Source organism: Amblyraja radiata, chromosome 22, assembly GCF_010909765.2.
Source record: "Amblyraja radiata isolate CabotCenter1 chromosome 22, sAmbRad1.1.pri, whole genome shotgun sequence".
NCBI lineage: Eukaryota > Metazoa > Chordata > Chondrichthyes > Rajiformes > Rajidae > Amblyraja > Amblyraja radiata.
This window is the reverse complement of record NC_045977.1, coordinates 4,091,643-4,298,326: the sequence shown is the minus strand read 5'-3', so window position 1 is coordinate 4,298,326 and position 206,684 is coordinate 4,091,643. Positions and strand designations below refer to the sequence as shown.

Below are 206,684 nucleotides of genomic sequence, written 5' to 3'. Positions count from 1 at the left end.
CCGACTCGGGGAGCTAAGATATTAACATAGAAACATAGAATATAGGTGCAGGAGGAGGCTATTCGGCCCTTCGAGCCAGCACCGCCATTCATTGTGATCATGGCTGATCGTTCCCTATCAATAACCCATGCGTACCTTCTCCCCATATCCCTTGACTACACTAGCCCCTAGAGCTCTATCTAACTCTCTCTTAAATCCATCCGGTGATTTGGCCTCCACTGCCCTCTGTGGCAGGGAATTCCATAAATTCACAACTCTCTGGGTTAAAAAGTTTTTTCTCACCTCAGTCTTAAAAACTTTTTCACCCAGAGAGTTCTGAATTTAGCCAGGGAATTCTTTAAAAAACAGTCATTTTTTTCAACTGGTTTCTCGATTCACACCAAAAAGGACCACTGGCCTTCAAGATGCACAGAGGTGTATGTAAATGTATTGTGGTAGTTGTTGTGAGGTAAATGAAACTTTCACCACTCGTAATTTACTTAACTTTATTTAAGCTTTAAGCAACATTTCTTTAATACATAAACTCAGAAACGTCTGGCAAACATGGCTGATTCTGCAGGCTTTTCCCGCCCGAAATACTTTGCACATGCGCACACTCCGGAAAAGTCCTGCACATGTGCACTCTCTAGAAGAGCTCCGCAAATGCGCACACGCGCCCACTTCATTCTCCCCTCCTATTTATAAGTTGAGATGGTCAGGAGGTTTAATACGTCTTGATGACCATCGCAGCACTGGAGCTTCAGGAGATAATGGTGTTTCAATAGCTGGGGGTGGATATATTGCTTTGTCATCAACTTCACTCATATTGTTATTTAGATATTCAATTTTAGAATTTCTTGTAGAAGTTTCCGCTGGAAGTGTTGGAGGAAGTTCTCGATTAGTGTTATCAAGTAGTGACGGAGTTGATGGAGAAGACGGACATGGTGCAAGGTCATGAAGTGAGACAGTTGACTGACGTCCATCCCGATACTTGATAGTTGCATAAGAAGGGTTGACATCAGTCAGTTCAACTTCATCAACAAAAGGCTCGTTCTTATTTAATCGGACATAACAACGAAGCAACACAGGCCCTGGGCTAGTCAACCATGATGGCAGAGAAGTACCACTAGAAGAACGCCGTTTGAAGTTAAAGAACCACTCTTGTGGAGTAGTATTGGTAGCAGTTGCCAGTAGAGATCTGATGGAGTGTAATGCATCTGGTGGAACACATTCCCAATGCTGATCTGGTATATCATTTGACTTTAAAGCCAGTTTCACTGCTTTCCAAATGATTCCGTTATACCTCTCAACCTGACCATTTCCAATAGGATGATATGGTGTTGTTTTAATTGTTGCAATTCCTCTCTTAGAAAGGTAGTCCTTTAAATCTTTTGACATGAATGAGGTGCCCCCATCAGAATGTATGTAACTTGGAAATCCACAGAATGAAAACAGTTGATCTAAACATTTGATAACCATAGCAGCTGAAATATTTGGACAAGGAAAGTCAAATGGAAACATCGAATATTCGTCAACAAAGATAAGTATATAAACATTTCGAGAGGAGGATGGTAAAGGCCCTTTGAAGTCAATACTCAAAAGTTCCATGGGTTGAGTAGCTTTGATCAATCTTCCTTCTTCAGGACGGAAGAACCTTGGTTTTAATTCAGCACAGATTCTACATGAAGCACACGTCATCTTCACATCTTCTGTAGAGAAAGGTAAGTTTTTGGAACAAACACAGTGTAACAAACGAGTGACTCCAGGATGACACAGCCCATTGTGAAGATCAGTGAGTGCAGAAGAATGATAAGGCACAAAATACACATAATGTATCCGGAGCAACATTATCCTTACCAGGGCGGTACTCAATTGAATAACTATATGCAGATAATTCAATTCTCCATTCATGAATTTTTAATCTTCATTCGATTCCGATTATCCAGCATAAAAGCTACTGAACGCTGATCTGTTATCAAAGTGAAGTGCTAGCGAGCAAGGAAACAACTCCATTTCCTTACTGCTTCAAAAATTGCTGTAGCTTCCTTTTCGACGGGTGGGTAGTGCAATTCACTACCTTGGAGGGTACGAGACATGAAAGCCACTGGTCGGCCTCCTTGATTTAATGTTGCTGATACTGCTAAATCAGATGCATCACATTCAACAACAAAGGGGAGATCCTCATCGATGGCGTGTAATGTCGCAGATTCCAGTTGCTTCTTTAAAGAAGTAAAGGCACCAATTGCTGTAGAGTCAAGGGGGAAAGATTTTGTTCGAATCAAAGGTTGAATTTTGTCGGGAAAATTTGGTATCCATTTAGCATAATATGCAAACATCCCAAGAACCCTTCGTAGAGAGTTTAATGTAGCTGGAACAGGTATCTCTTGGAGTGGGCGGAGTCTTTCTGGATCAGGCTTGATTATATCATTTCCAACCCAATAGCCAAGAATATTAATTGATGCCTAATTTAATGTTAGATTTTTATAATGTACAACATCTAAAAACCGTTGTACATTTTCATCATGTTCAGTTTGGTCTTTTCCTGCAATAGTCATATTATCAAGATAAGGGAAACTATCTTTAAGGTTTTCCTGTTCAACAAGTTTGTCCATCTCTCTCTGAAAAACAGCCACGCCATTAGTTACCCCAAAAGGAACTCTGCAGTAGTGATATAATTTACCATTTGCTTCAAACGCAGTGTATTTCTTCTCTGATTCCTTCAAAGGAATTTGATAGTAAGCACTTTTTAAGTCAAAAGTAGATAATATCTTATACTTAGCTAATGTATTGATAATCTCTTCTATTCGAGGTAATGGATATGCATCAAGCTCCGTGAACTGGTTTATAGTTTGAGAGTAATCAATGCAGAGTCTCTTTCTATGTCTCTCCAAGGGGTCCTTAACCACGACAACTTGTGCCCTCCAAGGGCAAGAACTGGGTTCTATAATCCCTTCTTGTAAAAGATTAGTTACTTCTGTGTTGATAAAGTTCCTATCATCTTTACTAAAATGTCTTGATTTTGTAGCAATTGGCTTGCACTTGGAGGATAAATTAGTGAATAATGAAGGACATTCAACAGATGCAGCAGAAAAAACACACAATACTGGTGGCTTTGACAATACAAGATCAGGCATAGTTCCTTCAAACATTATTTGAAGTGATCTGTGCAGTTTCTGGAAATCCTGACCTAGAATTATATCGCTACACAAATTTTTCAAAATACCAAGACATACAGATTTATAGCTAGTTTTGTTCAAAATAAAGTCTACAATACAAGATCCTATAATTTGAGTATTGAGAGTTGTCAGAGCCATCGAGATTTCTCTATTTGAAGGACTCATAGCTAGATTTGGTCGGGACACAATTTGTTCACTAATAAAACTTTCTGAACTGCCAGAATCAAGTAGTATATTAAGTGTATGGCCATTAATGGATACCGTTGTAGCTGCATGAGACAAGCTCTACGGAAATGCAGCTGTAATTGCACATAAAGAAGGCGTATACATGGCAGCAGTCACACTTTAAGTAGTTGCTTTGGACTTGCATACTCTAGAATAATGTCCCTTCTTGCCACAACTATTACAAGTTGCCTCTCGAGCTGGACATGTCTCTCTCTTATGAATATTACCCCCCGCAAAAGTAACAGTTCCTTTTTGAATAATTATATGCTGCAGCAAGGGCACCTTTATCAGTAGAAATTGTTTCCGTTTGCTCCATATTAGTACGTGGGTGAAATTCTTTTGTAGTAGTTGCAGCAGAATACACATTAGATGAGCCATAAAGCATCTGAATTTTTCTGAGCCAAGTCTAAAGAGTAAGCTTGATTGTAAGCTGACTGTAAATCCAAGGTTTTGTGTTCTAATAGTCTCTGTCGTATTAAAGGCGATGCCAAACCATTGATAAAAGAGTCTCGAATAACTACCTGTCGATATTGATCAGCCGTAACTGCTTTGATGGCACACTTTACTAAGTCTTTGAAGTTCTTGTAAAAATTCATCAAGTGACTCACCAGGTTTTTGTTTCCGAGTAGCAAAGAGGTGTCGAGCGAATATCACGTTGGGTGTCTTAACGAAGAGTTTGCTTAGTACATCAATAGCAGAATCATAAGTTGTACATTCCTCTATGTAATCACTTACATCAGAAGAGACAAAGCTTATTAATGTCTTGAGTCTGTCTGGTGCATCATTGCCACACTCATCAAATAAGTTATTTAGTATACAAAGCCAGTGCTTCCAATTCTTTGCAGCAGCAGGTGAGTTGGCACCCAGATTCATGCGTTGTGGTTTCAATAGTTTCTCCATCCCAAGTCGGACTGTTTGACTTCTAAGATAAGTTGCTTAAATTGTTGTGAGGTAAATGAAACTTTACACTACTTGTAATTTACTTAACTTTATTTAAGCTTATTTAATATTTATTTAACTTATTTCTTTAATACATAAACTCAGAAACGTCTGGCAAACATGGCTGATTCTGCAGGCTTTTCCCGCCCGAAATACTTCGCACATGCGCACACTCCGGAAAAGTCCTGCACATGCGCACTCCCTAGAAGAGCTCCGCACATGCGCACATGCGCCCACTTCAGTAGTCAAAATATAATTGTTGCAGTTGGTGTAAATTTAAATGTAACCAATTTGGATTATTACTTTATTAAAGCAACTGGAAGTTCCAATCACATAGGGTTTTATTTTATATTCAGGAAACTCCAAAGGCGGGGAAGGAAAATTAAAAAAGACCCCCACCCGCCCGTCTCCCCCGCCAGTGATGTGATGGACGTGGCGGTCTGGACCAATCGCTGACAAGTCCCGCCCCCCGGCGACGTCATGTCCGTTATTTGGCTTATCCGCTCCCTTTAGGTTAGTTGGCTTTTCAATGTCGTTTCCGTTCGGATATTTAGCTTCCACTTCTTCGCTTTGGCATCTCGTCCTTCGACGACATGCCTGCACATGGACTTGCACAGGTTGGGTGAGCGGGCAGATGCAGTTTAATGTGGATAAATGTGAGGTTATCCACGTTGTTAGCAAAAATAGGAAGGCAGATTACTATCTAAATGATGTCAAGTTGGGAAAAGGGGAAGTACAACGGGATCTGGGGGTCCTTGTTCATCAGTCAATTAAAGTAAGCATGCAGGTACAGCAGGCAGTGAAGAAAGCGAATGGCATGTCGGTCTTTATAACAAGAGGAGTTGAGTATTGGACCAAAGAGGTCCTACTGCAGTTGTATAGGGCCCTAGTGAGACCACACCTGAAGTATTGTGTGCAATTTTGGTCCCCTAATTTGAGGAAGGACATTCTTGCTATTGAGGAAGTGCAGCGTAGGTTTACAAGGTTAATTCCTGGGATGGCGGGAATGTCATATGCCGAGAGAATAAAGTGGCAAGGGATGTATACTCTGGTGTTTTGAATGTTGGGAGGGGATCTTATTGAAACATATAAGATTATTAAGGGTTTAGTCACGTTAGAGCAGGAAACATGTTCCCGTTGTTTGGGGGGTCCAGAACCAGGGGCCACAGCTTAAGAATAAGGGGTAAGCCATTTAGAACGGAGACAAGGAAATACTTTTTCCCAGAGAGAGTTGTGAGTCTGTGGAATTCTCTGCCTCAAAGGGCGGTGGAGGTCAATTCTCAGGCTACTTTCAAGAGAGAGCTAGATAGGGCTCATAAAGATAGCTGAGTCAGGGGATATCGGGAGAAGGCAGGAACGGGGTACTGATTGGGGATGATCAGCCATGATCACATTGAATGGAAGTGCTGGCTCGAAGGTCCGAATGGCCTACTCCTGCACCTATTGTCTATTGTCACTAAACCCCAACGCCAGCCGCTAAACTTGTCGAGTAGGGGCGTGGCTGCCCAGCCTTCAGCTGTCAGTCCTTTCAACCTTTTAAAATTTTTTAGTATGTTAAAACGTTTCGTTTTGGAGGTCTAATCTTTTTTATGTGGGGGGTGAGGGAGGGTGGAAGGGGGAAACTGTATTTCTCAGTCCCTGCCTGGTCGGAGATGCGGCTTTTCTCGGAGCCGTATCTTCACCCCTTCCTTGCGGCCTACCAGCGGGACTGGAGCGGCGTTTCCTGCCGGGACCGGCCAGAACTTCAGCTTCAGCGGTGGCGCCGCGCTGTAGTACCAGCGCGTAGCAGGCGATGCCTTACCCGGGTCGCCGTGTGGTAAGCTCCGGAGTGTTGAGACCGCCGACTCCAACATCGCGGAGCTGTGGTCGCGGAGCGTCCAGCTGTGGCGGCGCTGACTTTGAACACCGCGGGATCTCTCGCCGAGATCGCCAGTGTCGGAGCTTCGACCAGCGTGGCCGGTGGACTTCAGGAGCCGCGGTCTCTGGCAGCAAGCAGCCGTTCCAGACACTACAAGCCACTGGGGAGTGTTCTCCCGACGCCGGAGCTCCATCATCCGGCGAGATGGCCTGAAACATCGGGCCGCCGTTGCGGCGACTGTGGAGGCCTCAAATAGGCCCCGACTACGGGGTGAACGAGAGGAGTGGACTGGACTTTGTTGCCTTCCCTCACAGTGGGAACCATTGCGGGGGGATGTTTTTATGTTTTATGTTAAATTCTTCTTTAATGTGGTGTCTTACTTTTATTGGTGTGCTGCAAATGGCAACTCAAATTTCACTACACCAGAAATGGTGTATGTGACAATAAATGTCCTTTGTCAGCCCCAGCTATTTACAATATATATTAATGATTTGGACGAGGGAATCGAATGCAACATCTCCAAGTTTGCGGATGACACGAAGCTGGGGGGCCGTGTTAGCTGCGAGGAGGATGCTAGGAGGCTGCAAGGTCACTTGGATAGGCTGGGTGAGTGGGCAAATGCATGGCAGATGCAGTATAATGTGGATAAATGTGAGGTTATCCACTTTGGTGGCAAAAACAGGAAAGTAGACTATTATCTGAATGGTGGCCGATTAGGAAAAGGGGAGATGCAACGAGGCCTGGGTGTCATGGTACACCAGTCATTAAAAGTAGGCATGCAGGTGCAGCAGGCAATGAAGAAAGCAAATGGTATGTTAGCATTCACAGCAAAAGGATTTGAGTATAGGAGCAGGGAGGTTCTACTGCAGTTGTACAGGGTCTTGGTGAGACCACACCTGTAGTATTGCATACAGTTTTTGTCTCCTAATCTGAGGAAAGACATTCTTGCCATAGAGGGAGTACAGAAAAGGTTCACCAGACTGATTCCTGGGATGTCAGGACTTTCATATGAAGAAAGACTGGATAGACTCGGGTTGTACTCGCTAGAATTTAGAAGATTGAGGGGGGATCTTATAGAAACTTACAAAATTCTTAAGGGGTTGGACAGGCTAGATGCAGGAAGATTGTTCCCGATGTTGGGGAAGTCCAGAACAAGGGGTCACAGTTTAAGGATAAGGGGGAAGTATTTTAGGACCGAGATGAGGAAAACATTTTTCACACAGAGAGTGGTGAATCTGTGGAATTCTCTGCCACAGAAGGTAGTTGAGGCCAGTTCATTGGCTTTATTTAAGAGGGAGTTAGATGTGGCCCTTGTGGCTAATGGGATCAGGGGGTATGGAGAGAAGGCAGGTACAGGATACTGAGTTGGATGATCAGCCATGATCATATTGAATGGCGGCGCGGGCTCGAAGGGCCGAATGGCCTACTCCTGCACCTATTTTCTGTTTCTATGTGCTTATCCTTTAAACCCCAACGCCAGCCGCTAAACCCCAACGCCTGCCGCTAAACCCCAACACCAGCCGCTAAACCCCAACGCCTGCCGCTAAACCCAAACGCCAGCCGCGAAACCCCAACGCCGGTTATAAGTAGGCCAGGTCCATCAATGTTATTTCACTTATTTTCATTGCATTCCCAGTACCTTTAGACAGGAAATTATTTAGAGATTATAAAATGAACCAAAATTCCAGGTGCAACAGAGGTTCACCTGCATCTCCTCCAACCTCATCTATTGCATCCGCTGCTCTGCTGATCTACAACAGCGAGACCAAACGTAGGCTTGGCAATCGTTTTGCCGAACACCTCCGCTCGGTCCGCATTAACCAACCTGATCTCCCGGTGGCTTAGCACTTCAACTCCCCCTCCCATTCCGAATCCGACCTTTCTGTCCTGGGCCTCCTCCATGGCCAGAGTGAGCACCACCGGAAATTGGAGGAGCAGCACCTCATATTCCACTTGGGTAGTTTGCTCCCTAGTGGCATAAACATTAACTTCTCCAATTTCCGGTAGCCCTTGCTGTCTCCTCCCCTTCTCAGCTCTCCCTCACCCCTCGGGCTCCTCCTCTTCCTCTTCCTTTCTCCTTTCTTCTCCCCGCCCCCCCCACCCTACATCAGTCTGAAGAAGGGTTTCGGCCCGATACGTTGCCTATTTCCTTCGCTCCATAGATGCTGCTGCACCCGCTGAGTTTCCCCAGCACTTTTATCCACCTTCGATTTTCCAGCATCTGCAGTTCCTTCTTAAACACTGTACTCGCTGGAGTTTAGAAGGATGAGAGGTGACCTCATTGAAACTTACTGAATACTGAAAGACTTGGATAGAGTGGATGTGGTGTAGATGCTTCCACCAGTGGGACAGTCTACAACTAGAGGTCAGAGCTACAGAATTTCTTTCATCACAGGGTGGTGAATTTATGGAATTTGTTGCCATAGAAGGCTGTGGAGGCCATATCAATGGATATTTTTAAGGCAGAGATAGATACATTCTTGATTAGTACGGGTGTCAGGGGCTATGGGGAGAAGGCAGAATAGGGTTAGAAGAGATAGATCAGCCATGATTGAATGGCGTAGACTTGATGGGCCAAATGGCCTAATTCTGTTCCTATCACATGACCTTATATAGATGGAAATGGATTTTGGAGAATACCAAACAAAGGACTTTGCAGAAAAGTGACAATTGAAAAATGAACAGAGGTAAAGGATTTGAGTTTTTTTTGATGGGTAGTTTTGTGAAAATGAAGGGCTAATTATGATGAAAGGAACCTTTTACGACCAGAGTTTGTTGGCATGGTTTAGAGAGGATGTGGCACAAAATTTGATGGGAATGTAATTATGAGACTGAGCTGGGTCGTGTTGATAAGGTCAGAAAAATGAAGACTGTGGAAAAGTGCAGAGCATTTTCATTAGATAGAAATATAGAAACAAGGACACCCAAAGTGGATAACCTCACATTTATCTATATTATACTGCATCTGCCATTTCCTTGTTCCCCATAATAATTTCACCCGTGTCTGTCTTCAAGGGACCCACATTTGACTTTGCTATTATTTTTCCCTTAACATATCTAAAGAAGCTTTTACTGTCCTTCATTACGTTCCTAGCCAGCTTCCCCTCGTACTTCATCTTTTCAGCCCGTAATGCCCGTTTTGTTTCCTTCTGTTGTCCTATGAAAGTTTCCCAATCATCTGGCTTCCGGCTACTCTTTGCTGTGTTATACATCTTTTCTTTTAGTTTTATTCTATCCCTAACTTCTCTTGCCAGCCACGGTTGCCTCCTACTCACCTTAGAATCTTTCTTCCTTTTTGGAATGAAATGATCCTGCGTCTTCTGGATTATGCCCAGAAATTCCTGCCATTGCTGTTCCACCGTCATTCCTGCTAGTATCCCTTTCCAGTCTACCTTGGCCAGCTCCTCTTTCATGCCTTCATAGTTCCCTTTGTTCAACTGCATCACTGACACTTCCGATTTAACCTTCTCCTTCTCAAATTGCAGATTAAAACTAATCATATTATGATCACAACCTCCAAGTGGATCCTTTACCTTGAGTTCTCTTATCAAATCTGGTTCATTGGACAACACTAAATTCAACTACCATTATCTAAATAGTTTGAACTAACTTGGTGTAAAACATTCTTGACAACATCCATGTTGCGAAAAAGTTTATTGTATGTATTTCATGATCCTGAATTTACTGGAAACATTTATTTGATTGCGCATTTTCCTGAGATGTTACTACAAATATAATGAAAAATGATGCTACTTGCTGCAAAGACAACTTTGGCTTTGCCTGACTACTTCAGCTTTGCCAATGCAGAGTAACTACGTTTCATTCAACGGCCTTTAACCAAATAGTACTTTGGACCAAGTTGTTGTAAACCACTTTATTGTATGCAGTTCATGATCTAGGGTTAGTGATAGGTGTTGGGGAGGATGTAGAGAGGAGGCTATACAAAGTTACTGATAAGATAAGGTCAGAGAAGTGCAAGACTAACAAAAGGTGCCGATCAGTTAGGGAGGGGTAGAGAGGCAATTGTTCAGAAGAGTGACAAATAAGCATTTCAAAATTTTGTGAGGAGAATAGAGGCAATTGTTGGAATCAAAGAGATGTGGTGCATTTAAGATAAAAATGTATACATTTTCTTTGTTTTATAAAATTATCAGCTGATTTGAACATCAAAGGTTCTTTCATTTAACCAATAATATTTCATGCAGTCACGGTGGTGCAGCCGTATAGTTGCTGCCTTACAGCGAATGCAGCGCTGGAGACCCGGGTTCAATCCTGATTACGGGTGCTGTCTGCACTGAATTTGTACATTCTGCCCGTGACTGCGTAGGTTTTCGCCAAGATCTTCCGTTTCCTCCCATTCATTCAAAAAAGGAAGAAAGATTCTAAGGTGAGTAGGAGGTAACTGTGGCTGGCAAGAGAAGTTAGGGATAGAATAAAACTAAAAGAAAAATTGTATAACACAGCAAAGAGTAGCCGGAAGCCAGAGGATTGGGAAACTTTCATAGGACAACAGAAGGAAACAAAACGGGCAATACGGGCTGAAAAGAAGTACGAGGGTAAGCTGGCCAGGAATATAAAGAAGGACAGTAAAAGCTTCTTTAGATATGTTGAGGGAAAAGAATAGCAAAGTCAAATGAGGGTCCCTTGAAGGCAGACACGGGTGAGATTATTATGGGGAACAAGGAAATGGCAGAAGAGTTGAACAGGTACTTCGGATCTGTCTTCACTAAGGAAGACACAAACAATCTCCCAGAAGTACTGGAGAACAGAGGGTCTAAGCGAGTAGAGGAACTGAAAGAAATTTTCATTAGATGAGAAATAGTATTGGGTAGGCTAATGGGACTGAAGGATGATAAATCCCCTGGGCCTGATTGTCTGCATCCCACGGTCCTCAGGGAGGTGGCACTAGAAATAGTGGATGCATTGGTGATCATTTTCCAATGTTCAATAGATTCAGGATCAGTTCCTGTGGATTGGAGGATAACTAATGTTATCCCACTTTTCAAGAAAAGAGCGAAAGAGAAAATGGGGAATTACAGACCAGTTAGCCTGACTTCGGTGGTGGGAAAGATGCCAGAGTCAATTATTAAAGAGGTAATAAATGGGGCGTTTGGATAGCAGTAAAAGGATTAGTCCAAGTCAGCATGGATTTATGAAAGGAAAATCATGCTTGACTAATCTTCTGGAATTTTTTGAGGATGTGACAAGTAAAATGGATGAAGGGGAGCCAGTCGAAGTAGTGTATCTAGACTTTCAGAAGCCTTTGATAAGGTCCCGCATGGGAGACTGGTGACTAAAATTAGAGCACACGGTATTGAGGGTAGGGTGTTGGTATGGATAGAAAATTGGTTGGCAGACAGGAAGCAAAGAGTAGGAGTGAACGGGTCCTTTGCAGAATGACAGGCAGTGGCGAGTGGAGTGCCGTAATTTGTAATTTGTAATTTATTTATTTAGGGACAGTGCATATTAATAAACTTTTACATGTAAAACGCAAGATTGTAGCCAGTAGCTAATTTCCATCTTTAGTCCCTCTGGTAAACAAATCACAACACAATCAATCAATAAGAAAAGAGACAAAACAAAAGACAAAAACAAAACAAACAATAAAGTAAAAAAGTAACAATAACCCGCCGGGTGATGGTTTAGCCTGCAGTCATAACATAGAATAAATAACAAACACTCAACACAGTTTAAGTCCCAAAGCCAATGTCTCTTCCCTTCTTGCTCTCCCTCTGCGCTGAGGCAATCCAAGCCTCCGATGTTGTGACCCCGCCGGGTGATGGTAGGTAAGTCACGCGGCTGAATCCGTGATGCGCAAACGGGCCGGTTCAAACTCTGCGGCCCGGGGCGGTTGAAGCTGCCGAAGCTGCCGTCCTCCAGTCCAGCAGACGCAGCTGTAGTTGCGGGAGCTCCGGAAAACAGAACTCGAGCTCCCGATGATGTCGTCCACTGGCCCGCGGCCGAGCCCCCGAGGCTCCAGTCGGGTCGCCCCGCAACCACAGCCCCGAAGTCGGCCAGCCTCGTGTGCATCGAGGTGCATCACTCTACACCTCCATCCCCCACCAGGATGGCCTCGGAGCCCTCCGGTTCTTCCTCGACCAGAGGAGCAACCTATACCCAGCCACTGACACTCTCCTCCGTTTAGCGGAGTTGGCCTTCACCCTCAACAACTTTACATTTGACTCCTCCCATTTCCTCCAAACACAAGCCGTAGCTATGGGCACACGCATGGGCCCCAGCTACGCCTGCCTCTTTGTCGGGTACGTTGAACAATCCTTGTTCGAGACGTACCAGGGCCCCATCCCCGCCCTCTACCTCCGTTACATTGACGACTGCTTTGGGGCCACCTCCTGCACCTACACACAACTGACTGACTTCACCCACTTCACCACCAACTTACATCCGGCACTCCAATACACCTGGACGATTTCCGACACTTCCCTACCATTCCTTGACCTCACCATCTCCATCGCAGGGGACAGACTCCTGACCGACATACATTACAAACCCACTGACTCACATGGCTATCTGGACTACACGTCTTCCCACCCTGCCCCCTGTAAAGACTCCATCCCCTACTCCCAATTCCTCCGCCTACGCCGCATCTGTTCCCAGGATGAGACATTCCATACCAGGGCATCGGAAATGTCCTCGTTCTTCAGGGAATGGGGATTCCCCTCCGCCACCGTAGATGAGGCTCACACCAGGGTCTCATCCATACCCCGTAACACTGCTCTCTCTCCCCATCCCCGCACTCGCAACAAGGGCAGTCCCTCTGGTCCTCACCTTTCACCCCACCAGCCGGCAAATACAACACATAATCCTCCACCATTTCCGCCACCTCCAACGTGACCCCACCACTCGCCACATCTTCCCATCTCCCCCCATGTCTGCCTTCCGCAAAGACCGCTCCCTCCGCAACTCCCTCGTTAATTCTTCCCTTCCCTCCTGCACCACCCCCTCCCCGGGCACTTTCCGTTGCAACCGCAAGAAATGCAACACCTGTCCCTTCACCTCCCCCCTCGACTCCATTCAAGGACCCAAGCAGTCGTTCCAGGTGCGACAAAGGTTCACCTGTATCTCCTCCAACCTCATCTACTGCATCCGCTGCTCCAGATGTCAGCTGATTTATATCGGGGAGACTAAGCGTAGGTTGGGCGATCGTTTCGCCGAACACCTCCGCTCAGTCCGCAATAACCTACCTGAACTCCCGGTGGCTCAGCACTTCAACTCCCCCTCCCATTCCCAATCCGACCTCTCTGTCCTGGGTCTCCTCCATTGCCAGAGTGAGCAACAGCGGAAATTGGAGGAACAGCACCTCATATTCCGTCTGGGGACCTTGCGCCCGGATGGCATTAACATTGAATTCTCCCAATTTTGCTAGCCCTTGCTGTCTCCTCCCCTTCCTTAACCCTCTAGCTGTCTCCTCCCACCCTCCCATCCGCCCGCCCTCGGGCTCCTCCTCCTCCTCCTCCCCTTTTCCTTCCTTCTCCCCCCCCCCACCCCCCATCAGTCTGAAGAAGGGTTTCGGCCCGAAACGTCGCCTATTTCCTTCGCTCCATAGATGCTGCTGCACCCGCTGAGTTTCCCCAGCAATTTTGTGTACCCTCGCATTGGTAAGTCCTGGCTCTGCCTCCAGAGCCTCGAGGTCGGTTGCAGTTGGAGGCCACCAGCTCCGCGATAGGCGTCAGCGCAGACGGACACGGAGACTGGGGATACGGCAGGAAAGGTCGCATCCCCCCCCAGAAGGAAGTCAAAAAACATGTTACACCCACCACCCCCCACACATACACAACTAAATAAACCGAAATAAACTGTAAAAATGGAACAAAAGAAAACATAAAACAGAAAAGATAAACGGACTGCAGGCGAGCCGCAGCTGCAAGGCAGCGCCACCACTTCCATTCCAGCCTGAACTGGGTGTTGGGGCCACAACTGTTTACCATATATATTAATGATTTGGAAGAGGGAATTAGGAGCAACACTAGCAAGTTTGCGGATGACACAAAGCTGGGTGGCAGTGTGAACTGTGAATAGGATGTTAGGAGGTTGCAGGGTGACCTGGACCGGTTGATTGAGTGGGCAGATGCGTGGTAGATGCAGTATAATATAGATAAATATGAGGTTATCCACTTTGGCGGCAAAAACAAGGGGGCAGTTTATTATCTCAATGGGGTTAGGTTATCTCAGTGGGGTTACATATTGATTGGGAGAATCAAATTGGCAGGGGTGCTGAGGAAGAGGATTTCTTGGAATGTATGCGGGATAGTTTTCTAAACCAACATGTAGGGGAATCAACGAGAGAGCAGGCTATTCTAGACGGGGTATTGGGTAACGAGGAAGGGTTAGTTAGCAGTCTTGTTGTGCGTGACCCCTTGGGCAAGAGTGACCATAATATGGTTGAGTTCTTCATTAGGATGGAGAGTGACATTGTTAATTCAGAAACAAGGGTTATGAACTTAAAGAAAGGTAACTTTGAGGGTATGAGACGTGAATTGGCCAAGATAGACTGGCAATTGATTCTTAAAGGGTTGACGATGGATATGCAATGGAAGGCATTTAAAGACTGCATGGATGAACTACAACAATTGTTCATCCCAGTTTGGCAAAAGAATAAATCGGGGAAGGTAGTGCATCCGTGGATAACAAGGGAAATCAGGGATAGTATTAAAACAAAAGATGAAGCATACAAATTAGCCAGAAAAAGCAGCCTACCAGAGGACTGGGAGAAATTCAGTCCAGCAGAGGAGAACAAAGGGCTTAATTAGGAAAGGGAAAATTGATTATGAAAGAAAACTGGCAGGGAACATAAAAACTGACTGCAAAGGTTTTTATAGATATGTGAAGAGAAAAAGATTAGTTAAAACAAATGTAGGTCCCTTGCAGTCAGAAACAGGTGAATTGATCATGGGGAACAAGGACATGGCAGACCAATTGAATAACTACTTTGGTTATGTCTTCACTAAGGAAGACATGAATAATCTTCCGGAAATAGCAGGGGACCGGGGGTCAAATGAGATGGAGGAACTGAGTGAAATCCAGGTAAGTCGGGAAGTGGTGTTAGGCAAATTGAATGGATTAAAGGCTGATAAATCCCCAGTGCAAGATAGGCTGCATCCCAATATCCCCAGAAATAGTGGATGCATTAGTGATAATTTTTCAAAATACTTTAGATTCTGGAGTAGTTTCTGGGGATTGGAGGGTAGCTAATGTAACCCCACGTTTTAAAAAGGGAGGGAGAGATAAAACGGGGAAGTACAGACCAGTTAGTCTAACATCGGTAGTGGGGAAAATGCTCGAGTCAGTTATTAAAGATGGGATAGCAGCACATTTGGAAAGTGGTGAAATCATTGGACAAAGTCAGCATGGATTTATGAAAGGTAAACCATGTCTGACGAATCATATAGAATTTTTCGAGGATGTAACTAATAAAGTGGATAAGGGAGAACCAGTGGATGTGTTATATCTGGACTTTCAGAAGGCTTTTGACAAGGTCCCACATAAGAGATTAGTATGCAAACTAATAGTAAGAGATTAGTATGCAAACTTAAAGCACACGGTATTGGGGGTTCAGTATTGTTGTGGATAGAGAACTGGCTGGCAGACAGGAAGCAAAGAGTAGGAGTAAACGGGTCCTTTTCAGGATGGCAGGCAGTGACTAGTGGGGTACCGCAATGCTCAGCATTTCGTTCAGACCGAAAGGTCTGAATGACAATAAAGGAAATCTAATCTAATCTAAGTGCTGGGACCCCAGCTATTTACAATATATATTAATGATTTGGACGAGGGAATTGAATGTAACATCTCCAAGTTTGCGGATGACACGAAGCTGGGGGGCAGTGTTAGCTGTGAGGAGGATGCTAGGAGGCTGCAAGGTGACTTGGATAGGTTGGGTGAGTGGGCAAATGCATGGCAGATGCAGTATAATGTGGATAAATGTGAGGTTATCCACTTTGTTGGCAAGAACAGGAAAGTAGACTATTATCTGTATGGTGGCCGATTAGGAAAAGGGGAGATGCAACGAGACCTGGGTGTCATGGTACACCAGTCATTGAAAGTAGGCATGCAGGTGCAGCAGGCAGTGAAGAAAGCGAATGGTATGTTCGCATTCATAGCAAAAGGATTTGAGTATAGGAGCAGGGAGGTTCTACTGCAGTTGTACATGGTCTTGATGAGACCACATCTGGAGTATTGCGTACAGTTTTGGTCTCCTAATCTGAGGAAATACATACTTGTCATAGAGGGAGTACAGAAAAGGTTCACCAGACTGATTACTGGGATGTCAGGACTTTCATATGAAGAAAGACTGGATAGACGGCTTGTAATCGCTAGAATTTAGAAGATTGAGGGGGGATCTTATAGAAACTTACAAAATTCTTAAGGGGTTGGACAGGCTAGAACAAACCAAGATTGTTCCCGATATTGGGGAATTCCAGAACAAGGAGTCACAGTTTATGGATAAGGGGGAAGTATTTTAGGATCGAGATGAGAAAAACATTTTTCACACAGAGTGGTGAATCTGTGGAATTCTCTGCCACAGAAGGTCGTTGAGGCCAGTTCATTGGCTATATTTAAGAGGGTGTTAGATGTGGCCCTTGTGGCTAAAGGGATCAGGGGGTATGGAGAGAAGGCAGGTACAGGATACTGAGTTGGATGATCAGCTATGATCATATTAAGGTGCAGGCTAGAAGGGCCGAATGGCCTACTCCTGCACCTATTTTCTGTGTCTCTATGTCTATGTTAGGTAAGGAGGAGGTACAGCGACACCTGGGTGTCCTTGCACACCAGTCACTGAAAGTTGGCGCGCAGGTGCAGCAGGCAGAGAAAAAAGCCAATGGAATGTTGGCCTTCATAACAAGAGGATTTCAATATTGGAGTAAAGAGGTTCTTCTGCAGTTGTATAGGGCTCTGCTAAGACCACATCTGAAGTATTGTGTACAGTTTTGGTCGCCTAATTTGAGGAAGGATATCCTTGTGATTGAGGCAGTGCAGCGTTGGTTCACGAGATTGATCCCTGGGATGGTGGGACTGTCATATGAGGAAAGATTGAAAAGACTAGGCTTGTATTCACTGGTGTTTAGAAGGATGAGGGGATATCTTACAGAAACATATAAAATTATAAAAGGACTGGACAAGCTAGATGCAGGAAAAATGTTCCCAATGTTGGGCGAGTCCAGAACCAGGGGCCACAGTCTTAGAATAAAGGGGGAGCCACTTAAGACTGAGATGAAAAAAAAGTTTTCTCCCAGAAAGTTATGAATTTGTGGAATTCCCTGCCAGAGGGCAGTGGAGGCCAAATCACTGGATGGATTTAAGAGAGAGTTAGATAGAGCTCTAGGGGCTAGTGGAATCAAGGGGCATGGGGAGAAGGCAGGCACGGGTTATTGATTGGGGACGATCAGCCATGATCACAATGAATGGCGGTGCTGGTTTGAAGGGCCGAATGGCCTCCTCCTGCACCTATTTTCTATGTTTCTATTCCAAAGTCGTACAGGTTTGTAGGTTAATTGGCTTGGTAAATATAAAAATTGTCCCTAGTGGGTGTAGGATAGTGTTAACGTGTGGGCATCGCTGGTTGGCGCGGACCCGGTGGGCCGAAGGGCCTGTTTCCGCGCTGCATCTCTAAACTAAACTAAACAAGTAATTTCCATGTAATCCAAATTAATATACTAATTATTTCAACCAAATATTTGCAGTAAACCAAGTGATATGGGATTCAAATTCACTACAACCGCAACGTTCCAATCGTGCACATCTCTGAAGATCTTTCCTGGTCCGAGAACACTAATGCAATCATCAAAAAAGCACATCAGCGCCTCTACTTCCTGAGAAGATTACGGAGAGTCGGATTGTCAAGGAAGACTCTCTCTAACTTCTACAGGTGCACAATCGAGAGCATGCTGACCGGTTGCATCGTGGCTTGGTTCGGCAATTTGAGCGCCCTGGAAAGGAAAAGACTACAAAAAGTAGTAAACACTGCCCAGTCCATCATCGGCTCTGACCTTCCTTCCATCGAGGGGATTTATCGCAGTCGCTGCCTCAAAAAGGCTGGCAGTATCATCAAAGACCCACACCATCCTGGCCACACACTCATCTCCCTGCTACCTTCAGGTAGAAGGTACAGGAGCCTGAAGACTGCAACAACCAGGTTCAGGAATAGTTACTTCCCCTCAGCCATCAGGCTATTAAACCTGGCTCGGACAAAACTCTGATTATTACCAACCACTTTCTGTTATTTGCACTATCAATTTATTTATTCATGTGTGTATATATTTATATCATGGTATATGGACACATTTATCTGTTTTGTAGTAAATGCCTACTATTTTCTGTGTGCTTAAGCAAAGCAAGAATTTCATTGTCCTATACAGGGACACATGACAATAAACTAACTTGGACTAACTATTTCAAAGATAAACATTCTATGAATATTATTTAATAAATATTTTTCATCTGAATGTAATGCATGTGGTCGCTGTAGGTGCTCTTATCTGCGCACGAGGATGCAAGAGACCAAATCTTAGTTGGAGTAATGTGGATGTATTTCTGTCACATTGAATATCTAAATATTGTCAGTGAGGCCAAATGCAAACTGGGGGAACAGTACCTCATATTTCACTTGGGCAGCTTATAACGAAGTGGTATGAATATTGATTTCTCTAACTTCAAGTAACCCTTCAATTCCCTCTCTCTCTGATTCCCCCCCACCCAAGTCATTGTACTAGTTTCAAAGTCGTCTTGTTGAGTCTCATTGGCTGTAACTAATTTTCACCTGGCCCAAAGTTACAATGGCTTGTTTCCTTTATCATCTTTACTTTTTGCATATCTTTCATTCATTTGTTTTCTATCTCTCTATATCACCATCTATATCTCTCGTTTCCCTTTCCCCTGACTCTGCCTGAAGAAGGGTCTCGACCCGAAATGTCACCTATTCCTTTTCCCCAGAGATGCTATTTGACCCGCTGAGTTACTTCACCTTTTTGTGTCTATGTTCGGTTTGAACCAGCACTGCAGTTCCTTCCTGCACAATGAATATCTTTACGGGGCAAAAGCAACACAATTTTGGATGAAATTGTGCAGATACTAAACCACCTCCAGCAGCATTTAGGATAGAGATGAAACTATTGAGTTGTGCTATGTTTTTTTAAACTATAGCCAAGTCCAAAATATCTGCACTACCAAGGCCATTAAAGTGGATTTTAATCACATACGATTACAGATTCTTATGAAACATTTACTCTCTTTCTCTTTTCACAAATGCCACCTGATTTATTGAATATATCCAGCATTTTTGTCATTACATCTGCAGCATCTGCATTATTTAGCATTTTTAATCATTTGTGTTAAACACTTTGTTTTGAGCAAAGTATTTCAGTATTTACTCAGTGTTACAGAGGCAGACTTAGATTGATTAAGCTTACCAGGTAAATAAGTATAACCCTGATCCTTGATTTGCAAGACCTGCTAACATTATATTTTGTTATATTCAGTTATATTAGCGATGTTACAATACCTACCTTCAGCGGCGCTGCCGTTCTGCCACTGGCTGTGTGTGCGACTTTGGCGCCTTTGAGGAGGGGGGGGGAGGGGGGCGGCGGAATTAAAATACCGTTTTCTCCTGCCTGTCCGAGGTATATTTTCTCTGGCTGCTAGCTGATGCAGAAAAATCGTTCCGACTTACGTTCTCGGAAGTTTAAAAAAAAAATCGTGGGACAATTTAATCCCTGGAGTAAAATAAAAAGCTACTTCTAACGCCGTCAACGCCTACAATGGGAAGGATCTCACGTTGGGGACAAAACAAAATGTAAGTCGTGTATTTTACATATAAACTTGCTTCTTAGGATGACTTTAATCAAACTTTCCTTGGCGATAATGTGATTTTGGCTCCATACGAACCGGCAGTGTTTTTCCTGCCGATATGGGATTCAAATTCACTGCAACCGCAACATTCCAATCGATCATGTACCACAAAAACCCACTCGCAAGATGATTAAAATGCCCATTAATTAATGGGAATTAAACATTGGCCTATAAATTTACGACAATGAGATTTAAAAATCATGTTATATTGTGAATTCTTGTGTGAATGTTATTTGAACACTTAGGCTATTTAAAAATGTTAACCTTTTCTTAAAAAATGGATAGATGTTTAGATCTAGTAATTGAATTTTGTAATTAGCAACAATTGGGTAACTAACTAATTATATGCTTTAATTTCAGGTCATCCAAGTAAGATTGTTTCATATTTGTTTCATAATGCTTCAATCTACAATAACTGAACATTTCATTCAGTTCTCTTAATTTTTAAGAAAGTTATGGGCTTTTGACTGTTCTCGATCACAGCTTTTGAGTTAAGTCAATGGAAAAATAATAGGGAACAAGATGCTAATTTCAGAGTAAGAAAATGGCCATAACCTTTTTTAATGCTGAAGATATGAAAGTGAATTAGGTGTCAAATTAAACTTCTTTTTATGTTTTATCTGATGGGATAAATTGCAGACTTGATTTTTAAAATCTCGAAATTTTGTAACATTGCTAGTTTTCTAATGTAAATTTGATATAACGTAATTAATGAATTAGGAACTAGGGAACACTATTTACATTTCACAGACCAAATTGGATAAAATACAATTTGTTTAGATGCCAGAGAACCATTTAAAAGTAGATTTGTAAATTGACAAGCAGAAAAAAGATGGGAGGAATCAGTGATGCAAGAGAAAATATTCTTTACACGGATCCTCTGCAATAATCACTCCCGGCAATAATTGTCTCTTATGAACATAGTTACTACTTATGCATGGGGTCACTGAAATTGACAAGCAACCACTCCTATTAATATTTATGCAATGATACTCTATTGAACAATGTAACATATGGCCTTCAGTGATTTTAGCTTACAGTATTAAAAATAACTTACATTAAAACAAATCTTTATTTTTGAAAATCCTACAGGAAAATAACTTTGTTAGAGAAAGTCTGAAACTCTCTAGCCTTAATTCCCTCCAAACAACACAATTGTTTTATAACAGGCGTGTACTACAAGCCCCCAAATAGTCAACGGGAATTAGTAGAGGAAAAATGCCAGGAGATTGCGGGCAACTGCAGGACTAATAAGGTTGTTATGCTCGGGGATTTTAACTTTCCCAGTATTTAGATGGAGCAGAATTTGTGACCGTGTTCAGGAAAGTTTCCTCAGACGTTATGTAAAGGGCACCACATGGGAGAGGGCAACATTTGATCTATTAAATTGGGAGGGACAAGTGGATGAAGTGTTCATGGACGAGCCTTTTGAGATCAGCGACCACTGTTCTATAAGGTTTAATATAGTTATGGAGACAGGGCGGGCCCACAAATTAAAATTCGAATTTGGGGCAAGACCAACTTTGAAGGTATTAGACAGGAACTTGCTCAGGTTTATTAGAAACAGTTATTTGAAGAAAAACAAACGTCTGGAATGTTCCTTTTAAGCATGCTTTTAAAAGTGTACTGACAAGAGTCCAGGACATGCATGTTCCTGTTAGAGTGAACGGCAAGACAGGTGAACGCAAGGAAGCTTGGATGACGAGAGAAATTAAGTCTCTGTTCAAAAGTAAGGAGGAAGCATGGGGCAGGTATAGGCACCTGGGATCACATGTATCTCTGGAGGAGTTTCAAGATTGTGGATCACACTAAAAAAGAAATCAGGACAAAAGGGGGACAGGAGATAGCTCTGGCAAATATTATTAAAGATAATCCAGAGATTTTATGTACATTAACGGAAAAAGAGAGAGAATGAGGCCCCTCAAGAATCAAAGCGGTTTCCTCTGTGTGGTGTCACAGGAGATGCGTAAGATCCTTAAAGAGCATTTCTCCTGTTTTTTACCGTGGATAAACACATGAGGACTGGGGAACCTGGAGCTGTCAATTGAAGTGGCTTGAGGGCAGTCAGTATTACTGTTGAGCTGATGCTGAAGGTCCTAAAGTGTATGATGGTAGACACATCTTCTGGGACTGATCAGATATATCCGATGACACTGGAAAACTAGAGAGTAAAATGCAGGTGCCCTGGCTGACTTTTACCAGTCATCATTCAATGGGTGCATGAAAATTGGAGGGTGGCAAATGTTGTGCCTCTTTTTAAGAAGAACTGCAAGGGAAAACCTGGGAACTATAGGCCAGTGAGTTTAACATCTGTGGACAGAGAGTTACTAGAAAGTATTCTGAGATTTTAGATATACATGCATTTAGATGGACAACGGCTGATTAAGGAATGTCAGCACAATTTTATATGTGGGAGATCGTGTCTCACAAATCTGATAAGTTTTTTGAAGAAGTGACCAAAAAGGTTGATGAGGGAAAAGCTGTATATGTTGAATATATGGATTTCAGCAAACACAAGCAGTGAGCAAAAATATAAAGAAAATGATTGTTGATAAGCTAACATTCAGTCTTGACTTTTTTATTGTATTGCACCACCATGTGGAGCTATTCGGTTCATTCATGTGATAGGAGATTATGTCAATACGTGGCAGGGGATTTATTGAAATTTGATTGCATAATGTGAATAATAACCTTTAGCTCAACATAATCTTCAATAAAAGCTTTCAATTGTATGATGCCTTTAATGTAGTTTAACCCAGTCAAAACTCCTCATCCTGAATAGTTTAGTCCACTTAGTTATCAAATTATGCAAACTTGATATTGTTAGACAACAAACCCACACTGAAACAGCAATATTAGCTTTATTAAGTATAAAACATTTTATAAATATTCTTATTAAAATCAAATATACAAATACTTTCAATTATTTCAATGTACAGTTATGGTGTTGATAGTACCCATGCACATCCAACTCTGTCATGTAAAACACAATGCAATTGTGTTTATGACCTCTTCGGTTTCATCAAGTTGAACAAGGCTCCTCCACAGCAATAATGTAAAATAGACAAGTTAATGGAGAATCAAACTACATTGTGAATCTTAAGTGTTGGACAGTGTATCCATGAAGGACATGTTTTTATTTCAATTTATATGACCTAGTTAGTGTCATGAGTTACACCATCCAAATTATTTATTGGAAAATAAACAAGACTAAATTAGAAAGATTGCACTTAAAAAGAATAACAGGCACATCACAACACAAAAAAAGTATTCAGTCAAATGATAATGCATATGGATGAAGTATAAGAACAAGCTGCATGGTACAAATGCTCCAGAATAATTGAAAGTTGGTCCCATTAAGAAATTTAGGACTTCTTAAACATATCTGATATTATTAAAGGAGAAACCAGAATAAAGAGGACACAGAGGACCAAATTGCATATCTATTTTGTAGGACTCCATCTTTATTGTTAACAAAACTAGTGTTGGATAACAAACAACAAAAGGATAAATCAACAGTTATGAATGTCCACCTTTGAGAACAAAGGGGTCTTCAAAGCTTCTTCCAATTAATCTACTAGATTCAGGCAAGTCCCCTGAAAGAAAAAAAAGAGACATATATATATATATATATATATCTCAAAAGAGCCAAGTGTGGTCTCACCAAGAGTCTTGGTGAGACCACACCTGGAGTATTGCGTACAGTTTTGGTCTCCTAATCAGAGGAAAGACATTCTTGCCATAGAGGGAGTACAGAGAAGGTTCACCAGATTGATTCCTGGGATGGCAGGACTTTCATATGAAGATAGACTCAGCTTGTACACACTGGAGTTTAGAAGTTTGAGGGGGGATCTTATAGAAACTTACAAAATTCTTAAGGGGTTGGACAGGCTAGATGCAGGAAGAATATTCCCGATGTTGGGGAAGTCCAGAACTAGGGGTCACAGTTTAAGGATAAGAGGGAAGTCTTTTAGGACTGAGATGAGAAAATCATTTTTTACACAGAGAGTGGTGAATCTGTGGAATTCTCTGCCACAGAAGGTAGTTGAGGCCAGTTCATTGGCTATATTTAAGAGGGAGTTAGATGTGGCCCTTGTGGCTAAAGGGATCAGGGGGTATGGAGATAAGGCAGGGATGGGATACTGAGTTGGATGATCAGCCATGATCATATCGAATGGCGGTGCAGACTTGAAGGGCCGAATGGCCTACTCCTGCACCTATTGTCTATGTTTCTATGAGCCTGTAATTGGAAGTGGAAAATAAAAATCATTTTTTGGTGTTAATCAATGTGCCATTTCTTTTCAATGGCTTGTGCCAATGGCAAACAAAAACTTGCTAAAGGATAGTGGAACACTACTTCAGGTTTTACTGACAAGATAATTCAATATTCAACTACTTATGGTTCTTTCACTAATAAATCAAAACACAAAATACAAACTACTTGCAAACATTTCAGAAGTGTTTTTTATCTGTTAACCCTCCCCCCCCCTGTGTGTTTTAACTCACTGCAACAATGATACATGTTGGTAGACAAAAATGTTGGATAAACTCAGCAGGTGAGGCAGCATCTATGGAGCGAAGGAAATAGGCAACGTTTCGGGACAAAACCCTTCTTCAGACTGATATGGGGGAGGGGGGGGAAGAAGAAAGGAAGAGGAGGAGCCAGTGGGCTGAGGGAGAGCTGAGAAGGAGAGGAGAAAGTAAGGACTACCTGAAATTAGAGAAGTCAATGTTCATACTGCTGGGGTGCAAACTGCCCAAGCGAAATATGAGATGCTGTTCCTCCAATTTACAGTGGTGCTCACTCTGGCCAAGGAGGGGGCCAAGGACAGAAAGGTCGGATTCGGAATGGGAGGGGGAGTTGAAGTGCTGAGCCACTGGGAGATTAGGTTGGTTATCGCGAACAGAGCGGAGGTGTTCGGCGAAGCGACCGCCAAGCCTACGCTTGGTCTCACCGATGTAGAGCAGCTGACATCTAGAGCAACGGATGCAATAGATGAGGTTGGAGGAGATGCAGGTGAACCTCTGCCGCACCTCATTGTCTTTGCTTTCTGAATTAAACTGCAAAGTAATTATAAATCTTAAAGTGAACAAAATATTTGCAGCCTGACAAAGTGCAATTTAAATGGCCTACCTGGACTGCACTTATCATTTGGCTCCCTTAAAATCACTTTCTTTATATTTGGCAACGATGTCGTTTTAGCAAGAGATTTTACTCCATCCTCCTTGTTCTCATTGACAAAATGAGCTAGAATTCCATACAGTAAAGGGCTATAGAGAGAGCAGAAAATTAACACTCTTTAATCACATGTAACATTTTATTTCATAGAAGTTACTGAACTTGTCACATCATATGAAATAATTGAAATTATGACAATATTAATAAAAGGCATGTTATGCAGTAAACATTTGTATTCAGTAAGTAATTATTCATGCAAAATTAGCTTGTAAATGCATATAAATAACAATCACTATGAAACATCTTGAACAACAATATTTGATGTAAACTGTAAACTAAACATGAGCTCTGATTTTCAAAGTCTTGAATAGTATATTACCAGCAGCTAATTTGAGAATATGGTGAAATGGGGACTGTCTGGAAACAAATTGCTTTTCCAACATCCAAATAATGTTTCTCAGTCAAATAGTATATTGAGAACATTGTAGATACAAATTTAAAATTTTTAAATTGCTACATTAGCCTTTTTCTGTTAGTTATTTCTAAGAATATGTTTACTTAGATTTATACTAAATGCTGCTATTTTGTTTTATTGTACTTACAAGTTTTCAAATTACACAAATAAATTCCATGAACTAATGGTCATTCAAATGATTTAAAGGATTATGAAAGGATGATTCCAGGGTAGGAACCAATTATATTTCAAAATACACCACCAGTATTAAAGCATAATTTCTTATATTTGTTTGTTCGGTGAGAGAGAAATTACTAGATCCAGATGAATAGTTGATATTGGAAATGCCCCAAATACCGTAAATCTGAAGCAAAAACTCAGCCAATCATGCAGCAACTATGCAGAGCCTTAGAACTGCACAGCACAGGAATAGGCTCATCAGCCAACCCTGGCCATGCCGACCATCCAGCCCATCTACACTAATCCCACATGCCTTCATTAGGTCGATATCCTTTTATTCCTTGCCTATTCAAGTGACTATCTAAATGTGATAGCAGCAAGTTCCAGATATCAATTATTCTGCAGAGGAAAACTTGTCCCTCATATCCAGTTAAAAACTTTGTCCTATCACTTTAAACCTATACCTTAATTTGTAATAACCCTGCCATGGGGAAAATATTCTATCTATACTATCTATGCCTTAGGATTTTATACACTGAGATTGTCCCTCTTCCTCTTTTGCCTCAAGGAAAACACATCCAGCCATTCCAATCTGAATTTCTTCTGCCTCGTCTCCAATACAACCAATGCAGCAGCAGAACTACACACTATACTCCGATTGCGTTATAACTAGCGTTTTGTTAAGTTGAAAAATAGCATCCCAACATTTGTATTCTGTCCTGATCTATGAAGGCAAACATGACATATGCTTTCTTCATCACTCTATTTAACTTGGAACCAGGAACTCAGAACTCAGGGTCTCTTTTCATCAACATTCTTTGCTTCCTTACCATTTACTGTGTGTAGTCTACCATTATGCCATCCCAAAATACATCATCTCACACTCGGCGGGATTAAATTCCATCTGCCAGTACTCTACCGAACTTTCCATTTGATCTAAATTCTGCTGTTAGACTTAGTTTACCTTCTTTGTTATCTACAACACCACCAATTTTCATGTGTGAACTTAATCATTTCTCCAACATTCACATCAAAGTCATTAATATATACCACACCAAGGATTCCTGCACTGATCCTGTAATACACAACTGGGCACAGACATCTAATCAGAAAAGGATCCTTCTACCACTACCCTCTGTATCCTATTGCCAAACCATTATGGATCCAATTATAGATACAACATGCTGGAGTAACTCAGTGTGCCAGGCAGCATTTCCGGAGAAAAGGAATAGGTGATGTTTCGGGTTGAGACCCTTCGTTAGACTGTCACCTATTCCTTTTCTCCAGAGATGCTGCCTGACCCACTGAGTTACTCCAGCATTTTGTGTCTATCTTTGGTGTAAACCAGCAACTGCTTTTCTTTCTTGTACACTTTGGATCCAATTAGCAAGCTTGCCTTGGAACCCCATGTGCCTTAACCTCTGGACCAGCCTACCTGTGGGACCTTGTCAAAACCTTGCTAAAATCCATGTGGATGATGTCTATCACATTACCCTCATTAATCAAAAAACTATTAAACTAGTGAGGCCCAAATTTCCATTGCATAAAGTCATATTAAGCCCTGCCTTTCCAAATGTACATAATTTCCCTACCACTGGCACAAAGCTCACCAGTCTGTAGTTACTTGGCTTATCCGTGCTGCCCTTTTAAATAAAGGAACAACATTGGCTATCCTTCAGTCATATGTAGAAGAAAACAGATTTGACATTTCATGGCAATGACCCATATCTAGAAAAGTGAGGTAAAACATGTGTTCGAAACTGCAAAAAGGATAAGGTGAAAACAAAGGGAATGCATTTGATAGGGCAGAGACCAGTTGTGAACATAACCACTACTTTAAATTCTGGCAATTAGAGAAAGAAGCGCGAAGAAAGCAAATGTTTTATGATATTGGACATACTGTTTGAAATCAAAAGCACATACATTTTTCTAATTTTAGTAAAATAATTTTAGGATTTGCTTACACAGTTTTTATGCTTGTATCTTCAACAATATTCAGCTCATTCACTAGAAACTGTCTCTCTAAAGGTATCTCAGGTTGGCCAGCCTCTGTGTGGAAAAGTTTACTGTGAAACCGCTATTATTCATTATATTTAGTGCAAATATTGATCTAAACAGAAGCAACAGTGGAGATATTATTTTGTATTTGCAGGATTGAAAAAAGAATATTCTTCGCAATAAAAATACTTTTTCATTAACAGTGAAGTCAGGAAATTGTTACATGGAATTAATGTCGCATTCCGATTATCTAAATATAAAATCCTGTGATAACTGAACTCTTTTCTTGAAGTCTCATTTTTATGGATACTGTGTGTTATGGCTGCTTTCAATGTAAATAGTTAAAAAAAGTTTTGAAGATAACACAACTGGAGATGCAGGTAGCATCATGCAATAAGAGCCAAAATCCTATAACACAGGCTAAAGAAAGTGGAAAATACAAATGGAAGTGTCACAAAAGTCTGAAAATTTCTGGTAAACTTCAGATAATCCCAACCCATGCCTGAGGGAATTAAGATAAACAAACAGGTAAAAATTAAGGGAAACAAAACTATAGACCCATGTCTATAAGCATATTACAGCCCTGCCTAACTCTTACTCTTAAACCTGTGTGTAATGGCTGCTGAAATTGAGAGATAGTTCTTCAGAAAGCTGACACTGGTGTAATGTTGACATATGGGAATGTTTGATTGGCATACCATCTATTAATCTTAAACTCAACAGCAGTTGAGAGTTTCCAAGGTGTCATGCCCTTATGTATATAAAGTTAAAACCTTGAAAATGTAATCTTGGGGATAAACAGATCTGCCCATCTGTGCATATCAACTTTTCAAGAAGAACAAGAGACCAAATCAGTACAAGGCATAGAAATCCAAATATTTGGGTTGCAATGACTTACTCTATAAACATTCAAGGTATATATAGTTTCGGTGAGAATAATTATCCAGTTATGCACCAAATTAATAGGGAAAGGTTATGATATTCGCTTTAAGTGTGAAAAGTCAACTATAATTGAGCTGTTTGCAATTACAGAAAACGAACATGCACAACAGTGTGTAATCATCCAACTTGGTCAGTCTCTCATCTTTTTCCTAATATTGCTCACTTGTGTCATTGCACAGCTCTAATTATTATTAGCAACTGTTCAGAAATGTACACTTCATTCGAGTGAATATATTTAATCAATGAATCAAGATGGAGAACAGTCCCAATTGCACTCAAACTACCCGTATCAGATGAGCTGCTTTTGAGCCTTTGCCAACCAGGAGTCATATTCTTGCGAGACAGATCCCCCTGGTGTTCACTTTAATTGGGCCTTGGGAATGAGGTGATAAGCTGCATATGATAAAGGTGCTTACATTAATCAGTTTGGTCAAGATTTCCAGTATATTGACAATGCAATGATACATAAATAGTGAAATACTTCCAAGTTAGAATTCTGTTTGACATGCAGGAGAACTCGTAGATGAAGGTGTTCTCCACCCCTTTCTGCTCCAGACTTTGTACTTAGAAATCACGGAGATGGTATCAGAAAAGCCTTTCAAACTGGTGGAAACAGTTTCTCACTAGCATTCATGTAGAATTGAGGCTCGGCTCAATGCCATAGAAGTTATCTACATTTAGGCAAAGACTGCTTCATTTATTTGAGCACTGTAATCCATAATAGACAATTACACTTCTGATTTTACAGCGGCAGAGGAAGCATATGGTTGCATCCAGGATATCCTCAAGAAACTTCTGCAACCTCCAATAAATATCTTCCTTTGTATTACTCCACCCTTTGTAGAGTTTCCCCTGCTTCCCATAGAACTTTGTTTCAACACCACAATGCCACAATCAACTTGCTGATGAAAATCATGTATTTTGCCCAAGTTTTGGCAGTGAATTTTAGAAATGAGTGATCCTTGCAGTAATATATTTAAGGGCATTCAACAGGCTATTATTCAATTAAGGAGATAATATCATGATGAATGGCATGTCTACCATGTTAAGGTTCAGAGTAAACTGTTGTATCAGTAGTTGGTCATTTTACATGGCTGTAAAAACACCAGGTAACAAATATGTAATTAGACTTGCTATTTTCCAGTTTTTCTTTCAAAATAACTGTTACAATTGCTTATTTCATATGTACAATATTTTCTAATTGGTTTTTTTTTGCACTTTTTTTTCCCGAGCAGTGCTTTTCTTTCACTGCCATATACAATTTGTATTTAGCGTACGTTAATCTAGTTGCTTGTGATGTTGCTGCAAGCAAGAATTCCATTGTACATGTACCAAGCATGAATTATATTTTCTCAGAATAGTGACTTACAAAGATAAAATCTTAAATTTAATTTAACAATGGCTGTACATACCTGCTGTAAGCACTGATGCTGTATATTTGTATTTATTAAACTCAAGATATTCACGGATGAGCTCATTAATAAGAAGGTTTTCATGTGACAGCGGAGGCCTTGGTTCGCTCTGATCATCCAGGGCACTAAAAACCTCAGCTCGAATTCTGGCTTTTAGTTGACCCATCACACCTCTCTTTTCTAAGGTCTCTTTTAGAACTGTAAATCAAAAGAATGTTTTTTTAAGTTTCATTTTAAATGCTTGCAGAATTAGCAGGAAACAGTTAATTGGCAATACTTGCAATTATAAATGATGGTGTCATCAAAATAAAAGTATTAAACATAATAATTTAAATCACAATCAACAGGTAACTAGAACCTTCCTTAAAATATCTGTTAGTATGATTGACAAGCGGCACTTTCAACAAAAGGGACAATAACAACAGCACATTATGCTTTCAATTACATTATAGAGGATTTCTTTATAGGATTGTTTAACTTTTTTTTTTAAATGACTGCAAAACTGAAAGCCCATTAAAAGAAAACATATATTCATTATTTTAAATGAGAACAGTAAGATACCATTCTCTTCCCTATGCCACACCTGAACTCTCACCAATTTCTCCAACCCTCCCCCCCCCCCCCTAATATGCATGTTTTACGGCAAAAAATTAGGAAAGCTAACAAAATGCTATTGTTTACTGCTGGGGACACAAAAGTAAAGACATTATGTTTCAATTACACAGGGCATTGGTAGCAGTTCAAATAATTTTTATTATTGGACTAACACTCGGAATTGGTAATCTGTCTCATGAGAATTCTATGTTTGTATCTGTGGAGTTTAAGAGTGAACGAGGACTTGATTAGAGCATGTAAAATCCTAAATGGTCTTGAAATGGTGACTGTAGAAAGGATATTTTAGCTTTGAGAAACTATAGAACTACAGATTTAAATTAAATTGCTGCCCGTTTAAGACAGATGAGGGGTATTTTTCTCTCAAAGTGCTGCAAGTTTTCAGACCCTTTCTCAAAGAGTGATGGGTGCAGAATAACTCCATTACTTTAAAGACAAGTGGATAAAGATTTGAGTTTTCCTGAATGCAGAATCGAGATTATAATACAATCAGCCAGTTAAAGGCATCCTTTTCTATGGTATCTTATTCGCAAATCTTGTTAAATTCTGTTTGTATCCAAATTCTATTTATACCATGACCACTAGAATAATGAATAGAATACTTCATGGATTGTCCAATCACCATATTATTTTGAGCAGATGTTCAGTCAGTCCCGTTGCAAAAGAAAGGTCTAAAGCGAAAAAGGTTCCACCAAAGTATCTTGGAATTTGAACTGTTTTCAGGGCAACACAATGTGCATTACGTTGACTGAACGACAATTGTAGATTGCTAATGTGAACGCTGACATACGTGGCTTTCAGGTGAGGTCTGAATTTCATACAATTCAAAAGACATTTTTAGAAATAACAGTGGAAAGCGGGAATATTTTAAGTAAGATAATAAAAGAGAAATGTGTGGGAAGGAACTGCAGATGTTGGTTTAAACTGAAGATAGACACAAATAACTGGAATAACTCAGCAGGTCAGACAGCATCTTTGGAGAAAAGGAATAGGTGACGTTTCGGGTTGCGATCTTTCTTCAGACTCAAAAGGAATAAGTGAAGTTTTGGGTCGCGATCCTTCTTCAGACTCAAAAGGAATAGGTGACATTTCAGGTTGACTCGAAACTTCACCTATTCCTTTTCACCAGACATGCTGTCTGACCCGTTTAATAAAAGAGAAATTGGTTTGGTAGAAATATGCTTATAGTCAATGGATGTTTCTTAATTTGGCATACAAAGATTATTACTGAAGAGCACATCTTAGATTTGGGTAGGAAGGAACTGCAGATGCTGGTTTACACTGAAGATAGACACAAAATGGTGGCGTAATTCAGCGGGACAGGCAGCATCTCTGTTGGAGTCTGCACCGTGCAGGCTGTAGGCCAGGAGCTGAGCCTGGAACTCAGGTGAGGCGACAGCACTGGCCTCGATCGGAAACATCACCCATTCCTTCTCTCCAGAGATGTTGCCTGTCCCTCTGAGTTACTCAAGCATTTTGTGTCTATCTTAGATTTGGGTGCTCAGAAGTGAGACTCAGCTAAGTGAGTATCTTTCTAGTAAGGAACACAGTCACAATATATTCATTTGTAGTCTGGAGGTTCAATTTCAAAAGGCTTGGCTTGTAGAAGTGACAAGCCATGATCTTAACCCGGTCTACGAACAATCCCAATCTCAGTGCAAAATCGGTAAGGTGTTTCACTGCCCAAAGAAATGTCTTAATCGTTGTTGCTGCAATGCTGCATCTGAGTTGAGAGTAACCATACTTTACATCAAGGTCGCTTTTAACCAAATATAGCATTGCAACAACATGGTAAAACTGAAGTCAATTAATATCAAAGGGAAAATGATTTGGTGGTAAAAAACATACATATTGTATCACATTATGATTGCCAGAGGATACCCACCTCAGGGCAGTGACCTAGGCCCAACTATTTTCTCAAAGTCATAGAGCATAGAAGCAGGCCCTTCAGTCCTGCTTGCCACGGCAACCAAGGTGCCCCATCTACACTTGTCACACGTGCCCGCGTTTGACCCATATCCATCTAAACCTTTCCTATTCATGTATCTGTTCATATGTCTTTTAAATGTTGTCATAGTTTCTGCCTCAGTCGCTCATCCCATATACCCACCACCCTGTTCTGTTGCTTCAGAAATTTACGGGATGTTGCCAGGACTCGATGGCCTGAGCTATACGGAGAGGTTGGGCAGGCTAGGACTTTATTCGATCAAGTGCATCTATAAAGTCAAGGGGTGATCTAATAGAGATGTATTAAATCATGAGGGGAATTGAAAAGGTGAATAGGTGAATTGATAAGGTGAGCCTTTTACCCAAGTTAGATGAATCAAGAATCAGAGAATATAAGTTTAAGGTAAGAGAGCAAAGATTAAGAACTAGTGAGGCAACATTTTCACTGAGGGAATGGTGGGTATATGGAATGAACTGCCAGAGGAGGGAGTTGAGGCTGATACAATAACATTTAAAATACACTTGGTCTGGTACATGGATGAGAAAGGTTTAGAGGGATATGGGCCTAATGTGAACAAATAGAACTAGCTTTGATGGGGCATCTTGGTCGGTATGGAAAGTTGGGCTGAAGGGCCTGCATCCATGCTCTGACTCCATCCCACTTATGCATTCACTCTCTACACACATGGGGAATTTACAGAGGCCAATTAACTTACAAACCCGTACATCTTTAGGATGTGGGAGGCATCCAGCGGAAACCCACGGGGTCACAGGGGGAAAATGCAAACTCCACACAGACAGCACCTGAGGTCAGAAATTCATCCTGGGCTCTGGCACTGTGAGGCAGCAGGTCTACCAGCTGCGCCACCCTGAGCAGGAAACTGTAAACTAGCGAGATTCTAACATTACCTCAACAACATTTTCCAAATTCACTAGTGAACCATCAGTGTCCTCATTCAGGCAACATCACCAGTTCCAAGCAGTGGCGTAGCAATTGTTGAGGGAGTTGGTTGCAGCAGAACACATGCAAGCAGTAGTTAGGAAGTGACTTCTTCAAACTGACATTGTTGAAGTCCCCTGCTTTAGAATCATAGAATGATACAGTGTGGAAACAGGCCCTTTGGCCCAACTTACCCACACCGGCAAACATGCCCCGAGCTACACTAGTCCCACCTGTCCGCTCTTGGCCCATATCCCTCCAAACATGTCCTATCCATGTAGATTAGACAGAGGGAACTAATGATGGCGGGGGAGAATATAAAGCCAAGAGGTTATGGGATACCTCAAATTGCTGCAGCTATCCATAACAATATTTCTTCATAAATGTACAGAGTATTTCATAATTGTGCATGTGATCTTATTTTAATAAATATTTTAAAGTCAATGAGTTTAATTTTATTACTGCAGACGTTAATGGAAATGACCACATGATGTTATCATTTTCTATTTTTCATGCCATATTTGAAAACACCAATACAAGTCTGCTCAATCTAATTTAGTATAGATTGATATGGTATATCAGAGAACAGTATATCAGAGAAATTGGAAAGCTTCTAGGGGAAAAAAGAGCATTTATTGAAATATGCTAAACTGAAGGCAATAGGTTGAAGAGACATTGTGAGATAGATTCCAAAGAACAATAGGCATTTTTTAAATGGAGCAGAACTCCAATGGTTCCTGGCAATTAAATAGCCAGCTTTACCGCTATGAATTCAGTACAATAAAAACATACAGAAAGGTATCAACTACTATTGGATCAACTGAAAATTGGGGAGAAATACATTTGAGAGTACAAGTTTGAAGAAAGGTCCCATCCAAACATCACCTATCCATATTTTGCAGAAATGCTGCCTGACACGCTGAGTTACTCCAGCACGTTGCATTTTCTTTTAGTAAACTAGCATCTGCGATTCCTTATTTCTACATTTGAGATAGACAATTCCCTATGTAGGTTACTCAGCAGGAGCAAAAACTGAAACTGCAAAAATAAACTTGTTGCAAGCGTGAATTCGTGAAAGTGACTACTTCCTGAAGATTCAAGCCTTTGATTCTGCCCAAGGGTATAAAATCATGTATTACACTGAAACGCGGGGAGGTGGCTTCAGTTGCCCGGGCCCGAGATAATTCACTCCGTCGCCACCCACTAAACTTTCCTCCCCGACCCTCTAGCTTGATCAGACGGAGAGAACCTTAGTTTGTTGGGTTTCTGTCACATATTGTTTGGCAGTGCTTGTGAGTGCCCCCGTGGAGGGTTTATTATCACTGTCAACAGCACGACTCTTGGTGAACCGTCTCCAGCGGCGCTAGAGTTGGCACCAGGCCCGGTGATAAACGGAATGAAGCCGGCCCACAACACGCCTTCAGCCCGCCGGCCTACAACAGCCCGATCTGCGAGACGATTCGCATCAACTATCATCATTCCCACAGCTGAGTTGAGTCTATCGGCGGCTGCCGACACCTACCGGCTTTCAGCTCGCTAACGGTCGCCATTTGCCCGCCTTCGCCCGCCCACGTGACCGCCGCCGCTGGCTGGGCTGTAGAGGGCGCGGTTGCCATGGCAGCGGGTGCAGGCCGCGCCGCGCCGGGCCGCTCCTGGCGGTAACACGGGCACCGACACTGTGCTGGAGTAACAGCATGACGGGCAACATCTCTGGATGATAGACACACGGTGCTGGAGTATCAGCGGGTCAGGTAGCATCTGGGGAAGATACACACACAGTGCTGGAGTAACCAATCGGGTAAGACAGCATCTCCAGAGCTCGGACACAACTGCTAGAGTAACTCAGCGGGTTAGGCAGCATCTCTGGACCATAGACGACACAGTGTTGGAGTAACCATCGGGTCAGTCAGTATCTCTGGACCATAGACAAACAGTGTTGGAGTAACTCAGCGCGACAGGCGGCTTCTCTGGAGGATAGACACAAAACGCTGGAGTAACTCAGCGGGCCAGGTAGCATCACTTAGCAATGTTACAAAATTTTGAGATTTTAAAAATCAAGTCTGTAATTTATCCCATCAGATAAAGCATAAAAATAAGTTTAATTTGACACCTAATTCACTTTCATATCTCAAGTATTTAAAAAGTTATGGCCATTTTCATACTCGGAAATGAGCATCTTGTTCCCTATTGATTTTCTATGGACATAACAAAAAAGCTGTGATCTTGAACAGTCAAAAGCCCATAACTTTCTTAAAAATTAAGAAAACTGAATGAAATTTTCAGTTATCATAGATTGAAGCATTCTGAAACAAATATAAAATAATCTTACTTGGATGACCTGAAATTAAAGCATATAATTAGTTAGTTACCTAATTGTAGCTAATTTCAGACTTCAATTACTAGATCTAAACATCTATCCATTTCTTAATAAATGATTAACATTTTTAAATAGCCTAAATGTCCAAATAATATTCACAAATAATTCACAATAAAACATGATTTTTAAATCTCATTTACATTAATTTATAGGCCAAATGGAAGGAATTTAGTGTTCAATTGCTGTAAATAAATGCCCATTTAAATCAGCTTTCTAGTGGGTCCCTGTGGAACGCGCTGGTTTAGAACGTTCACATTGCGGTAGATTTGTGCCCCAAATGCCCAGAAAAATACTGCGCGATATAATGGGCCCAAATTGAGCTACTCGCAATATTAAACTTTGTATAAAGGGTTCTTTAGAAGCCCTTTTTAATGTAAATATATACAGCCTAACTTCAGCTGTTTGCTTTATGAGACTCTGCGGTTGCTGGCGGTCACGGGTTTAGAGATTGATTTTTAAACTACTATAACTATTTTACGAGGCCTTTAAAACTAATAATAGCTTTTGCGACGGGGTCTTCCAGCGATTTTTCGTTAATAATTAACTAGGCTGAACATCTTCGATTTGAACAGCCTAGAGAAAATCGCGTTTTAAACCCGCCCCCTCTAAACGGCGCCAAAATCGCGCACACCCGTAGCGGCAGATTTTCAAAGACGCTTCAGGTAGGCTTTGCAACATACCTACATCACTGGAGAGAAGGAATGAGTGACGTTTCGGGTCGAGACCCTTCTTCAGACAGAGTCGGGGAGGGTGACGAGACTCTAGTCTAGAGATATAGAAGGGTAAGGTGTGAAAATGACAAATCAAAGCAAGGAAATGTAGGATGATTCATCACAATCAATAAAAGTATAAAGAAGGGTTTTCTGTCCATTTCCCCCCACAGATACTGCCTGACCAACTGAGTTCCTTCAGTGATTTGTTTTTTGCCTCATGATGCCTGCATCTACAATTCCTTAAATAATCAACTTAATTATTTAATGATGTAGTCTTAAACGAGAGCTGGAATCAATAGGAGCCCTGAACAATTTGACTATCGGACTTATGAACTCCTCTGTGACTGGAAGTTACTCCTTCGATCACCAAACTATATTTATTCAGTGAGCTATTAGGGCAATTAATGTTGCTGTTGCTAATATTAATGACTGAGGATTTGCCTAACACAGCTTACTAAACGCTTTCATTCATGGCTTAACTTGATCGAATAATGTCAAGTTGGAACACATTTCTACATTAACAGCTGTATATGTTCTGTTTGATATTGTTCACAAGAGATAAGCAGGCCACAAAGACTGCTGAACAGCAGTGAATGCCACACAAAAGTTAATCTTGCATGTTTCAATGCAATGAAGCATAGATAACATTGTTAACTTTAATTTTAATAGGAACTGTGTAGCTCTGTATCAAATTCTGCAATGTCAATGGTTCTGTTTATCTGTGTGCAGTTTGAATATGTTTGCCATTTTTTTGTGTGGGAGTAAAATACTCCCACAACAACATTTAAAAATAAACAAATCTCGCAAACAGTCATCATAGAACACAGGAAAGTACAGCTCAGAAACCGGTCATTCAGTCCACCTTGTTAACCATGATGCCAAATTAAAGCATTCCCATCTGCCTATACATTGTCCATATCTCTCAGTTCTCTATCTGTCCATGTGTCTATGTATGCATGAGTTTGTTGCTATTGTGTCTGCTACTACTACCTCCTCTGGCAGCATGTTCCAGGCACCTATCACTCTCTGCGTAAAATAAACTAAGAAACTCACCTTTAAGACTCTGCTTAAATGCAAATGATAGGTAAATACAGGTGAAGGAGATTTTGTTTGATATACAGGTGGACATAGGCCAGAGCAGAAAATAAGGAAACTGAGGAGGGGGGGAAATGGGGCAGGATTGTGGAAAAAATGGGTGCACATCCAGGCATGGCATAGAGAAATGGGGGGGGGGGGGGCATGTTTATTTTATCATTGTTACTTTTTTGCATATCTTTCATTCATTATTCTATAGTTCTCTACATCATCGTCTATATCTCTTGTTTACCAATTAAGGTACAGTGAAACTCGAATTACCATACAGCCATACCAAAAAAAAGCAACAAGGCACACAACTACATAAAAGTTAACATAAACATCCACCACAGCGGATTCCCCACATTCCTCACTGTGATGGAAGTCAATAAAGTCTAATCTTCTTCCTCTTTATTTGCTGCGGTCGGGGCAGTCGAACCATCCGCAGTCGGGGCGATCGAAGCTCCTGCTTCGGGGCAGTCGAAGCTCCCGCGTCGGGGCGGCCGAGCTCCTGCGGCCTGGAGCTCCTGAAGTCGGTCTCTAACCAGGGACCGCGAGCTCCACAGTGTTAAAGTCCGCAGGTTCCTGCGGTTGGAGCTCCAAGGTCGATCCCCAACAGGGATTGCCAGCTCCACGATGTTAAGTCCTGCAGGCTTCCACGGTTAGAGCTCCCGAAGTTGGTCTCCAGCAGAGGAGATGTCAGGCCGCAGTGCTGACGGAGATATGATACGGAAAAAAATTGCATCTCCATCGAGGTAAGAGATTAAAAAAGTTTCCCCCAACCCCCAACCCCCCCCCCCCCCCCCCCCCCCCCCCCCCCCCCCCCCACACATAAAACAAGCTAGGGAACACTAAAACATACATTTAACACAATAAAAAACAACATAAAGAGGGACGAGAGACTGTTGGCAAGGAGCCACATGGTGGTGAGGTTTAGTAAGGTTATTGTACTTTTAACCTATATTCTAAAGATGATTTGACAATATTTATAAATGCAAGACTTAGAATTAGTTAGTTTTGTTTGAAGCAATTCACATAGGAAGATTCAACAAACACTGATGCCCTCGTTTACCTGAATCAGTCCACTCACCTGCCTTCCTCCGGCCCCAACCCCCATCCCTGCCGGGTGTTCACCATCGCCCCCAACCTCCCCCTCTCCGACACCGAACGGTCGGTCCTCAGCAGAGGTCTTACCTTTGTCCCCCTCCGTCCCCACCTCAACGCGTTCCGCGCCCACCACGACTTGGAGCTCTTCTACCGTTGCCTCCGTTTCACAGCGTTCTTCCACGGGAAGGAGTCCTCGCCCCCCATTGATGACCCCTTTTCCCGTCTCCAACGAACCCCCTCCTCGTGGACCCCCCCTCGTGGCCCTCCGGCTTTAGAATTTTTTATCCAAAACTGCCGTTGCGACATCAACCGCCTCAACTTCTCCACTCCCCTGTCTCACTCCAATCTCTCCATCCCCGAACGTACTGCCATCGACTCACTCCGCAACAACCCAGACTGGGTTATCAAACCCGCCGACAAGGGAGGTGCCGTAGTAGTCTGGCGCGTCGAAATCTACAAAGCTGAGGCCACGCGCCAACTGTCGGACACCTCCTCCTACTTACCCCTGAACCATGACCCCACTGACGAGCACCAGGCCACTATCTCTAGCACCATCACCGACTTCATCAACTCCGACGCCCTGCCCCACCCGAGCCTCCAACCTCATCATTCTCCAGCCCCGCAAGGCCCGATTTTACCTTCTCCCCAAAATCCACAAACCTGACTGTCCTGGCAGGCCTGGCAGGCCCATTGTCTCTGCCTGTTCGTGCCCTACCGAACTCATTTCCACATACCTTGAGTCCATCCTATCCCCCTTGGTTAAATCCCTCCCTACCTATGTTCAAGACACCTCAGACACTCTCCATCGTCTCTGCGCATTTCATTCTCTAGGCCCCCATCCTCTCATCTTCACCATGGACGTCCAGTCACTCTACACCTCCATCCCCCACCAGGATGGTCTCAAAGCCCTCCGGTTCTTCCTCGACCGGAGGAACAACCTATACCCGTCCACTGATACTCTCCTCCGCCTAGCGGAGTTGGTCCTTACCCTCAATAACTTCTCGTTTGACTCCTCCCATTTCCTCCAAATACAAGGCGTAGCTATGGGCACACGCATGGGCCCCAGCTACGCCTGCCTCTTTGTCGGGTACGTCGAACAATCCTTGTTCGAGGCGGCAATGGCCCCATCCCCGACCTCTACCTCCGCTACATCGACGATTGCTTTGGTGCCACCTCCTGCACTCACACACAACTGACTGACTTCATCCGCTTCACCACTAACTTCCATCCGGCACTCAAATACACCTGGACCATTTCCGACACTTCCCTACCATTCCTTGACCTCACTATCTCCATCGCAGGTGATAGACTTCTGACCGACATCCACTATAAACCCACTGACTCCCACGGCTATCTTGACTACTTCCTCCAACCCTGCTTCCTGTAAGGACTCCATCCCCTATTCCCAATTCCTCTGTCTATGCCGCATCTGCTCCCAGGATGAGGTGTTCCACACCAGGGCATCGCAAATGTCCTCTTTCTTCAGGGAATGGGGATTCTCCTCCCCCACTATAGATGAGGCTCGCACCAGGGTCTCCTCCATACCCCGTAACACTGCTCTCTCTCCCCATCCTCCCACTCTCAACAAGGGCAGAGTCCCCCTGGTCCTCACCTTTCACCCCACTAGCCGGCACATACAACAAATGGTCCTCCGTCAGTTTCGCCACCTCCAACGTGACCCCACCACTCGCCACATCTTCCCAGCTTCTCCCCTGTCTGCCTTCCGCAAAGAACGCTCCCTCCGCAACCCTTGTCAATTCTTCCCTCCCGCTCCACCCCTTCCCCGGGCACTTTTCCTTGCAACCGCAAGAGATGCTACACCTGTCGCTTTACCCCCCCCCTCGTCTCCATTCAAGGACCCAAGCAGTCGTTCCAGGTGCGACAAAGGTTCACCTGCACCTCCTCCAACCTCATCTATTGCATGCGCTGCTCTAGATGTCAGCTGATCTATATCGGTGAGACCAAGCGTAGGGTTGGTGATCGTTTCGCCGAACACCTCCGCTCGGTCCACACTAACCAACCTGACCTCCCGGTGGCTCAGCACTTCAACTCCCCCCCCCATTCCGTATCCGACCTCGCTGTCCTGGGCCTCCTCCACGGCCAGACTGAGCAACACCGGAAATTGGAGGAGCAGCACCTCATATTCCGTTTTGAGAGTCTGCATCCTGGTGGCATGAACATTGATTTCTCACAATTCTGTTAACCCTTGCTGTCTCCTCCCCTTCCTACCCCAGCCCTCGGGCTCCTCCTCCTTTTTCCTTTCTTCTCCCCGCCAACCCCCACCCCCTATCAGTCTGAAGAAGGGTTTCGGCCCGAAACGTTGCCTATTTCCTTCGCTCCATAGATGCTGTGGACCCGCTGATTATCTCCAGCATTTTTGTGTACCTTCAATTAAAGATAATGCCTATTTACATCCAAAATGGGTGGATTCACTAAGTAGGGAAAATAGTGAATGCCACCAGCTGGAATCCATGCCCAATAAATCATTTGCATCAGAATCTTCCATCAGTATTTTGAAAAAAAATAGCCTGGGCATCTAACTTGAATAATTAGAAACATGGGCTGAAATAAATTCCCTATGAAGTTGAATTAAGTGGTTGATATAAACATGGCAGATTTGCTATGGAGTAGACATAACACCCTGAAAAACTCTGCCCATCCTCTTATCACCTTTACCCCTGAACTTGGAGCCACACAACTACAATTCAGAGACACTCAGTGTACTGAGTGAGGAAATGTATTCACATCATCGTACTGAATGACCAAATTTCTTATTTTGATTCTGTGATTCTGAGATCTAGACACCCTGCCAAACCCTATATCATTTTCATGTGCCTCTCTGAGATCATCTCTCATTGTACTGAAAACTGAAGACTTATTATTAGCCTCCGCTTATTTTCCTGATGGAACATTCAACTAATCTCTTGAAATTAATCTGATTAATCTTCCTTGCACCCATCTCCCTCTTTTACACGTATATCCTTTCTTAAGGAGGGAGGCCAGACCTATGCACAATAATCCAGGTGCAGACTCACCAGGGCTGTATATAATTTCAGAAAATAGACATTAAATGCTGGAGCAACACAGAGGGACAGGCAGCATCTCAGGAGAGAAGGAGTGGGTGACGTTTCGGGTCAAGACCCTTCTTTAGACTATCAGGGGAGAGGGAAACTAGAGATATGGACAAATAAGGTGAAAATGACAGATCAAAGTAGAGTTGGATTCAGACCAAGAGTCAGGGGAGAGGGAAACCAGATGTCATCTGTTATCCAGCTCTGCTTTGATCTGTCGTTTCCACACCTTACCCTACCATATCTCTAGTTTCACCCTCCCCTGACTCTCAGTCTGAAGAAGGGTCTTCACCCGAAACATAAACCATTCCTTCTCTCCAGAGATGTCCCCTGTCCAGCATTTTGTGCATTCCCGGTGTAAACCAGCATGTGCAGTTCCTTCCTATACATTTCCTCTGCTCCACTGTGAAAGCTCCTCAAGGTATGCCTACTTTGTAGAAGTTCTCCTCCACTCTCCAACGAGAGTTCTACAACACACTCACTTGCTCTTCCCTCTCTGTGATTCCTCCTCCTCTCCAGCTCTGCATTGATCTGTTGTTTTCACACCTTATCCTTCCATATCTCTAGTTTCCCTCTCCTCTGACTTTCAGAAGGATGTCTTTTCTCTTGTAATTAATTTGTTATCCTGGAAGCCAACACTCTTTCTAATGTTATTTTTCCTTCGTAATTTATTTTTTCAGAGCTTCTTACACATAAACACCAAGGGTGCTTTTAACACCTTTCAGTCTGTTGGCATTTAAGAAAACTCGTTTTCATTTGTTTTTCTTTCAAAATGGATGATTAACATTTTTCCTTGAAGATAGCAATCTGTTCTATACCTACAAACACACATGGCAAAAGATCATGAATGAACTAAATGAAACTTCCAACAATCTAGAAGTTTCTTGATGTTAGCTTTTTGAAGGCAGCTTTATCCTCGTTTAATTATCCATCATTATTTTTTGTAATTTGAATATCTCAACAACACAGTGAAAATTCCTCAACAATTTGGTAAAAGCCGTTGGGAACATGATTTGTGATATTTCAGATTCTTGAGCATCAGATACAGGGGTTATATAAAAATTTACCACACCCAAACATGCAGGTTGTTTCAAGATATTGAGAAACAATGCAGCAGCTAGTGATATTTGATATGAATATGCCAAATATTTTTTATCAAACATGTTATTGGTTGTTTTATTTGTACAGTCTGATTAAACACAAAGATAACTGAGAAAACAAAGAAACATGAATAGCTGCTTCAAGCCGTCTCCAATCTACATTGGACTCCTGGACTCACCTTGACTTTGACTTTGTGATGGTGCTAAAAAGGACCTTGGAGTTATGTGCGTTTTTGGAGATAAGGGTGGAAAAGTATTTTGTTCTTGCAGATTTTACCGCTTCCTGGTATTAGAAGGATAAGAGGGGACCTCATTCAATCTTACTGAATAGTGAAAGGCCTGGATCGAGTGGATGTGGAGAGGGTGATTCCACTTGTGGGAGAGTCTAGGACAAGAGAGCTCTGCCTAAGAATAAAATAACATATCTTTAATAAGGAGGAGGAGGAATTTATTTAGTCAGAAGGTGGTGAATCTAACTCTTCCCCTCAAGCAGACTGGAGTAGGAGCGTCAGCGACATCAGAGCCCGGACCTGCAGCTGGGCAGTTACCTCTTCACCTCATTTCATCTCCTCCCCTCTTGCCCCACCAGCCGCTGCATCCAACACATCAATCTCTGACATTTCCACTCACTTCATTGGAATCCCAACAGCGGCCACATCCTCCTGTTTCCACCCTATTTTGCTTTCTCAACGTGACTCCTTGGTTCGCTCTCCCCTCTCCACCCATTCCTCCACCTCCCCAGGAACTTTCCCTTGTAACTACAGCAGGTGTCCCTAGACTCCTCCCTCACCTCCATTCAGTAACTCGAACAGCCCTTTCAGGTGAAGCATGCTCTTCCTCCAACCTTGTCTGTTGCATTTGGTGCTCCTGATGCTGTCACCTCTACTTCGTTGAGACGATTGCTTAGCTGATCACTTGCACTCTGTCCTCCAGTGCCAGCTGGAGCTCCTGGTAGTTAGCCTTTTTTATTCCCCTTACCAATACCAAGCTGTTTGTCCTTGGTCTCCTTTATTATAGGAGTGGCGGCACTGTGACATAGGGGGCGGTACAGTGGCGTAATGGTGGAGCGCCAGAGACCTGGAGTTTGCACGTTCTCCTCATGACTTACGTGTATTTTCTCCGGGTGCTCCCACGCTCCAAAAGATGTACAGGTTTGTAGGTTAATTGGCTTTGGTAAAATTATAAATTGTCTGTGGTGTGGAGAATAGTGTTAGTATGTGGGGTGATTGCTAGTTGGCCAAAGTTGTGTTTCCGCGCTGTATCTCTAAAGTCTAAAGTAAAGCCTAAAGTGAGACAATGCAAAATGGAAGAACAGTACTTCATATCCTGCTTGGGTGGCCTACAATCTAAAAGCATAAATATTGAAATTTCCAAATTCAGGTAACTGGCTCCCATTTCTTATGTACCCAGCTTCCCCCTGTGCCCATGCATATCTTTCTTTCCACTCCCTTGCCCCCACTACTCAATTGCTTTTCCACATCCCCACATCATTCATCCATTTATCGACCACCCCTCCCTACAGGGTACCCTAATTTTCTCCCCTCCAGTCCCTTCTATCCACCATCCCTCTCTCTCCCCCACTGACTTCCTCATCAGATTCCACACTGTACATCATTCAGTCTTTTCTACCTCCATCCTCAGTTACTATTTCCACCCTTCCCTCCCTGCCTGACTCATTTGCAAATCAGCCTCTCCCCACCTGGATTCTTCCATCACTTACCAACTCTTGTTCCACCCCATACCTTCACCTCTCTCTACCAGCTATCTTCCCTCTAATTCATCAGTCTGAAGGAGGGTTCCGACACCATCGCTCAGCCCACGTGAACCAACCTGATCTCACGGTTGCTTCCCATTCCTACACAGACATTTCTGTCCTCAGTTTCATTCTTTTTAGTGAGGCTAAACACAAATTGGAGGAACAGCATCTCATATTTTGCTTGGGTAGCTTACAGCCCAGTGGATGAATTTTGATTTCTCTCTTTTCAGGTATCCCCGGCATTCCCTCTCTCTCTATACCTCCCCACCCAAGTCACACTAGCTTCTCATTTTCACCCTACAATCAACCTTGCGGCCTGCTTCCTTTATCAATGTTATTTTTTTGCATATCTTTCATACATCGTTCTTTATCTCTTCACATCACCGTCTATATCTCTTGTTTCCTTTATCCCTAACCAGTCTGAAGAAGGGTCTCGACCCGAAACATCACCCATTCCTTCTCTCCAGAGATGCTGCCTGTCCCACTGAGTTACTCCAGGTTTTTGTGTCTTTCTTCGGTCCCGACATAAAATGTCATCAGTCCAATTCCCTCCTAGATTCTGCCTCCAGCAATTGGTTTCTTGCTCAAATATATAAAAAATAGAAGATAGACCTAAAAAGCTGGAGTGACTCAGTAGGACAGGCAGCGTAACTCAGACTGAAGAAGGGTCTCGACCTGAAATGTCACACATGGAGTCCCGCTGAGTTACTCCAGCTGTTTTGTGTCGATCTTCGGTTTAATCCAGCATCTGCAGTTCCTTCTTACATGTATAAAAAATAGACTGGAAACACCCATCGTCAGATAAATCTGTAACATTTATTGTAACATTTGGACGATTTGCCAACAGATCTAACCTGTTCTATGACTCTAACTGGAAATGCTGGTTATCTGAAATTGTTGAACTCAGAATAGAAGGATGTACCTGTAGAAAGGAGATAATTTATTTAGCCAGAGGATGCTGAATCAGTGGAATTATTTGCCACAGACAGTTGTGTAGGCCATCATTGAGTATTTTTAAAGTGGTGATTGACAGGTTCGTGATTAGTAAGGGTGTCAAAGGGTACGGGGAGAAAGCGGGAAAATGGGGTTGAGATGGAAAGATAGATCAGCCATGATTAAATGGCGGAGTAGACTCTATGGGCCGAATGGCCAAATTCTTCTCCTATGACATGAACTCAGTATTCTGTACAGAGTATTCAGTATTCAGTCAACAGCACCTGCAGCTTTTTTGCTTTTAAAGGAACACACCACCTTTCGAATTACCCATCTACACATCCCAACAAGCACTTCTGCGCTAGCAGTGGCAGGGTCTGTAGGCCCAACACTAGTTTAAACCCTTGTGACTGTCGAGATGGTGACAATGCATGGCGATTATTTGCGTGCTGGTCCCAGAGGAGGTTCTGCTATCATTATATAGAATTGCTCTACTCTTTTAAACTCTTTTCTACATGTAAATCTGGCACAATTTCTAGGAAGGAACTGCAGATGCTGGTTTATACCGAAGGTAGACACAAAATACTGGAATAACGCAGCGGGACAGACAGCATCTCTGGAGAGAAAGAATCTATGACGTTTCGGGTTGAGACCCTTCTTCAGATCCAGTCTGCATCTGAAAAAGGGTCTTGACCCGAAATGTCATCCATTCCTTCTCCCCAGAGATGCTGCCTGTCCCGCTGAGTTAGTCCAGTGTTTTGTTTCTATCTTTAGCACAATTACTAATTGTTTCACTACAATGCTGAGAAATATATTTTGAACTACAGGTATGTTCTGCACTCTGTATCTTTCAATTTGCTCTGCCTATTATACTTGAGTTTGACATGATTGTACCTACATATAGTATTATCTGTTTGCACTGCATCTCAGTACACGTGACAATAATAAACCTAACCTACTATCCATCTGACTTCATCAGTAACTTCAGTATCCTCAAAACTGTAATGGAAATAAATTGTTCTGAACTCTGGAGGACTGCCTAAGAAGACAGATTACTTAAATGACATTTGAAGTTAAGTGTCATTGGTCGCGTCTTGATGGAGAAAGAATGCTTCCTGGTAAATAACCAGGAAATAGACTTGGGCTGAGAGATGCGGTGCAGCTACATTCAACAATTGTTCAAGTTCAAGTGAGTTGATTGTCGTGTGTCCCTGATTTGCTTTGCTTCAGCACAACAGAACATAGTAGGCATTGACTACAAAACACATGAATAAATATAGTGACAGTGATTCAGAGATGTTATGCTCCCTGTGAAGAATGTACGCACGCTTATGCTAATGTAAAATAATTAATGGGTGGTTTTATTTTCTAGTGCAGCCAGCTTGGCAGTGTTGGGCTGAAGTTTTGGTGCGTGGCTTCTCCCCAGGACGAGGATTAACCCCTGCGCTGCCTGCGGCTGATGAATCGAGACTGCATGGAGTGAGCGCAGAGCCGCTGAGGGGAGGTGCAATTCCTTCAGAGGAAGGCGGCGGCGGCGGCGGTGCGGCGGTGGCATGGACGCTTTCTGCAGCAGGGGTCGCGATGATGTCCTTTGGGTGAGCCCCGTTCCCTTTTTCACCATGTTATTTGTGTGGTTAGTGGTCGGGTTAAACGCCTGAGACGGTTGCTTTTACTCGCACGCCGCTTTCTTTCATCTTCAGGCTTTGTCGCCGGCTCGGCCTCGCCTCGCTGCTTTGGGTTTACAGCAGCTTTGGGACTAGTTGCTGGGGTCCACTGGGCCTCAAAACCCTGGGGCACAGGCTTGCATAAAGCGGTGGGCGCAAATTGCCAACTCACCTAATTGCTTTGAGAGGACGAAATCCGATCTGTTCCCTATAAAGCGCTGGTAGTCAGCATGGACCCGGCTAAATAGGATGGGTGTGATTGGATGTATCCCAGTGTGGTCGCCAAGTCGCTGGAGTGAATTTCTTGTGGGGGAAGGAAATTACTAAACGTTTACTGATGGAGAATGGAAAAGGATTTGGGAATATTTGTATTTAGGAAGATATGTCTATCTTTAAGAATATTAAGCTTTGTTGAACCCCCTCGTCGCTCGTATTGAGACAACGAAAGACCTAAACGGATGCTCAGTCTTTGGGCAGAGTAGGCGGCGGCAAAATACTGTGTTCAATTAAAGGTTAAAGGCCAGATAAATGTGGAATTGAAATTATGAGACAAAAAGCTGGAGTAACTCAGCGGGTCAGATAGAATCTCTGGAGAAAAGCTTAGCGCAGAAACAGGCCCTTCAGCCCACCGAGTCCGCACCGACCAGCGATCCCCGCACATTAACACCACCCTACGCACAATAGGGACAATTTTACATTTACACCAAGCTAATTAACGTACAAACCTGTACGTCTTTGTAGTGTGGGAGGAAACGGAAGATTTTGGAGAAAACCCACGCAGGTCACGGGAAGAATGTAAAAACTCCTGAGTTGAATGACCTGTTCCTGTGCTATACTGTTCTAAGATTCTAATTTTAAAGGCAGTGTAAGAGGTACAAGGTGACAGACTTAATGTGGGGATAGATAGATGTGAGCGGAGGAGATGGGTAAAAATTGGGTAATGGTGCAAATGGGTAAAAGTAAAAATTGGCAATAGTGCAAATTCTGCCAGTCTTTCTGCCACATGAATTAGATGAAGAAATGTTAAGGGCCTGTCCCACGAGCAAGGGACACCATGCGGCAAACGCGATCTAACGTGGTCGCTTGAGCTGTACGGCCTCGCGGGGCCGGTCCCACTTAGATCGCCGGAGCCGTATGGGGTAGTGCGGAGCTGGTCCCGACATCGAAAAACTGAAAAACTGACCGTGTTCAAACATTCCGCGCGGCAACGGCCTGCCAGCCCGCCTCGACGCCGTGCGCACCGCCTCGACAGGCATATGCAGCGTCTCGACGCCGTACGCAGCGTCTTGACGCCGTACGTCACACACAAACTTTCCGTGGACTTCGCTCGAACTTCACGTCACTCACTCGACCTCCGCGCGGCCCCCGCTTCCGGTTTGGTCTCGCTCGCCGCAAGCAGGCGCATGCTGGTGGGACCAGCCCTTTACACTCCAGCTTACTGATGGCACCTTTATAGAGGCACGTTAATTTATGGAGATGGATAAATGAGAGGGCACATCTCTGACATATGGGGTTGAATATAATTTATGTCTAGATTTTGGCAAATCACAGTGGAATGTTCTTTTAATGGAGAGGGAAAGAGTGGTCTGTGAGAAATCAAAGGAAATTGAGTAAATGGAGATCCTGAAAAACATACGCATGGATACATAAATGGGTTGAGGGATTATCAGGGTGAGAACTGAAGAATGATATTTGGAGAATTTCAAAGGCGAGAGTGCAGAGATTTAAGGTTGTGAGGAGCAAAGTTTAAAGGAGAGATACAGGGCAAGTTCTTTTTTGGAAAGAGGGTGGTCGGTGCCTGGGTCGTATCGTAGATGGTTATCAAAAATTACAGCAGGATCTTGGATCAGGTGGGCTAAAGAATGGTTAATGCAGTTCAATGCAAATAAGTGTGAGGTGATGCATTTTGGGAAGTCCAACCAGGGCAGGACTTTCACAGTGAATGGCAGGGCCCTGTGGAGTGTTGCCCAGCGGATCTAGGCATTTGGCTACATAGTTCCACAAGTGGCATGGATATGGTGCTCAAGAAGTCTTTTGGCACATTGACCTTCATCAGTCATCGTATTGAGTATAAGAACCAGACCATTTCCCTCTATTAACACTCCTCCGTTTAGCAGTCCTTGCCGTTAACAACCTCTCCTTCGACTCCTTCCACTTCCTCCAAATCCAAGGCGTAATAGCCATGGGCATTCGCATGAGCCCCAGTTATGCCTGCCTCGGTATCTGGATAAACAGGGTCTGATTAGGAACAGTCAGCATGGATTTGTGCCTAGAAGGTCATGTTTGACATCTTCTTGAATTTTTTGAAGAGGTTACTAGGGAAATTGACGAAGGTAAAGCAGTGGATGTTGTCTATATGGACTTTAGTAAGGCCTTTGACAAGGTTCCTCATGGAAGGTTGGTTAAGAAGGTTCAACTGTTGGGTATAAATGCAGGAGTAGCAAGATGGATTCAACAGTGGCTGAATGGGAGAAGCCAGAGGGTAATGGTGGATGGTTGTTTGTCGGGTTGGAGGCAGGTGACTAGTGGGGTGGCTCAGGGATCTGTGTTGGGTCCTTTGTTGTCTGTCATGTACATCAATGATCTGGATGAAGGTGTGGTAAATTGGATTAGTAAGTATGCAGATGATACCAAGATAGGGGGTGTTGTGGATAATGAAGAGGATTTCCAAAGTCTACAGAGTGATTTAGGCCATTTGGAAGAATGGGCTGAAAGATGGCAGATGGAGTTTAATGCTGATAAATGTGAGGTGCTACACCTTGGCAGGACAAATCAAAATAGGACGTACATGGTAAATGGTAGGGAATTGAAGAATACAGTTCAACAGAGGGATCTGGGAATAACCGTGCATAGTTCCTTGAAGGTGGAATCTCATATAGATAGGGTGGTAAAGAAAGCTTTTGGTATGCTAGCCTTTATAAATCAGAGCATTGAGTATAGAAGCTGGGATGTAATGTTAAAATTGTACATGGCATTGGTGAGACCAAATCTGGAGTATGGTGTACAATTTTGGTCGCCCAATTATAGGAAGGATGTCAACAAAATAGAGAGATTACAGAGGAGATTTACTAGAATGTTGCCTGGGTTTCAACAACTAAGTTACAGAGATAGGTTGAATAAGTTAGGTCTTTATTCTCTGGAGCGCAGAAGGTTAAGGGGGGACTTGATAGAGGTCTTTAAAATGATGAGAGGGATAGACAGAGTTGATGTGGACAAGCTTTTCCCTTTGAAAATAGGGAAGATTCAAACAAGAGGACATGACTTCAGAATTAAGGGACAGAAGTTTAGGGGTAACATGAGGGGGAACTTCTTTACTCAGTGAGTGGTAGCGGTGTGGAATGAGCTTCCAGTGGAAGTGGTGGAGGCAGGTTCGTTGGTATCATTTAAAAATAAATTGGATAGGCATATGGATGAGAAGGGAATGGAGGGTTATGGTATGAGTGCAGGCAGGTGGGACTAAGGGAAAAAAGTTGTTCGGCATGGACTTGTAGGGCCGAGATGGCCTGTTTCCGTGCTGTAATTGTTATATGTTATATATGTTATCATAGATGAGGCCCTCACTTGGGTCTCCTCGATATCCCTCAACTCTGCTCTTGCTCCCCCTCCCCCAGTCGCAACAGGTACAGAGCCCCACTAGTCCCGACCTTTCACCCCAGCAGCCGTCGCATACAGTACATAATTCTCCGACATTTTTGCCATCTCCAATGTGATCCCACCACTGGCCACATCTTCCCATCTCCACCCACATCTTCCCTCCACTACTCCCTGGTAAACTCGTCCCTTCCCACCCAAGCCACCCCTTGCCCAAGTACTTTCCCCAGCAACTGCAGGAGATGCAATACCTGTCCCAATATCTCCTCCCTCAACCGTCCAAGGACCCCGGTAGTTTTTTCAGGTGAGGCAGAGGTTCAATTGTACCTCCTTCAACCTCATCTACTTTATCTGCTGTTCCAGCTGTGAACTCCTATATATCGGTGAAACCAAGTGCAGGCTTGGCGGTCGGCTTGCCTAAACCTACCTGATCTCCAGATTGCTAAACGCTTTAACTCCCCCTCCCATTCCCACACTGACCTTTCTGTCCTGGGCCTCTTTCATTGTCAGAGTGAGGCCCAGAGCAAATTGGAGGAACAGCACCTCATATTTCGTTTGGGCAGCTTACAACCCATCAGTATGAACATTGACCTCTAACTTCAAGTAATGTAAAATGTATTCTACATTTACCTTAAGCTTCACCCCCTTTAATGACATGTTCTCACGCCTTGCACATCCTTATCTCTTCCCCTCCCTTGACTCTCTGTCTGAAGAAGGGTCTCGACCCAAAACATCACCCATTCCTTGTCTCCAGAGATACTCCCGCTGAGTTAGTCCAGCATTTTTTGTGTGTGTGTGTGTGTGTGTGTGTGTGTGTGTGTGTGTGTGTGTGTGTGTGTGTGTGTGTGTGTGTGTGTGTGTGTGTGTGTGTGTGTGTGTGTGTGTGTGTGTGTGTTTTAAGTGTCGAATTCCCACTTGTTGCTCTTTCATCTGTACATGCTTCTAATTCTGTATTTAAAGCAGTTGTACGTGATACAAAAATGAGAACATTCTCTTCTTTACTTCAAATGTTTTAGCTACAAAGTGAAATGAAAGGATGTCAGGAAGATAATAAGGATACTTTGATGATCATATGCTTTCATTTTAGCAACTCAGTACTTCTCTTATTAATCTTATATCAATCTGATTTATTTGGATGTCTTATTTTTCTTTGCCATCTTTTACAAATCAGAAGAGATGTTGGAAAATAAAACAAAAGATGACGGGTAGATGGATTCTATACTGCAAATAAAGTACATACAACATGATTTTTAAAGATGATTTTATAGATTTTTGCTTGCCAAGTGTCATAGAACATAGAACAAAACTGTGTGTAAGAAAGAGCTGCAGCTGCTGGTTTAAATCGAAGGTAGACACAAAATGCTGGAGTAACTCAGCGGGTGAGGCAGCATCCCTGGAGAGAAGGAATGGGCGACTTTTCGGGTCGAGACTGCAGAAAGGTCTCGACCCGAAACGTCGCCCATTCCTTCTCTCCAGAGATGCTGCCTCACCCGCTGAGTTACTCCAACATTTTGTGTCTACCATAGAACAAAACAGAACAGGTATAAGCTTTCGACCCACGTACTGAATATGTTCCAGGTTATAATAATCTCCTCTGGTTATTGTAGGTGTATATGATCCACATCTCTCCAATCCCTGCACATCCATGTGCATATCTCAAAGTCTCTTAAATGCCACTATTGTATCTGCCTCAACCACCATTCCCGGCATCGCATTACAGGCACTCACCACCCTCTGATCATAAAAATATACTTGCCCAGCACATCTCCTTTAAATTTTGTCCGTCAGCTTAAAGCTATGCCGTCTCGTCTTTCCATTGGAGCTTCCATCCCCGACAAAGGGATCGCGAGCTCCGCAATGTTAAAGTCCCACAGACTCCCTTGGCTTGGAGCGCCGGGGCGGTCTCCAGGAAAGGCCGCCAACTTCACGATGTTAGGCCGCTGCCCGGACGGAGATACGATACGGAAAAAAATCGCATCTCCGTCGAGGTAAGAGATTGAAAAAAAAAGTTTCCCCCAACCCCCACCCCCCCACATAAAACAAACCAGGAAACATAAACACACTTTTTAACATGTACTAAAAATAACAAAATGGGAAAAGGACAGACAGACTGTTGGCGAGGCAGTCGCTGCAGGTGGCGCCACCCAGTGCACGATAAAGTCCGACTAAAGATAGTTCAAAGGTCTCCAGTTAGGTAGTGGGAGATCAGGAGAGCACTCTAACTGTTGAGAGGATGGTTCATTTGCTTGATCACAGCTGGGAAGGTACAAGATACATTTATTTGTCACATGTACCAGTTGGTACAGTGAAATGTGTGGTCACCATACAGCCATACAAATAAAATAAAGACCACAACACACGATAGAGTCCAACATAAAACATCCCCACATAGCAGAATCAAAGTTTCCCAGTGTGAAGGAAGACACCAAAGTCAGTCATCTTCCTCTGATGTTCTTGATGTTCACCCGTGGTCGGAGCCTCCCGAGCCCACCGCAGTCACCGCCAAGGGTGGCCTGATGTTCAGGCCTGCTCGCCGGGATGATTGAATTCTGACGTCGGAACGGGAGGACAACCTCAGCGCCTTGGACCTCCGATTCGGCCACTTCCTACCAAGCTACACTGCAAGTTGTAGATGAAGATTTTCCGGTGACTGCAACAAAAATTGCAGCAGAAACAGAGAAAGGCACTGTGCTGAAGTGGGTCTATGAACAGACATTAAACGGTTGGACTGAAATCGATAGTGGATTGAACTCAGTTCTGAACTCAGAGCTGAAGCATATCCATAATCGACGCCATGAATTATCATGTGACCACGGATGCATTAAGTGGGGTTACAGAGTGATTGTACCAGAGTCTTTGAGAAACAAAATTATGAACTTCATGCTGAACATCCTGGCATAGTAAGCATGAACTTAATTGACAGAAGTTTTGTGTATTGGCCTGGTATTGACAGTGACATCAAGTCACCGGTGAGGAAATGTAGCATCTGCCAAAATTGCTGCAGCAAACCACCAAAAATTGCCGGAGTAAACCACCAAAAACACCACTGCAACCCTGGTCATGGCCAGAGAGTTTAGATTTTTGTGAAAAGGGTGATGATCACTTTCTGGTACTAGTAGATAGTCATTCCAAATGGATTGAGGTTAAGCATGATGGGGTCAAGCACTATTACTGAGTGTACCATAGATGAGTTGAGATCAATGTTTGCATGCCATGGTTTACTGGAAAAACATGTTTCTGACAACTGGCCTCAGTTTCCTTCAGTACGGTTCAAAGAGTTCATGCAGCGGAAGGGTGTAAAACACACACTTGTTCCCCCATGCCATCCAGCCTCTAACGGGGTGGCGGAAAGATCAGTTAGACTTGTCAAAGATGCTCTCAAGAAACAGGTTTTGCAGGGTAGTTCAAAGCTGAGCATGAAACATCGTTTGGCTAGTTTCTTGCTGAAGTACTGAACCACACAACACAAAACAACAGGTTACTCACCTGCAGAACTGTTGATGAAGAGAAGGCTAAGAATGTGTCTAGTCTAATTCAACCCAATTTGACCTTGAGAGTTGAGCAAAAACAGTAAAGTCAAAAACGCCATTTTGACTCCCACAAAAAGGAGAGGTACTTCAAGCCAGAAGAGCATGTTCGTGTTCTCAGTCCTCCCAACAAGTCGAGACAAATGGAATGTTGAGAAAATAGTGGAAGTGTGTGGAACAAAAAGATACTGAGTTGAAGTTGGAGATAGGATCAAAAGTGTTCATGTTGATCAATTGATTCCAGCCAAAGATGAACCAAAAACTGACCATGAAGTCCTAATCCCTGAGTTTTTATCTGAAAGTGAATTGGAAGAGATCACTGGGATTGAAACACAAAGTTCAGTTAGTACAGACAAAGAAACAGTTTCCTCTGGTCAAAGTCAGGGTACTAAAACAGAGCCAAACAAGCCAACAGTTGAGTCAATACCTAAACCTGTTACTGTTAGACGATCAGGCAGGATCCGTAAACCAGTAGTCAGGTTAGGTTTGTAAGTTAAATAACTCGCTGTATAAGTAAAATGAAAATGTGAGATATGTAAAATAAATATATTATGTTTATCATTTAAGATTTCATGAATACTGGTTTAAATCAAGTATCACAACAACAAAATTGTAACTGAGTACTTAGATTTAATACTTAAAAAAGGAGAGCAGTGTAATATATTCATACATATTCATGTATATGTTAATGAGTTGGTGTTCAATATAAGCAGGGAATGTTGGGTAATAAATCTCTCTCATGATTCAGGCAACCTGCGTGTAAGTTGTTATTCATTGTGCCGTCCGGAATATAACTGGACAAGTGTTATATCTTGTTCTGCGTTGCTGAAAAATTAAAGTGATAAAGGGACTAGCAAGGTATTGGGGGAGGAGTGTGTGATGCTATAATCGCCATATTTGTTGCCAACATCGTTTGCATCTTTCATTATCTCATTCAGTTTTGTACAAAATTAAATCATAGCAGGTTTCTGACTTGCTGAAATACTCAGTTTTGGGAAATATTATCCAATTGATCATGTAATTCAGTTGGGGGAAGGAGGGTGGGTGATGGTGGTGAAGACATTGTTGATACTTTGGGTTGGTCCAGATTTCAACATCTGCAATCTCTTGTGTCTTTTCTGCTTGTTTATCTAATTGCAGACGTGGTTGGCAGGTTTAGCCTTTGTCAGGGAGTTCCCTACAATAGCTATTCTTATCTGCTGGAATATTTGGGAAATCCCTGATGGATTTTCTTCTTATTTCTCATCTACATGCCACCATCTAAACCTATGTTGGTGCAACAAATAAAATCAAGTTGTGATAGCAACCCACACCTTGTCTCCACCTGTGTTAAATTTCAATTGCCCTATGTCCAGAATTCGGTGACAGATGTCAAGAGGCTGCATCAGTTGGTTCTTTCTGTTTAGTGCAGAATCTGAGACCTCCGTTGGTTTTTGGTATGTGTGTATGTATTGTCTGGTTATGGAATAAGAAGCAACTGGCTAAGAGGAAAAGGCTCGAACATATTTTAATATTAATTATGAATGACTTGTGTTTAACTGAAAATTATTTTCTAAGAGTGGCACAGTGGCGCAGCGATAAAACTGCTGCTTCATAGCGTCCAAGTTCAAACCTTTCTGCAGATGATCTGTGTGGAATTTGCATGTTCTCTCTGTGACCATGTGGGTTTTTTCTGCGTGTTCCAGTTTCCTCCCACATTCCAAAAATATGTAGGTTTGTGGCTTCTGGAAATTTCCCCTGGTATGTAGGATGTGAAAATGGGTTAACGTAGAATTTTTATTTAGAATGCATGTGGGATAACATAAAGCTAGTGTATGGGTGATCGATGGTTGGCGTGGACTTGATGGGGTGAACAGCCTGTTTCCACGATTATCACTAAACTAAAGTAATTTAGATTTTAATGGTATTCAAATCTATTTTAATAAAAGCAGTTAAAAATCATTTGTCATCAATACGCCCTATCTTGCTTTGTCAGCTGATGAAGGCAGTCAGCGTTTTGGTATCAGGTTCTCCTCTGTGATGCACAAATCCCAGTGAACGCTTAGACAATGCCATTTGCACTCCAGGATGTAGAGGGTTGAAGAAATGGGCCTTTCATATTAAAACAATTAGCTACTTTTGTGGGGATCAGTGACTGATGTTTCTGGCCTCCCAGATCCATTTCATTGTCTTTGACCTCTCTGCGCTGTTGCAATAATTTGGGGCTGAATGAGAATGTTTGCAACTATAATGGCCTATTTGATCGTGTGGTATACTTGCCTCCCTCATCAAGTTCCAATACGCAGACGACAACTGTGTTGCAGCTCTCTCAGAAAGTCATCTGCAACAGATCCTGACTGCCTTCAACAGTGCATACACAAAACTTGGACTTACCATCAACTCCAAGAAGTCTCAGGTTATCTACCAATCATCACCAACTGAGACAATTCGGAAAGAACCGTCAATTCAACTTGGTGAAACAACTCTGGAAAATGTGGATCACTTTCCATACCTTGGAAGTCACCTCTCCTCCAATGTTGACCTTGGTGACGAGATCCAACATCGTCTGAAGTGTGCTGGAACAGCTTTTGGACGTCTTCAAACGAGTCTTTCAAAATCGTGACATCCGAACAGACACCAAAAAGTTAGTGTACAAGGCAGTGGTGACTCCAACGCTCCTGTATGCATCAGAAATCTGGACAACATACCGACGGCATCTGAAAACACTTGAAAAGTTCCATCAACGATGTCTTCGGCGCAGCTTAAATATCAGTTGGGAAGAGAGAAGAACCAACGTCAGCGTGCTGAATGAAGCGAAAACGTCTAGCATCGAAGCCTTCGTCATCAAGAACCAACTAAGGTGGGTCGGTCATGTTGTTCGGGTGGAAGACGAGCGTCTACCAAAGCAAACTTTCTACTCCCAGCTTAAAGAAGGCAAACGTAAAAGAGGCGGACAAAAGAAGAGATTCAAAGACGCCTTAAAAGCCAGCATGAAGAAATGTGAAATCGACATCGACAATTGGGAAACCAATGCCAAGGACAGGAAACTCTGGCGAACCATCATCCAAGAAGGAATAGTGACCTTCGAAGCCTAGAGATGCGCAGCATTAGAATTAGAACATTTAGATAGTAGACAAAAGTGCTGGAGAAACTCAGCTGGTGCAGCAGCATCTATGGTGCGAAACGTTGCCTATTTCCTTTGCTCCATAGATGCTGCTGCACCCGCTGAGTTTATCCAGCAATTTTGTCCACTATCTAAATGACGTCAAGTTGGGAAAAGGGGAAGTACAACGGGATCTGGGGGTCCTTGTACATCAGTCTATGAAAGTAAGCATGCAGGTACAGCAGGCAGTAAAGAAAGCGACTGGCATGTTGGCCTTTATAACAAGAGGAATCGAATATAGGAGCAAAGAGGTCCTTCTGCAGTTGTACAGAGCCCTAGTGTGCAGTTTTGGTCCCCTAATTTGATGAAGGATATTCTTGCTATTGAGGGAGTGCAGCGTAGGTTTACAAGGTTAATTCCCGGGATGGCGGGACTGTCATATGCTGAGAGAATGGAGCAGCTGGGCTTGTACACTCTGGAGTTTAGAAGGATGAGAGGGTATATCTTGAAACATATAAGGGCTTGGACACGCTAGAGGCAGGAAATATGTTCCCGTTGTTGGGGGAGTCCAGAACCAGGGGCCACAGTTTAAGAATAAGGAATAAACCATTTAGAATGGAGACGAGGAAACACCTTTTCTCACAGAGAGTGGTGAGTCTGTGGAATTCTCTGAGGGCGGTGGAGGCAGGTTCTCTGGATGCTTTCAAGAGAGAGCTAGGCAGGGCTCTTAAAAATAGCGGAGTCAGGGGATATGGGGACAAGGCAGGATTGGGGATGATCAGCCATGATCACATTGAATGGCTGTGCTGGCTCGGGGCCGAAAGGCCTAATCCTACACCTATTGTCTATTGTCGAGAAGAAAAGAGAAGAAAATGGAAAGAGAGGCAGCAACAACCAAAGCCCAATCTGCCATCTGGAATTACCTGTCCTGAATGTCGAAGAACTTTCAAAGCCAGGATTGGACATAAGCCACCTGAGTCCATAAAAAAACACAGAATGTAGACCATCATCCTCGACCTTGAGGGATAGCCATGACGACGACGATACTTGCCTTGATTCATAACTTTCACCTATCATCTCTCTGTGCTCATGGGCTACCATTTGCTTCCATTCTACCAGTACGTTGAATTAAAAATTAATCATGGTCTTGATTAATCCTAAATGGGTAATCTCCATCCCATTTTTTTAACCTTCCAAGAGGCATGCATTATTTTAACTCAAGACTGTTGTGCCTGTATTTTCTATTCACGACCAGCAATTTCTGTGCCCAAAATGTTCCCTTCTTCATCCTCTCGCCCCCTTCTTCATCCTCTCGCCCCCATGCCCCCTTGGCTTATCTGGCGTGAATGATTGATTTGTCATCAGTCTGAAGAAGGGTCCCAACCTGAAACATCAGCTAACCATGTTCTCCAGCAGTATTGCCTGGCCTATTGAGTAACTTCAGCACTTTGTCTTTTTTTGTAAACCAGGATCTGCAGTTCGTTGTAATCCTGATTGTTCTGCTTGTTTGATGCTACTTTCAATAATGCTTTGACTTTGGGAAATTAATTTGTCTTGTCTCCTTTTCTATTTTAACTTTTTTTGAAATTCTGAAGTTGTAAAAGTTATTCATGCACGGTGGCTGAGCGGCGAAGCAACTTCCTTACTGCACCTGAGACCCGGATTCGATCCTGATATCCTGGTATAAATGTAAAATTGTCTCGTGTGTCTGAGGTAGTGTTAATGTGTGGGGATTGCTAGTTGGTGCGGACTCGGTCGGCCGAAAGACCTCTTTCAGCGCTGTATCTCTAAACAAATGTGTTATATCTTGTTCTGCGTTGCTGAAAAATTAAAGTGACTAGCAAGGTATAGGGGAGGGGAGAGGGGTGGGAGGTGTCATGTTATATCACAATTTTTGTCACCGTCAACGTTAGCATCTTTCATTATTTCATACAGTCATGTACAGAAATAGCAGGTTTGTGCCATTTGCTGAAATACTTTAGTTTTGAGAAATTATCCAGTTGATCATGCAATGAACTATGTACCGGTAACTCTTTACTTTTCATTATAGTAGTTAAATATGTTACATTTTGTTATTTGGTCTCAAACTGGCTTGGGTTTTGATTTTAAATTAAACTAAATATAAAACCAGGGGTCACAGTTTAAGAATAAGGGGTAAGCGTTTAGAACGGAGATGAGGAAACACTTTTTCACATAGATAGTTGTGAGTCTGTAGAATTCTCTGCCTCAGAGGGCAGTAGAGGCTGGTTCTCTGGATATTTTCAAGAGAGCTAGATAGGGCTCTTGAAGATAGCGGAGTCAGGGGATATGGGGAGAAGGTAGGAACGGGATACTGACTGGCGATGGTACACAAAATTGCTGGGGAAACTCAGCGGGTGCAGCAGCATCTATGGAGTGAAGGAAATAGGCAACGTTTCGGGCCGAAACCCTTCTTCAGACTGATGGGGGGTGGGAGAAAGAAGGAAAAGGGGAGGAGGGGGAGGAGCCCGAGGGCGGGCGGATGGGAGGGTGGGAGGAGACAGCTAGAGGGTTAAGGAAGGGGAGGAGACAGCAAGGGCTAGCAAAATTGGGAGAATTCAATGTTAATGCCATACGGACGCAAGGTCCCCAGACGGAATATGAGGTGCTGTTCCTCCAATTTCCGCTGTTGCTCACTCTGGCAATGGAGGAGACCCAGGACAGAGAGGTCGGATTGGGAATGGGAGGGGGAGTTGAAGTGCTGAGCCACCGGGAGTTCAGGTAGGTTATTGCGGACTGAGCGGAGGTGTTCGGCGAAACGACCGCCCAACCTACGCTTGGTCTCCCCGATGTAAATCAGCTGACATCTAGAGCAGCGGATGCAGTAGATGAGGTTGGAGGAGATACAGGTGAACCTTTGTCGCACCTGGAACGACTGCTTGGGTCCTTGAAAGGAGTCGAGCGGGGAGGTGAAGGGACAGGTGTTGCATTTCTTGCGGTTGCAACGGAAAGTGCCCGGGGAGGGGGTGGTGCGGGAGGGAAGGGAAGAATTGACGAGGGAGTTGCGGAGGGAGCGGTCTTTGCGGAAGGCAGACATGGGGGGAGATGGGAAGATGTGGCGAGTGGTGGGGTCACGTTGGAGGTGGCGGAAATGGCGGAGGATTATGTGTTGTATTTGGCGGCTAGTGGGGTGAAAGGTGAGGACCAGAGGGACTCTGCCCTTGTTGCGAGTGCGGGGATGGGGAGAGAGAGCAGTGTTACGGGGTATGGATGAGACCCTGGTGTGAGCCTCATCTATGGTGGCGGAGGGGAATCCCCGTTCCCTGAAGAACGAGGACATTTCCGATGCCCTGGTGTGGAATGTCTCATCCTGGGAACAGATGCGGCGTAGGCGGAGGAATTGGGAGTAGGGGATGGAGTCTTTACAGGGGGCAGGGTGGGAAGACGTGTAGTCCAGATAGCCATGTGATTCAGTGGGTTTGTAATGTATGTCGGTCAGGAGTCTGTCCCCTGCGATGGAGATGGTGAGGTCAAGGAATGGTAGGGAAGTGTCGGAAATCGTCCAGGTGTATTGGAGTGCCGGATGGAAGTTGGTGGTGAAGTGGATGAAGTCAGTCAGTTGTGTGTAGGTGCAGGAGGTGGCCCCAAAGCAGTCATCAATGTAACGGAGGTAGAGGTCGGGGATGGGGCCCTGGTACGTCTCGAACAAGGATTGTTCAACGTACCCGACAAAGAGGCAGGCGTAGCTGGGGCCCATGCGTGTGCCCATAGCTACGCCTTGTGTTTGGAGGAAATGGGAGGAGTCAAATGTAAAGTTGTTGAGGGTGAGGACCAACTCCGCTAAGCGGAGGAGAGTGTCAGTGGCTGGGTATAGGTTGCTCCTCTGGTCGAGGAAGAACCGGAGGGCTCCGAGGCCATCCTGGTGGGGGATGGAGGTGTAGAGTGACCGGACATCCATGGTGAAGATGAGGGGGTGAGGGCCCAGAGAGTGGAATGCGTGGAGGCGGATGTATTTGAATGCAAAATAAGTACCAGACCCAAATACTTAAAATTTCTCACCACAACTACCACTGGCAACTGTTAAGCCAAGTGAGATGATTCAGTTTTAACCTTGCCTAGTCTAGGTCACATTGAATGGCGGTGCCGGCTCGAAGGGCCGAATGGCCTACTCCTGCACCTATTGTCTATTGTCTATAAAACATGGGGCTGGACTACTAAGCATTCATTAAACTATGAAGGTTTTTCTCTGATAGGATTGTTGATGATTTGTTCAATGTTATGTGTTACATTTGTCACGGGAAATGAGATGTTAAAAATTGCTCTGGTAATATGTTGCTTGTGATGATAATTTTGGGTAGACAAAGGGGTAATTGCCCAGATAAGCCATGTCAAAATTATTGCAGACTGAAGATAGACACAAAATGTTGGAGTAACTCAGCGGAGAAAAGGAATTGGTGACGTTTTAGGTCGCTTTGTCTGAAGAAAGGGAGGTCATTTAATAATGAAGAAGGGGAGGTCTAGACTAAAGGGGAGGTCATTTAAGACTGAGGTGAGAAAAAAATTTTCACCCAGAGAGTTGTGAATTTATGGAATTCCCTGCCACAGAGGGCAGTGGAGGCCAAGTCACTGGATGGATTTAAGAGAGAGTTAGATAGAGCTCTAGGGGCTAGTGGAGTCGATGGATATGGGGAGAAGGCAGGCACGGGTTATTGATATGGGACGATCAGCCATGATCACAATGAATGGCGGTGCTGGCTCAAAGGGCCGAATGGCCTCCTCCTGCACATATTTTCTATGTTTCTATATTTCTAAAAGGCTCTCGACCCGAAATGTCACCCATTCCTTCTACTCAGATATGCTGCCTGTCCCGCTGAGTTACTCCAGCATCTTAGGTGTAAACCAGCATCTGCTGTTCCGACTCTCATTGCAGACTGAAACTGGCAACTCTGTGACCCTGATTGTTCTGATATGCTGCTTCCATTGGTTATTTGTAGCTGGCCATATTTATTTGATTATAGTTCACGTAAATGAATATTCACTGTGTTGGTCATTTACCTTCAGATTTGTTCTTTAGAACAAGAATGGACTACACAAAGCTTTGTTACTAATTGCGGCTGCTATGATTATAAATTCAATTGCTTCTTGTTAATATTGCAATATTGCCTATTAAATATTTGCTAAATAAAAAATATTCAGTTACTCTGCTTACATCATCCTTAAAAAAAGTGTATTGCAAAGAATTGTGTTCCTCAGACAATGTTTGCCTAACCTCTGTCTTAAATGTCTTATTGTTAAACTCTGACCTACATTTCTGAATTCACCCACAATACACAAATCTACTCTGTCAAAACCCTTCAAGATCGTGTATGTTTCAATTGTCTCAACTTGCTCTTTCAAACTCTGAGAATAATTGCCTAGTTTATATAACCCATGCATTAACAACCTCCCTTAAATAAGGAGACCACGAATACAGGCCGAATGCACCACAGCCTTATATAAATGGGTGTGTGGAAAAGGTCTGAAGGTGAGAAACGACCAGGACCAATCGGGGCCGGCCACAATTTATCTTGGACAGGTGTAACCTCAAGAGGGAAACAAAGTAGAGAACTGTGGAACTGGTAAAACAACCAAGGTGGAGGAAAGGGGCAAGGTGGGAGGGGAGGAGAATGTAAGGAGAAGTTATTTAAAATTTGATACTGCTGGGTTGTAAGCTACCCAAGCAAAATATGAGGTGCCATTCCTCCAATTTACATGTGGCCTCATTCTGGCAATGGAGGAGGCCCAGGACAGAAAGGCCCGTATGGGAAGGAATGTTGGAATGGTTGGTAATCGAGAGATCTCGTAGGTCTTGGCGGACCATGCGCAAGTGTCCAGTGAATTGGTCGCTGAGTATGTTTAGTCTTGCTGATGTACAGGAGCCCAAATCGATAACACTGGGTGCAGTAGATGAGGTTAGAGGAGATGCATGTGAATGTGAACCTCTGTCTAACCTGAAAGGACTGTCCTGCTCCCTGTATGGTTGAAGGATGGTGTTCTCTATGACAAATGTTAAGCTAACTGTCTGATGGTCTCCATATTTTCCAATCTATTGGAACAATTTCTAAATCTTGAAGTTTGTAAAATTAAAACCAATGGACTAATTATCTCACTAGTTAAAAAAAATCTTAATTGGATTAATCGGACCTGTCACTCTTAAGATCTATCAATTTGTCCTGTATCATTTCCATGTGTTTATAAATCCTAAATAAAGAGAGAAATTGCTAGTGATAAATATTCCTTGTACATAAATTACTGTTTCACTGTATATGAATGTTCTGTAATGTTCTTGGGACAAGCTTATTCATTGTTCTGGTCCTGGCTTTGCTTTGATTGGAGCTGCATTCTTGATGAAGTTAAAATTCTTGACCTACCACACATTGTTTTTAACGGACTACAGGCCTTGAGGTTTGACATACTTGCGGATAGCCGAATACAAAGGCAGTCTGTTGCTGTCTATTGAATTGTGTGGTTAAGGTTGACGGAAATTGCTGGAGAATTTGGACACAATTCTTAAAATCAAGATTGCAATATTCACATTTGTATTCATTAATCATCTTAAATGCTTATAGAATTTACAGTAAATAAAATAACATCAAATAATGTAATGTGCAAAAAATGATTAAAGGTTTTATTAATTAAAGTGCAAAATGTATTGTTTCCGTTTTGAAGCTCGATTCTGGTACTAGTGACCAAAATTCCAATTGCAAGTGTCGAATACAAACTGGTTATGAGACCAGACAGTACAACAGTTTTTGAGTGCTGAAGATTGCATCAAAATTAGTTACACCTCTGGTCGAGCTGTTTCTGTACCTATAATAGTTAATAATAAGTTATATTAAATAAGTTAATAATACTATTAACGGAGTATTATGTTAACATAGTCTTTGGGATATGGAAGGAAGCTGGAGCACTTTGAGAAAACCCACATGGTCACGGGAATTGCACAAACTCCACACACACAGCACCTGAGGTTACAATTGAACCTGGGTCTCTGGCACTATGAGATAGCTGCATTACCAGCTGTGCCACTGTGCTACCCGACTCAGGGCTCTCACTTAACTTTTTTTTCCCTGTTGCCAGCCGGGCAACCTAGGCAGCTTTTTAGGTTGCCAAATGACAGTTTAGGTGGCCATTTAAGATGGCTTGCATGACACGTGCAATAAAGTGCTCGGACGAAATGCGTAGTTCCCAGTCGGAATTATGCTCAATGAAGCATTCACATATTATTTCTGCGACAAATAAAGTCACAAACTAAACATATTCACCAATCAAGACATTATATATACCACAATGACATGCAGCAAAATTATAATACCATATCTCAACTCTTTTTACACATTGCAATTAATGCAATTTCTATTATTTCTTTCCACTTCCAAACAAAAATGTGGTTGGATTATGCAGCTTATGATCAACCTGTGTCAATAAATCCTGGACCATGGTAACATATGCCAGGCATGTTTTCTGTGAAGGACGGAAAATTATCATGGCATGGCCATAGCATGGATCGTTATTGCTATTGGTACAGAAACACTCTCGCTTCCCACATAATTTATCCACAACAAAATATACAGGTTGCAAATAAATTTCTAAAGGTATTTTATGATAATAGCTGTTAAAACAGACTATACCCATCTGACAGGTTAAACATGACACTAACTGACAAGAGATGGCCAAGGGACATACATGCAGCAAATGTTATTTTGGAAATAGTTTAAAGGTGTAAAAACGCCACATTACCGGACATTCAGATTAGATGTATGTGTTGAGAACAGCAATGAAGATACCCAGTTTGTAAGCACCGGATTGAAAAAAAATTGTTGATAAACGCTATTTCCATCATTCCCACTTCAGAATTAACGTTAAAATTTCAACTGAAATATCTCCTGACCAAATTTGTGATGTAGAAGTTTGTGACTGTGGAAGTTAAACCTGGATAAATCCAACGTATAGCTGTGAATGTTTATTTATGTTATTTATTTATTTAATAGTTGTCATTGACTAACTACAGTACTGATACTCCATATTAAAAGCATTGATTTGCCATTAAAATGAATTCTGTAATAACGTGTCAACGGTAGCAGTGATAATCGAACACTGCGGTTTTAATGCTTCACGTGTTCACAATTTAATTAATCCATCTTTATGGATTAAAACATGTAATAACATTGGGAATTAAAACATATTTGATTGCATTCTGTTATCAAACATAGTCTATGTTCGCTCTGAAGACAGTTGCAGCACAATAGGGTCGGGGGGGGGTGTGAATCAGTGCGGGATGGATAGATGGCGTGGGCGGGGGTTGAGAAGGCAATCGGTGCAGAACACATGGATTGAGGCAGGGGAATTAATGCGTGTTGTATGGAGTAGGTACAATTGTGAGGGGAGAGCGCGGGGGATGTCAGTGGGGTTGAATGGGGCGGATCAGCAGGTGAGGCAGCATCTATGGAGCGAAGGAAATAGGCAAAGATTCGGGCCGAGACCCTTCTTCAGAATGATCCCCCCATTCTTCTTGAATGGGGGGATCAGTACAGGATGGATGGGGGGGGGGGGATCAGCGCAGGATGAATGGGGGGTTCAGTACAGGATGAATGGGGGGAATCAGTAAAAGATAAATGGGGAGATCAGTACAGAATAGATGGGGGGGATCGATGCAGGATGAATGGAGGGGGGGTCAGTACGGGATGAATGGGGGGATCAGTACAGGATGGATGGGGGGAGCAATGCAGGATGGATAGGGGAAGCAATGCAGGATGAAGGGGGGGGGCAGTGCAGGATGGATAGGAAGGGGGGTCAGTACAGGATGAATTCGGGGACCAGTGTAGGATTGATGGGGAGTGGCAGGAGAATCAATGCGAGGTGGATAGGGAGATCAGTGCAGGATGAATAGATGGGAAGGCGGGGGTAGATGGGGAGGGGAGCACAGGGGATGTCAGTGAGGACTGAATAGAGGAGGGAATGGGGATGAATGCGGGATGGAGAGGAGGGGGTCGCAGGATAAAGGGGGGAAGTGGAGGGGGAGAGAGAGAGAGGGAGAGAGTCCTCAGACAACACCAGCATAATGGCTGCCTTGGCCGTCCATGTCCACCGCCAAGTGCCGCCACTAAAGGGGGAGGCAGTTGGGATCTTCCCTCCTCCGCTAACCAACAGGAAGGTGCGGGACCGAGCGGTGCAGTTGCTTGACACGGCGGAAGGAGGCTTCCCTCTTCCTCCTGGACTCGGCGTGCGGGAGGGTGTGTTTTGAAAGAGCCGTTGACAAGCAGCGGCCACTATCAGGGCGGGCGGGGTGCGGGAGAAGAAAAAACAGGTGAAGCCGTTGTCACTACCGCTCCTGCTGTGCGGGGCCTGTCATTCGCTCCAACCCTCTGTCACGCCGCACCTAGCATCTTTGCCACACACTACAGCCGCCGCCGACACCAAATGTCACATTCCTTTTCTCCAGAGATGCTGCCTGACCTGCTGAGTTACTCCAGTTTTTTGTGTCTATCTTCGGTATAAACCAGTATCTGCAGTGCCAAGCCGGGCAAAATGACTCACCGTTTAGGTTGCCTGCCGGCAGTTTGGGTGGTCATTGGCACCCGGGCAACCGTTAATTTCGAGCCCTGCTGTTACAACACTGGCATCTGTTTGTAAGGTGGAAAATAGTAAGATTAAACGAGAACTTACCAGTTTGAAGTTTGATCTGTATTTTATGAGGAGGAACGTTGAGGGAATACGTGAAGAACCCGCTTCCAACGCATGCGTGCCATTCTTCAAAGCAGCGGTGTGAGGTCACAGAAACTATAATGACCTAACATAGTAAGATTATCAAAGAGATACCAGTTTTGATATGATCATAGGAGGGTGGGAGCGGAGGGCACGTATTCCCTCAACGTTCCTCCTCATAAAATACAGATCAAACTTCAAACTGGTAAGTTCTCGTTTAATCTTACTATTTTACTTCGGAGTCACGTGAGTGACTACGTGAAGATTTCAAAGCTCTGTGACCTCATGCCGTGGAACGAGTCCATGCTTCACAACTGCCTTGGGTATCGGGAGAGAGTATCATTAGCAATTTTAGACACACTTATACAAAGACTTGTGTGATATAACGAGAAAATACATTTATTAATTGAAATCATAGCCCTGTAACCCTTCGGGCAAACTATAATATTGAACGTAAAATGCTTTCTGAAAATGATGATGGCTCCAAAAACTGGTTTATTATAAAACCTTTGGAAAGTCCTTTCGGATGGCCATCCTGCTATTCTGAGGATTTGGTCCGTGGTTACCTCAGAATTTTTGCTGCGGATTTTGCTGCAGCCCTGGTGGAATGAGATTTAAAACCATTAGTGTTTATTCCTGCCATCTTTAGGACACATTTGAGCCACCTTGAGATAGTTTGGGTCGTGACCCTTTTGTGCGGTTTCTTGTAAGAAATTAACAAAGCCATTTCCTGACCTCGAATGCTCTTAGTATATTCCATGTATAATTGGATATGTCTTGCTATACACAGACGTTCGTCATATGGATATGCCATAAATTCAATCACTTGACCCGATGAACCTGGTCTGTTTGTTTTATTAACTCATGTATGACAAACACCAGTTTCTCTCGTGAGATGATCAAGGAGTCCAGGCTCAGTTTGCTTAATGACTGGACTCGTTGTGCAGTAACTAACGCCATGAGCATAACCATCTTCATGGTCAGTTTCTGCAGTGATAATGCTGTTTATGGGCTACCAGCTCCTCAGCATGTTTAAAACGACACCCACATCCCAGATTTTGGAGTACCTGGTTTTAGGGGGATTTGCATTGAATATGCCCCTCATAAGTTTTGTTACCAGGGGGTGCGTTCCCACCGTGTGCCGCTCCGTTCCTTGTGATAGGTAATTGGAGAGTGCACTTCTGGCACTATTGATGGCACTGTAGCCCAATCGTTTATCATAATGGAGGTTTGTTAAGAATTCCAATACGGCCGGAATATTCTTGGCCCTTTGGTCTAGGTTGTTGTCAAAGCAGTATATGCCCCATTTCTTGATGTGTCCGAGGTACTGCTTCCGTGTTGACAGTCTTTGTGCGGATGTGATGAGATTCATCGTCCTGTCTGACAGCCCCATGCCGTGTAGTGGGTCTTTCAGACTCTACAAATCAACAAATCCATAGTCTTATGGCATGGGTGACTGCCCCCCCTCCAGTTACTGGATGAATTAATAAATTCGGGCTATGTCCAATAATGGAACATGGTTCTAACACCATCCCCTGTATGACCGAATACCACGGTTGAGTAGGCCAATCGGGTACTATGAGAATCCCAGATGCCGAATATTGTTGAATTTTCCTTTGTACCCGATTGATGATGCAGAATGGGGGAAAAGCATAAAAAACGCCATTTCCCCCAATGCAGTGAGAAAGCATCTGTAGCTTCTGCCCCAGGGTCTGGTTCCCAGGACACATACCTTGGTAATTGGTGATTCAACCTGGACGCAAAAAATATCAATATCTGGTCTACCATATTTTGCTGTAATTTCAGCAAATACATTTTATTTAACATCCATTCCGTGTTTTCATTAAATTTGCGTGACCTGGTGTCTGCCACTGAATTTAGCTTACCTTTATGTTGCCGATATCCAAATGTTTCTTTGGATACACCATTTTGTAATACCATAGACGAGTTGTCAATAATGATGGGGTTGGAGCAATACCTAATGCTATGTTCCCACCACTGTAGTTCAATTATAGCTTCCGTAGGCAGCTCCATAGGTCTATCAAAATGACCTTTGTTAAATTTGAGTGCTCTAATTTTTGCTCTTTGCAAATTTTGATAATGTAATGGCCCAAAATGTGTGGCCGGGAATGTAGCCACAATCTTCCCAATTATCCGGCCTACCCGTCTAATGGAGGGTCTGTTGGTGTTAAGAAGCTCGCTGCAATCCTCCTGTAGGGCTGCGGCTTTATTTATTGGTAAAGTTACTAACATATTGACCGTGTTAATGGTGAATCCTAGATAATCCATATTCGTTTCTGGTATCAATTTACACTTAACTACCGTCTGTGTTCCCCTTTGATGGGTACTGTATAGTATGCATCTTTTAAGTCAATGCTTGTCATATAGAAACCAGCTGATACTAATTCTTTAGCAGTGATAAAGGTATCCATCTTAAAATGAACATATTGAACGAATGTGTTTAGGGTTGAAAGGTCAATGATAATCCTGCAACCCCCATCTTTTTTATTTTTAATAAATATGTTTGATACAAATTTTAATTGTTCATGAGTAGTATGCTCAATCACACCTTTTGTATACAATCGTTGTAGCTCCATGTGGGCTTTAGATTGTTCGGTTTTTGTAAGGACGAAATGCCTTTCTGGTGTATGTTGTACTGGGGGGTTATTGGGATGAGTAAATTCTATCAGATAACCCTGAATACTGCTTAGAACATACGAGTCTGTAGTGACTTTACACCATTCGTCACTGTAGTATTGCAACCTCCCTCCCACCGTCGTGGGTCCCTTTTTTACAAAAGAACCACACCCACCTACCTCCATGGTTACTGGTGGTTGTATTATTTTCTTTGTTTTTTGAAAAAAGGGGGTTTTGTTTTTATTCGTGTTCGTGGTTGTACTGGAGGTTTAGGCTTCCGCATCTTCCAGGGTGGCCGTCCCTGGCCATACCCTAAAAGAAGGCTGCTGCGGGTTATATTGGGTTCTGGCACTGCCACTGATATAAGCCACACTTTTCGGTCTTCCATGTGGCTGGTACCGTGATCCAAAATAAGCCTTTGCGCTGGTTTTGATGAGCCCCAGTGTCTTGGCTTCCCCAAACAAAAGGGTTGGGGTTTTAACGGCTCTTTGTTTGCAAATTGTTGCATATTTAGGATCCAGTGCTGGCTGAATAGCCGCCCTCCGCATGCTATTCAGCTCATATTGTACATTACAGAACAGGGCTAGTGCGTCTTGGTGGCCTTTAGTTTGCTCTGTTTTGTCCAGGGTGCGGATGTAAGCTGTGATCCCTGCCGTAAGCCCCTTTAAGGCTTTCTGGATTTTGAGATCATGGTTCCTGATTTCCTTCCCCATATGCTTCCAAATGCATTGGTTGACACTGGGGATTTGTAATACATCACAGTTACCAGGTGGCAGATGTCTGGCCAGTGTCTCTGTGAATATTTGTTGTTGGAGTTGATGGCCAGACATATAGTTAATACTGGCTGCCATCCTGGAATCCAAGTCTGCCCCTGTTTGACTTGGTTTGAAGTAATCAGCCACCATGTCCAGCAGTGCATGTTTTTCTGCAGATTCAGGATCATGGGAAGCTGTGTGATCAGGGTCTGGCCCATCAGGGTCCTGCCCACTCTCCTCCGAAGAGGTCGAGATTTCAGGGGGTCCCTCACGGGGTACCCATATGGGGCTTGTCTGCCCACTGTGGCTAGTCTCCACATTCATGGGACTGCCACTGTGAAGGAGCTCCTCCAGTAGCTCCTTTAGACGGTGAGCTGCACTTGCTATTTTTGGCTGCTCCCATTCCTGCAGCCTTTCAGCAGTGTGCTGCTCTTTGTATCCCAGCTGTTCCCGTCCCCGGTACTCACGGGTGCTGGTTTGCGGGCTTTCCTCGTCCCGCCGCTGGCCACACCGGTCCTGACTCGGTCCACGTCTGTTCCCGGTCAGCTGTTTCTCCTGGCTGCTCCGTATGCAGCCACTCATAGCGGGTTTGTTCCGTCTGCCGCACCCGTTCAGCCCTGGTCCGATATTGATACGGGCTGGTCGCCCGCTGCTGCTCCAAGTCGGGCTCTGCTAGATGGTGCGTTTTTGTTTGAACTTTGCCTCCCGGCCGGTGAGTAAGTTTTGTCGGTGCCAGAATGATTTCTGGCACAGCTGATTCCTCTACCGAGGCCTCTAGAGCCGACGGCTGCTGTCTCTGCCGTTCATCCACGTTTACAACGCGTTTCTCGGGCAGCTTTTTTGCAGACCGCCCTTTTCACTCTGTCCATTTTTCTGTGAATAAAAATGCAGAGTCCTTACCTGCCTTTTGCTGGTCCTTTTTTCCTTCTCCCGTTACTGGGGGATGTCCTCCACCCTTCTGTTGACTCGTGCAATGCGTGTAGCGATATGGCACGCATGCGTTGGAAGCGGGTTCTTCACGTAGTCACTCACGTGACTCCGAAGTAAAATTGCCTGATTTTTGACTTCCTCATAAAAAGTATATTTCAAGGTGACTAATTACTGCTTGATCCGTCTACTCTCAAATATCAGCTAAGTGGTAGAGGCTGTTCACTTACCAACTATTTATTTGTATTTCCCCTCAACTATTGGCTGTAATTTCAGATCATGTTATCTCATCTTGAATAACATCGCTAATAATACTCGCTAGAATTTAGAAGATTGAGGGGGGATCTTATAGAAACGTACAAAATTCTTAAGGGGTTGGACAGGCTAGATGCAGGAAGATTGTTCCTGATGTTGGGGAAGTCCAGAACAAGGGGTCACAGTTTAAGGATAAAGGGGAAATCTTTTAGGACCGAGATGAGGAAAACCTTTTTCACACAGAGAGTGGTGAATCTGTGGAATTCTCTCCCGCAGAAGGTAGTTGAGGCCAGTTCATTGGCTATATTTAAGAGGGAGTTAGATGTGGCCCTTGTGGCTAAAGGGATCAGGGGGTATGGAGAGAAGGCAGGTACAGGATACTGAGTTGGATGATCAGCCATGATCATATTGAATGGCGGTGCAGGCTCGAAGGGCCGAATGGCCTACTCCTGCACCTATTTTCTATGTTTCTATAACTTCTACTTCAATACAAAACCATATCTTTGAGAATTTGGATGGATTCCAGCAATGCACTTTCTACAGTTTTGTATTCTATATGTCTTATTTTTATTCATGCTCCATTGCCCTGTTATATTAACCGTTCCTATTAGGGCGGCAATGTGGCGCAGCGGTAGAGTTGCTGCCTTAAACCCCTGTCTCACGGTGCGAGTCGACCCATGAGTGACCCCGAGTTTAAAATCAAATTAAACTCGTGGTAATCACGAATGATTAACATAGTGGGAACGTCGGAACTCGTGGACGCAACCTAGTGACTTGTGGCGCTAACGGCAGGTACTCGTGAAACTTGTTAACTTTTGAAAAATTTCAAACATGTTTAAAGTTTTCCACGAGTCAAATTTACTGTTGAAGTTAATAATTGAAACATTTAAACTCGTTGTAAGAACCTGGTGGCCCGTGAGTTTACCTTGGTGACTCTTGAGTCTACCGTGTCAACTCCTGGGCACTCTGAACTCGGCAGCTGGACAGAGAACAGTGACCTGGGAGATTAATTCCGTTATCCCTCTGATGTTGATTCTTATCTGTATGCTTATGTTGTTTTTTGTCTGTTTGAGCATGTTTTGGTTTCTTTTGGATACTCCCACTTTTTCTAATAGCTTAAAGTGATGAAAAGCTTTTTACTAATCCGTTTGATTCTCACTGTTTGTTTACTTCATTGCACAATAAAAGAGAGTTATTTGTTTTCAAGATCAAATTGATGTCTGGAAGTCTTCATTTTAATATCACTACAAATATCAATATTTTAATATCACTCTCATGACTTGAATGTAATATTCCTTTCATCATACAACACAAAATTGAGGAAGTGGCACAATATATTCGCATCTTGATTCTCACAATCATTTGTGAGAGTTAAGGACTCAGGTGCCTCATATGCTGTGCTTATTAAATGTTAAAAATAAGACAAACAGCACGGTGAATGTGAAACAAAGTCTTTATTCATCGTGTTCAATATAAAAAACGCTTTTTTGCACATATTGAGACAAGGAGCACCACAGCAAACAACAGTGGTCTGAAAAAGGGCTTCTCAACAAATGAAACACAAATAAGTATTTCCAATATATACTCTCATTCAGCTGAGAAATGGAGCACGAGCCTAAATTCAGGCAATAAAAGAGACAATGCAAAGCACTCAATGGCAAGTTTTGAGATCTACCATCAGATAAGCAGATGCATGATAACCACTTTTTTAAAGAAAAGACAGATGCAATGAAATTACACTAAAATGAAAAAAATAAATCCACACTTAACGTTAAATAAAACAGTCATTTTTACCATGTGATGATTTTTCAACATTTGAGACGTTATTGGCTCAAGAGTAACTCGGGAGACGAACTTGGAACATAGCAGAAATGACAAGTAAACGGCAAACTTAGTCATACCCGTGGGAACTCGGTTAAACTCTTGATCCTATACTTGGAATCTCGTACTCAACCACGAGTCTTTCCTTCGGGGTCACTCGTGGGTCAACTCGCACCGTGAGACAGGGCCATTACAGTGCCAGAGACCCGAGTTTGATCCTGACTCCGGGTGCTAGTCTGTACGGAGTTTTACGTTCTCCCCGTGACCGTGTGGGTCTTCCCTGGGTGCGTTGGTTTCCTCCAGCACTTCAAAGACGTGCAGGTTAATAGGTTAATTGGCCCGTGTAAAAATTGTACCCAGTGTGGAGGATAGTGCTAGTGTATGGGGATCACTGGTCGGCACAGACTCGATGGACCAAAGGGCCTGTTTCCACTCTGTATCACTAAACTAAACTAAATTATTGATTCAAAGCCAAATATAATATAATCTAAGAATCAGATGAATGTAAGTTTTCTTATTTCACTGTGTTTTACTAAGAAATTCCATGGTTTTTATCTACTCATTTTGGTTTATTAAGTACTGATATGTGTTTAAGCTTGCACAAAGTTCTTTGGATTATCCAATTTCAGATTTGTGGTATCTGCAGTTTTTGTTTTATTTTTGGTTACAATATGAGCAGGTTGTCCTCTTGCCTTTCTGGAGCTTGGATTGTCCAGCAATTTTACTTCGGAGTCACGTGAGTGACTACGTGAAAACCCCGTCCAGCACGCATGCGCGACATGAGCGTTCACGCAGTGCACAGCGACGGACGGGAGTTCGAGCTCTTCCGCAACAATTTGAAAACGGACCTTCAGGTACGGAAATTTTACTCTGAGGACATGGTGTTTTCGAAACCCGTTCTGTTTTATTTTTCAATAGGAATAGAACCGGGAAAACACCAAGGAAGGTCGTTCCCGTTGGGCTGCTATGGACAAGGAGGGTTCCAGCAGTGGGGAGCGACCGGCGGCACCTGGACCGCACAACGCTGCGGTCCACAGTCACCGAGCCCAGCGCCGCTAGCATAGCTCAAGGGAACGTGGCCGACAAACCGCAGTAGGCTGGATGTAAGGCACAATGGAAGTCGGACCGGCCGGTTCACTCAGAAGAGCCCGGCATGGTAGACTCCCGCCCGAGAGCGAGAAGGTGACCGTTTCAAGCCTTATGGAAAGGCTCATGGAGCAAAAACTCCAGCGAGACTTGAGGCAAGCTCGCCAAGGGAGCACAAACACTCCCGCTCCAGGGCACTAACAGCACTGGCCATCACATCTCCCTCAACAGAGGGGTGCGTTGGCGACCAGGGCTGGGCTGGTCAAGAAGAGGGGTCAACTGGCTGAAGAAAATCGGGAGTATGCTTGAGGTACAGGACCAGGAAGAGCTGCTGGGTGTGGTGAACCGCTACGTGGCAACACCACGAGCGGGACGGCCGTTACAGCCTAAACTGGCGACCAGCTTAGATAGATAGATAGATAGATAGATAGATAAATACTTTATTAATAGCTTACTACCTGTCCTTTAAACCTCTCCAAGACTTTATCACGCCTCCCCAAAATTGCATTTGCTTAATCTGCCTGCCATTACAGGGGGTACATTGAGCAGGGTATTTAAACTCAAAAAACTTAAAAATGCTCATTCCATGGCAGGGTTGACATGCCAAAACACCCTGGCTCTACTGTGCAACACAGTATGTGATTGGCAACCTCCGGAAGGAGGTCATAAGACCTGCCCTCAACCTCAAAAATTCGCAGGACTGTGTAGAACGCTGACCTCAGAACCACAGATCCTGCTATTTGGCAAAGAATTACAAAATCAAACCTAAAATCTGGACGAAGAATCCAAGGCATTTGGCCTCATGAGGGCAGGACCTGGAATGAGCAAACCACGCAAAAACTCAGACGGCAGTACCTCTACGCATCCACCAGTAGGCGTCTACTTCATGGTACTGGTGAAAGCTCGGGGACCGCATACCGTCCCCGCAAGTCTTTTGGGACAGAGCCCAGAGCGGGCCCCATGGAAAACGCGCCATCCCCCAACAACACCACCCTGACAGACAAGGAACCAGAAACCGAAGGAATGAACACACCACCATACAACAGTGGAGGTAGGTGGGTATGGTTCCTACCATCACATAAAAGGTGAGGGGATTGTGCTAGCTGGGGGGGGGCGGAGACTACACGTGGTTTTGGAAGCATGAAGAACTATCACACTTGGTAGTTATATACCAAAAAGTATGCAAGGATAAAAATTAAATTTAAGAAAAACTTGCCACCAGTTCAGCATGCACCCCAAAGGGGTTTTACCCTCTCACTAAAAAGAAAACATGAGGGACAAGCTGAACTGGAGAAGACATACAAAGGGGTCATAAAGAAGTCTAAATATGAACCTTTGGAATTCGTATTAAATTTACTAAAAAATAAATTTAAAAAAATGTTGAATGTCGCACCATCATTGACTTAACCACATTGAATACTTTCGTCAGGTATACACACTTTAATAGAAAACATTTGTAACTGCCAAACAATGGATTTCCTAAGGATACTTCATGGTAGGCATCGACTTAAAAGATGCATACTTTTATGTACCCGTTCATAAGATCATCGGAGATACCTAAACATTTACCTGGATGGGGTAACTATGGCAGTACAAATTATTGACCAATGGGCTAAATATGAGCCAAAACTGTTTTCCAAGATATTTAAGCCAGCCCTGACACTATTAAGGAAACATATTGTCATGGCATATCTCGATGATATTTAACAACAGACAAAACCATGGAATTAGCTAATTCAGCAGCATTAGCTACTAAAAACTTATTTAGCCTGGGCTTTGTCATACAATCCAGATAAATCTACGTTGACACCATCCACAACTATGGACTATCTGGTATTCAATTAACTCAGTCCACATGTCTATAACGTTGCCAAAAGGAAAGTCAGCGGAATTGGCACAAACCTGGAACAAATTAATGGTGAACAATCAACCAACCATTCGACAAAGTGGCAAGAGTAGATGGGAAATTAGTAGCAGCATTACCAGCTACTTAACTTGGACCTTTCCATTAGAGAAAAGGTGCTAGCGTTTTAAACAAATAACCCATATCCAGAACAGGTGGTAGATGGACTAATCTAGAGTCATCACCACTACAGACACTGGACATAAAACCTAGTTGGAAATGTTGGGTGCGTTCTATGGGTTAAAAGCATATTGTTCAATAGTGCACCATTTTGCATGTTCGTTTACAATTTGACAATATCACAGTGGTGGCCTATACTAAACACATGGGCGGAATAAAATCGATATCATGTGACAATTTGATCAACACAATCTGGTAATGGTGTGTCGTCAAACATATTTGTCTATCAGCAACTTATCTACCTGGTAAGCTAAATACTGTGGCAGACATGTTAAACCTCAAAGTATTTGCTGAAATTACAAAGCAATATGGAACACCAGATATCGATTTCTTTGCATCCCGACTGAATCACCACGTACCGATGTATGTCGCTTGGGACCAGACCTTGAGGCAGCGGCGATGGATACATTCTCGCTGAACTGGGGGGGGGGAACTAATCTCTATGTTTTTTTCCCCCCTTTCTGCCTCATCAGTCAGGTACTACGCAAAATACAGATGAACTTTGCTTCGGACTTTTTGGTAGTACCCGACTGGCCTACACAGCCATGGTTCCCAGTGATCCTTGACAGGGTCATTGAAACCCATGACCATTCCCCACAGACCAGATCTACTGATCCACCCTGTATCAGGCGAAAGTCACCCATGCCATGACAGAATAAGCCTACTGGGTTGCAGATTCCAAAAAAGACCTTTTGATGGTCCTGGGATTGTCAAACAGGACCATGGACACGATGACAGCATCTCACCGACTTCCACCAAGAAACAATATCTCTCCAGTATAAGAAAACGGGAAACATACTGCTCGAGAACAGAGACAACCTACTAATCAACCACCATACCTAGCCAGCCTTCACCACAATGAAGGTCTGAACTTTAGCACTATCAAATGTGCTAGAAGTGCACTGTCAGCCTATCTAAGACAGGCATCAAGGGAAACAGGCCATAAGTCTCGTCCACTGGTGGCCAAATTAATGAGAGGTACCTTCTATCCAAAACCCCTAGACGTAGATATACCAAGATCTGGGATGTCAGCGTTGTCCTGACATACCTAAGGGATGGCCACCAGCCAGATCTCTTACTCCTAAAACAGCTACCCTGTATACGGCCATGCTGATGGCTTAGTCTCAGCATAAGGGACCAGTCCATTTACCTACTCAGAATGGACAATATGGTCGCAACATCAGACCAAATCACATTCACCATTCAGGAGCTGGTAAAACAGAGTAGACCAGGAACTTCAGGACTCATTATGGAATTCCGGACGTACCCACCTGACCACCGTTATATGACATGACTCACCTTCTACAATATATCAACACAACCTTATTCCCGAGGGAGACAAAAATGGGTCAGCCACAAAAAAGCCACTGGGTCAGGGTACCGAGCCAAATCATCTCTAGATGGCTCAAATAGGTATTAGGAGCTGCTGGAGTGGATACCGATATTTACACATCTCACTCCACCAGAGCAGCATCCACGTCGGCGGCTAACAGTATGGATGTGCCACTGGACCTTACCTGGTAACAGCCGGGTGGTCCATGGGAAGAACTCTCAAACATTCTACAACTAGCCATTATAAAACCTGTTTCACTTGCAGAGAGAATTTTAGACGCTGCAAAAAATATATAATTTAGCCCGGGGGAGCATTAATTTCTTTGTTATTATTTTCAAATAATACCATTGTTGTTTTACAAACAGATTCATGTTTGATTACGATAACATACTTCCTCCCTTGGATGACTTCGGCAGCGAGTGAAGTATGGACTGTTACACGGTTTGAAATCACAGAGCTTTAAAATCTTCACGTAGTCACTCACGTGACTCCGAAGTAAAATAGTAAGATTAAACGAGAACTTACCAGTTTGAAGTTTGATCTGTATTTTATGAGGTGTTACGATGAGGGATTACGTGCCCTCCGCTCCCACCCTCAATTATAGAGATCAACTGGTATCTTAGTTCTCCTTATCTTTACTATGTTTATTTCAATTATTGTGTTTTCTGTGATTCCACACCGCTGCTTTGAAGTATGACGCGCATGCGTGCTGGACGGGGTTTTCACGTAATCCCTCATCATAACTCCTCATAAAATACAGATCAAACTTCAAACTGGTAAGATCTTGTTTAATCTTACTATTAATTGCCACTTTTAGCTCTGCTTGTGGTGACTGGTGCTGCAATAATTTAGCCTTTTAACCTCTAACATAGTCCACAAGGTACTGGACTGGATATGATTTGCATACAGTAAAAATTGATGATGTTGCAATTAAAAACAAATCTGACACAGAGGATATGGAATATTACAATATTAATCAAAGACAATATTTAGTTTGTGATTAAGAGTTTAAAAAGGAACTGCAGATGCTGGAAAATCGAAGGTAGACAAAAATGTTGGAGAAACTCAGCGGGGTGAGGCAGCATCTATGGAGCGAAGGACATAGGCAACGTTTCGGGTCGAAACCCTTCTTCAGACCATTCAGTTCGTAATGCTCATTTAATAGGTGAAGAGTTAACTAATTAAACCAACCAGGTTACATGGCATAATCATTACCAACGTGGAGCCATTTTTTTGGGTAACTTTATGCACAATGACCTAGCACTTCAATTAACTGTTTTTTTAATTCTATTTCTTACACTCTGGTTCGTTTCTGGCTGCTGCCATAACTTTTCTTCCACCAACAGCATTTCTCTGGATTATGTGTCTATTTACATATTTCTATCCAATGTTTCTTCCATGTCTTCTGATGATTGTGCTTTCCATACGGGAGGTTCAAATTATCTATTATTTTGATCTTTTTAATATTTTTAATATTTTTCTTGCTAAACAGTGCAGTCTCTCTAGATTGGAAAACCAAATAGAGCTAGGGTATTACTTTGCTAAACCATCTTTTTCTATTTGCACGTATAACCTTGGCATTTATTATTAGTCTCTTCAACACACTCAAATCTGTTATGATATTTCAAAATCTGGCCACTTCTACTATTTCAAACAAGTTCATTTTGATAGAGAATCTTGCTTTTCTGCTCAGCACTATCTGAATGTGGACCTCAATATCTAGAACTGCATTGTCATATAACCATATAACAATTACAGCACGGAAACAGGCCATCTCGACCCTTCTAGTCCGTGCCGAACACGTGTTCTCCCCTAGTCCCATACACCTGCGTTCAGACCATAACCCTCCATTCCTTTCCCGTCCATATAACTATCCAATTTATTTTTAAATGATAAAAACGAACCTGCCTCCACCACCTTCACTGGAAGCTCATTCCACACAGCCACCACTCTCTGAGTAAAGAAGTTCCCCCTCATGTTACCCCTAAACTTCTGTCCCTTAATTCTCAAGTCATGTCCCCTTGTTTGAATCTTCCCTACTCTCAGTGGGAAAAGCTTATCCACGTCAACTCTGTCTATCCCTCTCATCATTTTAAAGACCTCTATCAAGTCCCCCTAACCTTCTGCGCTCCAAAGAATAAAGCCCTAATTGTTCAACCTTTCTCTGTAACTTAGTTGCTGAAACTCAGGCAACATTCTAGTAAATCTCCTCTGTACTCTCTCTATTTTGTTGACATCCTTCCTATAATTAGGCGACCAAAATTGTACACCATACTCCAGAATTGGCCTCACCAATGCCTTGTACAATTTTAACATTACATCCCAACTTCTATACTCAATGCTCTGATTTATAAAGGCCAGCACATCAAAAGCTTTCTTTACCACCCTATCTACATGAGATTCCACTTTCAGGGAACTGTGCACAGTTATTCCCAGATCCCTCTGTTCACCTGCATTCTTCAATTCCCTACCATTTACCATGTACGTCCTATTTTGATTTGTCCTGCCAAGATGTAGCACCTCACACTTATCAGCATTAAACTCCATCTGCCATCTTTCAGCCCACTCTTCCAACCGGCATAAATCTCTCTGTAGACTTTGAAAATCTACTTCATTATCCACAACCCCACCTATCTTAATATCATCTGCATACTTATTAATCCAATTTACCACACGATCATCCAGATCATTGATGTACATGACAAACAACAGTGGACCCAACACAGATCCCTGTGGCACCCCACTAGTCACTGGCCTCCAACCTGACAAACAACCATCCACCATTATTCTCTGGCATCTCCCATTCAGCCACTGTTGAATCCATCTTGCTACTCCACCATTAATACCCAACCATTGAACCTTCTTAACCAACTTTCCATGAGGAACCTTGTCAAAGGCCTTACTGAAGTCCATATATACAACATCCACGGCTTTACCCTCATCAATTTCCCGAGTAACCTCTTCAAAAAATTCAAGAAGATTAGTCAAACATGACCTTCCAGGCACAAATCCATGTTGACTGTTCCTAATCAGACCCTGTTTATCCAGATGCTTATATATATTATCTCTAAGTATCCTTTCTATTAATTTGCCCACCACTGACGTCAAACTAACAGGTCTATAATTGCTAGGTTTACTCTTAGACCCCTTTTTAAACAATGGAACAACATGCGCAGTACGCCAATCCTCCGGCACTATTGCCGTTTCTAATGACATTTGAAATATTTCTGTCATAGCCCCTGCTATTTCTACACTAACTTCCCTCAATGTCCTAGGGAATATCCTGTCCGGACCTGGAGACTTATCCACTTTTATATTTCTCAAAAGTGTCAGTACTTCCTCTTCTTTGAATCTCATAGTTTCCATAGCTACTCTACTTGTTTCCCTTACCTCACATAATTCAATATCCTTCTCCTTGGTGAATACCGAAGAAAATAAATTGTTCAATATCTCCCCCATCTCTTTTGGCTCTGCAGATAGCTGTCCACTCTGACTCTCTAATGGACCAACTTTATCCCTCGTTATCCTTTTGCTATTAATATAGCTGTAGAAACCCTTTGGATTTACTTTCATCTTACTTGCCAAAGCAACCTCATATATTCTTATAGTTTTCTAATTTCTTTCTTAAGATTCTTTTTACATTCTTTATACTCCTCAAGCACCTCATTTACTCCATGCTGCCTATAATTATTGTAGATCTCTCTCTTTTTCCGAACCAAGTATCTAATTTCCCTTGAAAACCATGGCTCTTTCCAATTTTTACTATTTCCTTTCAACCAAACAGGGACATAAAGATTCTGTACTCTTAAAATGTCACCTTTAAATGTCCTCCATTTCTCTTCCACATCTTTCCCATAAAACAAACTGTCCCAATTTACCCCTTTTAAATCCTTTCGCATCTCCTCAAAGTTAGCCTTTCTCCAATCAAAAATCTCAACCCTAGGTCCAGTTCTGACCCTCTCCATAATTATATTGAAACTAATGGTATTGTGATCACTGGTCACGAACTGTTCCCCAACGCATACCTCTGCCACCTGACCCGTCTCATTTCCTAACAGGAGGTCCAGCACCGCCCCTTCTCTAGTAGGTACTTCTATGTATTGCTGCAAAAAACTATCCTGCACACATTTTACAAACTCCAACCCATCCAGCCCATTTACAGAATGTGTTTCCCAGTCTATGTGTGGAAAATTGAAATCTCCCACAATCACTACCTTGTGCTTACTACTAATATCTGCAATCTCCTTACATATTTGCTCTTCCAATTCTCGCTCCCCATTTGGCGGTCTATAATACACCCCTATAAGTGTTGCTACCCCTTTCCCATTTCTCAGTTCCACCCAAATAGCCTCCCTAGACGAGCCCTCTAATCTATCCTGCCAAAGCACTGCTGTAATATCTTCCCTGATAAGCAATGCAACACCTCCACCTCTTGCCCCTCCAATTCTATCACACCTGAAGCAACGAAATCCTGGAATATTTAGTTTCCAATCACAGCCCTCCTGCAACCATGTTTCACTGATCGCCACAACATCATACTTCCAGGTGTCAATCCAGGCTCTAAGTTCATCCACCTTTCTTACAATGCTCCTAGCATTAAAATATACACATTTAAGAAACCCACCATCTCTTATTCTCTGTTTAATTTCTTTTTCTTCTCTCTCCCCTACATTTTGGGTCAGAGTGCTACCATTATCTGCCTCCTGCCTTACACACTGACTGCTAGCTTTCCCAATTCGAGTCCCTCCCCCCAACCATACTAGTTTAAAGTCTCCCCAGTAGCCTTTGCAAATCTCCCCGCCAGGATATTGGTCCCCCTCAAGTTCAAATGCAACCCGTCCTTTCTGTACAGGTCGCACCTTCCTCAAAAGAGGTCCCAATGATCCAGAAACTTGAATCCATACCCACTGCACCAGTTCCTCATCCACGCATTTATTCTCCACCTCGCTCCATTCCTACTCTCACTGTCGCGTGGCACAGGCAGTAATCCTGAGATTGTTACCTTTGCAGTCCTTCTCCTTAACTCTACCTAACTCCCTAAATTCTTCTTTCAGGTCCTCTTCTCTTTTTTTACCTATGTCGTTGGTACCTATATGTACCACAACCTCAGGCTCCTCTCCCTCCCATTTCAGGATTTCTTGGACACGTTCAGACACATCCCTGACCCTGGCACCAGGGAGGCAAACTACCATCCGGGTCTCCTGTCTACGTCCACAGAATCGCCTATCCGACCCCCTGACTATAGAGTCCCCTATCACAATTGCCCTCCTCTTCTTTTCCTTATGGCCCTTTCTCACGGTGCGACCTGAAGCAAGATGTCACCCGAGTGAAGTGGTCGTGGTCCAGCACGAGTTCCGCACGATATAACGGGGGGTAGATAAAGAGTTCCCACGGTACTCGGCAATTCTGTCATTTGTGCGAGTGACTTGTCCGTCTCCCGATCTTTCCCGTTAATCTTGAATGAACATCGTGGACTGTAGTGTTGTTAATCACGTGGCACAAATGATGTTACTTTTTTTCACACACTATATTGGTTTTTGTCACCCGAGCTCTTTAATGAGCTGAAGAATAATCTGTTTTTTTTCAGACAAATGTTGTTTGGTGTGATGCACCTTCTCTCAATATGTGCAAGAAGTCGTCTTTTTATTTTGTCAAATAGGAATAAAGACTGTGTCTCACATTGACCGTGATGATTGTCTTATTTTATTATCTACTGAGAGGTGAAACTTTCAGTCTGAAGAAGGCTCTCGACCCGAAACGCCACCCGTTCCTTCTCTCCAGAGATGCTGCCTGTCCCGCTGAGTTGCTCCAAGCAACTGGTGTCTATCTTCAAAGGACTGACCACCGGGCTGGATGTCGGGGCTGGCGTGTTGCGTTTCACAGACCGAACTGTCCAATTAATAGTAACAGATGGGCACTCCCTCTCAACCACATTCTCTTGCCTTCTCCCCATAACCTCCTGACAGCCGCACTAATCAGGAATGTATCTATCTCTGCCCCTATTCTTCACCCTTTTGACAGTAGTTTTGTTTTATTGGAGACGCGGGAGACAGCGGATGCTGGAATACTGAGCAAAACACGAAGTGCTGGAGGAACTCGGTGCATTTGTGTTTAAGAAGGAACTGCAGATGCTGGATAATCGAAGGTACACAATAATGCTGGAGAAACTCAGCGGGTGCAGCAGCATCTATGGAACTAAGGAAATAGGCAATGTTTCGGGCCGAAACGTTGCCTATTTCCTTCGTTCCATAGATGCTGCTGCACCCGCTGAGTTTCTCCAGCATTCGTGTGTGTGGGTGGGAGTTGGGGGGAGGGGGGGGGAGAGAGATAAGGCAGCCTAAAGAAAGGGTCGCCTGTCCATTTCCCTCCGTAGATGCTGCCTGGCCCGCGGAGTTCCTCCAGTCATGCCTGTGTGAGAGGGAGGGATGGAGAGAGAGAGAGAGAGAGAGAGAGAGGCACACACAAGGTGGATGTGAAATCTCACCTGCCTGTTTCAGTGACAGACACCCACCGCCAGTAAATGAAGACACCCCCATCTGTCTCCCCCTCCTCTCCCTCGACTCCCCTACCTTTCCCTCCCAACTCCAGTCCCGTCCCGACCCCCTGGGAAACTGAAGGGAGTTGGCTGCCCGCTGTAATTAAAGAGTTCCCACGGTAGACTGTAAAACTGGGACCCTGGTTCTGGACTCCCCCAACATCGGGAACATTCTTCCTGCATCTAGCCTGTCCAATCCCGTAGATACGGATTAGACCGGTATCTAGTTATTTACTTATTAATGATTTCAATTAAATATTGGTAACATCAGGCCGCAAACGTTATTTCTTGAGTGTTAGTGCTGGACTTTGACTCGACCTTCCTAGTTAGCCGGCGCCTGAGACTGAGCCAAGCAATGTCCAGACCTGACTTCAACACAAAGTGATGGAGGAACTCAAAGGGTCAGGCTCGTCCAACGCTCTGTATTTTGCTCGTGATTCCTCCATCTGCAGTTCCTCGTGTCTACAGACCAGAGTTGCCACTTGACTCCGAGATGACCATCACAGAGCATACGGAAGATAGACACGAAATGCTGGAGTAACACAGCGGGACGGGCAGCATCTCTGGAGAGAAGGAATGTGTGACGTTTCGGTTAGAGACCCTTCTTCAGAGTCTCGTCCCGAAACGTCACCCATTCCTTTTATCCAGATGCTGCCCGTCCATGATGTTATGTCTGTCTCCAGTATTACTGTGTCTATCATCGGCGCAAACCAACATCTACAGTTCTTTCCGACACATTAAGATTAGAGGATACCATCTCGCCATCACTCGGATTACCCGCTTCATTTCCAAAACGTTGCCACCTCTTTTTACTTTGCTTACTGAAGCCTGATCCTTGTCAGACCCAGTGCTCTATCGCCCAGCCTCTCATCTTTCAATCGGGTTCGGCCAAGAAGGAACTGCAGATGCTGGATTAAAACGAAGATAGACACAACATGTAGCTCAGCGGGACAAGCAGCATATCAGAAGGGTCTCGACCCGAAATGTCACCCATTCCTTCTCCCCAGAGATGCTGCCTGCCGTCGAGTTACTCCAGCATTCTCTTTAAACCGGCATCTGCTGTTCCTTCCGACACATGCACAAGAAACAGGCAACTTTTCGGGCCGAAACGTTGCCTATTTCCTTCGTTCCATAGATGCTGCTGCACCCGCTGAGTTTCTCCAGCATTTGTGTGTGGGGGTGGGAGTTGGGGGGAGGGGGGGGGGAGAGAGATAAGGCAGCCTGAAGAAAGGGTCGCATGTCCATTTCCCTCCGTAGATGCTGCCTGGCCCGCGGAGTTCCTACAGTCTTAGAAACTGCTTTAGACAAAAAGAGACACAAACTGCTGGAGTAAAATAGCTCAGCAAGTGAGGTACCTGAACACTCAAAAATGAAAAAGAATGAAAATGTGATTATTTCACCTCACTTCAACTATTTTGTGTTTCAGCATGAGAGGGATTATAACATTAGAAACATTCATCTTGTAGTGATGTGTTAATGAAGAATTGCAGACATCAATCTGATAGTAAAAAATATATTTATTTAACAATGAGGTAAAACAAGCACTGACAATCAAACTGCTCAGTTACTCACCGTTCGCAGGAGTTCCCACGGTACCCGCAAGAGTTATTACGGATATCGCACGGATATCGCACTGGCCACTGCGTTCATACAATGTTGCAACGCTGCTCAAGTCACTCTTGGAGAAATTCAAAAATGTTTGAATTTTCTCCCGACCTTACCAAGTCACACGACTACCTGCCGTTAGCGCCACGGAGCTCCTCGGTGGTCCACGAATGCCGTACTGCTATCGCAGAAGGTTCCCACGATGTTAAGTCTGGCTTCAGGTCGCACAGTGAGAAAGCCCTTTAACCCTTCTGAGCAACAGGACCGGTCTTTGTGCCAGAGGCCCGGCCGCTGTCGCTGCCTCCAGGTAGGATGTCTCCCCCACCCTTACTCAAACATGAGTACTTATTTTCAAGGTGTACAGCCACCGGGGTACTCACCAGTCCCTGCCTCTGCCCATTGCCCTTCCTAACTGTGACCCAGTTTTCTGTCTCCCGTGGTCTTGGAGTGACCACCTCCCTGTAACTCCTTTCTATGACCTCCTCGCTCTCCCTGAGCAGACAGAGGTCATCGAGTTGCTGCTCCAGGTTCCTAACACGGTCCCTTAGGAGCCCCATCTCGACGCACCTGGCGTTTGATTATCATGTCCATCTATATAGATCTGTGGGAAAATGTAACATTTTCTCACTATTTATTTCTTCCAACCATATTTTTTTTTTTTGTGTGTGATTTAATATTTTTTCGTTCCAAATTCTGATAAAGTTGTATACGTGAGTATTTTTGTTTCCACTCTGGCATGTTCCTTTAAGCAGATTATCCTCTGACTATCCTTGATCAGACTTTGCTGGCTTTACCTTGCACTAAACGTATTCCCTTATGTATCTATCTATATCTATTACTAAAACTCTCACCTTGACCACTTCCTGTCTGCGTTGTAATTAAATTTACGCAAAAACGATCCTCCGTAGAGCTACGATTTTTCGCCACCTTACTCACCATTCTCCTCTGCTGCAAGTCAAATATGTTTTGTTCTGATTGGTGAAATAGTACAAAAGTTATGAAGGTTTTGAAGGTTTCCCCCTCCCCCACTGCCCACCCCCTCCCCCTCCACCACATCCCCGTCCGCAACATACACCCCTTCCCCACACCCCTGCTCCCCCACACCCCCTCCCCCACACATCCACCCCTCCTCCATACCCCTTCTCCCCACACCCCTCCCCGTTCTCCCACCCCCTCCCCCCCCCCCACACCCCCTCCTCAGAGTGGTGGAACATTGCTTTGGGGGAACGGGTTGCGTTGGGGGAACAGGTGAGTGGTGGAATGTTGCGTTGGGGAATGGGTTGCGTTGGGAGGGACCAGGCCTCCTATGTTAATGGGACCCAACGGGTCCCACTTAGTCCAGTATACTGTAAATGGCTCAAATGCAATCATGTATTGCCTTTCTGCTGACTAGTTAGCACGCAACAAAAACGTTTCACTGTACCTAGGTACACGTGACAGTAATATCTCTGCTTAGAAACATGCTAAAGATTCTTCTGCTTTATTGGAATACAAAGAACCAGTGACATTCATGCCATAAAGATGCCATGACATTTATTTAATTTTTTTAAGAAAACAGCATTTTCTGTTGTAGAACTTAAAATCTTCACTTAATGTTTTGCAGGATTCGAATAAAACATGGCACACAGAAAATCCAGACTTTACAAACTGCTTCCAGAGAACCATCCTAGTATGGATCCCTTGTGTCTACATCTGGGCATGTTTTCCATTTTACTTCCTTTATCTTCGTTATAACTCGCAAGGTTATATTAGGATGTCATTGCTCAATAAAACTAAAACGGTAAGAGTGATGACTGTTTATTCAATTTTTATTGTACTTGATTGTCACAGATTTAGATGTTTTGCACACTTAATGTCACATGCTTAACTCGTATCTTCCTATTAGGGAAAGATAAGTGTAAACAAATAGCTATCTGAAATGTTGGCCTTTCAGCAGCACAAGCCACGGGAATTGTAATTCTGTGGCCTTTTAACTGATCTATGTATGGATTCCAAGGTGTTCTCTTAGCTGTGAAGGAATGAGTATCTAATATCTCTGAATGGCAGTATTTTCTTTTTGTAGATGGCTTATTTTATGTGTAGGAAGGAACTGCAGATGTTGGTTTAAATCGAAGATCGACACAAAATGCTGGAGTAACTCAGCGGGGCAGGCAGCATCTCTGGAGAGAATGAAAGCCAGAGATGCTGCCTGACCTGCTGAGTTACTCCAGCATTTTGTGTCTATCTTTGGCTCATTTTATGTCTTGCCACATAATATTTTCTCGAACATCCAAATTACCAAGAGACAATCCTTTCATCATGATTTGAATTTTGGTGCTTCTCACCTGATTTATATTTTTAATATTGAAAAATACCAGGATCTTGTAACTGATTGAACTCTGGCCTTGGTCTGTATTCAATTATGCTGTGTCTTGTGGTTTTAACAGTTTGAGCAAAATATTATGCTTTACAATACAGGTTGAATGCCGTGTTTTTCCCCAACACCCTCGGTTCCAGAGCCTTTCTGGATTATCTGTTTCACTGGACCAACAGAGGCCACATGAAAATGAAACCTATAATACACCCCTGGTCCACTAATTACCTCCCTCTGTGTCTCTAAAGCACCATAGAATGCCAGAAACCTAAGTTCAACACATTTAATATGTGAACTGAATGTGAATGGAATGACCTGCTGACCCATCCCTGGATCCCACCGTCTTGACTCACAAAGTTCACCAGTGAATCCACCTTCATCCACTGCATGTTCCAGTGACACGGCTGTTGCGGCTCACTTTATAACCCCTGGGGACATTCTTTTGCGGCGCTTTTTTTGCGTTGCCACCTACACCTCTTCCCCCAGAGGTGCCGAAATACTCCACCTTGGAAGCAACAGCAGATGAGAGAGAGAGAGAGAGAGAGAGAGAGAGAGAGAGAGAGAGAGAGAGAGAGAGAGAGAGGAGGTTGTCACTTGGCAAGCTTATGGATCTGTGATGTGGCAAGTCAGAAAAAGTTCTGTAAAATAAAATGATGAAAATAGATTTATTATACTGTTTGAAATAATGCTTTAATGGGACACGTTAAAACGTTATGGTACATATACAGCTTGATTAAGGAATGTTCAAGCTCCCTATGGTGGCAGAGTTTGTAATGATTATAATCCAGTGTGACAATCTCCATTACCAGGATTTATGTTTCTAAGATCACATGCTGTCTCATACTTGATTATTTTTAAAATCTGTTTGATCTTGATACATAATCTTGAGAATTATTTATTTTTGCATTGGCCATATTTAAGCTCTTGCTCATGGTCTCAAATCCTTTTATTTTGTAGTCAAAACTAGGTGCATGTTTTATTGATCAGACTTTCTTTGTTCCTTTTTTCGCTTATCTCTTTCTCCTGCTCCATTTTCTTTTTTTTGTTGTCAATCCTCTTCGAAGTAGAAATTGGTAGTTACGACGTTGTGGGTATTATGGAGACATAGCTGAGAGAGGATCGGAGCTGGGAGCTGAATATCCAAGGTTACATGTCCTATTGGAAAGAGAGACAGGTGGGCAGAATGGATGGGGTAACTCTTCTGGTAAAGAATGTGTTTGTCCTTAGCAAGGGGTTACACAGGATCAGAAGTTGTAGATGAATCCTTGTGTTAGAGCTACAAAACTGCAAGGGTTACAAGGCCCACGTGGGAGTTAGTTTACATGCCTCCAAATAGTAGCCAGGAAGTAGGGTACAAATTTAATCAGGAGAAACAATGTTGCAATAGTATTGGGGATTTCAATATGTATGTAGACTGGGAAAATCAGATTGGTACTGGACCCCAAGAGAGGGAATTTGTAGAGTGCCTACAATATGGTTTCTTAGAGCAGCTTGTAGTTGAGCCAACCAGGGAAAAAGCAATGCTCGATTTGGTATTGTGTAATGAACTGGATTTGATTAGGGAGTTAAAGGTAATGGAATCCATAGGAGGGAGTGACCATAATATGATAAAATTCAATCTGCAATTTGAAAGAAAGAAGATGAAATTGGATGTGTTGTTGACACATTGACACGATTACTGTTGAGCAAAGGCGACTACAGAGGCATGAGGGGGGGGGCTGGCTAAAGTTGATTGGAATGGGACTCTAGCTGGAATGACGATGGAACAGCAATGGTAGGAATTTCCGGGAACAATTTGGAAGACGCAGGATCTTTTCATTCCAAAGAGGAAGAAAGATTCTAAGAGGGGAATGAGGCAACCGTGGCTGACAAGCGAAGTCAAGGACAGTATAAAACTAAAATAGAATGCATACAACATTGCAAAGATTAGTGGGAAGTTAGAGAATTGGGAAGCTTTTTAAAAACCATCGGAAGGAAACTTAAAAAGTCAATATGGGGAGAAAAGATTAATTTGGAAGGTAAGCTAGCCAGTAATATAAAAAAGGATAGCAAAAGTTTATTTACATATATAAAGAGTAAGAAAGAGGCAAGGGTGGATATTGGAGCATTGGGAAATGATGTTGGGGAAGTTATAATGGGGAATAAAGAAATGGCAGATTAATTTAATATATTTATTTGCATCAGTCTGTACATTGGAAGATACCACCAGCATGCCAAAAATTCAAGAGGGTCAGGGGTGGAAGTTAGTGGAGTGGATATTACCAAGGAGATGGTGCTGAAAGGTCTGCAGGTGGATAAGTCACCTGGGCCGGATGGACTGCACCCCAGGGTTCTGAAAGAGTTGCTTTAGAGATTGTGGCGGCATGATTTGTGATCTTTTAAGAATCACTGCTAAAGTGAGGCTGTAAAAGAAGATGAGTGCACATGGTACCAGAGGGACGATACTAACATGGATATCAGGTTAGCTGAATGGGAGAAGGCAAAAAGTGGCAATAAGTCGTCAAGTCAAGTCACATTTATTTATATAGCACATTTAAAAAACAACTCTCGTTGGCCAAAGTGCTTTACATTTGTTATAAGAATAGCACAACAAAACAACAAAAGGAGGCTATTTCTAGTAGGCTGCCAGTCACTGGCAGTGCAACAGACGGCCAGGTCAGCGCTGGGGCAGCTACTCTTCATGATGTATATTAATGATTTGGATGAGGGAATTGAAGGCTTTATGACCAAGTTTGCTGATGATACGAAGATAAGTGGAGGGGCAGGTTGTGTAGAGAAAGCAGGGACTCTGCAGAAGGACTTGGACAGGTAGAGTTAAAGAGTGGTACAGTGTGGAAACAGGCCCTTTGGCCCAACTTGCCCACACCGGCCAACATGTTTCACGTAGGGACAGTGGGCAGAGAAGGGAATACCGTGTACAAAAGTGTGGAGTCATGCATTTTGGTGGTAGGAATAAAGGTGTGGACTATTTTCTAAATGGGGAGAGAATTCAGAAATCAGAGGTGCAAGGAGACTTAGGAGGATTCTTGAGGATAAAATCATAAGTGGAATAGATCAGGTAGATGCACTGTCTCTTACCCAGAGTAGGTGAATCGAGGACAGAGGATGTTGGTTTAAGGTAAAGGGGAAAAGATTTAATAGGAATCTGAGGGGTAACTTTTTCACACAAAGGGTGGCGGGTGCATGGAACAAGCTGCCAGAGGAGGGAGTTGAGGCAGGGACTATCCCAACGTTTAAGAAACAATTAAACAGATACATGGATAGGACAGGGTGGGAGGCATGCAGGCAAATGCAGGCAGGTGGGACAAGTGTAGCTGGGACATGTTGGCTGGTGTGGGCTAGTTGGGCCAAAGAGTCTGTTTCCATGCTGCATCACCCTGACTATGATTCTATTCCCAAAAAGTTAATTTGCAAGTAAATTTGGTAGTAAGGAAGGCAAATGCAATGGCAGCGTTTATTTCGAGAGGACTAGAATATAAAAACGGAAGCTTTATAAGGCATTGCTCAGACAGCATTTGGAGTACTGTGAGCAGTTTTGGGCCCCATATCTCAGAAAAGGTGTGTTGTCCTTGGAAACGGTGCAGAGGAGGTTTATGAGAATGATCCCAGGAATGATTGGGTTAACATGGTGAGCATTTAATGGCTCTGTGCCTGTACTCGCTGGAGTTTAGGATGAGGGAGACCTCATTGAAACTTACTGAAAGTGAGGCCTGGATAGAGTGAATGTAGAAAAGGATGTTTCCACTAGTGGGAGATTCTGGGACCAGAGGTCATAGCCTCAGAATAAAAGGACATATCTTTTAGAAAGATGAGGAGGAATTTCTTCAGTCAGAGGGTGATGAATCTGTGTAATTCATTGCCACAGTTAGCTGTGGAGGCCAAGTCAGTAGATATTTTTTAGGCGGAGATTGATATATTCTTGATTAGTAAAAGTGTCAGGGATTATGGGGAGAAGGCAGGAGAATGGGGTTGAGAGGGAAGGATAGATCATTCATGATTGAAGGCAAAGTAGAACTTGATGGGCCAAATGGCCTAATCCTGTTCGTATTAGTTATCAATATAATCTGGTTGGTTTCCTGTGTGCATGTCACTGAGTTTTCATTGACTCCTTCCGTCTCCTCCTCCCTTTCAGTATCTTTATTATCCCCAGAACTTCATTTTTAAACAACGTCACAGTTTGCCATCAAGCCAGTCACACTTTGACCTTTCATTTCTTTCTTGTACTATAAAATCAATGTTAATTAGTACCCATCCTATTACATGTGTGGATTGTGATGAATGAATGAATGAATACGTTTATTGTCATTGCACAATACTGTGCAACGAAATTCCATTACATCTCCTCCGGTTAAAAACAATACAAACACGACAACCATTGACACATATGTACACTTATTAGTAAAAATAATTGAGATGTTTTGGGCTTGTTTGTGTTCTCCTCAATTACTTTTCCACTTGGTAGATTGCTTGTATGCACAGGGAGGAACAGGGAGGAAACTAAATATTGAGCGACACCTCCCATTTCCCCTCAACTGATGAATGGCTGCTTCGCAGTTTGGACCAACAATTGGAAGCATCAGTGCTACATGGATATACGGTGCATTGAGAAAGTGTTCAGACCCCTTCACTTTTTCCACATTTTGTTACATTACAGCCTTATCTAAAATTGGTTAGTCATTTTTTTTATCATCAATCTACGCACAATACCTCATAATATAAAAGCGAAAACAGGTGTTTAGTAATTATTGCAAAATAATTAAAAATAAATAACTGAACTATCACATTTACGTAAGTATTCAGACCCTTTGCTGTGACTCTCAAAATTGAGCTTTGGTGCATCGTGTTTCCATTGATTATCCTTGAGATGTTTCTACAACTTGATAGGAGTCTACAAGTGGTAAATTAAATTGATTGTACATGATTTGGAAAGGCACACACCTGTCTATATAAGGTCCCACAGTTGACAGTGCATGTCAGAGCAAAAAACAAGCCATGAAGACGAAGGAGTTGTCTATAGACCTCTGAGACAGGATTGTGTTGAGACACAGATCTGGGGAAGGGCATAAAACAATTTTTGGAGCATTGCAGGTCCCGCAGAGCACAGTGGCCTCCGTCATTCTTAAATAAAACTTTGAAACCACCAGGACTCTTCATAGAGCCTGGCCAAACTGAGCAATCGGGGGAGAAGGGACTTAGGATAGAGACTTACTAACATATTCAGGGAGTTGACCAAGAACCCGATGGTCACTCTGACAGAGCTCCAGAGTTTCTCTGTGGAGATGGGAGAAACTTCCAGAAGGACAACTATATCTGCAGCACTCCACCAATCAGGCCTTTATTGTAGAGTGGCCAGACAGACGCCACTCCTCAGTAAAAGGCACATGACAGCCCGCTTGGAGTTTGCTAAAAGGCACCTAAACAAAATTCCCTGGCCTGATGAAACCAAGATTGAACTCTTTGGCCTGAATGCCAAGTGTCACGTCTGGAGGAAAACAGGCCAATATATCTACGGTGAAGCATGGTGGTGGCAGCATCATGCTGTAGGGATGTTTTTCAGCGGTAGGAACTGGGAGATCAGTCAGGATCGAGGTAAAGATGAACGGAGCAAAATATAGAGAGATCCTTGATGAAAACCTGTTCCAGAGCGTTCAGGACCTCGGACTGGGGCAGACGTTTACCTTCCTACAGGACAACGACCTAAAGCTCACGTCCAAGACAACGCAGGAGTGGCTTTGTGACAAGTCTGTGAATGTCCGTAAGTGGCCCGGCCAGAGCCCGGACTTGAACCCGATCGAACATCTCTGGAGGGACCTGAAAATAGCTGTGCATCGACACTCCCCATCCAACCTGGCAGAGCTTGAGAAGATCTGCAGAGAAGAATGGGATAAATTACCCAAATACAGGTGTGCCAAGCTTGTAGCGTGATACCCAAGAAGACTTGAGGTTGTAATCACTGCCAAAGGTGCCTCAATAAAGTACTGAGTAAAGGGTCTGAATACTTATGTAAATGTGATATTTCAGTTATTTATTTTTAATTATTTTGCAAACATTTCTAAACACCTGTTTTCACTTATTTTATTGTGGGCTATTGTGTGTAGATTGCTGATAAAAAAAAGAATTTAATCCATTTTAGAATAAGGGTGTAACGTAACAAAATGTGGAAAAAGTGAAGGGGTCTGAATACTTTCTGAATGCACTGTAGAATGTGTTCTGGCTAGAGGACTTTGTTTTCTACCAGTGAGAATAATTTTGTTGCAATGCTAATGATTGAGCTTGATGACTCCTGAAGAGCTTGCTGTCTTGATAGTTAATTCACCTCTACTGCAGAACTAACACTAAGGATAAGGTACGCAAAATTGCTGGAGAAACTCAGCGGGTGCAGCAGCATCTATAGAGCGAAGGAAATAGGCAACGTTTCGGGTCGAAACCCAATAACACTAAGGATAAACTTGCTTGACCTCCTCTTAACTGATCTACCTGCTGCAGAGGCTGTTACAATTCTGAAGTACAGGATTGTGTGCATGCTAGTTAATATGCAAAAGGTAGAGCCGAGTGATCTCTCAACCGATGGTTCAATGCATGCTAATTCTGCCGCATCTCAATAGACAATAATGGTGTAAGGTGAAGAAGGAGGACTATGTTCGAGGAAAATCCTTGTCCTCAATGGCTCAGCATGTGAATGCTGGAGATGAGGCTGAAGCCCTTGCTAACATCTGTAAGAAGGGTGGTGTGAATTTTCTTCCAGGGCCCCACTGTCAACAGAAGGTAGTCTTCATTCACTTTAATATACAGAGCTTAATATATCAAAGGTAGACTCAAAATGCCGGAGTAACTCAGCAGGACAGGCAGCATCTCTGGAGAGAAGGAATGGGTGAAGTTTCAGTTCGAGACTCTTCTTCAGACTTGATATGTCAAGTTGGTTATCAAAGTTGTGAGCATTGGTTACAGCAAAGGCTATGGAACCAGGCAAAATCCAACTGAAGACTTGCCCCGTAACTCACTGTGTTTATAACCAAGCTGCTTCATTATAGTTGCAACATAGGCATCCAGCTGCCAATGCACAACATTACCCAGATATGTGTTGCCCACAAAAACATGATACTTCAATCCAGCTAATTATTCTCTGGATTGTCTACTCTATTCAATGTGACGATGGAATGTCTTCAGCAGTGGTTTAAGCAACACTTGGTCACTGAAGCTCAGTTTGGAGTTTGGCAGGACAACTGATCGCAGCATGTCATCACAGCCTTTCTCCTAATGTGGACCAGAATGCTGAATTCCAGAGGTAAGGCAAGAGTGATTGCTGTGGATATCAAGGCACTATTTGATCATTTGGCATTGAAGAGCCCTGGTAAAACTGAAGGCAATGGGCATCAAAGGAATGACAGTCTAATGAGAGAATTCTTAAATTGTAAGAAGTGGAAGATGTTATGTCTTGTCTATTTTCTTTAAAATGTTCTTGGAAGGTGTTGCCCATGGAATTGGTCACTCCTAAATACCATTGTTCTTTACTGTAACATGCTGTAGGGCCTGTCCCACTTGGGCGTTATTTGCACGTCACGCAGGTGGCACGCGAAGATTTTGTGAATCCCAAAATCCTGGGGCACCGCGCGTCAAGGAATCTGGAAAGCTATAGCTTTTTTTTGCATGGATATGTTTCACTTTATGATGGAACTTCTAACAAATGAAATGGGTTGCTAAATATGCTTTCTTGTAGCAGCTTAGTCTGGTATTAAATTTTGATTGAAATTTGTGAAATACATTGAACTCTATTCTTGCATAACATCTTCAGCATGGGTTGAATCATTTTGCATCACTGCAGTCTATTTTGAGGAAAGTATAAGATTACCATTGAGATTTGTATTGTTTATTTATCAGTATGATACATTTTGGTTCACTTTCTTTAATGCTACAGCAAATGGACATTAAGATTATCTTAACATTAATAAATATGAAATATGCTTTTTTTTCAGGGTTTGGGGTTTACATTATGGATAATCTGCTGGGCAGACCTTTTCTATGCTTTCTGGGAAAGAGGTAGTGGATTTGGACGAGCTCCTGTTTTCATTGTGAGCCCTGCAGTGCTTGGGGTTACAATGGTAAATGCCTTTCTTCTAAATTAATATGACTAACTTGCACTTTTTGCAAAGCAGAACTATTTCGTGTTGTAATCATTGATTACCATTTCTTATTTCAAATGGAGAATTGAAACTAAAACAAGTTTTGATAATCTTGTGACTGGGTACTTGTGTGAACAAACTCTCCATGGTTGCTGATCACATGAGACTTTCGGTCTGCATTTTATAAAAGAGCTGCATTTGATGAGAACAGTTTTTTTTCCCTGAGGTAATTTGAGTGATTGGATCAAGTATTATGACTTTTTAGCCATATCATGTAAATGAATCAAATTTTATGCACTTAATTAATTTTTTGTTTAATACTTATTGGGAAAAGACTACAAAAAGTAGTAAACACTGCCCAGTCCATCATCGGCTCTGACCTTCCTTCCATCGAGGGGATCTATCGCAGTTGCTGCCTCAAAAAGGCTGGCAGTATCATGAAAGACCCACACCATCCTGGCCACACACTCATCTCCCTGCTACCTTCAGGTAGAAGGTACAGGAGCCTGAAGACTGCAACAACCAGGTTCAGGAATAGTTACTTCCCCTCAGCCATCAGGCTATTAAACCTGGCTCGGACAAAACTCTGATTATTACCAACCACTTTCTGTTATTTGCACTATCAGTTTATTTATTCATGTGTGTATATATTTATATCATGGTATATGGACACATTTATCTGTTTTGTAGTAAATGCCTACTATTTTCTGTGTGCTTAAGCAAAGCAAGAATTTCATTGTCCTATACAGGGACACATGACAATAAACTAACTTGAACTTGAACTTGAACTTGTAAGCTGCGACATTTAACATAATTTCCTCTATCTGAATGTCTTTAGTATGAGGTATACTAGAGATGTCAATGAATCTGAAAACGAATAACTCGCAAGGACATGATTATTTACATCCCAGCGATTGTAAGAAGCAGCTATAAATATAGTGGATAATGATAATCATCAAATTCTATATATTCTTGAAGGGTTCCTCCAGATTGTGACTCATTATTTAAGGAATTTAAGGATTGTGACTCATTTATATAAGAGAGAAAGCCGAGAACTACCAATCTCTCGCCCATGTATCCTCTGTGTCCCATAGTTCTGCTCTTGTTCCTCCCTCCCCACTCCACCAGATCGAGCAAGTATAGAGTTCCCCTGGTCATCGCCTTTCACCTCCCCAGCCTCTGCGTCCAACACATTATTCTCTGACATTTCTGCCACCTTCAACGCGATCTTCCCATCCCTACCCTTTTCCACTTTCTGAGGAGACTACTCCCTCTGCAACTCCTAGGTTCACTCATCCCATACTGCCCAAAGCCACCCCTTCCCCAGGTACTTTCCCTACACCTCCTCCCTCGCCTGCATCCTGGGACCAAACAGTCCTTCCAGGTGAGACAGGTTCATTGTGTTTATTGTATGTTTTGTTATTTATTATTATTGTGTATGACTGCAGGCAGGGCGAGGGAGAGGGAGAGGGGTGAGGAGAGGGAGATGGAGAGGGGGAGGAGAGAGGGGTGGGGTACGGGAGGAGAGAGGGATGGGGGAGAGAGGTGTGGGGGACGGGGGGAGGGATGGGGAGGGAGGGGAGGAGGGAGATGGGGTACGGGAGAGAGGGGGAAGAGAGTGTGGAGGGGGAGAAGAGGGGTTGGGGAGAGAGGGTGAAGAGTGTGGGGAGAGAAGGGGAGGGGTAGGGGGAGCGGGGGAAGAGGGACAGAGGGGTAGGGGAGGGAGAGAGGGAAGGGGGTGGGGTAGAGAGGTAAGGGGGTGGGGGAGAGAGGGATGGGGGTGGGAAGAAGAGGGGGAGGAGAGGGAGATGGAGAGGGGGAAGAGAGGGGTGGGGGAGGGGAGGGGAGAGAGGTGTGGGGGAGGGGGGAGATGGGGTACCACCATGAGGTACCACCTCCAGTTTAAATTCCATTTGGAATATTTTGGAGGACCAAGAAACTAAGAACCAAGAACGTGAGACAGGACCTCTTCAAACCTCATTTGGTGCTTTCGATATGGCCTCCTTTCACATCAGTGAGATCAAACGTTGACTGTGACTGTTTGGCTGAACTGTTTGAAGATGTTATATATTGTCAATGATGTATACTTTTAAATTGTTGTTTGCTATCAACTGCATCAGTCCTTTGAACAAGGAGTAATGGTGAGGCATAAAATTGTATTCAGAGTTATGCCATGCTAACATTAAACCTTATGTTTTTGTACTTTAGTTGGTTGCAGTTTTCCTTATTCAGTATGAGAGATTGAAAGGGAAACAATCCTCTGCTATTCTTTTGATCTTTTGGCTGCTTACATTGGTATGTGCCATTCCCAAATTAAGGACAAATATAATGACTTGTATACTTGAGGTAGGAACAATTGCATTATTTTTTTGTGCTAAGGTGGTTTTAAATGATTGTATTTAATTTATCCAACGTCTAGTTTCAAATGCTTTATTTGTATCTGTTTCTTCCTCATTTCTGAAATTTGGTGTATGTTTCCTTGAATGCTGTCATCGCAATAGCATCCTCTGTATAAATCAAACAATAGTGGCAAAAGGCCATTTTTAATAATGGAGGGCTTGATAATCTGTCTTCATCCATCAAGATTTTCTGATGTGTTGCTGGGCATCTTTGGAGAGAGCAAACTTAATATTGAATAAGAATTGAACCTAGTTCCTGTGTGTCTAAGCCTCAAGCACACGTTAGATCCATAATTATTGCACGTTTCTGTATTGGAATTGAGCTATTTTTTTATAACATGGAAATTTTGTTAACTACCATTGAGATCGATAAGATGGCAAGGTGAATTAGTCATTTTTAATACTTAATATACTTTATATTCAAAGTACACTTCCAAGTAGTTGTCATCTGACCTTGACAGTTGACATCTGTCGATTGTCCAGGGCGCCGTCCTGTGTGGTATGGCTGCCCAGCCTGCAGCTGTCCGTTTTTTCTCTCTTTTTTAAAATTTTTAGTTAGTTGAGTTTTTTGTTCTGGAGTTCTAGCCTTTTTTATGTGGGGGGGGGGGGAAGGGGGAAACTGCTTTCTAGGGTTCGCTACCTGATCCGAGAGGCAGCTTTTCTCCGGGCTGCACCGTCGACCCGTCCTCGCGGCCTACCAGCGGGCCTGGAGCGGCGTTTCCTGTCGGGGACCGCCTAGAACCTCAGCTGGAGCGCTATCGCGGAGCGGGCGTTGCCTTGCCCGGGTCGCCGCGCTGGAGCTCCGGTGAGCTGAGACCGCCGATGAAACATCGCGGAGCTGTAGGACTGTGGAGCGACCAGCTGCGGGCGGCGGCGCTGAACTTTACACCGGGCGCTTGGGATCTCTCGGCGAGATCACCAGTTGTGGAGCTCCATCCGGCGCGGCCTTGTTGGCTTTGGAAGCCACGGCCTCCAGTAGGGAAGCGGCCGTTCCAGGTATCGCAAGCCGCTGTGAGGATTCTCCCGACGCCGGAGCACCATCACCCGGCGAGAACGGCCTGGAACATCGGGCCTCCGTAGAGGCAACTGTGGAGGCTTCAATAGGCTTGACTATGGGTGAACTGGGGATGGGACTGGACTTTGTGCCTTCCCTCATAATGGGAACCATTGTGGGGGGATGTTTTTATGTTTAAATTTCTTTATTACTGTTATGTCTGTATTCTTTCTTTATGTGCTGCATGGCAAGAAGCATTTCACTACACCTAGGTGTATGTGACCAATAAAATAACCTTTGAACCTTTGAACCTTTAAACATCTTGTCTTTGATTTGATTAATTTGCAACTTTGGATTGTGTTTAACATTCAGAACAAAGTTCCAAAATTACATGCAATGCTTCAACAGAACCAATTACAGGAACTTTGTGGCTTTTGTTCTTTGCTTTGCGTGTGCTTCTGAATTGCGATGTGAATTTGTCTGTAGGTTACTTTTGGGGAACTTAACATGATTTGGCTTTTAGGAAGAAGGACAAAAAATTACTTGCCATCTAATAAATTTGTTATAACGCCTTGTATCACATCAATTGTCAAAACATTTTTCCGTCAATGAAATACTTTCAAAGGTATAGGAGAGAGAGCACATCAAATTGTCTCTGAATATTGCTTAATACAGATCAAGCTGTTGTGGAACTGTTGATTAAAAGTGTAGGAAAGTGCACTGGGGTAACAGCCAGTTCAAAATTGAGACATACATATTTTGGCACCTGAATTAACATTATTATCAAAGATGGCATTGCAGGCAATGCACTTTTCCCTTATTGTTTTACTTGAGTAGGCTGGATACAGATACAGGGTTACTGTTGGTAGCTGCTGGTTTATATTTGTGCTTCTTGCATTGACTGTACAGCTTGTTTTCATGAACTCTCGCAAGTCAATAACTTGTAAAGTGATTATATTGTATATGTTAACTGAAGAACAAAGCTTGTGGGCACTTTTGACTGAGTTCAAGGAGGGTCAGCAATTAATTAATTCCAAGTCAATTGTGTGGTGTACTTTTCACCAGTATTTATTTAATATTAATCTAGACCAAATGCTGGCACATACCTCTGGCACATGTCTTCCCTTGCCCATCACCCCCACCGTTGCTCTCATTCAGTGTATTAATTTTTTAAAAAGCCCTCGTTTTTTAATTTCAAATTCACAAAGAGTTTTGCCTTGTTGGTTATTTGATGCGTTGTACTTCCTGCTGTCCTTGGTTTTTGTTTTACTGCCTTAATGCTGCTATCTAGGCCTTCAACTCCACTTTCTGTAACCCTGTATATGAGCACTGGCTCGTTTTAACCTGAAAATATCATCTTAAAATCTGGTCCTGGTGGTATACCCGGCCGTGTTCTAAAAACCTGTGCGGACCAACTGGCGGGAGTTTTTACGGACATTTTCAATCTCTCACTTCTGAGGTCTGAGGTCCCCACCTGCTTTAAAAGGGCATCAATTATACCGGTGCCCAAGAAGAGTAAGGTGACATGCCTCAATGACTATCGACCAGTGGCACTAACGCCGGTGGTGATGAAGTGCTTTGAGAGGTTGATCATGGAGCAAATCAACTCCTACATCGACAAAAACCTGGACCCACTGCAGTTCGCGTACCGCCACAACAGATCAACGGTGGATGCGATCTCGCTGGCCCTCCACTCCGCACTGCACCACTTGGACAACAAAAACTCATATGTCAGGCTGTTATTCATTGATTACAGCTCGGCATTTAACACAATCATCCCCTCCAAACTGGTTACCAAACTCGCAGAACTGGGTCTCTGCGCATCCCTCTGCAACTGGATCCTCGACTTCCTCGTCCACAGACCACAGTCTGTTCGTATTGGTGGAAATGTGTCAGCCTCAATAACAATCAGCACGGGAGCACCTCAAGGCTGCGTGCTCAGCCCCCTGCTGTACTCACTCTATACCCATGACTGCGTAGCGAACCACAGTGCGAACTCCATCATCAAGTTCGCTGACGACACCACTATTGTGGGGCGTATCACTGATGGGGATGAGTCAGAGTACAGAAGAGAGATCGAGCAACTGTCCATATGGTGCCAGCGCAATAACCTGGCCCTCAACACCAGCAAAACCAAGGAACTGATTGTGGACTTTGGAAGGAGTAGGAGGGGGACCCACAGCCCCATTTATATCAACGGGTCGATGGTTGAAAGGGTCAAGAGCTTCAAATTCCTGGGCGTGCACATCTCTGAAGATCTTTCCTGGTCCGAGAACACTAATGCAATCATCAAAAAAGCACATCAGCGCCTCTACTTCCTGAGAAGATTACGGAGAGTCGGATTGTCAAGGAAGACTCTCTCTAACTTCTACAGGTGCACAGTGGAGAGCATGCTGACCGGTTGCATCGTGGCTTGGTTCGGCAATTTGAGCGCCCTGGAAAGGAAAAGACTACAAAAAGTAGTAAACACTGCCCAGTCCATCATCGGCTCTGACCTTCCTTCCATCGAGGGGATCTATCGCAGTCGCTGCCTCAAAAAGGCTGGCAGTATCATGAAAGACCCACACCATCCTGGCCACACACTCATCTCCCTGCTACCTTCAGGTAGAAGGTACAGGAGCCTGAAGACTGCAACAACCAGGTTCAGGAATAGTTACTTCCCCTCAGCCATCAGGCTATTAAACCTGGCTCGGACAAAACTCTGATTATTACCAACCACTTTCTGTTATTTGCACTATCAGTTTATTTATTCATGTGTGTATATATTTATATCATGGTATATGGACACATTTATCTGTTTTGTAGTAAATGCCTACTATTTTCTGTGTGCTTAAGCAAAGCAAGAATTTCATTGTCCTATACAGGGACACATGACAATAAACTAACTTGAACTTGAACTTGAACTATTTGTTTGGACCATGCTTTCATCCACTTTACCCTTCTTAACCTCTCTTCCCTTGTCCTATCTTACTCCACATCCTCTGTCACTCCATTTTCATTGTGCAAGTGTTTGTCTAATAAAGTGGCTACATTGGTGGAAGCCATTGCATAAAAATATGGGACAAATAAAATATAGAGTAAAAGAGACACGTGTAGTGAAGACCTGTTTGAGATTCAAATACATTGTAGTATATGTTATAGTGTAAAATCATATGCAATGTTCTTGGCCCCAAAGAACACAAAATACATTTTAACATAAACATCCACCACAGTGACTCCTCCAAATTTTGCCACATTCCTCACTGTGATGGAAGGCAAAATAAAAGTTCAATCTCTTTCCTTCTTTGCTCTCCCGCGGTCGGGGGCCTCGAGACTTCTGTTGATGGGACGATCTTGGCTCCCGTAGCCGGCAGTCGGGCCCTCCGCATCAGGGCGGTCAAGCTCCTGCATCGGGGGGATCTCAGCTCCCCCGCGCCGGGCGATCGGACCCTGGGTCAGGGCTAGTCGAACCTCCTGCGACTTTGGAGCTTCCCGACATCGGTCTCTACCCGAGACCGTGAGCCCCTCCATTTTGAAATCAGCAGGCTCCGATGGTAAGTCCACGGACCTGCGGTGGAGCTCAAAGTCAGTCTCGAGCAAGACTACCAGTTCCATGATGTTAGGCCGCAGAGCGACCAGAGATACGATCCGGAAAACAATTGCATCTCCAGCAAGGTAAGAGATTGAAACACGACCCCCCCCACTCCCCACATAAAACAAACTAGAGAACATTAACACAAACTTTTTAAAGCACACTAAAATTAACAAAACAGACAAAAAGACAGACAGACCGTTCGCTGATGGCGCCACCCGGTGGATGCAATTAAGACACAATTAAGATTTGTTCTTTTCCATTTTCCAGTTTTTGTTTGTTTTGTCCAGTGAATATACTATTTTCCAGCAGCTCACAATGATAATAAAACAGTCTCTGCAAAGTAATTTTCTTTCTTTTTTCAGCAACGTATGACTGATATTTTTCGGGAATTTACCTATATTATCTATTTTCTTCTGGTATTTATACAATTCATACTTTGCTGCATAACAGATCATCCTCCTCTCTTCTCTCAATATGTTCAGGATGCTGTGAGTATTACATTGATTTAAACAAAATTGACAGATATGTGGTTGCAGTGAGAGGGTTTATTATAATGAGAGTGCCTTGTTATCCTGTGATGGTCTAACAATCCAGAGACCTGAGATTAAATTTTGCTGTGGAATTTAGTTTTGGTTAATAATCTGTAAATTTTTGATAAATGTTAGCACCTAAAATGTAAAAGCCTGTTTGGTTTGCTGGTGTCCATCTAGGTCATCCTTTCCTGGTCAGGCATATAAATTATTCCTGACCCACCCATGTGCTTGACTCATTTATCATCAGTCGAGTCGAGAGTATTTAATTGTCATGTGTGCCAACAGTGGTATTCTTTATTGCTTACGACTGATATGCAAGTAATTGGGATATCACAGATATAATAAAGGCAATAATAACCACGATTGGGTGAAACTAGAGTGTTAATGCAACAAAAGACAGCGACCATAGGAGATCACAATTGCTGAGGTTAATTACATGTAGTGTTTGAGCCTGATGGTTGTTGGGAACTAGGTGTTCTTGAACCAGGTGGTCACAGTTTTCAAGCTCCTTTACCCCTTCCTGATTGTAGTAGTGAAGTGAGGGCGTGGCCTGGGTGCTGTGGTCCTTTGATATTGGATGCCTTTTTGAGACAGTTCCTCTTAGAGATCCCTTCGATGATGAGGAGTCAGGACTGGGCAATGACTTCCACCCTCTGTAATCTCCTTCATTCCTGGGTGTTCAAGATGTCAAACCAGGCCATGATGCAACCAGTCATTATGCTCTCCACCGCACACATGGATTATTTGTTGACATACTGAATCTCCTCAATCTTATAAGGAAGGACAGGCATTGATGAACATTCTTTGTGAAGGCATTGACGTGCTGGGCTTGGTTCAGATTTGCAGATATGCACACCCAGGAACTGGAAGCTATCGACTCCACTGCTGTCCTGTCGGTGAAGACTGGTTTGTGAAACCCTGTCTTTTCCCTCCTAAAGTGAACAATCCGATCCTTGGTCTTCTGTTGAGTGCATGACTGTTTTTCTGGAACCATTCAATAATCTTATCAATTACTCTCCTGTACTCTATCTGATCATTACCCATTATTCGGCCAACTATGGTGTTATTGTCAGTGAAATTAAAGATGGGTTTGAAGCTATGTTCGGTTGTACAGCCAAGGGTTTAGAGGGAGAAGAGAAGGGGCACTGAACACACATCCTTGATGGTCCTGTGTTGATGGTTATCATTTCAAAGGGATTAGGGATGCTGTCCTTGGCCTTAAAAAGTGTGGTAATGTGGGAAAATGTTTCCCTTAGCTGAGTATTTATTACAGGATATGGGATATTTATTCCAGGATATGGGATGTGACTATTAGGACTAAGATAAATGTTTCTATACTGTGGGTGGTGACGCTGTGGAATTCTCTACAGAGACAAGTATTTTAAATAGACTTCAAGGCATCATTAAATACGGGGGGAGTGCTGCCAATGAGATAAAGGGTCAACCACGATTGTATTGTCAGAACAGAAGGGCCAAATGGCCGTCTGATCTTATTATTACAATCTGACGGAAAACAACATTCACTTATTTTAATATCTAGCTAGATGCATTGTATGTTGTTGCTGCACATCTGGGGAACTTATACCATTGTTAAGTTTCAGGATATTAACTTTTGAACAGTTTCAATGCATTGAATGTTTCAGGTTGATTTTTGTTGCTGAAACTAATTTTTTTCCTGTTTAAATCTAGAAACTTTGTCCTGAGCTAACTGCTTCATTCCTGTCAAAGTTAACCTTCTGGTGGTTTACAGGGTATGTTGTATTTTGGGTCTCTTCTTGAAATGAATGTTTTAAAATGTTTTCCAAATAAAGTAGAAACCAGTAATATGTAACATGCATGTTTTTCTTTAAAGTTAAATAGGGGCTGGAAAATAACAGTGAAAGTTGTTTAATGTTTGACGTGTCAGAGGTCCAACTTAACCAGCAACCTCTTCTTCCTTGTTTGAAATGTCACAAAAATTCTTGTATTGGATCTTTATTCTTTAAACAATTGTTAGATATTACTCAAAGTAAAAATTCCGCTGTCAGTAGTATACTTGTGTATTGCACAGAAAATACCTTTATTAAACTGTTCTTCATAACTGCCATGGGAAATTCACATGAAAATGAATCCTTGTATCTATTGTTCATTTTGCTCATTGGACATTGGTCTTGGGGTTAACCGAAACTAAAGAGGGAGAAAACCAACTGTTTAATACTAGTCTGAAAATGCCCAGTATTTGTTCTAACCTCAATTCCAGCCTTTCCTCTTATCTCTGCAGTTCCTTCATTAGAGGCCAATTAAACTGTAATTAAATATTTGTTATGATTTGTCAAGCTCCCCATTGTTAACCTTAGTAGATGGGAGCATATCGAGCAAGACATGCCTTCTGAACAGCACATCAGCTCGTGTAGTTCATTAAATGTTGCAAGAAATTAAATTGTTAATGCATGTATTTGAGGCCAAAATTTAAAGAAAGTGTATGTTTTTTGCACGTGGACATAATGTGCCCTTTGAAGATCAATCTTTGTTTTGTGTCGAGACCGTTCAGACAAGACCCGAAACGTCACCCATTCCTTCTCTCCAGAGGTGCTGCCTGTCCCGCTGAGTTATGGCAATGAAGTATATTTTCTTCATGCCTTGGTCATGCACCTCCTCAATTCGCACACCATTTATTTTGTTTTATTTTGGAAATTAGATCCATTCTTATAAAAAAAAAAGTTATTTGAAAGACTGGGAAGTTTTTTATGGGTAATTATCTTTTCCACTGTTATTAAAATTGTTGTATGTACAGGGCTGTGTATTTTGAGATGCTTGCACTGTAGAGCTGATGACTATTTCTTATCACCATATACATTGTTTGGGTTCATGTGCTTCTAAAGCCACATTTGCTCCACTGCAAAAGTTGATTGCCTCTTGTTATTTTTATTACAAATATGACAGTGGTGAAGATGAAAATACAGGTTTGTGCACCAGATCCAATACAGGACCGTTGTAGATAAAGCAGATATTATTTATTACTGTGTGTCTTAAGATGAAATAGTCTTGATCTTTTATAATTATATTATATAATATATTATTTATCAATTATATTTACACGTCATCTGGTGCTAAATGAACTTTTTTAGCAGATATTTTTTTTCACAATTTAACTTTATTGGATTTGATTTTTTAAGTCAGTTGAGTTGGATAATTGTCTCCAATCTGAACTTTGCCTTCAAGCAAAAGAAACACATAATTTTGCAAAATATATCACTATCGGTGGAGTATGTGCACTTTTTTATAGGCTGAAATAATCTAGTAAAATTGTGGCTGGGTTTAAATTAACAGCAAATAAGGCATATTGATATTTCTTTGCATGTTTGTCATATTTGTCCCCGCCGCGAACACAGCAGCCCCCGTCCACGAACAATGGTAAACTCGATGTCCAATGATCTGCAAAATCCATTTTTGAAATACAACTTAAGATTTATAAATGTTATTTTGTTGGAAGCTAATGCTAATCCTATAATTGGATTTTTTGGAGGACTTTGTCACTTTTGTAATTTAGCTCTGTCAACAGTTGGAATCTTTGCTATTGTTCAATAACTTTTAAGCAAACTAAAAAAACAGCCATTTAAATGTTTTTTCTTGCATTCTTTCTTCAGAATGACAGTTTTGGGATATAAGCGACCATTGCAGACAGAAGATTTGTGGTCTTTAAATACGAAGGATAAATCTAAAATTATTGTACCACATCTGGTTGAAGAATGGGAAAAGGAAAGTTCCAAGATAACAAAGTAGGGGGAATATTTATAAATATTGTTCATAGCAAATCCTTTCACAGATTTTTAAAATCTATAAATTGTACTATTTATCAGAATGCTCAACTGACCTTTTTTTTAACTTTAAAGGCCAAAGGAGATAATGTATTCTCCAAAAAAATCGAGAAATTCAGTCAAAGAGGAACAGGAGAATGCTGATGAAGCACAAGTATTGATTTTGAAGAAGAAAGGGAATTTGAAGCCTTCATTACTCAAAGCACTTTGTAAAGTTTTTGGGCCATATTTTATGATAAGCTTCCTCTATAAAGTGATCCATGACTTGCTAATGTTTGCAAGTCCTGAAATTTTAAAGTGAGTAACAATTACGTTGAAAAAATAGCCATTAAATAAAAATAATTCTGTTCCTTGCAGCACAATTAGAGGTATATACCCATTTTACCTATTACCTGCCACACTTTGTTTTGCCCCTTCTCTCTTCCAGCTTTCTTTCCACCCTTACAATAGGTATGAAGAAAGGTCCCAACGTCACCTTTCCATGTTCTCCAGGGATACTGCCTGACCTACTGACTTACTCTAGCACTTGGCTTCTTTTTTTGTAAACCAGCATATGCAGTTCCTTGTTTCTACAATTATAGATCTTGTAGTATATAGTCCAATCTAATATATTTAATTCCACATGCATTTTTGTCACAGTTGTGGAAAGCTAATTTTATCTTTCATTAATAAATGATACTGCACTGTTAAAATTTCAATCTAAAATTTACCAGCACAGCTTCAGAAAGAAGCAATATTGTTTACTTCCCCTCAAATGCACAATAGTGATTTTGTTGTCAAGTAGCAAATTATTCTTGTAGCTACAAGATGTTAGTGTCAAAGCCGAAAGTAGTATCTCAGTTCAAAGTGTGGCAGGATATAAAGTGGCTGGAGCTGTGAAAATAAGGAGTTTTAAAGGAAATTTTAAAGGCTGTGAAAGAAGTTGAACGATCATTTGAGGTTGGGAAACTTATGTATTTTTTGTCGAAAAGATGAATAGCTTACATTCTTGAAAATGTTGAAGGTATGAGAGTATTAAAATCAGGAATTTTAATAGGACAAAAGTTTGAATATCAAATTTTATTTCTGCACAGTTGATATGAAAAATGGAGAACAGGAATTGTTATCTGTATGGAAATAAGTGGTTCTGGTGTTGCAGAGGAACTGGAGTCAGGATTGAACATAAAGTCTATGCGGCATCTGATATTTGTTTTGCCTGATGGTCAGATATAGGGATTGAAATTAATTAGTTTGTGCAGTAATAAGAGAACAAAAATTAAAATTTATTTTGATCACTGTAATGTTCATATAAAATCCATGACGTGCAATGTGTTTTTTAAAAACAAAATCCCAAATTTCTTGTGTGTAATCACATTTATTTACTGTGAAGCAAGGCAGCAAATGTTGGTGTATGGTTTCCATGTTTTATCTGAAAAAACATAGCATTATTTATTTTTCTTCTGTTAACAGGTTGCTTTTGCAGTTTATAAATAATGATAAAGCTCCAGCCTGGCAAGGCTACTTTTATGCTTTCCTTCTATTTATATGCGCATTGATACAGACCCTCTTCCTCCATCAATATTTCCAAATATGCTTTGTCACTGGAATGAGATTAAAAACTGCGATTATCGGAGCAGTTTATAGAAAGGTATGATTTCATTTTGGTAACCATTTAGTATAACACACCATGAAAAGTTAGCCATAACATATTGTTTTTGAAGTTTCTTATGTTTAAAGGCAAAGATGTGGAAATATGGACAGACCTCAGACCACAATCAGCCCGTTAATGTGCTCGGACGAAGTGCGTAGTTACTAGTCGGAATTATGCTCAATGAAGCATTCACATATTATTTGTGCTTCAAATAAAATCACAAACTAAACATATTCACCAATCAAGACATGATATATACCTCAATGACATGCAGCAAAATTATAATACAGTATCTCAACCCTTTTTACACATTGCAATTAATGCATTTTTTATTATTTCTTTCCACTTCCAAACAAAAATGTGGTTGGATTATTCAGCGTATGATCAACATGTCAATAAATCCTGGACCATGATAACATATATGCTTAACCATGCACACTACAGGTTGATGTAAGCATGTTTTCTGTGAAGGACCGAAAATTATCATGACATGGACATAGCATGGGTCGTTATTGCCATAGGTACAGAAACACTCTCGCTTCCAACATAATTTATCCACAACAAAATATACAGGTTGCAAGGAATTTTCTAAAGGCATTTTATGATAATAGCTATTAAAACTGACTATACCCATCTGACAGGTTAGACATTACACTAACTAACAAGAGATGGCCAAAGGACATAAATGCAGCAAATGTTCTTTTGGTAATATATTTAAAGGTGTCAAGACGCCACATTACCGGACATTCAGATTAGATGTATGTGTTGTGAACAGCAATGAAGATACCGAGTTTGTAAGCAACAAATTAAAAAAAAATTGTTGATAACCGCTTTTACCATCATTCCCACTTCAGAATTAACGTTAACATTTCAACAGAAATATCTCCTGACCAAATGTGATGTATATGACTGACTAGAAGTAAAAGCTGGATAAATCCAATGTATAGTTGTGAATGTTGCTCATTAAATAACTACAGTACTGATACTCCATATTAAGAGCATTGATTTGCCGTTAAAATGAAGTCTGTAATAACGTGTCAATGGTAGCAGTGACAATCGAACACTGCGGTTTTAATGTTTTACGTGTTCACAATTTAATTAATCCATCTATATGGATTAAAACAAATAATAACATTGGGAATTAAAACACAGTTGATTGCATTCCGTTATCAAACATAGTCAATATTCGCTCTGAAGACATTTCCAGCACAATACAGTCGGGAAGGGGTGTGTGAATCAGTGCAGGATGGATAGATGGCGTGGGGGGGGGGGGGGGGGTGTGAGAAGGCAATCGGTGCGGAATGGATGGATTGAGGCAGGGGAATTAGTGCGTGTTGGTTGGAGTAGGTAAAATTGTGAGGGGAGAGCGCGGGGATGACAGTGGGGTTGAATGGGGGAGATCTGTGCAGGATGCATGGGGGGAAGCAGTGCAGGATGAAGGGGTGGCGCAGTGCAGGATGGATGGGAAAGGGGGTCAGTACAGGATCAATTGGAGGACCAGTGTAGGATTGATGGGGAGTGGCAGGAGAATCAATGCGAGGTGGATAGGGAGATCAGTGCAGGATGAATAGATGGGGGGGGGGGGGGGGAGTAGATGAGGAGGGAAGCACACGAGATGTCAGTGATGACTGAAAAGAGGCAGGAATGGGGATCACTGCGGGATGGAGAGGAGGGGTCTCAGGATAAGGGGGGCGTAAAAGAGAGAGAGGAAAAGGCAGAGGAGGTGGGAAGGAAGGTCGGCGCTCCTCGGACAACACCGGCATCATCGCTATCAAAATATGGAGGGGACCGGGGGACACAATATCTTGGCGGCCGCGCGCGCATGCGCTCACTCACACATGCGCGGGGCTTCGGAGGCCCTGTGAACGGTAATTTCAGCTCAATCCAGCGCTAAATGCAGCTCAACTCTGCCTGTCTCACCTGGTCATGCCTGGACTGATGACATATTTCCCGTAAATCCAGGCAGGGATAACCTGGCGGGACAGGCAGAGTTGAGCTGGGTTTAGCGCTGCTTTTCTGCGCTGGCTGTGGGTACCGCTCCCGTCTGACTCCCGACGTCTCTGGCCACCCTCGGGCGTGGGGGGGGGCTCTCGGGTGGGGACCTCTCAAAACAGGTGGGGATGTGACCCCCACTTTCTCCCCCCCCCCCCACGGGATCTCCGTCCCTGCCTGTCCATCGCCAAGTGCCGCCGCCAAAGGGGGAGGAAGTTGGGATCTCCTCGCCACCGCCTTCCCTTCTCCGCCAACCAACAGGAAGGTGCGGGGCCGAGCAGTGCAGATGCCTTAGACGGCGGAAGGAGGCCACCCTCCTGCCTCCCTCCCTCCCTCCTCCCAGACTCGGCGTGTGGGAGGGTTTGTTTTGAAAGCGCCGTTGGCGGAGTGGCAGGCAGAGCCCGCTAACAGGGCAGGGGGCGGGAGGAAGAGGAGATGGAGTTGCCGTTGCTGCTGCTGTTCGGGGCACGTCATTCGCTCCGACCGTCCGTCACGCCACACTTAGTATCTTTCCCACGCATTACAGCCGTCGCCGACACAAAACATCACGTTCCTTTTCTCCAGAGATGCTGCCTGACCCGCTGAGTTATTCCAGTTTTATGTGTCTATCTTCGGTATCAACCAGAATCTGCGTGCCCAGCTGGGCAAAATGACTCGGTGTTTAGGTTGCCTGGCAGCACTTTGGGTGGTCAGTGGCACCTGGGCAACCGCTAATTTCGAGCCCTGAGCAGTGGGTACAATCACATGGTTAAAAGCAATTTGGATAGGTACATGATTAGAAGAGGTTTAAAATGATATGGACCAAACACAGGCAAATGTTAGTAGCTTAGATTAACAACTTTGTCGGTATGGACAACTTGGGCCAAAAGTTTTGTTTCAATGCTTGATAATTCTTTCACTGTTTTTCACTAAGGCCCTTGTTATTTCGAATGCTGCAAGAAAAACATCCACAGTTGGCGAAATTGTAAATTTGATGTCAGTAGATGCACAAAAGTTCATGGATTTGATAACCTACTTAAATATGGTTTGGTCTGCGCCTCTTCAAGTTATCCTCGCAATGTACTTCTTGTGGCAGGTAATTTAATATATAAAACTCTTTTACCCTCAACTCATCAAGTGGTTCATATTTTTACTGTCAGCTGGTTCATATTTTTGGATTGGTTATTCTTGTCCATTTCTTGTGTCAAGAGGCTACTTACAAATGACCAGCTTATCTTTATTTGCTGTTGTGGGTAAGAACTTCTTACTAAATCATCTTCCAGGCTCTAAATTTGTTTTTCCGTTAAACGTCTGTGGAAGGGCATTCACCCTCTTCAAAAGCCTAAGCAACTTTGATATAATGTAAGTTTGGTTGGAATTGTATTGCTTGCCATCCAACGCTATCGTAAGTGGCTTCTCGTAAATCCCAGTTATTTTTTGTTGTTGTCTCATTTCACTGTTGTCAGTTTCCTTTGTTGCTATTACCCTGATTATAAAGTCTAAGCAAGTCTACTCTTGTGAGTTAGGTGCTGATAGGTATTGATTGATGAATTGGTGAAACCTTTCCAATTATTCCTTTTGTTTAGGTTAGCTAAGATCTATTTATCTGCTTGGTCATCCATGAAAGTTGATGGTAATCTCCAACTATTTAACACAAACATTTTCAATTTGCTTTGCTTTGCATAATTAGAGCATGGTATTGAATTATTTACCATCTCAAAATTAATCTGCTGTGAAGTCAAATGAGGCTGGCCTACAGAAAAAAGGATGGGAGCAGGAGAGGAGCTACTGAGAAGGTGTGTGAAAATGGATCGATGTGCATATGCTGAGCCTGAGAAGGAAGCCGGATACAAGCAGAATAAATGAGAAGCAAGTCTATGGAAAGTGATATTGGGAATGAGTCTTGTTAGAAATTGATGGTGATTCTTCCAAACTAGCATGATGCATTAAATGGAAGGATATTGAGTGGTGTGGATGAATTGTGATCTTGGAATGTATGTTCATAGATCCTTAAAATAACTGGATTTGTCACTGGTTACAAAGGCATATTTGATGCTTTATTGTTAGAGGTATGGAGCAAGGAAGTTATGTTGGAAATGTAGGCTACATTCAAGAAATAACAAACATTGTACACTGTGCTTCTGCTAACCAGAAGATGTGATTGTAGTAGAGAAGGTGCAGAAGAAATATGGGGGAACAGCCAGGTGCGGAACATTTTTAGATGGGCTAGAATATGTGCAGTTATCCACTTTGGTGCAAGCAACAGAAAAGGGGAATACTTGTTAAAAGGTGAGATTGGGTTGTGTTGATGTTCAGATGGATATAAATTGCTGGAGGCCAATAGGCGAGTGAGTAAGAGGGATATTTGAATACATGACTAAGGAAGGTAGATAAAAATGTTATCTACCTTCGATTTTTCCAGCAACTGCAGTTCCTTCTTAAACATGACTAAGGAAAGTGCTTTTGCAATTAAATAGAGCCTTGCTGAGACTATATTAATGTTACTGTGTACAGCTTTTAACCAATTGACAAGAGTGGCTCCAGAAAATGTTGCCATATGAGAGATTAAATAAACTGTAATAAGTACTAGAGTTTAGAAAAATGAAATATTCAAAATGTTTTAATGACTTGACAGGCTAGATGCAAGAAGGATGTTTTCCTGGTTGAGGACTACTGGGGGGGTGAGTATCAGAATTAGGGATAGTCTGTTTGAACTGAGATGACAAGTTTCTCCACTCACTGCGCAGTGAACCTTTATTTACAATAGGATGGCATGGAGGCTCTGTTATGTTTATTAAAAACATATCAATGTTTTCTGGGCACGAAGGCAATTGAGAGATATGAGGATAGTGCTGTGGTAGATGATCTTGATGGTACAATAGACTCAAAGGACTGAATGACCTAGTCCTGATTTCCTTAGTTCTCACAATGATCTGTTGTATGAAGTTTGATCTTGTTGGATTGTACAACATTTGGATGTGTTAATATGGAGTTGATTTCTCCTGGTTGGTCTTGGTTTTCACATATCGCTGAAATGAGGAGAAATATTTTCACCAACATGGTATTGATTTTTGAAATCATTACCCACTAGGATTGGATGCTCAGCCGCTGATTATATTTCGGGCCCAGGTCGATAGATTTGGATATGAAGAGAATTGAGGGATATGGGGGTTAGAGAAGGGAAGTGGCATTTAAGTAAAAGATTATAGATGATCTCATTGAATGGTGAAGGAGGCACAATGGGCCAAATCACTTACTCCTATTTCTTGTGATCTAAGTGCTGCAATATTTTAGTTTAGTTTAGAGATACAGAATGAAAATAGACTCTTCGCCCGACCATCGATCACTCATGCACTAGTCCTATCCTATACACTAGGAACAATTTACAAAAGCCAATTAACATACAAACCTGCGCGTCTTTGGAATGTGGGATGAAACTGGAGCACTCTGAGAAAGCCCATGTAGTCACAAAGAATGTTCGTACTCCATACAGACAGCATCCATAGTCAGGATTGAACCTGTCCTTCTGGCGCTATAAGGCAGCAACTGTCACTGTGCCACCCCAGTTCTAACCTGCAGGGAGGTGGGATTAAGCTGGGCAGTGTTTTTTGGCCAGCATGAACACCAATTCTGATTTCATGAATGATGAAAATGTGAAGAGATGTAGTGTATTGTGCTGTTTGTGAAGATAGCGATGGAGAGGAATTTTGTTCCTGAAAGATGGATCAGGAAGACTCTACATGTTGTAGCGAAGAGATAAGTTGAGGGCAGTACTCAATCTTGCTACTCTGCATGTAATTTAATGTAGTTTTTGTACTTTATCTATACAGTGTGGCATGATATTCTCAAAACTACAGAATTTGTATCTTTCTCTATGCCTGTTCTACTTGTTATTTGACAGGCATCTTGTTACTGCTTGCTTCTCCTTAAGCTCTTGTCTTGTTTCGGCTGGTCTCCAATTTCCTTACGGCACATCTTGCCCCTTGCCTACGACTTAAAAAATTATTCTCAACTGAATCTTTGTTTTGAGTGTCTTGTTTTTAAATGGATCCCTGAGTGACCTGTTGACATTTTTGCTGGAAGAGTTGTGAATAGGTTACTAGCTCAGTAAGAAACCTTTTGATAAGATCAGTTTTGGGAGCTAAAAAAGACCTCTTGGTTGCCCTTTGGTTACAATGGAGGAAGTTTGGGACTAAAAACAAATTTCACCTGAAAACTGATCATTTGTTAAAACATGTAGAAACTCAGCGGGTGAGGCAGCATCTATGGGGAGAAGGAATAGGTAACGTTTTGGGTCGAGAGATTGAAGAAGGGTCTGGACCCGAAACGTCGCCTATTCCTTCTCTCCATAGATGTTGCCTCACCCGCTGAGTTTCTCCAGCATTTTTGTCTACCTTCGATTTTTCCAGCATCTGCAGTTCTTTCTTAAACATTTGTTAAAACCTTGTAATGGGTTTATCAGTAGCTTACAGGGATGAGTTCAAATTAAAAGAATAAGATTTCTGTTAGTGAAGAAAATCATTAGAAATGTGAAACAAAAACTAAAATCATGGAAAAACCCAGGACAGACTGATTGGTGGAAAGTGAAACTGTTAATCTTTCAAATCTTAAGACTTCCTCAGAACTTCTCAAAACGCCGTCCCTCCCCTCAGCCACCCTGCTCCCTTCCCCTCCACCATACGCTCATTTCCCATTTCCCCCCTTCCTTCCCCTTGCTTTATAGTTGACTCCTTATCTGACACAATTTTGTTCCCTTTTCCCTCTCACCTTTGTCACTTGCTCCACTCACCTGCCAATGAAACCCCGTTTCCCTGTATCCACACCACTTGGCAGGCCAACCTTTTCTCTTCCAGCTTTCTCACAGATTTATCAGTCTGAGGAAGGGATCCAACCCAAAACATTGTTCATTCTCTTGATACATGTTGCCTAACTCGCTGAGTTCCTTCAGCACCGTGTGTTTTGCTGAGGATTCTAGCACATATAGTTCCTTTATTTCTAATATATATTTTATCCATTTTGAGGCATAGATGTAGTTGCCACAAACCGACTTGTGTATAATGGTTGTAATATTCTCATTGTATAATTTAGTGAAAGATTGGTAACTTTCAGTAATAGTTTGTAAACTCTAAATGTTTTTGCACTTGTTTAGAATCTGGGTCCCTCGGTGTTAGCTGGCGTGGCTGTCATGATTCTGTTGGTCCCTATCAATAGTATCATCGCAATGAAGACAAAAACCCTCCAGGTATGTTAAACTTTGATTACGTTCAATAGCCAGTAACCTATTTTTAATTTGCATTGTTTGTAATATTCCTGGGTTCTGCAAGATAAGCCAGTAAAATTACGAATTGAAAATTAACTTCCAAGATACTAATCTGTGATTACATACAATATTGTCCTGTGTACTTATGAATGTTATGTCTTCAAAACAAATTTTGTACGAACTTAAAGATTATTTGAAACATTGCCTTTTGAAATATTTTATTTAAATAAGCCAAAAACAATAGTTTGATTCCTCATTTATTTTGTTAATAATGTATTTACTAGACTAAGTGGAACCGTTTGGTCCCACGTTCGGCCAAAGGGACTGGTTTCCAGAGGGCTAGTATAGACATTGTGGGCCGAATGGATTCTTGGGCTGGCAGCTCAGTCACTCAGGCCTGGTGGGCTGGCACCTCAGCCACTCAGGCCTGGTGGGCTGGCAGCTCAGTCACTCAGGCCTGGTGTGCTGGCAGCTCAGTCACTCAGGCGTGGTGGGCTGGCAGCTCAGTCACTCAGGCCTGGTGGGCTGGCAGCTCAGTCACTCAGGCCTGGTATGCTGGCAGCTCAGCCACTCAGGCCTGGTGGGCTGGCAGCTCAGTCACTCAGGCCTGGTGTGCTGGCAGCTCAGTCACTCAGGCGTGGTGGGCTGGCAGCTCAGTCACTCAGGCCTGGTGGGCTGGCAACTCAGTCACTTAGGCCTGGTGGGCTGGCAGCTAAGTCACTCAGGCCTAGATGGCTGGCAGTTCAGTCACTCAGGGCTGGTGGGCTGGCAGTTCAGAAACTGCCAGAAATTCTGCCCAAAACAGGTGAGAGTGTGAGAGAGAAGGGGGAGAGGGTGGAGAATCAATTTTAGACATTTTTCATCTATTTCTGCTGATGACAGCAATGAAGGAGGAAAGTCGATCCTGGCCTGGATCTCACAGGGAGCCAATGAAGGGAGGGAGAAAAATACTGGGGTGAGGTTTAATACTTGCAGGAGGAATACTTACTGATGGGCCGAAGGGACTCCTCCTGGGCTAGTACAGGCCTGATAGGCTGAAGTGACTTTGCATTTAAAAAAAAAATCTGAGTGAAATCTCAGTGAAAAGCACTTTTTCTGGACTTTTTCTGGCCCGGCACGGGCCTTTTGGACCAAAATGCTCTTCCTGGGCTAATACGGGCATTTTGGGTGAAAGGAACTGGTTTCTCGGCTAATAGGGGCTTTGTGGGCCGAAATGAGTGGTTTCAGGCAGGCCAAACAACTAATTCCAGGGTCAAAGATGTCACTTAAGAGTTGCAGAACATTTTCAAGGGTGGTGTGGGAGGGTGAACAGCTGAGTTCATTATGCACATTTGTACCAACGACGTAGGTAGAAAAAATGATGAGCACAGTTCGGAAAGAAGTTTAAAAAGCAGGATCTCTAGGGTAGTAACCTGCTGGATTCTTTCTGTGCCATGTGCTAGTGAGGCCAAAAAATAGGCCAAGCTTAGTTGAAATGCTGGTGCAGGGATTCAGGTTCTTGGAGTATTTCCATTTTATATGGGACACAGATGACCTGTACAAGAGGGAAGGGTTGCATCTGAACTGGAGGGCGACCACTATCCTGGGTGGGAGATTTCCTTGTGTCACTTGGAAGGGTTTAAACCAAAGATACTAGAGGACCTCCTCTAATATCTTTGGTTTAAATTAAAATGACTAAGTGTGTTTAAAAACAGAAAAGGGGCAAGAGCAGAAAAGGATGAGATTTCTTTGGCAAATAAGGTAGACAAATAAAATAAATTAGAATAGATAGGATAACAAGGTGTAAGTCAAAGAGGAGGTGGTTTAAAATGCATTAATTTAAATGCAAGAGGCTTAAGAGGTGGACAAGTTCAGGGTGTGGATTGGGATACAAGAGCCATAACAGAAACATGGCTGAGAGAATAGTAGGGGTGGCAGCTCAGTGTATCAGGGTACAGATGCTGCAGACATGCTGGAGGTACGGGAGAGGGGAGGGGTTGCCCTTTTTACCAAGTTAGATCATTGCTTCCCGAGAATATTCTTTGGTTAATTGTTCAGTGAGGCTATATGGTAGAATTGGAAAGAGGACAGGTTTGATCCCTTGGATGGGACTGTATTGCAAACAAATTGCCCCACCTCCATTAGGCAGCAAGAATTAGAGGTGATGTGCAGGGAGCTGTAAGAACAATAGGGTAGTATTAGTGGGAGATTTCAACTTCCTTAATATTGACTGGGCCACCCACTGTGCAGAGGGCTGGAATGAGGTAGAATGAAATGTCAGCCAATGTGTTTTGAGGCATTTGTTTGAACTTGAGCAGATAGGATGTGTCTACACTTCAGCATTCATTATGCTCCTACCATCATCAGTTGTATCATCAATGAAGATAAGGAAGCCAGTACTTTCAGCAGCCATACATGCCCACGCCATAACACCCCCAACACCGTGTTTCACAGATGAGGAGCTATGCTTTGGATCATGGGCTGTTCCATCTCTCCTCCATACTTTGCTCTTGCCATCACTCTGATATGTTAATCTTCGTCTCATCTATCCATAACCCTTTTCCAGAACTGTGGTTGCTCTTTTAAGTACTTATTGGCAAACTATAACCTGACCATCCTATTATTGCGGCTAACCAGTGGTTTGCATCTTGCAGTGTAGCCTCTGTATTTCTGTTCATGAAGTCTTCTGCGGACAAATCCACACCTGACTCCTGAAGAGTGTTTCTGATCTGTCGGACAGGTGTTTGGGTTTTTTTTCTTTATTATAGAGAGAATTCTTCTGTCATCAGCTGTGGAGGTCTTCCTTAATTTGCCAGTCCCTTTACGATTAGTAAGCTCACCAGTGCTCTCTTTCTTCTTAAAGGTGTTCCAAACAATTGATTTTGGTAAGCCTAATGTTTGGCTGATGTCTCAAACAGTTTTCTTCTTGTTTCTCAGTCTCATAATGATTTATTTGACTTTCATTGGCACAACTTTGGTCCTCATGTTTGGTCAGCAATAAAAGTTTCCAAAGGTGATGGAAAGACTAGATGCTTCTTCTTCTTCTTTCGTGTGGCCTAAAGTTGTTGGACAACTTGTTCTATTTGATTTTCCGTTTGTGCACGTCGAGTTGATTGCATTAGTCGAAACAGGGCGGACCACGTGAAGGTTGCAATCTTCCACCCCAGACTAGATGCTGAGAGTTCTCTTATACCTGCATTAAGGCCACACACTGATCTCTCCACTGCCATCGAGTAGAAGGTACAGGTTTCTCCTTCTTCGTCTTCCTTTTCCTCCAGTTTATGATTGAACAACTGCCATCCAAGGCCAGTGCATTTTAATTTAATTGGAAAGAACTGACCAATCAGTGGCTTCTAATTTGACAATTAATTTCAAAAATTGAAAAGGTTGATGTGAAACATTAGAAAAACAATGATAATCAGAGTGGTAACTGAAATGTGCAGTGCAATTTGTGATTGAAAGGTAAAATAAACCATTCAATTCTTGTAAGATGCCCAACTTTCTTAATAGCTCCATATTCTGAATGGAGAATGCATCTCTTAAAAAAAGTTAGGTAAGAAGCGAATTTTCTATTTTTCTTGTCTACGTCAGACTCTTCAAAAAACCTGCTTAATAGGTTTCAAAGCCCACTCATGATAAAAAAGATGCTACATTTTTAAATAGTCTGTGAAACATTGGAGAAATGACAGCACACAAGGATTGATGGAGTAGCGTTATACATTCCTTTGAGTTGTTGTTCAGCTGAATCACACTCTTGTGCTGTCCTGCATCTTCTGAACAGGCCCGAATTGACAGAGGAATTTTTGGATCAACAATGCAAAAACAAAAGTCTAATTTATTTAGAACTGTTGTATATTCTCTTAGGAAATATAATATAATTGGATGCACAGATCTGCAATATCACGATGTAAGTTTTGCCCCAAAGTTTAGCTTTTCAGCAGAAAAGTAATTAGCTTGTGGCAACAACAGTTTAGAGACTGAGCAAGTAGTCTATCTCCCTTGTCTCAAAGTACATTGAGTAAAGAGGCTCTGGAAAACTGGGCCATAACATTTTAATGTTTGTGGGGGGCTGAGATGCCTTGTTGTTATCTGGTATAATAAAGCCACCTTCAATGTTAATTATACTATAATAAGTAAATTGGCTTCACTTCTCCCAACCTCTCCTGTCAGCCACCATGAGGAGCATACACACCGCAGATTGCTGTAGTTCCTATTTTGGTTATGAATAACAGCTTGGAAATCCAAGTTATTATTACCTTCGTATATGAATTAGTTAAAATTGGTTGGATAGTTCCTGCAAATGAAGAAAATGAAAGTTGAACAATTAGACGGTCTTTTTTTTAAATTGCAGGTGACGCAGATGAAGGAAAAAGACAACCGTATCAAACTGATGAATGAAGTTCTAAATGGAATAAAAGTTATTAAGCTATATGCCTGGGAGCTGGCATTTAAGGAAAAGGTGCTGGACATTAGAGAGAATGAGCTCAAAGTGCTCAAAAGTGCTGCCTATCTTGCAGCTGTGTCTACATTCACTTGGGTCTGTGCACCATTTCTGGTGAGTAAAGTACAATTTGTGGATTGTGCAAATTTTAACTTTAAAAAAAAAAAAGTCAGGGATTTTTTTTTCTTACTATTGTTAGACTGATCCCAAACTGTTGAGGTTCAATTACTGACTGCAATGTAAATGGGAAAAAAAACGACCTAAAAATGTATTTATTTTGGTTAAAAAAATCTACAAATTAACAAAAGTGTATAAACTCGATAAATAAAAATGGATGTATTCTTTCTTTGGATTTTTATGTAAATGGGGCTTTTAATCAACGTATTTCTGCTACCTTTATACCACCCTTCTGCTCCTCCCTCGGCCCTTACCCCTGTTGGGTTTTCACAATTATTTAGGCTGCCTACTTTACCAGCTTTGTCCTTAATGACCGGCACTAACAGGACAGACAACATTGAGTCTGGTAACAAGCCATGAATCATAAAGGCAATAAAACAAATAGCAAGGAGAGGAGCTATCCTCATACTCACATACTTAAGATGTTCAGCAGAAATATGATCCAAGCCACTTGCTTTGTTGTTGGATAGCTTGTTCATGGCATGATACACCTCATGTGACATAATCGCCATCGAGTCATTACTCTCAATATTGTCCACCTTATACAAGTCACCTTGGACACAGTTGAATAAAGTACTATAATGTTGTCGCCATAACTCCGCGATATTAGCTGTTCCGGAGATTCCATCTACAGTGCATGGTAGAGATGTTTTGCAACTGTTAAGAGCTCTCACTTCCTTCCAAAAATCTGTAGCATTGTTATTTAGCAGCTTCTTAGCCATGGAATCAGCCGTCATAGCTTGCTCATTTTTACAGATGAAGCGAACAGCATACTTATACCTTGCATTAGTGAGCTTCTTGTGCTCAAACACAGGCCCCTGTCTGGGTCTACCTGCCATAGCCCATAATTTTGTGGCTTCACGGGCTTCAGTATGATACTCAGCTACATACTTATTCCAGCCAGGCCTGATGTTGCGTGTCTTATTTTTATGCTTGCAGTAGGGCTTCCTGCCTACATATAAAGCGCTTACTATATCATTATACCTGGAGCAGATATCTCTCCTATGTTTCATATCTTTACAATTAACATTACTACATATTATTGCATCTTTAGGTAGATGAATATTGCTTAAGGATTTATCTGTATGGGCATAATAGGCTAAGATGTCTTCCTTTGTAAACGTTGACCAGTCCAGTTTTTCTGTATTAAAGCTATTTCTATCTCTGGATACCACAGGTATGTGTTCAACATTTATTGTCATAGCAACAGGTATATGATCAGTCATTGCTGCCCCGTACAGAATGCTCATACACCCAATGAGGCATGTGCATCAGCTGTACTAATACAGTGGTCCAGCCATGATGTGGTGTGCCAGGCCTCACTAATATAAGTATATCTGTAGGTAAAAGCACTTTGCTTGACAATATTAAATTATTATCTTGACAGAACTGAGCCATATGATTGGCAAATAATGAGTTCCTATCTGAGATATCTGCATTCATATCCCCAATGACATATACACTACAATAATTATTGCTTTGAATGAAAGAATAGATGAAAGCAAGTCTATTTAAATATTCATCCTCATTCTGATGGCATTCATAGGGTGTATATACATTCAGGATAACAAATTCCTTGTCGTTGTGAGCAAAGTGTATGGCAATGCACCAGTCAACATCAAGCCAAATCACATTTACTGATGAGTCAAGCTTCTTGTTCCATAGAATAGCCACACCACCTGGTATCCTACCTCTGACTATTCCCATGCCAAGATCAGTTGTAGACTCCCCAGCCCCATGAAAGTTGTCATTGAGAGAATTGAGTGTGTCCAAGTCTTGCTTCGCTAAGAATGTCTCTTGCATACATAGTATGTCACAGTTCTCCAGGAGGTTGTCAACAACTGAGCGGCGAGCTTTATCCCCTGCGCTCTGGCACAAACGCAGGCCACGACAGTTGTACGATAGTACCCGAATGTTCATTTAGCGAGACTAGTGTTCATTTAGCGAGACATAAAGTTCCTGTACAATGCAATATCAAGAAATGGACAGCAGTCCTATTTGATTCAGCGATTGCTGACCATTTTCCATGTTGTGGATTACAGGGAAGGCTTTCACTCCCAAAATCCATTGATCCCTGGAGATTATTGGCATCAAAGATTGTATGATTTTACTAACCATCTAATAATATAATGCAGCTGAGTATTGAAACAATGCTGCTTTTACATACTGTGTTATAAATAGTATGAAACATTATTATCAGCAATTTGAGCATAAATATAGAATGAGCAAAGTTTTTTCTATTATTGTACGATTTTATTTGTCTATCATGATCTGTGCACTAAAATGATACTCTAAAAGTTGAATTATCCGATAAAATTTAATGTTTGATAACCACATTTATATTTTGTACTTTTTCAGAAAAGTATTGGGACAGTATTTATTTAAGTAAGATTTATAACATTATCAAAATCGGCCTATACGTCCATGTAATGGGGAAGTATGTCAAAGACTATCTTGCAGCAAAGTGCATATGATACGATAGAACTTTATTTATCCCAGGAGGGAATTTGATCTGCCAACAGTCATAAACACACAAAATACATAAAACATGAAATTAAAGCTCCGACCCCGGCAACTCTACCCCTGGCTGCGCGGCGCTCCAAATCCAGCGCGGCCCGCGGCCGGACGCCCGCAGCCCCAGCTCCGCGATGTTGTGAGTCGGCGGCCACAGCGCTCCGGAGCTTACCGCACGGCGACCCGGTAAGGCATTGCCCGCTCCCCGCTGGTATCCCAGCGCTGCGACGCCGCCGACTCCCAACATCGCGGAGCTGGGGCTGCGGGCGTGCCGCGCTGGATTTGGAGCGCCGCGCAGCCAGGAGTAGAATTGCCGGGGTCGGAGCTACAACCGGCGCCGCCCGCGGCCGGACGCCCGCAGCCCCAGCTCCGCGATGTTGTGAGTCGGCGGCCACAGCGCTCCGGAGCTGACTGCACGGCGACCCGGTAAGGCATTGCCCGCTCCCCGCCTCTCCGACCAGGTAGGGGACTAAGAATTAAAGTTTCCCCCTTCACGCCACCCCCACACCACCACATAAAATCCCTCCAAACTAACTGACTAACATTTAAGCAATGATTTACAATGATTCCCCGGTCTCCGGGGAGGAGGCAGCCGCTCCAGACTTTTCAAGCCGCCCGCGCTACCTACCTAATCTACGCTAAAAATCTTCTTCCGAAATCCGAAAAATTCCGAAATCCGAGAAGTGTCTGGTCCCAAGGCTTTCGGATAAAAGGTTGTGCACCTGTATTTACTTGCACCACGTATTTTGCCCAACTCTAGTGATAGGCCTTGCTTTCTTTCATTGTTGAAAGATTGCCAGCGTACTTGTATATTCAAGTTAACGAGTGAGAGAGGGAGAAAATTATTTGGTAATGGAACTAGGGGTTTTATATGTGCTGTTACAAAATATTCTTGAACATGAACTTGTCCTTGCTCAGCATCTGCATTGTGCGCTTTCTCGCACTGGACGAGCTGCCATGTTTATAGAATAATTAGTTGTTGGTAGTTGATAGACCTGTCCCACAGGTCAATTATTTTTCTGCACTGTTCAGGTTCTGTCATGGCTATTGTTTTTGAAACTGATATTCAAATCAAAGTGGATTCCACAAATCCAACCAAAATTGTTCAATACTACAATGCTACACTTGTTTTGCTTTCTTAGTGAGTGTAATGTATTTCCCCAGCTCATTAAAAGTAATAACAATTCTTGCACAATAATAAAGGGCACAACATGTCCTCTTTCATTTGCTCTCTTTAGGAATCCCATGTTTTTTTATGCAAAGGTATTACTCATTGGATGTGAATTATATTTTGCAGCAGACTGTCAATGCTAATCTTCAAATGGAATGTTCTTAGAGCTCTGTATTTTGTCTCAGCATCTTTGAAAAATGAATAGGGTTGAGGTGTAAAATCATTTTTGGCAACGCTTTAACTCCATGATAGAGAGAAGTGTTCGACATTTGTTTTTAAGGTTTTAAATAAGAACTCTGCATTAAATAGCCACAAACACATATGGTTAAAACAAAGAGGCAGTGAAATGTATGGCAATACTAATTTCCTTAGTTAATTCTGTGGAATGGGTTCATTGTACAAAAACACTCAATGCCTGTAACCACAGTTTTTTGCTTGCATTAGTGGGACTACACTGCAGATACAAGACGTGTGGAAGATGTTCTACACTGCAGTTATGAAATATTTACCCTTCCAATACCATGCCATTGTGGCTAAACTCCTCTATAGGTGTCCTTGAGACTCTTGAAAGGCACCCATAAATAAAATGTATTATTATTATTATTATTATTATTATCATACCAGGAGAGTGGAGGGACTAAACATAAATCAGTGTTTGTTACAATATAGTGTAATTGTATAGTTGCTTAAGTCAAATAACTTGAAATATTCTAGTGTTTGATATTATTGTGACAATATTAGATTGTCATTATATTAAATTCATGCCCATGGATCCTGTACTAAATTTTTTCCACAGTTGGATTCTTTACTTCTGTGTGTTATAAGTTTACAAAATGATTACAACGTGTCTCCTCTTCATTTTGAACAGGTTGCTTTATGTACATTTGGAGTATATGTGCTTGTCGATGAGAAGAATGTGTTGGATGCTCAGAAAGCTTTTGTTTCTCTGGCACTTTTTAACATTCTCAGATTTCCACTCAACATGCTACCCATGGTCATTAGTAGCTTGGTACAGGTAGATTGAAACTCTTCTAATATAAATATATTTTAATATGAATAATTTCATAATTATTTATAAACCTATTAAATATATAATAAATATAAATATATTTTGTGTTGATAACTTTGCAAATAGGGCATCATTTTTTAGAGGATATTTGTGAATGTATCTCCTGGTCCAGCATAGATCTTTTAAGAACGTCATCCTGCTCAAGTCTGCCTTTAGGAATTTTGCCATGGTTGGCGAATTTTATCTGGGGCAAGAATGGATAGGTTGGGATTATGTGCACTGGGAAAATATATTTTTCCCCATGTACTGATGGAAGTCTGGATTTCATTGCATAATTATAGACATAGACTTTCTATTTAAAATGTACTTTGATGTGATTGAATAATATACTTGAAGTACTATACACAAGCCTGTGGACCAATATCTGGAAAGTGTGGTTTTGTTCGAATAGCTTCTCTGTGAGCTAGATAGATTCATAATCCAAGTGCACACATCTCATTTCCACCCATTTTGCAAATAAATTACATTCTAAATCCCATAAATGCTTTGAGACCTAAATTGAATAGTTAAATTACACTATCCAGGCCGATGTGTGTCTAAGTTGCCCATGACTTACCACTTGTGCGTTTTTCAAGCATAAAGTTCTTAAATACTCTTGAGTGAAAAATGCAACGCCAGACTTTCTATGAATCCTATTAATTTGTGCTAAAACGTGGTTGAGCTATATTAAAGTTTTCTTCATCTTGGAAAGCTATCTTTCACAGTTTCAAATTGGTACTTGCAAAATCTATTTAATTATTTTGTTTTCAGGCAAGCGTTTCCTTGGACCGTCTGGAGACATTTCTTTCTCATGACCAACTGGACCTAGATGCTGTGGACAGACAATTCAATCCAGGCTGTAAGTAGGAAGGGACTTTCCTATATGAACAATGAAGTAAGGCTCTGTGCTTGGCGTCTTGCATATTTTATTACAACATTCCAGTATTAACGTGTTGTACAAAATGCTGGCTCAAAATGGTCATTCCCTTGTTTGAACATGCAAGGAACATGAATATTTATTTGTTCTGTCAATTCAAGATTAGTTTTGGAATTTTAACTGCTAAATGGTCCAATTGCATGGACTTACAATTGGATATCATAGTACAGCAAAAAATGGTGATTAAAAAATATATATCCCTGCGCATGCTTTTTAATCTTGTATTTGTGATTTAGAAGCAAGTTCAGGAAATTGTTTTATTATTGGCACTCTCCCCAAAACAAATGGGGAAAAAAATGGTTTATTGATGATTTCAAGTTTTATTTTGAATAAATGAGTCATGTCTTTTAGCAAAGGTTAAAAATCAAATGGAAAAATCTTCTTTGACGAGAAATTGTGTGCAAACGCTTTTGTTAAAAGTCTTATTCCCGAAGTTGATCTTTTCTTTATAAAAAGTTTAATCTAAAGAGAGAGAACTTGCTTTTTACGCAGTACATTTATGTACTCCATGTTCTAAAGAGCTTTAATCAATCAACATCTTTTGAAGTAACTTTGCTTCATTTCACATCACGATTCACGAATGTTTTAGTGTCATATGCCCTGAAATGGAACAATTAATTTCTTACCTGCAATAGTACAGCAGATATGTAAAGATAGTACTCTGTAAACTCCATAATGAACAACCAAAGCTGCTTTCCTAGAAGTCCTTTACCATAATAAGTTTGTGAATCATTTTGATTCTACATTTGTCATATTTTCTTTTCTTTATCTAGTTTGTCAACAGTGGTTTAGTGTTTGGATTGTCATTAATGTCCTGGCTAAAATAAGCCAGCATATAAATTAACAAGATCCAAAATGAGACTATAATGAAAGACTTAAACAATACCATATTATTTGCATGAAAGATTATTTGTATTTTATTCTAAATAGCATTGAACAGTATCATTGTGAACAATGGAACTTTCAGTTGGTCAAGAGAAGATCCTCCATGCCTTAATAAGTAAGAAACAAAAATACTGTTATGTAATGCAATGTTATTATTGTTTTGAGAATGATTTCCAGATATGTGGTTTTGCACTTCTATTGTTTTCTTTTCCAAATGAGTGTTAAAATATGTGTAAAAGATTTGTGCAAACGATTTTGCCGAAGAGATTAAGTTTTTAGAACGGTTGGTAGTGTGCAAGGAGGATTGAAGATTGTGTTGGGATTAGGTGGTTGACAGAGACATAATGAAGTAAGCACACTACTGCTTATTGACCTATCCAGGGAATCATCTGGAAAAATAATGGATTTTTTTTCTATGCAAGTTGCTGCTGGTTTTTTTTAAAATTTGGCATGGAATCTTAAAATGGAGTACAAGCAAAGGCAAACCTCCTCTCAATATTTCTAATATTTCTCCACCACTCCAGAGATTCACCCGATTCCTTGAGAAGAAATTTCACTATTCAGACCCCTTCACTTTTTCCACATTTTGTTATGTTACAGCCTTATTCTAAAATGGACTAATTTCATTTTTTTTATCAGCAATCTACACACAATACCCCATAACAAAAAAGTGAAAACAGGTGTGAAGAATTTTTTGCAAAGTAATTAAAAATAAATAACTGAAAAATCACATTTACATAAGTATTCAGACCCTTTACTCAGTACTTTGTTGAGGCACCTTTAGCAGAAATTACAGCCTCGTCTTCTTGGGTATGACGCAACAAGCTTGGCACACCTGTATTTGGGTAAATTCTCCCTTTCTTCTCCACAGATCCTCTCAAGCTGTGTCGGGTTGGATGCGGAGCGTCGATGCACAGCTATTTTCAGGTCCCTCTGCAATTAAGCTCAGTAAAACACTGAGTCAAGCACCAGATCAACTATTCTTTATTCTTTCCAACAATAACAAACTCGCTATATAATACCTAACCCCCGCGGGTCCGATCCTTGTCTCTGCTCATTCAAGCCCTTCAGCCTAGTGCAAGCATACACCTTCAAAAGGTCACGCAGTCCAAAGCGCCCCTCCAGAAGATCAACTTCGATCCTCGTGGGGTTCAATCTCTTATAGGCCATCGGACCCTTGGGGCGGAACTATATGGGGGGAGGGGGGCGGGGTGGGGGGGAAGCTCCTACAAGCCAATCATACATATCGATCACATTATACAGTTATTGACAGTTCCCTAACCCAATCACAAAGTACCCCATTACATTGTTTCTGCAGAAAGTTCTAGCAGGAACTCAGTTAACATAATTTACATATGTATAGAAACATTTTCCCAGGTAATTGTAAACAGTCTGAACAAGGCTTCACACTTTAACAAATCACAAGATAACAGCAACATAGTAAACAGTATTTACAACTGCCCCTTATCTGACCAATCCTAACCATGCATTTGCAACACCTCTGAGCTCCTCTGCAAAAGGCCTTATACATTTTAACAAAGTAAGGACATCTGGACCTCATCTCATCCTGCATATCCATTGAGAGTCCAAAATGATAAATTTTGCTTCAGAGGCGCATTCTTTTTGTATGTAAGAACCCACTTTAGAACAATGGGTGATTATAACATTTTACAGCCAGATTAATCCCTTCTGAAACTTTTTAGATGCCAAAGGAATCAAGAAAAAACACAAATAATGCCTTACTGTTGATGAAATACAGTGAGCAAACGGTCAATGTTCGCCAAGCACGTTGGCTGTTCTTGTCCCTTCAGTTCTCGCTTCTATCTACCGTCATTTCTCCTCACTTTTGGAATTCTGAAGTAGGATAAATGTCTCTCACGCTTATCCCGATTTCCATAATTATTTACAGCGCAAATATTGACCATTTTGGCGGGTTTTAACGGGCCCGCTACGCTGGAAACAATGGTCAGTGCTTTCCTGCAGTTCATCGTGTGTACTCCAGTTGGCGTAGCGTAGCAACAGTACGGGTCATGGGTCGTGACACGACTGCCGTGCAACCTCCCTATACCCTTCCCTTGATCTGTGTCTCGACACAATCCTGTATCGGAAGTCTACGGACAATTCCTTTGTCTTCATGGCTTGGTTTTTGATCTGACATGCACTGTCAACTGCGGGACCTTATATAGACAGGTGTGTGCCTTTCCAAATCATGTACAATCAATTTAATTTGCCACTTGTGGGCTCCAATCAAGTTGTGGAAACATCTCGAGTATAATCAATGCACCGAAGCTCAATTTTGAGTGTCATAGCAAAGGGTCTGAATACTTATGTAAATGTGATATTTCAGTTATTTCTTTTTAATTACTGGAAAAACTTTCTAAACACCTGTTTTCGCTTTTATATTATGAGGTATTGTGTGTAGATTGATGATAAAAAATGAATTTAATCAATTTTAGAATAAGGCTGTAACGTAACAAAATGTGGAAAAAGTGAAGGGGTCTGAATACTTTCTGAATGCACGGAACCTTGGTTTTAAACTAACCCCTTATCTTGACGTTATACCCTTGTATGAGTTTCTCCAATCAGTGAAAGCATTTCATATCTACCTGTCATGCCCTCTTAGGATTTATATATTTCCTTTAAGATTGTCCTGTTTTCTTCCAAACTCTAAAGAATACAGGCCCAACCTGTTTAGTCCCTCCTGATGGGACAACCCAAGAATTAGCCTGGTGAATCTCTTTTGGGCTGCCTCCAATGTTATTACAGCTATCCTAGGGAGGCAGACCGGAACTGTGCGAGTACATGCAGCTGTGGCCTCACCATTTTCATTTCACTGGACATCTTGTGACAAATAAACTTGACTTGACTTGACCAAGCTCTGTACATTTGTAACAAACTTCCCTATTTCTAAACTCTAACCTTGGTTTAATTAATTACTCATTTTATTGGAATGAGGTAATTGTGGGCAACGCCAGTATACATTACCCATGACGAGCTGTCACCATGAACAAGAAAACATTGCATTCCCTCTGTGGAAGTTAATCTGAGTTTCATAATCCATATTAAATTAGATTGTTCAAATGGACACTACTGTATTTATGTTCTTAGAATAATCTGTACTGCTCTATGACCTTGTCGGAGTTGAAACATAAATGATATGCTCTCTTTTCAGATAATAGCTGGGGGTGAAACCTGAGACAATTCTAAGTATTGTGTAAATGAACAGTGCTTGGCAGACAATATTGTCAATTGCGATCATGCACCTCACTATGTTCCTTCAATCATAAAAATGCTTTTAGCCTTTCATAATAATTGGCACTTAAACAACCACAAACAATGGAGTCTTTGTACGGTAACTTTGACCAGTGTATGGTTGGTGGAGGATGGGGGAGGTTGCAGGGGACCGAACTTCATCTTCAGATGTAGCATTTCAACACGATTTGAAGTTTTACTAGAGATGGCATTCAAAAGCTATATTCATTCAAATTGGTGCTCAGTGAAGATTGAATTGCATTGAATACTGCTATCAATTGTTTTCAAATTATCTGTAATTGTTGGAAATGTTGCCCAACCCAATCAGTTATAAACACTGACCCTGATTCATATTTTAATAAGGAGGTACAAACCATAGACTGCTTTTGGTAACCTATAATGTATTTGTATTCAATGGTGGGAAGTCTGGTCTGTGATGGGCCAGGCTACAACTACAACTCTGCAATTCCTTTGTCTAGGAGTTTGGACATGAGTTTGGATGTGCTGCTGCTCTGCACTGCACTACCTCCTGGTTGGAAACGGATTGCTCCTGTTTATTTGTGAATTGTAACAAGGAAAATATATTTGTGAATTGTAACAAGGAAAACTAATTGGATAGGTTTGGATCAAATATACTTGACAAGTTTACTGCTTGCTATTATAATCTCTTTTTTGTTATTTAATTCATAGTCTTCTATTTGCATTCTCTTTTCCACAGCATTAGTGTAGATATTCCCGATGGCACTCTCATAGCTGTTGTTGGACATGTTGGATGTGGGAAATCTTCCCTACTCTCTGCGTTGCTCGGGGAAATGGAGAAAATGGAAGGCTATGTTGCTGTTAAGGTAAAACGTCATTCTATTTTTGTATAGGAGGCTAAAATGAAAAGTGAAAAGATAATCTTAACCCGAGGACTGGATATGAGAATGGAGATTGTTATTTGGTTTTGTTGCCTACATGTGTTGGATTAGGCTACAATTGTTGATTTTACGCTCTTAACTGGTAATTTTGCCATTCAGTGGGTTATGGAGGGTAATCTTGATATCAAAGGTTCAAAGGTTATTTATTGGTCACATACACCATAGGTGTAGTGAAATGCTTATTGCCAATGCAGCACATGAAAAAATGAATACAGACATAACAATAATAAAGAGATTTAAACATAAAAAAACATCCCCTCACAATGGTTCCCATTATGAGGGAAGGCACAATGTCCAGTCCCCATCCCATGTCCACCCATAGTCAGACCTATTATGGCCTCCGCAGTCGCCTTTACGGAGGCCCGATGTTCCAGGCCTTTCTCGCCGGATGATGGTGCTCTGGCGTCGGGAGAATCCTCACAGCGGCATGGGAAACCTGGAACGGCCACTTCCTTACCGGAGACCGCGGCTTCCGAAGCCAGCAGGCCACGCTGGATGGAGCTCCACCACTGGCGATCTCTGCGAGAGATCCCAGGCTCCCGATGTAAAGTTCAGCGCCGCAGCTGGCCGCTCCACAGTCCCGCAGCTCCGCGATGTTTCATCGGCGGTCTTCAGCTCACCGGAGTTCTACCTTGGCGACCCAGGCAAGGCATCGGCAGCTCCGCGATAGCGCTCAAGCGCTGTGCCGCCATCGAAGCCGAGGTTCTGGCCGGTCCCGACCGGAAACGCTGCTCCAGGCCCGCTGGTGGGCCTCGAGGACGGGTCGAAGATGCTGCAAGATGGGGGACCGAGAGGTCACAGCTCTCTGTCTGAGCTGCGAATCAACTGAACACAAGTCTACTAAACTGTGAGTGTAGTTTTACTGACCCGTGAGTGCCCTTAATGTGGTTTGAAAATGAAGTTTCAAAATGAAAATGTGGTTGGTTTGAAAATGTGGTTGGTGAAAAGGCAAATGTGGTTGGTTTGAAAAGGCAAATGTGGTTGGTTTGAAAAGGCAAATGTGGTTGGTTTGATAAGGCAAATGTGGTTGGTTTGAAAAGGTAAATGTGGTTGGTTTGAAAAGGTAAATGTGGTTGGTTTGAAAAGGCAAATGTGGTTGGTTTGAAAAGGCAAATGTGGTTGGTTTGAAAAGGCAAATGTGGTTGGTTTGAAAAGGCAAATGTGGTTGGTTTGAGAAGGCAAATGTGGATGGTTTGAAAAGGCAAATGTAGCTGGTTTGAAAAGGCAAATGTGGCTGGTTCTGGCCGGTCCCGACCGGAAACGCTGCTCCAGGCCCGCTGGTGGGCCGCGAGGATGGGTCGAAGATGCTGCCCGGAGAAAAGCCGCCTCTCCGACCAGGTAGGGACCCTGAAAAGTAGTTTCCCCCACCCCCTACATAAAAAAGACTAGAACTCCAAAAACAAAACACTAAAACTCACTAAAAATAAAAAAGAGGTGAAGAAAATGGACAGCTGCAGGCTGGGCAGCCATACCATACAGGATGGCCCCCGGTTGGGTAGTTGCAAGAAAAGCAAAAGGTTCCCACCATTGATGACCTAGTTGCAGGCCATGGTGTTTACATATCTAGTGCCAAACTCTACTGTTTGAGCGTATTTATCAACAGACAAAAAATAACTTTGAGGGATGTGAACGTTTCGTAGAAAAAGTGCACTGACAGCTCGAAGTGGGGAAGGAACAGTCAAGATGTTGAGATCCATGAAGCCATGAACCTGGAGCACATCCGATACCTTTATCACTGGTAGAATGAGCACATTATCTCACAAACAACCAACTTGTCTGTCCCATCAACTGCCTCCTGCCCCATTTGTGGAAAAGTCTGCAGTTTCCACATTGGCCTCATTGTACACCTCAGAACCCCAAAAAACAAGGGGATACAAGCCATCCTCAATCCCAAGGGGCTGGTCAAGAAGAAAATGATTAGCTCTTCATGTAATCTATATAATTAAAAATCTAAACTTGACGACTTCCTGTTTGGACTGTATATTGATTTTAGAAAAAACGCTATCAATTACGGCTGTGATTTTTGGCCATCTTACTCAGAGTCCCCTCCAGCTGTCAGGTCAAGAGGATTTTTCCCATCGATGAAAAATAAAAGACTTATTAATGTTTAAAACATGTTGAGATCCTCTCTCCTGTCAATCACGCCATGCAGGCCACGTCTATTCCGGTGGGAGGCGGGAGGGACTAAACCCGGAAGTGTGGACGTGCCTCAGTTGCTGCAAGATGGGGGACCGAGAGGTCACAGCTCTGTCTGAGCTGTGAATCAACTGAACACAAGTCTACTAAACTGTGAGTGTAGTTTTACTGACCCGTGAGTGCCCTTAATGTGGTTTGAAAATGAAGTTTCAAAATGAAAATGTGGTTGGTTTGAAAAGGCAAATGTGGTTGGTTTGAAAAGGCAAATGTGGTTGGTTTGAAAAGGCAAATGTGGTTGGTTTGAAAAGGCAAATGTGGTTGGTTTGAAAAGGTAAATGTGGTTGGTTTGAAAAGGCAAATGTGATTGGTTTGAAAAGGCAAATGTGGTTGGTTTGAAAAGGAAAATGTGGTTGGTTTGAAAAGGGAAATGTGGTTGGTTCGAAAAGGCAAATGTGGTTGGTTTGAATAGGCAAATGTGGTTGGTTTGAGAAGGCAAATGTGGATGGTTTGAAAAGGCAAATGTAGCTGGTTTGAAAAGGCAAATGCGGTTGGTTTGAAAAGGTAAATGTGGTTGGTTTGAAAAGGCAAATGTGGTTTGAAAAGGCAAATGTGGTTGGTTTGAAAAGGCAAATGTGGTTTGAAAAGGCAAATGTGGTTGGTTTGAAAAGGCAAATGCGGTTGGTTTGAAAAGGCAAATGCGGTTGGTTTGAGAAGGCAAATGCGGATTATTTGAAAAGGCAAATGCGGATGATTTGAAAAGGCAAATGTGGCTGGTTTGTAAAGGCAAATGTGGCTGGTTTGAAAAGGCAAATGTAGCTGGTTTGAAAAGGCAAATGTGGCTGGTTTGAAAAGACAAATGTGGTTGGTTTGAAAAGGCAAATGTGGTTGGTTTGAAAAGGCAAATGTGGTTGGTTTGATTTGAAAATTTATATAATTAAAACTCTAATCTTGACCACTTCCTGTTTGCGCTCTATATTGATTTCAGCGAAAACCGCAACCACTTACGCTGTGATTTTTGGCCACCTTACCCAGAGTCCCCCTCCAGCTGTCAGGGCCAGAGGATTTTTCCCATCGATGAAAAATAAAAGACATTAAAGTTTTTTAAATGTTGAGATTCTCTCTCCTGTCAATCACGCCATGAAGGCTACGCCCCTTCTGGTGGGAGGGGGAGGAGGTATAAAACCCGGAAGTGTGGGCGTGGCTCGGTCTCTGCAAGATGTGGGAGGGAGAGGGTCACGAAGCTCGGTCTGAGCTGGAAATCTACAGAACACTGAGAAAACACGAAAGAGGGAGAGAGAGAGAGAGAGAGGCTGCTTCAAATGATATGAAACCACTTGAATTTGGCCGCCTTGCACCCTGCTTGAAGTGGTACGAAACAGCACCTGAATTTGGCTGCCTTGCACCCTGCTTGAAGTGGTAGGAAAGTGCACTTGAATTTGGCCGCCTTGCACCCTGCTTGAAGTGGTAGGAAACGGCAATTGAATTTGGTGGCCTTGCACCCTGCTTGAAGTGGTATTTCAAAGAATAGCCGTGACTCAACTGCCAGCCCACCAGCGTGAGTGAGTGAGCTGCCATCACACCAGGCTTGCGTGACTGAGCTGCCAGCCCAAGAATCCATTCGGCCCACAATGTCCATACTAGCCCTCTGGAAACCAGTCCCTTCAGCCCACAACACCCATACTTGCGCTCCGGAAAGTCCCTCCCCATCCCACTGGCCACCAATATTGGAATTGGTGGAGAGGTGGAATATTGCGTTAGGGAACCTGCCCTCCCGTGTGAACATGGGACCCAACTTAGTCTAGTATTCATTTAAAAATAATTCATAACAACTCTTGGATGTTCAAACCTTCTGCAATCATTTGCCCAAGACTTGATGAATATTTTCATGGGAGTTGATTTAGGAAGGTAAACATGCACATTTTCTTTGAATCTGAAGTAACTGCAAGATAAAGGGCGGTAGAGTTGCTGCCTTACAGCGCCAGAGACCTGAGTTCAATCCTGACTACGGGTGCTGTCTGTTTGGAGTTTGTACGTTCTCCCTCTGAACTGCGTGGGATTTCTCTGGATGCTCCAGTTTCCTTTCAAACGGCAAAAGCATACAGGTTTATAGGTTAATTGTTTTTTGTAAATTGTCCTTAATGTGTAGGATAGTGCTAGTGTACAGGGTGATCACTGGTCAGCGTGGAATCCGTGGGCCGAAGGGCCTGTTTCCGCCCTGTATCTCAAAACTAAACTAAATAATATGTTAATTATAAAGTCGGGTAAAGTCATGGCTGATTCTGAAAACTGTATACATGTTCCCGTCCAGGTACACACCACCAGGTTCCTAATTGGTTCATTAGTGGATACCTGCCATTGGACTTGGCATCCGCCCTGGTTACTGACAAGACTGGACAAGCAAAAAGCTGTTTACCAGCACACTGTTCTAGCAGTAGTAAAACTTCAGCAGAAATCCTAACATACTTGGGATCCTGTTTTTGCTTCCAAGTTCTTTGATGGCTAAGTGGGACATTTTCTTTTTTGGTGGACACTTGCGGACGTTTTGGGGGCAGCGTGGGACAAGTTGTAGGTGGCTGGTTAATGTTTTCAGTAGCCGGAGATGGAGCTTATTCATGAATTGTGGAAAGATGTGTTTTGACCTCATTAATCTCTCATTTGAAGGATAATAATAACATAGAAAACAGATTCATAGCATGTAGCTGTGAGTGCAGTTTGAATGTTATAATATTAATTCTCATCCCCTGCCATTAAAATGGCTGAATTAACTGCATTTCAATAGTGCATACATTTTATTTTTGACATGAATTTTCAAGCATTTATTGCAATTGGAAATTTGATTTTTGGTTTGGGAAACTTTCAAATAGATTTATATAGATTAGATTAGATTAAACTTTATTAATCCCCTTATTCAGGGGAAATTCTGATGTCCTTGCAGCACACCAATAAAAATACAACATAGATTCAAAAAGAAGTTCAACACAAAAACATCCCCCCACAGTGATTCCCACTGTGGGGGAAGGCACAAAGTCCAGTCCCCATCCTCTTGTCCACCCAAAGTCGGGCCCATTGAGGCCTCCACAGTCGCCGCCACGGCGCCCGATGTTCTCGCCGGGTGATGGTGCTTCGGCGTCGGGAGAACCCCCAGCGGCTTGGGGTGCCAGGAACGGCCGCCTTCCCACCGGAGACCGCGGCTTCCAAGCCAACAGACCACGCCGGACGGAGTTCCGCACACTGGCGATCTCAGCAAGAGATCCCAGGCTACGGGATGTAAAGTTAAACGTCGCAGCTGGCCGCTCCACAGAACCGCGGCTCCACAATGTTCTTATCGGCGGTCCCAGCATACTGGAGTCCCAGCGCGGCGACCCAGGAAATGCATCGCCCGCTCCGCAATAGCGCTCCAGCGCTGCGCCGCCGCCAAAGCCGATGTTCTGCGCCGCTGCCAAAGCCAATGTTCTGCGCCACCGCCAAAGCCGATGTTCTGCGCCGCCGCCAAAGCCGATGTTCTGGCCAGGTCCCCTCAGGGAAACGTCGCTCCAGGACCCGCTGGTAGGCCGCAAGGACAGGTCGAAGTCGCTGCTCGGAGGAAGGCAACCCCTCCGACCAGGTAGGGACTCGAAAAGCAGTTTCCCCCTTCCCCCCCACCACCCCCCACACATAAAAAGATTAGGCCCCCTGACTACACACTCAACGTACTAAAAATAATAAAAAAGAAGGGAAAAAAAACGGACAGCTGCAGGACAGGCAGCCGTTCAGGACAGCGCCTCCTCCGGTCTAAGAATGTAGAATGTGAAACATAGACATATTAGGCAACTAAACTCCGCTGTGCTGTGTCATATAAATCATAATCTCTAATTTAATCTGTGGTATTATAATCTTCAATGTTCTTAGTCCTCTTATCATATTCTCATGTGATTTGCTTTGGAAATTTTGTTCAACATTTCCTAGGGTAACAAGTTCCATGTTCTGACATATTTTCTAAGATTTCCATTTTGGATTTATTTGTATCTTCATTAAATGATCCCATTTAACATTTTTCCATTTATGGAAGAGTTTTCTCTATATTTACCCTGTGCAATCTTAATTTAAATGTCTCAGGTCCTTTTTGTTCACTCCTTTCATTCCCTGTTATTGTATGTAATTTGCCTTTTTTCCCCCTTTCTGTGGCATTTTTATTTTTTCCTATTGATGTATTCATCTTGCAATTCTATTAATTAACTGCCCAGTTTGCAAGATTTGTTATATAAAATTGCATCTTCCTTATTGTTACTGTTTAATCACCACTACTGTACTTAAGTTTTTTTTTCTCGCATTTGCAGATATCGCTGGGTTTTATGGTCTTAAATGCAAATCATTCTTGTAGATTTGTGAATTACAATGGTCCCGGTGTTCTCTATCATTCAAGCCCTCCTTTTATTTAATTTGGCTTTCCGTTCTGTTCTCAGTCTGTAACTTTGTCAAAGTCCAAAAGATTTCTATAGCCTGTGGACAAAGAGGAAATAATTTATGATCATGAATGGAGACAATAATCTGTCCTGTTCCACATTCAGCAAGAATTTTATTTTGCTTTTCTAACTTTTCAAAATAATTTACTCACCAAAGCATGGCTCATGAGCATCTGGGACTAATTGATTTTTTTTAACCGTTCAGCATTTCCAATGCTTGGTCATGGAGCTCTGCAGTAGGGAAACGGTCCTTTGGGCAAATTCCTCTATGCCGAGCAAATTGTTTAACCAAGCTGGTCACATTTGCTTTTGCTTAGTCCATATCCCTCCAAACCTATTCTATTCATGTACCTGTGTAAAAGTCTTAAATGTCAAAACTGTACTTTCCTTCTCCACTTTCTTGTTCTGTGTATGTACCACCCTTTTTCCAGTGGGGAAAAGTTGACCTTCGGGTCCCCTTCATATCTTTCCCCTCTCACCTGCAACACATAGATTTTAGAAATGTCTGCAAGGTCACCCCGCAGCCTCCAATGCACCAGCAATGACCTTTTAGAGGGCCATAAAATTTGCTATTTTTATTTCATTCTTGTGGATTACATAAAATCTAAAAAAAAGTTGAAAATGACTTATGATGTTGTTTATTTGCAGGAGTCAGTGGCATACGTTTCACAGCAAGCCTGGATTCAGAATGCTTCTTTAAAACGCAACATTCTCTTTGGTCAGGAATTAGTGGAAGAGTGGTACAAAAGCGTGATTGAGAGCTGTGCACTTCTGCCTGATCTGGAGGTTCTGCCTGCAGGAGATGAGACCGAAATAGGAGAAAAGGTCGAGTATGCATAATTTATTTTATAAATTAGTAATCATATTTAAATATATTTGTCCACTATGAATTAAAAAAAAATGCAGATGGAAACCACTTTTGTATCATCATGGAATTGTATATTAATGGATTATGATTGGATCTGCTAAATATTTAATGATAAGAAATATATTGTGAAACTTCTATGACAATCATTTTTGTATATATATTAGAGGAAATAGCCATTCAACTCTTTAAGCCTGCTGATGGATAAATTTGTTACAATCAGCAGTCCATACATGACCAGAGCAAATTAATTTGTATCTGCTTTTGTCACATATCCGCATCATATTTTAATTGTCTTATTTGGATGGAAGCAGAAGCGCAACAAGAAGTGAAATTTCCATTGAACAGCCATCTATTTAAGTTATCAAATGCCGTATTTGCAGGGAACTTGAGGCAAAAAGGTGTAGCAAGAGATAGAAAGGTTTCGCGTGTGGAGAATAATGTGAGCATCGTCTTTATTTTGAGTATTTCTGATGTAGGTTTTCGTCTTGCTCCAATTAATGCTTGATTAATTTTTTTTGAAATGCTGAATGTGAGGAAATGTTCAATTATACTTTGTCAGGGTGAAACCTTTGCAAACAAATCGGTCAAATCTTACTGCACATAGCACACTAATAAGTACCAGATTGTAATGATTGTAGTATGAGAAATGTAGATTACTCTTACACTTACACAGTCGCCACATTCCTGGTGCCATCTTGTATCTTTCATGTTTTAAAGCTCTTAATGTAGTCTTATCATGGCCTTAAAGGCCCGTTGTCCTGGTGTGGCATTGGGTCGAAGCTGCTGATGTTAATTATTTTCATATTATGTCCCTGTTCGGTTGAAAGGAAATAGTAAAAATCGGAAAGAGCCATGGTTTTCAAGGGAAATTGGACACTTGGTTCGGAAAAAGAGGGAGATCTACAATAATTATAGGCAGCATGGAGTAAATGAGGTGCTTGAGGAGTATAAAGAATGTAAAAAGAATCTTAAGAAAGAAATTAGAAAAGCTAAAAGAAGATATGAGGTTGCTTTGGCAAGTAAGGTGAAAGTAAACCCAAAGGGTTTCTACAGCTATATTAATAGCAAAAGGATAACGAGGGATAAAATTGGTCCATTAGAGAGTCAGAGTGGACAGCTATCTGCAGAGCCAAAAGAGATGGGGGAGATATTGAACAATTTCTTTTATTCGGTATTCACAAAGGAGAAGGATATTGAATTATGTGAGGTAAGGGAAACAAGCAGAGTAGCTATGGAAACTATGAGATTCAAAGAAGAGGAAGTACTGACACTTTTGAGAAATATAAAAGTGGATAAGTCTCCAGGTCCAGACAGGATATTCCCTAGGACATTGAGGGAAGTTAGTGTAGAAATAGCAGGGGCTATGACAGAAATATTTCAAATGTCATTAGAAACGGGAATAGTGCCGGAGGATTGGCGTGCTGCGCATGTTGTTCCATTGTTTAAAAAGGGGTCTAAGAGTAAACCTAGTAATTATAGACCTGTTAGTTTGACGTCAGTGGTGGGCAAATTAATGGAAAGGATACTTAGAGATAATATATATAAGCATCTGGATAAACAGGGTCTGATTAGGAACAGTCAACATGGATTTGTGCTTGGAAGGTCATGTTTGACTAATCTTCTTGAATTTTTTGAAGAGGTTACTCGGGAAATTGATGAGGGTAAAGCAGTGGATGTTGTATATATGGACTTCAGTAAGGCCTTTGACAAGGTTCCTCATGGAAGGTTGGTTAAGAAGGTTCAATGGTTGGGTATTAATGGTGGAGTAGCAAGATGGATTCAACAGTGGCTGAATGGGAGATGCCAGAGAGTAATGGTGGATGGTTGTTTGTCAGGTTGGAGGCCAGTGACTAGTGGGGTGTCACAGGGATCTGTGTTGGGTCCACTGTTGTTTGTCATGTACATCAATGATCTGGATGATGGTGTGGTAAATTGGATTAGTAAGTATGCAGATGATACTAAAATAGGTGGGGTTGTGGATAATGAAGTAGATTTTCAAAGTCTACAGAGAGATTTATGCCAGTTGGAAGAGTGGACTGAAAGATGGCAGATGGAGTTTAATGCTGATAAGTGTGAGGTGCTACATCTTGGCAGGACAAATCAAAATAGGACGTACATGGTAAATGGTAGGGAATTGAAGAATGCAGGTGAACAGAGGGATCTGGGTATAACTGTGCACAGTTCCCTGAAAGTGGAATCTCATGTAGATAGGGTGGTAAAGAAAGCTTTTGGTGTGCTGGCCTTTATAAATCAGAGCATTGGGTATAGAAGTTGGGATGTAATGTTAAAATTGTACAAGGCATTGGTGAGGCCAATTCAGGAGTATGGGGCACAATTTTGGTCGCCTAATTATAGGAAGGATGTCAACAAAATAGAGAGAGTACAGAGGAGATTTACTAGAATGTTGCCTGGGTTTCAGCAACTAAGTTACAGAGAAAGGTTGAACAAGTAACGGCTTTATTCTTTGGAGCGCAGAAGGTTAAGGGGGGACTTGATAGAGGTCTTTAAAATAATGAGAGGGATAGACAGAGTTGACGTGGATAAGCTTTTCCCACTGAGAGTAGGGAAGATTCAAACAAGGGCACATGACTTGAGAATTAAGGGACAGAAGTTTAGGGGTAACATGAGGGGGAACTTCTTTACTCAGAGAGTGGTGGCTGTGTGGAATGAGCTTCCAGGGAAGGTGGTGGAGGCAGGTTCGATTTTATCATTTAAAAATAAATTGGATAGTTATATGGACGGGAAAGGAATGGAGGGTTATGGTCTGAGCGCAGGTATATGGGACTAGGGGAGAATACGTGTTCGGCACGGACTAGAAGGGTCGAGATGGCCTGTTTCCGTGCTGTAATTGTTATATGGTTATTATATGGTTATATATGTAACTGAGAATGGAAAGTTTTCATCGTGGCTTATTTTCACTAAATTATGTCTAACTTTTTCTGAAGCAACCCGTTTCCAATAAATGTAGTATATTGGAAACTTTGGGAAATTGCAGTTTGGTTCTATAGAAGATAATGTGCGTACTCACCATTATAATAAGATCAAATCAATTGAATGCATTGAATCATTTATTTCCTCCAATAGGGTGTAAATTTGTCAGGCGGCCAGAAGCAGAGGGTGAGTCTTGCTCGAGCAGTTTACAGTAATAATGCAGTCTATTTAATGGATGATCCACTTTCTGCTGTTGATGCGCATGTTGGTCGGCATATCTTTGATAAAGTGATTGGACCCAAAGGTTTGCTGAATGGCAAGGTAAGCAACATCAGAAACTTATTTGTAAACACTTTAAATTCCACTCCCTCCCAAAAGCATCAGGTATTTAAAGCAATTTGGTAAATTTTATTTTACAGACCCGTGTGCTTGTAACTCATGGTATTAGTTTCCTGCCTCAAATGGATAGGATTTTGGTGATGGTTGATGGGAAGATTTCAGAGTCTGGCACCTACAAGGAACTTTTAGAGCAAAAAGGAGCGTTTTCAGAATTCCTGCGAATGCATGCTCCAACAGAAAACGATAGTGAGTTGTGCAAAAACATTTCAATATCACCTTTTTTGAAACTTTAATCGTTTTACAAATGAAGTCTGGGTCCTCATGGTACAATTCCAAGATCAGGAGTACGGCATGCTGAGAGGTTTCACATGGTAGTTGGTGGCATAATATTCCTGTAATTGTGTGAAAGATTTATTACATTATTATGAATGTTTGATAGTGCTCCAATGAAGTATGTAATTTTTACCTTTGTAAAAAAAAATAACACTACTGTGCTTGTGCAGCAGGCCTGAAAACATTCTGAGTATTTGTGGAAAAGTACTATGACTCGTTTTTAGCTTCTGTGTGCCATAGATCAATCGGGTCATAGACATTTTTCATACCTGACAACATGTAGCCTCCAATCACCAGATATTGCAGCCAGCTGGGTTATATCTTAGCTCTTATTCTGGTTAAGAGTAATCTTTGTTTACCTTGTGATTCCAAAACAGGTCACTGCTTGTAAATATCAATACATTCAGTGGAAGTAATTTGAGTTGCACTTACAATTTCCATCCTAAAATATCTTGTACCTTTTTGATAGTTCAGATCGAACACAATCGTAGAGTTATACAATTCATCTGTGATCCGATGTCAATCCCATCTTCCTTACATGGTCGATGGACCAGTGAGCCAAACATCTGTGGTAGACAAGTTACTGGAGAGGATTCTGCGAGATAAAAAATACACGCATTTGGATATACGGGCTGATTGTATCATTCTACATTCTGTTTGTGTTCGATCTGAACTATCAAAAATATGCAAGATATGTTAAGATGCAAATTGTAGAGTAAATATAGAAACATAAAGTGCCCTCCATAATGTTTGTGACAAAGAACCAGCATTTATTTATTAGCCTCAGTACTCCACAATTTGAGATTTGTAATATGTATAAACACAGCTGTCATTTCTTCATGGTGAAACTAAAATGTATAAAAATGGCCTTTATTAAAATCTGACAATGTGCACTTTAACCACACGTGATTTTTTTTTCTGTTACAAATCCCAAATTGTGGAGTACAGAAGCAAATAAATAAATGATGGGTCTTTGTCCCAAACATTATGGATGGCAATGTAGAAAATAGCTCTATACTTATCCTTGGACCATGACCCCACAGACGAACACCAGGACTTAAGGGCCTGCCCCACGAGCAGGCGACTGCATGTGGCAAGCGCGAGCAAACCGGAGCGGGGACCGCGCGGGGGCCGCGCGGAGGTTGAGTGATCACCGTACAGGGCCGGTCCCACCAGCATGCGACTGCATGCGGCGAGCGCGATCAAACCGGAAGCAGGGGCGCGCGGAGGTCGAGTGTGTGACGTGAAGTTCGAGCGAAGTCCGCGCGTGACGTACAGCGTCAGATGCTGCGTCCGGCGTCGAGATGCTGCGTATGCCCGTCGAGGCGGTGCGTGCGGCGTCGAGGTGGCTGCGGGCAGGCCGTTGCCGCGCGGAATTTTTTAACACTGTCAGTTTTTCGGAGCCCCGCGCGATGTCGGGACCAGCTTCGCACAACTACATACGGCTCCGGCGAACGATGTGGGACTGGCCCCGCGAGGCCGTACGGCTATAGCGACCACGTTAGGTCGTGCTTGCCGCATGCAATCGCATGCTCGTGGGACAGGCCCTTTAACCTCAAACACCATTACTGATTTCATCACTTCCAGCTCTCTGGCCTCTAAAGCCTCCAACCTTATCGTTCCCCAGCCCGGCACGGCCCAATTTTATCTTCCCAAAATCCACAAACAGAACTTCATGGCAGATCCATTATTTCTGCTTGTTCATGTCGAGCCATATTAATTTACACATACCTCTACTTCATCCTGTCCACTCTGGTCCAATCCCTCCCTAGATACCTCACACGCTCTTTGTCTCCTCAATGACTTCCGTTTTCCAGGCCCCCACTCCCTCATCTTTTCTATGGACGTCCAGTCACTCTACACCTCCATCCCCCGCCAGGATGGTCTTAAAGCCCCCCCCCATCCCCCCCCGTTTCTTCCTCGACTGCAGAATCAGTCAGTTTCCGTCTACCAATAACCTCCTCCGAGAGCTGGTCCTTGTCCTCAATAACTTCTCCTTCGACTCCTTCCACTTCCTCCAAATCCAAGGCATAGCTATGGGCACTCCCATGGACCCAAGCTATACCGGCCTCTTTGTAGGGTACGTCAAACAATCCCTGGTCCAGGCATACACTGGACCTATCCCCGAACTCTACCTCCACCACATTGACGACTGAATTGGTCAGGCATGATATTCTTCTGATTTAAATCGGAATTCCGATTATTTATTTTTTTCCTATTTTTCACATTTTTGTGCCCGATTGTTTGGCGGCCAATCAACCGCTGTCTCAAAGGGGTTGCGTCCAATCACCGACCAGCTTTCCTTAAAATTCCCGTCCAATCAACTAATCGATCTCGGCTGTCTTCAATTTTGGTCGCCAAATTATAGGAAAGATGTCAACAAAATAGAGAGAGTACAGAGGAGATTTACTAGAATGTTGCCTGCGTTTCAGTAACTAAGTTACAGAGAAAGGTTGAACAAGTTAGGTCTTTATTCTTTGGAGTGCAGAAGGTTAAGGGGGAACTTGATAGAGGTCTTTAAAATGATGAGTGGGATAGACAGAGTTGACGTGGATAAGCTTTTTCCATTGAGAGTAGGGAAGATTCAAACAAGAGGACATGATTTGAGAATTAAGGGACAGACGTTTATGGGTAACATGAGGGGGAACTTCTTTACTCAGAGAGTGGTAGCTGTGTGGAATGAGCTTCCAGTGGAAGTGGTGGAGGCAGGTTCGATTTTATCATTTAAAAATAAATTGGATAGGTATATGGACGGGAAATGAAGGGTTATGGTCTGAGTGCAGGTAGATGGGACTTGGGGAGAAGAAGTGTTCGGCATGGACTATGGGCATGTTTTGGGGACAGAGCCTTCTCCAGGGCAGCTCCCAGGCTGGAACTCCCTCCCCCAACTCCTCCGCAATTCCGTGTCCCTCACCATCTTCCAGTCCCGCCTCAAGACCCATCTCTTCACCTCTGCCTATCCTTAGCCCCACGTCCCCCTCCCTTTTCATCTGTGCATTAATTGCCTCATGTTGGGTTTTGAATTGAATTCTGTCTTTACTTTGTGTACTAGTCATGTCTCTACTATTTATTTCATTCCCCTTACATGTTTTTCCTCTACCTGCTAAATTTTTGTAAGGTGTCCTTGAGACTCTTGAAAGGCGCCCATAAATAAAACGTATTATTATTAGAAGGGCCGAGATGGCCTGTTTCCGTGCTGTAATTGTTATATGGTTATATGGTTATAAAGGCGTCGCGTACAATCACATAATGCGCCGATCATGGCGGCCAATCAGACGCAGTCTCCAAGGACGTTGTGGCCAATCACCGACCTTTACTGAAGCAGAAGATGACTGCAGCCAAAATCACTTTCTCTGCTGTTTGCATCAAATTTACTTGGACCATCTCCGACATCTCCCTACCGTTTCTAGATCTCACCATCTCCATCCCAGGAAACAGACTATTGACCGACATCTACCACAAACCTACTGGCTCCCACAGCTATCTTGACTACACTTCTTCCCACCCTGCTTCCTGTAAAGACTCTATCCCCTACTCCCAATTCCTCCGTCTACGCCGCATCTGCACCCAGGATGAGGTGTTCCATACCAGGGCATCGGAGATGTCCTTATTCTTTAGGAAACGGGGGTTCCCCTCTTCCATTATAGAAGAGGCTCTCACTGGGGTCTCCTCGATATCCCGTAGCTCCGTTCTTGCTCCCCCTCCCCCCATTTGTAACAAGGACAGAGTCTCCGTGGTCCTCGTCTTCCACCCCATCAGCCGTCGCATACAGCATATAATCCTCCAACATTTTTTCCACCTCCAACGGGATCTCACTACTGCCCACATCTTCCCATCTCCACCCCTTTCTGCTTTCCGCAGAGACCGTTCCGTCTGAAACTTCTTGGTCAAATCCTCCTTTACCACCCAAACCACCTCCTCTCCAGGTACTTTCCCCTGCAACCGCAGGAGATGTAACACCTGTCCATTTACCTCCCCCCTCGACTCCATTCAATGACCCAAACAGTCTTCCCATGTGAGCCAGAGGTTCACTTGCACCTCCTCCAGCCTCATCTACTGCATCCGCTGTTCCAGGTGTCAACTTCTCTACATTGACTAGACCAAGCGCAGGCTCGCTGATCGTTTCGTTGAACATCTCCGCTCAGTCCGTCTTAACCTACCTGATCTCCCGGTTGCTCAGCACTTTAACTCCCCCTCCCATTGCCAATCTGACCTTTCTGTCCTGGGCCTCCTCCATTGTCAGAATGAGGCCCAGCACAAATTGGAGGAACAGCACCCCATATTTTTCTTGGGTAGCTTAAACCCCAGCGGTATGAACATTGACTTCAATAACTTCAGATAGTCCTCGCTTTCCATCTCTATCCCTTCCCCCTTCCCAGTTCTCCTACTAATCTTATTGTATCCGACTACATTCGATCTTTGTTCAGCCCCCTCCCCTGACATCATTCTGAAGAACGGTCTCGACCTGAAACGTCACGTAATCCTTCTCTCCAGTGATGCTGCCTGGCCCGCTGAGTTACTCCAGCTTTTTGTGTCTACATCCAAAATCAGTACCCCGTTCCTGCTTTCTCTCCATATCCCTTGATTCAGTTAGCCCCAAGAGCTATATCTAACTTGAATACATCCAGACAATTGGCCTCCACTGCCTTTTTTGGCACAGAATTCCACAGATTCACAACTCTGGGTGGAAATGTTTTTCCTCATCTCAGTCCTAAATGGCCTACCCCTTATTCTTAAACTGTGACCCCTGGTTCTGGACTCCCCCAACATCAGGAACATGCAGTTTCCTGCATCTAGCCTGTCCAATCCCTTAATAATTGTGTATGTTTCTGTAAGATACCCTCTCATCCTTCTAAATTCCAGTGAATAAAGCCAGTTGTTGTATTTTTCATAATCATAATCGTAATTTATTAGCCAAGTTTTGCATCATACGAGGAATTTGGTTTGCCATACAGTCATACTAAAAAAGCAACAAGACACACAACTACATACAAATTTGATTTAAACATCCATCACAGTGGCTCCTCCACATTCCCCACTGTGATGGAAGGCAATAAAGTCTTATCTTCCTTCCTCCTTTCCTCCCGCGGTCTAGGGAGTCGAACCATCCGCAGCCGGAGATCGAGCTCCCACGTCGGGGCGGTCAAATCTCCTGCGGGATGGAGTCCCCGAAGTTGGCTGCGAACTGGGGACCACGAGCTCCACGATGTTGGTCTGCAGGTTGGAGCACCAAAGGCCGACCCCTAGCAAAGGGATCGCCCGCTCCAAGATGTTAAAGTCCACAGGCTCTGCGGTTTTGGAGTTCTAGAAGTCCCAAACAAGAGGCCGCCAACTCCACGATGTTAGGCCGCAGTGCAGGCGGAGATACGACACGGAAAAAGTCGCATCTCTGTCGCGGAAAGAGATGAGAAAAGTTTCTCCCACCCCCACCACCACATAATACAAAACTAAAGATAAACTAAAACATACATTTTACACAAACTCAAAACAAAACAAAGAAGGAAAAAGATGAATACAGACCGTTGGCGAGGCAACCATTGTGCAGCGTCCCCTGGTGGTAACTCTTTCATCATATGACAGTCCTGCCATCCCGGGAATTAACCTTGTGAACCTACGTTACACTCCCTCAATAGCAAGAATGTCCTTCCTCAAATTAGGAGACCAAAACTGCACACAATACCACAGGTGTGGTCTCACTAGGACTCTACAACTGCAGAAGGACCTCTTTGCTCCTCTACTCAACTCTCATTATGAAGGCCAACATGCCATTAGCTTTCTTCACTGCCTGCTGTACCTGCATGCTTACTTTCAGTGACTGATGTACAAGGACACTGTAGCGAGTCCAAACTTCATGATCAAATGATTACTTTATTAGCAAGATAAGTTTAACATGTGCGTTTGGGATTTTAACATAAGAGTCATTGCTGCTGCTGCTGAGCGAGGGTGTAGACTCAAGCCCAGCTACCTGTTGACTCATCATCTCAGGTTAAGATCTGCTGACCATTCCCTTAACCCATGAAGTCACGTGACAGTCCTCGTAACCACTGACGAGGGTTCGACAGTAAGTGGTCTGACCATTAGGTGAGGCCACAACACCCAGGTCTCATTGCACTTCCCCTTTTCCTAATCTGACACCATTCAGATAATAATCTGCCTTCTTGTTCTTGCCACTAAAGTGGATAACCTCACATTTATCCACATTATCCTGCACCTGCCATGCATCTTCCCACTCACCCAACCTATCCAAGTCACCCTGTATCCTTATAGCATCCTCTTCATAGTTCGCACTGCCAGCCAGCTTTGAGTCATCTGCAACTTTGCTAATGTTACTTTTAATTTCTTCATCTAAATCATTAATATATACTAGACTGAGTGGGACCTGTTGGGTCCCAGTTACACGGGAGACCTGGTTCCCCAATGCAATATTCTACCACTCACCTGTTCCCCCAATGCAATGGCGGGAGCATTCTGTAGCCGGGACACGGGGACGGCTTCAGGCGGGGCATGTCGGGGGGTGGGGGGGGGGGGGTTGTGTGGGGGAGAGGGTGTGTGTGTGGGGGGAGAAGGGGATGTGTGGGGGGTGGGGTGGATGTTGGGGTGGGTGATGAGGGTAAGGGGGGTAGTGAGGGGCGGGGGGTGGTGGGGGTAGGGGGTGGTTGTGGGGGTGTGTGGTAGTGGGGAGGGGAGTGTGGTGGGGAGTGTGTGGTAGTGAGGGGATTAGGTGAGAAGGTGTGGGGGAGAGGGGGTGTGTGGGGGGTGAAGGGGGGTTGTAGTGGGAGGGTGAGGATTTTGGGGGTACGGGAGGGGTGTATGTGGGAGGGGGTGGTGTAGGCCCCCGCTCGCAGAGGACAGAGCACAGACCCCGCTCGCAGAACACAGCCCCTGCTCGCAGTCAGCTTTATTCACCCCGCCGTCAGCGGGTTCCGGAAGGGATGTTACCTTCATGGTGACTGACAGGCGAGGGGACGAATCTGCTCTTCTCATGATTTTTTAAACCTTCGGAGCGCTCGGAGCAGAGGAGAACATAGTTGGCGAAAAATCCTAGCGATGTAGGGTAGCGTTTTTGCACAAATTTATTTACAACGCAGACCAGAAGTGGTCAAGATGAGAGTTTTAGTAATAGTATAGATAGATTGTAAATAGCTGCGGTCCCAGCAGTGAGGCTTGCGGCACCCCACCTTCATTACCTGCATTCTGAAAGGGACCTGTGAATTCCTAATGTTAAGGCTCTGCATGGTAATGATTAGTAAATTTACAGATGAAACCAAAGTGGATGGTACTGTCGATAGCCAGGATGTTTGTCAAAAATGACAGCAGGATCTTGATCAGTTGGGCAAGTGGGCTGAGGAATAGTTAATGGGGTTTCATCATAAATGGATCGATTGTAATCATGTATCGTCTTTCTGCTGACTGGTTAGCACGCAACAAATGCTTTTCACTGTACCTCGGCACATTAAACGGAATGAAAGGAATTATACAAGATGCTGGTGGAGATGCATGTGAAGTATTATGTTTAGTTTTGGTCAGCCTGCTATCGGTTCAGCAAGATATAGATCAGTTAAAAATTTGGGTGGAGAAGTTGCAGATGGAGATGCATTAGGTGGTGTATAACGGTCGGTCAAAGGTAAGGGGAACTATTTTGATGTAGACGTAGGTGGCATGGTTAGTAAGTTTGCAGATGAGGTTTGTGGTACAGTGGACAATGAAGAGGCTTATCTAAGATTCTAGGATGTTGTTAAACTGGAAAGACTGCCGAGAAGATTTACAAGGATGTTGCCAGGACTCCGGGGCCTGAGCTATTGGGAGAGGTTGAGCAGACTGGAACATTATTCACGGAGCACAGGAGGATGGGGGGGGGTCACCTACATTTTTGAAGCTGCGTGACGTAAAACACAATTCTTCCCTCTGTCAATTAATGTTTTTAATGTTAAATTATGGTGGAGGGGAAGGATGGGATTATAAAACAAATCATATTTGTAAACTTTATAAACTCACTAAACCTGAGTTGTTTAGTATGATATTGTAAGGTGTAATTGATTCAGACTTTAATTTGATGTCAAACCAGCATGGTTATTGAACTGCATGAAATCACAATGATCTCTTCCATCACAGTAGGATAGTTAATATTTAATTTTCTACCTTTTTCATACTCTTGCTTAGATGTCCCAGCAATACAGAAGCTGAATGACACTGGTCTACAAACGTCACTGTACAATATCTTAACCGGGTAAGTTTGCATTTTTAGTAATTAATCCATACTGAACACAAACTTAATTTCACATTTTTATTTTAGTGTAACAAATCAGATTTAATTGTTTAAGAAAGAACTGCAGATGTTGGAAAAATCGGAGGTAGACAAAAATGCTGGAGAAACTCAGCGGGTGAGGCAGCTACTATGGAGCGAAGGAATAGTTGACGTTTCGGGTCTCAATAGTTAATGTATATTGCGAGTGATGGTGATCCAAGCACTGATTCTGTGGAATACCATTTCCATCTTTTGCATTATGTATAACCACTTAATGTGGTTCTGCCTCAGTTTTTATTTTGGAGCCAATTTGCCTCATTCAACTGCATGGCCCCCGTCTAGCATGCTCTGAGCTTTACACCACTAACTTATTTTGAAGTCTTCCTTTCGTCTATTTTTCTTTCTACTGCTGCGCTTCAAAAAGATCGAATAAAGTTGATCATGTGGTCTTTTTCGAAATTGTTTTTCAGATTTTTTCAATTCATTTGAGTGAAAATTTTAGTATTATTCTTCGCACAGATTTTAACTTCAGTACTTCCCTGGCGTATAGTTTTGGCAGCTCACCACAGGAATGTTGTGGTAGTTCTGGAGGGTTTACAGAATATTTGGGCAGGGCCCTAGTTGTGAAGAAAGACTGGTCAATCTTAAGATTTTCATATAAAATAGATTGATGGGTAATTTAATTGGCACGCATAATGTTTGGGAAGCGAGAGAGCTAAAGCATTTCTTTCCCTTAGCTGCGGTCAATAGCCAAGGAGCATAATGAATGATAGAAGGATTAGTGGGGGAAATTGAGGGAGAGATTTTGTTTTTAATGAGTGAGGTTTGGAACTTGCCGTCTGAGGCTGGTGGAGGCATAACCAATCATTTTACAAAGGACCTGGGGCATCATTTGTTCAGCGGGGACATGGCATGAACCCAAAGGGCCTATTTGACCAGCACAAACAGCATGGGTCAGATCTGTACCGTGGATATCTATGGTTCTATTCACAGACTTCTGTTTCTGAATTTGTCACCTTTTTTAAAAAGTAAGATTGTCTGTCTACTAGACCCCTTTTCTACTTTTCTAAAACATTATCTACCCTAATGCTAGTATTATGCCCTGGAATCTTGAAGGAAATTAAAATTGTGTGTAAAAAAATTTCATGAAGATGAAGGTACATGTCAACCTGATGCTCTTCAAATGCAAGGTGCATTCTAGGTATACTGATTCGAGTTCATACATAATGTTAAAAAAATAGTGAAAAATTGCTGCAGGCAAGTTCTGTAGGTAAAGTAAATAAAGGACTGGATAGAACAAATTTGGAGGGATATGGACCAAGCACAGGCTCAGTTCAGTTCAGGTTTATTTGTCATATGTAGGTTAACACAGGGTCAATGGTACAATGAAATGTGTTTGACAAGACAACGGGTCACACCAGCAATGATATTACAAGGATAAAATTAAGGTTAAAAAAAAGATAAGATAAAAGTGACATTGGTAGGCAATAGACAATAATATATAAAATAATCAACATATATGATGTGTTTATGAGTTCAGAAGCCTGATGGCATGATGATAAAAACTGTTCTTAAGTCTGGTGGTGGGTCTAGTGTCGCTGGGTCATGCTGGCCGGTGTGGGCAAGTTGGGCCGAAGGGCCTGTTTCCACACTGTATCACTCTATGACTGAATAAATTTCAATGAGGAATGTTTTGCCAGACATTGCATGTGAGACTATTGTAACTGTCCAGTAATATGTTAAGATTCAAAATCACAACTGCATATTCCATTAAATGTAATCAAAACCTCTTTTATTTTGTAACATGTAGCCACAAGGGTTTCATTGTATAAACGAAGAACTGCAGATGCTGGTTTACAAAAAAAGAGACAAAATGCTGGAATGACTCAGCGGGTCAGCAGCATCTCTGGAGAATGTGGATAAGGGACATTTTGGATGGGGACCCTTCTTCAGACTCCATATAACCTTATAACAATTACAGCACGGAAACAGGCCATCTCGGCCCTTCTAGTCCGTGCCGAACACTTAATAATAATAATAATACATTTTATTTGTATAGCGCTTTTCAAGGACTCAAAGTCACTTTACATGGTGAGTCAAGAACAAAACAAAATAGAGCAGTAAGACAGAGATGCAAAGGGGATGGGGACATGGGACTAAGGGTATGCAGAGGTGAAGAGATGGGTCTTGAGGCGGGACTGGAAGATGGTGAGGGACTCAGAAGTTCGGATCAATTGTGGGAGGGAGTTCCAGAGCCTAGGAGCTGCCCTGGAGAAGGCTCTGTCTCCAAAAGTGCAGAGGTTGGATTTCAGATTAGAGAGGAGACCAGCTGAAATGGATCTGAGGGACCGTGAGGGTTGGTAGGGGGAGAGGAGGTCAGTGAGATAAGGGGGGGCCAAGTGGTTGAGGGCTTTGTAGGTGAGGACCAGGATTTTGTAGATGATCCGGTGGGAAATGGGAAGCCAGTGAAGTTCTTTGAGGACTGGGGTGATGTGGTGCCAGTATTTGGTGTGTGTAATGAGTCGGGCGGCTGCATTCTGGACCAGTTGGAGTCGGTTGATGTTGCTGGAATTAATGCCAAAGAGAAGAGAGTTACAGTAGTCCAGTCGGGAGGAGATGAAGGCATGGATGAGTCTCTCACCTAGTCCCATCTACCTGGACCCAGACCATAACCCTCCATTCCTTTCCATTCCTGTCTCGTCCATATACCTATTCAATTTATTTTTTAATTATAAAATCGAACCTGCCTCCACCACTTCCACTGGAAGCTCATTCCACACAGCTACCACTCTCTGAGTAAAGAGGTTCCCCCTCATGTTACCCCTAAACTTTTGTCCCTTAATTCTCAAATCATGTCCTCGTGTTTGAACCTTCCCTACTCTCAATGGAAAAAGCTTATCCACGTCAATTCTGTCTATCCCTCTCATAATTTTAAAGACCTCTCATCAAGTCCCCTTCTACGCTCCAAAGAATAACCTATCGTGTTCAACCTTTCTCTGTAACTTAGGTGCAGAAACCCAGGCAACATTCTAGTAAATCTCCTCTGTACTCTTTATTTTGTTGACATCTTTCCTATAATTTGGCGACCAGAATTGTACACCATATTCCAGAATTGGCCTCACCAATGCCTTGTACAATTGTAACATTACATCCCAACTTCTATACTCAATGCTCAGATTTATAAAGGCCAGCACACCAAAAGCTTTCTTTACCACCCTATCTGCATGGGATTCCACCTTCAGGGAACTATGCACAGTTATTCTTAGATCCCTCTGTTCTACTGCATTCCTCAATTCGCTACCATTTACCATGTATGTCCTATTTTGATTTGTCCCACCAAGATGTAGCACCTCACACATCAGCATTAAACTCCATTTGTCATCTTTCAGCCCACTCTTCCAAATGGCCTAAATCTCTCTGTAGCCTTTGAAAATCAGCTTCATTATCCACAACACCACCTATCTTAGTATCATCTGCATACTTACTAATCCAATTTACCACACCATCATCTAGATCATTGATGTATATGACAAACAACAGTGGACCCAACACAGATCGCTGAGGCACCCCACTAGTCACCGGCCTCCAACCTGACAAACAGTTATCCACCATTCAGTCACTGTTGAATCCATCTTGCTACTCCCCTATTAATACCTAACAATTGAACCTTATTAACCAACCTTCCATGTGGAACCTTGTCAAAGGCCTTACTGAAGTCCATATAGACAACATCCACTGCTTTACCCTCATCAATTTCCTTAGTAACCTCTTCATAAAATTCAAGAAGATTAGTCAAACATGACCTTCCAGGCACAAATCCATGTTGACTGTTCCTAATCAGACTCTGTTTATCCAGATCATTATATATATTATCTCTAAGTATCCTTTCCATTAATTTGCCCACCAATGACGTCAAACTAACAGGTCTATAATTGCTAGGTTTACTCTTAGAACCCTTTTTAAACAATGGAACAACATGCGCAGTACGCCAATCCTCCGGCACCATTCCCGTTTCTAATGACATTTGAAATATTTCTGTCATAGCCCCTGCTATTTCTACACTAACTTCCCTCAATGACCGAGGGAGTATCCTGACAGGACCTGGAGACTTATCCACTTTTATATTTCTCAAAAGTGTCAGTACTTCCTCTTTGATCCTCATAGTTTCCATAGCTACCCTACATGTTTCCCTTACCTCACATAATTCAATATCCTTCTCCTTGGTGAATACTGAAGAAAAGAAATTGTTCATTATCTCCCCCATCTCTTTTGGCTCTGCACATAACTGTCCACTCTGACTCTAATGGACCAATTTTATCCCTCGTTATCCTTTTGCTATTAATATAGCTGTAGAAACCCTTTGGATTTATTTTCACCTTACTTGCCAAAGCAACCTCATATCTTCTTTTAGCTTTTCTAATTTATTTCTTAAGATTTTTTTTACATTCTTTATACTCCTCAAGCACCTCATTTACTCCATGCTGCCTATATTTATTGTAGATCTCTCTCTTTTTCCGAACCAAGTGTCCAATTTCCCTTGAAAACCATGGCTTATTCCAATTATTATTCTTTCCATTCAACCGAACAGGGACATAAAGATTCTGTACTCTTAAAATTTCACCTTTAAATGTCCTCCATTTCTCTACTACATCCTTCCCATAAAACATCCCTAAAATGTCCCAATTCACTCCTTTTAAATCCTTTCGCATCTCCTCAAAGTTAGCCATTCTCCAATCAAAAATCTCAACCATTGGTCCATTTCTGACCTTCTCCATAATTATGTTGAAACTAATTTGATTGTGATCACTGGACCCGAAGTGCTCCCCAACACATACCTCCGTCACCTGCCCTGTCTCATTTCCTAACAGGAGGTCCAGCACTGCCCCTTCTCTAGTAGGTACCTCTATGTATTGCTGCAAAAAACAATCCTGCACACATTTTACAAACTCCAAACGATCCAGCCCTTTTACAGAATGTGTTTCCAAGTCTATGTGGAAAATTGAAATCTCCCACAATCACTACCTTGTGCTTACTACTAATATCTGCTCTCTCCTTACATATTTGCTTTTCCAATTCTCGCTCCCCATTAGGCGGTCTATAATACACCCCAATAAGTGTTGCTACACCTTTCCCATTTCTCAGTTCCACCCAAATAGCCTCCCTAGACGAGCCCTCTAATCTATTCTGCCAAAGCACTGCTGTAATATCTTCCCTGACAAGCAATGCAACACCTCCACCTCTTGCCCCTACAATTCTATCACACCTGAAGCAACGAAATCCTGGAATATTTAGTTTCCAATCACAGCCATCCTGCAACCATGTTTCACTAACCGCCACAACATCATACTTCCAGGTGTCAATCCAGGCTCTAAGTTCATCCACCTTTCTTACAATGCTCCTAGCATTAAAATATGCACATTTAAGAAACCCACCACCTCTTATTCTCTGTTTATTATATTTTTCTTCTTTCTCCCCTACATGTTGGATCTGAGTGCTTCCCTTCTCTGCCTCCTGCCTCACACACTGTCTACTAGCTTTCTCTATTTGAGTCCCTCCCCCCCAAATGTTCTAGTTTAAAGTCTCCTCAGTAGCCTTTGCAAATCTCCCCGCCAGGATATTGGTTCCCCTCGGGTTCAAGTGCAACCCGTCCTTTTTGTACAGGTCACACCTTTCCCAAAAGAGGTCCCAATGATCCAGAAACTTGAATCCCTGCCCTCTGCACCAGTCCCTCAGCCACGCATTTATCCTCCACCTCACTCCATTCCTACTCTCACTGTCGCGTGGCACAAGCAGTAATCCTGAGATTGTCACTTTTGCGGTCCTTCTCCTTAACTCTCTTCCTAACTCCCTAAATTCTGCTTTCAGGACCTCTTCTCTTTTTCTACCTATGTCATTTGTACCTATATGTCCCATGACCTCTGGCTCCTCTCCCTCCCATTTCAGGATATCTTGGACACGTTCAGACACATCCCAGACCCTGGCACCAGGGAAGCAAACTACCATCCGGGTCTCCTGACTGCGTCCACAAAATCGCCTATCTGGCCCCCTAACTATCGAGTCCTCTATTACTATTGCCATCCTCTTCTTTTCCCTACCCTTCTGAGCAACAGGGCCGGTCTCTGTGCCGGAGGCCCGGCCGCTGTCGTTACCCCCAGGAGTACTTATTGCCAAGGTGTACAGCCACCGGGGTACTCTCTAGTCCCTGCCTCTGCCTCTTGTCCTCCTAACCGTGACCCACTTGTCTGCCTCCTGTGGTCTTGGAGTGACCACCTCTCTATAACTGCTCTCTATGACCGCCTCACTTTCCCTGAGCAGACAGAGGTCATTGAGCTGCTGCTCCAGGTTCCTAATACGGTCCCTTAGGAGCCCCATCTCGACACACCTGGTGCAGATGTGAACGTCTGGAAGGCTATCAGATTCCATGACTTCCCACATCTGACATCCAGGACAATAAACTGCCCTGGCACTCATACTCCCCCTTTACCTTAATTAAGGGGGTAGTGCAGCAAGTGTAAAAAGGAACTGCAGATGCTGAACCCCAGAACAAATTACAAAGTGCTGTAAGATATGAGCAGGGCAGGCAGCATCTGTGGAGGGAACGGACATGTAATGTTTGAGGTTGGGTCCTTTCCTCCGATTGCCCTGGAGCGGCTGGTGCAGCGTCCGGGCAGTAAGTTTAAAAACAGAACGCGGGGCTTTGTTCCACAGAGGCCCAGGAGCGGTTGGAGCGGCTGGTGCAGCGTCCGGGCAGTAAGTTTAAAAACAGAGCACGGGGCTTTGTTCCACAGAGGCCCAGGAGCGGTTGGTGCAGCGGCCGTGGATGGCTCGATTGTAATCGTGTATTGTCTTTCCGCTGAATATCATTCCCTCTCCAAAATCCCAATAAAATTGGTCTCGGTTGGTAGCATGGAGATTTCCTTGCATGATAAAAGATTTTAAAAGATTAAAAGATTTTAAAAAACCACTTTACTAGTTTAAAAAGAAATGAAGGAAAATCGCGATAAATGATAAAACTAAATAATACACGGGAGGGAATAATAAACGTCCTCCCTTGGTGCTGTTAAAAGTTGTCACATCGTCCCTGTGTAAACGGACAAGGCCGGAACGGCCCGGTGGATAGCGACAGTCAGTGGGGGCCCTGTCGTGGCCGAAGTGTACGGGTGGTCGGGGAAAGTAAGTTGCCATCGTCGGGCCTTAGTTTACCGCCTCCGTTGTTGTTGACCGGAGTGGGCTGCTGCATTTGCGGTGCTGTTCTACGCCGGGAGCCCTGTCGACCGGGACCGCGGCCACAGGCCGCGGGTAGAAACCCGGGTCGGACGAAGCGGCCGATGGCCGCTTACTTTTACTCTTGAGAAGGTGGTGGTGAATTGCCTTTCTGAACTACTCCAATCTTCAATGTATAATTGTTTCTTTCTCTCTTAATTCCTTCAGGAGCAAATCAAACATCCAGTCTAATGATCAGGAAGCAACACAATCAGGGCAGGAAAATGATCCAAAAGTGGAAGACCCTGGAAAAACAGAAAAAAAAGTAGCTGTCGTGAAACTAACAGAGGCTGACAAAGCTCTGACTGGTAGGGTAAGGAAATGGTTATAACTTATACTGATGTTGCTGTGTACAGTGAGTGGAATATTGCAAACAATCCTGAATGGTAGTTTTGACTGCACAAAAAGAAAAAAACACACCTCCACAGATATACCACACAATCTGCTATCCAACCGTTCAGAAATTCGCATGTTTTGCCATGTGGCTCACCAAGTCACATTTACCATGCTCCTTCTTACCCGCTGGGGCCCTGTGTCCCATGTATACTTTTAACTTAAAGACACAAGAGACTGCAGATGCCAGAATGTTGAGCAAAAAATCAGCAGGAACGTATGGCATCTGTGGAGGAGAACGGATTTCAGGTTTAGCCCTGATGCAGGTTCTTGACTCAACATCAACAATTGTCAATAATAACCCCACCAATTGGTATCCTTTCCAACACTAAATATCCAGGTTCAATATTTTATGAAGATAATATTGTGTACTTTTTATACTTGGGGGGTGGGGGGGATAAGTTAATGTTTAGAAACAATCGTATTTCCTTTTTATTTTATGAGGATAACCTGGTGGTAACAGTACACTCTTTTATTCCTTTGTTTGCATTTATGTTCATGGTTTTAAACCTGAAGATTTGTCAGCAGAGCTCTGGTTTCTATTTCAGCATATCTAAGCTGACTGATGAAAAAACAAGGTGCAAGGGTGATATTGTGGGTTTAAATGCTGGTTTTCTCCTATTATCTAGTTCAGATGTATGGAATGATTTTAAAAAAATCACAAAGTCTCTTGTCAGGGATAGATGTGTAACATTAACTTGAATCCTGGAGTAATGAAGCCACACGACGCAGAAATGCACCCTTCGTCTCAAAGTGTCCATCTTTATTCATCCTTGCCTACTCGAGCCTATTTAAATTGACTGTAGAGATTGCATAACCTCCCACGGTAGTGTTCCAGTATTAACCACTATGTAGACAAAAACATTACCCTTTAAAGATCTTCCCACTGCTTTTGATACCCCTACCATGAGATAAAGATTATTTATGCAGTATCTAGACCTCTTATAATTTTGTGTACCTCAATCAGGTCACTTCTGCCTCCTTCGCTCCACTGCAACAAGCCCAGCCTATCCAATCTCCTCTTTGTTATTTGAGTTTGCCTATCCAGGTGAATCCCTTCTGCACTTTCTCCAGTGCAGCTACATCCTTCCAAAAGACTGGTGACCAGGACTGCATGTAGAGTATTGTGTGCCGTGTCTGAAGCGTCTCCCATCCAGGTTCTCCAGAGATGCTGCCTGACCCCTGAGTTATTCCAGAGCTGTGTCTTTTTCATTTCTATTCTTCAACCTATGAAGGAAAGCATGCCATTTGCTGCCCTCGCCATCCCATCTACCTGTGTTGTTTCTTTTTGAACCAATGGGCTTGAACCCCATTGTCTCCCTGTTCAGCAACATTCCTTAGTGTCCTACTTTTACTGTATGTTTTCTAGCCTATTTTATTTCCTAAAATGCTTTACTTCACCCTTGTCAGGACTAAATTCAATCTGTCAATGGTCTGCAATTCTCCATCCGATTGTTTATCCTGCTGTTGCCTGAGTCAAACTTCCTCGCTTTCCTCAATACCTAAACATACCTCTTGCATTCACTTCCAAATGCTAATATAAATCGCAAACAATGAGGATCTCATCACTGATACTTGTGGTACACCACTGGTCACTGACTTCCAATCAGAAAAGCATCCTCGTACTGTCACCAAGCCAATTTTGCCTCTAGTTACCGAGGTGCCTTCACCTTCTGGGCCAACCTACTATGCAGGACCTTGTCGAATGCTGTACTAAAGTCCATAACACTGCCTTCACTAAACTTGGTTATTTCAAAAAAGCTACCAGTTCTTTAGCCATACTCTCATGGTCATAGAGGTGTGTGCATGGAAACAGGCCCTTTGGTCCAACTCGTCTGCAATGACCAAGATGCCTTATTTAAACAAGTCCCAGTGGATGAGCATATTGGGGATCAGTACATAGAATTGTTAGATATGGCACCCTTTAAAAAAAAAAAAAAAAGATCGATACTTGGCACACTAAATGGCGCTAGATCCAGTTTGGTAGACTGAGACGTTTTAGCAGAAGTGGACTGGAAATGGGTACCTCAGTGGTACATGAAGTCCCTGGAAGTTAGGGTGGATATTGTTGCATGTTCAGAACAAATATGTTCCTATTAAAAGAAAATTCCCACTTCCAGAGCCCATGGATATTGAGGAATTATTGCAAGATGTATCAAAAGCGAATGAGAAAGTGGGATAACATAGACCTAGTGTGAATGGCTGATCGATGGATAGTATTCACTTGGTGGGCTGAAGGGTCTGTTTCCATGCTGTATCTCTTTTTTTTAATTGATAAGTAGACATTTTAAAGGGTTTGGCAAGTTTAAAAGTTGGATATAATGTATCCCACATTCTGAGAAGCAGAGGTGGAAAAAACACAAGCTGTAGTGTTTTTGTATTTGGTTATAGGCTTGCCATCAGAAGAACTGGTGTTTAAAAAGGATGCAGGGAAGAAAATGAGTATTAACAAACCAGTCTGACTTTAGTCAATTTGAATCCATTGCCTAAAAACTGGAATAGTAATTCAAATGCTGGATATTGGAACTTTACAATATAATTGGAAAATTATGAAATTATTCAACCAGTATCTGCGGACAGTTAACATTTTGGAGTAAATGTACAACGTTCTGGTATTGTAATGTTGAGCTAAAATCGAGCTACTTCCTAGTCACTATCCTCAGAAAAGAAGTATGGAAAGTACCCACTTGTATATCGTTGACTCCAGGGTGAGTCCTTCATTAAGAAAGTACTTTTTTTTTTAAATGAACTTCAATAAGAAAGTACTTAAAAAAAAAAAAAAGTGATTTGGACTGGGATAATAAGGTAATAAGGATACCATTCTTTTGGAAATATAACAAGCAAGGTGAGAAAATGGAACCTGTGGATATGTGCAACTTGAATTTTTAAAAGTCCTCCAGTAAAGTGGTACGGCTGAGTGTAATATGTTTGCTGATGAAAGTCAGTTGGTAAGTATGGCTGCTTATTATTTTGTACTGTGTTGACTATGTTTATTTAAAATTCAGGTAAAGTTCAGAGTTTTCTGGACCTATGTGAAAGCCATCGGAGTCTGCGTTTGTTTCTGGATTGTTTTGTTCTACCTCTGCCAACATATAGCATCCTTGTCCTCTAACTACTGGCTGAGTTTATGGACAGATGATCCAGTTGTTAATGGGACCCAACAACGCACCCCACTCAGATTGGGAGTGTATGGTGCACTTGGAATAATTCAAGGTTTGTAATATATCTTCGATTTGTGCTAATGTGAAGCAACATCAGAAAGTTATTAATTTTGAAAATTTGAGGTTTATCGTGTATTGTAATAAAAGAACATTGGGATTGAAGTTGGGTTATTGCAACCATTGCAAATAGAGATTTGATGAATTGTTGCTTCTAAGGTATGAATTTTATTTGAAAGCACTTTTTTAAGGGGATTTATTGCATACAACCAAAAAGGGGTAGCTCAGTATATTCAGAAATAAAAAATAATACTTTTTGTATATCATTGTGAACATTGCATTAATCATTTGCTTTTGAAATGTATTGTGCAAAATTGGATTACATGGTAGAATAGCTATCATATTTTGTGAATTAGTATATCTTTTATCTTGTTCAGGCTGTTCTTCCAAGTTGCCAGCCACTTGCCCTTTGATTTGCAAATGCAAATTCTCATTCCAGCTTCTTCCTCATAGCCATAAAGTGGTACAGTGTGGAAACAGACCCTTCAACCCAACCTGCCCACACCGGCCAATCTTCTTTGTACCCTTTCCAGCTTTACAACATCGTTCCTATAACATGGTGCCCGGAACTACCAACTGGCCCCTCTCTTGTACCTTCCAGAAACACCTGAATTCCTGTCCAGTACATGGCCCTGTTATCTTTCTCTTTGTTGATTTACATTTGGCTGTGACCTGCCAGTGCCTCAGATTTCAGATTATTTTATCATCATTTTATCATGGACTATATTTTGTTGGGTTTTTTAATTCTGTTATCCTGAATTAGCCATTCCAACCATGGCTTGGTTTTCAACTGCGTGGACCTTGATCCTGAATGTATTGCCATCCTCTCTTCAGCTTTTCCAGTTCCCTCTCCTTTTAAAATCTATTTGATCAGACTTTGCCTCTCCCTAATGTTTCCTTGGATTGAAACATTCTTTGCATATTGAGTAGCCATGGCAAGTTATCTATGTTATAAGCACCATATGCATATTGGTTTTGCAACTAGTCTTTATTAACTTTCTAGGTGTTTTTGTGCTCATTTCTTCGTTGATGATGAGCATTGGAGGGATAACGGCCTCTCGACGGCTCCATGTTAATGTACTGTATGATGTGCTGATGTCACCACTGAGCTTTTTCGAGCAAACTCCGAGTGGCAACTTGGTAAACCGCTTCGCCAAAGACATTGATACAATAGACTCGGTGCTCCCAATGGTGATCAAAATGTTCCTGGGATCACTGTTCAATGTTCTCGCAGCTTGTGTGGTGATTTTGATAGCCACACCGTTAACTGCAGTGATCATCCCACCACTGGGGTTTCTGTACATTTTTGTGCAGGTTAGTATTCATGACAAGCTGTGCTTAATATTGGTGTGCATCAGAGTATATCTCCAAGATTTATTCAGTATTTCAGTGTATATCATCTGTATGTAGTGTGTACAAATTTATTTTTAATGTAAAGTCTCATTTTTTTTTTGATGGCTGGAAATGTGTTTTCAGAGTTGGAAACCTATATTGGCAACAAGTTATGAATAATTAGTAATTAGGATAGGCTGCTAAGGAGATGCAGGGCACAATTGGGAACAATTTTGGTGAGCCCCAGGTTCCCAGCCAAGGTCTGTAGAATCATAGAAATGCAAATAAAGTCTATTATAGACTTTATATCTCTATGGTAGAATGTAAAGTAAGCAAAATATGCGCTTAAAAAGTGCCTGCGAGTTAATGGACCAAACAGATCTAAGCTACATCATATCATATATATCATCATATCATATCTATCTATCTATCTATCTATCTATCTATCTATCTATCTATCTATCTATCTATCTATCTATCTATCTATCTATCTATCTATCTATCTATCTATCTATCTATCTATCTATCTATCTATCTATCTATCTATCTATCTATCTACCTACCTATCTACCTATCTACCTACCTATCTACCTATCTACCTACCTACCTACCTACCTATCTATCTACCTATCTACTATTAAAACTCTGTGCCTGCCGCCTGCCGTCTGGCTGGCTGCCTGTCTGGCTTTTGATTCGTTCCCAATACTCGCAGATGTCCAATCGGAATGGCCGATGCTCGCAGATGTCCAATCGGAATGGCCGATGCTCGCAGATGTCCAATCGGAATCTGCCGGCTGCATTTCTTCCTTTGATTCATTGCCACGCCGAATCCAGACGCTCAATCTCCGACATCATTTCCATTTCGCTAGAGATTTCGCTTTTCTTTCTAAGTATCCGCTCCTCATTACATTTCATCGTCTTTAAGTACACGTTTTTAATCAAATCCTTCTCCCCCCCCCCCCCCACTCACTCATGTTGTCGCCTCCTGCTGGCCCGCGACCATAAAGGCTGCTGGCGCCCGCATCTCAACCTCAAGAGACGCCATTTAAAAACGGCCTTTCGGGGACTGCTTTACTTCGACGACCACGTCTCCCGTGGGGGCTACGGGTAGGGAACGGCTGCGTTGGGGCATTATACTTTTAAAACTCTGTGTGTGGGGGTGCTTGGTGTGTGGGTGGCCGCCCCGCCCCCCCCCCCCCCCCCCCGCAATCGCACGTTGGGGAAACAGACCCGACTTCGACGACCACGTCGAACCGTGGGGGCTACAGGTAGGGAACGGCTGCGTTGGGGGAGCAGACCCAACGGGTCTGCCATTGGTCTAGTCTATTATATAAAAGTCTGTGCCTGTCGCCTGCGGTCCGTCCGGCAGCCTTTCTGCCTTTTGATTCGTTTCCATCGTGTGATGTCACAATGCCCAATGCTCACAGATGTCCAATCACAATGCCCAATGCTCGCAGATGTCCAATCGGAATGGATCCATTTACATGGACGGCTGCTGGCCGCATTTCTTCCTTTGATTCACTGCAACTCCGAAACCAGACCAGAATCGCCGACATCTTTTCCATTTCGGTAGAGAGTACACTTTTCTTTCTAAGTATCCGCTCCTCATTACATTTCGTCGTGTTAAAGTACACGTTTTTAATCAAATCCTTCCCCCCCCCCCAATATTTCAAAAATAAACTGGCTTCTCACCCATAGAAGCAGCACCAGCCCCAGCCCCTGGTGAACGTTCCATCGTGTGATGTCACAATGCCCAATGCTCACAGATGTCCAATCGGAATGGATTCATTTACATATGCCTTTGCACCAGCACCAGCCCATGGTGAACGTTCCATTGTGTGATGTCACAATGCCCAATGTTCACATATGTCCAATCGGAACTTAAGAGGGAGTTAGATGTGGCCCTTGCGGCTAAAGGGATCAGGGGGTATGGAGAGAAGGCAGGTACAGGATACTGAGTTGGATGATCAGCCATGATCATATTGAATGGTGGTGCAGGCTCAAAGGGCCGAATGGCCTACTCCTGCACTTAATTTCTATGTTTTTATGTTTCCCTCTCCTCACCCCTCTCCCATCCATCCCTCTCTCCCCCACCCCCCTTCCATCGCTACCCCACCCCCTTCCCTCTCTCCCCCCGCCCCATTCCCCCATACCGCTCTGTCCCTCTTCCACCACTCCCCCTACCCCTCCCTCCCCACTCTTCCACTTCTCTCCCCTTACCCCACCCCTCTTCCTCCACCACCCCTCTCTCTTCCCTTCCCTTCCCCTCTCTCCCCCACCCCTTCCCCTACCCCTCTGTTCCTCTTCCACCACTCCCCCGTCCCTCTTCCACCACTCCCGCTACCCCTCTACCCCTCCCTTCCTCCCTCCCCACTCCTCTCCCCCTCTCCCTCTCCTCATCCCTCCCCCACCCCCCTTCCCTCTCTCACCCACCCCCCTTCCCTCTCTACCCAACCCCCTTCCCTCTCTCCCCCCGCCCCCTTCCCCCTACCCCTCTGTCCCTCTTCCATCACTCCCCCTACCCCTCTCCTCCTCCCTCCCCACTCTTCCTCTTCTCTCCCTCCTTCCCCCTCCTCTCTCCCCACTCATTTCCCTCTCTCCCCCCACCCCTCTCCCCCTCCCTCCATCCTCCCCTCCCTCCCCATCCCCCCCTCCCCCACGTCTCTCTCCCCATCCTCCTCTCTCACCTCCTACCCCGCTCTCCTTTCCCTCCCAAATCTGTCCCGTTTCCTCCTCCTCCTCTCCCCTCCCTCCCCTCTTCTCACCTCCCCTCCCCCCACCTGTGTGTTTGGGGGGTGGTTAATGTGAGTGTGATGCCGCAGCCCCCCCCGCAAACTCCGTTAGGGAAACAGACCCAACGGGTCTGCACTTGGTCTAGTATACTTTTAAAACTCTGTGTGTGTATGTGTGTATGTCATAGTTTTGGCCTTGGACTCATTACTCCGTCAAAACCAATGCAAAAACGGCGAGATTCTTACCACTTCGCTAGCGATTTTACTTTTACATTCGCTAATCCACTCATTAAATTTAGTCATTTTTCTGTACACATTTTTAATAAAATCCTTCCCCCCCCCCCCACTCACTCATTTTTTCGCCTCACGCTGGCCACCTTCTCATCGCGTGCCCTGCGCGACCATAACGGCTGCTGCCACCCGCCTCTCCTCCACTTCCCCACCCCCCCCACCCCTCCGGCCCGGCTCTGTCACGCTGACGGAAGCCAAAGATCGGCTCTTCCCCCGCTGCTTTTCACCGTCGTCGCTGGCGGCCCGCACGCTTGCACTGTCCAAAAATCCTGCGCGTCAACGGCCTGTCGGCCCACAGGCGCATTGAGGGCGTACGCAGCGTCTCGATGGGCGTACGCAGCGTCTTGACGCAGTACGCCTGGCCCACAGGCTCACTCGGCATCACGCCCGCCCGGCACTGCCCGCCCCCCAGCCTGCCTGGTGGCCCCGCCCCCCCAGCCTGTCTGCTGGCCCCACCCCCCCAGCCTGTCTGCTGGCCCTGCCCCCCCAGCCTGTCTGCTGGCCCTGCCCCCCCAGCCTGCCAGGTTGTAGATTCCATTGGTTTTCATTGAATTGAATTGAAATATTTGTCACTTAACATCACTAAGAAGAGGGGAGGCGGAGCGGGGTGGGGTTGTTAGGGGGGGTTGGTTAGAGGGAGGAGGGGGGGGATGGTTCGTGTGTGTGACGCGGCAGGCTGCTCCCCTGAATTCCATCGAGCTGCCGACAGCTTTCGTGCATGAGACGTGCACGCTTCATTTCCAGAACATTCTGAATGCGTGACGCACCGTTGCATTTCGCTCTCTCTGTCTCTCCCCCTCTCTCCCCATCTCTCTCTCTCTCCCCATCTCTCTCTCTCCCCATCTCTCTCTCTCTCCATCTCTCTCTCTCTCCATCTCTCTCTCTCTCCCTCTCCTCCATCTCTCTCTCCCCCTCTCCCCCATCTCTCTCCCCATCTCTCCCTCTCTCTCTCTCTCTCTCTATCTCTCTCCTCTTCTCTCCTCTCTCTCTCTCTCTCTCTCGTCTTTCTCTCTCTCACTCCTCCTCTCTCTCTCTCTCCTCCTCTCCCCTCCTCTCCCTCTCCCTCTCTCTCCTCTCTCTCTCTCTCTCCCTCTCCCTCTCCCTCTCCCTCTCCCTCTCCCTCGCCCTCTCCCTGCTCCCTCTCCCTCTCCCTCTCCCTCGTCCCCTCTCCCTCTCCCTCTCCCTCTCCCTCTCCCTCTCCCTCTCCTCCTCCTCCCTCTCCCTCTCTCCCTCGTTCCCCCTGTCGTCCCCTCTCTCCCTCTTCCCTCCGTCTCCCTCTCCCGTCTCCCTCTCCCCTCTCCCTCTCCCTCGTCCCTCTCCTCCCCCTCTCCCCTCCCCTCGCGCCCAATTGCTCCCCCTCGTCGCGCCCTCGCCCACCTCCCCCTCCCCCCTCCCCCTCCCCCTCCCCCCCCGCCCTGGCCCCCCGCCTCCTCCCCCCTCCCTCCTCCCCCTCATCCCCTCCCCCCTCCCCCTCCCCCTCCCCTCCCCCTCATCCCCTCCAACCCTCCCCTCCACCCCTCCCCCTCCCCCTCTCCCCCTCCCCCTCTCCCCTCCCCCCTCTCCCCCTCTCCTCCCTCTCTCCTCAATCGCGCCCTCTCCCCCTTCCCTCCTCTGCAGCCCCTCTACCCCCGTCGGCATCCCCCTCTCCCGCGCCCCTCTCTCCCTCCTATCTCTCCCTCTCTCCTCTCTCCCTCTCATCCCTCTCTCGCTCCTCTCGTCCTCTCATCTCTCCTCTTCTCCCTCTCGTCCTCCTCTCTCTTCCTCAGTCTCTTCCGGTTCCTCTCTCTGCCGTCCCTTCCTACTCTCCCTCGTCCCACTCCCCTCCCCTACCACCCCTCCCCTACTCCCTTCCCTCGGCAACCCCCCATCCTCCCCCTCCCCCCCCACCTCCCTCCCCCTCCCTCCCCCTCCCTCTCCCCCCTTCCCTTTCTCCTCTCTCTCCTCCCCTCTCTCTCTCCTCCCATCTCTCTCACCCCCCCTCACCCACCCTGCCTCTCCTCCTCCCCTCCACCCCCTCTCCCTCTTGCCCATCTGTCTCTGCCCCTTTCTCTCTGTCTCTCCCCATTCTCTCTCTGCCCTCACTCTCTACCTCCCCCCCCCCCCCTCTCTAGACGTGCCTGCGAGTTGGGGGCTATGCGTCAGTGGATAGGGCGGTTATGGGGTAAAAGGAGTAAATTAATAATATTAATATAATATCAAGGGGGGTAGTTAGCGTGTGTGCGGGGGTGTAGTTAGTGTGTGGGTGGGGGGGTAGTTGGTGTGTGTGACGCCGCATGTCGCAGCCCCACCCCCCCCCCCCCGCAACCACACTTTGGGGGAACAGACCCAACGGGTCTGCACTTGGTCTAGTTTTAATATAAAATTGCATACATGTAAACCTACAAAAAAAACAGTCCAGGCATTAAATCTTGAGCTTCTACCCCATCCTAACTTGTGTCTGTGTGTGTGCGTGTGGGAGGGAAGGAGAGAAGGGAGGAAGGAGAGAAAGAAGGGAGTGAGGGAAGGAGAGAAACAGGGAGTGAGGGAAGGAGAGAAAGAAGGGAGTGAGGGAAGGAGAGAAAGAAGGGATGGTAGGAAGGAGAGAAGGGAAAAGAGAGGGGAAGGAGAGAAAAAAGGGGGGATAGAAGGAGAGAAGGGAAAAGAAAGAGAGGAAGGAGGGAAGGGAGGGATAGAAGGAGAGAAGGGAAAAGAGAGTGAGGAAGGAGGGAGGGAAGAAGGGAAGGGATAGAAGGGGAGGAGAGATTGGAGGGAGAGGGCTGGCGGCAGGAGCAGATGCCGAGGTCCGGGCGGACGGGTGTGAGCTGAGGCCGAGGTTTGTAAACGTTACTCCAACGTCCGGCCCGGCCCTCCCTGTATTGTTCACTGCTTCTTCCCGGGGAGAGAGAGTGGTTAAGCCGGGGCTGTGTGCGTGAAGCACGGCGACTGGAGGGGCGGGAGCGCTGCCCCGGGACCGCAAGGGAACGACCCACCTCCCCCTTCTCTACCTGAGCCGAGAGTAGATTACTCTGGCGCGGGGCCCAATTGGGAGCAATTGGTGTAATTGGCTTAAGGCCAGCCCTGGCTGCTGACATAATTGCTATTCACAATGTTGGGTGACTTGTTTGAAGTCCAGACACAGGGCATTCACCTCCGATGATACAGTGGCCTACATGAAAACCAGATACGACCTTGGTAAGGCCATCAAAAAGGCCAAAAGGGACTTCTGCTCCAAACTGGAGGACGAGACAGATGTTCGGCAGCTGTGGCAGGGTCTGAATGCAATCACCTCCTACAAGGCAAAACCAGGAGGCAGCTCGAATGCCGGTGTAACATCACTCCCTGACGAGCTCAATGCGTTTTACGCACGCTTTGACAGGGAGAATACTGATGTGCCTTCCCGATCTTCCATTCGCTGCGATGGCATTTCAGTCTCAGTCACAGAGGCCGATGTCAGGAAATCCCTCAGAGGGGTGAACCCCCGAAAAGCACCTGGTCCTGATGGTATACCCGGTCGTGTTCTAAAAACCTGTGCGGACCAACTGGCGGGAGTTTTTACGGACATTTTCAACCTCTCACTTCTGAGGTCTGAGGTCCCCACCTGCTTTAAAAGGGCATCAATTATACCGGTGCCCAAGAAGAGTAAGGTGACATGCCTCAATGACTATCGACCAGTGGCACTAACGCTGGTGGTGATGAAGTGCTTTGAGAGGTTGATCATGGAGCAAATCAACTCCTACATCGACAAAAACCTGGACCCACTGCAGTTCGCGTACCGCCACAACAGATCAACGGTGGATGCGATCTCGCTGGCCCTCCACTCCGCACTGGACCACTTGGACAACAAAAACTCATATGTCAGGCTGCTATTCATTGATTACAGCTCGGCATTTAACACAATCATCCCCTCCAAACTGGTTACCAAACTCGCAGAACTGGGTCTCTGCGCATCCCTCTGCAACTGGATCCTTGACTTCCTCGTCCACAGACCACAGTCTGTTCGTATTGGTGGAAATGTGTCAGCCTCAATAACAATCAGCACGGGAGCACCTCAAGGCTGCGTGCTCAGCCCCCTGCTGTACTCACTCTATACCCATGACTGCGTAGCGAACCACAGTGCGAACTCCATCATCAAGTTCGCTGACGACACCACTATTGTGGGGCGTATCACTGATGGGGATGAGTCAGAGTACAGAAGAGAGATCAAGCAACTGTCCATATGGTGCCAGCGCAATAACCTGGCCCTCAACACCAGCAAAACCAAGGAACTGATTGTGGACTTTGGAAGGAGTAGGAGGGGGACCCACAGCCCCATTTATATCAACGGGTCGATGGTTGAAAGGGTCAAGAGCTTCAAATTCCTGGGCGTGCACATCTCTGAAGATCTTTCCTGGTCCGAGAACACTAATGCAATCATCAAAAAAGCACATCAGCGCCTCTACTTCCTGAGAAGATTACGGAGAGTCGGATTGTCAAGGAAGACTCTCTCTAACTTCTACAGGTGCACAGTCGAGAGCATGCTGACCGGTTGCATCGTGGCTTGGTTCGGCAATTTGAGCGCCCTGGAAAGGAAAGGACTACAAAAAGTAGTAAACACTGCCCAGTCCATCATCGGCTCCGACCTTCCTTCCATCGAGGGGATTTATCGCAGTCGCTGCCTCAAAAAGGCTGGCAGTATCATCAAAGACCCACACCATCCTGGCCACACACTCATCTCCCTGCTACCTTCAGGTAGAAGGTACAGGAGCCTGAAGACTGCAACAACCAGGTTCAGGAATAGTTACTTCCCCTCAGCCATCAGGCTATTAAACCTGGCTCGGACAAAACTCTGATTATTACCAACCACTTTCTGTTATTTGCACTATCAGTTTATTTATTCATGTGTGTATATATTTATATCATGGTATGTGGACACATTTATCTGTTTTGTAGTAAATGCCTACTATTTTCTGTGTGCTTAAGCATACCGACCTGGCTGTATTTTGGCAACTTCTTCTTGTGTCTCTTGTGCCCTGCTACTCGTTACTGCTTCTCAACGTCTCTTTGCGTTGTTCCTTGACCATCCTGCAACTTGATTGCTCCCATTTCTTGGCATGATGTAAAAAAGAAAGATATTTATCACGATGTAGATATTCATAAACTTGTAAAGACAATTTTATCTATTTATAAACTTCTAAGGCCAATTATATCTATCAATGCATTAACATATGATTAAAAAAGACATTACGCTATCGTGTACCGTTTTGGCTGTATTTTGGCAACATTGTTGTGTCTCTTATTTCCTGCGAACTACCATTATTATTCGGAGATCCTCAAAAGGTTCAGTCGTTTCTTGTTGTGTCTCTTGTTCCTGCTCCTTACTGCTTCTCGATGTCTCTTTGCGATGTTCCTTGACCATCCTGCAACTCGTTTGCTCCCATTTCTTGGCATAATGTAAAAAAAGAGAAAGATATTTATCACGGTGTAGATATTTATAAACTTGTAAAGACAATTTTATCTATTTTAGACATTTATAAACTTCTAAAGACAATTATATCTATCAATGAATTAACATATGATTAAAAAAGACATTATACTATTGTGTACCGTTTTGGCTGTATTTTGGCAACTTATTGTTGTATCTCTTGTTCTTCTTTGAAATGAATGCCTTTGTTGCATTGTGTTTGTTGTGTTTGAGAAAAAAAAAATTAAGTCCTGACCATTTTTTTTTAGAGATACTATGTTGCTACTTCCCGTCAGCTGAAGAGGTTGGAGTCAGCTAGCCGATCACCCATTTTTTCAAACTTCAATGAAACCTTGCTTGGAGTCAGTGTCATCCGTGCTTTTGGAAAAGAAGATCGTTTTATAGACCGTAATGACTCCAGAGTGGATGAAAACCAAAAAGCATATTACCCTAGTGTTGTTGCTAACAGGTAGTATAACAATATAGCTTTTAACTTTATTGGCAGCAATATACTTTTATTGGAAAGTCAGTACTGGTAATCATTGAGAGGTCCACCATGCACGCTTCAATTTAGTTAGTCTTGTTTGTGAAATCAAATTTTATGAAGGTTATGGGCCTCTCCCGCTTAGGCGACTGCAGGAGACTATGCAGTCGCCACATGGTGGCCACATGTTCACGGGTGGTTGCCGGGGAGTCGCCTTCATGGTCGTGAGGAGTTCCCGCATTCTGGGAACTAGTCGCGGCCTCATTATGGTTGCCACAAATGAACCAGAATGAAGCCGCCATGGAGAGTAGCGCGAATTCTCGTGCCGTAGATGGGTCGCCAGGAGGTCCTAGTGGGTTACCAGCAGGTCGAAGGTTCTCGTAGGTTGTAGCTGGTGCTGACCGGTGAATTTCATTGGCTCATTGGGGGAAGAAAACGTAAGCATTAGGGTTAGGTAGTCGTTTTCAGAACCAAGGCCAACCAACAGGTAATGCTAACATCCACCGAGCTTCACAGCCGTGTATTCTTAAAAGTTGTCTCCACTCCTTCTCCCCCCCTCTTTTAATGGACTTACGTGACCCTTCCCGTACACTGTGCTTTCGCCGTCTTAATTACAGCGGCAACCTTCCTGTTCATCCTGTGTGTCTGTATCAAATTGACTTTGCACCGTGTGAATTTCACTCAGACAGCGCCCCCCCCCCCCCCCCCCCCGCTTGCCCTGTCCCCCGCCTGCATAACGGCTGGAGAAGGAAGCGATCTGTGTGTGTGTGTTCCACTCTGACAGTCGCCGTTCCAGAAGCTGGTTTTTCAGGCGACTGCCGGCTCCTTGACAGTCGCCAGCAGTCGTCTGAAAAATCGCCTAAGCGGGACAGGCCCATTAATGATTCTTATTATACTTAATTACACTGACTTCCCACAATGGAAAGTTGTAGGGCTCTGGGGAGGGGGCACCAAAGCTAGTATAATAGGGTCCATAAATAATTATATAAACTGTTCTTATCTTCTTGTCCCACTAGATGGTTGGCTGTGAGACTGGAACTCGTTGGAAATTTCATTGTATTTTTTGCTGCCCTTTTTGCTGTGACTTCCAGAAGAGATGTCAGTCCAGGGATTGTTGGTCTATCCATTTCATATGCCTTACAGGTTTGCAAAAGTAGACTTGCTTTGAATTGTTATACCTCAGTCATAATTGTAACACATTTAAACTTTTGCTGCCTTTTATACTTATATTTTTCATTGTTTCTGGTAATGCCACATGCACTGTCACTATTTTGACAATAGCATGTGGCTGAATGATTTAGAGGGGTTCTTGTTCTCGGTGATGGAACGTAACCTTGGCAGATTACCGCTAAGCTCTGCAGGGTGGTGGGTGTATGGAACAAACTGCCAGAGGAGGTAGTTGAGGCTGGGTCTAACCCAACGTTTAAGAAACAGTTGAACATGTCCATGAATAGGACAGGTTTGGATGGGATATGGACCACGCGTAGGCAGGTGGGACTAGTGCAGCTGGGACATTGTTGCCCGGAGTGGCAAGTTGGGCTGAAGGGCATGTTTCCACAGTATCACTTATATGTACAGTCCATATCAATGGTTTGGTTGAGGGGGGCTAAATATCATATTTCCATAAAAAGCTGGAGAAACTGAGTGGGCCAGACAGTATCTCTGGAAAAAAGGAATAGGTGACGTTTCGGGTCGAGATCCTTCTTCAGACTGAGAGTCGGGGAGAGGAAAATGAGAGATATAGATAGTGATGTAGAGAGATACAGAACAAATGAATGAAAGATATGCAAAAGTTAGAAGATCACAATCACAATAATACTTTATTAGCCAAGTATGTTTTGCATCATACGAGGAATTTCATTTGCCAAGTCAGTCATACAAATAAAAAGCAACAGAACACACAAAATACATTTTAACATAAACATCCACCACAGTGACTCCTCCACATTGCTCACTGTGATTGAAGGCGGAAAATAAAGTTCAATCTCTTCCCTTGTCTGCTCTCCCGCATTCGGAGGCCTCGAGCCATCTGTTGACGGGACGATCTTAACTGCCGGAGGCGGGCCCTCCATGGTGGGCTGATCAGCTCCTGCATCGGGGGGATGTCAGCTACCCCGTGCCGGACGATCGGACCCCGGGTCGGGGCTGGTCGAGCTTCTGTGTTGTTGGAGCTTCCTGACTAGCATCTTCCGAGACTGCGAGCTCGATGGTAAAGTCCGCTGGCCACGTTGGAGCGATCCCAGGCAAGGGATCGATTCCTATGTTAAGTCCATGCCCTGCAGGGGCGCTCAAGGTCAGTCCGAGGAGGCCTCCTGCTCCATTGATTTTAGGCCGGAGATGCGACCCGAAAATTAATCGCATCGCGGCAAGGTAAGAAACTGAAAAAAGGTTTCCCCCAACCCCCGACCCTTCCTCACATGTAAAACAAACCGGAGAACATTTACACAAACTTTTAAAACGCACCAACAAAAAAAAAAGACGAAAAAACAGACTAGACTGTTGGCGGAGCTGCCAATTGTTCGGCGTCCCTGGTAGTCAACGGTGAAGCAGCCTCAAGGGGCACATGGCCCTCTCCAGCTTCAAACCACAGTATACTTGATGATCCTTCCTTGCTTTGGATGGTGCTTTTTTTTCTTGGGCTGAAAACACCAAAAGGACTACTCCATTCCACTTTTGATATGAACCTTTTGGATAATGCAAATGTTGTCATGTCAACGACAAGCTATTCTTTGCAAGAATACAGGGTGTCTGCTGTTCTATTAACATGATACTAGGCAATGTCAGATTATAATTTTTTAAAGGATCTAGAATTCCTAATATGCAATGAAAAAACATAATTTCATGTAATTAAGCAAGTAGAAAAATTAGAATAGACTCTTCATAATCAAACACTATCACATACTAACTCAGTAACAAAAGATTGCAGAGATTTTCTTATTGCCTAACTATACAGTCTACAATATCTTTTGTTAGTAATTTAATTTTATTGAGAGCAAGGTGTTTCTAGTAATTATGTAAATTCTAGTAATTATGTAATGCAGGTGTTTGGAAATTGTGTAATACAGGTATTTGAGGTGTATTTAATACAGTAAACCTTTGTTATAACCGACTATGGGGAGGAGGGAGGGGGGGCGGGAATGGTGTTCGTTATTGCTGATTGTTTGCTATAAATGCATAAGATATATAGTGGGACCAAAAACTGCAGATGGTTAATACACTGAAAGGGCACAAAGAGCTGGAGTAACTCAGCAGGTTGGGCAGCGCCATCAGAGAACAAGGATAGTTGATATTGGAACACTTCTTCAGACTGAATCCGGCTGCTGAATTACTCCAGCACATTTTGGTGGCATAGATGTAGAGTTGCAGCCACACAGTGTCATAGACCTGGGTTCGATCCTGACTATCTGTTACATGAGAATTTTGCCCGAACAGTCTCTGACCCATAGCGCTATGTTGAAAGCCCACAGCGCTGTGTTGAAAGCCCATAGCGCTGTGTTTAAATCTCATAGCGCTGTGGCCGGTAGTGCTATATTTAAAACCCACGGTGCTGTAGCCGACAGCTCTTTGTTTAAATTCCCACGCGCTAAGCTGACAGCATTCTGTTTAAAACTTTGCCCGCCAAACCGGTAGCGCCGTGTTTATTACCTTTACCTGCCAAGTCTGCAGCGCTGTGTATTGCTTTATGCGCCAGTCTGCAGCTGATTGCGCTTTGTTTCCAAAAAAAGGAGGGGGAGTGGTGCCTTGCTCGGATGCAGTCCCCTGCTGTTGGTTTTAGTTTGAATTTGGAAGCAGCGCTATTGGCCACGACGTATCAGCGGTCATTTCAATAACTGATTTCTGCCTGTATAAAGGCAGGTGCCGGTAAGCCATCAGGTAGTTCTTGACGAGAGGGGTTCACCGATGGGCTAGGTTGCGATCAGCGCCGCGGACGGAGGCAGAGAGGGAGGGAGGTGTGCTGCTGTAAAACTGGCCCCTGCGTGTAGCGAGAGAAGTATTGTTTTTGTACTCTCTTATATTCCGGATGGCAGAATGAAGAACAAGACTTACACACTGGTTGCCTGGATCTCGAGAGAGAGAGATTTATTACCCAGCATTCCCAGCTCATATTGAACACCAACTCATTAACATACACATGAATATGTATGAATACATTACACTGCCCTACTTTTTTTAAGTACTAAATCTAAGTACTCGGTTACAATTTTGTTGTTGTGATACTTAATTTAAACCAGTATTTATTTTACATATCTACACTTTTTTGTTTTACTTGTGGAGTGAGTTATTTAAATTACTCACCTAACCTGACTACTGGTTTACAGATCCTGCCTGATCGTCTAAAAGTAACAGGTTTAGGTGTTGACTTAACTGTAGGCTTGTTTGGCTCTGTTTTAGTACCCTGACTTTGACCAGATAAATCTGTTTCTTTGTCTGTTCTAACTGAACTTTGTGTTTCAGTCACAGTGGTCTCTTCCAACTCGCTTTCAGATAAAAACTCAGGGATTAGGACTTCATGCTCAGTTTTTGGTTCATCTTTGACTGGAATAATTTGATCAACATGAACACTTTTGATCCTATCTCCAACTTCAACAGTATCTTTTTGTTCCACACACTTCCACTATTTTCCCAACATCCCATTTGTCTCAACTGGACTTGTTGGGAGGACTGAGAACACAAACTTGCTCACCTTGCTTGAAGTTCCTCTCCTTTTTGTGGGAATCAAAATGGCATTTTTGACTTAATTGTTTTTGGCCAACTCTCAAGGCCAAGTTGGGTTGAACTAGACTTAGGCATATTCTTAGCCTTCTCTTCATCAACAGTTCTGCAGGTGAGTAACCCGCTGTTGTGTGTTGTATGGTTCTGTACTTCAGCAAGAAACTAGCCAAACGATGTTTCATGCTGAGCTTTGAACTACCCTGCAAAACCTGTTTCTTGAGAGCATCTTTGACAATTCTAACAGGCCTTTCCGCCGCCCCGTTTGGGGCTGGATGGTATGGGGGAACAAGTGTGTGTTTTACACCATTCCGCTGCATGAACTCTTTGAACCGTTCTGAACGAAACTGAGGCCCGTTATCAGAAACAAGTTCTTCCGGTAAACTATGGCATGCAAAAATAGATCTCAACTCATCTATGGTACGCTCAGTAGTAGTTCTTGACCCCATATGCTTAACCTCAATCCATTTGGAATGACTATCTACTAGTACCAGAAAGTGATCACTACCCTTTTCACAAAAATCTACATGAACTCTCTGAAAAGGTCTATGTTTTGGTGGTTTACTCCGGCAATTTTGGCATATGCTACATTTGCTCACCAGTGACTCAATGTCACTCTCAATACCAGGCCAATACACGAAACCTCTGGCAAATGACTTCATGCTTACTATGCCAGGATGTTCGGCATGAAGTTCATTCATAATTTTGTTTCTCAAAGACTCTGGCACAACCACTCTGTAAGCCCACTTAATGCATCCCTGCTCACATGATAATTCATGGCATCGATTATGGAAAGGCTTCAGCTCTGAGTTCAGAACTTGAGTTCAATCCACTATCGATTTCAGTCCAACCGTTCAAAGTCTGTTCATAGACCCTCTTCAGCACAGTGTCTTTCTCTATTTCTGCTACAATTTCTGTTGCAGTCACTGGAAAGTCTTCATCTACAACTTGCATTGTGTAGATTGAGTTCTTACTTCCCACGTTAGAGTTCTCATTGGGCAACTGGGATAACGCATCTGTACTCAACCTTGTAGTCATACTGGGACTGCAGAATTGCCCAGCGCTGCATCCTTGATGCCGCCGTGGAAGGTATAGCTGACTTGGGACCCAGTATCACGAGTAGCGGCTTGTGATTAGTCACCAGGGTGAATGGTCTGCCGAGAAGAAACTGATGGAATTTCTTGATTCCGAACACGATGCTGAGTGCTTCCTTTTCCATCTGTGCATAATTACGTTCACTCGGTGATAGGGTGCGGGTTGTAAAAGCAATAGGCTTTTTCTGTCCGTCATTCATTACGTGGGAGATTACTGCACCTACACCATAACTTGAAGCATCGCAAGCAAGTTTCACCTCGCCTGTCGTATCATAGTGTACAAGGAGTTTGTCACTTGTCAAGTTTTCCTTGCAGATGTCATATGCACGTTGCTGATCCTTTCCCCCAAGTCCATTTCACATCTTTTTGTAGCAGATGATGAAGTGGTTTTAGCACAGTTGCTAAATCTGAAAGGAATCGTGCAAAGAACTGCACCATCCCAAGGAATGATCGTAGCTCTGACACATTGTTGGGTTTTGGAGCATTCACTATTGCTTCAACTTTCGCCTTCACAGGGCGAAGGCCGTTGGCGTCTACTTTGAGTCCAAGGTAGACCACCTCTGACTGCGCAAATGCACATTTACATTGTCGCAGTTTGACAATGTGGCAGTTCAGTCGTCTGCGAACTTGCTCGAGGATTTCCAGATGTTCTACCATGACCTCTGTGAATATCAATAGATCATCCTGGTTGCACACACAGTGCGGAATGCTTTGCAACATTTTATCCATGACAGACTGGAAGATTTTTGGGGAGGATTTCACACCATAGGGCAGCTTTGTATATGAATACAAGCCCTTATATGTGTTGATAGTCAAGTACTGCTGACTTTCTTTGTCGACATTGAGTTGGGCGGAAGCGTGAGACAAATTCCGTTTAGTGAAGACATTCTAAGTTCTGCGTACAGATCTTGCGAGGTTGGTAACGGATATTGTTCGTCGTCAATGGCTTGGTTGATTGTGACTTTGTAGTTGAACAATTTTGTCGGCCTTGGGTACGGCCACAATTGGCGTTGCCCAGTTACTCTGGTCTGTCTTCACGTGTACTCCATTCCGCTCTAACCTGTCAAGTTCTTCCTCCACTTGTTGCTTTAGTTCATATGGTACAGGTCTTGGTTGACAATACACAGGTCTCACATCTTGCTTAAGTCGAATGTGTGCAGTGTACCCTGTTATTCCCGTGTAACTGTCGGCAAATATTTCTGCATGTTTACTTATGACGTTTTCAAGACGTGATTTGGACAAATCGACGCTGAAAATGTTCTTCCAGTCTAACTCTATTCTACTCAGCCAATCCTTTCCAAGGAGGGTTGGTTTATTTCTGTAGCTGACCACTATGATGGGCAGTGTTACTGACTGATGATTGTACTAAACTTTACAGTTCATTTGGCCGCATGTCTCAAACTTCGCCCGAGTAGGTTCTCAGCTTGCTTACTCGCAAACAATGGTGTCTGCGGGAACTTTGATTCGTACAGGTCTCTGCTCATGTCCGACCAATCTGCTGCCGTGTCAATACACATATTGATTAACTGTTCATTAATCTATAGTTTAGTTCGTAAGTCCTTGCCTTGGCTGGTTGTAGGCTTATCGATGTTTGTTGCATAAATGGTGTACAACCTAAGTTCATTTCCATCTGGAAGGTACACAAAAATGCTGGAGAAACTCAGCGGGTGCAGCAGCATCTATGGAGCGAAGGAAATAGGCGACTTTTCGGGCCGAAACCCTTCTTCAGACTGATGGGGGGTGGGGGGCAGAAGGAAGGAAAAAGGGAGGAGGAGGAGCCCGAGGGCGGGGGGATGGGAGGAGACAGCTCGAGGGTTAAGGAAGGGGAGGAGACAGCAAGGGCTAGCAAAACTGGGAGAATTCAACGTTCATGCCATCCGGACGCAAGCAACCCAGGCGGAATATGAGGTGCTGTTCCTCCAATTTCCGGTGTTGCTCACTCTGGCAATGGAGGAGACCCAGGACAGAGAGGTCGGATTGGGAATGGGAGGGGGAGTTGAAGTGCTGAGCCACCGGGAGTTCAGGTAGGTTATTGCGGACTGAGCGGAGGTGTTCGGCGAAACGATCGCCCAACCTCCGCTAGTCTCCCCGATGTAAATCAGCTGACATCTAGAGCAGCGGATGCAGTAGATGAGGTTGGAGGAGATACAGGTGAACCTTTGTCGCACCTGGAACGACTGCTTGGGTCCTTGAATGGAGTCGAGGGGGGAGGTGAAGGGACAGGTGTTGCATTTCTTGCGGTTGCAACGGAAAGTGCCCGGGGAGGGGGTGGTACGGGAGGGAAGGGAAGAATTGACAAGGGAGTTGCGGAGGGAGCGGTCTTTGCGGAAGGCAGACATAGGGGGAGATGGGAAGATGTGGCGAGTGGTGGGGTCACGTTGGAGATGGCGGAGGATTATTTGTTGTATTTGTCGGCTGGTGGGGTGAGTGCGGGGATGGGGAGAGAGAGCAGTGTTGCGGGGTATGGATGAGACCCTGGTGCGAGCCTCATCTATGGTGGCGGAGGGGAATCCCCGTTCCCTGAAGAACGAGGACATTTCCGATGCCCTGGTGTGGAACGTCTCATCCTGGGAGCAGATGCGGCGTAAGCGGAGGAATTGGGAGTAGGGGATGGAGTCTTTACAGGGGGCAGGGTGGGAAGACGTGTAGTCCAGATAGCCATGTGAGTCGGTTGGTTTGTAGTGTATGTCAGTCAGAAGTCTGTCCCCTGCGATGGAGATCGTGAGGTCAAGGAATGGTAGGGAAGTGTCGGAAATGGTCCAGGTGTATTGGAGTGCCGGATGGAAGTTGGTGGTGAAGTGGATGAAGTCAGTCAGTTGTGTGTGGGTGCAGGAGGTGGCCCCAAAGCAGTCGTCAATGTAACGGAGGTAGAGGTCGGGGATGGGGCCCTGGTACGTATTGAACAAGGATTGTTCAACGTACCCGACAAAGAGGCAGGCGTAGCTGGGGCCCATGCGTGTGCCCATAGCTACGCCTTGTGTTTGGAGGAAATGGGAGGAGTCAAACGTAAAGTTGTTGAGGGTGAGAACCAACTCCGCTAGGCGGAGGAGGGTGTCAGTGGCTGGGTATAGGTTGCTCCTCTGGTCGAGGAAGAACCGGAGGGCTTTGAGGCCATCCTGGTGGGGGATGGAGGTGTAGAGTGACTGGACATCCATGGTGAAGATGAGGGGGTGAGGGCCTAGAGAGTGGAATGCGCGGAGGCGGCGGAGAGTGCCTGAGGTGTCTAGAACATAGTTGGGAAGGGATTTGACCAAGGGGGATAGGATGGAGTCAAGGTATGTGGAGATGAGTTCGGTGGGGCACGAACAAGCAGAGACAATGGGTCTGCCGAGAGAACCGGGTTTGTGGATTTTGGGGAGAAGGTAAAAACGGGCCGTGCGGGGCTGGGGAACGATGAGGTTGGAAGCTTGGTCGGGCAGGGCGTGGGAATTGATGAAGTCGGTGATGGTGCTAGATATGGTGGCCTGGTGCTCGTCAGTGGGGTCATGGTCCAAGGGTAAGTAGGAGGAGGTGTCCGAGAGTTGGCGCGTGGCCTCAGCTTTGTAGAGATCGACGCGCCAGACTACCACGGCACCTCCCTTGTCGGCTGGTTTGATAACCCAATGTGGGTTTTTGCCGAGTGATTCAATGGCAGTGCGTTCAGGGGGGGAGAGATTGGAGTGAGACAGGGGAGTGGAGAAGTTGAGGCAGTTGACGTCGCGGCGGCAGTTCTGGATAAAGAGTTCCAGAGCCGGGACTTTACGAGAGGGGTTCCACGAGGAGGGGGTGCGTTGGAGACGGGAAAAAGGGTCATCATTGGGGGGCGAGGACTCCTTCCCATGGAAGTGCGTTGTGAGGCGGAGGCGACGGTAGAAGCGCTCCAAGTCATGGTGGGCGCGGAACTCATTGAGATGGGGACGGAGGGGGACAAAGGTAAGACCTCTGCTGAGGACAGACCGTTCGGTGTGGGAGAGGGGGAGGTCGGGGGGGATGGTGAACACCCGGCAGGGATGGGAGTTGGGGCCAGAGGAAGGCAGGTGGGTGGACTGGGGACAGGGCGATGTGTAGGGGGGGGTTGTGGGTGTTGGAGGGGTGGTGGGTGGTCAGGGGGTGGGGGGGTGAGAGGGCTGTAATGTGGGTGGGGAAGAGCGGGGATGACATAGTTGGAGGGGGATGGGGGAGAGTCAGTGGAACAGCCACTGAGGTTAGCAAGGCTGGGCAGACGGGCACTAGGACCCAGTGGAGTTAAGCCCAGGAGAGTGGGAGTGAGCAGTGTGGAGGCTCCAGGCCCAGTGCAGAGTCCAGGCTCCAGGTAAGGCGACGGCTGTGGGTTGCTGGAGGGGGTTGGAGTGGCGCGGGTCACCGGACCCGATGGTCGGAGTCCAGTGGCGCGGGTCACCGGACCCGATGGTCGGAGTCCAGTGGCGCGGGTCACCGGACCCGATGGTCGGAGTCCCGTGGCAGTTGAGTCGGGGTCCGCGGGCGATGCGTGGGAGGTCCCGGTGGGTGGATAGTCGGCGGGGCGGCGCGGGTTGGCCATAGCGGTGGGGCGGCGAGATGAGTCGGGTGCGTTGCGGCGGCCATGTTGGGGGAGCCCCGGTCCGGCGGCGATGAGGGGTAGGTCGGGCCCGGCGGCGATGCTGGGTAGGTCGGGTCCGGCGGCGATGCCGGGTAGGTCGGGTCCGGCAGCGATGCCGGGTAGGTCGGGTCCGGCGGCATCAGAGCTTCAGCAGCGGAGGCGAAGTGCTGGATACATCGCGGAGCTGGCGATGCCTTACCTGAGATCGCTGTTTGAAGCTCCGGAATGTTGGGCCTGCTGCATCAACATCGCGGAGCTGTGGTTCGTGGAGCTCCCAGCGTGGGCGACGCTGACCAACTACGTGGAGTCCTGGGACCCTTTGCCGAGGGCCGCCAGCGTTGAATCTCCGCCCAGCTCGGCCTGTGGACTTCGGGAGCCGCGGACTCCGGTAGGAAGTGGCCGGTTCGGATGTCCAAGCCGCTGAGGATGTTCTTCCGTTCCGACGTCGGAGTTCCTTCATCCCGGCGAGAGGGCCTGAACATCGGTCCGCCAGTAGCGGCGACTGCGGGGGGCTCGGGAGGCCCCGACCACGAACATCAAAGAACATCAAAGAGGAGGTTGACTGAACTTTGGTGCCTTCCCTCACAGTGAGAAACTTTGATACCGCTGTGTGGGGATGTTTATGTTATAGACTATCGTGTTCTGTGTTCTTAATTTTTTTATTCGTATGGCTGTATGGTGAAAAAGCATTTTGTTGTCTCTGTATTTGTACTCTGCACAATGACAGTAAAGTTGAATCAAATCAAATCAAATCAATCTAATGATTTCTAGTGCCGAATTTATAGCTTTCTGCAATTTCCAGAGGCTTTGGTTTGAAGTGCTCCTCCAACTTCTTCATAATGTCATTGAATGGCACGTTTTTGGCCTTTATGAGCGCAAGGAGATTCACGAGTGTGCCGTACACTTCAGGACCGATCTCCGTAAGCAAAATCGCTTTCATGCATTCGCATACGACCTTATTTGTTTCAGTCACTACCTCCCCTTCACGCTAATCTCCATTATGTTGTTTGCCTTGAAAAACATGTTTGCTCTCTCCATATAGGAGCTGAACGGATCTCTACTCTTGTCAAAAGTGTCAAGGTTTCCGATGTAGCCCGTGGATGCCGCCATCGTGTCGTTCTCTTTTTTAAATTCCGTTCAAAAACCCTGATTTCCTGTCTGTTCTGGTGTAGCAATTCACCTAAAACTTAGCTGAACAAAGGCTATACAGCTTGAGGAACTCGCCAAAAAAAACTCAGTCTAAAATCCTATACAATCCCAAGGACGCCATCTTGCCACCTAGACACAACACAGCGATAGCCTGACAAACTCTTGACGATTTGTACAGCTGCTGTTTTAAACTACAGTCCCCTGCATAAAAGGATCTGCGGCTTATTGTGTCCAGTTCGCAAACAACTACGACATAGCTCCTTATTTGCTGTCTAAAATGTTAAACAATACTGCATGTTGCAAAACAGTCCTGCGCTGTATTTAAAGGACGAGTAGTCAATGCCTACTATGTTCTGTTGTGCTGAAGCAAAGCAAGAATTTCATTGTCCTATCAGGGACACATGACAATGAACTTACTTGAACTAGAGTTCACAAACTCTATCCCGTCCTCATCGACAATTTTGTTATATTCCGGAAGACAGAATGAAGATACAAGACTTACACACTGGTTGCCTGGATCACGAGAGAGAGATTTATTACCCAGCATTCCCTGCTTATATACAACGCCAACTCATTAACATACACATGAATATGTATGAATACATTACAACCGACAGGCTAGGTTGCTATCACTGCCGCGGACGGAGGCAGAGAGGGAGGGAGCTACTGTAAAATGGGCCCCTGCGCATACTGAGAAAAGTATTGTTTTTGTTCTCTCGTGCCAATAAAACTGATTTGTAATTTAATGGACGAGTGAGCCTTTTTTTAGTTATACTCGTCAGATCCTTGAACCTGTTCCCTTGTAACGCTATGGGTACTGTCTGTACGGAATTTGTACGTTCTCCCTGTTACTGCACGGCTTTTCTCTGGGTGCCCAGGTTTTCTCCCAAATCACCAAAACATGCAGGTTTGTAGGTTAATTGGCTTCTGTAAAATGTCCCAGGGGTGTACGATAGAACTAGTGTACGGGTGATCGTTGGTCCGTGTAGACTTAGTGGGTTAAAGGACCTGTTTCCATGCCGTATCCCTAAAACTAAAACATTTTGTGCCGTTTTACTTTAAAACTAGAACTATGCCACTGGTCTGCACTAGCAAGTCCTCCTTCACTGGTTGACACGGCTGTTGTTGTGGCTTGCGTTGCAGCCCCAAGACAGGACACTCTTTCATCAGGCCACAGCTAGTCAAGTTGGGCTTGGTCACCGTGGGGTGCCCTCTCCTCTCCCCATCGTTTTGTCCACGCACCACATTACTGCCTGCATCCTCCCTATAGCCCGCAGTCACCGACATCTTCCAAGGTGGAGTATGTCGGCGACTCTAGGGGAGGAGGCGGCAGGGGAGGGAGGAGTCCAGGTGGACATTGTTGACGGGAGAAAGTGGGGGAGGGCGGAGGCCATTGGCCAAAGTCACGGCCAATGGGAAGAGGTAGCATCTGGTGAGAGGGGAGGGTGACCGGACGTGTGACACCAGCCTGCAGAAACGCTACACCGTGAGCCGCATCAATCTGGACCGTGCAGACAGTGAAGACGGGTTCGCTGGAGCACCTTGAGAGCCAGGGTCGAGTCAACAGGTCCGGCTGCTATAACCAAAATCCATTATAAAGGGGCCCATTAAAACGATGGTTTGCTTTATTGACACCATTGTCATTTTGTATTATCTTGTATTCAAGCATGGTTTCAAAAAAATATATTTCTGGTCTTTAATATTTATATGGCAATGAAGTAAAATCTTGAACGCTCTCTCCCAAAATAATTTTCAAAGAAGATCATTGATAGATTATCATTAGGTGAGGGTATCAAAGGATATAGAATAAAAGTGGATTAATGGAACTGTATAAGTTGTCCCTTGCGTCTATTGATGGGTGAATGACTATCCCTATTCCTAAAACTGTCTCGTTATTGTTTAGATAACAGCAACATTAAACTGGCTGGTACGCATGACATCAGAAGTGGAAACTAATATTGTTGCAGTGGAAAGAGTACAACAGTATTATGATACTCCAAAAGAGGTAAGATTAAAATTGAAAGATAAGAAATATTTGCGTGTTCTCTTGGCGTCAGGATTGAGTGTATAGCAAGCCTGTGTTCATTCTGTTATTTCCATTTACAAAACAAATACTTGTAGATTTTTGGGAGCGAATCTAATGCATGCATCAAACATTTAAACATCTAGAAAATTAGTTGCCATAAGGAAATGGCAGTAAGTAGTGGTAGGGTGAATTGCTGAATCAAATAGGTATGATTAATAGCCATTATAGATCAAGGTGAGGGGAGAAGGCATGAGAATGGGGTTGAGGGAAAGATAGATCAGCCATGATTGAATGGCGGAGGAGACTCGACGGGCTGAATGGCCTAATTTTGTTCCAATACATCTATACATGTACACTACCTGTACATCTTTGGTAGTGAAATTCCCCTTGTTCTACCTTCCATCCCTTACATTGCTGCTGAAAACTAACATGTTTGCTTTTTTCCCTTGTTCTGATGAAGGTTCCAAGACATGAAAAGGTTGACAGTTTCTCATTTCTCAGGTGGTCAGAAAGGCTTTTGGCACATTTGACCTTCATCAGTGAGAGTATTGAGTATAGAGGTTTGGAGGTCATGTTGCAGTTGTATAAGGTGTTGGTGAGACTGCATTTAGAGTATTGTGTTCAGTTCTGGGCACCATGTTATAGGAAAGATATTGTCAAGCTTGAAAGGGTTCAGAGAAGATTTACGAGGATGTTGCCAGGACTAGAAGATCTAACTGGAGAGGTTCAGTAGGCTCTATCTCTATTCCTTGGAGCTTAGGAGGATGAGGGATGATCTTATAGAGGTGTATAAAATCATGAGGGGAATAAATCGGGTAGATGCACAGAATCTCTTGCCCAGACTAGGGGAATTGAGAACCAGAGGACATAGGTTCAAGGTCTTCTTCTTGTGTATGGCGTGCACCACCTAAAGTTGTAGGACAACTTGTTCTATTTTATCTTATTTGATTATATTTGTCGAAACAGAGCGGACCACGTGAAGGTTGCAATCTTCCACCCCAAGTTCAAGATGAAAAGATTTAATAGGAATCTAAGGGGTAACTTTTTCTCACAAAGGTGTATGGAACAAGCTGCCAGCGGAGGTAGTTGAGGCTGGGACTATCCCAATGTTTAAGAAACAGTTAGACAGGTACATGGATAGGACAAGTTTAGAGCGATATGGACCAAGCACAGGCAGGTGGGACTAGTGTAGCTGGACCATGTTGACCAGTGTGGGCAAGTTGGGCTGAAGGACCTGTTTCCACACTGTATCACTCTATGACTCTATGTTGCTTGACCTGCTGAGTGTTTCCAGCATTTTCTGTTTTTATTGCACAGAGATTCTTCAGAAATAATATGTTGCATAAGAATATATGGCAGTTGGAACTGTTGAAGTAAATATGTTTTATTCTATCTAGGCACATTGGGTTATTAAAAGTAATCGCCCCCCTCAAACCTGGCCTTCGGAAGGAAATATAGAATTTATAAATTATGGCTTGCGGTACAGAACAGATCTCGATTTGGCCTTGAAGGACATTACTATATCTATAAATGGAGGAGAAAAGGTTAGTGAGATTAAAAAATCATATCCAATACACCGAAGTAATTGTAATATTTGACTGAGGTAATGCTTATGCTGAACTGAAATGATTGTAGATGTCATTTCATTGTAGCCAAACTGCAGATTTATCGATTGTGGATTATGACCAGCAACTTTTTTTTTCTTGTGTATGAATACTTCTAAGAGTATATCTAATCATGTTTGTCAAATGTTGTTTTTGTTACAAATTTTCAATGGGCAACTAATTTTGCCCTTTTGGTGATTCTTGTAAATTATAACAAATCTAAAGCTATCTAAATATTGGTGAAAAGGAGTTGCAGATATTGTGAATTGCAGCATTTTGGGAAATCTAACCAGGGCAGGACCTTCACAGTAAATGGCAGGGTTTTGGGGAAAGTTGTTGAGCAGAGGAATCTAGGAATGCAGGTATATAGTTTCTTGAAATGGGCATCACTTGCAGATAAGGTGGTCAAGAAGGCTTTTGGCACATTGGCCTTCATCAGTCAGGGTTTTGAGTATAGAAGTTGGGATGTTATGTTACAACTGTACAAGATGCTGGTGAGGCCACAGTTGGAGTATTGTGTTCGGTTTTGGTCATCCTGCTATAGGAACGATGATGTTAAGCTGGAAAGAATGCAGAGAAGATTTACAGGGATGTTTAGTTTAGAGGTACAGCGTGGAAACGGGTCCTTTGGCCCACCAAGTCCACGTCGACCAACGATCGCCCACGCGCTAGTTCTATCCTACACAAGGGGCAATTCACAGAAGCCTATTGACCTACAAACCTGCACATCTTTGGAATGTGTGATGAAACTGGAGAAAAACCCACATGGTCATGGAGAATATATAAACTCCATACAGACATGTAGGAGGATGAGAAGAGATGTTATCTCCATCAAAATATGGCGGCGCGTTCAGACGCAGCGGCTTTGCGCTCCCAAGTCCGAGTTAACTCGGAGCAGCCCGGCACCGAACGCGGCTGTGAAAGTAAGGTAATTAAAGAGCTCAGAACCCCTAGAACCTCTGGAACCCTTAGAAACCCCAGTAACCATAGGAAGAAACTCACCTCCAGGACGAGGAAATCCAGGACCCGCATCGCAATCCCGACGGGTAGCACATGGAGCCGCATGGAACTGCTCAACATCTGACGTGGCTGCGAGAAACTGGCGTGTGAGTACTACAGTACCCTTACCAAAATCCCGATGGAGCTGGGCAGAACAGCCCCCTGGATCACCACTCCGGAGGGTAGGAGATGGAGCAAGCGCCGGGAGCGAAAGCAGAAGCGTGGAAAGCGAGCGGGGGTGCAGGACAGGCTACGGAGGGCTCCACAAAGACCATCGCTCCCAAGCGTCTTTCTCGCAAATGTCCGGTCACTCACCAACAAGCTGGATGAGGTAAGGCTCTGGATCAACACCCAGCGATCACGGAAACACTACTGTGTGCTGATCTTCACAGAGACCTGGCTCAGCGTGCTGGTTCCCGATGGGGCTGTGGACCTAACCAACAAAAAAACTCTAAACACTTTTTTAAAAATGGTCTTCAAAACCAGCTTCATTGAATTGTACAGTAAAGTTATTATGTGAATTTGTTACAAATTAGAGATGTTCAAATCATCGGTCACTGCATCGTGCTGATAGAACAAAGGACTCCGGTAAGAGCAAGGGTGGCGGGCTCTGCATCTACATCAACAATGACTGGTGTACCAACCACACTGCAATAGAGAGCTACTGTTCCCCAGACCTGGAATACCTACTGCTTAAATGTAGGCCGTTTTACCTGCCTCGGGAGTTTACTGTGGTTATCATCATGGCCATATACATCCCACCACAGGCTAATGCTAACCTAGCACTAGCACAGCTGCACTCGGCCATCAGTAAGCAGCAGGATGCTCACCCCGACGGTGCCTTCATTGTTGCAGGGGACTTTAACCAGGTCGACCTACGAGCCGCACTCCGCAAATTCCACCAGCATGTGCAGTGCCCTACCAGGGGCTCAAACACACTGGATAAAGTGTACAGCAACATCAAGGACGCTTACAGAGCTCTCCCCTGCCCATCCCTGGGGCAATCCGATCACCTCTCACTGTTTCTACTGCCTGCATACAAACCCCTCATCCGCAAGACCAAACCTGCAATAAGGACGGTCAAAATATGGCCCGAGGACGCCACTGTACAACTCCAGGACTGCTTTGATCGCATCGACTGGGACCTGTTTGAACAACAGGCTACCAGTGGTACAGAGGTAGACTTGGAGGTAGACACTGCTGTGTGGAGACTGTCACAGTGGACAAGCAAATAAAGATGTTCCCAAACCGGAAACCCTGGATGAACAAGGAGGTTCAGGATCTGCTAAGGGCACGCAACAATGCCTTTAAATCCAGGGACACTTCTGCCTACAGTGCGGCCAGGTCGAAGGCATAAAAAAGGCCAAAGACATCCACAGGCAAAGGGTAGAAGAACACTTCAATGCCGCGGACACCAGAAGCATGTGGCAGGGTGTCAGGGACATCACTGACTACAAGAGCAGCCCCGCCTGCCCCCACGGTGATATCACACTGGCCAACGAACTGAACACCTTCTTTGCCCGGTTCGAAACTGGCAACACCACCAGGAGTGTAATAACCCCGGCCATGGCGGAGGGACAGGCCTTAACACTGAGCACTCAGGAGGTACAGTGCGCTCTGCGTAGGATCAATCCACGCAAGGCTGCAGGCCCGGATGGAGTCCAGGGAAGGGTACTAAAGGACTGTGCTGTACAGCTGGCGGAGGTATTCACGAGAATTTTCAATCTATCTCTATCTCTGGCAACGGTCCCCAAGTGCCTGAAAACAGCCACCATAGTGCCGGTGCCGAAAAAGTCCAAAGTCACCAACCTGAACGACTACCGCCCGGTTGCCCTAACTCCAATCCCAATGAAGTGCTTCGAAAGGCTGGTCCTCTCCCATATCAAATCCAGCATCCCTGCCTCACTGGACTCTCATCAATTTGCATACAGGGCAAATAGATCAACAGAGGATGCCATCTCTCTGGCTCTTCACACTGTCCTGACTCACCTGGACAGACAGGGCACGTACGTGAGGATGCTCTTCGTTGACTATAGCTCTGCATTCAATACGGTCATCCCCACCAAGCTCACCACCAATCTCCACCAGCTAGGCCTCAGCTCGCCGATATGCGATTGGATCCTGAACTTTCTGACGGAGCGACCGCAGGCAGTGAGACTGGGCCCGCACCTGTCCTCCACTATCACCCTGAGCACCAGCACACCACAGGGCTGTGTACTAAGCCCCATGCTCTACTCCCTCTTCACTCACGACTGTGTTCCTGCATTCGACACCAACACCATCGTGAAGTTTGCAGACGACACAACAGTGATTGGGCTGATCACCAACGGTGATGAAACAAAATACAGGGCGGAGGTGCAGAACCTGGCGGATTGGTGCACACGTAACAACTTGTCACTAAACACCTCCAAGACCAAGGAGCTGATTATTGACTTCAGGAGGTCCCATAATGGAGAATACGCCCCAATCTCCATTTACGGGGAAAGTGTGGAGAGAGTGTCCAGCTTTAAGTTTCTGGGCACTCACATTTCAGAGGACCTCGCATGGTCCACCAGCACCACTGCGCTGGTCAAGAAGGCACAGTAATGACTGTTCTTCCTGAGGACATTAAAAAAGACTGGTCTGCCCCAACAGCTGCTGACAACGTTTTACCGCTGCACCACAGAGAGCATATTAACGTATGGCATCTCTGTGTGGTATCTCAGCTGCACGGAGGCGGAGAGGAGAGCTCTTCAGCGCGTCGTCCACAGAGCGCAGAGGATCATTGGGACAGAGCTAGCCCTTGGAGGGCATCTACCACACACGGTGCCTCAGGAAGGCCGTCAGCATCCATAAAGACTCATCACACCCCTGTAACGGTCTGTTCGAACTACTTCCCTCCGGCAGACTTTACAAGGCCTTCTACGCCCGTACCTCCAGACTCAGAAACAGCTTTATTCCAAGAGCTATAGCGGTTCTGAACCGGCCCTGCTGAGTGCCCCCCACCCCCACGGACTGTCTCCCTCGGATGGTCACGACACACAGCTTATTTATTTATTTTACTTTTCTTTTTCATCGGTTGGAGCTGCATACTAAATCTCGTTGCACTGACGTGCAATGACAATAAAATATATTATTATTATTATTATTATTATTATTATTATTATTATTATTATTATTATTGTTATTATTATTATTATTATTATTATTATTATTATTATTATTATTATTATTATTATTATTATTATTATATAGGGTAGAGGATCATGATGGGGATAGATAAGGGAGATGCACAGAGTATTTTATTCATAATGGGGGAATCAAGAAACGGAGGACATAGGTTTCTGGTGAGAGGGGAAAGATTTAATAGGAATCTGAGGGGCAACATTTTTGCATGGAGGATGGCGGATTAATGGAATGTGCTGCCAGAGAAGGTAGTTGAAGCTGGTACTATAACAATAAAGATATTTGGGTAGTTACATGGATAGGGAAAGTTTAGAGGGAAATGGGCCAAATGCGGGCAGGTTGGACTAGCATAGATGGGGCACCCAGGTTGGCATTGGCAGGCTGAAGGGCCTGGTTCTGCACTGTGCTACTCTATAACTGATCATTTTTAGAATTATTCACTTTTTGTTAGGACAGCGCAGTCAAATGGTGTGCAGACAACAACCTCCAGCTTAATACATCATAAACCTTGGAAATCACTTGTGACTTCAGACACAAACAAAACCCCAAACCCCATGTCAACTCCCATCCCATAACCTCCACGAACTCATTCAAGTTTCTGGGCACCTATATCTGCAATCATCTAAAATGGCACATCAATGCAGACCACATCATTAAGAAAGGACAACAACACCTATACTTCCTCAGACAGCTCAAAACGTTCAGAGTCCACAAACACCTCCTGGTCTGTTTCTATCAATCCATTATCGAAAGCATCATCACCTCCTCAATCACAGTCTGGTACGGAAACACTGACAGTCACTCACTACACAGAATACAGCGCATTGTCTCCAAGGCCTCCAGGACCATCAACTCCCCCCTCCCCTCAATCCATTCCATTTACCTCCAACGTACCTCAAAACGGGCAATAAAGATCATCTCGGACCCTTCCCAACCAGCAAACCACCTTTTCCAGTCTGTCCCTTCAGGGAGGCACCTCAGGTCACTTGCCACAAATTCCACCCGTTTTTAAAACAGCTTCTTCCCCTCAGCAATAAGAACACTCAATTCCCTCCAATGACAGACAACACTAAGGACTCTTGATGTATATAGTGTCTTGTCTATGGTCTTTGTCTGTTCTTTTGCACTATGTTCTGTTGGTGTGATTTGTGATGTGGTATGGATGCACTTTATTACTATGATCTGTGTTGTTATATGTGTTAATGTGACTAAAGCAATGTACCATCATGTACCGAACCCAAATACCACCAACCCTGGTTGCGTGGCAAATAAAGATTCTATCTATATGCAATCTCAGTGCAAATACATAATGTGTGTTTTGAATGTGAATTACTTATTGAGCTACTGCTAAGATTATGATACAATACAATACAATACGATAGCACTTTATTTATCCCAGGAGGGAAATTGATCTGCCTACAGTTATAAAACACAAGATACGTGAAACATGAAATTAAAGTGATGAGTGGAAAGGATTGGGGATGTGTAAAGATTGGATGGGAGGGGAGTCAATCTACCCCACGACAGAGGGGGAGGAGTTGTACAGTTTGATAGCCACAGGGAAGAATGATCTCCTGTGGCATTCTGTCCTGCATCTTAGTGGAACCAGTGTGTAGCTGAAGGTACTCCTCAGGTTGACCAGTGTGTCATGGAGGGAGTGAGCTGTATTGTCCAAGGATAGTTTTAGAATTTCAGTATGTTACTCTAGCCTTCGCGACATGATGTGCTATTGATTTCACTAACTATCCTGTATCCATTTTTCTAATAGATTGGAATAGTAGGAAGAACAGGAGCTGGGAAATCATCTTTTGCACTTGGTCTATTTAGAATAATTGAACCAGCTGAAGGAAAAATATTAATTGATGGAATTGACGTTACAAAAATAGGCCTACATGATCTCAGGTTTCAGATCACAATTATACCTCAGGTAGGCATTTTGGAGTTCATGTTTTCAATATAATCTTGAAAGTGTAATTCCATAAGTTTTTCAGTAATCAAGTGTCATATGTGATTCATTGACAGGACCCAATATTGTTCTCGGGTTCACTTCGAATGAACTTGGACCCCTTTGATAAGTACTCTGATGAGGAAATATGGAGAGCTCTGGAACTGGCCCACCTGAACACGTTTGTGTCTGGTCTTCCAAACAAACTGAATCATGAATGCTCTGAAGGAGGAGAGAATCTGAGGTAAAATATAAATTAATGCAATGGTAATAAAATACAAAAAATTAAGCATGTGTAAATCATAAAATCGGTTAATACCACCAAACAAATAATTTTGCTAATTCTGCATTTTAAGTTTAAAAATAATTATGGATAATAATGTGGGATTATGTGACCATCTATGATAATGAGAGTAGGATGCAGACCTTGAGCTCACTGGTTGAATGCTCTTTGAGCACACTTGACCTTGCAGCGGGGACCCAGGTGTTGTCTTCTGCTGAGAACATGTCTTGCAGCTGGTCAGAGAGACCAGTGTGGTGCAGGACCTCAAGGTGTTCAAGAGTACTCCAGACCCTGGATTGCCATGACGATCTAGCAGCCCCCCCCCCTCCCCCCGGTCAACGAGCTGGCATTTAAATTAAAGGTGTCTAGATGTCCCAACCAGAAATATTTGGGCGCAGATTATATTGAGAAAATTGGCTTAGTGTTTATAATATTTTAACACATCCAAGGGTGGCTAAATTGCTTTAAATCAACGGAATTAGAAAAGTAAATTGCACTTCATACCAGTCTTTTTTCCATTCAGATCAAAAAGTGGGGTGGTCTAAAGCCGATTTAAGCTGGTGTAGGATCAGAGGGCAGCCTTCTCTGCAAGACTCTTGAGAAAGCTGATTAAGTCTACACTTTCATGTCTGACTCCATAACGTGTGCAACAATGCAGCACAGATTTCCTGAGAGCTCAACATAGCTGAATGGGTTAGATTCCAGCCTTTAGTGGTCCTGCACTTTCACCCAGTTAATACCACCCCATCCTATTGAGAATCCTGTCTGCTGGCTTTTAGGTTATTGCACCACTCAAGCCCCCAAAATGAAAAGTAAGTGGATTTATCGATCATCAGGTTTTGAACAGTGTTTTGCATCAAGACTGATTTCTATCTTTCTCTCGCCTGTGCAATAACATTGAGATGAAGGCAGCATTGTTTCTTGTGCTTCAATACACAACAAGAATTTCTGTTTCATTATTTCATCAATTTGGATGATGCAAACAAAACTGAGCAAGTTAGGATCACTCTGTCAAGAGGTGAAGGGTTGAGGGGTGCAGAAAGGGTAAAATAAATCTTGATCACATTGAAATGTACAAAATCCCTCTGGGCTTGACAGGGTAGAAACGGGGATGTTCGTATAAGAGGAACTGCTGGTGCTGGTTCATACTGCAGATAGATACAAAAGGCTAAAAGTAACGGGTCAGGCAGCATCCCTGGAGAGAAGGAATGGTTGATGTTTAGGGTCGGAACACTTCTTTAGACTGAAAGATAGAGGTGGGTGGGGGGGTAACTGGAGGCAAGAGAAGACCAAAACAAATCAGGGCTGGCAACAGATGACCTCAGGAGGGGTAAAGGGTGAAGACCACAATGGCCCATTCCTGGCTACGGAAGTGCTAACAGGAGGGAGACAGATTTGCTAACAGGATGCTAACAGTGTAACGAGTGGACAGAGTGCAGAAAATCCTCAAGGACGAAGGTGAACAGCGGGAAGTGGTAGTGCATGTCGGCACAAACGATATCGGAAAGAAAGGGATGAATATTCTGCAGCGTGACTTTAGAGAGCTCGGAAAAATACTGAAAAGCAGGATCTCCAGGGTTGTTATCTCCGGTTTGCTTCCAGTTCCTCGTGTTGGCGAGAGCAGGAACAGGGAGATATGGGACCTGAATGTGTGGCTGAGGAACTGGTGCAGGGGGCAGGGATTTAGATTCCTAGATCACTGGGATCTGTTTTGGAGTAAGGGGGAACTGTACAAAAGGGACGGATTGCATCTTAACAGGAGGGGGACCAGCATTCTGGCAGGCAGGTTTGCCACTGCTACACGGGTGGTTTTAAACTGAATAATGGGGATGGGGTGTCAAATGGGATAGTCAAGGACGGAGTTAAAGGGAAATAGAGTAAAGGGATGGTTAATGATCCCAGAATTAACAGGAAAGGAATCTCACAAAGGGATAGGAGCGTATGGCCAAATGTAATAGGGATCGATGTGAAAGGTGAGATGCGTAAGGAATTAAAAGTATTGTATATGAATGCGCGAAGTATAAGAAGTAAAGTAGATGAGCTTGAGGCTCAGTTAGAGGTTGGTAGATATGACATTGTGGGGATTACTGAGACGTGACTGCAGGAGGATCGGGCCTGGGAACGTAATATTCAGAGTTATACATCCTATAGAAAGGACAGGCAGGTGGGCAGAGGAGGGGGGGGGTAGCTCTGCTGGTGAGGGATGGAATTCAGTCCCTTGCGAGGGGAGACATGGGGACTGACGAGGTAGAGTCACTGTGGATTGAGTTGAGGAATTGTAAAGGCAAGAAGACACTAATTGGTGTTATTTACAGACCCCCAAATAGTAGCCCGGATGTAGGGTGTAAGTTGCAGCAGGAGTTAAAACTGGCATGTAACAAAGGTAATGCCACTGTGCTGATGGGGGATTTCAATATGCAGGTAGACTGGGAAAATCAGGTTGGTTCAGGACCCCAAGAATGAGAGTTAGTAGAATGCCTCCGAGATGGATTCTTAGAGCTGCTTGTAATGGAGCCGACCAGAGAAAAGGCAATTCTGGATTTAGTGTTGTCCAATGAACCAGATATGATAAGAGAACTCGAGGTAAAGGAACCGCTTGGAGGTAGTGATCATAATATGATCAGTTTTAATCTGCAATTTGAGAAGGAGAACATTAAATCGGAAGTTGCAGTGATGCTGTTGAACAAAGGGGACTATGATGGCATGAGAGGGGAGCTGGCCAAGGTAGACTGGAAAAGGGATCCTAGCAGGAATGACGGTGGAACAGCAATGGCAGGAATTTCTGGGCATAATCCGGAAGACGCAGGATAATTTCATTCCAAAAAGGAAGAAAGATTCTAAGGGGAGTAGGAGGCAACCGTGACTGACAAGAGATGTTAGGGATAGAATAAAACTAAAAGAAAAGATGTATAACACAGCAAAGAGTAGCCGGAAGCCAGAGGATTAGGAAACTTTCTTTGGACAACAGAAGGAAACAAAACGGGCAATACGACCTGAAAAGATGAAGTACGAAGGGAAGCTGGTCATGAATATAAAGACAGACAGTAAAAGCTTATTTCGATATGTTAAGGGAAAAAGAGTAGCAAAGTCAAATGTGGGTCCCTTGAAATTATTATGGGCAACAAGGAAATGGCAGAAGAGTTGAATAGGTACTTTGGTTCTGTCTTCACTGAGTAAGACACAAACAATCTCCCTGATGTACTGGAGGACAGAGGATCTAAGGGGGTTGAGGAATTGGAAGATATTTTCATTAGGCGAGAAATAGTATTGGGTAAGCTAATGGGACTGAAGGATGATAAATCCCCTGGACCTGATGGTCTGCATCCCAGGGTCCTCAGGGAGGTGGCTCGAGAAATAGTGGACGCATTGGTGATCATTTTCCAATGTTCAATAGATTCAGGATCAGTTCCTGTGGATTGGAGGATAACTAATGTTATTCCACTTTTCAAGTAAGGAGCGAGAGAGAAAACGGGGAATTACAGACCAGTTAGCCTGACTTCGTTGGCGGGAAAGATGCTGGAGTCAATTATTAAAGAAGTAATAATGGGGCATTTGGATAGCAGTAAAAGGATTAGTCCAAGTCAACATGGATTTATGAAAGGGAAATCATGCTTGACTAATCTTCTGGAATTTTTTGAGGATATGACAAGTAAAATGGATGAAGGGGTGCCAGTTGATGTAGTGTATCTAGACTTTCAGAAAACCTTTGATAAGGTCCCGCACGGGAGACTGGTGACTAAAATTAGAGCACTTGGTATTGGAGGTAGGGTGTTGATATGGATAGAAAATTGGTTGGCAGACCGGAAGCAAAGAGTAGGTGTGAACGAGTCCTTTCCAGAATGGCAGGCAGTGGCGAGTGGAGTGCCGCAATGCTCGGTGTTGGGGCCACAACTATTTACCACATATATTAATGATTTGGAAGAGGGAATTAGGGACAACACTAGCAAGTTTGCGGATGACACAAAGCTGGGTGGCAGTGTGAACTATGAAGAGGATGTTAGGAGGTTGCAGGGTGACCCGGACAGGTTGAGTGAGTGGGCAGATGTATGGCAGATGCAGTATAATATAGATTAATGTGAGGTTATCCACTTTGGGGGCAAAAACAAGGGGCTGTTTATTATCTCAATGGGGTTAGGTTAGGTAAGGGGGAGGTACTGCGATCCCTGGGTGTCCTTGTACACCGGTCACTGAAAGTTAGCGTGCAGGTACAGCAGGCCGTGAAGAAAGCTAATGGAATGTTGGCCTTCATAACAAGAGGATTTCAGTATAGGAGTAAAGAGGCTCTTCTGCAGTTGTATAGGTGAGACCACACCTGGAGTATTGTGTACAGTTTTGGTCTCCTAATTTGAGGAAGGACATCCTTGTGATTGAAGCAGTGCAGCGTAGGTTCACGAAATTGATCCCTGGTATGGCGGGACTGTCATATGAGGAAAGAATGAAAAGACTAGGCTTGTATTTCACTGGAGTTTAGAAGGATGAGGGGGATCTTATAGAAACATATAAAATTATAAAAGGACTGGACAAGCTAGATGCAGGAAAAATGTTCCCAATGTTGGGTGAGTCCAGAACCAGGGGCTACAGTCTTAGAATAAAGGGGAGGTCATTTAAGACTGAGGTGAGAAAAAACCCAGAGAGCTGTGAATTTATGGAATTCCCTGCCGCAGAGGGCAGTGGAGGCCAAGTAACTGGATGGATTTAAGGGATATGAGGAGAAGGCAGGCGCGGGTTATTGATTGGGGATGATCAGCCATAATCACAATGAATGGCGGTGCTGGCTCGAAGGGCCGAATGGCCTCCTCCTGCACCTATTTCCTATGTTTCTTTGAGTAAGATGACGGGTCGGGGAAGGGGAAGGGAGGGGGTTGGGGGGGGGGGGGGGGGGGGGGGGGGGGAAGAAAGTACGCATCATATTCCATCTAGGTAGTTTACATGGTGGAGGGAATGCAGGACTTACTTGAAATTAGAGAAATCAATATTTGTTAGTTGCCCTGGCTGATTGCCACGACAAAAATGTCACAGTCTCAAAATATGGGGTTGGCATTTCTTGATAGTGATGACAAACTTCTTCACCCAGAGGAATTACCTATCCAAAAAGATCAACCACTAAGATAGTGTGTTCCAGGCACTCTCCACGCTCTGTGTATTAATAATAACTGCCCAGTGTATCTTCTTTAAACTTTGCCCCTCTCGCCTTAATGCTAAGGCCTTGAGTATTTAATTTTCCATCCTGGATTAAAAGATTTGGACCGTTTACCCGACATAGGCCTCTCATAATTTTATATACTTCTATCAGGTCTCCCCACAATTTTGGGCTCTCCAGAGAAAACAATCCAAGTCTGTCCATCCTCTCCCTGTAGCTAATACCCTCTAATCCAGGCATTGTTCTGATTATGTTGTCTATATTGTATGAACATTGAATTTTCCTATTTCAACCCTTTTGTCTAGTCTGTTTTACCCTACCGCAGGTCCCTCCAAACCTCCCTGCTCTTTTTTGGCTTTCTTCCCCTCTCCCCCCCCCCCCCCCCCCCCCCCCCCCACCTTCTGCACCTATCACTAATTGTTGTCCACCAGACCCTCCTTTTTCCATCGCCCGTCTTGTCCACAATTCCCAGTGAGCCCTGTCAACTGACCTTAGTCAGGCGAACGACAACAGAGACAGCAGCAGAAATGCAACCTCAGCTTGGCGCCAACCATGCGCCCTTTTTAAGGCGGGCACCTATGGAACCAGATGGCATCACCCTGCTGCAGACTTCTGCTGCCTCAAACGCAAGAAGATGAAACCAGCAGGTTCCATCGCATCTGGTTCTGGCTCTGGTTCCAACAGGCATTCTCTTCTCCCCTAATGGCTCCCATAACCACCTTCTATACTTGGCAGATTCCAGCACTGGCAGACTTAGTGTTTCTGCTTATCTCTTTACACCAGCTGTCTCCACCTCCTTCATTCTCCCCTTTCCCTCATTTTGCTCCATCTGCATTTTTTATTGTCTGCATCAATCCATCATCTACCTGATCTGCTTCCCACCTCCATGGCTCTCCCTCCCCTACCTGGCTCTATATGGCTCTTTCCTCATCCATCTTCAGTCCACCGTTCACTACTTGCTTCTGTCTGACCAAACCACATACCACTGATGAATTCTAACTTATAATGCAGCTTTTTTTTGTGGGGGGGGTTAAGAATTGGGATAAATTGTGGGAATTCACCTCCAAGATAAAACTCACCAGTTGTATAATTATAATTGACTGATGTCTATTACAAACACACTGATTCCCACAACTATCTGGACTATACTTCTTCCAACCCTGCTTTGTGCAAAGACTCTATCCCATACTCCCAATTCCTCTGTCTACACCGCATCTGCTCTCAAGATGAGGTGTTCCACACCAGGACATCTGAGATGTTCTTGTTCTTTAGGGAACGGGGGTTTCCCTCTCCCATCTTTGATGAGGCCCTCACGTTTCTCCTCTGTATCCTGCAGCTCCGCTCTTCCTCCCCCTCCTCCTAGTCGCAACAGAGACAGAGTCTCCCTAGTCCTCACCTTTCACCCCATCAGTTGTCGCATACATCATCGTCTATATCTCTCGTTTCCCTTACCCCTGACTTTCAGTCTGAAGAAGGGTCTCGACCCGAAATGTCACCCATTCCTTTTCTCCAGAGGTGCTGCCTGTGTCTGAGTTACTCCAGCTTTTTGTGTCTGGCTAATTAAGGATTAGGATTTTTTTTTTGTGGGACTCTGTGGAATGAAATGCAAAGTAAAAGATCTAACTATTTTGTGTTTTCAGTGTTGGACAACGACAGCTGATTTGTTTAGCACGAGCTCTCCTTCGGAAATCCAAAGTCCTAGTTCTTGATGAAGCCACAGCTGCTGTAGATCTGGAAACGGACAAACTCATCCAGTCAACAATAAGAAACCAGTTTGATCAATGCACTGTACTCACAATAGCACATCGTCTCAACACCATTATGGATTATACACGGTAATTTAGCATGATGTGATTTTTATGTACTGGGTAATTGCCCATGGCATATTCTCCAATTTGACTAATTTGATGGCAAATATAAAGTCATCCAGGATAAAGTCATCCAGCTCTTCAGCAACATACATTACCTGCAATTAGCTGCATATTTGAAGAAATATACTGCTTTATTGTGAGGTTCTTCATGCCTGCTGAAAGAACAGATTGCAATTGTGATCTATGGGAGTCTGAGGCCATTTCTTATGGGCGAATTTTGTTAACATTCTCAAAATCAACATGGCTTAATCAGGATAAATCATACCCATTGTTTAATTCTTAATTAGAAAATAACTAATTCCAATTGAATAATTTTACAACAGAAAAGTGGGTTAATTCAAGCCATGAATATTCCCATTGACTTGTTCCAATCTCAGCTATGCTATCGCGGAAGGTTGCAGAAGCTGGTCTGTGTGTGGAACCACATTAATGCTACCTTCTGAGGATAGAATATGGGGAATTTAAAAGACAATGGTCTGTGCATCCAGTGATTGTCCAGTCCAGATGGAGGGCCTCGATTCAAAACTTTGACGAGAGATTTCCCTTCACCGATGCTGTCTGACCCACTGAGTTTCTCCAGCTAATTTTTTTTAAATCTCAGCAGCTGCAGTCTTTTGTGCCTCCAGTGATTGTTTAAAATGTCATCACAAAGGATTATAGCAAACCACACGTTCTTTTGGGTGGCACAGTGGTGCAGCTGTAGAGTTGCTGCCTAGAGGGCCTGTCCCACTTGGCGATTATTTTCAGCGACTGCCGGCGTCATTGACTGGCGTATCAGGTCGCCGAAAGATTTAGAACATTTCAAAATCCAGCGGGGACAAAAAAATGTTGCGACACTTGAGGAGACCCCGCGCGTCAATACGTCGTCACGCCGCATCACGCCGCGACTTTTTTGGTGACCTGATGCGTCAGTCAATGATGCCAACAGCCGCCGAAAAAATCGCAAAGTGGGACAGGCCCTTTACAGTGCCAGAGACTCGAGTTTGATCCTGACTACGGGTGCTGTCTGTACGGAGTTTGTATGTTCTCACTTTAGCCTCGTGGACCCAGTTGGTCCAGTTTCCTCCCACAATCCAAAGAGTAGATAAACAGCAATAAAAGCTTCCAAAGATGATGGAAAGACTGGAGGAAAGACGAGGTGCTGAGAGCTCTCATACCTGCATTAAGGAGGCAATTAAACACACCTGAGCAATAACAAATACCTGTGAAGCCATGTGTCCCAAACATTATGGTGCCCTGAAATGGGGGGCGACTATGTATAACCACAGCTGTAATTTCTACGTGGTGAAACCAAAATGTATAAAAATGGCTTTTAATGAAATCTGACAATGTGCACTTAAACCACATGTGATTTTTTTTTTCTATTACAAATTTCAAATTGTGGAGTACAGAGGCAAATAAATAAATGATGGGTCTTTGTCCCAAACATTATGGAGGGCACTGTACCTTTAGAAAAGAGAAGAGAAGGAATTCATGTCGTCCGGGGGTGGTGAATCTGTGAAATTCATTTCCACCGACCACCGTCTTTGGGTATTTTTAAGATGGAGATTGATAGATTTGTGATTAGTAAGGATTATGGGGAAAACACAGGAGTATAGGGGTCAGAGTGAATAATACACGATTTGATGGGACAAATGGCCTAATTTTGTTCCTATGACATGAAAGTATAAAATGTATAAAAACTGGTGAGGCCCACTCCATTCCTGGAAGCAAACCACTGGCAAGAAGAACTGATTGTCAATAAAGTTGGACTAGCAAGGTGAGTGAAAAAGCTTCCAGCCTTAGTAACTTCCCTGACTCAGCCACATTTGTTCAAACAATGTTTTGGGATGTTTGACACATTCAACCTTGAGTAAAAACTGCAGCTTTAAAAATATTTCTAGACAATAAAAACACATTTGGGCTGAATTGGGTAGGGGTAACGTATCGCGTCAAGACCATTATTCAGACTTGTTAGGGATAAGGGGAATGAGATAATAAGACAATAATGTAGAGAGATAAAGAACTATAAATGAAAGATATGCAAAAAAGTACCAATGAAAAAAGAAACAGGCCATTGTTAGCTGTTTGTTGGGTGAAAACGAGAACTTGGTGCGACTTAGGTATGGGAGGGATGGAGAGGGAATGCCGGGGTTACGAATCGAAATGTCACCCATTCCTTCTCTCCAGAGATGCTTTCTGTCCTACTGTGTTACTCCAGCATTTCGTATCTATCATTGGTTTAAACCAGCATCAGCAGTTCCTATGATGGTCCCAAGATTGCAGATTCTCCACAGATTTACAGCCCATGTGTGTGATCCTTAAGCCATATTTGTAACATTAAGAAAAATATAGTTTTTGTCTTGGTTTTCTTGTGTCGCTCTCATTAATATGGATACAGTTTAAGGTTTGATATGAAGATGTAAAATCATGTCGCATTGGCTAACTCTAAAGTGGGAAATTGGCAATGTTTTAATGGGTGTGTGTTTTTTTGAGATTTTGAAGATTATCTTTTTGTTTTTGCAGGGTTATGGTTCTAGACAGGGGCCGGATTGTGGAGTTTGATACCATACCCAATCTTATTGAGAGAAAAGGAAGCTTCTACAAAATGGCAATGGACTCTGGTGTCTTGTAGCTTCATTTCTATTTCCCTGTTTACACCCAAGTTCCAGATGTTACACAAACTGTTTAACTTGAATGCAAAATCCTTTTAAGTTGGCATCTGTCAAATGTTTATAAAGAGTTTTGGATAAATGAGTATTTTCATATACTTCATTTTGTAGATTTGAACATTTTTCTTTAAGGAACAGTTGCTTTCTTATTTAAGTATTTATGGTATGTATAAATATTATAAATATGAGAACCTGAAAATATAGGTGCAAGGCATCAAAACATGTAGTATATTATGGTACTGCATTTATTTTTGACAATTGTGTAAAATGTAAATCTTTCAAATCATGATGAATGAATAATAAAGTTCAAGATCGCTGAATTTGAATCTGCTCTCATTACAGTCTTGCAAATATATTTTCACCTGCTTACCGCAATCTCACAGCAGCCGAATTGTGACAGTGACAGCGCACATTCTGTGTAAGCCTTTATGCTGAAACATCATTTAACGTGAATTATAGAAATATACAGCACTGAAACAGCCTCTTGTCAAAACAACAATGAAACTGGTCTGTTATTTTTGTGTACCTACCTCTGTCATGTATGAAACTTCTATATGCTGGAAGATTGAGCTGTAAGGAACATTTACTTGACAAATATATTTGGCATTCTAGGTACCTGATATCAATGGAGTTGAAGCCTTTTAGATTGTTAAAATAGTCTGCGATTCATGGACATTACCAGTTGCTGGGTGTCTTCTCTGGTGATGCTCTGCCAGGCCTGTATTGAAGCTTGTTTTGGGGACTAATCCCCTTCAGTTTTCTCTTCAGCATATAAAGGGCATGCTCAATTGGGTTCAGATCAGGTGATTGACTTGGCCACTCAGGAATTGACCATTTTTTAGCTTTGAAAACCTCCTCTTGCTGTAGCAGTATGAGATCATTATCTTGCTGTAGAATGAACCGGCGGCCGATGCGTTTTGAGGCATTTGTTTGAGCTTGAGCAGATAGGATGTGTCTATACACTTCAGAATTCACTATGCTACTACCATCAGCAGGTGTATCTCAATGAAAGTAAGTGAGCCAGTACCTTCAGCAGCCATACATGCCCAGGCGATAACACCCCCACCACCGTGTTTCACATATGAGGTGGTATGCTTTGGATCTTGGGCAGTTCCTTCTCTCCTCCATACATTGGTCTTGCCATCGCTCTGATATAAGTTAATCTTTGTCTCATTTGTCCACAAGACCTTTTTCCGGCTCTTTAAGTACTTCTTGGCAAACTGTAACCTGGCCATCCTATTTTTGTGGCTAACCTGTGGTTTGCATCTTGCAGTGTAACCTCTGAATTTCTGTTCATGAAGTCTTCTGCGAACAGTGGGCAATAGACAATAGGTGCAGGAATAGGCCATTCGGCCCTTCGAGCCAGCACCGCCATTCAATGTGATCATGGCTGATCATCCCCAATCAGTACCCCGTTCCTGCCTTCTCCCCATATCCCGACTCCGCTATTTTTAAGAGCCCTATCTAGCTCTCTCTTGGTCATTGACAAACCCCGGGGGGGGGGGGGGGGCAGGGGGAACACGTCCCCCTTCTGTTTTGAGAGGTGGGTGATGATCCCCCCCCCCCATCATGTTTTGTAATCTGGATTTTAAAACCCGGTGAAATCGTAGCTTTCCGCTAGACAGTGGGGGTGGGACTGCTGATCGAGGGCGCCGATTGGACGAGATAGCAGGCAATAGGGGCGGGGCATGATGAATCAGCGCAATGATTGGAGGAGGGAAACGTGCCCAGTTCATAGGGTCACAACGGCAGCCCTGCACAACCCTGCACAGAAATATGACCCAGGCTTACAGCCAGTGCGGAGAAGCAGTGCTAGCTCCACGGCTCCGGACTGATATTCCGTCACTCCAGGCAGGGATGTAGGTTAACCCGGTGAGACAGGCTGAGTTGAGCTGCATTTAGCGCTGGATTGAGCTATAATTACCGTTCACAGGGCCCACGGCAGAAGCCTTCGAAGCCTCGCTTGTGTGCGTGAGTGTGCGCATGCGCGTGTGGCCGGCAAGAAATTGTGTCCCCCCATATTTTGTTAGCGATTTCCGTCACTGATAGTTGTGAACTTGTACGATGACGTATTTGTCCACAGAAGACGTCGTCTCGAGTTTGTGGTTTCTTCTTGTTTGAAATTACCATAATTGAGCATTTGGTTGGGTTGAAGCTCATCTTCCATGTGTTTTGCCATAATTCTAAGGACTTAAGGTCTGCTTGTAATGAGTTCAGATCCTCTACATCAGTCACAGGTGTATATACAAGACAATCAACTTGAGTCTTGTTTTACAATTTATGTGTTCAGGTTGATCATTAATGTACGTCAGGAACAACAGTGGTCTGAGGGCCGTGCCTTGCGGTACTCCTGACACTACTTGTTCTTCTGAAGAAATGTTTCCATCACAGGCCACCCTCTGCGTCCGGTTTGTGAGAAAGTCCCTAATCCAGTTATGTAGACTATTTCTGATGCCATAGTAATCCAGTTTTCCTGGGAAATGTAACTCACCAGTACGATTGTGAAACTAGTACAATGACGATAGTGGGGAAGGGATGGAGAGAGAGGGGATGCAAGAGTTACTTGAAGTTAGAGAAATTAATATTCCTCCAACCCAGCAGTTTTACTGATTGATTGATCAGTTTTACTGATTGATTTACCTCCAAGTAATTCTTGGTTTCCCTCTCTCTCTC

At 43.6% G+C, this 206,684-nt stretch overlaps 2 protein-coding genes across 5 annotated transcripts; one reads left to right on the top strand and one right to left on the bottom strand.

Annotated features, from left to right (window-relative positions):
• Positions 1-22,879: 22,879 nt before the first annotated feature.
• Positions 22,880-35,312, bottom strand: cep20 (centrosomal protein 20). 4 transcript variants are annotated; one of them, XM_033040274.1, is made up of 5 exons: positions 35,224-35,312; positions 30,203-30,400; positions 27,815-27,899; positions 25,172-25,308; positions 22,880-23,633 (listed from the first exon to the last, which is right to left on the bottom strand). In XM_033040274.1, the coding sequence occupies exons 1-5, from the start codon at positions 35,249-35,251 to the stop codon at positions 23,557-23,559; spliced, it is 525 nt and encodes a 174-aa protein (XP_032896165.1). In that variant the 5' UTR covers positions 35,252-35,312; the 3' UTR covers positions 22,880-23,556. The 4 variants fall into 4 exon arrangements, 3 of the variants coding, with proteins under 3 accessions (XP_032896165.1, XP_032896166.1, XP_032896167.1); XR_004415293.1 differs by lacking the exon at positions 27,815-27,899 and having other exon boundaries at positions 35,224-35,308; XM_033040275.1 differs by lacking the exon at positions 25,172-25,308 and having other exon boundaries at positions 35,224-35,308.
• abcc1 (ATP binding cassette subfamily C member 1) lies at positions 35,300-204,337 on the top strand. The gene is made up of 32 exons (XM_033040273.1): positions 35,300-35,499; positions 47,205-47,427; positions 88,039-88,215; positions 96,762-96,887; positions 99,117-99,254; positions 104,238-104,363; positions 106,098-106,159; positions 108,035-108,166; positions 108,281-108,502; positions 109,655-109,832; positions 112,741-112,902; positions 116,956-117,048; positions 121,397-121,600; positions 126,217-126,363; positions 127,168-127,255; positions 128,264-128,333; positions 132,189-132,315; positions 139,617-139,793; positions 142,921-143,088; positions 143,187-143,352; positions 151,600-151,666; positions 159,116-159,260; positions 162,346-162,553; positions 163,562-163,872; positions 172,602-172,801; positions 173,833-173,959; positions 186,231-186,332; positions 187,751-187,897; positions 193,890-194,048; positions 194,144-194,310; positions 201,130-201,324; positions 203,866-204,337. The coding sequence occupies exons 2-32, from the start codon at positions 47,386-47,388 to the stop codon at positions 203,972-203,974; spliced, it is 4,542 nt and encodes a 1,513-aa protein (XP_032896164.1). The 5' UTR covers positions 35,300-35,499; positions 47,205-47,385; the 3' UTR covers positions 203,975-204,337.
• Positions 204,338-206,684: the final 2,347 nt, after the last annotated feature.

Bases quoted from the DNA above. Each gene is read 5' to 3' on its own strand.
- cep20 (XM_033040274.1), bottom strand. From the start codon at position 35,251: ATGGCGACCGTTAGCGAGCTGAAAGCCG. The intron at 30,401-35,223 runs GTAGGTGTCGGC...TTTGATTTACAG, and splicing joins CGTTAGCGAGCTGAAAGCCG to TTCTAAAAGAGACCTTAGAA. The intron at 27,900-30,202 runs GTATGTACAGCC...TTTTCCACACAG, and splicing joins AGCATCAGTGCTTACAGCAG to AGGCTGGCCAACCTGAGATA.
- abcc1 (XM_033040273.1), top strand. From the start codon at position 47,386: ATGGACGCTTTCTGCAGCAGGGGTCGCGATGATGTCCTTTGG. The intron at 47,428-88,038 runs GTGAGCCCCGTT...AATGTTTTGCAG, and splicing joins GTCGCGATGATGTCCTTTGG to GATTCGAATAAAACATGGCA. The intron at 159,261-162,345 runs GTAAGGAAATGG...TTTAAAATTCAG, and splicing joins ACAAAGCTCTGACTGGTAGG to GTAAAGTTCAGAGTTTTCTG.